Source organism: Trypanosoma brucei, chromosome 7 (assembly GCF_000002445.2).
Source record: "Trypanosoma brucei brucei TREU927 chromosome 7, complete sequence".
NCBI lineage: Eukaryota > Euglenozoa > Kinetoplastea > Trypanosomatida > Trypanosomatidae > Trypanosoma > Trypanosoma brucei.
Window position 1 is genome coordinate 1,960,204 of NC_007280.1, and position 245,030 is coordinate 2,205,233.

The window sequence follows — 245,030 nt, forward strand, 5'->3', positions numbered from 1 at the left end:
CATCCAGTCTGCCGCTATTTTGTCGATGGTGGGCAGGGCAAGGAAAAGAATTGTAATAACTATGAAAACGCAAAGCAATGCGTTGAGTAAAGTTGGAGATACTTTCTCCTTTTCCACAGATTCCCTCTTCTTTTCGATGTTTTTTTTTTCTGCTGGAGCGCCAGATATTCTGCATTTAATTTTTTCTGCTCCTCTGGCATGTACGTGCCCATGTCTTGTATCGTTGTGGAATCTTTTTCTGTGGACCAAGAAGAAAGATAAAGCAATCAATTTAACAACAGTAAGTTAATAAAATAACAGGTTTATATCATGATGAATTTGAATCATGCAGATCAAATGCAAGCAATTCCCACTTATCGTAAAAACAATGCGTTAAATTTACGGGATGGAAGTTTTAGTGAGAATAAAAATGCATATTTTAATTCCATCATAATTCACTCATGAGTTGCCCGGAGGGTGTTCAAGTATGTGAAATAGGCTTGCACGCACCTCGTTGCATGGTCAAGTGTACCCCGCCTATGTGGAGATAATATTACTACTGCCAGATAAAGCCTCAATTTATGTGGAGACTAAACCATTTCTTCTGCAGTTGACAAAATGCATGTATCTATGGGAACTGTCTCTGATATATTCCACTCAGCTTAACTTCCATACTGTCATGTAACGAATATATTCGATTTTCTCCTTACAGATGAAAATGGAAGAGAAAATATAGCTATTCCACTTGATAATTTTTTTTTTTTTTGGCAAGATACCTTGAGGTGTTTGTTGCGGTGGCTGAATGTGGCGATGTTGTCCCCTGTTTGTTCACTACCTATATCCTCCTTTTCCGTATGGTTTTCGTTAGGGGAGTAGCGGTGTGAAGAGGGTAGTCGGTCAAGAGGGGCCGCGGTGCTTTCTAACTCCATTACCGTGCTGTCCCTGAGTTGTGGAATCAAGAGCGGAAATGTAGATTAGATAACCCTACGCGGCAGATGGTTGGAGAGCCCATGCATTTCATGGAAGGCCGCAGCTCTGCTGCTTGACGTGGCACCGACGTGCTGCACTTCATGGTCTATTGTATAATCGTCTCATTGGCAGTCGTCAGGGGAAATGCGGCCGCGCTAACGGCGAGGCGTCGCCACGGCTTGCGGGTGCACGTTGACCTGACAGGCCAGCGGGAAGTAAAATGCAAGTGTCGCGAAGCTTCGTGCGGTCACATGGTGGGCGTGTAGGCCTGTCAGGTTTTGGTTCCCTGGGGCTAGACATCTGCCTTCTGTTATTCGTATAAATCCGCGCGGTGGAGCGCTCGCGTGAGAGAGCGCTTAATGCCGGCTTGTGTTGAAAGCGTTTTTTCTTTTGCCATCTGCACTAATGCGAGAAAGGCCTTCGCTTTCTTTGTGAAGCGAAAGGGATAACACCTTTACGGAAGATCAGTTTGCACAAAAATAAGGGAAGGGGGACTCCACATTGGTGGTTGAGCTCGAATTGTTTGACCACCAAAGTAAATGTTTTTTAATAAAATAGGCTTGAGTGAGCGGCTCTGTGGTTGCCATGGGTTAAGTCACCGGTGGCTGCAGAAAAACAACGGAGTAAACTCCGGGAAGGGGATTCTACGCTGGTGATGGGACTTGCAAATGCAATGGGGAGATCGGGGTTGCTACCACCCACTGGCGAGTCGAAGCAACGGTGCGCCGCTGTTCGTGGGGAGTAGGCTCATTGCTATTCGGAGGCTAAGCAAAATGTGTTATACGGATAAAGAAGAAAGGTGCTTGGGAGAGTTGAAGGGGGTGAAGTGCATCTCTGACGCCTTTTGTGCGTGAAGTCTCATAGACGAAGGAGGTTAAGAGGATTTTCCCCCCTTTCCCGCCACTCGTTCCGAGCCTCCACGCGGAAAGGGCGTCATAACGGGGATATGTTTGGTATGGGCAAGTTGGGTGCATGCAAACACACAGCGCGTTTTAGCATTACTGCCATTTTTGCGCACCTTCATCTTTTACTTCCTTCCTGCTTATTTCTCTCCCTTCTCCGACGATTTATTCTACGTGCGCTGTTCACTAGTTTAATGAACCCCACGCGGTAAGCTTCGTCGTTTGTGTGGAGGTTTGAGGGTGTTGTGTCATGCGGCGTCCACCCGCATGTACCGCGTGTGACACTTTCCTCCCTCTTTCATCTGTTCATTTTTTTTTTAAATTAAGTATTCGAATTTATTGTCTCTTACTACCTTCTTGTCAAAGTGGCGCCGATGTCTTTTAACATTGCCTGGCGCTGTGGCATGCTTTAGTTTGTGTGTGTGTGTGTGTGTATGTGTGTATGTGTATTTGTAGTGCCGTTTAGCACAGACAAGAGAGAGGGAACGGGGAGAATTTTTGGGAAGATTATAAGAAAAACTACAACCACTGCGATTGTAAAAGCAGAAACTGAAATAGAGTGCCCGAAAAGAAGGAGGTGTAGCCCGAAAGCGATGTACATTCTATAAAACTCGAAAAATGTACACATCCCAGCGTGTAGATGCATCCGATGCGCTGTCGCATTTACATCAAACCACCGGGGCGTACCTATGTCCCCGTTGGGTGGCTGTTCGCCATCCAAAACTTAAATAAAAAAGCACGCAAGCGGTGCTTTGATGAGTGGCGGGCACTACCTCTTACACCATTATCGCTTGATTCCCACCGGATTCCGCCATCACCACCGCAACTTGTTCCTCAACTTTCCTCCGTATCTCCACCCCATTTTTAACTCAGTCAAACCTTGCGGCATCAGCGCTGGTGGTGTTGGCCTTTGTCATAAAACGGTCGTAGAAATCGTCGTCATCATCTGTGTCGCCACTGAGTGCGCCGTCATCTGCCGCCCCCGCGGTGACAGCCTGCCGCTCACCCAGCTTTGTCATGATGTAGACGTGGTAGCTTCCCGTTGGTGCAGCGCCAGAAGCGAAGACAGACTTTTCAATGGTGCGATGCTCCACGTCAAAGTTCAGTTTCCTCCGGCGGAAGTGATCGATCCGTGTCTCCGGCGCGCCGTACGAGACGGAGAGGAACCGACCTCCATTTTTCATTACACGCGCCAGGTTCTTTGTGAGGGTATATAGATTGTGAAAGGAGTTGCTTCCACCGAGTGTGGCGTCAACGAGCCCCTTGTCGATGACAAAGTCGAAGAGGGCATCCTCCGGACAGAGGAGGGTTAGTAGTTTGTCTGGTGCGGTGTGAATTAGGTCGCAGCAGATCCATCGCATCTCATCCATTCCTTTGTAACGCCTCGTCATCTGCGAAATGACTGTGGGCGACACGTCCACGTTAGTGATCTTGCGAACGTTGAGATGCTCATACATGCATGGGGAAAGGCGGCTGTTGCCGCAGCCCACCACAAGAACGTGTATCTGTTCAGCCGGCTGAAGCATTGGGCGAAGGACAGGCTCGAGGTTATCGAAGGTAAGATACCAATCAAAAGTGGTGTCGTTGCTACGGTACCTCTCCTCCCAGTAATCCGGGTTAGCGTACTTGGACATTGTGCTTGTGCCTCCTGCCCCTCTCCTGAGTCGCCCTTTCTTCTTCCTTTTTGTACTTCAACTCCAAAAAAAAAGTTCGCTTGGGCTGTCTATTTTTAACCGTTACCCGCTACCGTCGTTGGCGGCCCTCCCTTTCTGCGACTCTGATACCTTTGATGTGGATATTGCCACAATCACTTCCCTTTCTTTTCTTTTCTTTTTTTTTTACTTGTTTCGTTTTTCCACTTTAAATGCGACTGAAGCTGAAACAAAGAGACAGAGAAAAGCAGCAAGTTGTTACGAAAGTGCTACAAAAACGGGGACTGTGCGGATACGTGCGGGACTGTTACGGGGCAACGGTGATTTATCCGTGCGCCCCGGTCGTGCCATTAGTGCACGCAAAAATACCAAAGTATCTGGGGATGCCTTACGATGACCCTCTTCACCACTATTTCCGTTTTCTCCTCTTTCCCGATAGTAGCCTATCAACGAGCAAACCAACAGGTACACAACTACACTTCCCCCTTTCCTCTATCAAGCTCTCGAGCGGCTCGGTTACACTTTCTTCATTCACTCACTCACTCACGCTCTTTCCTTTTCTCTTTCTCTTAGACTCCCACAGCTCAGTAGTGCGTGGAGAGTTCTATCTTTCCTTCCCTCTGTTTGTTAATCTGTATATTTTCTCTATGATACCTTCTCTTTCCCTAACCCCTTGTTCCAACCACACAAGCCTCCTCTTCCCTATTCCTCCACAAAGGCAACATGTGCCGGCTGGCAAGCCCCGGCGCAAATATGTATTATCGCCGTACTTTGCGTCAGGCTCATTACTTCGACAACAACAGTAAGTACAGATACAGTGGTGGCCTCGGCGCGGACTTCCCCTGCATTTGCTCTTTATCTGGACTAATTCCCCTCAGTACGGTCTCGCAACAAATTCAAGTGGCCACTGGTATATTAGGTCCCTTGCCGCTTCCCCCATCAGCAGTTGACGGGGGAGGGGGAACCGAGAAACGGAAAAGGAAAGTACAAATTCAACGGTTGAGAAAGTGTAGGCATGTGTGTGAAAATGTTTGTGCACCACGAACTGTATGTGAACACTGGTTGGCAGCAATGGACAAACAGAAGTCAACAACGCACGGACACAACAAGGGGAAACAGACGGGGAGTGAAGAAGGACATAATGGAACCCGAAAGCATGAAAGTAACCTGTTCGTTGGGTCGTTCTTGTCCCGCGCTGTTTCCCCCCTTTCTTTCCCTTATTTTCTCACACAGTGAGTTGCACCTCCGACGCGGCGTTAGTAAGGCCAAGCTCCACATCGTTCGGCGCTTGCTTCGCCCACACCAACTGTTTAGAGGCTAGCGTAAGGACACTCACGAAGGTTCGTGCCGCCTCACGCCGCGCCATTCCTTCGCAAAGCTCATGCAATGTGCAGTGCTCCCGAGGAAGTGCCTTGGACTTCTTCCCGCTCGCAGCTTTACCCTTCCCCTTCCCTTGAGATTTCGACAACAGGTTTCTGATGTGCTTCAGCGTCGCGAGCGCCACTGCCTCCGACTGTCGTCTGCTCGCTCCACCGCCAACGTTACTCTCTCCGTTGTCATTGCCCTCCATTTCTTCACGGTCACGCTTGCGGCCTGACTGCATGAAGTTCTCGTCCATGAACATATCCCCACTGTCGCCGGCGATAATGAATTCATCGGGATTTTCATCCACAACATGCGCGTTTTTTTCCCGCTGTTGCCGTGCCTCCCGCTCGGCAGCTTCTTCTTCCATCTGCTTTTCTACGAGGGGCTTCACAGCATCGATGTAAGAGGCTGTGAGAGCCGGACCTGCTACCCTTGCGAGCGGGGATCCGTCAACAGCAGCCCACAACTCTCCCTTGTTGAAATCCTGCGCGAGCACTCTCCGGTCTTGTATCTCCTGTTGGTCGAGCGGACCTCGGCGCGGTGCAGCTTCAACGATATCGTTCCGATTCTCCATCCACCGTCTTACCGCTTCGCCAGAGACAGTGGTGTTCTCCTTGTCCAACATCTTTGTTGTTGTGGCTCCAGCAGCTCGGTGCCTACGGGACGAATTTTGTTGCTGAGTCAGAGCGGCATTGAGCTCGTTGTCAGCGCCGTAAGCGGAGAGAAAAGGATCCGCCGCCTCATCAACTCCCAGTGCCGGGGGCATAAAATCTGGCAAAATGGCCGCGTCACCGTCATCAGGAAGCGGTGCGCCGATATCGAGATCATACGCTGGTTGCGGGAGGGGCATGAAGTCACCCAGTGCCCCGCCTGCTGCTGTCAGCGCGCTGCTACGACCTCTCTCGATGCTCGGGAGGCTTGACTTGCGACTGCTGGTCTCACTCACATTGTCGCCAAACGCCTGAATGTCTGCCCGGACCATCTCAAAGCCGTCGTAGTCCTGCTGCGTGCCGTTCAGGTCCTCAGTTCCTTGTGAGCCAGAGTTCCATGTGTACCACACGGACCCAGTCATGGTCGTGCTATCAATACCGTTCCTCACATGGTCATTAACACCGCCGAGTGCACAAACCGGGCCCTGCAGGAGGTCTGCGATTTCATCGAAGCGTGCCTCAAGTGCTTCCTCGTGCGACCCATTGATCCCAGCGGCGCGGATCCCGACAACACCTTGCGTGCGCCCAACGCGGCGACCGCCCCAGTTGAACGTTGCGGCCTCTGCGTCTCCGTTCAGCAGTGCAGCCGTACCGGTGCCGGGGGCAGCCTTCTTGAAATGACCGGCGTTGGCTTGAGGGGAGGCGACGCGAATGAGTAGTATGGCATTTTCTGCGTCCTTCTTCAAGCCGTGCACCTTCACAGCGTAAATGCGGACAACACCAACGAGGAGCTCGCCACTCGTGCGCAGGGCAATGGGAACCACGGGCTGCACAATGTCCACCACACACTTTCGCAGGTCCATAAGCCTCACATCGCTCCGCGTGATACGTCGTTCCCAGTGCGCAGCAAGCCAGATCTTCGCCAGTGGCCCATCCTTCGTCAGCACGTAGGTTGAGTAGAACATCTTGTTTTATTCAAGTGCAATATTTTACCTTCGGGAATGCTTACTCCCCTTGTTTTTTTCCTGTACCTTCCTACTTCTCTGGTGAGGCACTGTTTCTGGTGATTTGCTTCACCAACCGGCCACTGTGTGATCACCCAAAGGTGGGAAAGCAGTTAATCATGAAGGAGCCGAAGGGAAAGCATACAAAAATAAAATAAAATAGAAGGACCGTTGGGCTACGCCAAACAAGGTGTACACGCATACACATATCTTTAATGTCACAGCGGTGTAGTCACCTGTCGTCATTCAATGTGACAGTTACATTTCAGTAAACAAACACGAGGAGGCCTTTGATTTTCCTCTTCACACTTCTCTACATTAGGGCGCAGTGGGGCTTTGGGGGAAGGGAGGTGTTAGCATGCAAACCTCCTTACACGCCGCGGTGTCTGGGTCGCAACTAAGCGAAACAATCAAAAAATTCAACAAACAGGCACCGATAGGGAACACGTGTAAGGAATTGAGAGATATTCAGGTCTATTTTTGTGTGCACAACCTACGCAAATGAGCAGAGGGAGAGGCTCTTCTCTCCGTATCGGGGCCCATGGTGAGGAGATGTTCAATGCCTCTCGGGTCACCGCTTCTGGGAAACCCCATGGTCAATTGCGCCATAGACAAAAAGGATACGGTAAAGCGGGGAAAGATAAAAGTATACATGCTTGCTCCCCCGCTACATCCACCTGCATTTCTTTCCACACCGCGTACCTTGCCGCAGTTACAACTCAGAGTAGCAGTTGCATTGGTGGTGCGTGCCATCTACTCCTATCTCTATTTAGAGCATTTGAGATTCTTCTCTCGTCTATTCCCTCCACTCTTCGGTTCCACCCAAGCAAACATTGCATACAAACATGAACTCATGTTGCAGCCCCCCCTCCATCAAATACGCACATGCTTACAAGAAAATACAGTTGTTTCTTTCGACCGAGCGCCGCTCAACTGCCTTTCTATTTCTTTTTTGTTTATTTCTTGTTCCCAGTCTTCTGCAATCCGCTTCATAATACCTTCTTTCCCGTCTCGCAGTGCCAAAAAAACATATTCCTTCCACCGCTTTAAGTGAAAAGTTTTATTCCTTGGTCGCCACAGCAGCAGCAGGGTCATCATCATCATCACTCCCCGCTTCCTCCGCCCTCTTCATGGCCTCACGGGCCTCGAACAACGGCTGTAACTCGGGCCGCGGCTCTGGTTGCGGTGGAATCGGAGTGGGCGGCCGCTGCTTCGTTGCAGTTTCCATCGGCAACAGTGTTTTAGCCCGTCTGCGGAGTACGAGCGTTGTGGCAATGATTGTCACAGCGTCTTGCGATTCCTGTGGGACAGCACTTAAAGGACGGCAAATATACGTAATGCCCTCCGTTGGAGGTTTCTGTGCCTGCTCTTTTGCTGGGACGTCTTCCCCACCTTCTCCACCCTCCCCCGTTGCTTCTTCGGTTTCCAAGGGTGTGGGCAAGAGTGAGTTCGACGCCACTTGCAACTTTTCCTCCAGCTTCGCAAGTGCATCGGGTTCCCATTGCTGAACGTACATGATCACATCCTCTTCTGCATTACCGTGGAGTGGACTGCTGCGTAGAGGTCGGACCAGTTGAGTTATGGTGGACGCATTCAGTGTCACACGTAGGGGGGGTTGAATAGCACGGGCGAAGGCTCCTTCGATCGTTCCTCCGGCGGTGAGTTCCACTGTTGGCAGGCGGTTCTGCATATGAGCCGGGCCTGCGCATGTCAACTGCGGTCCCCGCTCCAGTATGACCATCGGTGGTGTGGTCGATTGTGATGACCCATGCCCCCTATCCACAGGTTCCAGGATCATCAGCAACCGTGTGGTACGCTCCTTCAAGATGATCGTTTCGTCACCCGTTGGGGAAAGCCGAAGTCGCTTCCCCGCTGCGTTTTGCAGCACCGGACGGATACGCAGCTCCACCACGAGACTCGGGTCGTCGGTGCCATACCTTATGGAGCAAACTTCAACCGATGTGAGTATTACTCCTAATCCCTTACCTGCGTTTTGGCACATTTTCTCGTGGGTATTGCCAGTGTTTGGATTGTTGCCTGGGTTATTGTCAACAGGCGCGGCTGCGGCAGCGGCACCGCCCCCCGATCCCTCATACGCCGCTGCAAGGTTAACCGGGACGAGGGACTTCAACCACCACTGCAGCGGAGGAAAGTTGGCAGCTTTCACCAATTCCGCCATGGAACCGCCGTTGCATTCCGGTGCGAATATCATGGGTACCCGCCGTGGCTCCTCCTGATGTGGAGCAACCACTTCAAGCCGTGGCGGCACGCGTGTCGTGCCATACAGGACGCCGGGATGCCATTCGCCCTTGTGGTAAAAGCCCTCCTGCTGAAAGGCTCTATGTGCTGTGGAACCAAGGCGATGTACAAACACACCAGCACCTATGGGCGCATCCTTTTCAAAGTTTCCATAGTAGCGTGTAACGCCAGATGCGAGCCTCCACTCCCCGGCCGTGAAGACGTTGTCAACAAAACTCCCATGGAAGGATGAACCATCTTTGAAGCGGTAGACACCGTACCCTTGCTTCCTATTCTCTACCCAAGCCCCATCGTAGCTGCTCCCGTCTGCATACTGATAGTGCCCAACGCCGTGCTTCAAATCGCGTGACCAGGAGCCGACGTACCGCGAGCCGTCGGGATACACAATGCGACCACGACCATGGCGCACACCGTTGTGCCAGCGTCCCGCGTAAATGACGCCTTGCTCGGCCCACCAATACACGCCGACACCGTGACGACGGTTGTGATCATATTCTCCAGCATACGCATCACCATTAGGGAAGAGTGCCATGCCGAGTCCGTGCTTAGTACCATCGCGCTTACGGGAGCCGAAGTAAACTCCGAGTTCACCAATTTGCTTCACAAGGCCCTGTCCCCGCTCGCCCCACTCGTCATGGTATTCCGAGAGCGCTTCGTACACAAGCTCTTCTGGGAGCGGTTCATTTTCCTCTTCTTCGAATTCCTCATTATCCTCTTCCTCTTCCTCCTCCTCCTCCTCTTGGGCTTCTTCATCATCTTCTTCCTGGTTCTCACGCCGCTCCTGTTCTTCACGCTGGTGGGCCGCCAGACGCTCCTGTCGGGCCTTATCCCGGAGTTGCTGGCGCATCTGCAGTTCCGCAGCTGTGGGCAACTCGGGTCGCATCTCTTCCCATCTCAGATAAACCTGCATTTCTGTTGACTCGAGGGGAAAACCGAAGGCGGCCCTCTTTAAGCGCTTTACGAGGTATTCCACGAGGAGGTAATGTTGTTTTCCTGTCGCCCACTGCAGCAGCGTCTGTTGTGTTACCGGGTCCCGCTCCTGCAGGATTCGTTCGAGCTCTTCCTCGTCGTCCATGTCGTTAAGGTACCGCAGCAAACGACTGATTTTCGGTGCAGCTCGCTTGCGGCGCACCTCATCATCTTCCTCCTCATCTTCTTCTTCTTCCAAAGCGTTAGCGTCCTCCTTTTTGTTCCGAGCATACAGAGGATGGACAAACTGCCAGATAATCGGCAGCTCCATGTCCATTTCCCCTTCTGCGTCACTTCCCGACATATTTTCTGTCAGTCTTTTTCTCTAATCTAACTGCCTGAATCCTGGTCGCACCTTCTTTTGTGTGCTCTAAATGTGCGCGTGTTAGTGTAAGCACCCCCTTTTAGACCTAAAGCCTAAGTGAACTGTATAAGCGCAACAATCAAATAAAGCAAAGCGAAACAGATGGTCTGACAGGAACGAACACAGCAATTCCAATGGAAGTTACGAAAAACATCTGACAGAAGCTACAACTTACACCACTCCACGCAGCCATTTTGTCACCATCTTCTATTGCCCATCCCATTTTTGTCGTTCTTCCGAGGTCTCTATTTTTTTTTTCTTCGTAAGCTAGCCACTTTCCCCTTCCATCCACAACCCGTCTTCGCAGCGATGTGGTTATTGAACGTGCGTCTTAAAGGCAATGACAACTCTAATACGAAAAAACAGCCTGTGGCAGTTCACCCAACGCATGAACACCATGGAATTCATAGCATCCAGTTTCCCTTCTCCATTTCAATTGTTTTCCCTCTTCAAAACTGAGACACAATGAGCTGAAAGAATAACAACATCAACAGCAATTGCCCCAGCGCTACATGCTGCTTGAAATGCATACAAGCGCATATGTCTAGAGTAAACATGTACACCCCCCTACAAAAAAATAAAAATAAACAATAAAAAATAACCGTTACAATTTCATACGTCACCTTCGCCTTGCCTTTGCACCTTGCCGCATTTCGCCTTATGTTCCCTCATCAGATTTGCACGAAAGGGGAAACAAAATGAAGCAAACGGCGCAATACACAGTTCATAAATATATAAACAGAGATGTATGGATGCCAATGCATGGAAGAAACATCCATACTTTTACACAATAAAGAGATCCCCACGACAGAAAGAAAAGACGAGTAAATCAACCATTGAAGCCACTAGTCACAAAGGAAAATAATAATAATAATAATAATAATAATAAAAAGCTATGGTACTGTGTGCAGAGCAACCGAATCAGCTTGCAACTGTAGACGATCACCTTCGAGTAGCTCGAACAGACTTGACTGCCCACACAATATAACAATAATGACAATGTAGGTGATGTGGCCCAGTTCTCCGTGATTATGCCGCATCTGTCCCTCCCCCCACGTTGCTGAGGGACTACTCAAGACCTGTGGTAATGACATAACCAAAGAAATATACTGGTGAAAGTAGAAAATAATCGACACAAACACTCATCAAGATAACTATTTAGGTGCGCGTACTCAGTTGCAGCATATAATCAACAACAACAACAAGAAACCAAATCAAATCAAACCAAAATAATAGTATAAAAAAAATATAATAATAGATAATTTGGCTTGTCACGGAAATTTGAAGAGAAAGGTGGACACATGCCACAGCGTCACGTGACTTACCATCCCCCACGCTAGCCACCGCCCACATCAACAAATGCCGACGTTGCTTTCCATCGAAGCCATTGTCAAGGAAATGACACACAACATTCGGTTCCAGCAACGGTAACTACCGCGTGCTGCCAGGTATTAACCCTCTAATTTGGTGCTGTTGCGACTCATGTTAATATTGTCATTATTATTATTATTATCAATATTATCATTGTTTCTCCTTCACCTCAGTATTTCCCTCATTCTCCACGCTGCCGCCGCCTCCGTGAAGTCCCCGTGAGTACTCTTCTCGCTCCTTCTGATCTGTCTCATAGTCAAAATGCTCCATTGCAGCATGTTTCCCGTGACTCATCGCCTCCGCATCATGAGCCAACTCACGGAGCTCGAACGACATCGCTTCGTGGACGTCCACGTGCGCAAGTTCGTCAACTGCTGTCCCATCATTTGCCATCAGCGCTGCCAGCGGTCCCCGAGGGGCATTTGGTGAATGACTACGCTTCCGGGAATTTGAATGGTGTGGCCTTCTCCCCGTACTTACCGAGACGCCGAAATGATACATGAGTGGGAGCTTCACGCCACTGAGCTCACCACAGAGCGTTTCATCATAGCTGTGCTCAATATAATAGTTTGATGATTGCGGTAGGTGACGAGCCTTCGGTTGTGGGGGCGCGGTGAAGACAACCCGGCGGAGACTAATATTCTCACGCCGGAGCGCCACGCGGAGCTTACCATCGTAGTATCGTACCAGCAACTCCACAGGTTCTTCCGGCGTACGGCGCAGAATCTCCTCTTCCTCTTCCACGCGTTGTTTATGCTGTGACCGCTGAGTTCCCTTCTGTTCTTTAATGTTTTGGTGGTTAAGCCCCATCATTATGGCATGCGGAGTAGGTGCTTGACGGAAGTCATAATTGCACTGCAGCCTAACTGGGGATACTCGGAAATCAGGCTGAGTTGGGTCGAAATTATTTACGGTTGGCGGACGGCCCCCCTCTGCTTCGCTTCCGGGGAGATTAAGCAGCAGTGTGATCTTTGGTTCATGCTTCACGTGCTTCTTTTTATCTCTTCCAGTTTTATCTTCGCCTCCGTTGCCATCTTCGTACCCTTCGGTCCGGCCGATGGAGTCAATTAGCACACCAAACCCCTTAAAGTCAGAAAATTTGAGACCGAATACACGAGGCTCCAGGTCACTCTCATTTTGTGACGTTCCGCGCTTGAGGAATCGACTGTACAACTCCTCGCGTTCCTTCTGCCGTTTCAGACGTTCGGCGTGCCGCTCCTCCCGCTTCGTTTCATTCACAACTCCCTCATCATCATCATCATCATCATCGTCATCGTCACTTTCAGTGGTATTGTGAAGAAGGTCCGCCACCCTTCGTGGATCAAGGGGATCTGACGGATCCTCCTCTTCCTTTTGGTCTTCCTTTGCCTTTGCATGCTTGGGCACATGCTGATTGTTATCACCGATAGGCCGTTCAATGTACCACAACGCCATACCGTCACCACCCTGATATGATTCCTCTTCTTTTTCTTCTTCACCTCCTTCTCCATTTCCCGCCTCGTTTCCTTTTCGTCGTTTTTCCATGGCCCGGGCACGTGCTATCGGCAGCGGAGTGCGAATAGAAAAGCGAAGCCGCACTTCCCACGACTTATGGTCGCATGGCACCGTATTGAAGGCGAAACCGCGTGCTCCCAAAGCCCCCGCAGGTGCCAGCCGTATGAACTCTTCACTTGCAAGAGCACCACCACTTAAAACAAAATGCGGTACGCCTTCATCCCACCAGTCCGCAACGATGGGACTCCCGAAGGAATGTTCGTGAAGGGGCGGGCTGCGTACGAGCCCATCAGGAAGTTGAGTAATACCGTCTGAACCTGTTGTGGGCTTCCCAGAGACATTGTCATATCCATAGAAGTAATAAGCGTCACGTCCCTTGAGGTTATTGACTTTCCCATTGTTATGCTGCTTTGGAGTGTGAGCAGCGGCACTTAGAAGTAGTGTGGAGACACTGACAGAAACACCAACACACAACATGGCGAGACGCAGTGCGGTTGGCGATGAGGAGTGCCTCGTATCAGGCATTCGCATTATTTTCTTTGTCACAATGTTGGGCCTTTTTTTTTCCTTGCTTGTAAAAAGTCCTTCAGATCCACCTTCTTACTCTTCTTGAGCGATGCGAAAAGAAATTTTTAACAAAAGAGATGACCATAAAAGGAGGAGGTGAATGCCTGTAACAGAACAAAGCCTATATGCATCATTGTGCAGTTTTTTTAAAAAAAAGAATCGGTAGGTGGTCACAATGAAGGGTTCAGGCGACGTTTGTAAGGTAAGTTGTGGTTGTTGCGATAATCGTAAGGGAGGATGCTGTTTTGTATGCATGTGGAAAAGTCCGTAGCCGTTTTATAAACAAATAGGTATACAACAATACATTCATCCCACGTACTCCTTCATATGCCACTTGAAGCTGTGCTGAACAAATAAACCAAACAAGGGGAGGAACACGATGGGGCAGCTGCAGCAGTGTGGTCACAAAAAACTGTGACAGACCGGTTGCGAAACATACACACGCATATTCACACGCTTGTCCATGCCCGTCCCCGTGGCCCTTTGACATACACTACTAATTAATTAGTTAATTCATTCACAGACACAAAACACACACATTTTCTCCGCTTCTCCCAGTATGTGAGCTTGCCAATAGGTGGGCGACCAGGTTTCGACTAGCTTTCACCGACTGAAGACAGAAGACGGATGACTATAGCCTCTACTTCCCTTCGGGCGTATAGTGGGCATTTTCCCCTTTGTTTTTTCTTTCAAAATAAGAAGGTGTGTGAGCATGTGCGCGTGTGAGAAACATCAAGTTATGAAGAAACTATTTGACGCCCGCGCCTCCATTTCTTTTCTTTTCTTTTCTTTTCCTTTTTTTCCTTTTTTTTTTGCGTTTTTGACCCTCCTCCCTTTCTGACTATACGATAGCAACCACAGTGACTAATAGGGAAACAACAAGTCGCCTTCATCACGCTCCGGTACTTAATGACACTTCCTCATAGCGATGTGGGGACTTGAGGTACTGTTGAGTGCGCATTTCACACAACCGGGAGAGGCAGCGCTCCATTTGAAATGCTGAGTCGGTATGATCTAATAAGCTTCTGCCAATTTCCCGCTCGAACTCCGATAACCGTGCAAACTCTTGCGTAATGGGTTTCACCTCAGCTTCAGTAGCCGCCGTGGTGCCTGAAGAGATGTGCGCCGCCTCAAACTCTTCCTTACTTTCCTGCAACAGCATAATCTCCACTTGGGCATAGATCACAACCTTACAACGGTGTTCGTACAGTTCATCAATTAGAAGTAAGAACCGATGCTTCACATCGGTGCTGTTGTACGTGAAACGCGGAACGCCCTCAATAAACACCGTATTGAATGTCTTGGCGATAACCGAGTAGTCCGCTGCTGAGAGTTCCCCGCCGCATATTTCCATAAAATGAAACCGACAGACTCCACCGCAAGCGGCTGGCACCTCCACATCCCGACCAAACACCCGCAACACCCGCCGTTCGGCAGGCATCCCCTTGCAAAATTGCAGAAACTGTTCATTAAACGTCGCTGTGTTGGCTTCATTGATTGGAGCGAGGTACGTCTTTGCATCACCAGCATCACTGAGTCTGTGGTCCGTGTTACTACACATGTCATACACCTCACACTGGCGTTTTATCAATTCAATGAATGGAAGGAAACCCTCCCGGTTGAGACCGCCGAGGTAGAGGTCGTCCGGGGCTCGGTTGGAAGTAAATATGACTACGACGCCAAGCTTATAAAAGGCATGGAAGAGACGGCGGAGAATCATCGCATGGGCCACATCAGTTACGGCCACTTCATCAAAGCAGAGCAATTCCACGTTGCTCATCATCCGCTGTGCGACTTCATCGAAGGAGTTAATGGCTGCGTCGGGTGTTCGACGTGCCACTTGTGTTCCGTCACTCTTGGACTCATGTGTTACTGTGTGGAGAGTGCGCTGCACGTCAAGCATGAAGTGATGAAAATGTACGCGATGTTTCTTAATGGTGGATGGGGCATTCTCGTAAAGGAGGTCCATCAGCATAGTTTTACCGCAACCTACTCCACCATAAACATAAAGGCCCTTCACGCGGGAGAGTGGGTGGTAGACGCAACCTGTTCCGCCACCCGTTGATGACGACCCGTCCTCATCCATTTCAGCGAGTGCACGCTGAACTTTTTCCTCCTGTTCTCGTCGACGAAAAAATAAGGGGGTGACGCCTAAGCGGTTGGGCGGTCGCAACTCCACGCGTCGGGGCTGGAACCGGTCGCTACTCTTGACGAAGGTCTCCAAGTCATTGTGAAGACGATCAAAAACGGGCAAAGCGGTGACTTGCTGCAGATCACGGTTTATGGTACCCGTCATCACTAACCGCTCGTACGCCACGGATGGCTTCCTCAGGCACAACAATGCGGCAGGGAAGCGCCAAAACATTTAAACCGTTTCGTGTTGCCCTCCTTTCCTTTTTTGTCCTGCACTGTGCGTGAGATCGTTTCTGCAACAAATTATATATGATGTAATGTTCTTTTATTTTACAGCTTTCCAGTTTGTAAGGGTTAAATCATGAAAGGGACCAAAAATAGAAAAGTAAAGAAAAGAGGGGATGTGTGTGTGTGTGAGTGATTGTGACCGGTCCGTATACATACCTACATGAGATATATTTAACCTTACGGATCAAAGCAGACAGTTTGAAATACAGAGAAAAAAAATACCTGAAGGTACTCGAAAGGAAGATCATCAGCAGTCGAACTGCCACTAACTGAAACGCAAGTAAAAGAACCACAGAAAAAATAGGAACATAATGGATAAGGTGTGAAATGAGGAAAGGTAGCAACGTGATAGGTGGGCCAATATTGTTACCTTCCGTCCCCATTATTATAATTTACAGCACGCAGTAGCCCATACTGTTGGTTATACTGTTTAAATGACATTACGATATATATATATTTGATTGTAATTTCCCCCAGCTCCTACTTGGACACAAGCAATCCTTCCTGCTGCAAAGTTGTTCTGTTTTTTTTAGTGATCGCATATTCACATTCACACCCCTCTTTTTTTTCCAAACAACTTCGATCCACCCTTTTTCTCCCTCCCACCTTTAAGAAAAATGTGCATATATATATGTATATATATATGATTTTATCCTTTCCACGTTCCAGCATTCAACTTGCATCCATCCATCCCTCACCTAGTCGCAAGGAGAAGTCACTCAGCACACGAAAAAGATCGACGACGGTGCCACCATCAATTTCACTTTCATTATCTTGAGCCGTGTGCCACGCAGGCGGAAAAGGAATCGGTATAAGATGCAGCACACGCTCCGTCTCTAGCCAGTGTGTGTGGTCGTCCATTACCCCTGAGATGCCCTCAAGTATTGGACCTTGAGCCCGTGCTTGCCAAGAAGGAAAGAACACATTGACATTGCGACCAACCTCACTATTTTTTCCATCATTGTTGGTGTTTGTGCTGCCCGCGTTGTCACCACTGGCGGGTGGCAACCACAAATTGGCCAATTCACTGCTGGGCAACGATGTGCCGTCTAGGCGCGGCACGCCGTACAATGTGAACATCTCATGTGGCGGACCGTGTAAGCACCATAGCCGCGGCAGATATTTTGAACATGCTTTTTTAAATGATGAAATGCGGCTTGCATCGCTTGTTGGTGCGGCAGCTGACGATGATTTCGACGTTGTTTCCGACCGCCACCACTTCCGCTTGTTTTCCTCAACCTTTCCCGCTTCTTCTTGAAGTCGCCACAGTTCGGCCGCTTCGCGCCGGTGCATGCGTTCCACATCGGCAAGCCGCGCAAAAGCTATTCCGCTCTGATCGGGAAAGAAATTTTGAAACTGCGTCCCAGCACTACCCATGAGGTCGTACAATATAAAAAGATCGATAGAATTAAAGCGTGACGATGCAGCCGCTTCTGAGTCTTCTGATACGGAGCCCAATTCCACCTTCATACTGTTAACAACCTTAACCTTGTTCATCCTCACATTACCTCCCGCGTTCATGTTGCCACTGATATTCATCATCTTCCACATCTTTGCAAGATGAGAAGAACCGTATGTGTTGTCATCTCCTTCCCAACGCACGAAGGCCTCCTCGCCATCAAACAAGGCAACAGTGATGGCTGGGAGGTGATTCACCCGCCGAAGCAACTGAAGAAAACCACCTCCCACCTGGCGTTTAGCCGAAGTTTTCGAGTTTCTCATGGAGCGCCTCTGCCATAACGAACCCGTGACCCCACTCAGGCATGCGGAAGACTCCCTATCCTGGGCGTAATAGTACCGCAACACAGTAAGGTAAGATGGTGAAAGTACACGAGGTACCCAACGACACAGGGCCTCATCGTCATGATCTGTTGCCCGAGAGTTCCTCCACCGCGGTTTGTTACCGGCCTCGGACAGCGCCGCAACCGTGTCAGAGAGGACGGATATAAGCCGCATGGTTTCCAGTAAGTACACCAACGGGACGGCGGAGTCGGAAGCACCTAAAAAGTTAATGTCGGTGTAATATTTACTGTCCCAGTGGGCTGACAACATCACGTGTTTCAGTCGTTCTTCCGCAAATGTGTGGTTAGAGGAGAAGGCGAATGACCGCCGTTTCCGTCGGCCCCTTCTTCGTTTTCCCTCTTCTCCCCCTCCTTTCCTCTTCTTCTCATTTTCGCCGCGTTTTTGATCCCTCCCCCGTGTTTCTGAAAAATTTCCCCTATTTTCTTTCTTCGTTTCTCTTTCGTGGGACTTCCGTTTAAATGCCGCGCCACCAGCAAAAGTGAAGACTAAGTTGAAGAATTTGCGCTCTCCCAACGGTGTTGAGTGTGTGAAGTTATCCCATTCGAGGTTCCAACGAGGTACCGGTACCCGCTTGAGGTTCGAAACGCCCTTTGGCGTGAAAAGCGCTTCTCTCGGCGGGCGCCAGGTGCCGTTTTCAGTTAACAACTTCATGACCTTCATTTGACCGGACGAGAGGGAACCGGCTACCCGGGTGCCAGCGCTCATAATGGAGTGAAGCCGCTGCATCAGCGATTGGCGCTGCTGTTCAGGTGGAAGAAAAAACAACAACCCCGCCAGCAGATCTGCTTCTTGCCTCTTTGCATCAGCGGCGACTGTAATGGGAGTGTAGGTTTTCGGTCGGGCGGAGGGTGGGCGCGGTACTGCCCGACGTTGGATGTCGTCGGCGATCGGTGGAGCGAAGGAATCCTCCTCGCGGGCATTTTTTTCTTGCCTTCCCTCCGCCTTAATTCCCTGTTTTTCGCTTCCCTCCGTCCTTCTTTCAACTGGCTTCGTCATTTTGTAGCACAGCACAACGATCATCATTCCGGCGCAGGCAGCCAACAACGATCCGTTTCCAAAGGCGGATCGAATCCAACGCCTTCCATTTTTCTTGTCTCTCCAGTTGCTTTTCATCCAACCTTTCCTTTCTTCCGATTTTTTCTTTTCCCCCCTCTCCCACCCACTCTAAGCGCTTAAAAAAAAATAATAATAGCAATAACTACTACACGCCTGCAAACGGCGCGGTGGGTGACTTAATCAAGCGACTGACGTGAGCTCGTCCTTGCATACAAGGGGGGTGAGAGAGCACCAACACCCGAAAGCACGCCGCTTTCTATAATGTCACGTTAAGATATTTGATGTGGTATTCTTCCTTCTTTTCGCCCCAGACCAAAGAAATAAGACAAATAGGGATAGAAAGGGAATAAAATAAGTCCCAAAAAGAAAAAAAAAATACAATCATTCATTAAAGTAGAAGTGGGGCAAAATAGCTGTAAACGGCAGTTGGGACGACATCACGCAACGGCGTGACAAAGGTCCATTAGTGATTCGGTTGTTTTAGTACCTTTCCACCTTTTCATTGCCCCATTGGGAGACGCGTTAAGTTCAGGGAAAGCCCACTAAAGCTTCCCCCTCCCAAAAAGCTTAGGGAATATAAACACGCAGTAAAGTGCTCTTCCCATCCACCCATACACTACAGCTGGTTTCGCCTACAAAAGAGTTATCACATGTTGTATACAAATAACTGTAAATATAAATAAATATGGGATCTGTAACTGTACATTTCAAGGTAGTCCTTACCAACCATTAACTGCAATAATAACGGCAGCTGGTAGCGAAGGATGGACAAATAAATAGTAAACAATGGTGGGAAGCGCTTGTGTGACATCTAATAAACGGTCAACGCATGCCGATGACAAATGCAAAGGAAAGATGCAGTGAACAGAACGTCGCCGCTCTCACTCCTACACCCATAAATGGAAAACAGTGGTAGAAGCAGCAAATTATCATATCAGCAAACGAGAAAAAGATAGTCTTAAAAAAAAATTAAAAAGAAGAAGCCAACAACTCGTTGAGGAAACTCTACCCACTTGACCACAACCGAAAAACTCTGTGCACGGCTCGCCCCTCACTTTTCTCCTTTTTCATTTTTCTTACCTTCAGTTCGACCCAGCACACTACGCACTCGCTAACACAATTGGTCCTATCGCGTGTGCCCAATGAAGAGCCTCTCAGGAACATCTGATAAGGGGATCTCATCAAAAATATCTTGTATGAAACGTGACACAACGTCGAAGCCACACAATCCGAGTGCGGGAATGTCGTTCTGAGCAGTGGATCCCCAATCACCCCCAGATACCAAAGAAGGGCTGACACTTGCGGCGTAACTGACAGTACTTCGCCGGTGAGCAGGTGTCCACTTGGGCGAAAGTTGCACTCCGGGGACATGACCGACCCGATATGAGGCGGCCACGCTCCTCGGGGCATCTGGAGAAGAGGCGTCGGTGTTGCTTAACCCAGAGAGAGTACTTCCCGTGGCACCACCAAACTGAATGGAGTGCCTTTGCTCAGATTGTGCAAAGGCCTTGGAGTTGCGTCGCCAGTACTCCCTAACAATCTGAAGTTTTCGCTCACGCTCGGCGATCCCAGCGTTGAACACGTCAATGGCCTCGCGCACCTGCGCAATCTCTGCGAGACGCTGCTTCATACAGTGCTTCACCACATCGAGTGTGCACGTCAGACCCTCGTTTAGTAACTCCGTGTCGAAATTCCGCGTCTCGTCTTCAGTTACTTGCTTCTCCTTACAAACGCTCAACTTAATTAGTTGAGCCTCGCGTTGAGCCAGTAGTTGCGCCCGCTGCCTTTCTAGCGACACGTTGTTGTCAAACAACCGTGCAGTCTCCTCTTGTTGAGCCCGCAACTTCTGTTGAAGCTCACGCACCTCTTTCTGTGTGCTTCTTTTCGAAGCGGCAAAGTGGGCCTTGTCCTCACTCAGTGCTGAGAGGAGAGTCGCGATGTGGTCAGCGTTGTAGCGCTCACTCACGCCGCGGCCAGATATGCTTGGGGGAAGGACAATTGGCGGACGTTTGATGTTTGATACGTTCTGCTTCAGTATGCAGTGTGCTCCAGAGGTATACTGAACGGGACTTCGGCTAGACTTTTTAGACGTAAGGGTGGGAGTGTACTTGTTGCCGGTGTTCTCATTGTAGTTACCACTATCCTCCGGGCCTGGTCGTTTCTTCGCTTTGTCGAGCCACTTGGGTGAGGCTGTTTCCCCTCTTGCTGTGACGCCAGCCGGAACCGGTGAGGGCGAGGAATTGTTAGTTTCTTTGGCTGAACTTTCTCCAAACATAAACGGCTGGTTTCTCACAGATGGGTGGAGATGGCGTGAAGTCTCCCCATCCCCGCCCTCCGTCGTTGGAGGGCCGTCCATTCGACGACCCAATGATGCTGTGTTCCTCGTCTCCGTATTGTTGCTTTGCGTGGGTAGTTGAGGCAAAAGAGGTGATGGGCTGCCGCCTCCATGACGGGCCGCAGAGGTCAGTAACTTTTTCTCCCGAGGGAGAGCCGTGCTGCTGGATGCCGACTGAGGCCTCACAGCAGGCAGCATATCGATACGGGGAACTTTTTGCTCACTTACGTTGGGCGTTGCGGCGCTCACGCACCCGTCTCCTCTCTCTAGTGTATCTTCAACTTCTTCGTTCTCATCTGCTCTTATCTTGATCCGCAGCCGCTGCTGTCGCTTCTCTTGCTGCAACCGCTTCCTTTCAAACTTCTCCCGCCGCATGATCAGAAGCTGCCGTGAAAGCTTGGCCTCCTCCAGTCGCACTATCCGCTCATCTTCAGTCTCAGCGAGCCAAGCGTAATCATCGTCACCTTCACTTGCTGTCACTGCACCGCCCCGCTGATTTGAGCTGCTAAACACAGGTCGGGAGCCGTGCAATCTTTGGTGCATGTCCCATGTCACAGCTTCACTAACCTCGCCGACTAATGTATCCATCGTTTCGCGCATACGTTGCAGGGTCTGTTCTCGCCTCAGCCCCTCACGTGCCACCACACGCTCGGAAAGGTTTTGCAGGACGGTGTGTCTGGCCCTCAGTGCAGTCAACTTTTGCAGCACTTCCTCTCGACCGCCACCCTCAATCCACTCTGCAATGGCTGCCCATCGTTTATGGAGTTCCTTCTTCATCTCTAACAACTCAGCTACGCACGCCTCTGCCGACTCTCTGAAGGCTTCCAACCACGCAGCCCCCGCGTTCCGCTGGTGGTCCCGCACAGACTGCACCATCTGCAATTCCGTCGTCAGCTTCACCCGTCCCTTTTCGTGACCTTTGCGGGCCGTTTTTACAGCCTCATGTTTCGCATCAATAGCCGCCATCGTGGTTTTCTGCGCCGTTTGACTGAGTTGGGCCACAGTGCCCTCCATTTCATCCGCTTTGCTGTGCATCCACTGTGCCACATATGGGAAAGCACGACCAGCGGAAACGCTAAGATACAACAGTTTTGTTTGTTCGCTCATCGCCGGGACCGCATTGACGGATGCCACATCACCACCTCCACCCGATACCACAGTGCCGCTGACGGCACCACCGATGGTGGATTCTGCATCCTTTACACCTGGGTCTTGCACGCTAACACGCTTGTTCCGGCGCCCCGTTGGCTGCATGATAGAATACGTATTTACTTTCTGTTAGTGGTGCGTATGTCCTATATTCAAGGCGTTGCCGTACGCAGCACGTGTGCTCTAAGTGTAGGCGTCAGTTGCCCAAATAAGATAAACTGTTAAATATGGGAATCACTACTGACTAAAGGAAAAACAAAAGTGAAGTGAACAGAGCAAACCTTGCGTAATGCCAGTAAAAGCGCACATCTGAATGTCTTCACCTAAGTCTCCTTGTGCAAACACATACCAAAGCTTTCATTACTGTTCAGCGAGCAGTAACGGCGTGTATATATGTGAAGGAGTCCCTTGGGCGACTCACAACCGGTTGCACTTGTAGCAGGCGTGACAATTTTTCTCATACCTTCGTTCCTCCAATTGTTTCTGCTTACAACTTTTCTTTTCTTCCACACGCCTTCGTCTGCTCTTTCCTTTTTTGCCGCTTCAGTGAATTACCATATGTAAGTGAATGACCCCACGAGGTGTGGGCGCTCAATAAGGGAATGCATAATTAAAAAAAAAAAAAGCAAAGCAACACAGATATAAACTCTCTTCATTTTGCTTACTCTCCTGCTGATACTAATTGGAATTAGTGGCTTCGACAGATAAGAGTAGATCCATTAATGTGTTAGCGACGCTGCACAGGTCCGACACGAATGGAGGTGACTATGGGAGCTATTGCAAAACCCTTTCTCCTTTCTTATCCCCAAAGTGCTTTCTTCACGAGGATTGCGAAGCAAATGGCTGAACACACCCAAATCACGTTGTCAAGCATGGAGTACGAGAGATTTATCAGTAAGCGCTGGCCGAGACGCAGACGAACGCCTGGCGCGACGGGTTCTGATCTTTCTTCTGTTTGAACAGACCTCTCTGCGATATCTAATAACTTCTCCTCGGCCTTTTCCGCGGTGTCCTCAGTAGTTTCGGGAGTTGCCGCCGCTTCTTCCTCTCCGCCACCACTGCTCCCAGTGGTGGCATTGTTACAATTGTCACTGGTGCTGATGCTGGTGTTGTTACCGGCGTCGGCACATGCTTTCGCTTTTTTATCATTGTCACCGCTTTCATTTGCATCCGGTTTTTTGCGCTTCGGCAATTGTGGAACACTCGCCTCGACTTCAGCCCCGACGGGAGGGTGGCCCTCCATTTCTTCGTGCCAGAGGGACTCGGCCGATTTCATGCCACAAACCGCGCAACTAAACTTCCGCGCCTCACGCGCGAGCCTCCGCTTCTCATCTGCACTCACGTACTGGCGTGCAAGAGCGCCGATACCCTCCTCATCATCCTGTGCCATAAAAGCTCGCAATGCTACGAGAACGAGGGCAATGTCATAACGTGGCTGCCACAGCTCCGGATGGTAACTACTAACGCTGCTGCATATACTTTTTCCCACCTCAAAGCGCCCACTGGTGGTGAGGAAGGTGATATCCGGTGGACTGAAGGGATAGTCGTTGGAGAAACGGAGGACGCCGTGGTAAAGCCCTTCAGCGTATGGCGAGTCTGCCGGACCTAGAAGAGTAAAGTGCCACTCAAATATGTTGTCTTCGAGAGGAGCTGCATAGAACTCGCGCACGCGGGACTTGTCAAGTTGCTCCTTTTCCCTTCCTAACCTCTGAATGGCCTTCTGTACGTTCATATTTTCCCTTTCGTTTTTCTTCGCTGCAGTTGATGCAGAGGCTGATGTAGGGCGTGCGACGTCGGTACTTACTTTAGTACGGTTGCGTGAACCTGCCCCCACACTCTTTTGGAAAAAGAAGAGAAATGACGCAACCATGAACGTATATTGAAGTGCAGCAAAAACAGGCAACAACAACAAACAAAGGAAAGAGTTGGGAGCGAAGAAAAGTGTGACCCAGAGGCGAATCAATCAGAAAAAAAAATGGTGATATAATGAATGGGATTAAGGGCGGATGGCCATCCTTTCATCTTTCCTTTTCCCCTCTGCTGATATCCTTGAAGAGGTGTGTGGACGTATATATATATATATATATATATACATGTACGCGTTGCGTGATGGACATGATCTTTTCTCTATTCACCAGCTTATGTCACCCACATCTTTCAACTCTCTCCGCCCCTTTCTTTCCCGCTTCCCTTTAGTAGCATTTCACGGTGTCGATAAATGAGCACCACCCCGCGTAACGGCTACAGGTGCATGTAGCACACATGCGGAGCGAGGGAATTAACCAAAAAAAAAAGATAAAAAAAACATCGGGATGAATGAATGGACAAAATGCGTGGAAAGGGAAAGTAGCGTCATCCACGTAGACCACATCCCAACCCGACTCACTTTGAATGACACTTTTGGGTTAAATAGAATAAATGTATGCATGTGTGTGTGTGGATAGACAACAACAACAACAAAGGAAACCGAAATGATACCAGAGAAGGGCAAATGACACTCATTGCGGTCGGTGCAAAGTAATAATAGTAATAACAATTAGAAGTGAAGGAAATCATAATATTCGAAGGCAAAACACAACCTGCGTGAAGGTACACGTTGCATGCAAGGTGTATTCCCACGCAGCGCAATACACACAAAACAAAACCCTTGACAGCTGGAGGTAAATACCTCCAACAGCGGCGTCCAATAAACAAATCGAAGCGCCGTGAGCTCTCATTTTTTCACTCCTGAAATATTCACAATCCCTCCTTGCTTATCTAAACGTACCACCCACGAGACACACTAACCTTACATGAACATAAACCAACACCGCAGCTTTTGTTCCTCTCTTCTACTTCCTGTTCAGATCCTTTTAGCACGCCCATAAAACCTCAGCTTACTTGCGCGGTTTAGGGGTGACTTCACCTTCACCTTCACCTCTCCTTTAACTGACACTTCACACAATTCCCCATCTTTAATTAAACCAGTAAATGCTCATCTTCTTTCTGCACAAGCACATCTGGTGTTTATGTACATGTGTGTATTTATAAATGGGAGTATTTGCTGCTCAGCCGATCGGAGCCATTCCCTCTGCCGTCTCACACTTTTGAATGGACCTGCCTGGCGCTTGTTGAAGTTAAGATGATACCTCTTCTTCTTTCTTCTCCCCCTTTACTCTATTTACCCCTTCCCCGAGACAAAACTCAGTGGCTTCAATAAATCTCCCCCGCTCGGTACGACATTTTTCTTCGTTACACCAGCCAATCTCTAAGAGGACAGATGAGAAAATGGAGTGAAGCTACTGCAAGAACACGCATGTCGGTACGCTATTTCCATCACACGACAGTTAGCCCCGAAATATTTGTCATTACTGATGAAACACATAAGAAAGATGTAAAGCAGCAAGCAGTTTCGAATTCGGCATGGCAACATTTTTCTCCCCTCTTAGCTCATTATGCTCCTTTCGCCCTTATGGTGGACACAAGTCGCATTCACCACCGTGTAATGACAGGGTGTTCAGGTAAGCGACGAGTGAACATGAGGAGGGAAACTATGGTATCGAGGAGCCGAAAGCATTAAACGGTGTCTATTTCATCAGCTTCTCGGCATATTCACTCGAATACAACACATCACTTCCATTATTCCTGCATCCTTGGCTGCATTGCAATATTCACTTCTCACGCTTGCCCTAACCCCGTCACCGTCCCAGTAAAAATAGCAACAGTAAAAAAGGAATACAACTGAAGGCGAAATTCGGCGCCACAACGGCAAGCTACGAATCGGAAGAGGAAAAAAAAAAGCATGTGCGCATGTGAGGGGAAAGGGAGATAACTAATAATGCACTAGCACTACCCATCATTACTAAACACAACTACCTGAAGCGACGATCGCAGCAGGTATATGTGACACGCAGCCTTCCTCTTATCTACATTCGGTGTTTTAGCGTTCCCTTTTCTTCCTTTCCTTTCCCTTCCCTTCCCTTCACTTAATCGTTCATTCGTTCCGCACCAAAATGCCCTTCTCAGTTCTCCTCCTTATATTTTCCCTCTGCAGGTACCTTTCCCTCCCCGTCACGCCAACAATATCTGACAATGAGGATGGGAAGACAGAAAACAAACAAACAAACAAACAAACAAACGAAAAAGATATATTGATGAAAGGTGGGAAGCGTGCGTCTCTAGAGAGCTCAGAAAATTATCTCTCATCTGACCCATGCCACTCATTCATTCCTACCCTTTCCACCCATCTCTCCTACTCTCTACTCGTCGCTGGCGACTCCTCTGTCGATCTAACGCAAGAAAGAACAAAAGAAAAAAAACTTCTTCAAAAAGAAAAAAACAAAACAACAAAATGAAACAACAACAACCCCCCGCAAGTTATATAAGGCGGGTTAGTTACTACTTGCTATGAAGACGTTTTAGGCGCCACCTTTCCATTAGCCTCCGCTTCTTCGCGGGATCGACCATCTCCAATGGTAGACATGAGGTTGTGGTACTCGAGCAACTTCTGCGTCCGTCGCTGGTTCATTTCTTCCAGCTCCTTCACCGGGTGGACAAATTTCACACCGGACGCCAGCAACAGTTGTTCTGTGGGCTTGAAGTCTTCCAACTGCTTCACAGCCTTCTGCCCAATAAGGTCAATTTGTTGCTGCATAGTTTCCTTCACCTCAAGAAGGTCTTTCTTGGCCTTACTGAACTCCTTCGCTTTAGGGTTGAAGGTGTCCATGGCAAGTTCCTGCTGCACGTGATAGTACTCAATGCGTTTGTCCAACTCCTCCAAGTGCCGTTCTTTTTTGTATTTAAGTTCGCCAAGCGTGAGGTAGAGCCCACGAAAGTGTGACAGGCGCTCCTTGCGCACTTCAAGCAGTTGCTCATCAGCCTCACGCTGCACCATATCCTGGAGATACTTGCCAAGATGATGGTACGATGAACGCACCACCTCAAGCACCCTCTCGCCACATGAAAGGCTTTGATCGAGGTTTTCAATAGTTTTGCGGAGCTTCTGCTCATGCTGAGCCGCAAACAACATGAAACTCGCTGCGTCCTCCGAGCGTTGTTGCTCCTGGGCAGCCACCTCCAGCCGGTCTTCCACCAGTATGGCTCTCTCTTCCGAGAGATATTTGAGTCGCTGCTCCAATTCCTCAATAGCCCGCAGGCAGTTTTCCTGCTGCTGTTCGTTGTGACGGAACATCTTATCCCATTCAGCAAGGTACACTTTGAAGGTGGAAGTCTGCTTTGTTCGCGCAGCCATAATTTCCTCACGACGTGCGAGGAGCCGCTCCAAGTCCGTTTTCCCCCTCCTTCGTACCTGCTTCTCCCGATCCAACACTTTTGGTGCCTGTTTTGTGCTCAGCTCCTTTACAAGTGACCGCAGCTCCTTCGATGGCTCGTCCACAGAAGCCCGCTTGCTTTCCTCTATTGCTGCCTCCAACTCATCATATATGGGCCGCATGCTCTCCAGCAGGGCAGTCTTCTCAAAGTATAGTTGTTCAGAGCGTACCATATCACCATCTGTCACCGCGTCCTCCTGTTCACGCTGCTTCTCCTCCACATCAAAGGCCACACGACGCAGGCGCTCACGTGGCCCTTCCATTATTTTTTCTAGTGGCTTTGTTTGAAGGCACTCGTTGGTCAGTCGCACGAGCGGCTGAACCCAACAGGCCCACTCTGCAACATCATTGGCGGAATTCGAGCAGGACCCATATCCCCCTTCTAATTCCTGAAGTGACTCCTCCAGTGTTTCAGTCAGATTCTTTACCAGCGTTGTTAGGCTATTTGCCCCCACGTTACCCCTCTGAGCAACGGAGAGAACCTTGTTGTAGGTCGGTATGTTGCGCAACTCCTTCGCACTAGCTAGCGCCCGTTGTAGTGGAGCAATCCGTCTCCGTATGGCCTCCTGCGCCGGTCCGGCAGCGGTTCCGCCAGCCTCCCCACCGGTGCTATCGCCACCTTTCGAAGCCGAGTTATGGTTTCTGCTGCCGCTGTTGTCATTTTCCTTTTTGGAAGTGTTTGCGGGGGCGTCCGACATGACCATATCCCCTAATGCTAGCTCTAGACCACATTCCTTACGAAACGACTCTGCGTATGCCTCGGCCATGCAGTTAATCATGTTGAGTTGCTCCACCGTGATGGGCCCGTCCTTCGCACTCGGCGTTCCTGTGCCGCTGCCCTCCTGTGATGCTGTTGCAGTTTTCATGTTGGCCGCATACGTTTGAGCCAATTCCTCAAATAATTTCACAATGCGTGCGCCGCTATCACGCAGTGCTGTGCGACGCGCTTGCGCCAAGGCAACATTGTTTGTGGTGACAGCACAGGCATCCAATACGGCTTCCCGTTGCAGAAATGTTTTCCGCGTCGCAGCGACACTCCCAGCGAAGGTCAAAGATGTGGGGACGGTGTTTGAAGGAGTTGTGGAGGAGCTGCCGTTACCATTAAGGGAGGTACCACCCTCATGACCACTCTTTTTGGTCATTGTGTAGTGCTAAATGAAATGCTGACCCGCGTAAGGTGATACCGGGTGTACTGTTCGTCGATAGGAAGCACACAAAACTCCTCGGAGGAGGACACCTCACACACACGCGCAAACACGCACACAAGGAATAACGAACTTTTCCCTAAGAATACGCCTCTCCAGTTGCCGTGACTAAATAACAGGAGACCAGCAATACTACAGGTATATATATATATATATATCTGCTTGTATATACGCGTCTATATGTTAGCACGAGGACTCACTCAGTTTTCTTTTTCGCGACGCTCCCTCGTCTTCCTCTTAACACTTGTTTCGCCCCTTTGTTTTATCGATGTATGTTTTCTTTTCTTCTACCTTGCTACCTTCGCTTTTGCCTTTACCTTTTCTTTTAGCGGTGAATGTGCACAGGTCCGTGCGTAAGTTGTGCCTTGGTCAGTGTCGTGCTCAACTGGGGCCGCTTGGATGAGAGAATAAAGCACATGAGGAAGGGGACAGTGAAGCGGATTTAATATATTGTGAGATAAAGAGGGGAAAACAAAGGGTAATGATTCAACTGCGGGCTGAACAGTACAACCTGCAACAACGCCAGTACGAACTAACGACGTAACGGATGCAAAAGTACAAAAAAGCGGGAGGAAACGTATCTGTTCGCGGTAACAGTGTTTGTGCGGGGCACAGTCTTAAGTGACACTTGCTCCAAAAGTTAACATTATGCATGACAAGTAAACGAGTTATTCAACACCACTTCCCCGCACAATAACAAAAAGTTCTTTCCTCTACTTATTTCCCCCCCTCATTATTCTTCATAAATCCCTTAACAAACATATAATTTTCTGAATCTTCACAAGAAGCTATGCCTCTTCCCTCGCCGCCACCCTTCATCCCCTCACACACACAAAGAGTCAAACGTTGCGTACGCGATTGGAATGCCAGAAGAGAGCAAAGCAAAAAGGAGGCCTATCGAAACCAAAGCAGACGCCGAATAAACGAGGCTAACCAACACAAGAGAACAACAACCAAGAAGACACAGAAGGTATCCATATTATTTATTTCACTACTTTCCCTGCATTGCTTCACTCACCCATTTTTTACACCTTTAGGGTGGTAGTGCCACCAACGCCCGTTGTTTCGCCACGAGTTCCCCCAACGTGGGCCACACTCGCTTGGGTAGCGACAAGACATTCCTCTGAGCCGCTTCCGCTCGCTCCTTTTGTGCAAGCGCCGCCTCCATCTCGCTTCGTGCTTCCGTGGAGAAGAGTGATGTGGAGGAATGAAGAAGAAGTTGCGCATAATCTCCTTCAATCACATGGTGCACAACAGATGTGAAAGCAGCCGGAGAAGTGGAGAGACGAGCCGCTGCATTATAGACTGGCTGACCGCTGCCACCCTGCAATGGGCAACGCACATGACTAGCGATGAGTGGTTGAAGATGGGCGGCCAGCGCGGCGTCCTCCTCACGCACAAAAGGCGTATAAGCACCAACTGCACCAAGTGTGGTTGCGTAAAAGAGAATACGTAGCGCCAGCGTTGGATCTGTACCGTCACTTGGGTCATAGTCGTGTACGCGCAGTGATGTAACCAACTGCCCTGCACGATGGAAGGCGATTTCTTCCAGCAGTTGCTCACTTGCAGCGTACCGTTCAGCTTCCACGAGCTCGATGTCCGTCATATTTTGGACCGGTTCGGCAAACCCAAGTCGGGCATCCTGTGGGAGTCGAAGGAAGACAACATTTCCAAAGCGATCTCCTGCAGCGATTGTTCGTTCATCCAGGCACGCGACGCAGGTGATGCTTCGCGGCACGGCGTCACGTGCAATTAGCATGAGGAATGACATGGACCCCACTGAACCACTCGAAGTTCCAGGCTGAACTGTTGCGATAAACACAGACTGGTCTACCGTACCACACACAATGAGAAGGCGCCGCTCCCTAACGATGTTGGTGCTGTTCGGTCCACAGCGGTAGAGATCGGCAGCGTACGTTGTCGACCCCGGTGTCGTCGCTGCTGTCGTCCCAGACGAAGATGATACAACATTAGGTGGTGTGGCGAAAACCGTCTCAATGGAGGTTATACGACTCGGCACGTTTGGCAGCCGTCGCTTTCGTAGGAATCGGCGTTGGCCCCATGCATACACGTGTAACCCACTCGCTGCACCCATGCCTACAAATAGAAGGCCCACGTCCGCACATATGTGTAGAGCTGAGGGATAGTCCGTGATGGCGCCGCCCACCCCTTTGGATTGAGGAGCTGTGGGCTGATCTCCATATTGAGTGGCCGTGTTGTCATCGTTTCCATCCTCTTCGAATCCTGTGGAGGATGCCGCAATGACAGCGATGGGGGTGTCGTGTAGCTGCTCCAGTCGTAAGGAAGGTCCACTGCTGCCACTGGGTCCTGAGGCACCACTTACCACAAATCGAAAGGCACGGAGTCGGCCTTGGGTCCACGACGCCCCAACACCAAGTCCACTGCCGTGTGTGAAATGTTCAGCGCACCCTAACACCACCACCGGCTCGCGACCAAAGTCCTTTACGAAACTTCCTACGGCCGCGGAAAGAACCGCCTCACCTTCCTGGAAATAAATGGGTGGGTCCAACCTATCGGTACGTCGATTGTATAACTGTAGAGTACTCACATAGTAGTTCGGGTGATTCAAGGAGCGCTGTGGTTTGTCCAGTGGGATGCCGCCTGCGCCCGCTGACAATTCGGGACGGCCATCAGCCGCGGCACCACTCCCACTGCTACTGCCATCCTTGTACCGCGCAGCTGACGCAGCACGGCGGAGGGCGGCTACGCCATAGCCGCGATGTTCTGTCCCGATCACCAATAAACATTCCGGTCTCGTCGGGTGCTGCAGCAAGCGGCGCCCGGCCACTGGAAGGGACGTATAACTAAAACTGTACTCCAAACCCGTCTCTGCAGCTGTAGAGGCTACACCAGCAGCGAAGAGGGAGAGTGTATTTCCTGCAACCCCAAGCACCAGTTCCTCACGTGCCGCCGTTACTACTCCCGACTCTATGTTTGATCCGGATCCTGAACCGGCCGTTGCAACCGGTGGTGCAGGGCGGCGAAAGGCAGCATACATTGCCTGCGGCGTAGGGAAGCGCCATGGGACGGTTTTTGGCATTCCGTCTCGTACGTCACAGCGCCAGTTGAATTCCCCGCATAGAATGTAGCACACCCGCTCACCATCACCTGCGATCATCTGGCACGGTGCAGTGCCGCACGTCAGCACGGCGCGGTTGATTACCTTGTAGGTGATGTGGTCAAGCTCGCAACGTGTCACCGTGCCATCAATGTGACCAATAAAGCAAAAGAGGCGGCGCGCTCCACCTTTTCGACCGAGGTATGTAAGCAGCACAGAGGTAATAGCCGGAGCTGCATCGCCGGCAGTTGCACTGGTTCCACAATTATCCCTGTCATCCACAGAGGTGCAGCGGATGGTCTCAAGAGGCTCCCGCAGTTTTTTGGGGCTGACAATATACACTTCTTGGCTTACTGTCGCGATGGCTGCTAACGTTAAAGGTTGGGATAGTGAAGTTAGGGTCCGTGCACTAAACATATTTGCCTCACCATCGGGATCACGTAGGAGTGATACTGCCGGTGCGTGCGGGAATGTAGGCAGCATCTCTAGCTGCTGCAACCGTGATCCACTTATTCCCATATCAAAACTGGCGATTCCACCAGCTTGCGTGAAGGAGACCACCATCGTGTTTCCAGAGATGTCTGCCGCAAGAATTCGTTTCCCGTGCGGGTGCATCCATGTGACCCCCTCAGCCATCGGTGTTGCCATTGCCGGCTGCTGGTAGTGCGACCCAACGCTGTCACCGTGGTGTGGGAGCACAAGGATACAGGTCGGAGTTATTTGCACATAGCCAACTCCATAACGTAAAGTACCTGCAGCTATGGTGTGCTCGGATGTTATAAAGCCCGAAAGAGTGTCCGGCTCCACCTGCTTGCCGAGGCCAAGTGAGAGCACGGTGGTGCCCTGTCGAGTGGAAAGTAGCAGCTTGTCATCACAGACGGAAGTGTGGGTGGAATGATAACTTCGCTTCTTGGAGGAATGCCGCTTACCGCTGGCGCTACTGTTGTCAACACCCAAAAACGCGGCCGACCTCGCGGTTTCGTGTTGCAGTTCGAGCCACTGTGCCTGCATCCCGGTAGCCGAGGCCAGGGGCATTAAGTGCGTGAAAACCGCTTGTAGGGTGAATGAACTCTCCAAACGCGCTGCGTATCCGTATCGCGCATGGAAAAGAACGCTATCTGATCCCCTGCCTACAACAGCGTCGATCTGCACCTGCGGTTGCTTTTGCTGCCCTTGTGGAATGCCTACGATAAGGGAAGCGACCGGAGGTGTGTTGGGGTAGCTCTTCAGCAGCACCATATGCCGCAGGGTTTGATGGGGGTGAAAGAGCGGCACCACCCGACTGTTTGGCTGTTGTTTCCGTAGAAGCACTGATGGTGCTGGTGGGACGGCAAGGCCTTTCGCAGGAAGCGCCGGGGGTGGCATGGCACCCGTTGCATCGTTACGGCGGCCCATGCCACCGTTTACGACACTTGAGTCAGAAGCAGTGCGATCTCCCGTGTTTGACTTGTCCGCACCGTTGGTTGAGCCATCGCCGTTTGCAGTTTCACCGCTCGGGTCACCGCCATTGTTATTGCCGCCAGTATCACCGTTTCCCTCCTTCGCATCTTCTAAAGGCTTATCCCTTTGTCGTGTTTCGTCGACACGAGATTGTTCCACCATTCGCATTCTGGACAAGATATACTCGGCGTCGGACCCATACCCATCTTTAATAATTTTATACAGACCATGTGTTGGAGCCGATTCACTTCCGGCAAACACAAAACCACGACGGAACAGCGCCATAGCGGTCGTAGGAGGTATCGTGTCAAAGTATGTCACAACAAGCGGTGATGGCACGGTAATGGCGGGCACTGCCGCCTCAGCCGCATCCAACACCCCTCGATTGCGTCGCAGCTGTTGCTGCTTCTGTTGCGCTGCGCGAAGGGCGTCATAGGAACGCTGAACATCCAACAACGTTAGGCTCACGCGAAACATATCACCCTGGTCGTCCTGTAACAGCATAAAGAAATCGTTACGCACGCATGTGCTGGCGTGAGAAACAATCATCGGGTCGTACAGCTGCTCCCGAAAGTCGGCCCGCCGTGGGAATGGGGCGGCGGTTTTGAACAGGGCCAACGGTCCCAGTCCGCCGTGTTGTTGTGCACTAGAGCTCGACGTCAAATCACCGCCTTTCCCGTCGCGCAATCCACTACCGTGCACCTGAGGAAGAACGTCATACCAAATGATTTCCGCGTCGGTGCACACTAGAACACCCCCAGGGCCGAAAGGGGTTGCCGGTACGGCCACTAACCGATGAGCAGTTGCTGGCACAGGCACGAGATGTGTTCGTTGCACCTGCTGCAGCCCAGAGGCAAAAGCATACACGACAAGCTGTTTCACTTTAGCGCTGCTGTTTGCACCACCGCCCTGCAAGGCGGAACGGTTGACACGCAAATATGCCTGCCCTGCAACACCACCAACCACAGGCGGGGGTGATGCTGCAGCTCCTGTCCCCCCACCAGCGTTCACCTCCGGCAGCTCTTGCTCCAAGGCAGCGAACGTAGCGTTTTCTGTGGCGCCATCCAGAGCGCAAATGGAGTAAATCATTGTTTGCCGGTGGGCTTCCACCGGAGATCCAAATGAAATGATGTCTCTTACCGTCGCTTTCTTCCGTTGCGACAGCTCACCAGCACTATTGTCCACAGTGTTTTCATCATTCGCACCAATGTTTCCAACAGCAGTAACATCCCCCATGAGCAACACGTTGGGATCGCCCTCATCGTTAAGCAACCCACCACCCATCATACGGTTGTTGATGCGTTCCGTGTAGTATTCCTCATGCTTACGTAGCGGCACCACAATCTTCTGTCTCATCAGCGCCGCCACAAAGACGGCTCTACCAAGTGGATCCACCGCTAGACGTGCGCCCGGCACGGTCAGTCGGGCTCCACTTCGTCCGAGGTCCACTTCACTCACGCGAACAAACCTTCCCCGTAGAGAGGTCACCTGGCTGTGCTCGGTGGATGCAGTGCCTGGAATGTCATTCTTACTACTATCCGTCGGGTCATGCATTAGACGAGTTGGAATTGGTAATTCGTCCAAATCATAACGCAACAAAACCATTGTTCCCGTCTCTGAGGTGATGGCCAACCGCTGTAGAGCCGAGCTTCCACCGCTGGCCTGATCTCGACGGGAACTGGGATGGGAGTCAAGGATGCCGCCACCACGGTTCGCTGAGGATTGCCCCACTGCCTCGGAAACTGTCGGTACGGTGGCAACTTGATTAATGTTGGTGAAGAGCCGCGTGCTGTGAACACACTCAGCGGTGTTCTGGTTTACATGCAGGGTCCACAACTCAAGGGTATCATGACGCACTACCACAAAATCACTAGCTCCGGGAAGCGTGAAGGTGCCAACTACGCAGTGTGTGATTTTCTGCGTGGGTATAATGGTTTGATGGTATATAAGGTTCATATTTGTGCTGGCCTGACGTGAACCCGAGCCCATGGCCGCACTGCCTGCAGGTCGTGCAGCCATTGCAATAACTTCAGTCTTAATTCCCTCTACCTCTTGCCACCGGATCCTCTAGAGAGGTATTTATTTTACCTGCACACCAAAATCCCGTAGAGCGCCTTCGGATCAACTGATCCAAACACTCAAACAAAAACACACGTATGTGCCTTATCCGACTTCGTGCTTCCTTTACGCAGCCGGCGGTTTATTGCCTTTGGATCCTCCGTGTGCAAATATATGCCGCCTTCCTCCCTTCAAACTGCGCTCCTACAAAGTCAGCGGAACACGTTATGGTAATACAAACCACCCTCGTGCGTGTCCCCTTTCGGTTTGTGTTTTACAGTCTTTTGCAGCGTGAGCGGGGGAATGCACACAGTCCGCCAAACAAAAGAGACTCTTTTTCCCTCTCTCTCTCTCTCTCTTGCTTCGCGTGTGCCTCCCGCTTTCCCCTCCTCGTATGTTTTTCTTTTTTACCCTTCTTTTCGTGCGGGCTCTAGTTACAAAGCACATGTTACGTTGCGGAGAAAACAAAAAAAAACAACAAGAAAAGAAGAGATACCATTGAATTGAATGAGGAGAGAAGTTTTCATTCAGCGGTAATAAGCACTACCGATGAAGCAGAGAAGGGCTAGGCCATCTTAGCTTCTGTATTCATAGGGTTCCGCTCCCTCCTTTCATCCGTCCATTCCTACGCGTTCGGGCTCACGCTCATATAAAAATAAATATATATATGTGTATATATTATACGGTGTACCCATTCGGAGGCTAAGCAAAATGTGTTATACGGATAAAGAAGAAAGGTGCTTGGGAGAGTTGAAGGGGGTGAAGTGCATCTCTGACGCCTTTTGTGCGTGAAGTCTCATAGACGAAGGAGGTTAAGAGGATTTTCCCCCCTTTCCCGCCACTCGTTCCGAGCCTCCACGCGGAAAGGGCGTCATAACGGGGATATGTTTGGTATGGGCAAGTTGGGTGCATGCAAACACACAGCGCGTTTTAGCATTACTGCCATTTTTGCGCACCTTCATCTTTTACTTCCTTCCTGCTTATTTCTCTCCCTTCTCCGACGATTTATTCTACGTGCGCTGTTCACTAGTTTAATGAACCCCACGCGGTAAGCTTCGTCGTTTGTGTGGAGGTTTGAGGGTGTTGTGTCATGCGGCGTCCACCCGCATGTACCGCGTGTGACACTTTCCTCCCTCTTTCATCTGTTCATTTTTTTTTTAAATTAAGTATTCGAATTTATTGTCTCTTACTACCTTCTTGTCAAAGTGGCGCCGATGTCTTTTAACATTGCCTGGCGCTGTGGCATGCTTTAGTTTGTGTGTGTGTGTGTGTATGTGTGTATGTGTATTTGTAGTGCCGTTTAGCACAGACAAGAGAGAGGGAACGGGGAGAATTTTTGGGAAGATTATAAGAAAAACTACAACCACTGCGATTGTAAAAGCAGAAACTGAAATAGAGTGCCCGAAAAGAAGGAGGTTAAGTTGGAGGTAATCAGACAGTACCAACGGCTCTCAATCACTTGTCGGACCGCTTCAGTAAAGTCATGTAAAGTGAGTTTTTTTTTTTTTCGCGGAAAATAGTTGAGGGGAAAAAATATAATAAAAAGACAAATAGACGAGGGTTCAAACACGTACGTTCGTTAAAAACTAATGAAGCGCCACGGGGAAGAAACATTTACATATCCATATATGTATTATTGGGGGTGACGCTTTCTTTCGGCGTCCCAACTTTCATTTTTTATCCCCACATCTTCTCGTACCTCAATATTTCCACCGCGGCTGTGATTATGTGTGCACCAACTTTTCTCCATTTCATTCAATTTTTTTTTGCTTTTGATGTCGCTTCTGCTTTATCCTTTACTTTACTTTGCTGTTACCAATGCCGCTTTCGACACCACTGCCGGCTTCTTCAGCATGGCTAAAGCATCTTCTCCTATTTGTAGTTCAGCTGTACCGCTCGCGTTGTTTTCACCAGCACCCAAATTTTCTTCCTTTCCCTCACCGCCCTCTGGCAATGCAGCTGCCCGCTTCTTACGCTGTGCGGCGAGTACAGGAGTTGGAATATCCCAAGTTTCGGCTCCCATCACTCGCATTGTGTACAGGAACAGTGAGATGCTCAACACACCCAGCACCACACCAATGTAATTCGCATAGCGCCGTTCGTCACCGTAGAGCCAGTCGCGGTACATGCCGGACTCATCAAAAGTGCCCTCCCCTTGCGTCTCACGAAGGCGGTAGTCTTTTCCACCCGCCACATTAGTGATGAGATTTGCATTTTTCCAGCGCACGCTGTGATTTAATTTGTGGGCGGTTTTATAAACAGGGAGACTGTGAGCTACAGGAGGGCCTTTACGAGCCGAGCGTTCGCCAGCTTTGAGGTCTAATGGCCCCTCGCAAAGCTCCCGACGGAAGCCGCGTCTCTGCATGTGGAAGGCCACGGCATTGCTCCCATAAATAACGTCACCGCAGCTTTTATTGGCGATGATACCGTAATGATGGTGATGAGAGAAACTACCGTAGCAGCAGTTACTGTGGCGAAGGATCGATGGGGCGCAACTTAACAACGGCACAATGGTGGCCACCCTTGAACTTCTCATGGAATTACACCGGGGACATTCCCTGCATTCACTACTTGTACATTTGATGCCACCATTACTGTTTGTTGTTTTTGTTGCTGACATGTGAATAAAAGTCGTGGCGCTATGTCGCGGAAATAACAAGCGGTGCGACCCTGCCGCTGCAGCACTCGACGCGTATCGATACATGCGAACCCACTCTATTTCTCTTCCCGTCCCTTTCTCTTTTAATTGCTCGCACCTCGTGGTACTTCTTCCATTTGTAAGAGGAGACGGGAAGAGCAGGAAAAGTTAATGGTGGTAATAATAATGTGGGTGCTATAGGCGCTGCGCAAGTTTAGGAAAATGCAAATGCAGATACGCATAAAGGAGGGGTAAACGTATGGAGACAAATGAACATATATATATATATATATAAAGATAGATATTTGCATATATTTGTTTTATGAGTGAGTGAGTGAAATAAATAAATTGGAGTCACTGCAAAAGCGCAAGAAGGACGAAAAGGAAACAGAAAACGAACAAACAAACACGAAGTCAACAAAAGTCACACATACCCATCCCACAGGTACAGTGAGGATGCACAATTAGCCACCCTTATGCGCACCTTGTGTACGCGAATGCGCTGAGGTTGCGCAAATACAACAATATAAATAGTCACGCTACATAATAGAGTGATGAAATGAAAGGGAAAACAAACGTTCACACGCACACGCACACGCACACGCACACGTTCACACTTAGACCACTTCTGTACATGCGAGTGAAATGGGGGAAGAGAATTAAAAAGCAACGCCATAGTGGGGTAAAAAGCAACATCAACTTTGATAACGGTAACAAAAGCAGGGGGAGGGGAAAAAAAAAGAGAGGGTGCTGCACCGATGTCTTTTTCCTCTCCGGCTGCACCTCCCATAGCGAACAACAAAACAAAGTGACGGGATGAAACTGAGAGTTAAAGCAAAAAAAAAAAAGACAACATGTGGTGGAAAGGATGAAGCAAACCAATGCAGCACAGGTGAATAAACCATACAATAATCCCCAAATACATTTCTTCTTTTTTTTCTTTGTTATTTAGTTCTGTTACATCTTTAAAGCGGTGCCAACAACTAAAGGTGGAGAAGAGGGGAAGAGAGAAAGGTTCGCCACGGGAACACATAGCGACAAGGGGAATAAAGCATCGCATCGTCACACAACTAAAATAACATTTTTTCTTTTTTATTTTTTAAAAAAAAAAAGAAACAAAAAAGAAGCGAAAAGGAAGACAAAAAAAAACAAAGCAAACAGAAGGGACCGTGGGGAATAGGTTCATTTCCAGCACCTTGTTTCCATGGCATGGTGTCGCTGATATTTAGCCACCAAACAACGGGAAAGCAGCCAAAGCTCTGCGGAGTTGTACGCGTTTGTGTTTGTGTTTGAGTAAAGAGTTAGCGGAAATAAGATATTAACAAAGAAAAAAGGGGGTGTGGAAGAAAAAAAAAAACAAAAGAAATCTCAACGAAGTGTGAGACGATTTAAGCAAAAGTAACATGGAGTGAGTTCCCATTACTTTTTTTCTTTTTTACATTTTATTTTCCCCCTCCTCTCCAAATTGCACGTGCAGAAGCTGCAGTAGCGATAAGCAACACCAAACCCCATATCTAAAAAAGAAAAAAAAAGATTAACCGGGAGTGGGGGTGGACGTGTTTGCATTTGTGTTTGGAGCAAAGAACACAACATAACACAATAAAAATGCAAAAAAAAAACGCATTATTTTCCCTGGTCGCTTTCACGAGTGTGAAGTTATGCGCTGCCGTTGGACCTCTGGAAGAGGGACACTTCAGAGGAAGGAAAGAAAAAAAAAAAAGACAAAAGAAAGAAAAGGTAAGAAAAAAAAGGAAATGGAAAACGCACACGCACACTTACACAAGCAGATATTTTCCTCTCTTCATTTGACGTAATAAATTCCGTCTTGAATTTCTTCCCTTTCTTCTGTTAAAACTTTGTTTCTCTTTACATACGAGCGGACTACTTTTTATTGATATTATCGTTAATGTTATTTACGTATCGGAGACGGTTTCAAACCCCACAACCGGACCTCATTTCAACTAATAGGATGATGATTTTCAAGAAAAACAAAAACAAAAACAAAAACAAAGATAAAGGGGAGGCACCATGCACGCTAATAACTAAACAAAATAAAGACAAATAAATTCCACCCTCCCCCACTGAATTCTACCGCACGACGATCTAAAACGTTCTCTACATTCCTTTTTTTTTTTTACTTGGACGTACGCGGACGTGGTTTTTGGTGAGTCGGGGCCACATCGCGCCTCCCCACATGTCATCTCTTTCCTTCACTTCCTTTTTTTTCAAAAACAAAAACTCCTTTGATTTCTCCGTATTACTGCTATCACTTCTGCTCAAACACATCCGCATATTGTTTTTCACTCATTTTTCTTTTTTTTTTCTGTGTTCGTTCATTCTATTTTCTTTCGTCTCTGCACATACGTGCATCTGCACGCCTCTTCATTTCCATCATCACCTCCTCAGAGCAAAAACAACAAAAACAAACAGCAAAACAAAGCGAGCGGAAAAGGAATAAAAAAGAGGGGATCAAATAAAGTCAGTGTTACATCATGGTAATGTCCGTTAGTCAGAGATTATTTCAGTGGTCACCTCATTCCCCCCTTTCAGTTTTTTTTATAAAAAAAAACCCTTTTGTGCATCTTTTATCACCGACTAGACACTCCGCTTTTGCCAGCGCCTTCATGAGGAATTGCCTGCGGGAGCAGCCGCGGGTCGTCCGCAATAACCTCCACGGCAAACTTCCCAGCAGCAGCAGCAGGTGGCAGTGGCGACGGACAGTCCACATGAGACGTGCTGAGAGCCGCGTAGCCTCGGCTGGTTGAAAGCGCGTTTTTGTTGGATCTGTTGGATTGGACCCCGTGGCGGTGGCGATCTAACCCGTGTTCAGAAATGTGGCTTGATGTTCGTAAAAGCGGAAAATCATCGCACTGCGGGTAACTACTCGCCTTCAACATAACGGAACTGGGCTTTGTGTAGGGTGTGCGCGGATAGTTTAGCGATGACCGTTGCGTTTGTGATGTGTCGTGTGACTGTTGTTGCACTGTTTCGGACCTCCTGCTGCTGGGCGAAGGAATGCGAACTACCACCTCGACGTCAGAACTCTTGCGGTTGGAGTCGTGAGTGGGCGAGTAATGCGTCACACTTCGGTTCTTGCTTGGCGAGGGAATTCGAACAACCACCTCAACATCCGAATTCCTGGTTGTGGATTTCTCCTTCCCTACCCGGGCCCACGATTGATATGAAACAAGCGCATCGGACTGTTGGAGTGCTGTCGGTGACAGCGTGGGACGCACGCCCTTGGCATCGGAATTCTTCGCGTTGGAGAGTAAACTCCCGGTTGTTCGCTCCTTATATATCGATTGCATAGCGGAATACGAGTATGCGTGTGACTCGCTTTGATGGGTGATGGCAGGGTTAGAGTTCCTCGTGCTGGAGGTATCACTGGTCACAAGATACTGGCGTTGTCTTTGGTGCCGTGTCGACTTGGGTGACGGGACACGAACAGTTACCTCAGCATCCGAATGCACAGTACTGATCATATCACTGCCCGATCGCTGTTCTCGCCGCCGATCTTCTTTTTCATTTGCCGTCTCCGTATCGGAACGGTGCCTAACAGCCAACGATGGTGGAGTATAACGAGCAGGCTTGGAGTCCAGGCTTTTCGTACTTGAGAGCAGGTTCTCATTGGAGCGCTCTGGACGTTGCGCCGGGGTGGCTGACACCTGAGAGGTCAGTGACGCGGCTTGTGAAGGGAACCTGAGATCGGAATTTCTTCGACTGGTCGCCGTGAAGGCTTCATGTTGCGTTACGGACTGCTTCGCGTTTGATGGTGAGGAGAAAGCAGGTCCTGTGACTACATTTTCACTGTATGAAACCCGACTACACGAGTGCTGCCGTTGCTGCTGCTGTTGTTGTTGTTCAACCGAGAGCGACGGTGACACACGTTGGGAAAATAAAGGCTGGGAATTTCTGCCAACAGGGACCATGCTTTCAATCAAGCGGTCTTGGTGTGGTGATTGCACCGCCTGCTGCTTTGCAGCTACCGACGAATCATCACGGGGAAACCCAAAGCTAGGGTTTCTGCTGCTGCGAGTTGCGTTCTCACTATACCGCTGCTGTTGTTGTTGCCTTTCTTGTACCGACCGCAATGAGCCCGGAGCCTGCGGAGTCCAACGCTCCCTCTCCAGTGCTGGGTCGCGACCGGATTCTATGGTTGCCCGTTCGGTGCTGGTGCTTTGGCTCTGAAGCCGTTGAAATTCTTGTTTGAGTAGATACAGCATATCGTTTTTGTTAGCATCTGGTGGCGCGACAGTGGGGTTGCTGAGCTCTGATATTTTCACGGTGGAAGTCAGACTTCCATGTTGTTGTTCTTGATGTTGTGACTGCTCAGTTGCGCGCCGCGCATTTAGCGCTTTGTCGTGACGCGGGACTCCAACGTCAGAATCCTCAACTTTGCGGAACGGGCCCACACACATTTGTTGCTCTTGTTGCCTGGCCGGGGCTTGAACCTCCAACTGGCTTCTGCTCATTCGTAGGGAAAGGGGGTTTAATTTCCCTTCCCCTTCCTCCCTATCCGCTTTGGTTGCGGAGTTCCCCCGCTTCTCCGCCGACGGCGGGGCCGTCATTGCCTGCTTTTCTTCAGTCTTTCCCACGGGTGTTTGGCTGGGGGAACACTTCCTTAACGATGCTTCGTGCACATCCAACGCTCGTGCTGCAACAACATCTCGCAAAGTGCACTCTCGAGGCAACTCAATTGCGCGTGCTTGTTGGACTCTGACATCTCTTGCTACCCGTCTTTCAAACTCTTGGAATGCTGTCAGCGCACCGCGAGGCACCGCACTCTGCTCTAACACCGTGCTCTTCACGGTGACATTTTCATCTGGCGTCGTTAGTGTACGACCATTTCCACTGGTCTCTTTGGTACGATCTACAACATCAGCTGACGCAGAGCCAAACATACGCGTCTTTGACTTTGTGGACAAGCTCTCTTCAACGCGAAACGAATCAGCGTGACCACGTGATCGTAGAGGCGAAATGCACGTACTCTTCCCGACGTGGGCTTCGTGCACTTCCCCTCTTTGGTCTCGATAAGAGGTGTTTTCTGTTTTTTGCTGCTCGCTGCTGTTCAGGTGCTCAGTGGAATTGAACTCGTCCTGCTCCGCGAACAGCACGGCGGCCGTCGAGGTCCCGCGAGCATACGTTCTACTAGGTTTCGCCGGAGGGGTTTCCATTGATGAATTTGTAGTGGCATTAAGCCTACTGCCGTTCCATCCACTGTAGCGGAGGTTAAAGCTGTTATTGCAACTGTTGCCATTGCGACACAAACTACCTCTTCTAGAGGGACCACCAACTGGTCCAGCAAATGCCCCACGATCGCTTGTCGTCGTCATATCAACATCGCTGTCGTGCCTGCAGCGTACTGAAGGCGAATTATCGCGTACCTCTCGTCGGGAAGGCGCCACCCGATGCGGACAGCACCCTCTCTCAAAGTCTGGTGTGGCCGGTCCCTCATAACTGGGGTTGAATGTTGGCGGTGGGTAACTTGGCTTGCCCCGCCGGTTTCCCTCAGCGGTCTGACCCTGTAACAACTTCAATTTCCGATGAAGGTGGTCATCTGTCACATCTTCCGGTGCATAGCAACCATGCGGGGCGGGGAGATCCGAAGTGTCTAACCCCGTGTTCTTCGGTGGGTCCGACTGCACGTACGGAGGGACATATTCAAAGGAAGCGGTTTTGTTTTCGCTTTTCTCGTCTGGTGGGGTACACGTGGGATTAAATCTGGAGCGTTCAGCCTCCTCTTCTGCCTTCAGTACTGCCCGTGAGGGTCGACGAAGCCTCATCCAAAGTGCCCGAAGGTCCTCAATGGCCGCCCGCTGAGCTTCGGCAACGGTCTGCGGGTTGGGACGAAGAAAGACAAACTGCTGTGCCTGACAAATGGGGCCCGCTAACATCTCTAGTGCTGTTATGGGATTCTGTGAGAGGGTGTCGCCATTCAATCGGGCCCTCCGTGGGGATCCCGGGGACTTCATCAACGAATGATTCATCGATACCGTGCCAGTTGCGCTACTCGAGCGTTCGGGGCTCTTCTGTTCAGTGACACATCCCAAAGGCTTTTTCCACCCCAAAGAAAGGGCTGCCGCCGATGCATGACCTTTTCTTCGACCCAAAATGGCCGTGTGGGAGTAGTTCCGTATGGACACCACCTCTGGGATCTGTTCAGGTGTGAGGATCGGGCACTGCGACTCGTGGCGCACAATACACGAGCAACTATGGCCAGCCTTTAATGTACTACATACATGCTCAGCGTGCTTCAACACCTCCTGGTCATCCTCTTCATTGCTGCTAACGTCATCCTTCGGAGTTGCATAGCGGACAGAGGGTAATATCGTCAAGCGCCGTCCCTCGCTTATTTCGTCAATGCAGTATGTTACGTCAACACAGATCCTCATGGGCACCGTCAAAGCATACTCAATAACTTCATTGAAATCGTTGTGACTTTTTAGCCACGCACAACACTTCGCCCACTGGGATGTTTCCCCCTCCTTCTCTACACCGTTAGAAGCGGATCCGGCATGATGTGCGGCTGCCTCTGCGACAGGGATAGTGTTGAGGAACAATGGGTCCGATGCAACTTCAAGCAGCGGGTCCTCAAAGACACCCACCACCCGTGTGACGTAAGCGGGCCAATAAAGTGGCGACTGCGTCCCTGTCGGTGAAGGACTCCTCTCCTGCGGCCACACCTGTGCCTGACTACCGGTGTCACCTCTGCTGCCGCTGCCATTGTGAAATTGGTTGTGGCGATATCTCGTGCTTCCTTCAGGCCACACAGCGAGGACCTTCTGCATTCGGTCCCCAGCCTTACCCTGCGGTTGCAGCAATTCGCTCCGTGCGTACACAAGGCACCGCCGTTGGCTATAATCCACTAATGCACAGCTGTTTACGTCCAGCTTCTCTGTCACAGTGTTGGCATAGCAGGATGCCGGAATTGTCCCGCGCGGCACAACCCATGTACGTGGACAATCCACGCGACTCAGTGTGCGCACATTGAATGCTTCCACCACGCCGGGGAGTCCATAGTAAACGGTATTGTTGATAACTTTATCGGATACTGTTAATCCACCACAAGTGTTGGCACGCTCACAGCTGCGGCTGCTAATGCCGTTGCTAACGCTGTCGCCACTGGCAAGAGTCACAGCAGTGGTGATTGTTGTGGTCCTCGTTGCGGTCATGGTAGTCGTCGTTGTTGTTGTTTTGATCGCACCATCGCTGTAAATCGCCTCGGATCCGTCGCTGCTCATGTAGTCGTCATCATCCAGCGCGCCAATGTAATACTTTTGGTGTTCATTGAGCAGCAACTGCAGCGCTTCCTCATCTGAGGGCCGCTCCATAACATCCCGCAGTGAGAGCGCACCTGACTCCTGTGTCTTCTGATCCATTTGCTGCAGCCTAAACAGTTACTGAATCTACTTCTCTAGTTATTTATGTATTTTCTGTTTTTCTTTCCTTCGCTTCGTCAGGCGACAATGTGGGCTTTTGTGCGGCCAAAGTCTGTCAACACAAATATATATATATATATATATTCTTCGCTTGCGCACGGCTGTGAGCGACCAATAGGGGGAAACAGAGGCAAGAAGACGACGGCAGCGGTAATGCTAAAAGAATAAAAATCAACCGCGGCTTCCTCGACAGACTGGCTAATGTACAATTAGGTGCCAATAACCGCTGAGCAAAGTGGGAAAACGAAAAACAGATAGAAGAAAGGTAAAGAAAAGAAAACAAATTTCCAACTAGAGGTGTGACGTTTTATTCAAGCTGCATATGTTTGTACAGTGTCGCAGGGGGTTGGGCATGAGGGAGCGCTGGCAAAGCGACAAAGCAGTAGACGCTCCGTTGGACGACCATCAATACAAGTACTAAGACGTGTATTTTTTTTTTTTAAAGACGAAGAACACACACGAAAAGGAGGGAGATGAATATCTGCCAGCGTATAAATATATCTCCATCCAACAACGATACGTTTCAAATCACCGGCTCGGCTTTTATAGCTGCCCATCCGCTCACCTCATTGAAGTAAAAGGAGTTATGTACTGTGCACGGGGCCCTATAAAACTCACCTTCCTTCTGCTCCACTTACTGGTCCCCCACTCCATGCTGTTGCCCCTTTCAACGTTATGGGAAACATAACTAACAATTGAGTAAACTCCAGCACTAATTCTGCACACCAAATGCATTTGTGCGTCGTCGCTGCAACTTCCATCCTCCTTTTCTTTTCTTTTCATTTTCTTCCCACGCCACTACAACAACTCCCGTGATGGCTGATGCGGCGGTACCGTGTCCCAACTCTCCGGATATCGCGGTCGCAGCCTACTGCCATACGTATCCGCGTAACTTTTCGTTGATACCGATGTTGCTTGTGGCATGGGGCCCGTCACTCCAATGAAGCGCAACCGATCCCTCAGCGCTTGCAACTGTTCTGGCGTCTTTACCCGCCGTGGTTGCCGCATGATGAGATCTAAACTGTGAGATGAGTGCATCCCCCCTCTAATGTTGTTAGAATTGTGTATCGATTCCTGACGCCCAACGGCAGGTGGGAGGGCGTAAGATTTGATGGTATAATATGGTCTACGCAATATTTCTTCATTCTCCTCGACAGCATCACGCTTCAGCCATTCCATTTTCCGCGCACGCACGGGTAGTGGGTGAAGCAGCTCCCGCCATGCTGTTCGGTACCGTCTATGTGCGGTACAGTGCCGAAGCATAAAAACAATGTGTTTCGCAGGACGAGGGAAGTCACTTAACTGTGGAAACCGCGGGTATATATGTGCGGGAGCCCTAACTCCCAATATATATATATATATATACATGCAAACATATTTATATTAATATGTAAGAAATAGCAGGTGAGAGAAATGAGAGAGAGAGAGTTATAGCTTACATAATGTTTGTGAATAAGAATGATGATGTTGATGATGCATACACGTGTTAGTTAATGGCGGGCACCGGATGCGTGTTTTTGTTTCCCTCCGCGGCAACGGTAATGGGGGATGGGGAGGGGGGGAGGAAAGAAAAGAGCAAGAGACGAAGAAAACGATTGGTAAGTTTGTAGGAGAAGGGAAGGGGGAGCGCGAAAACATTTTGAAAAAATGTATATATATATATATATATAAATTCACTTGCCTTATGCTGAGTCTATATGACGTTGATACTTATACAACCGCGGCCAAAAAACGGAAAAAAAACACAACAAAAACAGGCAAACAACTGCACCTCATGGTTTCTTTCGTTGTGCATGTGAGAAAATTTGACCTTGTAAAGTGTGTGCCACACAAAGGATCGGAATACGCGTATGTGAGTGTATATATCCAGCGACTGTGGTCCAAAATTATATGAGGCATTTCTTCTCTCCCTTTCATATCCCACCTCACATAAGCTGTTTCCACACGCTTCAAGTGAATGTAAACGAAGAAGAACAAATTTCGTGTCTGCATCAGCAAACACACAAACATTCGTGTATCAATCGCCCACTTCAAAAATATTTGCGGTACCACTCCCACCTTCTTACCCGTTGTTCTATATAAAATATGTAAACATGTACAAACACACATGCGTATCGATGTAAACAAATATTTACATATGTTTATATCCATATGTTTATACACTTTGTGACTGAATTTCAAGCAGCCGATTTCGTTATTTTTCACTTTTTCTTCTTCCTTTTCTTTCTTCTCATAGTTGCACCTTACGCTTCTTCTTCCCTCCATTTTTTCCCCTCCTTTCTACTACATTTATGTATGTATACTTTTATTCTTCCCCCCCTTTCTCCCTGTGTGTTTTTCTTCACTCGTTCAATAATAAATATTTATGTAACTGAGAAAAAGGGAGGAGAGATGACAAAGAGGGATGAAAACCTGCTATGTTTTTCTCTTCATTTCCCCTTTAGTTTCTATATAATTTGTGCTGAATAATCTTTCCTTCATGCGGTATATTTCGCTCCATATATGAAAAAAAAAAAGGGAAACAAATACAATACGACAACAACGTGATTACAAATAAAATCTCAAACGGTTATTTCATAACAGCGTCAGCACGATGGTCAGCCGCAGCGGTAATGCTGATCATAAACATTTTTGTGCATGCATGGTCAAACAAAAACACGTACACATGCACACAGACGGCGATTGGTACCAAAAATCACACAGCACCTTCACACAGTCGTAGACAAATGGAAAAAACAACAACAACAACAACAACAACAAAAAGGACAACGACAACACATCAGCTCAATACATATGTATAGAAATATAAACTAGGATCACATATACAACTGAGGCGGAAAAGTGCAGAAGCATGAAACAAGTTTTTTTTCCCCCCCTCCACACGTTAAATGAACTCCGCGCCATCAACACCGTCGCTGCCGTTGATGGCCCGTGTCATTCCCGACCTCCCTTCAGTACAGTCGCTGGGGGTGGGCGGGTGAAATGCAACCAAACCATCAAACGTTTTAACAATAATAGTCACAATAGTAATAATGGTAATAATAGTAATAATAAATGATGCAAATGCACACCACGTGTATGATACAGGGGGAAAATTAAAGAAAAAATGGGTGGAAAGAGTAAAGTGTGTCTGCGCGTGCGTATCAACAAGAGAAGGAACGGCTGCGGTGCCACGTTGAAGAGGTCCCCAGGAACATAAGTATCCCGTGTGAACAATTTAAGGAAAGTAAAAAAAAACACATGGGGGGGGGGGGGAGGAGGAAAAAAAGAGGGAAAATTCATAATGAAAAAACAAACAAACACTTAGCCGAGACAAGAAGGAGAAAAAAAAAGCAAAAAAAAAGGAAGAAGGGTGACGTACGTGAACCTGAGAGAATCATTGCTCAATTCGTCCTTTTCCTTTCTTCCATTCCACCACCACCATACGGCTACACACACACATATATATATATATATATATATATAAATATATAAATATATATAAATATATGTGTGGCCGTAGCATCCCCCACAAGCACAAGCCAAACCAAATAAAGCAACGCTGAAGAGAACAGAAACTGGAAAGAGTTGATGTACGCTCACGGAACGGGCAAAGCCGCTCCTTTCAACGAACCCACAACGTAAAGTCTGCCCTGCAGGCATACGTTCATAAGCTACAGCAGATAAACGAATGCACACAAGGACGCCTATACATACGTATGCATATATGCATATATGCGCATGTGTGTTTACTTTGTCACCACTCCCGTACAAGAATGGGGAAATATGTCTCACTGTTAATGCCACAACTCCGGGTTGTTGGAGTCGAATCTCTTCATTGCTACCGCCGCGTTGGCCGAAGTCCTTTGGGCTTTGCTATTGTTGTCGCGCACTTTGGGATGTGCCGTTCAGCCGTCATTTGGGCGAACTTCCGCCCGCAGTGTGGACAGGGCACCCGGTCATCATATTCTGCCGGCAACGGCACCGGTTGTGACAACTGCCTTTGCTGTGTACTTTTGCTACCGGTACTCTGCGCGCCACTTTTCCCGCCCGGGGCATCTTCCGGTGTCACCTGCCGCATCGCGCGCATTGCGGCCTGAAACTGTTCATGCTGAATCTTCCACTTAGGTAGTTTGGCTTGTCCACCCATTTGGGCGGTAGTGTTCTGCTTACCTGCGCCAAAGGTTCCACCGTCGCCTCTGCCGTGTGAGATGTGGGACGATGGTGCAACATCGTGGATCCCTTCGATACCTTCCAAGCGTTGCCCCTTCATGTCAAACACACGCCGCTTCTTTTGCACTTTCGCACAGGCCGCTTCGTGGCGAGCTAAGATGGAGGAGCGAAACGTTCTCCCGCATAGGTTACAGGGAAGCAATGGCTCGTTTGCCGGAGGTGGAGGCGCTACTCCGCTCTTGCCTACATCATTGTAACTAATGCCACCGCCACTACCACCAACCACAACATCGTCCAACGAGGCAGCACCGCCTGCTGAAGCGCCAGCCTGCCGTTGCCCGTAGCCGGATACAGCAGTGTTGTTATTGTTGCTGTTCCCACTATTCGTACCGGTGGCATGTGGGCGCCCGTGCTTCTTTGAGGTTGTGGGTGCCCCATCACCAGCCTTAACACCTTGCTTCGGAGGTCGCGAGCCGCCTGTCGTTTCGTTCGTGAGATGTTCTCTATCGCTGAAGTTGTTACGGTTGCCACCACCAACGGGTATATCGTCGAACTGCAGCGCTACACCACCTCCTTGTTGCCCTGAACCGGCCCCCTTGGCCAATGCCGTCCGTGATGGAGCCGCAGTTTTCCCCTGTGGTGCAGGAGGTGCTGCTTGACGGATTGCACCACCACCGCCGTTATCTTCGTTTTCATGCGGTACACTCACATCATAGTTCCATGCCGGCTTCTGTGACTTCCCTCGCCTCCCCGTTGCTGCTGGCGTGGGGCTCGGGCGCAATACCCACTCTTCCTCGCCACCTTGTGGTTCATCTATCACTCCACCGCCGCTCTCCTTGTTGTTGCCACGCGGCACCACTTGACGGTTTGCCCCAAATGCGGTGTCGTGGGTCACAGCTGGTGAGAACATGCGTGTCGCGACGTCATACGCCTCATTGACGCCGTTAAAGGCACCGTTATTGTTGTTGTTTCCCCTACCCGCGTGGGGACCTGCACCGGCGCCTCGCACTGACTGCGTAGGCTCTCCTCCCATCATCTGTTGCTGTTTCCTCCGTTGTTGCTCTTTAAATTGCGCTATGGAGGCCCTTAGGGAGTCCATTGAAATACTACCTCCGAACTCTGGAACCGCTCCTTCAACAAGTGTTGATACCGCGGGTGTGCTAATACTGGCGGATGAAAAACTATTGGCATGAGGATTATCCACCTGAACCAGTTGGTCAGATAACATGGCCCAAAGTTGTCGTGCCTGATCGGGAGTGATGATCCCCGCCCGTGTCGCTCGCTTGAAGTCCTCCTCGACGACATTTGCGATTCGGCGGGCGCGGGCGGGTGGGTGGAGGCTCGTCCGCCCTCCAGTGAGTGTGCCGGGTGCTGAAGGAGGCACTTCTGCAGATTCCCACTGCACAGATGGAGCCACAGGGGGTTGCTTCTGCGTTAATCCTTCAACGCCGTTACTATCCTCCTCGGTGTGCTGCCGTGAGGCGGAAGGGGAGAAGCGTCTCTGTTCACGAGTAATTCGTTGCTGCCGCTCTTCTCGAATCTTTTTGGCGCGCTCAATCTGTGCGGCACGTTTGGCCGCGTAGTCCTGTACAAAATCTGTTGCTGACGACGGCTCGTGGGGCATTTTGAAAATGCACTGTCCTCTATACTGCAGTGTATGTTTTTTTTTTAAATGTACGCTAGAGATGTTGTTGCCCCTAATAATATATATATATATATATGTCTGTATGTGTGTGTTTTGTGTGCGTCTACAGCCCTCTTTCTTACCCTTAAGTAAACCTCGACCACGACTGCACAAGCACCAGCTACTGCAACTACTACTGCTTTACCCTCAAAGTGTTGTACTTCCCTTGATTTAACTTCCGCCTCGCCTGGGGCTTTTTCGGTCCCCTTCACTTACTTTTCCGGGTTTCCTCCCTTCCAGTCTCTTCTCTTTTCTTCCCTCTTTTTTTTTTTAATTATTATTATTATTTTTTCTTGTGTTACTGTATATGTTATGTGTGGATTGCTACAATTACAGCACTAACCACCGGTGTGTGTTTATGGAAAATTAAGGGGGAAGAGAAAGTGTAGGAAACAATGGCCGATTCAAAATTCATTTTGCACAAGAACATTGGGGGAGAAAAGCAGCAAGTAGGAATAACAACTGCACTACTGAATACGGCACATTATCCTAAATTTTGAGGGAATTACTCCCACAAAAGGAAAACAAAACAAAACAAGTAAACAACATCAGCACAGTGGCAAATTTGAATTACCTTTCGTTAGAGCCGTCTTGCCCCATTTTTTATAAACCACCCTACTCAAGTTTGCTTTTTTTTTTTTTAATGACTAACACGGATATGTTCAACCCCCTCCTGGCGCGCGCCAATATTTACGACAGGTACTGCCATAATCATTGCCACCGATTTCATTACTCCTCTTTTGGCATCATCGTTGCTTCAGTTCATGGTGCCGTAAGAGTGTGCCGTGAAATGAAGAATACATAACCTATTCCAGTCCACACGCCTAAGCAATTCATTTAATATCTTTTTATTTTTTATTTTTTGGCTTGCTGAGCACATATTTACACACGCCTTCCCTTTTCCTCTTCCTAACTACTCGACAATGCCGCACCGGTAGGGTTTACCTTCAGGCTCCTTACCTTAACTTAACTTGTTTTATCTTATATATATATATATATCATTGTATTCCCCTTCAGTCATTATTTTCCTTTTGTGGCATCCTTCACTCTCAAAACTCCCCTCCCCCCGTTCCAATTCAAGATGTCAGTTTTTCTTTTCCCTTTTACGGAGCGAATATGGGATATTTTGCCATGAGTGGCGCGATGCGTTGGCGCACTTCCTTTGTAATGGCCTCTGGTTTTGTTGGTACTGCGTATTCGAGGCAGTGGTGTGCGGGGTCGTCAAACTGGTTGGCTGACACGGCCGCAATGAGTTCCACGACGATCAGCTGAACCTTTTCGACATTCGCCGCCATGACTTTGCGAACGCTTTCTGCATCGACGTGCGGGGCGTCGCTCCATGCATCCATATCCGTTACGGCGGCCACGACGAGGTACGCCATTTCTGCTTCCCTCGCCAGTTTTGACTCCGTGGAGGTGGTCATTCCAATAAGGTGACCGTTGAGACTTTTGTTGATGAGTGATTCTGCGCGTGTACTGAACTGAGGGCCGGACATCGTGACGAGTGTGGCGCCGTTGTGTAGTTTCCATGGCTTGCCACCGCTCACTGCTGTGGTTAACTTCCCCATTGCCTTTGTCAGCGTATCATGTGCAAGCTTCCGGAAGTTGGCAGAAAGCGGATAGGCGTAGTCCACGTGGGCCACGATGCCTTCGCCAAAGAAGGTGGTCCTTCGGCCAGTGGTGCGATCGATGAGCTGATCGACAAGAACCATATCGCCTGGTTGGTACTCTGCATCCAACGATCCCACTGCATTGACGCCAATGAGGTATTTTACGCCCAGCAACTTCAGGGCGTAGATGTTGGCTCGATAGTTCACTTCATCGGGCGTGAATTCGTGGCTGTAGCCATGGCGAGGAATAAAGGCGCACAGCACGCCAGAGACGGTAGCGACCGATATGCTTCCACTTGGCATGCCGTACGGTGTAGGAATGGTGTACTTCTTGACATTTTGCATCGCGTTGAGGTTGTACGTGCCTGACCCTCCAATAACACCAATGAGCACTGGGGCATCGTGGGGACTCGTGTACATCATGTTAGAGCAGCTTTCAGTCGTGGTTATTTACTTTGTTTCTTGTTGTTTTTATTATTTGTACGTTACTTTTATTTCTTAATGTTCCAGTGAAGGGAGAAGCGGGCCATTAGCACTCAAATAACATATAAGTAGTGACCTTTATGTGCGGCACCCAGCACCGCCTCGAGGCTGTGCCTCCACGCACACTTTGTTGATGTTGTTAATACTTCACTATTTTTATTCTCTTAATATATTAACTGCCTTTTCCCTTTTGATTCGCGTTTATATCTGCACTCGCATGTGTCTTAACTCTTTGTTTATTCCTGCGCTTCGTTACCACATCTTATTTTCGCTACTCTTGCTCTTCCTTGCCGTCGCGGGGAAGCGATGGCTTTGTGTTTCGGCCCTTCTGCTTTCTTCTTTTCACACACACAAAAAGAAAAAGGGCGAAACGTTCCAGTAAAGTGAGTCTTGCGGAGCGATCGGCAACTTCTCTCGCATGTCTGATCAAAGTCAACCAATGTTTGCTTTTTATTTCAATCCCACGGCACTCTGCAGCAAAATCTCGCTTCTCATCTGAAAGACTCTTTAACTTCAGTTTCCGGACAATTTCACGCGGGCCGTCAGTTACTGCCAAAGGAGCAAAATCAAAATAAAACAAAGGAAAAGAGGCGGCGCCACACTAAGAACACGTATATCGTTCTTAACCGTCAGTAGCTACGGAAAAAAAGAGAATGAAAGCAACATGGACGGCGCTAACTGTCAGGTTGGGAACTGCTGATAGCACATCTTCCAGTGCTCGTGGCATTCTAGTGTCCTACATGCGTTAAAGGCCTCCTTACTTCTTTGACTTCTTTCTTTCCTTCCACGGAAGCATATAACTCTTCACACCGGGTGCTTTCATGCCGCGCAGTCATTCACGCAGCCATCCATTGTCGGCCGTTTTCATTGCTTCTTTTCCCCCTCCTCCGCATTCACAGCAGAGTATTCAGCTCACCTCATGAACTGCTTTTTGTAGTCTACAAATGCGGAAAGATTTTCCACCACCTCGGACAGGTTTCCCTCCTCATCAAAATCCGGGAGGACAACCTTGTAATTCCGCATCATGTCTCGTTGCTGCTGCGACCGCCGCTTACTGTAAGCCTGGAATTGTTGGATGAATAACACCAACGCCTGCTGAATCCGTAGAGGAAGGTACACCGTTTCATGGTGCTGTTCGTCAAGAAACAAATCCATTATTTGGTTGGCTGCTTCGCATCGGACGCGCCACTCACCATCTGCTTTCGTGAAGTTCATCAACCAACGCCGCCGTTCCTCACGGGGACCAGGCGGTGGAGGGCAGTTGATTTCCACCGGTGCCGCGCGACCCGCTTGCGGATTTAACTTCTCCGCCTGCAGAGCGCCAAGTGCAAAGCGGGCCGCTGCTTCTGTTGCCTCCGTTGTGTGGAGAGAGGCGCATACGCTACAAGCAACTCCCACACATGCCTGCCGCTGTTGAGTGCTGGCAGCGGGTTCCCACGCCAGCCGCGTCACGATGTCCACATCCGCTGGCCTGGCACTAAGATGATTCACTACCTGAAGCGGACCGCCAGCCTCCGCAGTTTGCTTGCGCTGCAGCGTCCAGAGCATCTGCACCAGCGACTCCAACTGAAGAAGAAGAAGGTACACCCCTTTTGCCTTCCCTGATGAGGAGTAAGATGATGGTGAATGTGCAGGTGTTATCACCCCCGCTTCTGATGTATCCTCCTGCACTTCTCTGGAAAGGAGTTGTGCTCGCCTCTCCAGTGCATTGATGATGGCTCTCCAGATGCTCGAGGGCGCGTCTCCAAGATCTTTCCACCCGACCATCAGCAGCAACGTGTTCGCCAGGCCCCACACGCCTACTTCGTTGGATAGCACCAATCGCTGCAGTTTGGTGATGAGGCTCCCACTCCCTGATGTTCCCGCAGCTGCTCGTAACGCCTGTTCAACAACTACATCCTCTTCGTGTTGCTGCTGCACGGCGGCGAAAGTAGTAGTGGCACAATTTCCACCAATACCAGCACTACAACTAGCGTTATTAACGTCGCCCGCACCAGTTTCATCCGATGTGGTAGTCGGCATCCGTAGTGCGTCACGCATGAGTTTGCCCACCACAAACATGGCGTTGTTGCTGTAAAGCAACTTTGCTGCCTCATTCTGCCGGAAGGCGACCTCGTCATCCACGTTGGGTTCGTTCAAGCTGCAAATCACGTCTACCACTACATGTAACACGTGCACAGCTGCCTGTACACAACGCAGACGGTGCTGTGCTCGCGCAAGGTAATACGTACGAACTCCCTCTGAAAGCGTACACGTTTGCATAAGCAGTGGGACCGTACGACTCCACTCGTCGTGTGGTGGGTGAGCGTTCAACACGGTGACAACAAGCGGAAGCACGCGAGCAGCATTTACAGATGTGGGCGATGTGTTCATAAGAGTTCCTTGTACGTGAAGAGAGACTTCACACAACTGATACAACACATTGTGCCTAGTCACACTCAGTATCAACGCGTCCTCTGTTCCACAACTCTCGATCTCTTCCATAACATTCGCATTGGCACCTGTGCCTCTTGCGCTCGCTAATGCGGTTTTGAGGGAGCAAACTTCAGCTTCTAGCCACGCCTTCGCTTGCTCTGCGTCGAGCGCAGCTGTGAGAAATGACTGGTGGGGTGCCATGGCTTCTGCAGACAAGAGTAGCGTAGACAGTGCTTCATTCTCTCCACTCAACACGTGCAGCACTTCACTACCAGCTACGGCAACTGCCGCAAATATCTCTGCTTCACGGCGCCTGTAGTGCTGAATCCACACGAGAGCTTCTTCCTCATTGCTCCCGAAAGAATGACTCAAAGGCGGTTCAACACTTTGTTGCTGCGGCTGTAGCGCTTCCCATGCCGCGCCAGTGGCTGCCTCAATCACGCACAGCAATGACTTTGCTGCATGAGCTGTCGAAAAGGCATTGGCTATCTGTTCATTCCCCTCCACGCACACCGCAATAAGCTGAAGAATCTCCTCCAGTGCTCGAAGAAGGCTGAAAGGAGGCATGTTATCCAAGTCCGCACTCGCTATGATGCTCTTGCAGCTGTTCGCGTCGGCGGCATTGTTATCATTGCCGTCATCATATTCGGCAATGGTGTCTGTACCCGCTCCTCCTAGACGACGGTTCACAATTGCCGAGTACGACGTGATTCCGCGCCGCCGCGACTCCGTTGCGCTTTCCCACGTATCAATCAGCAGCTTCACAAGCCCTTCACAAAAGTTGACCCGTTCATCCTTTGTTTCGAGTGGTGTCGTGAGGTTTGGTTCTCCTCTACCGTTGTTGTTGCTGTTACTTCCCTTTTCATTTCCAGCGCCCTGTTTCTGCGATAGAGCACATGTGGAGATGGTTGCTCCTGCTAACGTGTCCACCACGACATCGTCGCTGCCGCTCACAATCATGTTTCGCAACGCTCCTGCAGCTGCTGATTTGATGTGCAGCAGTCCCCGCCTGGTTATGACTTGACGAGCATCAGCGTTCAGTTCTGCTTCTCCCTCCTCTTCAGCTTGTCCTTCTCCTTCTTGTCGACTGGAGAGCTGCACATGCGGGTTAGCCGGCTCTGCGGCGAGGAGAAGTTCGGCAAGTCGCTGCGGTACACCATGGGAGAGAAGAGTGGCATGTGCCTGCGGCTGCAGAGCGAAGGAAATTATATTCATGCAACCCTCCTCCATTTCTTCCCATCGTGCTGCGTAGAGCTTCGCCACGCATGACGGGGCGGCAGAAATTCCTGCCCCTTCACTGGCTTTATCGGTGTAGTTACTGGCATTGTGCTTGTTTCTTGCATTCGGCGCGGTATGACGTTTAGGTCTGAAACCCCTTTTTGAGTGTGCGCCCATTGGTTTCCTTCGTTGTTATCGTCGTCGCTTTTCCCGCAACGTCCTCTGTGTTGAGCGGCTGTACCATGCCGTGCAAGAATGATCAAATGTGAGAACCATGCGTCACGATGGCATGGCGGAGGGAAGAAAAAGCGGGATAATTAATTTATTCAAGTATGTGAGAAGGGGGGGGGGGAGGGAGGGTATCATGCGCATTTATGTTGTTCAGATGCATGTGCATATTTATGCAAGGTAGGCAATGCTGAGAATAGCGTAAAGCGTTTAGTGAATGAAACAATTGAACCTCATATCATGCATTGGATGTAGAAACAAGAGAACAATTTATCTCTTTCGTGTTAAAAACGAAAAACAAAACAACAACAACAACAAAATAACTCCACTCTTTCACCCCCTCTTCCACCATGGCAAATTCATATCTCATCATTCCCTCTTCAGTCCCGGAGATATTCACCATTCAATCACTTTCATAATTGCCTTCTTTTTTTTTTTCTACTGGAGGACGACGGGGGCTGAAGTAAAAGGTGAAGCGCCACCAACAATGAAGAAGAAACGACACGTACAGGAAAACAAACAAATATATTTTTACGTGAGTGTATTTGTTTCTTTTTTTTTTTTTGCATATTTATATGTGAAATTAACGTTCAGTGGGGTGAGGTCAGTGAGCCAGGACTCTACTGCAATTTGCAGTCCAAACAAACAAAATAAATAAACTGAGAGAAGGGGAGATAAGGGGTTAGGGTTAGGGTTGGGGAAACAAAATGAGCGAGTGGAGAACCTAACATGCGGCCGCACACCCGCGAAGTAAAAAGATAAATAAATATCGGAAGCGAGACGTATTCAAACCAAAGCAGTTATACGGCAGCCAAAAGAAACAACAACAACAACAACAATAGACAGTGTCCATGAAGAGAGTACACAATAATAATAGAGGAAAATACGTAAGGAAATGAAAAGAAATCACGTGCAAAGGACCGGGTGCATAACAAATGATTCTTTTTTTTCCTTGTGTGTTTATGTGCTACTGCTTTAACGCGAGTGTGTTCATGTAAATATTGTCATGAACAGGCGAGGAGGAACGGGTGAATCAAGAGAGTTTTAGTGGGTTAAATATTTTGTCCAACGGCAGCCCCTCAAGGTATCCACGTAACTTCGCTCCGTTATTTTTATTTTTCTATTCCACGCTCTCAGCCTCTTCCTCTTCTTCTTCTTACTTCCTTCCGTCTTTTATATTCCCTCTCTTTTCCTTCTTTCCCACTATTTTTATCGTTCGCGCGTCATGAAAAAGTTTCCATGCGGTAATGCCAAACTTCAAATAAGTTGTGCGTGTGTGTGTGTGTGTGTGGGAAACCCTTGACAAAATGTAATAATGGAAGGAGAGTCGGATGCATAACTGTTGAAATATGTAACGCGATATTCATCAGCTTGGAAACCAATATCGACAACACCAAAAATAATAATAGCAGCGATATAATAATGAAGCTTTAGAGACGTAAGGATAAAAGTAGAAAAAAAATCAAATAATGATGATAAAAATGGACCGAACCCCTCCCGTGGTGAATCACCAACCGTTGTCTAATCCCTTCATCAACCATTTTTGTGAACAATAATAACAATAACAACAACAAAAGAACGATAATATAAATAAGTAAATAAATAAATAAATATATATATATTTATTACTCTTTTTTCTTTTTTCCATCTACTTCTTTCCCCTTCCACAGCCCGTACACGAACATTCAATTGCCGACCACCTTTCCGTGTCGATTGAGTTTTTTTTTTCTTTCTTCCTTTCCTTCTTTTACACCACACCTCTCAAGCAACCTTTTACAGCTGTTCTTGCAAAAGGAATATATGACATCATGTACCACGCCATTGCGCCGAATTGCACCAGACACAACAACAGAACCAATAATGCACTACTGAGTAGTAATGCTGCGAGAAGTGTGAGCCCCATGGCAATAACAAACACAGTTGTGGCCACCCAACGGCCTTCACTAAACATACGCTGAACTTGTGTTTTGGGACCTGCAAGGAATAATGTACCACCGATGGACGCCACGTTTCCAAGCGTATAAACCACAGCAAATGTGGCCACATCTGAGCGAAGGATGGCACCAAAACTCAGAAGGGAAAGGAGAGATCCAATACCCATGCAGACGCCGCAGCCAATTAACCGCTGTTTCCATGAAAGTGATGGACATATCGGCTGCGTTTCATCCTCTTCAATAATACTTCCATTACTTCCAACCGCAGCTGCTGTGGGAACCGCGTTCTTAACTACATCTACAAAAGCGCTCATAACTTCCTTTGATTTTTTCTTTTCCCTTATCTTCCCTATGCTTCAACCTCCTTCCTATTCTTACTACTTTATAATACCTTCCCTTGTGTTGTCCAAGTAGAGCACGCTTTAATATCTTTCGTTTGGAGTGGGCACAAATGGACCTCTTCGTTGAATGCGATATTTTGAAAAACAAAAAGGAAAAAAAAAACAAGGGCAGATAGATAGACAGCGGTGGAAAAATAACGTAAATGATCAACTTCCCCCGTTCACATATATATATATATATATATATATAATATATGCAGCAGAAGCGCAGGACCAAGTAAGCACAGGAAACGAGGAAGTCTGAAAAAAGCAAAAAGAAAAAACAACAACAACAAAAGAAGAATTGAAAGGGGCTTTGATGCGACAGTTTCGGGGAAATCAGTTTCTCTCTCTTTCTCTTTCTATATTTTTATTTTTATTAAAAAAATCGTCTTCTATTTTCCATTTTTCAAACATGTGTTGCGCGGCCACTTATATAATAAAATTACTCAGTTTATTTTAATGTGTCTTGACCCTAATATCGTCTTCCTATTCCTTCTTCTTCTCTTTCTTGCTTGAATCCCCGTTTGTTTAATCGAAACATTCCATTATTTACCCCAGCTAATATTTGTGTTCAATGCCAAGCTTGCGAGACCTTGAATTCACCACACTGCCGACTTTTTCTTCCCCACACTCCATTCGACCGTCACGCAATCATGTAAAGAAATGATTCAAAAAGAAAATAAATTACCAAATGTTGCTTTTTTTTTTTTTTAAGATCCGCGGACGGTGTACTTCATGAAATAATCGTAAAAGCTCACCCCACTAAATGACGCGTCACGATGATCATACAAGTAGCGCCGAGTTTCATAGAACAGTGAGGGTTCCAAAGGGACCTCCAACACCGCCACTAATTCCTCTTGCTGTTGCAGACTCATCCTTTTTCCCCTTTTGCCACCCACAACATTTTTGTTAGCAGCTATATATTCAGCAAGTATTGTTTCTGCGCGTTGTTTATAATTCTTGCATGGCACTCGGTGGGCAGCGGACCAATGCTCACGCTGACACTCTTCACTGCAATAATACACCGCCTTGCAACTGCTGCAACGCAACAAACCTTCCCCGCCGCATTTAACGCCGTGCTTCTGACAGTTGGCGCACAGCAAATGACTACTGCGGGAGACGAGTGGGATGAGATGAAGTAACGTTGTGGAAGCGTCAACAAACATCAAGTCGCATGCACGTTCCAACTGCTCTGCGGACCACCTCACCACTGTGGTTTGCGAAAGAGTTGCCGTTCCTTCATCAGGTGCTTCTTCAGCTGTGACAATATCCGGTAGAGCCGCGAGGATATCCTTAAGTGCAACACGAGTGTCATCATCACACTCCACGCCACTACTCAAATTAGTCTGACCGTTGTCATCATTTAAACCACAGCCATCACTATCCACACTACGCCTCAAACGCTGCCGCAGGGCACGGCGAAGCTCCAGTGAAGATGTTGTTGTCTTCGGCGCGGAATTAACGTCACCTTCGTTTCCAATGAGTTCCCGCACCGCTATGACAAACCACGGGAGCCGCGCCAAATACTCAAGGTTGGCACGGGCGTAATGGTTAATCTTTTGCACCACCTCTTCCTTCGGTGAGAATATCCCGTAGCTTCTGGCACCGCTAATGGCATTTATACTGCTGGTAGAGTTTCTGTCGTTAGCTCCTGCAGAACGCAGCGGCTGCACACTCTCCATACGGCACAACTCGCCCAACAGTGCTGCCGTCTCCCAGCGACATTCCTGCGCCACAGCATTGCTGCGCTGAGCGAGAAAGAAAGCGATTCCCTTCAGCAAAGCTTCGCGGCGCCGTGTATTTTCTTCACTGTAACCCATAACTCCAGTTGCATCGGTGTTGCGTAGCGGTTCATGTTCAAATAAGAAGAGTTTCACACTCGGGTGAAAGGCCACAGTATACAATGCAACGAGATGATAGGCACGATCCTCCATTGCGACATACGGTGCAGTAAGGCGATCAAATATTTGGTCAAGTGTCACCGGATCGGGGCGCGGCGGTAGAGGAAGTGATGACGTGTTGCTGCTATTGTTCGAGGGCATCCTGAAACGCAATGCTAACAAAACGAAAATGAAATACCCCGGTATTTATATGTATTATTTATGTATATAAACACTTACGGGAAAAAAAAAATTTACCAAGTCTGGCCGGCGCTGTCCTTTGTTAGCAAAAAAAATAATAATAATAATAATTTACACATAACAATTAAGTAGTAGGGAAATGAAGAAGAGACGACGGAATATGAGAGAAAGAGGAAGGAAAAAATAAAAGGCTGCTGTACAAAAATATAATAATAATAATAAATAGTCTCATCTCAGTGTTTAGCCAAATATTGATTTTCTTTTTTTTTTCTTCCCCCCTTTGCGCGTTCGGGAAGTAGGGGGCTTCAAGCAGCTCATGAAGGAAATACGGGCGATACGATCAGGAATGAAGTTAATGCGTATGTTTACTGCAAGTATGTGCGCATATATCTGTGAACTACCACCAAATGTCCTTGTAGTTCGACCCATGCCTTTTCCTTTTCGTCTCGTCTCGTCATTCTCTTTTTTTTTCTTCTTCTTGCGTGCCTTCACAATACACAATTTACACAGCCTCCTCCCTCCGCTGTTGTCAACCCACCCAAAAAGTGGGCACAATCTCCCCAATTGTTACCACTAATCAACCAACCAATCCGTCCTCACGCAGCCACGAAGTCCCGTAATCGCTTTAGCCACATTTCATACTCCTGCTGTTCCACCCAAACGGAGTACTGCCCAACAAATTCCCCAAACTGATCATCCACGCAGCGCTCTGCCAACCACGCCTGTAACCCATCAAGCACCTCCTCCTCCGCCTCGTCCAAATTAGGACCCGGGTAACCGTTGAATATATTATTGTAACGCACCTCTTCAACCTTCCCTCGTCCTCCAGTTGTGTTGTCATGTTGCCCAGCAGCAGTTGCCGCCGCCGCCTCTGGTGAAGTGTTACCACTCCTTTTACTACACGAGGACCCGGTCTTGAAGGTGCCATGAAAAACGACATTGTCAACCAGCAGCTCTCCGTCCACAAAATCCGCCCGCACCTCAATGCTTTGGTCGTAGAGGCCAAGTTCCTCCTCCTCTTCCTCCTCCTCCTTTCCTTCAGTTCTGCCCTTCACATCACCGGCAGCCGCGCTGTCTCCCATGCGGAAAGTTCCATCACGCCTCACTGCTTCACCTTTAGATGGGGCACGCTGCACAAAAAATGAAAAAGGAAAATGTTCTCCTCGCACGTCGCACTCCGGATCCAATGAGGGGTCCCGTTTCGTGAGCTGCACGCGAATCGTGTGGCGCTCAGGTGTTGCCCGAGTTTCTGCTGACGCGGTTGCGGGAAGCCACCAGCGGCGGCCATAAAAAACACTCGTTCCCGGCGCATGGTACATTTCCCAACCAGTCGGCGGGGGCGGAGGGCACTCTTCCTTGTCAAGTCGCAGCGCCTCGTCTTCAATTTCCTTTTCAATGCATTTCAGTAAAGCATTTTCAGGAAAGTCGGAAGGAGGCAACGCCCGTCGCCGAACAGTTGGTGCGGATGATGAGAAAAGGGAAGGGGAGTCCGTTACTCCGTTACCCGAATTTGTGCCTTCAACACTCGCACCGACTTTTGTGGGCTCACTTTTGTATGTTTCACCACCGTCACCACATGTTGGCCCCGCCGTACTCGTGAAGCGTCGAGTGTAAAATTGTGTTCTTACGGGAAGCAGCGACCCCGGAACTACACGACGTGCCGGATGAAGTGCTGAGAAATACGCATGGCGCAGTATTATGAGAGAACTGTGCATCGACTTTATTATTAATAGTTAGTTCAAGTTTCAGTTTGTTCTGTTTTCTTTTTCCCCCTTTATTTATTTATTTTTTTTTTTCCTTGGGCCCCACCTTTAATGAGGTCGTATGTTCTTGAATGCGACCACTTGGTAAAACTTTATCTTTATCTTTCTCTTTCGCACTCACGGTTTCACCAGCGCCCACTTGTACACTTTTGGACGGCACGCATACGCAAAATACGGTGGTCATTGTCCAAAACAAAGCACAATAAAGAAATAATAATAATAACAACAGCAATATGAGGAGAAAAGGACGGATACCATAAATAAATATAACACAGAAATTACTCAGGCATTGCAATGGGGTAAAGAGAAAAACAAAAAACAAAACGAATGTCCGGGTTGTTTGGTTGAGGAAGCCTTCAAATAACATCGTACACACTTCCCCTTTCTTCCTCTTTTTTTTTTTAATTTACTCCTCTAACATTCCGTTCCATTTCCCCCCTTTCCTAATTTCTATCCATCCCTCCGTGTGTCGATACGTAAAGTCAATATAATCATAATTATAATAATGATAATAATAATAATAACAAAAGCATACCGGTAAAAAAAAAACAAATACGATAAATCCCCCCCTCCCCCACATTCCACATCATTCGTCTTCCCCATTGTTTTTATTCCTTTTCAATCATCTCACGCAGTTGTTGCGTTATTGCACGCAACCGTCTCGCGGAAGGAGCGGAAAAAAGGTAGAGGGACACGTACACGTAAGATCACAAAGAAAGGGTTAAAAAGAAAAAAAAAACAAATAAAAACAAACAAACAAACTAAAAGTAGGTAAATAAATAGATAAATAAATGAGCAGAAAATAGGACGTCAAGCGCCGGTATCAACAAATAAATATCAGTGGGAGGGTAAAAACTAACCAACTAAACAACCAAACTGACAAGATAACGTCCGCTACACACACCCACACACACAAAAAAAAAGGAATAAAGGGGTATGCGTGTACGTGTGGTGGGAAGGCAAAAAAAAAAAAAAAGAGAACAACAAACTAGCTTACATAAAATTACATAAATGTATTTAAGGGAACAAGTTAATGATAATGGAAGGGAAAGAATAGAAGGGGCATGTGTACATAACGAAATGCATACCCGTTTCACACCATATTTTTCCCCCTGTTCCCCCCATTTCTTTTTTCCTTTTTTCTTTTCCCTTCTTCCCTTCTTCCTTCCTTTCTCTTTTTTTTTTTAAAAAAAAAAACCTAATTTCCTATCGCTGTCTTCATTCCATCTTTCCACATATCAGTCTATATTACTCCATAGCGAACACCGCTCCACGATTCTTCCACTCCCAGCCATTTCTATGCATACGTAACGCATATGTCCATAAAGCGATAGACATCCCTGAACCTCCCCAAATGGCAATTCGTGCCCAAAAACGCCAGTGAAGAACACCAAAGAAATCCTTTAGAGCGAAATGTCCCATGGCAAACCAACAACCGGCCCCTTGACGTTCCACATGGCGGCATGGCGACTGTTGAGCAAAAGGAGCCCACGGGTCTTGAAGTTTTGGATCATTCCAACCTTTCCAACCAGCAGGCCGCGCACGAAAGTTTGGCTCCTTATGACCATGCAACCGAAGTGTACTGAAGCGGGTATACGGAGCCGCACGTGTAACGGCAGCAACAGTTGCAGCAGCATGTGATGATGATGATGATGCAACTGTTGCGGATCCCTCTTGTGTGCCTCGAAGAAGCGTACGTGCGAGCATAATAATAATAGTAATAATAATGATACTTTCAAATATAAAGTTATATGCACTTGTTTGCCTACTCTCAGTTTCTTTTCCCTTATTTTTTTTTTGTGAAGTTCCTGCTGCTGGTGTTGTTCTCTGTCTCTCTGTCTCTCTTTTTCTCTCTCTCTCTCTGTGACCACTGTTGTTATATTTGCGGTTCCTAATTTCTCTCTCTAAAAAAAAAAGATGCCTAATTTTTGCTAATGAATTTGACCTTGGTGCTCTTTTTTTTTTTTCTAAAAATAATCCCTTCTTAGACAAATGATTCTTTGTTATTACAAGGGATACGCAAATTATTATTATTATTATTAATGTTATTGTTATTTTCAATGTTTGAGTGAGTGTAAAAAAGACAGGAAAAGATAACAACAACAACAACAAAAAAAAAGGACAGAAGAAGTTGAAACACTGCGATAATACACTTGTATCGATGGGTTTGATCATACACAAACGCATAAATATATTTACATTTTGTTGAGTTCATTTTATCTTCTTTTCATTTTTTTTAATTTGTTTTTTTTATTATTTCACTTTCTGAACGCTCAAAGCTACATCTTCTTCCTTCAATATTGTCGTTGTCCTCACTGTCTTGACAACTGTTTTGTTTTTTGTGTTTCGTCTACTATTTTTATTATTGTTATTGTCGTCTCTTATAACTTGATATCACTCACTTGATGATATTCCGCCACGGCTGCGGAAATTTAAAAAAAAAACAACAACGAACAAACGCAAATACATAAATTAATATAAGCGCATACAAAAAGGATGGGAATAATATAAATAAATAAATAAATATATATATATTATAACAAGAAGTAAGTATGAAATGGAATGGATGGGCGATCTAAAACGAATTCTCACGCACACACAAAAAAAAAAGTGAAAAGAAAAAAATGAAAAAGCAAGGGGAGAATGCTTCAGACATTTTTTATTGCATCGGCTTCTTCTCACCACACACATAATATATATATATATATATTCCTCAACTGCACTTTTTCACACAATGGGGAAATATGTTAGAAATAAATATACAAATATATACATTTGTCTGCACGTAATCAAAAGGGAAAATGAAGCAGCGGATCACTCTAATAATAATAATAATAATAATAATAATAATAATAACAATAACAACGACGCCAAGGAAGAAAAGAAACCAAACAAATGAAGAGGAGGAGAAAAAAAACACAAAAGAAAAAAAAAAAGAAGAAAAGACACGCCTTTTCCTTTCACTACTTCCGCTTCATTAACTCGCTACGGTTTTGCAGCGGTGGCCTAAAATAATAAAATAATAATATAATAATAAACAGCAGTATAAATGGAGAAAAAAAAAGGTGGAAGGATTTACATCACGTCACACCTTTTTTCTTCTCTTTTTTTTCTTTCGTGTTTTTAGAGGAAGCGAAGTAAATTAAATCCAAAAGAAATGAGGTACGCGTGTAGGGAACTGCAAGAGTTTTTTTTTTTCCTTCTTTTTCCTTTTCTTTTCTTCTGAAAACTAAATTTACTTATCTATCTGTATATATATATATTTTTTTTGATGTGCATCACAGATTGTGAAAAGGCTTGCAATAAACCATAAAATTAAAAACAACAACAACAACAACAACAATGACGGAATCCCATTTAAAAAAAAAAATTGAAGAGACATCAAACATTTTATTAAAGGGCACACAAATGCAAACACCAACACCAACAGCAGTCATTACGGCAACGGCGATGAAGTGACAGTTTCGGGTATTTTATTTTATTTTTTTCATTTCACTCAAAAAGAACGGAGGAAAGGAAAACAAAAGCAAGAAAAAAACAAAGAAAAAAAAAGAGAAAGCTAAAGAGCGAAAGGAACACAACAGCAAAACGGCGAGCCACACGTTATTATAGAAAACATGAATATAACAATAGTGTCAGTATCAATAACATCGTTTTACACATAAATATACAAATAAGTAGATAAGAAAATGTGAAAACATGTAAAAAAGAACAAAAGAAAGAAAAAAAAAGAGAGAAAAACAAAAGGCATTTTCAAATAGTATGAAGAGAAGATGCAAAACAATGCTCACATTGACCACTATTTATGATTGAAGCTCACAACATAATAATAATAATTTATTTTTTCTGTTTTTTTTTGTTTTCCTCCCTCCCTTTTTTTCCACTATATTTCATAAAATCACTTTGGCATTCAAAAGCCGCTTGGGTTGGCCTCCGCTTTTAGTTAAACTTCATTGCGGTTCGTGCCATTGCCGTTTTCATAATTTTCTTTTTTATTTTTTTTTGTTTGCTGCCGCAACTTGGTTCATTTTGTGAAACAGTTTTGCGCATTTGGTTCACCCCTTCCCAATTATATATAAATAAATATATTTCTTGCACTTCCGTTTCTTTTCTTCTAAAATTCCTCTTGCCTTTTTTCCCCTGTTATTTCCCTCCCGATCACAGCAATACGGCTTGCCCACATTCCCCTGGTTTAAATGGTTGAAAAATATTTCAAACATATATATATATATAAATATAAATATATTCCTTGCACTTAGGTACCGTTTCGAAAATATTTCGTGTCTCTTCTCCACCCCTTCCGTCCCTACTGCGGTAAATAAAATGTGTCATTTCAGTTATTATTATTATTATTTTGTGCACTACAAATCAAACCAAATCATTTTGTATCGTCAACAGTTTTTTTCTACAAAAGTACAAAGAAAAAAAGAAAAAGAACGAAAAGCAAAGAAAACTATTAACAATTAGGTTTGTTTTTTTTTTCCTCCCTCTTTCTCTAGAACAATTCTTGTTTTCTAATTACGCATCTATTCGATCATATGTTAATTTCTTCCTTCTCATTTTTTAAATAACTTTATTCGTGCTTCGTTCCTTCACATATTTCAAGCACACAATCAACCAAGCAGGTATACCTTTCTCCCTTTATTCTTTCTTTATTTATCCCCTACAGGAAAACACACACACACACACACACACACACATGCGCATGTCACGTCAGAAAGGAGAGATAGAGACAACACCAAATTCGAAAAAAAAGAAAGAAAGAAAATAGTAACAGTTTTATTCCCTACGCTATACTTTATGACTTCTTGTATGCATATATATATATATATATATATATATATATATTAATATTCATATCAATCCGCTTCACTTCAGTTCGTTCCACCTCCACCTCCACCATTCATCCATTCATTTATTCATTTACTCTTAAGCAATATTTACACCCCGCCCGTACATGAGCTTCCCCAGACTGCCATTGCCCAACCGCTGAAAAGAGCAACCATCGTGCCCCGCATATTCATTTTTCTTTCCTTTACTGCAGCGGCTGCTGTCACTAATGTTATTACTATTATTATTATTGTTATTCTTAATGCAACTGCGAGCACCGACACTGCTCCTTTTGCTGCTGCTAGCTATGCTACAATAACCGCTATTGGGATTGTTGCTACCGCTGTTGTTATTCCCACCACTCGATTTGGTGCTGGCATTACTGTTACTAAAGTACGACAAACTTCCGGGCTTACTGCTAGCGATACGCTCCAAACTCCACGCACGTCTGCGTGTTTTAATATTTGTTTCAGTGCAAGGCAGCGTTGGGTTGGTTTGCGTATACGAAAAGGGACGTGCATTCACCAACGGCACACTCCGTAGCGCGTTGGGCGCTTTGAGATAAAAGGCCCGCGATATACGAGCGTCCCGACACATGTTCTCCTTTGATCCCTGACCGAAGAGACTAATACCTGGACCCGACTTGCGTTTCCTTTCCGAACTTCCGCGCGACTTGGCCAGCAATGACGTTGTTGACAGCGATCGGCCTCCCGATGGTTTGCCATTAGTTGCTGATGCCGTTTGCCGTATTTGGCATGTAACGTTAGTGCCCGATGCAGCGCGTACTGCAGTGTTATTTTCACTTTCTTTCGGACATGAGCGTTCCGGTGGGTCAACAGCAGGGGCATTCACAGGCCGGGGGAGAATTTTTGGACCCATGGAGTCTGCACAAACAACCATAGTGTCGCAACGTATTGCCCTCTCACTACCCTGCGTTCGGCAGAAATTCAGCACAGGGGCCGCAGCTTTTTTCTCACTCCTCCCCTGTTTCCCTAACTCAACCTCCTTGAGATGTGTTTGCCACGTCACGGAGACCTCATTTGATGGCTCCGGTGAGGGACTTCCTTCACCACATGTCAGATACGAGCACCGCGTGCTGAAGGACCGCAATAATCCACGAATTTGATGCTTTCCCTGTTGTTCTAAAGGGGGTACCGCTCCAGCCACTGCTGTGAAGAACTCCGTGGACACCTGTGGCGAGCGAGCGGATGGAGAACGACTGCTTAACGCATCTTCATCAACATCCAACTCGCTTTTCCCCCCTGCCATTTGTCCTGATGGAAGAACATCACAGTTGATGGCGGATTTCCCCTGTGCCGAATTAGCAGACTGTGTGGACACCGTAGTTAGCGTAGAAAGTGATACGGTAAAACGGAAGGACGAAGCGTTACGAATGCTAGTACGACTTCTCTGCCGTTTCTCCGCGTATGTTCCATAACCTGTTTCGCCGATATCAGTACGGGACTTTCCACTTCTTTTTGAGGTGACTTCCCGCGGCCCCTTCATTGCAGACGAGACGCCCACCTGCAAGTCACGGACGTGCATGGAGTCAGTAGAGTTACCCCAATCCTCATTAACAGATGTCCCGCTATTCATTTCAACTAAATGCCCACCGGAGAATGTTGCCGGCACCCATGACTTGTTCTTCCTACGGAAACTGCTCCCCCTTTTCCCCATAGGGTAATGTGCAGTTTTTGCACTCTCCTCGTCACCATATGGGGTGTTCACCCGCCGAATCTCCTCTCCTTCACAGCGACCGGCTACGCTTGCCGCATCTGTTGCCATCGCTATTGGTTCCTTGTCCGTTGTAGTTTGCCACCAGCCTAAACCATTTTTTGCACCACGCGTTGGGTTGCACAAGGCGGCCCACATTTCCCTTTCCCGTCCCTCCTCATCCGGTGACATAGTTCTGCGTCGTCTATTGTTCTTTTTCCTTCTACAACCTTCTCCATATTCTTTCTTCACAGGGTATATTGGTTCATTTTCATGAACATCATTCTGTTTGGCGGTTGAACTACGTCCCAAGCGACAGGGTGGTGTTTTTGGTAATTTTCGCAACGCTTTTTTGTGAGTCAGTCGTCGTTTCTTTTGCATACTGGCGGCAGCGACTTTGGACGGCGTTGTGTGCGTAAAATCCCCCTTTCCTTCCGTTTGTTTCTCTCCTTGCGGTTGCTGCTTCTTACTAGAGGCTTTCCCTAACTGTGGGCCACCGCGGGGCTTGCGTGTCACACGAGCAGCATTTCTCTTTTTGCATTTCGTCGTGTGGGACACGTTGTGTCTGGCCACCACTTTTCGCCGACGACTACCAACAGCCCAACTTAGTTTTGTGGGGGAGTGCGACGTGACGGCCTTTTCCAACCGCCTCCTGCTCACTTCTAACATAGATAATGGTAAGGGCCTTACCTTGGGGACACTGTCTCCTTCCGCTCTGGGTGCTATTTCAACAACGTCGTCGCTGAAACTAACACAAATGAGGTCCGATCGCTCGAAACGAGATGCCACGGTAGTCTGCGGTTCCACCTGTGCGATGGGCGTACCTTCTGTTTCAGTCACTACGCGACTCATAGCGGATGCCATCGTGGTAATAACGGGTGCTACCGTCGTTTTTGGCGTTGCTGTTGGTGTAGTTGCCGTTGTGTCCGACACCGTTTTCACCGCACCCGACTTGCCCTTTTTTGTGTGAGTAGGCCGCCGGCCAAGATTAACTTTAGAGCAAAGTGGCTGCAGCGATGGCACACCTTCGGGCATGGGGGTATGCCCGCGCTTAGGCTTTTCTTCCATCCACAACTTAAGCTTACCGGAGGCTGTACGTGCCTTTACTGCCACGTCGCCTTGACCGTTGCCGAGTGTATCACGACTTCGCTGTTGCAATGCCGCTCCGGCGAGACCCTTTTTCGATTCCTGGCGTGACAGTGGTGCTGCCGTCGATGTGTGTTTTTTCGTTGCTGCTACATGGAGTGAAGTTGGTACTCTTCTGCTGTTGCACCGTGAAAACGGTGAGGTATGCGCTAAATTTGGTGTCGAGTGGTATTTTTGAAACCTCCGCGTTGGCGCCTCCATCCGGCAAGCTCCAGGGTTTGTTCCGCTGGACGAAACCCTGCGTATGCCCTGTGTAAGTGAACGCTTAAAGATGGACTTCGGCGCAGGCCCACACTGTTGTTCCTTCACTTTCATGGGGGACATGCGTGAGGCCTCGGAATGAGACAACGCACCGCGACTCACGTGCGAACCAGTGGTTACACTACGAACAAATCGCTGAAGTTCAGCTACATCGATTTTCCTACGGTTTGGTGGGGAGCACGTGCGTGATTCCTTCGTGATAACACTGCTTCCCTTATTATTTTCCTTGTTGAACCTATTAACACTGTTCGTCCGCGACATATTACCCTTTTCACATATGTTCCGTCTTGTGTGACCCTTTTGTTCACTGGGCGTCGACCCATCCTCCACAGCACCGCTTGCCCCAGTCTCAACCACACTCTTTTTGCCTTTTTTCATGACCTTATCTGATGTGCCAGCATGTGATGAAACCGAACTCTGTTGCGACTGTTTCGCGTTCCGCTGAGTCTGCACAAATATTTTTGTGTTTGAAGGGTCGTAATGGATTCCCTCACGCAACGACGCCACTTCTGATGCATCTGCACGATCACTTCCCAAGTCAAACAGATGGTCAAAGCGCCCACCATCAACTAAACTAGCAGCGGGAACATCAACAATAGTAAGCGGTATCGGATGCGTTGGTAGCCGCTTCGGAGAACGCTTACTATATTCACTGGCATCAGCGGTAAGTTCAGAGACACCACTCACATCAGGGTCATTCAGGCCACCCTGCCATTCACATTCAGCTACCATCCTTTTGAGGTAAGCAAGCGACATACAAGGAAACTTTACCCGTGAGTTTGTAGTGATCCGCTGCACTGTTGGTGCCCTATTTTTGACTCTTCTTTGTTTTGTAGTCCCCTCTATCGTGGACACACCTTGCTTTCCACTCAACAACTACGGTGTATCTACCGCAGTGGCGGCGCAGCACACATCAACCAAAGAATCAGAGAGAAGAGAATGTGTGACAGTAGTGAATGTGGAATGAAGGGGAAGTTTGACAACAACAACAGTGAAATATTACACATGTAAAACAGTTTGCGAGTAGCCCTGTTGTGGAAAGAAAAGAGGGTACACCGCCCCACACAACACGATATGTCAGCACGCAGTGCAACGGGGAGGGGAATCCGAATAACACTACAACGGAAGCACATCACGTGCAATGACAAATATCATCCTTGATGAAACAGGTGACGGTAACATCTCCTCACTTTTCCATAGGAGTACTGTCTCGTTTACTCATCTTCCACTTGCTCACTTCGATATTAAGATGTGTGAGAAAACCAACCCAACCCAAGGGCAGCATTTCAGTCTCCTTCACAATGACTATCCATCCCACAACGCGCCGCTTTTCCATCCCGAAGTCCGGAAGATCGCCGTTACTTCGTAGTGCTTATTGTGCCAACTCCTCACCACCGCAACAGATAATGTGTAAAACGATGCCAAGGAAGAACCAACAGAGGTGTAGCGAAGTAAATTGACACACCCAAGCACAAACATATAGCAATTAGGATCAGCTGACGGTATGGCAAACCAAGGGACCATGGCTGCCACCAACACACGTCAACTCGTTACCAACCGTGACGATTCTTAGCGGACTCGAGCACCACGACAGGCGTACGCACTGTGTGGATCTTCGGCGGTATCGGCATGTGGTCGCAGACAATCTCCTTGCAGTCAGTGAGTGTGCATGGGACACCGATTATATCATCCAAGCGTATTGAGCCACACCGTTCCAGCAGTAACCTCCCAATGGCCTTTTGGGACGCCAGCTTCTTGAGGCCCTCCGCTGCAATAGGGATGGCGCAGAGTCTCAGAACGCAAGACCGGATGGCACTTTTGTCGGCACTGATTTTTTCGAGTAACTCGCAGTCACTCAAACTCAACTCCTCGAGAGTCTTTATGGCAAATACAGGATCAACGTGTGTCAAGTGCTTGGCGTTTCTCACACATAGCGACCGCAGTGCTTCACACCGCGAGAGGTCCTCAATTTCCTTATTCCCCACGAAGGGACCCTCGAGTATCAACTTGCTGAGCTCCGGCAGCGAGGCGATGGCAGCAAATTCGGAGACGCTGCGCAGCCCACAAATATACAATTCCCTCAGTTTCTTCGGCGATGCCAACTTCGATACGTTCAGCTCCCCACCACAGTACCAGAGTCGAAGGCACGTGAGATTCGTGGCCGACTCACAAATGGTTTCCAATGTGGTGGTGGAAGCAGACCCGCTACACAACCCGAGGGTCTCCAATGGAGATCTCCGCCCGGGGAACACCACCTCGGGTGAGTCATCCAAAAACAGCCTGCGTAGATTCCGCAGGGATGCGATGGCCTTAGAAGTCTTTTTACTGAGTGTCGAGCAGAATCGCAGGTCGACTTCGCTCAGGGATGTGCTGTACAGCTTTCCCACACATTCATCAGTCACCGCAGTAGCCCGCAATAGGAGCTTCTCCAGCGGTGGCGCACAGTCCACAGGGCCAACAATTCTTGCACGACTGCATAGGCTGAGGTCCAACACCTTCAGCGACCTCAGGTTGGTCAATGGGCTTATGTCAACAATTTCCTTGTTCCCGCTGAGGATCACCTCCTCGAGCGTAGTGAATGCTGATAGTGCCTTCACATCGGCATCCGTTACACTGCTATTCGTCAGGCGCAACACACGAAGTAACGGCAGCTCGGTTCCCCACTCGAACGTAGAACGAACACCCACATTGTCAAGACATAACTCCACCAATTTCTTGCAGTTTTTCAGTGAGATCTTGCTATGCACCGCCGAGCAATCCCCAAGCCGCAGCACCTTTAACGACACACAATCATGAAAATACTCGACAAGTCCATTGCCAACGATAAGGGAGGTTCCGGTAATAACCAATCGTCTGAGAATTGGCCACGTCAGTGTGTCAGTGAAGGCATTCATGTTGGGACAGTTCTCAATGGTGATGCTATCGAGAAACAGGGCATTCCCTAAGAATTTGGCATCCTGTAACATCGAGATATTCTTCATTACAATCTCACGCAGTTTCTCAAGGGACTCCACACCTTTCTCCCATTCGTTATCCAGCCGTGTACCATGCAGGATAAGCGTTTGGAGGCAGGGGAATTTACCGATACACGACATGTTGGCTACAGCACCCGGCCCGATTTCCAACAGGTATAACCCTTGATTGCTGAGTAACTCGAGGTCCAGGCGTCCACAACACCGTCGGAGGCGCAATTCTCCCACATCGCCCTTTAGTGATGAGAGTTCTTTCAGATTAAACCCCGGGTCGTCGACAACAATCACGTCTGCGGGGTCATCACATTCAAGTGGTGCGTTCTTATCGCAGTTTATAACTGCCTTCCACGTGACTGGTCGTCTCCGATATTCATCATACTCTTCCCGCAGCTTTTCGTGTTCCGCTGCCACCATATGGACATGATTGCGCAGTTCTGCGACCTCCTCCCGCAGCTTCTCCACATCTTCATTGGTTACCATTTGTTCCCCACCTTCAGAGCCGAGTCGCTTCACCATCGCGCCTCCCCCTTTGCCTTTTGTATTTTTGGTGAGGGAAAGAGTGTGGATTGTGTAAAAAGGTGGAAAGGGCGATTTGAGTGACGTAAGAAAGGAAGGCTTGGGGAAGAAGTGGAGCTGCACACCCAGCGACTTTGGACAATACAAACGGGTGTAACACTGTGCTGACAAGGCATGATTATGTGTCTCATTTCTCAAGTCTACAAGGTGGTTGCTGGTGATGGCATGGTGTCTATGCGACTGGTCGATTCGTATTCGTTGAGCCATACGCTGACCCATAGATATATAGTTCATTTTCGGTACTTTACCCCGTGGACCAGTGCAGGAGGTTACGCACGCGGCGGATAGTGAGATGATTCGTTCTTAGTCAATAATATGTGAAGGAGAGGGGCAAGATAGGATGGGCTGACAGAAGACAGTTTGGGGTGCGTCACTCAGCAGGTTGGGGATACCTTACTTCACCCTTTACGGTGTCAGTGTTGATGGCTGAACGCCGTTCTGCCTGCCTCTTCTCCTTTTTCTTTTCTCATATCTTTTAGCTTCTGGGGTCTAAGCTGCCATGCACTTCCGACTTCTGAACCGCCCATCCACCCATTTTCCCCGCCCCATCCCTTTAACTCGTTTTATACGTCGGCAAGACATGCTAATGATGAGCACGGCTTATTTCGTTACTCATTTTTGTGCGCTCACTTGTGCGCCACCTCCTGGCGGGTGACCACGCATGAGTGAATTGTACGTTTCCTTTCAGTTCCAGTGGAGGTAATATCTTAATGAAAGGGAAGGAGGAGACCGAGAGGGTAAGAGAACGTAAAACATTGGTGAGGTTTGTTCAGGACGTAAGGAATTGGTAAGGCAAACAGAGAAAAGAAATAGAGATGACGCTGACATCATTAGGAGTAGCTTAGAAGCTCACGTGCCACCTAATGAGCTTTCCATTTCCCTTCTAAACAGTTTATCTTTTACGAAGCGGGGCGTGATCTACGAGGAAGGCATTGGCATACGATGTTCCTTTCCTCTTTTCCCCTCCTTTCAAATGCATAAATAATGCCAACGAGCAAAAAGGATTGACTGGGGGGAGGGGGGAGGGATGGAAGGGGGAACAACAAAAGACCGCTATGGATTAGCCAATAGCGGTGCCCTGAAGGCAATGTTGGGAATTGATGTCATTTCCTTTCATTTGTGTATAATTCCCATACATTACTGTCAATATGTTGGTTTTACCATCGACTGTTCTCTTTTCTTAACGGGCACAATCTATTCCATTTCACTCCTTTTCATAACCACTCCCCGCCGCTTCCTTTCACATTATTCTTTTCGATGACCCCTCTTCGGCTTTTCCCTCGTTAAAGCGTTAAATGCCTCCCCCCTCCCCCTTAGCATTGCCCCATTCCTTCCTCTCTTTCTCTTTCTTTTCCGCATTGCTTCGTGTTTGACTCCTCAACGTTGACAATAATGATAATGGCCAACAGCAGCATCAACAGGAGGAGTTGAGCAGTTGCGTAAATTCATTTCCCCTTCCCTCCGGCCACCATTCACCCTCCTTTTTTTTCCCTTTGCTTTTGTTCCCCAGCACAAGTGGGACAAAACTCCCTCCCCATTACCATCACCCACACGCATATTCTCCTCTCAATAATATGGAAATTAACATACAAATGTATAAATATAAAATATATGGGTGTAAATATATACGGGGTCATGAAAGGGAACAGGTTTGCAAAAACAAACACACACACACACACACACACACACACACACACACACACACACACACAAACACAGCAAAAAGGAGAAAATAGACTAGGTAAAAGGAAACAACTTTTTTATGTTTGGTTTCATTTTAAAAGGAAAGTGAGTAAAAGAGGAAAGCACCGAGATTGCGTAAAACCGCACCCCGCCACGTGAGTGATACATAAAAAAAAAGTTATGAAGGATCTCATATTACCTTCAACGTCAGTGTGGGTAAATAGTAATAATATTAACAATAACAATAAGAGTGATCAAAACAACATTGACAGTAGAAAAAAAGGTATCACAGTCGTGGTAGCATAAAATAAGTAAAAGGTAAATAATAACAAAAATAGCAACAGCAAAATTCTTAAAAAAAACTGGATGGGCACAGTGCGCGCATTGGCCACCGGAGGGAGAAGAAGAAAAGGGACTGGGTATTAAACTGAAGGGGTGCACACATACGCATAAACGAGGAGACACGCACATGGAAGCTCCAAAAAGGAGGAAAGGATAAAACAACAACAACAACAACAACAACAACAAAATTTTACCCATGAGCAAGTGTGAGAGCTTTCCTGTCTGTTTTATGTTGCAGCAGCAGTAGCATTAGCATTAGCAGCAACTGCACGTCCATACGTATGATCAAGCATATATACATATTTATTCATTCGGTCATATAAATATAAATATAAATATATATATATATATATATATTATGTACGTACGTAAACATGCCTGGAGCGCAGGAACGGAACTCATTAAGTCAGAGGGGGGGGGGGAAGCAGAAAATATCAAATAAAAAAGAAAAAAAAAGCAACAGTCACATAACAAACCAAACACAAAATAAAGGCTCACAGACTTCCACCCCCTGCTATACCGTCTCGGCTACTGCTACTCGTTCCTTTCCAGCCGTCCAACCAGTTGAACCGCAAACCAAAAACAAACAAACAGAAACAAAAAGAGAAAGATGTGTGTGTAAGCTATTTCCCCTTTCCCTGCAACACCTCTAATCCATATGCACCAACACACACACAAAAGCACAAAAAACAGGGGGAAAAAACGTTGGTAATCCTTTAGTAAGAAACTCAGCGTAAAGCGGAAAGTGATTAAGGTGCGCGGAAAGGAAAATAATCAACATCCAAGAATGAAGAAGGAAAACAACAACAACAGCAACGCCACCTACCCAATGCGCGAAGCCTAGGTCAGTATGAAACGATGCGCAGAGTGGAAAAGAAGACAAAAGGCTGGTGATGAAAGGAAATGAAAAATCCAAGAAACCAACGGTGGTGTGCGGCTGCCGTCTCCATAACACATTAATGCACATGCGAACGGTGTTAGCTCCCACGGAACAAGAAGACAACAAGGTATTCGCGCCGGTCCTGTAATGCGTCTCCACTGCTCAAATGGCGTCTCACACATGACCCAGTGCAATCGTGTGCACATGAACAACTGGTGTCAATCAGATATTCAGAAGGAAAAATCAAGAGGCCCCGCTTCAGAGGTTGGTAAATAATATTTTTCATAAGGATGTCTCGCAACTCTCGGACTGTGTGGCGCGGCTGCGGCGTAGAGGAACAGTCATGCATGCAGGACAATCAGCTACGGGAATGAATACCTCCTCTACGGGTGCTGGCAAGCATCTTACTGATGGGACAAACATGCATAGAAGCCGCGCAGCAAATGCCCAGAAAGCGAAGCTCAGTGAAGTAAATACCGTAACTCTATAGATACGCCTGGCGCGAGCACGCATTCGTGGCTCGCTTGCAGGTGTACGTCCCACCTGTCCTTCATTGACACCGTCTTTACGCCGCAGACAGAGGTGCGGCACTATTCGACTCAGGGAAACAGGTGGTGAAGAGCACAGTGAATCCTGAAAACCTCCCAGGAACGTATCATCCGATTCCCTTTCGTGGTGCAGCGTACTCAAACGGGAAGAGCACAATCCAACAATCCGTGGATCTCTGGCTGGCGTATCTGAAAGCTCGGGGCTGTATGAAGTGGCGCCAAAACTTCCTAACCGACTACTCATTGTTGAAAGCTGCTTTTCTAGCCACTTGTTACGTACAGTTAGCCTCCTTACTTTTGCCAGTAGTTCGGCCTTCGTCTCCGTACGACCCACGACAGGTCGGTTCTGCACCCTCTTGGCGCATTTAGCAAACTGTAGTGTTGAAAGGGTTTCGGTTGCGTCCTTTAGATCCGGGGATATGGTGCAGAGGAGCGCTGTCACGGCATTCCCGCCGATACTTTCCTGCAACAACCGTGTGAGTTTAGAGTCACGATACGGTATGTGCACGGCATCCCCTCCCTTAGGGTTCGTGGTGAGTTTCCTAATAACATTCCCCAGCAGAGTTAAGGAAAGATTAATGTGTCGTGCCTCTTCTAGTCGCTTTCCGTTAGCCTTCGTATCGGCTACCCTCTCGGAACCGGCCAAGTCCACCAGAGTCGCTAATGATCGAATTTCTGTTATTACTAATGGCGGCTGCGGTGCTAAACCCAACGCGCCCTGACCCTTATTCACCACAGGTGCCTCCCGTTGCCGTAATGCAATGTAAAAGAATAGATGAGAGCGCCCACTCCGCTGGTTCACTGCTGTCGAACCGACATGACGCTGCACTGCTGCCCATTTGAGAACATGTAGCGCTTCCTCGGCATCACGCACCGGATGCCATGAAAGGCCTTCCACAACAACTCCCACATTTGCAACGTCCCGTATTTTCAGTGTGGCACTGGACGCGGTGGATTTGGCGCGACGGGAGGCCGTACCAACTGCGACCCGATTCTGACACACTACCCCTTTTGCATCGATTGATTGGCCCCCAGCCCCCGTTTCATTGGTTGTGTCGCAGCCCTTTTTGGAAGTTTTGGGTTTCAAAATAAACTGCAATAAATCGTACATGTCTTCCTTGTAGATTTCCATTGCACTCACTTCCACTGCATAACCCCACTCGCGTGCAGGTTGTGAGGCCTTGCCCCCAGACATTGCTTCCGTTTTTCTCATCTGACTTCGCTCCTGCTCTGTGGCCGTGGTTGCCGAGGACGTTTGATGTAAACCCTTGTTTTCCAACCGAGCAAACAACTCCTGCAGCATTCGCGGTAATATCCCCGCCTCATCCGGGTCAGCCAAGCGCTCAGGCAAGCCACCCGCAGGTCCAAGCATTGTATGAGTTTTACCGCTTCCGCTCTGTCCATAGCAGAGGATAGTTCCATTGAATCCTTCCAGCACATTCTGCAGAATAGGGCGACCGACGCGGTCCATTATTTCGTTCTGCGTGGTGTCACCTCCGAGTACGGCATCGAAGGCGAAGAAGCTGCCGCGCTCCTCTATTTCCCGCTGCTGCGAATTGCTGTCGAAGGGACTCCCAGAGGCGAAACCCTGAGCCTTCGGCTGCACACTAAACTCTTTCGGAGGGGGCACGTATTCAATTAAACCGTCTTCCTTGTGCAGCCGGCAACAGGTTGGTTTTACAGAGCCACGGAGTGCTGGTCGTACACGAACCGAGACGTTGATAGTTCCGCGCTTCATAGTGAACACCGCTGGGGTGTTTTTCGCGCCAACTAAAAGAGACGCCGCCTCTGTCTTTGGTGTTACCTGCGTATTTAGGCCGTTAACAGCGGCACCCCCGTACATTGTTTGGTCACTTTTCGTGAAGTCTGTTACTCCTGTTTTATCTGGGAGCTGCTCTACCTCAGGTGCAACGTGTAAACTCAAGCGTCCCCCAAGAGAACTCAAATTCGACGGCAGGGAGCAAAAAGCCGGTTTGCTGAGGCGCGGCGTGTAGTTATCAGGTGCTGGTGTCTCTTCAAGGAATGAGGAGCTTCCAGGGACACTGTGAGGCCGGTGAAGAAAGTGGCTTTTCTCTAGAAGATCTGCACCAACGGAGGGGCAACGCTCTATTGTCCCAAGGGAGGGTTCTGGCATGGGAATAGTCGAATTTAAATGAATCCCATTCATATTCTAACGCCGCGTGACGAACCAATGTAATGTTTGAATGTATATAAGTGAAATATGTTTATTTGTACTTCCCGTTCTAGCAGATGACAAGGACTACCACTACCACTACCGCACTTCACAACTACTAATATTGAAACTATAGTTACCTATGTCTTAAGACCAGCCGGCCAATGAAAGTTATCGATCTATATATCTATATCTATAGATATACAAAAAGATAGACAAATATAAACAAAAATATATAAATACGTGAGTTTGCCACCTCCCTATTATTGTTGTCCTTTTTTTTTCTTCTACTTCTCCTACTTGAGCAAATAAAACAATGATCAAGTGAGGAAACACCGGGTTCAGCGGTGCTCACCCTCCCCTTTACTCTACCACTCGAGGTGTATTAAAAAAAAATTTATACGAAACTCTACGCTTTAAGAACTACTTCCCTATATTTTCCCTCAACGAATCCCCAAACAGTCAAGGGCCTAATAAAATGCCTATGTGCGTCTCCTTTCCTGTTAAAACAAAAATAAACACGTTTGCCGTCAAGTATCCGAATGGGTATCACCGAAACGGCCAAACCCTCACGATGCATCAGTGGTGGTGGAGATGTCAACAAAGAGAAAAAGCAGTGGGAACAAACGTAGAAACAAAAAAAGAGGAGATGGAAGTGAGAGAAGAAGCAACCAAAGAAGCACATGCATATACACGGACACAAGTTCACACATACACGTATATGGGCTGGGGAAAAATTACTGACTCCTACGTCGTTAACGCGCGAATAAGATAAGGATTGGATGTATATATTACAACGTTATTGGTAGTTACTACTCTTTTCTTTAAGTATTCCCTCTTCTCTTCTCTTCCTCCCTTTCCTTTTCTTCTCTTTGCTTCTGCCGCTGATATACACACTAGCGGCAACCATGAATGTCCCAACTCCATTTCATACTTGTGCGTATATGACAGGGTTGCGTCTGCTCACCGTGCAATCATAAGCCTATCCATGATCCCCATACTGTTTTTTTTTTAAAAAATGCACACAAGCGCTTTAACGTGATGATGAGTACGGATCATAATGCATCAGCAGCCGGAAGTAATCACCTCTGACTTACCCGACTTCCGCATCACACGCACTTGTGTTGGATCAAACCCCCTTTCCTTCGACTGAAACACGGCCCACGGAGGGGTGGGCGCAGCATATTCCGCTGCAGTGAAGTCCCGCCTGCCGCTACGTGCCAACTCGGAAAACTTGTCGTAGTCGATCCATGTGTGCCATACGCCATCGATAAAGAAACGCCGTAGAGATATGAGAACGCAACAACTATGCTCGTGCTCGCACGCAATCCGATATGGTCCACATAACGAACTCGTTGTCATGCCCCCTTCCACATGCGTCTCCGCACCGCTTTCAGCAGCGGCTACGGCGCCTTGCTGCTCCTCAACAATGTCTCTTCCTAACCACATGCGTTTCTCCTTTGGCTCATTTGATGTCGCCAACTGCTGGCACAGCGCCTCACAGAACTCTACCACCTCCGTGTGACGCGGTACATTATCCTTCATGGTGAGTGTTGATGTGCTACTCGTTCCGCAGTACGTGACTCCTTTCACTTCAATGAAGTCAGGCCAACCGAGTCGCACCAGATCGGCATAAGCTGACACATTCTCCGTATTGTATTTATTCACGAGAGTCAGCCGAAACACCGTACGTTGAGGTTTCCGGCGCAGTTCTCGCACACAGGCGAGGCACCGCTCCCAATAGTCTTCGAACAGCGGGCGGTCAACGCGCTGAAGTTCCTCTGGCGTTGGTGCATCAATCGACAGATAGAGTTGCGTGACTGGCTTCAAATCCCGCAATTGCTCGGGGAATTGCGCGTTTGTAACCATGAAGGAAGAAATGTTCTGCTCGTGGAGTAGGTCAACGAAGGTGTTAATCTCCGGGTACATGATGGGCTCTCCAACGAGTGAGAGGGCGCAGTGCCGAACGTTAAGTGCTTCCTCGAGCCGCTGCGGTGTTACGCCCGGGACACCGCGCATTTGCTTAACCATCCGCCTATGTCCGGCGAGGCCCCCTTCAATTAACTCACGTGGAGGATCGACCTTCCAGCGAAATGAACGCCCAACCGGATTGGTGTGATGACGCCAGCAAAACACGCATTTGTTCGCACAGGCTAAACTTGGTGTCATTTCCATACACTGGTAGGATGCAATATTGTAGAAGGTATGTTTGTAACATCCACCACGGCCACGCAGCATGGCTTTGGTCCAACGGCACAGTTTCACTCCGCTGTGGGAGCCCACAAGGTGGTAGCCTTGCCGCTGTAAATTCTCCCGAAGGCGGGGGTACAAAAGCTCCGGGGGCTCTCCGTTGGTTGTGGATGAAAAATAATCATCACCCTCACCCACGATATCTTCCACATCTTCTGCATCACCGTCATCGCTATTATTATTATTATCATTTTTATCATCATTGTTATCACTGTTTTCACTATCACTGTCACCATCGTCACTCCCGCATCCCTCCGATGGGTCTCCATTTTGACTGTTGTGATTACCACTGCCCGAGGTCACTGCTTCGTCGTCCTTCACACATTCGCCACCGACGCTTTGTTCCTCCTCCTCATTGTTTTTGTTATTTAAACGGCGGTTCAAACTCTGCGCCCCGTTCATTGATTTCTTCTTCATAACCGTTACTCCATCCGCAGTGAAAGCGGCCCGTCCAATCCACTTCACTAAAGCAGTGGAGAAGACATGAAAGAGTGTTGTGGTATTTGACTCACTCGCATAGACGGGTGGGATTACGAACTTTCCGCCGAGGCCTTTACACCATGTATACAAGTCCTTAGCGAAACGATTGAATTTCTCAGGTCCGTATGCAATGTCACCCAATCCGAATATAGCGAAATTTACTCCTGCAAAGACGTCACGCGGGACGCGGAAGTCCAAGTAGGCATCCTTCAGCATGGAGGCGAAGCTGTGCGATGGCTCAGGTGCGGTGCCACCAGTGTATGTACTAACAAAGAAGACAACAAGCCCATAAGCCCCGCTTTCCAGCAGGTGCTCAGTGCTGCACTCTGTTGCTTCTTCCTTAAGTTGAAGTAGTTTTATTTCAGGTGCTACGCCGGCCTTGGGATCACGGCTACAACAACAAGACACCCCTGAAGCGGCGTCCAGCACCAAACTACCGCCGCAGGTCCCGTAGGCCGAGCTGTTCTCATGCAAAGCTAAATTTAGCATAGAGATGAGTTTGTTAGATAACTTGTACGAGGTATTGGATTGCGTCGCGTATGCAACAAGAATTTTCTTCCTTTTCTGTTGCTTGCCACAGGTTTCTACATTTTCGCTGGTGATGACATCATCATTAGAGGAGCAGCAACGACAACTGCTGCCCTCACCAGCATCACGGCGATTCGGTATGATGCTTTTCCCATTATGAATTTGTGCGCCCGCAGTTGTTTGCGCCGCCTCTGGTGGTTGATCCTCAACTGACCGCCTCCGATGCATAAACCACCGAAAAAAAATAATGCCGACAAACGTTAACACCCAACAGCCAACGAGAAGATCCCCCGGCGTAACGGATAGCAGCTCCATTGTGATGAGCGTTCGGGCGTACACGCAGGGGGAAAAACAAGACAGTTACTGTGAGGATCGAGAGAAGATAGTGCGCTACAGTTTGTCAACCTTTATTAGTCGTACTTAAAGCAAAAAAGAAATGTTGCGTGCTTTATTATTACCACACACTTCGTCTTTCCACTTTAAATCTGCTTCCTTCACCCTCTCTTACTTCAGGTACCCTTGACCGGAATACACCCACAAGCACACACACAAGCTTTCTCTCACCCTGATTACCTTGTCCCGCCCTTGACCTTCCGAGAGCAGTTTCCTTCCTTGGCTTTGTTAAGTTTTTTTTTTAAGAAAAAGAAAGGGAGATCGTTGAAGAGAGAAAGAGACTGGAGCTCCGCAACACGGCACCAGCAGCTCATTCGTACGGGTATGTGCTGCGCAGTTTTTCGCCGCGTTCTTACGAAATTCGTTTCACCTGACTCCTCCTTCCTTTCCATATTCGCGTTTTTCCCTCTTGTGCTTCTTCTTGAAGATCACCCCCGTTTGAATCAAACATTACGAGGCGTGCTGGGGGTTAATTCACCCCTGCCACCACCGATAATAACATGGAGAAATCAAACAAACAGAGCACCGATGAAACACAAACAACTGCAGAAAGATTTTCTGCCGTACACTTACAATCAAAGCAAAGAGACCACTGGTGTTACCGTGGGCGACGGTGGTGGCGTAGGTGTTAACGTTGAGCGAGCAGGTCCAGAGCAGATCGTAGCATTTTACATGCCACCTCGTGATCGTAAAACTGCAGTGCACTAACCGCTTGCTTCGCGTAGTTTTGCGCCTCAATAATGGCGTCCATAGTTGGTCCTTTTGGGGCTGCGACGCCCGACACAGCGGCTGCAATGTTGCTATTGTCATTACTGTTGTTAGGCTGAGCAGTTGTTTGAAACAATGGAGTGGATTGTTGTTGCTGCTGCGTGCTTGAGGTGTTAGTTGATTCGGGACCACTCCACATGGGTGTCTCTGGAGGTTCATGCGATGGAGGAGGTGGTTGAGGTGTCACATATTGCGCTGACCATTGTCCGTAGCCCGGCTGCTGCGACTGCACGAAATTTGTGCTGAAGCCACCACCACCAGTACTCTCTCCTTCATGTTCTTTATTGCTTTCTACCATTCCCCCTGTTCTGTTGGGACTCACATACGGCACACCTTTGTCCATCGCCTTCTTCATCTCAACAGCTATGTAGCGTGCATAGTCCCGCTTCTCCGTTGCAATAGGGTCTAAAGTACCGTCGTCTGTGAATTGCGCCGTTGCCTCGAAGAGGAGCGAAGCAGTGAAGAAGAGCCGCACAAGGTTCATATTTGCCACGACTCCATCACTTCGCTCCTCATCGTCCGCTCTCGAAAATATTCTTAGTGCGTACTGTGTGAGCAACACCCGCCCGTCCACATCAGCGAGTTCCTGCTCCAGCCTCTTTTTCTCAGACTCAAGTGTGTCAAGAAGCTTCACGATAAACGCTTTGCCGGGGCCGTCTTCTTTGCGCCACATCTTCATGGCGAGGTACACAGCATGCGTCCTGAGGAAATACGCGACGACGGGGACCCGCTCTTGAAATTCATCAGCTCGCTGCAGGAAAGGGCGAATGGAAGAGGCCCACTCGCGGGGGACTTCATCTGCTAAAGACATTCACTAAAGAGGCTAAGAGGACTTTAAAAAAAAAAAATGATAATGAAAATAATAACAATAATAATAAAGGATGGAGACTCATCGCAGCGCACAGGGGTGAGATGGGGACATGCTCATGATGAAACAACACCGCGTGGCCGCTGCTCCTTTGAGCTTAGTAGTGAAGTACCTAGGCAAAGCAATAAAATACGCTCCGTTTCAACAAGGGGATAAAAGATTCTATGGTGGGGTGGTTGTTGGAAGGCACAAGTAAAACAGGGCATGCACATGAACATTAGTGCATATACCCCAGAAATGTGCGTTTCCACGCTCCCACCCCTGTTGCGTCTATTCTACTCCTTTTCAGGCCTCAATCTACACCTGTAAATATCTATTTGTGTCGCTAAGCAGCCGTGGCTGTTGCCTTCTCGCGCTTTATCATATGCTGTGCACAATCCTCCCTCTTGATGGACGACCCTCCAACAGCCTCCGTTCTTTTTCTGCCCGCATTTGCCGAATCAACTCCCTTTCCACTTTGATCCGCTGCAGCTGCTCCATTTCCCGCTCACCTCGAAGTATCGCGCTTCGCAGCCGCGCTAACCGCTTTTTCAGTGCATAACAACGTGCCTCGCCACCGTCCTCGCGCCGCCACAACCGCTCGTCGTTTACGGGGTAGCTCTGCAAAAGCAATTGCTCCTGCCCTTTCAGCAGTTGTAGGCGTCGCTCTGGGTCTAATGTCCGGTTTGTTAAAATATCGCGCTCCTCCCATTCGTCCATTAAACCCGCCGAATCAGTGCGGTCGTCCCTCCACGCGGGTGGTTTGAGGTGGACACCGCTGTTGCTGCGGGAATATCTGACCGCATTTCCTTTCTTATAGTCGCTGCTGCCACCATCCCACGGTCCGCAGTGAGTTCCATCACCATTGTAAGTTTCAGTATGATCTACATAATGATGGCCTATTTGCGCCTCACATGGTGTGCCTATGAAAGTAGGCGCTGACCTGCTGGTGCGGACAGATGACATTTTTTTTCTTATGGTGGCTTCGTCGGCATGTGGGGATGATGTGGGTCGGGCGCTACTTCCCCAATCACCTTCAATACTCATCGCTTCCATGAGAGGATTGTAGTGGTGGTAGTAGTAGTCGCTTTGGCCCCCATTCTCTGAAGAAACATCACCACCGCAGTCGCTAGTGCCATCATCAACGATTTCCACGTCTATGGTGTCTTCAATGGGCAAGTCATGAATAATATTTGGCGTAATCGAGTTATCAACAGAAGGCCTGGCGGTGTCCGCACACACGTGAGAGTGTTCTGACATGACGTCCCTGCTTTCGCTTTGTTGCCGTGACGGCTGTAGATCCCTTTCAGCAGAGAAATCACCTAATATACCCTCCTTCTCCTCATTGCTCAAGCCTGCACACTGCTCCGTGCGACCGCATGCACTGCTTCCTTTCTCTCTCGTTAACTCTTTCTCATTTCTATCCGTGTCACCATTCATTTTGACGCCCACGAATTTGTTCATTTCGCAAAGAGTAAATGCAAGCACGGGCGTTGTGGCCTCCGCGATGCACAGCGACAAGTGTTGAACCAACACATGTTCCTTTTCGAGTGGTGTCCCTGGGGGAAGTGCGACATCGCGGTTATTACTACAACAAGCACTGCCATCATTGCTGCCAATGTTGTGGACATGTTCCTCGCATTCCACTTTCTCCTTGCCCTCCTCCCCATTCTCCACTACCGCGTCGTGGATGCCGAGCAATTCAGAGAGCAGTGGCTGCATTGTGCGATGGAGAAAAAGAAAATCTGCCAGCGTTTCTTCATCTGGGCTCGACTCAAACCTATCGAAAGCCTTGTGGAGCTTTTGGAATATCTCCCGCACTTTACCCTGCAGATGAGCAAAATACATCACCCAGAGCCGCCGCATGTCTTCACAAAAGCGTGTGGCCGCGTCCGCCGCAACGATGGCGAGTGCCTCCGTTAGTTTCGCTTCCAACTCCCTTTGGGCGCTGGATGGCAGGGGTTTCTGTAACACCTTTGTTTCTTTACCGCTAGCTTCTTCTTCCCACTGCAGTTGTTGTGACTGGAGGTCCTGCGGTTCCAAACTTGCGTTCCCCAACAATTCCATTGCCACCGGAAGTATAAAAATATATATCCTCCTCTGACTTGGGCGAGGTGGGCGTGATGAAACTCTGCCCGTGTCTTTCACCTAAAATACATAAAGTTGTTGGTATTTGCAAAAAGAAAAAAGAAGAAAATAAGGGGGCACAAAATGAGTGCAAATGAATCGGAAACTTTATAGTGTTGGGAAAGCAACATGCTCCGACGATTAGCGCTGGTGACGAACATTCAAATAAACTGCCAGACACACACGTGTAAAGCTATGGGAATGCAAACGCAGAATTACTGTATGGTCATATCTACATGATGAGTGTGCATGCGTGGAAACACGACATGTATATTTATGTGTATGTTGTAAAGGTGGAAACGGGCGGAGGAGTTAGTCAGCAACGGAAAAAAAATTTGTTAACGGCGAAACTGCGTCGAGCACCGAAACTTTCCCCCCTCGCTGGTAGAAAAGAGAAGGAAAAACAAAACAAAACAAAACAACAACAACACCGACGGGAGATAAACAGAAAAAAAAAAGAATCAAAAACCATGAACAATAATGATGGAGGTAACAATAATAATAATAATAACTACTTTTTTTTTAAAAAAAAGAAGTGTAACAACATACGAAACTGCAACACTGCTACCGGTAGAAAAACCTGTCATGAAATGCAAGGTGGGATATGACACGAGGCGTATTTATATAAATTGGCACGTGTAGGGCTTGAACATCTTCACTTTCAAAAATATACGTGCTTCACATTACGCAAAGTGTAGAAATCGCGTAAACCTGTTCGTGTGCATATGTTGAGGAGATGCTGAAATCATTACGAATTATAAACGTACACACGCAGGCGCTAGAGAAAACGCAGAAAGAGTGAAAACAGTTGGGAGTAATGAAACAATAAAAGACACGATGAACTTCCATATCGCGGAAAAAATGTAATTCGGCAAGTGGGAAACATCCTCAAAATATAAGGCGACGCAAGCACAAGGTTGCTATAAATGGAAGGAGCTCGCGGCATTCATACTTACAGGCGGTGACTGCCGAACAAAAAGAGGAAAAATAATAAAAAAAAAGAAAGGTAGAAATGTAGAAAGAAGAAAGGAAGGAGGGGAGAGGGAGAGGGAACGGTCCTCACACGTGTGGGTATTAAACTTTGGTGCTCACACTTATCATGAATTTATATAGACGCACTTATCTTCCTCCTTTTCTTCATGTGAGTGGCAACCGCATCGGCACCCGCCCCTGCTCGCCACTACTTTATTTTATTCCCTCATCCCTAATATCCTTTTGTTGTTATAATAATAATAATAATTATTATTATAAATCTCTTCTTCCTATTTCTGTTCCTTCATCGTATTTGCCCACCTCACATTGATTTTTCTATTTTTTTCCTTTTTCGTTTTCATACCGCTTCTTATCGTAACCCATCTCCTCTCTCTCTCACATCTCATCTCTCTCTCTTTCTGCTTGTTTGTTTTGGATCCCCTTTACCTCGCTTATTATCTAGCTTTCAAACTTTATCGTTCTTTTACTTTTCCCCCCTTTCCATTGATTTATTCATTAAACTTAACAAGAGTCACAGACAGTGAGACATGTGCAATATAATATCTGAACACGTTGTCTTTCACTTATTACCAACTCTGATGTGTTAATTCATAATATTTTCATTTTGTAATTCGCGAAGCATCGCTCCTCAACGAAGCCAAAAATTTTTTTCTTTTGTTCGTATCTTGCGCTTGTTCATTTATTTATTTTTTTTCACGCACAGGAGAAGTCGTCATGTAAACACATGAAGGATGATTAAATAAATAAATAAAGAAGCAAAGTGACGAATGGATTGGTGTGAGGCGAATAAACAACAACAACAACAACAACAACGACACGTGGCCTACGACAGAAAATATTTGTGTGAGTTTGTAAAAAGTGAAAAACAAAACGACAAAACAGAACAATAACGACAGTGCCAACAGTGGGAACCGTTGTAATAATAACAATGATAATACGTGACTACAAGAAGATCGATAGCAAACCAGTCGTTCTCAAAGCATCGTCGAAATTAGAGAAAAGCAAAAATAAGAGAGAGTGAGATAAAGAGAGAGAGAGAGAGAGAAAAAAAAAAAAGGAAACAAACGGTTGTGCCGCAAACATTATATAAATGGAGAGGGGTGTAAAAAAAAAAATCACAGACATGTATATATTTATATAAAAAATGGGGAAGAGACACACACAAGGATGGATGCGGCAACAGTTAAATACGGGCACGTGAATATGAGAAGGTGAAGTGCCCACACCAACCGACTTTCATTTCATTTCATTTAATTTTTTTTATTTTACTCTCCCGTTGCCCGCAGTTGCTACGTCAGAAAACACAACGACAGCAACAACATTCAAGTGACCCACTTTGCTTGCACTTGGCTTATATATATATATATATTATTTTCGCTTTAGTTGTTGCCGCTGTTGCTGTTAGGCCTGCAATAGGGCCATTCGCATATCCCGCTGCAGCCGTATCCGTGTCTTCATCCAGGGAATACGTGAAGAAGGAGAATCAAACCGAACGAAAACACCAAAAGAAAAAAAAAAGAAGGTTCAATAATAAATAAGCAAGAGGTGAATGGGAGGAAAAAAGAGAAAAGGGGAGAAAATACCAACAGACAGGTGCGTGCCGACCTCATACCAGAGCGGTGGTGACAGCGTACATGCAAATGACAACTGGCTGCAGAAACACCAGCCAAATATAATTTGGATGCGCATAACGTTGCTTCATAGTTCATATAAACACAACTTCTGTGCCACCACATTATCATTCACACGTTTCTCCACATATTCATTTCCTTTTTCTGTCATTACTAAACCAGTCGTGGCGGTCATGCTTCCGCGCACCCGCTGTCCTCATTTACGATTATTACAATTATATTTATAATTATTTCTTACGGTTATTCCTTTCGCCTTCGCCTTCACTTTCACTCTCACCCTCATTAGTAAACGACATATCTGCTGTAATCTACTCGTCACACGTGTCAGAGTTCCTTTTCCTCACATCAATTCCATTCTATCCGAACAATGAACTTCTCATCCATCTCTTCGTATATATATGTATATATATATATATATATATACACGTTGCTTTTTTTTTGTCCTTTCTTTTTTCTAATGCGGCGAGGCGCATTCGCCAGCAAGCGCCTGCAACGCAAGTACGAAACCAATGTTAGGACTTATGTTCCTTTTCTTTCTGAGCATTTCAAATGCCCATTGATAACTTCCTGCTGTTTTTGAGCCTTCCTCCACACTCCTGCGCGCTACACAGCAACAACAGGCACAATCGGCAATGACATCACAATCGTTCTTCCCCACATTCGGCACCTCAGCACCTCCATTATTATTACTGCTGGTGCCGGGAGTTGCACTCATGGGGATGTTGTTACTGGCATCATTTCCACATACTGCGAATGAGCTTGCCCCAACAGCAGTAGAGGGACTTCCACTACCGCTGGTGACAGCTGCTGGTGTGGTTGTGTTGACTCCTCTTCTTGGGCTAAAGCTACAGTTGCCGGCGCGGATCATTGCACCGTTTGGGGATGAGGGGTGAGTTGACGGTGGAAGCGCAGAGCCGCAACACACGGGCGCGCAACTGCCATCACGTACCGCAGGCGCACTGTGGTTCTCTGCTTCCTTTATCAACGTTGCCACTTCATCGCTGATCCGGCCCCAGCACCCGTTAGAGGAGAGAAACTCCCCGTAAAGAATAAGATACCCCAAAACGATAGTTGCGCTACGACTCACACCCTCTCGACAATGAACAAGTATACCACCGGCACCCCACGACTGGAACATGGGCGGAAGGACGCTGTTGCTATTATGCGTAGAGGACGCTACAGGTTTGTTACTACCGCCGCAACCGTCACCAGCATTGGTGACACCATGACAGGTGGCGGCTCCAATGTTACCATCACCCACCATTCCCTGTTCTGCACCCTTTCCAAACTTTCTGGTGCCCACCGCACCGTTCGTAGCGACTTTTGTGGCATTACTGCCGGTGCTACCCGCGGCGCATTGCGAACTATGACAACAGTTGGTGTTGCCATTCGTCGGGTGCTTGCAGAACGGGGGAGTCGTTTCCGTTCTGGTCAGCTCAAACTGCCGACGGTGCAGCTGAGTGTGAATCAGCTGTGCGAAGGATACCAGGTACCGCGCAACATCCTCATCACTGTTATCCTTCATGTGGAATTTCATGTAGTGGACGTTGCATGGGTTATTCAGCATTTCAGGGGTCACTGCACACTCCGTCGCTACGTTTATTACCAGCGAGATGCCCCGCTCAGCTAGAACCTCAGGCCTTTTGGAGTCGGCATAGGAACCAATAAACAAGCCCGACACCACCTCTGCTGCGTTGAAGCCCGTAAGGACAGCTGGCCTTGATATAACTGAGCCGTTTTGTGGCGGGTGATCATTATCCTTCCGCAACACCTTCCTCTTTTCGCCACTGTCCATCCCCTTCTTTCGTTTGCATGGTGAGATTTGCTGAGGAGTTCGGCTTCCTCGCCCGCCGATGGTATCGGACTCTGCCCTCCACGATTTATCCATTGGTCCTGTGAGGGCTGACATCGCTGTACTCGATGGATGCCTGCTGAGGTCCAGCCGACAGGACACAGCGCTTAATGTCGTTGAAGGGCCCCGTGGAGCCGAATGTCTGTCCGTCTCATTATTCGCTGATGCCTCCGGAGACGCGGCAGTAACGGGTGAGAAGGAGGGTGATTGCGGTAGTGTGATGAGTAAGGGATTCGCATTGGCCGCACTGAGTCGGTCCCGAATCCTCTGCCATCTACTGTTGGAACCAACTTCTTCTCCTCCCTCAGCCCGTGCAGCCATCGTGTCCACTCCCGGCCCCTCTTCTACCATTCCTTGGCAAGGAAGACTCGGACTAAAATCCCTCCCTTCACCTAAGCCCCTGTTTATGCTCACGCTCTGCTCCTCAAAATATGAGTATTCCCTCACTAGTGGCTGCGACACATCAACTGTGGGTGACTGGCTCACCGCCTCAGGCGTCCGGTTCCCTTCAGTGTCTTCACTTGTATCCACACCGGGGCATATGCGAGCACCGCCCCTAAGGATGTCGCTGCATCTACCGATGCTGAATGACCGAGCCTCATCTTTGCCAACCGAGAGTGGTGGCGTCACAATATCATCAAACTTCGCCGTGCTGCGCGGTACTCCACCTCGCGTGTTGCACACCCTTCCTTCTAAGCCTCCCAGCGCTTCACAGCGCAAAGCCCCGCCGGTGCAACTTATATTCGACCTGAAGGTCCTCTCATTTGTTCCCAAGGGAGCGCGTGCCAGTGGTGACCTTGGAGTAAAGGCTGACGTCGTTCTCGTGGAAGTTAAGCCAGCTACGAGCTGACTATCCCTACTTTCTTCCTCTCCTTCAATTCTCACACTTCCCACAAATGGTCTAACATACGAAGTTGTCTTGCACGTGGCAGGGAGTGTGGTGAGGAGACCAGCGGCACGCTCCCGTTGCGTAGGATTACTGCGGTGATCGGGGGCCCGGCTGTTAGCGTTGCTTTGCCTTTCGTCACCGGCGGCAGCAGACATTGTGATTTTCTGTGCCCCTGTTGCCAAGCTGTCTTTTTGCACCGCCAGCGGCGGCCACAAGTCTTCGTGCTCGTCTGTCAACTCCTCATCCCAATTAAAGGTTGTAGTGAGAGGCAGCGGCATGGTTTTGCTAAATTCTTCTTCCTCTTCTTGTTGCTTTTGCCGTTGCAGTGCAACCTTCGCGCGCCCCCCAGTTGTTGTTGTTGTTATTGGTGGTACATGCAGCGGCACCGAGGAGACGAGATGCGAGTCGGGTGGCAAACTGTGTACCCTCGCCCTCGGTTCAAAACGGGTTCCACCACTGCTTCTACTAGCGCGCCCAGTTGGTTCAGTAGTGGGGTGAAGGCTTGCTGTGTTGCGTCCGTCCCAATGATCCGAACTACTTCCTGGCGGCGTCTCACCACGTTCATTTTTCTTCCCTTTCTTCCCTCTTTCCCGTTTTGTTGCTTCTCTTTCCATCTTTTTTTCCCCCGTTTTCCCGCACGTATGTATACGTGCTCAGACTATATTTGTTTCCCCCCTACTTTCCCTTTCCCTTGGATTTTACTCCTCTAAACTAAAAGCCGGCTTTCCCGTTTTTGTTGTATTTCCTTTTGCACTTCTCCCTCCACACCACAGAGATGGTGGGAGCGGTTTGAACAACTTTTTCTCACGAGAATGTACCGATGACTGATTAGAATTACCACGTATGACCGCAAGATGCATTCACGCATATATATTATATGCGGTTACGTTTGCATGTGGTGGTAAACGGTGCATGGGTAACATAAAGGCGACACCGAACGGGAAGGGTGGCAACAAAAAGAAAGAGATAGAGGGGGAAAGAGATCAAAAATAAAGTGGTATTTTACGAGTGAAAAGACAACAATATTATCCTATGGTGATTTGTGGTGGCCGCGTTTAGCCAAGCCATCACCTAAACGTAACTGCGGTTGTATTTACTGCTAACAATTATACGAGGAATACAGGAATGGCTCGAGGGAGAGGTGTTGTGTTGTGCTGTTTTTGCTTTCCTGCGATTATTACTATCATTTCCTTTTGTTTGTTAGTTATATATGTTTTGTTCATGATTAATATTTCTTTTTTTTTCTTTCTCCTCAGTTTCATTACCTTTTTTCGCTTACTCGTGCGTGCAAGGGAAGTGAAAAAAGAAGGGATCGCCATGAACATCATGATCACCATAATAACGAAAGGAGGAAGAGCTCGAACAGTAAAGAACGTGTTGGTGAATCCGTTCTTAATGATCATTTCCTTCCTTCCCGCTATTTCATTCCCCCCTTTCGTCCCTTTCGCAGGTATTCTTATTCTTCCCTTTATGCTAATAAATATATATTTAAATATATTTGAATGGCATCAGTGTCACTCCTTTTTTTGTTTACACTCAGTTACACTTATTTTAGGTTTCCTTTTCTTTTCTCTCTCTCTCTTATCGCTGATTGACGTTTAAAACATGAAAGACGGGCACGGAGGGAGCAAAAATAAAGCACAAACACATACGCGCAAAGAAAAAAAAGATGAAAGTGTGAGGGGTAAAGAGGGAAAAAAAAGAGGCTGAGGAAACGGTTAAACGAAACAAAGAAAAAAAAAGGTGGGCGGATAAATGACACGCTCAACATCACCACTGCTTCCATCTGTTGCCATACCTTTTACTTACAGTAATAAGTCGTGTTACAATAATAATCATAGTAATAATAACTGTAACTGTGGTAATAACACACTGACCAAAGAAAAAAGAAGGAGATGACGAAGCTGACGAAATGTACGAGGGGAACGCGACGAGGCCAGTGTGATATACCTCCACAGCAATAATAATGATAGAAATAGTTGGAACAATAACTGTAAGTAAAGAACAAACATGGCAAATGAAACAATACAAAAAAAAGATAAGAAACAATATAAAAGATATTTTTTAACGACCTGAAAAATGAAAACATTATAAAAGGAGGACGAAAAACATTTACACGTGAGTTTGTGCCCGCGTGGGTTGACGGAATCAGGGGGAAATGCAGTAACAAGTTGCTTTTGAATCACAGCACGACAAACCACGACAATTAAAATGAATGCAATACATACCGTAATAATGCTACTTCCATATCTTCCCCTATAAATTAGCGCCGCGCCGTGTTAATCGATGGACATATGCAAAAACAAAGCACACACACGCACAAACACGGGGTCATCCATTTATATAAGTATCAATGTCTGACTGAAAGTTCATGCGCATTCATGGTCCCTGGTGAGCCAGGAGAGTGAGAATAAAACCTACCTACCTACCTACCTACCTACACACACACACACACACACACACACACACACACACACACACACACACACACACAAACACAATTCACATATTAATATATATATATACATATATAAATGCACGGAAATATAGGGATTGATAGACAAGCAGAATCGTGCTGTCGTTACTTGACTGACTCAAGACCAATGGAAAGTAAGATGAAGCGGAGGATCTTCCCTCCCTTTCCTTCTGCATCCCCTCCAGTCTCCACATTTTCACTTCACTCTTCATTCATTTTCCTCTTCTCAGCCTCTTACTTCTTCCTCCCCTTTAACCTTCTTTTCCCATGTTTTCTTTTCCACTCGCATCCCCATTCCCCCTTCAGCTTCCTTTTTCTTCCTTCTTAAATATTCCCTTTTACCTCTCCTTTTCCCTTTTCGTTAGTTTCACATCTCCATTTCAAAAGTTTGTGCCGTGTTTGATTATCGGTAGTCCCTGTAGTGATCAGGTTTACGCCGCTTCGCTCCTACACCTCTTTCACCCCTTTGCCATGGCAGTCCTTTTTCTGCTGGTGGCTGCTGCTGCTGCTCATCCGACACTGCGATCGCGGATGCGTGCTGTATTTTGCTTCGTACCGTGCGCGAGAACCATTTATTTGAGCCTGTGTTGGAGGCATCAGTGCCGCTACTACCATTAACAACAACGATATCGTTGGTGTTGTTATTATTATGGTTTTCACTGACGTTACCCCTACGTTGTTGCTTCACTGCTGAGCCAGTTGTACCGTTTCCTACTGAAGTCCCACTAGCGTAGCGATGGCCGTTATTAACGCCGTTACCAACGGTGTCACAACTTACACCGGCGCCTCCAACACTACCGGTCACAGAGGTCTTTAAATCTTTCTTGAATGGATCCACACAACTTTGCCCATTGGTGTGGTCGAAGTTGTGAGGGCGTGGCGCGGAAGAGGAAGAGCCATCAACAACGTATTGACCTTTTGTAGTAACCAGCGAGCCTCCATCCATGCGGACGGAATTTCCAAATGACGAGAAGCCATTAGCTACGGTACCCGACGCCCCCACCATTGTCGCGCATGCCGATGCCGCAGTAACAGAGCTTGAAGCTGCTGCGGCAGCTACGCTGTGGTCAGTGCCAAGTTCTCGACTGTTACGATTGGCAATGCCAAACTGCTGCTGCTGTTGTTGTTGTTGCTGACGGAAGTCTACCTTCTTGTCCATACAAGCCTCTCCACTCCTGTTGATCATCACTGGTGTGGTCATCTGGTACATTTGGCGACCGTATATGGTAGGCACCAATACAGCAGAACAGCCATAACCGTTAATCCCGTTGCTCTCCGAAAGGTAAAACTGGCGGCTCCTTTCTCGAATTCGGTTCAGGAAAATCCGATCGCTCTGTTCCATGCGCTGGGCCCGTCGTGCGAGGTTTGACTCGAGCCCACATTTCCAGGGACGGAGGTGTTCAGCCCAAAAGCGGGCCCCAAACTCCCGTAGCGCTACCTCGTTCTGTGCGCTAACGTCCTCTCCAACGCAGTCATTGTTGCTGCTGACCTCCACTTCGGCAAGTTCCTTAACGAGCCGCCTCATGAGTCTCGCTAGCGTTTCATAGTCCTCGTCATCTATCCACAGATCCCACCCTAGCACTGAACAGAAGCGCAGCTCGAGTTTGTTCATCTCCGATAGTTTAATACCACCAAGAAAACTATAATACCTATTGTCGAAGAACCGATCTTCACGCATCTTAGCACTGAGCATAGCGCTGGTGATCATGAGGCGGTGCACGTTATAGTACGTAACGGGGTGGGAAATGGTAAAAGAATACTTGAGCAGCATAATGAGGCTTACCAGAAGCGTCTCCCCACTGAAGGAACCCCTCAACCTGAAGCGCTGGGTATAGGCAGCTATTGACGTCCCAGGAATCGAGGAGGAATGGAAATCTGTTGTGAGAAGCGGCTCCGATGAGTTTTCCTCGCATAAGCTCTCCAAGAAAAGCACGAGGCCCCTGCATACTGTGTCCAGTTCAATTGGAAGCGTCACAGCTCTCTTCTCTCCATCAGCATTATCATCCCCGTTGACAACACCATTACTATCGTGGCCATCAGCAGGACGGCCATCACCATCTGGTGCAATAAACCCACTGCCTTTCGTCGTGTCACGTCCCCCCGCAACTTCGTTGTTTTCGTGGCCACACTTTTGCCCCAGTTCATCTCGTGCTTCCTCCTCTTGCCCACACGAAGGAGATAATCCGTTCACTGCACCCCTCTCATCCACAGCACCACTAGCGGCACTTGTGTCGCTGTTGTTGTTGTTTTTAACCCCTTTGTTGCACACCACTTCGGTGTTATTACGATTGTCGTCGCTACTACCTATAAGGGCTACGTGCCTACCTTTATCATCATTACCATTGCTCGTGCAGCTACTACAATTTGAATTAATGTGGGCGACTGTTGTGACATCGTGAGCAGTCCCTGTCCTTGCTCGTTTTACCTTTTTATGCATTTCATGATTACGATGGTAATCACATGCATCGTCCTCGCCGTCGTTATCATTGATATTGTCCAGCATGTCGGTGTGTATGTTGTCTCGCTGTGGCGAAAGGGGCTTCCACGAATTAGAAACACCACAGGCGTGTGGATTCATACCGGCGGCAGCGCTGACAGCGTCCTAAGCGGGAATGTCGCAACAGGCTGAACAGAAAACACTAGTTTGCGTAAGCCCGTCCACTCGGTCCCCTTCTCTCTCTTTTTTTTTTAAATCTTAAAAAGAGAATAATTCCTACTATCTTCTCCCCCTTACCTATCACAGCGTCTCCTGAGTCAGGGCCTCTACCGTGTCTTACTTTATTACAAACTCAACTTATTCACCTACAACCCAAATGACACTACCACCGCAACTTTCCTTTATTTTTCAAAAGCTTTCCTTATTTATAATATTTGCTACCGTGTTCACTAGTTACTACGCTCCCGCGCTTGAGCGACTGCAAGTCCTGCGTATCCCGATCACCCCTTAAGCGAGTGCTAGAGAAGGAACCGAGGAAAATAAATATTTGTGAATTTGTACACACACAAGTGCAGACGGACGTAAGGACAAGACCGGATATGTTGGCGTGTAGTGGCAAAAAAAATAAATAAATAAAAATAATGAAACCCACCCGTCCCATCTTGTTACGGCCGGAGTGGACGTTACCCTTGTGACAGTGACGCGCGCAACAAATGGAAACACAAACCGTGCTGCACTATGAAGAGAAGAGGAAGCATACCGCGATCCGTCCCCCCTTTTCCCAATGGGGAAAAGGTGTGAGAATTGAGTGGATGGAAAACGTGGACGAGTAGGGGATCAAACCCTAGGCCTTCCGTATGCGAAACGGATGCTCTACCACTGAGCTACACGCCCCGTAGTGCAATCGGTGCGCTGCATTCGTTTACCGTTGCGTGGCTACAAGCCATAACCGCCACAAGCCACAACATAAAGTGCGGGGGAGACACAACCGATGCTATCCATCATTACCACCTCCATTCCTTCCCCACCCATCTTGGTTTTGCACACGTGGCTTCTACGGAAGGCTTTTCCACCACATATACGGCTGCATTTGCATCGAAAGCATGCGTTGTTGGGTACCAGGCAGCTGCGTATTCTCCAGTTAGTAATGCAATTTCACAAACTCCCACGGAACAAGAAGACAACAAGGTATTCGCGCCGGTCCTGTAATGTGTCTCCACTGCTCAAATGGCGTCTCACACATGACCCAGTGCAATCGTGTGCACATGAACAACTGGTGTCAATCAGATATTCAGAAGGAAAAATCAAGAGGCCCCGCTTCAGGGGTTGGTAAATAATATTTTTCATAAGGATGTCTCGCAACTCTCGGACTGTGTGGCGCGGCTGCGGCGTAGAGGAACAGTCATGCATGCAGGACAATCAGCTACGGGAATGAATACCTCCTCTACGGGTGCTGGCAAGCATCTTACTGATAGGACAAACATGCGTGGAACACATTCAGCTACCATCCTTTTGAGGTAAGCAAGCGACATACAAGGAAACTTTACCCGTGAGTTTGTAGTGATCCACTGCACTGTTGGTGCCCTATTTTTGACTCTTCTTTGTTTTGTAGTCCCCTCTATCGTGGACACACCTTGCTTTCCACTCAACAACTACGGTGTATCTACCGCAGTGGCGGCGCAGCACACATCAACCAAAGAATCAGAGAGAAGAGAATGTGTGACAGTAGTGAATGTGGAATGAAGGGGAAGTTTGACAACAACAACAGTGAAATATTACACATGTAAAACAGTTTGCGAGTAGCCCTGTTGTGGAAAGAAAAGAGGGTACACCGCCCCACACAACACGATATGTCAGCACGCAGTGCAACGGGGAGGGGAATCCGAATAGCACTACAACGGAAGCACATCACGTGCAATGACAAATATCATCCTTGATGAAACAGGTGACGGTAACATCTCCTCACTTTTCCATAGGAGTACTGTCTCGTTTACTCATCTTCCACTTGCTCACTTCGATATTAAGATGTGTGAGAAAACCAACCCAACCCAAGGGCAGCATTTCAGTCTCCTTCACAATGACTGTCCATCCCACATCACGCCGCTTTTCCATCCCGAAGTCCGGAAGATCTCCGTTACTTCGTAGTGCTTATTGTGCCAACTCCTCACCACCGCAACAGATAATGTGTAAAACGATGCCAAGGAAGAACCAACAGAGGTGTAGCGAAGTAAATTGACACACCCAAGCACAAACATATAGCAATTAGGATCAGCTGACGGTATGGCAAACCAAGGGACCATGGCTGCCACCAACACACGTCAACTCGTTACCAACCGTGACGATTCTTAGCGGACTCGAGCACCACGACAGGCGTACGCACTGTGTGGATCTTCGGCGGTATCGGCATGTGGTCGCAGACAATCTCCTTGCAGTCAGTGAGTGTGCATGGGACACCGATTATATCATCCAAGCGTATTGAGCCACACCGTTCCAGCAGTAACTTCCCAATGGCCTTTTGGGACGCCAGCTTCTTGAGGCCCTCCGCTGCAATAGGGATGGCGCAGAGTCTCAGAACGCAAGACCGGATGGCACTTTTGTCGGCACTGATTTTTTCGAGTAACTCGCAGTCACTCAAACTCAACTCCTCGAGAGTCTTTATGGCAAATACAGGATCAACGTGTGTCAAGTGCTTGGCGTTTCTCACACATAGCGACCGCAGTGCTTCACACCGCGAGAGGTCTTCAATTTCCTTATTCCCCACGAAGGGACCCTCGAGTATCAACTTGCTGAGCTCCGGCAGCGAGGCGATGGCAGCAAATTCGGAGACGCTGCGCAGCCCACAAATATACAATTCCCTCAGTTTCTTCGGCGATGCCAACTTCGATACGTTCAGCTCCCCACCACAGTACCAGAGTCGAAGGCACGTGAGATTCGTGGCCGACTCACAAATGGTTTCCAATGTGGTGGTGGAAGCAGACCCGCTACACAACCCGAGGGTCTCCAATGGAGATCTCCGCCCGGGGAACACCACCTCGGGTGAGTCATCCAAAAACAGCCTGCGTAGATTCCGCAGGGATGCGATGTCCTTAGAAGTCTTTTTACTGAGTGTCGAGCAGAATCGCAGGTCGACTTCGCTCAGGGATGTGCTGTACAGCTTTCCCACACATTCATCAGTCACCGCAGTAGCCCGCAATAGGAGCTTCTCCAGCGGTGGCGCACAGTCCACAGGGCCAACAATTCTTGCACGACTGCATAGGCTGAGGTCCAACACCTTCAGCGACCTCAGGTTGGTCAATGGGCTTATGTCAACAATTTCCTTGTTCCCGCTGAGGATCACCTCCTCGAGCGTAGTGAATGCTGATAGTGCCTTCACATCGGCATCCGTTACGCCGCTATTCGTCAGGCGCAACACACGAAGTAACGGCAGCTCGGTTCCCCACTCGAACGTAGAACGAACACCCACATTGTCAAGACATAACTCCACCAATTTCTTGCAGTTTTTCAGTGAGATCTTGCTATGCACCGCCGAGCAATCCCCAAGCCGCAGCACCTTTAACGACACACAATCATGAAAATACTCGACAAGTCCATTGCCAACGATAAGGGAGGTTCCGGTAATAACCAATCGTCTGAGAATTGGCCACGTCAGTGTGTCAGTGAAGGCATTCATGTTGGGACAGTTCTCAATGGTGATGCTATCGAGAAACAGGGCATTCCCTAAGAATTTGGCATCCTGTAACATCGAGATATTCTTCATTACAATCTCACGCAGTTTCTCAAGGGACTCCACACCTTTCTCCCATTCGTTATCCAGCCGTGTACCATGCAGGATAAGCGTTTGGAGGCAGGGGAATTTACCGATACACGACATGTTGGCTACAGCACCCGGCCCGATTTCCAACAGGTATAACCCTTGATTGTTGAGTAGCTCGAGGTCCAGGCGTCCACAACACCGTCGGAGGCGCAATTCTCCCACATCGCCCTTTAGTGATGAGAGTTCTTTCAGATTAAACCCCGGGTCGTCGACAACAATCACGTCTGCGGGGTCATCACATTCAAGTGGTGCGTTCTTATCGCAGTTTATAACTGCCTTCCACGTGACTGGTCGTCTCCGATATTCATCATACTCTTCCCGCAGCTTTTCGTGTTCCGCTGCCACCATATGGACATGATTGCGCAGTTCTGCGACCTCCTCCCGCAGCTTCTCCACATCTTCATTGGTTACCATTTGTTCCTCACCTTCAGAGCGGCTTCGCTTCGCCATCGCGCCTCCCCCTTTGCCTTTTGTATTTTTGGTGAGGGAAAGAGTGTGGATTGTGTAAAAAGGTGGAAAGGGCGATTTGAGTGACGTAAGAAAGGAAGGCTTGGGGAAGAAGTGGAGCTGCACACCCAGCGACTTTGGACAATACAAACGGGTGTAACACTGTGCTGAGAATGCTTTCACCTTCTCTCTGCTTAACTCTCCCCATGCATTTGGCCGTGAGCACCAGATATCCCTTCGGATGCTGAGAATGGCCTCTGAGGAACTGTGCACCACTTCTTGGCAAGCGTAGATTCCACCGGAAGTTATTTAGTGGTTGCGCAAAAATAGGATTGGCGAATGTTTCCGTAGATTGATGCTTTGTTCCCCAGATCTTTCTCTAGTATAAAGTATGTTGAGCACTTACAAATTCGTACGTTATGTCAAAACCTTCTCATATTTGGTAATTCAGGAGCTTTTTACAAAAAATCTCATTTACCAACACTGTTTTGCATTTTGCAGAGAAGGCAAATAACCGCAAAAAATTCTACGCAGACCACATGAGCTTTGGTGGGGCGTAATTTGTACATGTAAAACGTGTACATGGAGTTTACAGTTGTTAAACACATGCACTGGAAAGCCTCAAACAATAGGAGCAGCAGTAACAAGTAGACGTGCTTGTAATGATGGATGAAAAAGATGTGCTTGTAGCGGAGTGTTGCCGCCCAGTAAAGCAAGTACCGCCCAAAGATTAATGACCCCCCTTCCCCGAAGATACCGGTGTCGTTACCGCCAAGCGAACCAGTTAAAGCAAAAACAAAAAAAACACAAAAAAGCGAAGTAAGGCGTACATGCTTACGCTTGTAAAGGGATATAATACATAAAAAATGTAAAAAAGAAGTATGGTAAGTTAAAGGAGGCGGGGGGGGGGAGAGGGAAAGGAACAAAGGACTGGGTAAATCGTTGTCGTAACAGCTTCTTGTGGTAACTGAGGGCGGGATAACTCAAGAAAAGCAACCTTTTAAAAACTCATCGGGGTATCTCTGCATTACACTCCGACACTGCCGGGCCGTGTTCGCCGGAACTTTGGCTGCGACAGGCGCTCCGACAAGCAGCGCTGCGCCTCTACGGCTTTGGGCCCGTGCGGTATCTCTCGGATTAGGACATACGGCCTGCCTTGCTCGTCCAGCTTTACCTCCTCTAAAACCACTACGGAGGTTGACGATGTGTCCTCATTCCTTTTCCCCTCCTGTGATATTGTCCGCCTTATACTCCGGCGGCGCAGTAGAGGGGAATCTCCTGTATCCTGCCGCCCTGAACAGCTAAACGCTCGTGTTGGCTGCCACGTTGATTTTCTTCTCGCCGACGTGGACGAAAGCTCCCTTAGTAGCAGCCTTGTCACATCTGCCGTGCGACGGGTGCCACCGCATGAGCTTACGCTCATACTGCGCGCAGGATCCGTTCTTTTCGATGGCGTTGGACCCGTTCGATCCCGCCGCCGGTCGTGGGCAGCGCTGAAGTTGGAAGCATGTGGTGCCCGAACATTCCTAACCGGAGTATTGGACCCGGCGCTTGATGAGCTGCGAGGCCTAAACGCCCAGCGGAGGTCTACTACGGGAATGGCAACGCCGCCCACATTTCGCTCGGTGGTGGCTGCTGAGGGATCACTGCCTTCCGGCCCGGTCTTTCTAGAGGTTCCTGTCGGCGCGTCATCCATCCACGAGGCTGAGGTGGACAGAGAGCCGGGCACGCGACCACTAATACGCTCATCGCTCACGTGGAGCTTTTCAGCACATTGTCTACGCGAGCGTTGCGATTCTTCCTTACTAGGTGACCTGCAAGTTTCCCGTTGTGTCTCGAAAACTGACGGCTTGCACGGAGAAACGTTTGTGGAAAGTTTCTTGTCGGGGGGCACTGTGGAAGATATGCATCCATCTGCGTCGATGACCCTCGCTGGTGCCTTCAGGTTACGGTCTCGTTTCAAACCGTCAGCATCTGATGGGGCTGCAGCCATGCCGGCTGGTGTTCTGCGTCTCTCCGCGCTACTATGACCACTCTCAGCTGCACGGGTTCCCCTTCCCTTGCGTGTCGAGTCCCGTGTCTCATCTTTGGGCTCGGCAGATAGTCTCCGTTCTTGCATTTGGCTCGCCTTTCGCTGGCTCAGATTTTTATGCAGGTCAGCTGCACCGTCGCCGCGGGCGTGGCTACGTCTACGTGCCATATGGCTGCACCTGTGCGTGCAGGTTGAGCGGCAACAGCAACAACTGGGTGAGCGGTCGAATGTGTGTGACGCGCGACGTGGGCGGTCTGCCCGGCCCGAATCACTGGAGCGACACCGGTCGCTCGTGTAGTTGTCTCTGGTGCTCATTGAGCGCGAGGACCTCCTTCTTCCACCACTGACGTACCCCATCGAAGACGGAGGAGGAGCACCGGGCAACAGGAAGTCCAAACAACCTCTGCCGTGCCTCCACGGGGACCTCCTTTCTTCCCCTTCGTGCATGTATCCGGTGCAACGGCCGCCGTGGAGTGCTCGCCTGGTCGGCGTCCTCATGCAGGTTAAGCGAGAGGACTTGTGCCTACGCGATTCTTCCATCTCTTGCTTAAGCAGAAAGTACAACTTGTACACGTCTGTTGCACGGAATATAGAGGATGGCGAAGAGGAACGATCGTTATGGGAGGCACCACGGCTACGCCCATGCGCTTTAGTCCTACGTTGCCCCCTGTCGGTGTAACCGTGCGTGTGGCCTGGCTGATGCCCACCATGCTTGTCTGGTGAAGTTCCCCCCTTGTCACATTTATCTCCCGAATATGATTCCACGGATGCATCGCTGTCGGTGTCACTGTCTTCTTCCTCTTCCCTCTCGTCTTCGCTGCTGTCGGGTTGCGGTGGCCTCCGTTTCTTATTCTGCCCTACACGGCAATCAACCAATTTGGAAGCTGAAGGCTTACGCCGTGGCGAAGGTTTCTTCACCGGACTCGAAGTGTCCTTTTCCCTTTCCTTAGTACGACCGCGACTGTGACGATCGTTGGCTCCTACTGGTGTGGCTCTTTTGCCCGAGCTGGACGGACTGCGATTTGGTTCCCTGCAGTTCGTTGCCGTGCTCTTTACTTCCCGTAGGACCTCCTCACCTCGTTCGGACGCTATTTCACCGTGGTGGGAACGTGGGGGATGCGTGGACCGCTTATCCTCTCCCCGCGTGCCGCCGTGTTCTCGCTCATCTGTGGCATGTTTTCTATTCGGTTCGGGACTCTTGGCCTTCTGAATTTCTCGGATTACCCTTCCCGCCCCCGCTCTAGAGGTGTTGACAGTGGGTGACACATCATTACTTACTGTCTCTTTCTTTTGAAAAGAAGTTACACCACTTCCCGTTGTGGATGCCCCTGTGCCAACACCACTTTTAACCACGGGCTGGGGTGGTGTTGGAGTTTCTTTGGGGGTGACGGCAGGGGAGGGGATGCGTTCCTTAGTAGGCTGAGTTTCTTCGTGCTTCGTTTTCATTGGGGCGGTGCCCTTTACTGGCGCCGCATGATTTGCGAAAGGTGCGGGGGTTTCCAAACTTTTGGCCTCAGCTGGAGCTTCTTTGACAACAGGTTCAACATTATCAGCACGTCTCGGTGCCTGCGTTGCGCTACTTTCCTGATTTCGACCAGTCATACCGCGGCGATCGTCTGACTTTTTTACTTTCTCCGTGGTCGTCGGGATCTCTACTGTTGCCCGCTTCTTGGCCTTCGCGTCTACCTCCTCGGAGTCCGAATCTGAATCGGAGTTACGGGGGCGGGGCACCGGCATGGACATGATGGGTTTCAGCTGCGCGTTGCGGTTGCGCTGATTACCAATACCAACAGCACTGAGTCCGTCACTGCTGCTGCTGTCATCATCTAAAGCTCTTGTTGTAGATAAAGAGGCTGTCGCTCCCTCATCCTTCTGCCTCCTTTTGTTCGTTTGGTTTTTCTCGTGAGAGGCGGACTGGATCTCCCGGGAGGAAACGGGGTTGGATCTTCGTTTCCCACTGGAACAAGGTGTGTCGGCTGCCGGCAGTGTCCTGCTCTGCGTCATGTCAGCAGTATGACGCAAAGGCGATGCCCCACCCGTGCCACCGCTTCCACTTTGCATGACCCTTTGCCTAAAGGGTGTTGCATTAGCAGATTGAGAGTGTTTCGTAGGATCGACATAACTTGTTCCTGGTGTGGCGTTCGCCAGCATGTTTGAGCGGAACCGCTGCTCGGGGTCCGCTACAGGCTGTTGTAGCATCGTGTTGTGATTTCGTGCCGCCGGCGCTGATGCCTCTTCTTGTTGCTGCTGTTGCTCCGCATTCCCCTTTTTGTTTCCCTTCTTGAACACATTAAATATCCCCTTCACGGATCCCCATACTCCCTTTGAACTTGACTTCTTTGAAGCGGATGATTCTGTTGGAGCAGACTCCTGCTCCACTTTGTCTTCGGTGGTATTTGTGGTGGATGGGGGTGGTGCAACGGGACCGTGAGCAGCGGATCCCTGCTGGGGTTGTAAAGGCATAGTTTGACGCTGGTTGTTTATGTAAGGGTACAAATGCGTGTTCTGGTGCAGTGGAGGCTGCGAAGCAGGAATCATACCACCTGGGTGCATCAAAATGCCGCTCCTGGAAAGAGGTGCCGGAGCCCCCGGGTTGTAAGGTTGGACCTGAGACGGGTCCTGCCTGAAAGTCATTGGTCGCATTTGGGGTTGACAGAAGCGTGGGTCCATTCCCTCAGCAACTCTAAGTGGGGATTGCTGACTAACGAGCCTTGGGTCTCCTCGCGACAAGTGCCGGACGTTTGGGGCCATTCCCCCGGGACCAACTAACATATAATTCCCTGGCGGTGGTTGCCCTGGTGGTGCCTGACCAGCGGCCAACCCACCCCGCGGTTGCGCATTCGCTGTTCCATACCCGTGCTGCATCTGCACGGGCACACTTCCTGGGGGAGCGGAGCCCAACATGTCGGTAAGTGACAGCTCCTTATCCCTTTCCGCCTTCTTTTTTCCCATTAAGGAGGCGGCGGAAGAAACCGGAAGAAAATCGCCCTAAAAGGATTCCCGGCTCTTCCTAGCTCCTCGTATTCCTGGCTTGCACTTCGTATATATTTGTATAAATCTATATCTCTCAGTATAAACAATTATGTATATGTGTGTCTATCTATAGTTTACTTTCCTTCTCTGCCTCAGCCTTCCCCCTGGCTGCAGAAGGCTCGAAACAGGTTTACTTAATATATATGTTTGCAGTGAAGGGTAAAGTGGGAAGAGGGTTAATGTAGAAATGGAAAGGAGGGTGTTTGACTGAACGCCAAACTACTTTCCACGCACACCTCTAAGTAGCAGAGGAGGAGGGTGTGCAAAAACAAACACACACACACACGCAGAAAAAGGAAGCGGGAAATGGGCCGATACGGTCATTTTTTTTTTCAAAATTAACTTGCTTATTGCTTCTTAGTTTGTAACTAAAGAAGATGTCTGGGGCGGGGATGGCAACATATAGCCACTCGAATTGTGCAAAGGTTGGCGCGGGGGCGCCCTCTTACGCTATACACTTCATTTTTACCTCCTTCATTTTCTGAAGAATTCTGTGCGTAAGGTACAACAAATATCAACATTCAGTTTCTATCGAAACCAACTCAACGTATGCCTGAAAAAAAAAATATCTATGCGTTCTAACCCCCATACAAATGTCAAAACAAAAAAAAAACACACGTACGGGGCCATGTTTCTATGGCACATATATGATAGGAGAACAAAGAAAGCCATTGCTGTCTGCGTCACCCCATTCCACTCCCTCTTTTTCTCCACTCAGCAGCATGCCCTGTGGCGCGGGGGAATGATATCTGCTGCGTAAAGATTCTACATTCCTTTCCCTTTCCTCCCTTTCGGCGGCCGCATCAGCTGTTCGGTCGTCACACGTCGTGGAGTGTGTTTGCTCCCACCCTCACCAGACAATTGCCGTTTTGTAAGCGGCACCTGGACCGGCCATCTTGTACCATATCCCATCTCCCAATGGAGTACTACGTGATGTCTCGCCATATGCTTCCCCACTCTCTGACGCTTAAAACGGCGCCACGTATCGGCATGCGTGCGTCATGTGCCACACTTTGGACATTTGTTCGCGACCGCTCAAGCAGCACGCATAGATTTGGGGAATCTGAAGGCCGGACCACCGTGGGTCTCGGTAGGGTACGGGTGGTAATATTCACCGGGACCCACGCCATTGCCTGCTTCAAACTCAGCGAAGCGATCGGCAGAAGCGAATGTGAAGGCAAGTACGGTGGGTCTTGCGTCAACGGGGTGGTGATATTCACCGGGACCGGGTGCGTCCTCCTGGGCAGATTCCAGCGTCATAGAGCGTGGCCCCCTGCCGAAGGTAAATGCGGGGCCGGGTTTTAAGACGACTGGGCCACCTGTTAGATATGCCCCCGGTCCTGGAACATCTTCTGCTCTGCACTGCACCTCCCGCTCCGCTGCCCCAAACGGTACGGCCTTTTGGTTTAGTGTGGAAGGGATAACGTACGCTGCAGGCCCGGGTGTTGCGTTCACCCGCACTTCAAATACGGCTGTCGAATCAACGGTGGGCAATGGACCGAAGGAAACTGCACGAGTTGTTTCGGTAGGTCGTGGACAATAGGCACCGGGGCCAGGGACATCTTCCGTTTGGCGGCCATCGCCGTACGTTGGTTTCCCTTTCAGAGTGAAGGCGGGACCTGAATGGCATTGCTGCATGTATCGATCCGTGTCGTAACTTCCGGGCCCAGGTAAACCATCACTGTTCTCGGCAGCGCCCGATGGCTTCCCCTTCACCGTAAAAGCTGGTCCCGGTTTAAACTGTTCTGCGTAGCTGCTTACGTTGTAGCTTCCGGGACCGGGGACGTCGGCGTCGACCCCGTCGCTGGTCACTTGTTTTCCTTTGAGCGTGAAGGCAGGGCCCGACTGAAATTGTTCCGTATAGCGGCTAACGTCGTAGCTACCGGGGCCAGGTACATCGGCGCTACCTTCAACTTGGGATGCTTTTCCTTTCAAAGTAAAGGCTGGGCCCGCCTGACACAGTTCCATGTAGCGATTGATATCGTAACTGCCAGGTCCCGGAGCATCAATACCATTCTCGCCATTATACGTGGCCTTGCCCTTTAGGGTAAACGACGGCCCTGCGTGGTGTTGTTCGAGGTAACGATTCGGATCGTAGCTCCCCGGACCTGGAGCGTCAGCTTCGTTGTCGTTTTGCGCTGATTTTCCCTTCAAAGTAAATGAAACCCCCGACTGACACTGCTTCAAATATCGATTCACATCGTAGCTTCCCGGCCCAGGAACGTCGCCATCGGCACTGTTACTGTTAAACGCATCCCTCCCTCGGAGAGTGAAGGCAGGACCCGCTTGACACCGCTCCAAGTACTGACTGGCATCATAGCTTCCAGGACCAGGGATATCAGGCCCCTTCTGCCCAGTGTCGCTTGGTTTCCCCCTTAACGTGAATGAAGGACCTGCCTGAGACTGTTCCATACAGCGATTGATATCATAACTGCCAGGTCCCGGAGCATCAATACCATTCTCGCCATTATACGTGGCCTTGCCCTTTAGGGTAAACGACGGCCCTGCGTGGTGTTGTTCGAGGTAACGATTCGGATCGTAGCTCCCCGGACCTGGAACGTCAGCTTCGCTGTCATTGCCATTACACGCACCTTTTCCTCGAAGTGTGAACGCGGGTCCTGACTGAAACTGCTCCAAGTATCGGTTCGCATCATAACTACCGGGGCCGGGAATGCCAGCACTGTTTTCGTCAACGCAGGTTGGTTTTCCCTTCAACGAGAAGGCGGGGCCCATTTGGCACCTTTCCAAGTAGCTACTCGCGTCATAGCTTCCGGGACCGGGGACGTCAGCATCATGTCCGCCGACGGGGGCTGCTTTCCCTCTCAATGAGACCGACGGGCCGGCTTGGCATTGTTCGAGATAGCGATTTGGGTCGTAGCTTCCCGGACCAGGAACATCACCATTGCCACTGCTGCCGTTAAATGTACTTTTCCCTCGAAGAGTAAACGCACGACCCGCCCTACTTTCATCTATGTAGCGACTTGCATCGTAGCTCCCAGGACCAGGAAGGTCACCACCGTTTTCATTCTGTCCTGGTTTACTTTTAAGAGTGAATGCGGGCCCAGCTTGATATGCGTTCAGGTAACGGTTCGTATCGTAGCTACCGGGCCCCGGTACATCGGCATCTACCGTGGGGGCTTTCATGCGCTCTTCAGCACCAAAGGAATAGGTGTTGCCCGCTGTGGTGTTCCAGGTAGAGGGGATATCATAATCACCAGGTCCAGGACGCGATGAAGCATCATTCAGCTCTGCCGGCGAATGGCGCGGTGCCTGTGGGAACGACACACCATCCTTCGTACCTCTGGCCTCTGCGGGACTGTACGACGCCGGACCTGGACTCTCTCCCACTGCGCCACCGCTGAGCCCAGGGAAGCGCTCGCTCGTGAAACGCATCGCTACGCCACCGTCCACAATACTCCCAAGCCCTCCACTGCTGACCTCGTAGTGACCTGGTCCTGGCTGTTCTCTGAGATCGTTATTGTTGGCACCAACCCCTGTGGCAACACGGGGCGCTCGACCAATAAAGGGCCCTGAGGTCCGTTGCGCCGATTGAATGCTGTATGCACCGGGCCCAGGTCCTTCGGTTTGGGCAGCTTGGCCATCTGGGAACCGCGCAGCCTTGACAAATGAAGTGGCCCCGCTCCCACCATCGACCGCAGGAAATGCGGGCTGCACCGAGTACGTGCCAGGGCCTGGAAGTTCGGCTTTTTGCATATCAACCGCCATGCGATCCTGGGCAGCAGCCCGTCCGATGGAATACGCTATCCCCTCACGGTTTTCCACCCTTAGGTCGTAAGAACCTGGCCCTGGGGCATCTTCAATGCCACCCGTGTTTGCTACGTCCCTTTGTGCGGTGCCAAAAATAACGGAAGGTGTATCCGTCGGCAGCGCAGGGTTGTAGTGTCCAGGTCCCGGATGGTTTTGTCCACTGAGGTTGTTCAAACCTCCGCTTGTTTGGCGCGGCCCAATACCAAAGAGAGCTGCTGTTGCCGTTAGTGAGGGTTCTTGTGGGCTATATGTTCCTGGTCCGGGCCCATCCGTTCCTAGAGTGAGCGAAGCGTTTCTTCCTCCCATGGGGAAAGAGTATGCTTGGGAAGAGTCCCATTGCGGATGGTGGGGCATGTACTGCCCGGGTCCAGGGGCTTCGTCCTCCCCTCTCTCGGTTGCAAAGCGAGGACTTATGGGAAAGGCGGAAACAACGGCTCGGCGATGAGATAAATCTTCCCCAGTGTAGTCGTACTGCCCAGGCCCAGGGACGTCGCTTCCCTCAAGACTGGGCGCCTCCCGGGTAGCTGTGGGGAAGCGATAGACAGGTGCCGTCGGTGACGTTGTACGCGACGCCCCAACATTATACGTTCCTGGTCCCGGCCCTTCCTCATGGTTCAAAGAACCCAAGGCACGTGGTTCGACACCGAACCGTGTGCCTGTAGCTGTGAGTGTGGGGATGGTGACATCGTAGGCTCCGGGGCCGGGTGTGGTTCCATCGTTCTCGGTAGCATCCTGTGGCATGCGAGGTTCCACTCCAAAAGAGTAGGCTGCTCCACCTACCTTGGTGCTTAGGTCCTCCGGATGATATTGGCCAGGCCCGGGAAGAAGTGCGTGTTCTCGTTCCTTCAGATCGAGGACACGTGGCCCCCTGCTGAACACAGGAACACCAGCAGCCGCTGTGAGGGTTCCACGATCTTCTATTGAATAGTATCCAGGTCCCGGAGTGACGTCGTTGTCACCACCTGCAGCAGCCCCCGCAACATTGTCGAACCGGGGTGCTGTTGTGAAGGAGACCGGACCGACTGGTGACGCGCCTCCAGTGGTCGGGTCTAACGAATACGCTCCGGGTCCCGGGATGCTCCAACTGTCTTCATGAGACTGTAGACGAGGTGCCATGCCAATTATGGCGGAGCGCGCACAAGAGGCCTTGCTATCGTGGGGATTGTAGTGACCCGGACCAACCGCCAACTCGCCGTGCCGCTCCTCCTGTATTCGTCCATCCGCGGCGCTACCGAACGTGGTGTGAAAGGTGTGCGGGACGGGAAGGATAACTTCGTATGATCCTGGACCGACACCGGGTCGCATAAGCGCTTCACGCTCTTCTGGTGATGTCGGGTGTTGCGGCGACGAACCAAAGACTACACCTGGGATCGTGCGTCCATGTGGGTCTTTTGGAGCATACGCCCCAGGACCAGGGACAGCCTCTGCGGGATCAGCCCGCTGGGACGGTTTGCCACAAGATATGCCGAAGTTCACGACATTAGTTGGGGTTGGGCTCTGCCGAGTGTCATATGCTCCAGGACCCGGTACCTCATTAAGTGTATCGGCAGCAAACCTGGGACCGGCGCTCCACACTGCCCCCGATGCAGGACCTTTAGGCACTTGGGGATCGTATGAACCTGGTCCAATCCCGTCGTTGCCATCGTGGTTCCCCACGGAGTGGTCGATGGTTAAAAGGCGTGGCTCTGTGCCAAACACTGCCGCCCCCCTGTACTCCGGAGGTCTCTCTATTGTGTAGGCCCCTGGTCCTGGGACATCTTGACGATCTTTTTCCCCACCGCTAGTCTGAAACCTTGCAGCTTCACCAATCACAACGGCCCGGGTGTTCGGCATCGGATCTTGTGGATCGTATTCTCCGGGTCCGGGAACTGACACACTGGGCTCTGGGCCGTCAAGTTTCTGACCGATTGAAAAAGACGGGCTATTCTTCGGCATGGCGATCTCGTACGCACCCGGGCCTGGTTTTTTTGCAGCTTCATCCTCGTTGAATGGTAATTCTCGTGGGGCACTTCCGAAGACAGCGGCACGGCCCCTCGTTCCCACATCCCCACAATCAGCATCGTAGTGTCCTGGTCCGGGGGTGGCCACCACACCGGCAGCCCCTTCAGCACCCGGTTCGCTACTCTCCGCAAATCGCGGTGCGGCGGCATTTAATAGAGGCGACACGACCCGTGGCTCCTGTACAGTGGTAAGTGCTGTGTAAGTGCCTGGCCCCGGCACATCAGCACAGCAGTCGAAGCCAAGCGTTGATACTCGTTGTGCGGTACCCATGATGGCAGACCGCACGGGACTGGTCTGTCTCTCTGTCTCGTAAGTTCCCGGTCCGGGGAGCGTCTCAGCAACTTTCGTCCCTTCGTGCAGCACACGCGGCGCTGTAGGGAATAAGGGCGCAGAGGAATGCGAATGTTTTAGCTCATATGTGGAAACACTGTACTCACCAGGTCCTGGGGTAGGATGGGGCTCGAGAGGTGCCGAGGGCGACTCCGACACAAGCCACCGTGGACCGGTAGACATTTGTGGCAATTCGTAGTGGCCGGGACCAGGCGTTGTATCCACCCGCTCTGCTGGTCGGCGTCCCATAAGGTAGGCTGGACCACTTTCCCTCCTGACGGGTTCATATGCCCCAGGTCCAGGTACTTCATGAGGGGAAGTGCGCTCCTTGCTCCACGGAGATCCACCACGTCTTACGTTCGTTATCACGGCACTGCGACCACTGACGGCTGTGCACCTGTCGCTTGGCACAGAAGCGGTATCGTACGTGCCTGGACCTGGTACGTTCGCTGGTTCAGAAGGTGGTGAAGAAGTGAGTGGCACTCGTCCATAACGTAGTAACTTCGCACGACCAAATGAGAAAGCAGGAGGGCTCCTCCGCCGCGCGTCGGAGAGTGTCGCGGCTTCTGGGTGATATTCGCCAGGTCCTGGTATGAGCACCGCCTCCTTTGTGGGAAGTATAGAAAGCTGACGACGACTACTCGATAGGGTGCGGGCACTTTTCTTTGATGAGGTTTCTGTCATACTCTTTTCCTTGACGTCGTACGCTCCGGGCCCGGGAAAATTATTGACAGCATGCAACTTTCGTTCTGCCCGTCCAATTAGCACCCCCCCAGTGGCCGTTTTCCCGGGGGACAATGCAGACATACCTAATTCACCAGACACATCGTACGCCCCAGGACCCGGTGACACCCCCGCCGAGGCACCATCAACTCGTTTTGTTGGTTTCAAGTATGAAGGCACGCTGCCATGTACGTCTGAGTCTCCCACTGCCCGCTGACCGCTTCGGACTTCCTCCTCACTTCTGCCGCGCCTTCGTTGACTGGAGCGGTGCTTCGGATGTGTATTAGTGTCAGATGTGTCTACAGCGAAAATAGTGCACCGAGGTGAAATTCCGAATACGGCACCCCGATTGGAGAGCCGTCCTACAAGCCGCGGCGACACCACCGAGGGAGATTTCTGAAAACTATCATGTGCCTTTGTCGCACCGCTTTTTTTGTTGCTATTTTTCTTTGTGCTGCTGCCGCAAGGTTGAGCAGCCTCACTGCCGGAGTTGCTGCGGCTGCTGGTGTGATCGTCATTGTCCCCCTCTGTACACACTGTTCTCAGTGACTGACAAGGGCAGTCGGACGCGTGAGCCGCGGGATTCTTCGGTGCGTCGATATCAGGCATTTGCTTCCAATAACACTGACAGAGTATTTCCATTTGTCTCTTGAGTAGCTCATTCTTCTCCGCCTTCTGTTCCACCACCTCAACCCCCGTGTGATGTGGACCGCTTGTGTGACTTTTCTTACTATGCCCAGCTTCAGCACCCCGTCCGCGGTAGCAGTCCCCACTGTCGTTATTGCTGTCATCCGCAATGAAGTACGATCCGGGCCCTGGTGACGTATCTTTTCGTATCGGTTCAGACATCCCCTTCCGACCACTTCCGAATGTAGATGGGGGGAAGCGATGCTGTGAACTTCTAGTGACCGTAGCAGCATTAACCACCCGACCAGTCGGAGTGCTATAAGGTATCTTCACTTTCTCCGCTGATGCCTCATGAGGCCGACGGCACTTTGTAGCAGCCAACTGGGAGTTGTGACGACGAACGTGCTGGCATCCGGAAGACGCCTTGGGGCCCATGGACGTGCACTCGTGAGCACACGAGCACCCACATTGAGATGCGCAAGTCTCTGCAGCTTCGTCAGGCTCCTTCGTCTCCGTTGCTGGAAGTGCGCATCTTGTCTCTGGTTTTGGTGGTGCCGCTGATGCGCAAGAGGACGCAGCCTGCGTACCTCGCTGCTTGAAGTGGTGAGCTGCCCCGCGCGTGGGAGCCCCTTTTCTGGCTGCAGCCGCTTCCTTCTCCATTATCATATCGACGGAGGCCAAAATACTCGCGTACATAACATCTACTTGCGCTTGGACATCGTTCACATCGACATCATTCTCCTTCACTAGCGACAACTTACTGTACGTATCCATACAAATGTCCCTGCGTGATAGTGTGAATTATTGAAAAAGATAAAGGCAACAATGTAGCAATCAGTGGTTTTAGGGGAAACGGTACTTGCACGCGCAGCGACGCACGGAAGGTGGTGGGGACAAACAAACAAGTGCCGCCCCTACAATAATAGTAATAATAACGATAATAATAGCGGTAATATAGGGGGTAATAACAGATTCCAAGGAAACGTACGCTCAAAATTCAGAAGGTGCTTTGGTCTGCAAGCAGTAACTCACCGTGGATTAATACACACGGTTTCATACTAGCAACTCAAGAAAAGCACCTGCACTTGCACATGCATGAAAAATAGAAATAAAAAAAAATTAAAGTAATTTGAGAAAATAAGCAACCGTAACCGTAAATAATGAAACTACTGCACCGTCTCAAATAATTCATTCGTACCGAACCCTCCTAAGAGAAAAAAAAAACGTACGACGCAAACACATCCCTCTCAGAACCATTCCTTCCCTGCGTTAATCCGCGTCGTTTCCCCTCCTTTTCCCCACGTCTGCTTGCTTCACAGTCCGTATATACGGGACTTGCGCGGGGCGTCTATCACGAAGGAAAAATCAACTCTTCGTGACTCTCCAGGCTTAAGAACAACTTCGATGTTCACCTCTCCTTCCGTCTCGAAGCCCCGTCTCTTTTCCTCGTCGTCAACTGCGTAATTTGCAGGCTCAATGAGCTGCACGACGAGCTCTTCGTCATCCGACTTGGGTATGTGTTCCCGCAACGTTAGCGTCACAGTCTCCATCGGCTTTTTGTTTGTGAGCGTAGTGGTGTAGGAGTACGTGACGCGACTCCTTCCGTTGGATCCGGGGAGACTGAATCCGAGAAATTTATCAGCATCATCGTGCTTTTTGGTGAGGAAATCCCTGCGAACCTCGATGCTGGGGTCCACGCCAAAGTAAATTCTCAGCTTCTCCCCGGGTGGGGTGCGTTCAAGCATGGAATTGGCGACAAAATCACCATCGAGCTGCACAGATGCTTTACCGGCAAGTATCAGTAACGCACCCTCACTGTCGTTTGTCCCTTCGTTCGTGCACGTTGCCGTAGCATAAGCAGCTTCCGATACACCGGGTACAGTAACATAATTCACCTCCGCCTCCCAGCGGCGGGTGGCGATGGGGACTCGAAGCTCCGTCTGTGCGTCCACGGCAGATCGAGTCAAGGCCCGGATTGAGTAGCGACCCGGCAATGTGAAGTTCATCACACCTCCGGGTCCATCTTCGTTGCCAGCCACATTCCAAGGTTCATCCGGTAGCTCTTGCTCGTCATCGCTACTGTCGCTGCTTTCACCCGAAGCGTCACCGAAGGGCCCAGCGGGTTTGCCCTCCTTAGCATTACCAGTACTGGAGGTGCCACACGAATTTACTCCGGAGACTTCTAGCCGCCATGGCTTAAGTTTGGCCCCCCTTCCGGCATGACGCCGTGGTGCCGCTGAAGAAAGTGTAAGGGCCACATCATCGAAGTCCTCCACGCCGCCAGAGACAACAGCATTGTACTGAAGTGTTACCTCACGTTTTTGGCTGTCTAGGGCAACTTCATACTCACACCGCCAGGAGGCATCGTGCGAAATATACAACACAAACACCGTCGACTCTAATATCCTTTCCATTGTTCTCACCACAATACAGCAAAAGCGATGACGACCCGCGGAAGCCGATGACTCTCTCGTACTTGTTGCCTCCACGTCTGGTATATCTAACCACCGCAGAGCAGTGTTGCGTTCTCCCTCAACTTCAAAGATACGGCGGTTCATTAGTTCGATTTGACGTTCAATATCCATCTCCTCCTTCTCCAGCTGCGTGTCCTCACTCTGCAGCCGCCGCTTCTCTTTGAGGTACTGTCGTGTCCGTTCCTCCACGCCGTCAATCTGCATCTTCCAAAAATCTGTCACCAGGGCGTCAGCGAGTTCATCGGTGAGGGGGCCGCACGCGCGGTCGAATAAATTCGTGGCTATATCTACCCCGTGGTTCAGTTCCTCCTGCTGAAGTTTGTTCACAGCCCGTTTCCTTACCACCCGCTCTAACTTCGCCTCCATGGTACGGAGATCCTTTTTCACATTCAGCGCATCCTCGGCAACACCTTCGTGGCTGCCGTCCGTGGCGGGATCCTCTTCAATGTTCTCGAAGAACACCCCACAGACGAGAACGCGCTCGCTAGTGTACGCATCGAAGCGAACCTGCACCGAGTCTTGATCAAATGACGGGGGCATAGCGAAGTAAATGTGCACCTCCCTTCCCTCCACTTCTTCTTCTTCCAAGTCTTCCTTGTTTTTTTCATTAACCAGGCGCCGTTGTGGTTCTACAACTCCACTGGGGTAACTTCCTGCATCTGTTTCCACCTTGACACTACTATTACTACTGTCCCTGGTATTGGCAGTGACGTCACGAACACTCATTTGGTCCACAACGTCCGTGGAGGCAACCGGGGTATTCGCTGGCGTGCGGGGAGAAGTGTTTATGGTGTCGTCGAATGGCAGCTTTATCTTCGCGTAGCGCCGTACATGTGCCTGTCCCTTGTACATCGTGACTGCGTCCACCTTGGAGGCCGTGCGAATAATATCCGCACTCCAGTTGCCATTACCACTTGGCAGGGATGACATTTGTATGGAATGACGACACGGGATAATATCAAAAATAACGGACGATATTACGCGTATATGTTTGTTTGCATCCTAATAGCGTTTTCCGTTTATTAACGGGTTTGCAAACGGTGACCGGTAAGTGGTGGGGAAAGGAGAAATGCAAAAGAAAAAAGAAGCGATTGTGGTAAAAAACTCACACACACCAAATGTATACACAAACGTATATATACGCGGTGTGTGTGTGTGGGGAATGCACAGGGAAGTTCTTGTATATTTTTCGGTTACAGGGAATCACTACGGGTCCTGCGCCGGATCTTCGCCTTGCATATCTCCCCTTTCTTTCTTTCTCCCTCTCTTGATATGCACATGCTACCGATATCACTGACTGAATCAAGTGAGAGCTCCCCCCAATCCCGGGAAGATTTCCTCCCTTTTGTGGGTAACGCGTTCACGCATCATCCTAACCTCAAGCCTTCCAACACGGTTATATTTGCAGGCAGTATGATCTCCATCGGTTCCTCACAAGCCGTGATCTGCATTATTCTCCCGTTCACACACCTCCTCGCTTTTGCCACAAAGACTGCTGTTTCGTTACTGCATTCAATAGTTACCGCCTCACGACATCATTCCAATAACCAACACCTTACCGTCCAATTGCGGTTGCTGCCCTTTCGAACCTCTTCGTGTATGTGGAGGCGCATGAACACTTCCCCCCCCCCCCAACAACAACAGAACAACAAAGACAGCACACATGTACACGTTTGTGTCTCACGCACGTGCGCTCTCCACCACATCACATATTTGCCAAGTTATGCATACAAGTTTGTATTCGCGCTTGCGGCAAGACATACAGGCCAGGCGGGCAAGGGGGAGGGGAGCTACAGTACTGTGTGATTTTACGCTACGAAAACATGGAATTGGCTGACCATTAACTTGCAAAAACAGAGAAAAAACGATTGCAACCGAACGCATAAGGCGCAAGAGACCGAGCATGCTGCAGACGGCATAAAAATAAATCATATCCAGTACACTAGGCAAAAAAGACATACAATACACGAACCAATTCACTGACTGCCACAATGACACTTTCACTCCAATGTACACCCAGAAACGTAATTCTCCCTTTCCATTCGTTCTTCCCCTATCTAGCTCCCTATTTGTTTTTCTATGAAAATGTTCATGTATGAGTTTTTTCTATCGTTATCGCAATTGTGCATAGAACGACCGTGCAGCAACATAACTTTGCTATTGTTCGTGAGAGGCAGGCACCGCCGAAGTTACGACTTCACCGCCCCTCGACGCAGTTCCCCTTAGAGCCGTCTCTGCAGGAGTTTCATATAGCGATTTCTTCTCTAACCGTACGAGTAACTGACTGCTCTTCACACCAGTTAGAAGTTCTAACAACCACAGCTCCGAAGGTGTGGACCGACAAGCGGAGCATGAGGGCCGCATTTTGGTCGAAAGGTCAGCGAGGACTTCTCGCAACTCTTCATCGTTCATCACTTCACTGGGGAACTGCTGTCCGGCGAGGTAGAAGTGCTTCTTGAAGTGCTCCCATGAAAAATTCTCTTCCGAACTACAGGGCAACTTGGGTGGATTGTTTAAGTGATTAAACGCGTTATCTAAAGTCTTGAGACTGTTCATAAACTCCGGAATGTTTTTTGGTGGGGGCAGCCGCGGGGGTGTCGCCGACCGCGAACCACAGGTCGCACGCTCCTCGTCAGCCATTTTTTTCACTGGAGTGCGGTTACCGGTTTCCGATCCATCGCCTTCCGCGTGTTGTTGCTGTTGTACAGGAGTGTGTTTCAGTGACCTTTGCTGGGAGGTTTGATCTAATTGATATTGCTGTAGTTGCTGCATGGGGGCTGCTTGCTGCCTTGCTCCACCGCTAGTGCCCTTACTGGAGGAGTTATTACGCACCCTTCCAATGTTTTGTTGCCCTCTTTTTGTATTCTTTAAATACTCTCGCCGCTTCTCTGCTAGCTGCACGTAGGAGCCACCACCAGATCGAACGACATTGCTTTCTTTGTTCACCTGACTCGCGCCATCCGTGTCTTTCTTTGGCCCAATCGACCACTTTGGTCGAGGCTTTCTTCGGCCCACCGGTGGTGCCTGCCCACTTCCATTGCCACCTTTGCTATCGCCTGGTTCACCGTCTCTCCGGCAGTTGCATTGTTTATTACCGGTGCAATTGCAGTATGGACACAGTGATATGGATTGAGGGGAGAAAGCACCGGAAGGGTCAGTGTTCGCATCCTCCGTTTGTCCTGCGCCGGCCGCCCGCCATGTCTGATCCCTTTCGTCGTGCATTTCACTTTCGCTCGCTGGCTTCTGTCGTTCTTTGAGTGTTTCATCAGTTACATCATCTCCGACAAGAGTGTCAGACACATCCCGTCGAGCATCTCCCGAGTTTTTCCCTTCGTCATACGCGGCCTGTGCTGACGGTTGGGGAAGCACGCCTGTCGCGAATGAGTCCTGCTCCTCGTTGGGGATTGTGGAGAAGCAATCTGTTTCCGTATCATCCACGCCACCATCGTCATTTCCCTTTAAACCAATATCCCTTTCGGACCGCAAGGACCCCCTTTCTTGGGCTCGGGTGGTTGCACCCCGCTCGGCAATTTTGTTTACGGTGACTTTGCCAATATTCTTTTCCGCTTCCTTTGTAATTCCATCTGGTTTCATCCCATCATGTTTGGAACGCGATACCTTCGGTTCACCTTTGCGATCTTTCCCGTTGCTGTTGGCTGTGGTGCCTTCGTTATCTGAGTGTTCACCTCCGCATTTCCGCCCCTGGGGGGTTGTTTCATCGTGTTCGTGTTTCAGCGAACAGCCGGCTTTGCCATTCTTCCCCCTTTCTCCTTCTGCTACCGCTGCATTCAAGGCAACGGCTCTCTCTGCCTTTCCACTGGCTGCGATGGGGGCGCCACCGCCCGCAGTCCTTAGTTCTTTTGAATTATTCTTTCCCACGACATTGCGGGTGCCGCAACATGAAAACAAGCCCTTTATACGTTTGAAAAATCCTCCTTTTTTCTTTTCTTTGGCCGTCTGCTTCACTTGCTTAGCTTCCGGAGCCGCACGGGCGGCTGAGGGATGCACCGGAATAGCAGGTTGGTCACAGACTTGCTCGGGATTCACCGCTCCTGCTTCTTCTGGTTGTGGAAACGATGCATCGCATTTCTTTTCTCTTTTAAGCTGCGCATCCGCCCCTTTTTCTGCTGGTGCCGATGCAGGTCCTTCCACGCTTGCCTTGGGGGGCGGGCTCGTACTAGCAGTCATTGCATTATTACCGTTACTGTGAACCTGTTGTTCAGCATTATTGTTTCCACTCCTGTTACTATTGGCAACGCTAAGGCTATTGTTTCCCCTTTCAATATCCCTGTGCTTGGCATTGCCTGAGGGAATGGGGAGGAAGCGGGGAGACCGGGCGGGGTTCAGCGCGTTTACCTTATCGGCTATCATGGAGTGGTTATGCGGACGAGAGATCCCAGCCAAATCGGTATCGCTTTCCGTCTCATATTCCCTACCATCACCTCTTTTCAGTTCCCCAGAACTCTCCCTCTTAAGATCCTTCACAACCTTCACCTCCTGGCCCCTGAGGCGTTCTCCTGTTCCTTCGGGGTCATCAACATCGGTCATTTGCTCCACCGTTTCAGCTGTCACCCAACTCATACTTTGCTCTTCATTTTGATCACTGGCTGGTATTTCTAGACCGACGTTTCGCTGCAGCATCAGTCGCACATCTTGTTGCATCTCTTCGCTGGTCGCATCGCCTGAGCTACTCGAACGAGGGACAGATAGAGCCGATACACAGGGCCTATACAGAGCACCTCCAGCTGCCATCACGTCGTCGCTAGTGTTGCATGCTACCGCATTCGTATTGGCCGCTGGGTTAGGGACCTCGCGAAGGCTGTGACATTCTTCCTCCTCGGCTGCTTCATTCCCCTCAGTGTCCACCTCAAAGAATATAGACGAACTGGTGCTCATTCGAAGAGATGAGTGACGGGTTTAGAGACTAAGGGCACAGCAAGTTTTCAGGCCACAAATCCCTTCTCTTCGCCTACACTGCGAAATGATTTATTGAGGGGTCTTGCGACTGCACTCCACCTACACAGATAGCCCTGTGACTTCCTCCTTATATATATATATATATGTATTTTAGTACGCGTGCGTGTCGTATTACTCTGCTGCTGTCTTCCTCTCTTCTTCGTGTAGTTGATGATTAAAACTACTATGTTCCTGTTGCCGTTGGCCCTACAGGGTCGTTACTTGCTTAAGCCCCTAGTTACTCGCTCACTTCCTACTTCTGGTGCCCTCCTCACTTTTCTGTTTCTCTTTCTAGGGACTCGCACCGTACCGCTTATGACAAAAAAAAACAAAACAAAACAATCCCAAGGGAATCGAGGAAATAAACGTACAGGAGAGTAGGTAGTATGTGTGCGTCATTGGAAATGAAGCTACAAACGTGTGATCACAAATATTTCACCAAAAGCGGCTGTGGTGATTGGAGAGGACTTTTGCTGCGTATAAAATGTTTGCACGTCTGATTATGGTCACGACGTAGTAGTCACGGAAAACGATGTTAATTGCCACCCCCGTAGGCTTTACTCCCCCATGCAACAGGGGCGCGGGTGTCGTGCCGGTGACTCGTAACAAACTTGACACGCGGATTCAGTCGATATACGTGCGACTAGTAAGGCTTATGCGGGAGATGGTTCACTATGCAATTTATACCACTGTACTGATGCATGTATTACCGCGGTTACTATTCTTCAGCTCCGCGTAGTCGCCTTTGCGGCCGCACTCAGTCAGTAGCAAAGATATGCAGGTAACACACTCTCCGCATGTGGGTTTGAAATCCCGCTTTTCCCTTTGCAAGATCCAACCATCAGAAGCGATTCCATCGGACGAGACTTCCCGTGCTAAATCTCGGGCTCCGCACGGGCGGTTTCCCCTGCTCATCTGCTTTCTTATACCCCACACTGATAATAACGGGCACGGTGTAGCGCTCCGGCAAGCCCACAACCTCCCTAACTTTCGCTTCATCGAAACCTTCAAGAATTGCCGTATCCAATCCAGCAGCTGTGGCGGCGTAAATAAATGTTGTGGCGGGGATCATTGCCTGCTTCCACGCGTAACCTTGCATTGTTGTGGGCACTGACAGCAATGGCGTCCCGGTGGCGTTGCTATACCAGGAGGAGATGCATGACTTTGCCTTTGCCATTGACCCAAACGGACCCCCGTGGAGATGATAGTACACCAACCGCAAATATGCAGCACCGTAGAGTGGATGATAGTAACCACTGTTGAGACCTAGTTCCAGTGCTGCAGGGGCCCTCCACTCGGGCTCCATGTCACCAGCAAACACTACAGTGACAGGGGCTTCACGGGGTTGCGGCTGGTCGAGCGCTGCATGCGATAAAGCACCCCGTTGCGATGTCTCATGTACGACAATGGCAACCCATGGCTGCAGGTTGAAAGCGGTGGGTGCCCGCGTAGTGGCCTCCAGCAGGCGCGCGATAAGAGTGTGGTCGACGGGACGTGAGCTGTCGAACCGCTTGCTGGAGTGACGTCTTTCCACAACACGTATAAATGCATCAAGTGACTTGCGCGATGCCTTTGAATAATATGTGGGTGGGATCCTATCTGGTTCCCTCGGCACCTCCTGTGCGGTGGCGGCGATGCTGGACCTCAGGAAAGTGAAAAACCGGGATATGCCCGAGCCCCACGTCTCGTAGGGTGAGGTGCTATTCTGTGAATTAGTGGCAGACAAGGCGGCACCTGCATTCCACTTCCAGTATGAACGGAGGGATTTTATGACGCCCTGCCAACGGCAGCGGCTCACGTTCATCTCGAGAGGGGACAAAGCCTCTCTCCTATGCTACCTCCTTTTTCCTTCCTTTTAGTGGTTCTATTCTTTCTTGATGATTATCGTAGAGCGTACAAAGCAGCAAGAGCGGGGGTAAGAAGGAAAGGTCCAACGGGTCGCATCGCAACTTCAGCTGCTGATATATGAATCCCGTGTAACACACCAGCACGCTTGAAATAATGGAAAATGCGCAGGGGAACGGAAGTGTCCGATAACAAGCAACGTTATCGCTATAATCAAAGTACGAATGAAGGGGTGAGACGGCAAAAAGGATACACAGGGATAGCGACACGTGATTCCCCCCCAAAAAAAAAGAAAAGGGAAAACACCGAAAATATCGTAACATCTACCTTTGGCTCCTTATTAATCCCTTTTCTCTTTTTGTACACTGCGTACTTTCACCTCGGTGCAATTTTTGCGCTCACCCCTGTACACTGTTGTCCCTTCCTCAAAAACAGCAAAAGAGAAACAACGCGTCAATAAATGCCCCCACGTTTCAATAAAGTGGGAATAAGGTGAGGTTAACGTACATACACATGACAATACATTACAGACATTTACATTCTTCATAAACGCCCTGTATTCAACGGCACATTGATGAGTCAACAAAAAGACTCCAACTGCGGTACAGGTCCTTACGCGACAGCCATAAAGGAATGCAACGAACACCACAAGTAACACACCACCACTGACCTCTAAAAAAGGGGGGGAAGGGGAAGGAATGTAACACAAGCAAGGAAAAAACTCGTGCTTGTGATGCAGTAGACAATGCGTGAGAAGCGACTCTGAGGGGAGGGAACGGAAAGGGTGGGGAATGCTAAGAGACAAACAACAGTATATTACAACCGTTCTCTCAACCAATAAAGGCAATGGCACTCACAACGACGATTGGCTGAAACAACCTGAAGTCTATTCGTCGCTGCAGCTTACTCCTTGAGGCCCCGGGCTAACATAGGATGCTGTCCAGAGAAGAAGACGACCGATCTCCTGTCCGGTTTGGGCCGTCCGTAGAAACCAATGGATTCACAGCGGTGGCTCGTGGCTTTGCAGCCCTCGTACACTGTTCGACCGGAGGGACCGCTGCCAGCATATCCACCAGCTGATGGCGTTGCGCAGTCCCTCCCGCTGTGTGGCCTAATCGTGGCTCTCGATGTGTGTGACCACTCTGGCCCACTTCCCTTCTTCTCCTTGAGGGGCAACCGTCCAGGGCGTCCACGGGAAACACTGCTTTTACCAGTGGTAAGCCGGCACGGTTCCATTTCGTAGCCTGCTTCGTTTGTGAGTTGTTCATGCTTGCAGTGGTAGTGCAACACATTGGCATAAGGGACGATATCAGCTCGAGCGTCACACCAGCAAGCGCGCAGGCGGCATGGCGGCCCAGTAACAGTCTTCCATATGGTCTTCGAACGGGGGGCCTCGCTGAGCGGCGCGAGAACGAGGCGATCAAAACCATTCGTTAACTCCTTCCTAGGTAGTACACTACTCTTGCTGTTCGCTGTGGTTCGTCCCGTTTCTTCCATTCGATGCTCCCCACTGGCTGGGCTTTTGTCTCTTCTTGCCTCCGTGTTGGAGAGCATGGAATGAGACGCCGATGAGCCACCTTCCACTGGACTTAACAGCAATCCTGGAAAGAAGGTGGCACTTTGTCGCTTGCGCTCTGCATAAGGGGGCATCGGCCGGAGACAACTCAGAGGTGCTGCTACGGGGGCGACAGAACCGTTTCTTGAGGCGTCCTTACCGCGCAGTGGGGGACGAAAGAAACCAAACCCTCCGTCTCTGTTGCCCGCTCCCGTTTCGATTTCCTCTTGCTTCTCTTCTCCTTCTGTCCCCTGCTCCCGTTCTCCATCTTCATCTCGATCTTCCTCTTCTTGTGGTCCCTGTGTCCCATTGTCACTCTTACTCTTGTCAGCACTGTCACATTCCTCCTGGTGTGATAAATCCGTTGCTTCCCCTCCGCATGTATCACACGACGCATCGCGGTAGCGCCGTGCAACCTCTAGCATCTCGTCGGTGTTTTTTGCCTCTTGATAAGCCCTCTCCCGTTCCTCCCGCAGCTCATCTACATAACGAGCACACCGCGGCTTCAGTATAGCCTCCACTTCTTGCACAAGGTCGGTTGGAAAAGGTGGGCGGCCGGCTAGGTCATGGCACAGCATTTCATTGCGAAGCAACGCGCGCGCGTGGCCGGCCGGATCCTCGGCCTTATCTGGCACCGCTTCCACTGGCTTCAATTCTTTGAGTCGGGCGAAGGTATTCATGTCATACGGCCCATCAAACATAACTACGGCAAGTTGCCTGTTAACACGTAGAACGTCAATCAGCTGTTGCAAGAATCCGCCAGTAAGGTAATTGCAATCCAGGTTGAGCTGGCGGAGGCGAGTGTTCACACGAAGGCCACGAAGCAGCGGCTCCACATCATCATCGTAGAGCTCATTGTTGTACAGCGACAGGGCGCGAAGGGGTGGGTCCGTCTCAAGGAACTCTGCAAGTCGCTCGCAACCCACCCGACCAGCGCGGTTCCCAGCAAAGTTCAGAGACAACAGGTTAGGAGGAAGAAAACCACCGGGGAAACCATTGTCATCATGCGCGCCGTTATGTGGGGCTTTCCCGAGGAGCGCCTCAATAGAGACGTGTGTGAGGGCGTTGTAGGAAATGTTAAGCGAACGCAAACCCGGGCTATTGGCAAGCGTCTGCAGTACCGCTTCGTGCCCAGAGATAAGTCCCGCATCGCCCATATAATGATTGGGAATGTGGACCTCTTCTAATGGCTTTGCAGTGGTATCGGTAAGGAAGCTTGGGGGAAGGAAACGCAAACTTCCCCTGTACACACCACTCCCCAGCAGCGTGCACGACCCCTTGCTGACCGGTCGACATTTTGTTTCTTCCCATTGCGTTGGTGTGCCACTGTTCGCTACGGTTGGAAGGGACCCTTCAAATTTTACCGCTCCCTGTGAAGACCGTAGCTCAGAGCAGGATTGAAGCTTTCTCAAAGTAGCAAGTAGCTCCTCATAATTTGTGCATACAAACACATGCTCTTCACCTACCTTGCCCAGTAATTCACGGCTCTGTCCAATACCCATCTTCCACTAAAACCTCGCTGAATGTTGATGTGAGCGTGTGTGCTACGTTGGGATAAAGAGACTGTGAACTAATTGAATTTTCTTCCTGTTTCTCCTCACAGGCACCTTACAGTGTCTTTGTGGGAAAGAATTCTCTCTGGCTCCTTCACAGCTTCCCTCCACTTGGCGGGTGGTTGATAAGCCGAAGTATGTTTGTTGGTCACCGTGACCAACTTGTACTACCTTAATCACCCGCGAGACGAAAACACGCCAAAAAATATATGTAATTCACGTGTGTGCAGACTTTTTTCCCCTTGCCGTCGCCGACAGCGTCAGTCACTGCCCGACACTCTGTGAGACAGAGAAAATAAACGTGAAAACAGAAACGGAAAGAAAGAAGCGAAGGTAACAATATATACATGTATATATATATATACACTTACATACATAATGGGGGGGGGAGACATGGTAACAACAACTGTACAACCCCCGACAGTCACTCAAGAGCAAGAATACATTGACACACGCTTGCTCACAGTCACACATCACTGATGGAAGAATAGGAGGAAAGGAGTGTAGGAGAAACAACTCGTGGCGACATCTCGTCCCCGCCGACGTCTCACCCCTGGTAAAGATATCTTCTTCGGTAAACGACTCCTTTTCCACTTGCGCATGTGGGCATACGTTGGGAGGGGCCGTGCAGGGGAAGGGGTCATAGGATCAACGTATTTACATTGTTTGTGTATGTGTTAAGTTTCATTTTCCTCTCCCACTTACTTATCCCTTTCATTATTCAGCTCTTCTCACATTCTGCCGATATTCTACACATGCATGTAAAGAGCACAAAACAACGATCCTTTCCACCCTCCGGGGTTCCCTTCTCACCCCTTTTAGTCGACCATATTGTACAGTGTCGGCACTACGCTCTGCAATCCCCCCGCGACGGTGTGTTAATCGCTGAAGGTTCCGCCGTAAGCATGCACGCCGTCACTGTGGAATCGCACGGAATGGATGAGCTGCTGCTGCATCGCAGAACGGTGACCCCCTGGGGTTCGAGAGGGTTAAGTTGTTTGTGAGTCTTCCGTTGCTTCAACAAACTGGTTAAAAATTTGGCTACCCGACACCGCCCAAGTTCTGCAGCAAGAACCAAGGGCGTCCGACCCATTCCATCATAAACATTGAGGTAGTCCCATACTGTCTCCACATGGTTCTCGCGACAACCCTCGTCCCGCAGCACGCAAGTGACCTTGCTGTAGTGTGTGCCGCGGTGGTGTGTCAAAATTCGCTGCGTGATAGGAACTACACGAGGGTCCTCCACTGTGGTCGAGGCGCCCCGGAGTGTGCAAGGCGCATATACGTTCACATTCCTTAAAAGCGCCCGAAGACAAGCTTCACTGTCTGCTGTTACCGCATAATGCAGGGGCAGGGAACCACGTGCATCGAGGAAGAAGGCACAGTTACCCGTATCGTGGTTGAGGAGCTCTGTTACAGCGTCTGCGAACCCGGAGGCGCAGGCATCGTGTATGGGCAAGCGACCCATTGCATCCACCTGAAGCACCAGTGTCTGCGCGAGGGTGCAGCTCAACACATCGCGAATGTGAGGCAGCAGCTCCTGTTGTACCACAGGGTCGCTGTGACTACACAAGTGGTGAAGTGCCGTACGAACTTGCTTGTCGGTGCAAAGCAAGTGGTGAATACCCACCGTGAGGACAGGTGGCTGGTTCCCTTCGCTGTCCAGGGAACTAACGCTGTATTCACAGCAACTGTTGGCGGCACCAGCGGTAGTTCCGGTTGTGCCGGCCAGGTTGATATTCACCCCCTCACTCATCGCATTCTGACCCGCGTTGAAGACCTCGTCATCTACATCGGAGGTCGCGGAGACGCTACTCGCGTCACGTTCGGCCGATTTCTGTTGTTTCTGCTGATTCGCTCGCGCCGAACTTTGCGTCCGAGCCCCTGCCTTGCCCTGCCGCCCCCCACGGCGATTTCGTGGCGTGTTAACGCTCTTTTTGGGGCGGTCGCCTAGTCGCTGCTGTGAAGAAATGCTATGACGCGACCGCGACTGCATGGAGAGATTCAACACACTAACAGGATGGTTGTGGTTAGGTGGTGTGTGAGAGCTGACTGTTGTGTTGTTACTGTTATCATGGTTTCCAAAACGACCGCGGCTGCGCCGCGCAGTGTACGCCCCAAGCCGTCTTCCACTTCTGCTGTCCTGTCTTTGGTGTAGGAGTAAATCCACCATATCGGCCCTACCCCGTCGTGCCGCGATAATCAAGGGCGTCTCCAGTGTGTGCCCACTCTGAACCTCTACAGTAGCCTTGAAGCTCAGCAACTCTCGTACCATGTCAACAGCGACGGGAAGAGTGGACTGTGTAGCGAGGAAGAGCGGAGTTTGCTCTATGTCGTCCACCTCATTGGGATCCGCGTAGTATTCCAGTAAAACCTGGAGCATCGGCAGCATCCCCTGCGCCACAGTGCGGTGCAAGAGTGTTCCCCCGCTTGGCATCCCACTGGCATGCCGGACGCAAGCAACACCAAGGTTCAACAGTAGCCGCGCTGCCTCTACGTCGTGTGTTTCGCGGACAGCCATCTCAAGCGCTGTGAAACCTAACGCGGTATCTCGTGCTTCCACGTCAAGGGAGTGTGCCACGGTGTCGCCGGCGACTGGTTCACTGGAGGCTGCAGGTTGCCGATACCTTCGACGGAAACCGGATCCCGTGCGGTGCTGCCTGCGTTTGGTCGCCGGTGCTTGGCTGTGTGGGGACAGCACGCTGGTATCCGCGTTCGACACCACAGCTGCGCTCTCTGAATGGTGCAGCAGTATTTCCACAACATCTAACTGCCGTGCCAGCACCGCGAGATGCAAAGCCGTTCGACCCGCATGATCTGTCTTCGAAGGTTGAGCGGCATTTAGACTGTAACTGCCTGCGCCAGCATTACTGTTGCCACTCGTACTGTTGAGAAGTAACCTCACAACAGAGGTATTGCCGTACATGGCAGCGTAGTGAAGTGGTGTGCGACCGCAGCAATCCTGTACATTGATATCATACCTCTTCTCCGGGTTCACATTGATATGCGAAAGAAGCAGCTCCATTACGCTCGGGTGGAGTGCTATGGCGCCGTAGTGCAGCGCACAGGCCCCTTGCGCGTCTTGCACCATGGGGTCTACCCTATAATCTACAATAAACCGCCGAATTAACTCCGGATGATGAGCCACAATGGCATGCATAAGTGGCGTCATCCGCCCGACTTGCTGTACGGTCGGAAGTAGTTGATCAGAGCGAGAATTTCCCAATTGTCTAGACGGTGTCGATTGATTTGTCTGTGTCGTGGAGGCTGCTGCAGCCGGGGACGCTGCAGACAAGCCAACATCATCCCTAGACGTTCCGGGGGATGTCGGCAAGCTAGGCACGAGAGAACCCTTCTTGAAGTCCGGCAACAACCAAGGGGAAGAGGTAGCCCCCACTTCATACTGATGAGTGACCATCGTGGTACGCTTATTCTCTGCGGAGCGCCGTATCAACCTGTTAGAGTCTATAGGAGCCAAGTTACCATGTACATTAGCCTCGCGATCACACAGCGTTTGTATCAGTTCCCATGTAGAACAGTTCCCAGGTAGAAAGTGCCACCATGCATCGGCGTCCCTTGGAACACCTGGGCAGTCCGTATCTGCAGCATTCCCCGCAGCGGTGGACGGCTTTGGATGCCTTGATGCACTTCCTGCCGTAGATGTTGTTTGAGGTGCTAAGATATAATTCTTTACTGCTGGTCCGGGAAGCGAAGCGAGACGCACCGCATCCAGTGGGCGCACCGCATCGCGAATACCGTGCTCACCATTGCACCCTTGTCCATAGCAAATCAGTGAAACGAGCGCCGACTCCCCCAATGCATTTTCCGCGTCGATGGAGAGCCCACGTGCCAGTAGTAGGTCTAGTACAACCGGGTGCGCCACCGCGTAGTGTATGAGCGTGTAGCGACCATCCATAGAAACATGCCACAGGTCATCACCGGCATCGAGAAGAATTTCTACAAGTTCTTTATCGCCCTGCGAACAAGCACGTGCAAGCAGCGTTTGATTGGCGTTCACCAAACGGTGAAACGTACATGGCGCGCCATAGTACAGGAGCAACTCAACTGCTGCTGCATCCTTGCGTCTCAGGGCGATGTCCATAGCTGTCCATCCATTCACTGAGGACCGTGCATTGAAGTCAATTAATACCCCGTCGAGATGCGGGTTCACATCGGACAGGATACCCAGTTGTTGTATAAAAGGAAGTTCAACCGGCAACCTAGACGCTTTTCTGGCACCACGTTTGCTTGTTACAGGTGACAAACTTCTTCCCCAATTATTTGGGGGATACGCAGATGACGATGCTGTGTTCGATTTCCCAAGGCTACCACCGCTGCACTGAGCAGCCATTCCTAGCAGCGCGGGGTCCATTCGACACACCCGCCTAATAAAGGAAACAGGAAGGGGTCGTGGTTCTCCCACGAGGGCAAGCACTTGCAACAGCAGCGGCAGCTGACCCATTTGAAGAATCAAATGTAATATCGTACCCTCCTCAACTGTATCTGATGTTTCGTCCCTGTCCCGCATCGGCACCCGTTGTGAGACATCCGCCCCCCGTTCCACAAGCCACTTCATGGTGGCCACACATTCCGCATTACAGAGGCCGCGAAGTAGTAGCGCAATGAGCGGCGGTACGGGGGTTTGATGGAAGGGAACGGGCTCAGGTGCTGACGGATCCGCACCGTTGCACACTACCTTGTCGGCCTCCGAAATGTCGTTTTGTAGACAGGCTCGCATCAATTGACTGTTCCATGTGTTATTTGGGTCCTCTACCATACGTGGCCTAGGTCTGGGTGGCATCTTGCTATATATATATATCTATCTACTTACCTGTCAATGTTTCTGGTAATGAGTATACTGCTTTCAACAGTATCAATCCCCTCTTCTTTGTTTCTTTTTTTTTTTCTTGTTGCGATCTATCTACTCCGTTATTCTCTCTTTCCCCCCTTATTCTCCTTCTCCCAAGCTTCTGCCTCCTCACCAGTTTCTGACTGTGTCTCCGAACACGTCTTGTCAGACTGTAAGGGTTTGTTTGCTTGAGGAAGAGAGGGAGAAGCTAAATTCGCTTCCAGTGGTAGTAACAGCTCCAGCAGCAACGGAGATGAGAAACACTTTACGATCCTCCACCTTTTGGATATTTTATAGTTGCGTCTCAGCACGCGCCTGTGCAATGCCCTACTGACGGCCACAGTGTCGAAGACCTGAGGGGGAATACTCGTTTCCTCACCAATCCCTTTCAGGACTCTGTTGTGTACACTCGTGCAATACATGTATGCGTACGTGGACAATGAGAGATGGGTGAAAAGGAAAGGGGAAGAAAAAGTTGTGGGCGCAGCAGCCAAGAACGGGGAGCGATACGAAAGTAGAAGAAAAAACAGACTCATGCGTAGCCAGTAGCGTAACTGCATACCTCTGTAAGCTCACCTGCCCTAGCAAAAGGATCGGACATAGGCACGTATGCAGAGTGCTTACTTGCGTGCTGTCCAGTACTTTAATTGGTGTCGTGCACATTTTACACCCCTCCCCCGCAAAAAAAAAAGGAAAGCGTTGGTAAGTTCGCACTGTCACTGGCACTGAAAATAATAGTGGTGTACGGGGAGGAAAGTAAGAAGGGACAGAGGTGAAGACTAAAGCGAAACGGAATGAAGGGTTAGCCGACATTTGAGACGTTTCTCCTCCAACCGCATTGAAGGCACCAAGTAAGTATACATAAATATATATGTATAAAAATAAATATGGTTTAACCCCACTGTACGTGCATACCGTTTGAACTCATACCTAATACTCAAGGCGTCCCCGGGAGTGGAGTGCAGAAACTTCTATCTTAGCTATTGAGGGGGGTCCAGCTGTAATCTGAGAGCATCGCGAGCCTTGTACAGCTCCGCCAACTGCTTGTCAGCAGCTGGATCACCTGTCGATCGATACTCAGGTGCATATGGATTCGGTGCATCAAGCCCCGCCCCTCCCGCGCTAATTCCAGAGGTAACTCCGTAGCCGTTCCCATTATTGTCGTTAATGGCACCGCTGCTTGAACCACCAGTCCAGCCATTCCGGAGTGCCGACCCGCCGAGAGGGACCATGGTGGATGGTTGACCCAACCTGTTATTTGGTGTGCTCTGCTGCGACAGTGTGGCAGGGACGGAGTGGTGCAACCGGCCGCACTCCGTGTCACTAGAAGCCCTCGTGTGGGTGGGCGCACTTCCCAAGCCACCGGTGTGAAGAAGACCGCCACGTAACTGCATGCCGCCATCACAACCCCACGATCGTCTCGAAGACAGTCCCTCCCGCAACGGTGGTAAGTCCGGCATCGACGCCGAAGCTGGTTTCTGTTCACCTAGTTGCTGTTTCGACTGCATTTGCTCCTGTAAGAAGTTGAGACGAGGCTTAAAACATGTTGGCCGCCCTGGCGACGCTGCCGCAGCCGTTGGTGGTGCTTTTTCTGTCGGGGGCGGTATTGTTGCTGTCGTCACCGCCGCCGTTGTAGTGGGATTAACCTGTGGGGTGGCAATGTTGTTGCTCATTGTTGTGGTATTGCTAGCAATGCTAACACCGTTACTGCTACCACTGCTGTCAGCATTCTTATAGCCCCCTGCTTTGACGGCCATGATAAGCTGCTTCTGCCTAATTTGAAGCCAATCCTCAAAGTCTTTTGTCAGTTGCTCTTGAGCGCGCTTCATGAAGAGATGCATGGCATCAATAGACTCTTTCTGCTGCCGCAATGAGGCTGCAAGATCATTATATGACGTTTTATGTGCTGCCAATTCCTCCAACGCGTTACGCTCCGCCTCGTCCACTTCCTCCACTCCCTGCAAAACTCTTTCCGCACGCAGCCGCTGGATGCAGCCCTTCAGTTTCCGGATCTGGTCGACTACTTCATTCAACTGTCGTGCTGTAGTCTTACACGTCTCGTAGCGAGCCTTAAGTTCCTGCTTGTTGGACTCCATTTGTGCACACTGGCGATAGGAGCGACTGAATGCTTCGAAAGCAGTGGCGCGGTCCTGAAGCAACTCCGCGTCCGTAAGGGAAGAAAGATCATATACCTCGTTAAGCTGTTGTTGTTTCTCGAAGAACTCATCCACCGCTGTGACTTCGGCTGGTGCGAGGCGCTCACAGGCCATGCGACGAAGCGCCTGTGGTGAGTCCTGACCGTCATATCTGATGCTGCCGGCGTTGCTTGAGTGACCCGCCTCAACCACGTTCATACCGTGGGGCTGCTGAGCAGCAGCGGCGCTAGCGTACATGTGAGCTCCATTTGATGGGTGGCCCAGGGGCTTCTGAAACGGTGCTGCATGGCCCCCCTCTACTGATCCTCCGGTTCCGGGTGCAGTCTTAGTGCGACTTGCGTAGTTACTACTTTCACCATCGTCTGCTCCCGTCTGGGTTTCAGCATTATACTTTGCCCTGTGCACCTTCTGCAGCGCGTCGAAGAGCATGTTCATTTCATTTTCCTTCTGCTTCACACAAAGTTCAAGAGCGTCCACACGGGAACGGTACATATCAAGCTGTTGTTGTTGCTGTTCACTGAGTCCTCCACTGCTACCTGCGCCACAGCCGCCAACCCTGACACCTGCACCCCCTTCCGCCAACATGCGTTTCAACACATCAAAACAATAATAAATGCGGGCCAAATCGCCGTCGAATCCCTCAAGTTTTGCATTCCCATCTGTGGCGGCGATGAACCGTTTCACCATTTCTTCACATCGCAGCTTTTCATCATCACTCAGGTCACGGTCAGGTGCGCCCCCACCGTCTTTGGTATAGAAGGCTAACCGGTCACGCATCTGCTGCAGTTCCGCCTTCAGTTTGCGCACCAAGACGTGTGGGTCCACTTCTTCATTGACATGCGCATCTTGCTTGATGAGAGCCACGCGCTGTGCAAAACGGCATGTGCTAATCGTCTCGGGTAGTTGATCCACAGCAGGATGGGCGGTGGCCAACATACTAGTTTTGCAGTTTGGTCCTAATGAATCCCGTAACACCATCGTCATGAAGGAGTTACGGAAGGGAACGTGCTCACGTCGACCATTGGCCTGCTCACTAAGCGCCATAATGACCTGCTCGAGGTAGTGCAACGAAAGGTTAATATATTTGGCTTCTGTGAGCACTGTCCCGCTAACGCCCGTTTTCGCCACCCGTTCACTACCGGCCAAATCTACGAAGTGAAGCTTGGAGCGGCGCACTACCGACGCTCCATGTGGTCTTGCTTCCAGGTAGATGGTAAAAACGCAGTGCGAGCGGGACGACGTTTTGTTCATGGGCGTCTCACAGTAAAGCCGATTTGTATCGCCGAGGAACAACAGGTTCAGCGCGTCTTTTGGGGTTGCGGCGGAGTGCTGCGCTAAACCACGGAGTGCCACCTCATCGCTATCACTTCCGCCATCGTGAATAGTCACCACAGGGAGGTCCTCCAACTTTCGCGCGTCGTGGCCGCGATTGAGGAGGTCTTGTCCCTTATCATTGTATATCTGCAGGTAAGAGATGGCTACGCTGTACGTCCCCTCCTGTTGCTGCCGCCGCGCAATTTCCTCATATAACAGGGCCAGCGCACGCGGGATGATACCTCGGTCCTCGTAACTCTCCGCGCCACCCGTAATGCTATGCGTTTTGCCACTACCCGTTTGACCGTAGGCAAAAACGGTGCTGTTGTAGCCATCGAGTGCGGCTAACACGCAGTCTTTTGCCACGGTGTTGAACACATCCGCCTGCGTAGCATTGGGCTCAAAGGCGCGGCGGAATGTGAAGGTAAAATCCTCTCGAGTGTTGTTTACCACATCTGCGTCTGTCCGCCGGTCCACGTGGAAGCGGACGGTGGAGTGTTCAAAGGTATGCTCCACGGAGTAGTTTTGCGTGTCATCAGCACCCCGTACAGAACCAACACCGTTAAGGGGACGCGGAAGACCCTTCGCGGCCGGACGGATGCGGAGGAACACGCGAATACCCTCCGACTTCCCCATTACGAATCAAAGAAAGATAATGGGGATTAGCGGTAGGGTTTTCTTTTGTTTTTTTTTCTTTTCCGACACTGAGCGAGTAGACTAGAGAGGGCGAGGGAAAGAGAGGTAGCGGGGAAAAACTCTTAGCGCTAGGCTGTGCGCAGCGGACCCTGCCAATATACACAAAAATATATAAGAAATACTTCCTAGGTTCACTATCGCGTTTCGCTTTGTTTCTAGTATCCTGTACGACTACTAAATACACGCGTATGTTTATGTGTGTTGTTATGTCACAAAAGGAAGAGAACGGGGAAAAGAAAAGCAGACAAAGAGGGCATTTAAATAAATAAATATATCTCTTTATTCGCTAGCAAATGATAAGATATTGCACTGGTACATGCAGACGCAGCCCACAGACCATTACCGCCATCAAGTGCTCAAAACACACATGTAGTCGCACAATCACTTCACCTCTTTAAAGGAGACGCCACCTCAGTAACTTCCTTCTTCGCAGCTTCCTCATCATCATCATCATCATCATTCATTTGCTGCTGCACCCACTTCACCTCTACCAACAGGTTGAGTCATTTATTTCATATATTATTAGTTCCCCTAATGCACACAGGTACACAAAAGCTCATTGAGTGTTTCCTTCTTTTCCCTTGACGCCACGGTACCCGCCATTTATGTCCACCAGCATCACGTGGGAGTCGAGGGTAAAATAATTATTGACGCCCAGTACGAAATAATGAATGTGAACGTGTTTTCGAGTTTAAACATTTGGCCCTACAACGGTTAGTAAGATAAACATTTTTCTTCCTAAAGGAAAAAAACCAAAATACAAAACAATAAGGTACAAGGAGGAAGCATAGTGATTACCAGTTAAGGTCACGGCAATATTACTTTGACTTCCGGTTATTACGCAGTAATCGCTTTCTTCTTTTTCACCATTCATGTGTGTCTGTGGTCCCGACGCAAAAAGAAAAAAAAGTAGAGTATATTCATAGCAAAGCAGGTAGAGATGCGAGAAATTAAACAATACCGTGCGGTATAATAAGAATCGTGAGCAACGGTAAAAGAAAAAAAACAAAGGCGAAAAATAGACGACGACGACGACAAAATGATGGGCCATGATAGGAATAGGGTTAAGCAAAAACAACAACAACGACAGTGACATCTCGCCTGAAAGAGTAGAAGTATCCGCGCAGCATTTATTCTAATCGCACCAAACGCAGGAAAGAAAAACTAGCGGGTGGTGCGGATGTCCACAGAGAACAACACCAATTTCAACTAAATGCAGACGTAGAAGAAATCTCACATGCTTCCTACCCTATAACAAGTTTTAGGTATTTTTGTGCAGGGTCTCACACCCTCACCCCTCAACCACGTTCATTTTTCGCTTGACAATGTACCACATCTATGTGTTTTTCGTGGCGAAAAAAAAGAAAAGAAAAAAAAAGGATCACAAGTTCGGAGAAATATTTCCCATGAACGGCCAAATAACACTTGAGACATACAAACCCGCGGCAGTTGCAAGGCCCATTAAGACTTCAGGAAGCTTCGTTGGATACTCTCAAGCATTTTCATTTGCTCAATCGTACTCGAGATGACATCTTCTAACATCTCCCCGCTGTCGCACAGCTCCTCTAGAGGTTGGGTTTGTGGGTCACTTCCTTCATGCTTGTCAGAAGCGGCCACAGCAATTAATGGCGTGGCCGGTGGCGTCTTTCCGGTGCTGCGCAATGAGGTTTGAGTAGCGTTAAGTGGGGTTTGGGCGCTTATGCTTCCCACCACCCGCAGGGCTCCGGATTCACTTACGCTACGCTGACTTTCCGCCGCCGGTGCAGCAGTGAAGGGTGAAGGCGCTGGGCGTCTCGGGCGCATTGGAGAGCCCGTAAGAGTACCCAGCCGTGAGAGTGGCGTTGGACTTTGCGAAACAGACCGTTGTTGCTGTTGCTGTTGTTGTTGTTGCACCTCGGGTTTCTGTTGAAAAAGTTGCAATCCCTTCAAATTCTCTAGTACCTGTTGTTGCTGTAGTACTTGTAACTGCTCCAGCTGCTGAAGTGCTTCCGGTAAAGGCAACTCTTGCTGCGGCGGCTCAATTTCTTGTGACTGTGTTTGCTCCTTACCATGTCCTTCAAGCGAAGCAGATCCACCACTTGGGTTGCCGCTGTTCTCTTCTGCTTCCTCCTCGGTTACCTTCTGCGTGTTACTTTCGTCGTGATCCATGTAAATGGGCATCGACGGATGTAGGAAGGAAAGTGGCACATCATCGCGCAGCATCACACTACCAAGATATAAAACTTGCTGCGCAGCGCTCACTCCCAGCTGCTTCTCCACCTGCATTTTAATGTAACGCACAGTGTAATGACCGAGATTTGCACTCGGTACTGCCACTTGGAGCGATACTGAGTTAATTTGATCACTGCTAGTCTTGGATTCATTCACTACTTCTTTCTTTCCCGCGTCAGCACGGTCAACGCCGTTCTCCCCACTGGTTGTGCCTTCACCCGCGACCACCTTTGGCTTATTACTTTTTCCGGTGATGGTAAAGGTCGTCGTTTCCACTGCCACATCCAATGAGTCCGTTGAAACAGAAGGAACCTTGGATGGGGATGTTATTCCCTCATCCTCGCTTACATCCACCATCGGCGCCGCTACCTCTACCCACGTCAGTGCAGGAGAGGGAACATGCACTCTGTACGTCTTGATAAAGTTGCATATCTCATCATTCAGTGTTCCGCGCCGGGAGGAGGACGTTCGGGTGCGCTCTCTGTTTCGCGTTGCTGCTTCTATGGTTGCGACATCCAAATCAGCCCTGGGCTTCCTTGAACGGCGCACTGGATCGCGCGTTTCATAACTTTTCGTGGTATCCTTCACCTCATGGTGCCGAGGCACGGCGGCGCAGGACTCGGAGGCTGTAAGTTTTTTTCTATGATTCCCTGAAGTGGACCTGTGCTTTGCGCTAGTGGCACGCCTGGCCGAAGCCATCTTTTCTGCAGCAGCGTTGTAGAGCACCTTTAATGCGTCATTCAGTGCTTGTTTCTCCTTTCCACGTTCTCGCCCACTCTGTTTGTCGGCAGAGTGCACTCGTTCTCTATGCCGTCGCTTTTGCGAGTGATGACGCTGCTGTTGCTGTTCCATCAGGCGGCGCTGCTGGCGATGACTGTTATAATAACCAGACTCCACTTCAGCAGTAGTGGACGACCGAAGCGGCGATGGGGCGAGCACCTCTCCCAAGGCGAAACGCCGCTTTAATGCATTCCTCTCGCGATTTCCAACATCAGAAGGGCTGCCACAACTGGCAGGCCAACCGTCCATCGTTCCGTATGGGCTTCCGCTGATGTAGCTAACATCGTTGTCCAAGCAAATTGCAACGTCGTTGTTGTCATTGCCCGCCGTGACATGTAAATTGCCGCTGCCATCACTGTTAGTCTCTCTGTTGGTACCGCTATCGTGATTTTTTACCAGCCCCTTGTTGTTCTCTATGACACTAGGGGTTTCATCACTGCACACTACCATGTTGGTGCTGTCGACATTACCGTCCCCAATGTTATTCTCCCCATCGGTGTTCATATGGCAACCAGTGACACTCGTGTCACATTCACGTGAATCATCGCGGCGGTGAACCACACGGCGAACGAGAGGAGGTGCGGAAGGCGGTGGCGAGCGATTAACTTCCGCACCGGACAATAACCCGTTTACAGGAGGGCAGCGCCAGGGTGGTTTCCCAGCCTGCAACACCGAACGTACACGAAGACTCAAATGCTTCAAATCAACATCCGAACATCGATTTTCGGAACCGTCGCTTCCCAACGTCGGCGAATGCTCGCTGGAATGCGGGATCGATGAAACGAAGAGAGAGGGCGACGTCAGAGGGATCAAAGGGGGTTCCGCACCGACATGCATTCGGTATGGTACGTATCTATGTACTTATATCAACACTGTTGCCTAAATAAGTGATATATATATATATATATATATATATGTGTGTGTGTATACGTTTGCGCTTATGCGCCTGTGAGCGTCACTTCTAATCTATTTAGGGGCTATAAGAGTAGAGAGACGGTAAAATGCAGCTGTCCTGGGTGAGTGAAAGGGAGAAAGCAATCAGATAACAATATTTTCTTTTATTGTTAGGAGAAAAAAAAAACCCGCAATATCCGGCCGGATTGCCGCTTGCGCTGCCATGCTTTAGTGTTTCCTTCCTCTTCCACTTGACGAGATCGTCCCCCTAGTCTGATACGCAAACTCGACTTTCCCATCTCTTCATCTCTACATGCCAACCTCACGTCAAGTCCGTACACGTATATCGGAAAAACGCGTTGAGTTCCCTCTCCCTCTCCCTCTCCCAATCCAATGCCGGTATAGGCGCAACAGGGGTGTTGAAGGCAAACGACAGCTCCATGCCACATGTCAACGTGAAGAAGATCCCAGAAAAGCACATGTATACAAGCACCTCATTGTTTTTTTAAAAAGCGCCGCCACTCCCCCCCCCCCAAAGAAAATGAATAAATTAGCACGGAAACTACGTTGTTTCAATCGTCTGCGACACCAGAAAATTATATTTCGACGCCAGCGTACTCCAACAGCGGCTGCCGATCACATCACCATCGGACCACGAGGAGCACAGCTGCTTCAACCACGACAAAAGCAACAGACCAATCATGCAGACGGCGTCTCGATCCTCTTTCCTCAAGTCCATAACATCAGCGGAAACGGCTGTGGTCGATATCCGGGCCTGCACATGCAGGTGTGCGGTATGGTCAGTACCCATCGGTAGAATTCCTTCCGTCCCCTCCACTCCGGGGGGTTTCTCTTCATTTTTGTCAGCGTCCAATGCTTTAACCACCTGCAGTGATCCATATTGCCGAACCGTGTTGAGCGCCACAAGCAACGTGGCTTCAATAAGTGTGGGCATGATTTTCTCTACAGCACGGTTAAGTGCACGCACACTATGGCTGGCGGCTGTAGGCGTTATAACCGCTGTGTTGGGTAATGGCATTAATGGCAGCGGTCCACGTGCCGAAGTGTTTGCAAGTACGGAAGCGGGAGGCACAAGTGAAGGGTCCGCACTCGTTCCCCTACTATTATTCCCACTGCCCGCTGGCTTATTTGCGCCCCCGCCTTGATGACCACCGTGTGATGCCACCATATTGGCCACATCTTCATCTAACAGCGGGTGTGCCCCACCGTTCCTTCCAATATCATTCAGCGTAAAAAGGTATGACAAGCACATGCAGCAGCGGGCGGCAGCGAGAAAAGCAGGGTTTCTACATGAATTTCCACCGCTACTGCAACTCCCTGTCCTCGCAGCGACCGTGGTGTTGGTATTGCCGTTCCCCCTTGCTGCGTCGGCAGATGCGTAGGCTAGCCGTACGACTTCATCAAGGATAAAGCTCATCAAGTGCAGTGCGGCCTTTTGGTGCTCAACTGCGAATACCATGCGCTCCGCTATGCGTTCACCATTCAGCAACGACGCAGCTAACTTACCTATACGTTCCTCCAGTGTCATCCCACAACAGGTGGCAGAGGATCCAGCAGTCGATGATGACGAAGGGGGAGCCGTAGTCGTAGTAGTAGAAGTAGTCGCCACTCCTCCCAGTTCTTCCACAATGTGGTCCATTGAGAGCAGTTTCTCCCACTTCTCCACTTCCTCTTTCCCCAGCGCTACAAAGTAGGTGCCCTCGGATACGCACATCCGCGAGAGCCACAAGGCCGACGGCTGCGGACGCGCCGCGCCGACTGCAGAGGCGTTCGAACTCCGTCCACTACCGTCTGTGGGCTTACCTTTCGTTTCACGAGGCCCTCCGGTGCAGGCACCAAGGAGGCACTCTGGCCCACTCGATATCGGCGGCGGTGGGATCCATGCGTAGGCATCTTTCCCCCGCTCAATCTGAAACGGCTCCGTTCGCCATTTTAACAACGTATCGCCTTGTAACAACGAGTACAGTCGCCAGCGGTAGTACAACTGCTGTGGATCCTTCCACGTGCCACGCAGAAAGGCAAAGTGATGGTTGTTCGCCTCCCGTCGCATAATTTCCTCCTCCGCCGTTGGACCGCCTTGCACGATGTAAAATGCAACAAGATCGATGAAGGCTGCGACATCGACGGGAAGGTCGGACGGTACCTGCAGACACGGTGCGGAGGCTGCGATGACGTATTGCGGCTCGTCACCACTTCGGCCACTGTGATATGAACGGCCGCTATCGGAGTCACGATAGCGGTGGTAACTGCCGTGATGATAATGCCGATTGTGGCTGCCCTTCGGACTAGTCGAGCGCTCCCGCTTAGCGCCGGCACTGTTGCTCCCACCCCTGCTACCACTGTAGCCGTAGCCGTAGCTGTAGCTGTGATCACTGTTTGGCATGGGCTGATGAGGGAAACTGCTATAATGTTTGTCCCACTGTAAAGGTAGCCAAATACGTGTGTGCCTGTAATTGGCTTGATAATTTCCTTGCGCCGCGGTGTTTGCAGAGCGCAACGCCTCCCAGGATCTTCGAACCGCGGTGGAGTGAACAACTAGGACTGGTCTAGTTGGTTCCCTTAACTGGCTCGTTAAGTTTGCAATAGAGTTTTATGGAGCGGTTAAACTTACAACCCTATCTGCAGTGAGCACTTATCGTTTCGATAGATTCACAGGTGCAAGCATTCCCGTAGTTCGTGTTCACAACCGGAAAAGAAGGGTAAATCAACAGGAAGAAAGAAACAGCAGTGACCTAACGAAGTGACGGCATCAGTAGCGTGTTACGAAGCGAAGCTACCGTGCTGGGACAGCCACAGACACGTGGTCACATATGTGTTAACAGATATTCAAACGCAAACACGGGAACACTCAATCCGTTTCACCCATGCGATCGGAACGGCAAATGCGGATGCCAACGGCGGCTGACGAATCAGAACGAAACCAACAGCAGCACTAAGAGCATTGACAACAAAGGCGCCCCCGCGCCTTCGGTAATGCAAAATCTGATAAGCATTGTGCCTTTTGTCATTGGATTCCACCAAGGCTCAAGAAAAAAAAAAGCACCTCCCCCCCTTCACCCGAAATGCACTGAAGTAACCACAGGAGTGGCAAGCACCCCTACAATCGAAGGCGGTCAATATCCTCCTGCTTGAACTCCACGCGGCAGCGAAGAACACGGCGTTTCTCATCCGGCGTAAGCTCGTTGCCACCGTATATGAACCCCCCGCCTTGAAACGCCTTCTGGTCCTGTTTCTGCTCCGCCTCGCGTGGGTGATCCAAAAGTAGCAGCGCTGTCATGTCCATCAATTGAATGAAAGGCTCCCGCAGCTGTTCCTCATGCGCTCGACCAGTAAAGAAGGTGCGGAATGTCCGCACCTCACGGTCCACCTGAAGTGCGCCATAGGCGCTGATGGACTTGCGGAGAAGCAACGAACGCGCCACCGATACGACACGCTTGACAAGGGCCAGTAGCAGCAAGTCGAAGGAGCGTGGGTCAAGATAGGTATCAAAGTGTGCTAAAGCAGCATCTGCTGCGGCGATGAACGCTTGCACCCATGGGTCGCTTAGTTCATATTGATAAAACACATCCTCTGTCATTTCGTAAGAGAGTGTGGCAAATGGTTCGATATGCCGCGCGAGGTGCGCCTGATAACACCGTTCCGCATAGTCCTCTAGCTTTTGTTGTATTCCTGTGGATAACTCACGGGCAGTGCCGTCCATATCATCAGCTTGTTCCGAGAAGCGTAGCACATCCTTTCCACTGAATTGCGAGCGCGAAAGCTGCCGCAACTCGTCTGCAAAGCGACGTATATATGTGATCGTACACTGTGTTGCCGCTGTCCAGCGCAGAATGCGAGTTGGGACAGTATACAGGTAGTTGTGTCCTTGCTGCTGCTGTGCCCGCTGTTGGTGCACTGTTTGAAGTTTTTGGAGCTGTGTGGTGTGGGGCAGTGCAGTATACCTGTTCAGAGTGGGGATTAGTTGGGACTGGACAAGTTCTCCGCAGGCAATGAAAACCGCCGAAATAATTTGCGTGGACTTTGTGTTCACCGCCCGATGCAAGGATATACGGAGAAAGTAGAAGACATCGTCTGGAAGTGTGATCGGCGCCAACTGTTGACTACTGGTGGAACTAAGAAAGTCTTCATCGATCACGGCAATCCCTGAGTTGTTCCCAGCACCACTTACGCTACTGTTCACAAGGGCACCAACCATACCACTGGCATCATTGCCACCGGTGTTGGCACTGCTTCCCGATGTTGTGGAATTATATATGGCCGCAGCCAATCCGGTCATCAAAGTTGCTGCTGCCTTGTTTGAGGTTGTGGATCCGTACCCCACCTGTTGCTTCGTGCTGTTATTGCCTGCAGTTACGGCAGCCGTAGTTGAAGGCATTGGGTGTTCGTGGCTGCTGGCATTAATGGCGTCTAACTGTATCTGCAGTACTTGGTGGAACGCGGCTTCAAAGTAATGCGTCTGAAGGGGAACAAAAATGGCAAGTATCTCTTGCACAGCAGTCATGAGAGGGTTATCCCGCGAGGACCACAGGGAGTCTGCCGACTGATTCATACCATCGTTTTGTTCTCGTGCTCCTCCCTCCTTCTCTCGCACCCGCTGAGTACACTCCTGCTGCTTGGACTGAGCAAAGGTCCAGTAAAGATGGTAGCAAGATACGAGATGGGACATCTCCTCCAATATTTGATCTGTACGACGCGGATCCAGTGTTGTACCGCGACTTTGAAGGGCACGGGGTTGACGCGGTGAGGTGACAGCACTCCTGCCACTGTTATCATTACTTTCCCCACGAGGTGACGGAGAGTTATTCGTACAGTCTACCGCCTGCAGTACCTCCTGTCGCTTCTTCAGGAAGTCTTTTAGCACAGGCACACATTGACTTGTTGACCGGCTGTGTAGCTCCGTCAGAAGCAAGAGAAGTCCAGCATCCCCAAACGTTTCGAGAACAAACTCCTCCTCATTTTCGAAGGTTGCTACCACCAAGTCAAGCCCCGCAGAGACCAACGCTAAATGGCTCATGCCCGCTTCATTTGGGTCATCGATCTTTCGCAGTTCACGCTCAACCATCTTATTAAGTGCGACAATGGTATGTTCGCACATCCACGAGCAGTACATGCAACAACACTCGTCGCGAAACCCGAGAAGCGTAAGCAGCCGCACAGTGTCCATTATTGTCTGCTTGTCGTTGACAACCTTTGCTGAGTAGAACCTCTTCATGAGTTTTTCGCGAACCGTCTGCCGGGCATTTACGATAATGCGATCCACCTCATCGTCAACCTCCCCGCGATTAGCGGTGACGTCGTTATCATTGTGTGCGGCTCTTCCACCGTATTCATCGCAACCACTGGAGCCCTTTTTCCAAGTACCCTTCCTCCTCATTTTTGCAGCTGCCTTTACCCGCGGTTCAGCCGCTGTTTCGTGGCCTCCAGCAGTCGATGAGGTGGAGGCGAGGACACCGCCCTCATCACCTATTCCCTGCGTTTGAAGCGTTTCCCCAACGGTTACTGCCGACACTGTCTCTTTTCTTTCTTCCATTTGTTCATCGGATGATAATTTCACCGCCGGCTGCACTTCTTCCTCTTCCTCCTCCTCCTCCTCCACGCCGCTCACCACTTCCTCACCGTGTTCATCCTCTCCCTCCTCTTCACGTAGCAGAATGCGAGCTGACACACTGCGGCCACCCAATTTTCCGCTTGCCTCTTCGTACTTACGTATCAACTGCACAGCACTCTCCAATTCATCGCGATCGATCATGGTTTGCACCGCTATAACCGACCGTCTCATCTCCTGCAGGGAGTCCGCAACCATTCGCGCGGCCCGCACGCGGCTAAGAAGGAAGTCTAACTGCTTTACCCGTCTGGAACTTGACTCCGCCAAAGAGGCACTTATAGCGATGTGTCGTGCGAGCCCAGCCCCGCGATCGGCAAACTGCGGAAGCAGACCATACGAGACAGCTTTGATTTCCTCGATACTGGATGAGAGGCTTCCGCCATCGGCTATAACACTGCGTGCGATATCCTGTGCAATGTGCTGGCGCTGCTCTGTGAGTTTTGCTACGCGCCGGAGCAAAAACTCCACGCGGTCATCAAGCGAATTCCACACCTGCTGGCTTTGCTGTTGTGGATGGGATTGGGATTGATATTGCTCCATCTGAAAAGACAGAACGACAACCAACCTTCTTTAACTGTACCCCCTCCCCCGTTTTAATCGGTGCTCCTCTGAGTTTCTTCTTATGCTCGTAGGGTAGTACACGTAGCCGGACGTCCCCCGGTTTTCCCCCTTCCTACTAAGTTAGTGACGCAAAGCGATTGAAGGCATGAAGGGTGGAGTGAGAAAAACCATAGGAGCAAATAAAAGAAAATGCAATGATGGAAATATATGCAACGAGGGGGCGAGCAAAAAAAGTCAACTGTGTGCGCCACGCTCATAGTGCAAAAACCACATGACACCCCTATATACGCATCCTTCTTCTCCATTACTTTTCTTCCTTTTGATAAGAATGGTCAGAGGGAGGCGGTACGCATCAGGTTTCGGAAGCGCGGAGCGTAAGTACACCCACCATCAAAGTACTAAAATATGGTACCTTCTGCGGCATATTGCCCGAAAAGAGTTCCGCACCCGCACCCGCACAGACGGGCGCACCCCGCTTTCCCTCTCCTTTTAGACAAAGACCAGCTGGAAGAGGGAAAACGGTAATACGTTAAGTTGTGATGGTGCCATGCGGGGAGCGCTGAGCACACGCCTGCATGAGGGCTGCGAGCACGGAAGGAATCTGAATCTGACGGCACTTTTGCTGTTGGATGATGTCGGAGCCGATCGCGGGTGTTGTGCAGTTTGCCTCAGCACAGCTTACGAGAAAAGCCCAGAGCGGCTGTAACACCGCCTCATCAGATTGAAACAGACTCCGCGCGTGGTTCGTAGCTTGCTTTCCCTCCGTGCGCTGCCGTGTCAGCGATTCCTCACCTTTTGCCCTCCCATTGCGTCCATACGGTCGGCCCTGGTCACCCCCGCCATCAACATTGCCATCTTCATCACTGTCGTTATATTCTCCATCGTCTTGTTGCAATTCCGGGAACAGATCTTCGGTGTCCGCGTCCGCTCTCGATCCTGTCAGCTCACACCGGTCCCGTTTCTGCGCCCGGGATTTTTCAGAGGACCATGTGTCAGTCACTGGTGACGCATTTCCCAGCACAAAATCGTTACCACCACCGCTGCGTTGCTTATTCGTCCCGTCCCCACCGATACTGAAGCCACTTTTATCGCCTTTACGGGAAAGGTGTTGCTGTGCCCTCTGAACAAGTGCTGACGGAAGCGCTACAAGGGACACCGCCACGCCACTTGCACCTGCGCGACCTGTACGCCCCACACGATGGATATACCTCTGTACCGCCCCCTCTTCACCGTCACTTCGACTGGCATTATCACTGCTCAAAGCTTGAACTACGGAGGGCATATCGTAATTTATCACCAACATGACGTTTGGCACGTCCAGACCGCGGGCTAACAAGTCGGTTGTGATCAATACCCGCCGCCCCCCGCTTCGAAAAGCGTCGACGAGACGCTGCCGCTGCACCTGCGACTGCTCTGAGTGGACGATTGCCACGGAGCGCAGATTGTCAAAAGGCGATGAGGACTGGCCATGCCGAGGCAACCGCTGAGTCTTGTGTGCCTGAAGTGCTTTCGGTGTCTCACCAACGAGGGTTTCCAGTGGGAAGGTGTCCGCCAAATTCATGAGCCGTGAAGCCTCAGCACTCAACTCGTTACCTAGGGCATCGCACGTCCGTTTCTCATTGGCAAACACCACAATGGGTGGCGTGGCGTACACCAAGTAATTAACAAGACGGGAAAACTTTACAGGGTGTACCAATGGGTTCCTACGCCTCTCACTTACCTGTGGTCCCCCTTTCCCATTTTTCTTACCTTCCGTTGCCGGAGCTTTTCTTCCATCATCTCCTTTCACTTCCTTATTTCCCTCTTTGTCATGGAACTCCACCGTCGACGACGTATCCGGGTCACTCGGCACCACTTCAAACGCTTGCACGATGGTGGAGCAGCTGTGCGGCACACGCACCACGACGTATCCATCGAGTGAAAAATACTTATTTGCAATCCCCTCGCACACACTACCAAGTGTTGCGGTGAACATGAGAGTTTGCCGCGGCCGCGGACAACGCTCTAACACAGCAATAAGACTCTGTTGTTGCTGCTGTTCAATGAGCATGCGATCCGCCTCATCCATCACAACGATGCCTACACTTCCAAGTGCCAATAGACGCTGCAGTAGCAATGCCTCGAGCTGTCCCACAGTTCCGATCACAACATGAGCCCCGGCTAGTAGTTCCTCGTACTGTGCATCTGCCCGCTCGCCCCCAACAATCTTCACAACACGTATTTCATCCAGTGCATTATATGGTGGGTCGTTGCTCCGCTTCCCTTCAGTGGAAGGCACGACAACGGGGCGCTCGTGCTGCAGCAGCGACTTCATTTCGTTGTCTGGAATTCCGCTCACCAACTGTTGTGCCTCTCGCGTTATTTGATCAGCCAACTCACGCGTGGGAACCACCACGAGCGCCAGCGGACCCTGGGATGCAAATCGATCCTCGTCACATTTCCTAAAAGCGCTGCTGTTACCACCGTCGTCACCTGTCTTCCCGCTGCGGTCACCTTTGAGCCGCGACGGGGGAGACACAATTGTCGCGAGCAATGGAATGAGGTAAGCAGCTGTTTTCCCGCTTCCCGTCTCAGCTACAGCAAGTACATCGATCCGTCCGCTTCCCAATGGTGGGGATGCGTCAACATCGACACCAGAAGGTGCCAGGGCTACCGGGACGCACTGCGACTGAATGGGTGTTGGCAGAAGGAATCGCCGAGCCACCACCGTACCAAGTGCCAAAGGCAGACGGGCTTCCTCCCAGCAGCGTATGGGTTGTAATGCTTCACCGCTGAAAGCGGTGGCTAAAGAATTTCTAGCACCAGCACCACCGCTGTTGTTGATATTGCCAGTGACGGAGGAACCGTGGCGGCGGCGAGCCACAACTTCTATGCGAATGCCTATCTGTTGACGGAAGACGTCCCACCCAGTAGATGTCATCGCCTTTAGTGGTCGTTTGCTCCAATGCAAACCGACTTGTACTTCTTGACGGAACATGTTTTCTTCGGTACTCCCTTTACTAACGGTGTTGCTGCCGCTGCTGCTGCTGCAGTGGCGTTCCTCGCCATAACCTCCGTGAATGGCTGTCGGCACCGAGGAAGTAATTGTTTTACCACTCATTCCAGTGCCTGACTGCAGCTGGGATTGCTGCTGTCGACGAAGTTTGCGAAGAAGAAGAGGGTCACGCGGAATTACACCCCTACGCGCCGCTGCTGCCGGTACGCCTGCGGTTTCCAGCAGTGTTGTCGATACCTTTACGGCAGGTGTCGCATTTGTCCCCGCCACGGCAGATGTTTTTCCCTCGTTATTCCTTCCTTCGCGGCCAATATTGTGAGGATGCGGCCCGTCACCATCGTTGCTCTTACGGGCAGCCTCTTCTCGTGCGTAGTTAACCACTGCCCTGTAAATGGCTGAGTTCTCAATGACTGAAGGAGGCATTAATGAATTTTGTGAGTGTTTTCCCTCCCCGCATCCGAGTGCGACAGGAAGAAGTTGCTTCTCCACCAGGTGAAGGAATGCTATATTTACATCACCTGTTGGACCGTCGTACGACCTGACTGCAGGACTGGCGCCGCCAGTATTATTGTTGCATGCGTTCATGCCGCTTGTTTTATTTTTTCTTGTGCTTGGGCTTGTGCGGAGGGTTGATAACGGGATTAACAAAAAAAAAAAGAAAGAGCAACCATATCACAGCGCACTAACAAGACAAACATCCCGAAAGAGAAAATGTGTGAAACACGTTTAGCGGGCCACAGTTCAGTTCCACTGCAATGGCAGTGTGGAAAGTGGTCAAGACATTCAGGTAAGGCAGGAGGAGTGTAGGTGGAAGAAGAAGAAGTGAATGTCAACAAACAGGGGCAATTAACGAACAACTGAACTGAAAGAAGAAATGAAAAAAAAAAATGCGTACCTTCCAGTCCGCTCACGGAACTGCCATTAGGAAGCAGACAAAAATCAAAAAAGGAAACAACCACCCGAAGACACACACACACACAAAAGATGTCATTTCCCACCAAACAAACGGCCCTTTTCTCGTGTGACGGCTGGAGTTGCACGACCCTTTGACCGAAGTGGGAGTGCAGAGCCGCTAAACATGCGCAGGTGACGGCGGACCGTCTGCTTACCCACTTGATAATATGTATATCATGTACCCTCTTCATTCCCTTGTAATAAATAATATCAAAAATAATAATAATATAAAACAAGAAACGCTGAATATTCCTTATTTTTTTTCCTCTTTCGCTGCGCTTCCCACAGCACGAGGAAAGCAAGAGAGAAATAAAGCGTACCAACAACAACAACAAAAAGCCCTTTTGCATCGAGCCGGTCGGAGGCGCCAGCAGCAACTTATTTTCCCTCTTCCTCTTCCTCTTCTTACGATCTCGCCTCTGTGCTAGCCACCGCCCATTCCCTTTTGCGAAAAAAGAAAAACAATTATCGTTTGCCCACTTTGCTTATCACATTTTTTTTTTTGCTTCCCCAACCTCTTCCACAATTTTGGCTGCTTCGTTTTCGTTCCCTCTGCTGTAACCAGAGAAGAGGGAAACAAATACACAAATAATAACAGTTAAACGCCCGCATGCCATAATCAAGCCATATACAAACCAGTCACGGGTGAAGAAAAAGGTAGACAAACGACAACATCTTCACATGACCAGTGACATTTAGGAGCACCAGCAGAACAAAGAGAAAAAGGTTAAAATTGACATAAATACAAAAAAAAAACTACAACAACAAAAAACAGCACAACACCAACACCAAAGAAGGGGAAGGGGAAGGGTAGCAATGTGGAAAGAGTCCCAATAGACACGCCCGTAATATAAAGCAGGAAGACGGTCCACAATGCAGATGTGCGGCTATCGCATATATATATATATATATGTAATGCATACATCTACACATACATATGTCGGAAGAATGTAAGCAAAGTTGGAAGATATAGGGTAGAAAGACCGCTTCCAGGCTGTCAGCCACTAGTTTATGCACATGCACACGCAGCAAATTTTCAGAGAGAAGGTAGAAACCCGTTGATGAGGGGCTAAACGTGTTAGGGTAACGGAAGATCACGCCAAGTGTCGTAAAGCGCTGAAAGAAAAAATAAGAATCTGGAGCTTTACAGTTCAAAGTGGTCCCAGCCTACTTTTAATATGCCGCAACCGACCGTCACGGTCGAGTTTCCACAACATCACCACCATCCATAAACTCTCCGTTTTTTTCTTTGCTTCTTGTTACCCGCTCCTTTTCTTATTCTTCTCATCATATCGGTTTGAATTCCCAACACATCCCCCTTTGACGCCATGTAAGTTATTTCTTTTTTTTATACTTCAAGCACCCGCGTCTCTCCCCCCTCCATTTTCCTTTTTTCCCTTCTTTCACATCTTTGGGCGTGCACGACGCGACCTCAGTGACACGCAAAAAAAAAAAAAGGCAAAAACTTCCAGCATATCTCATAACAACATGCGTATGGACAAGCAAGAGGACGAGCTAAATTCGACTCTCCCCCTCCCACCTCTCAAAAAAAAAAAAAACACTAAACACTACACAAATACAATCATATAAGCACGTAACCACACATAAATAAATAAATATATTTATGTTCATGTGAATATAAGTAATAACAGCGTAACAAAAAATGAATAAGTGTGCGCAACCGAGGTGGAAAATGGGGGGGGGGTTGTACACCGTAGAAAATGAGCATCCTACCTCTTGAAAGAGAGTGTGACACCGCTTTTCGTCTCCCTGTTTTTATAAATGCAAACGCTGCACGACCCCCTTGTCTGCGATTCCCGTTCGCACTAACAGCTTTGGGTCCCTGCAGCTATGATGAGGTCTTTGCTTATTCCCTCTATGTGCAAGCTCTATAGTTCCACTTCGACTTCTCACTGCTTCTTCGCGCTTTCTCTCTCTCTCTCTATCTCGTTCTCCTCTTTTAAAGACCCTCTATCTTTACGCATGTGTATGTGTGCGGTACGCCTGCCCCCATTTTTTAAAAATAACTTCTATTATTTCTGTTTCCTCCTTTTCACCGCTCTTACCTCTCTCTATTTGTACCCATCTCGGTGGACATATGTGATCAGCGCTCCGAACGCTACACTTCATTCAGCATCCTATCGATGTCCTGAGGGTTAAGGAAGCCCGTGCTGTTCATTGTACTGTTATTGGTTTCGCTGCGCCCCCGACGACTGTGGCGTCGCCCACCCTCGCCACCGCTTTGGTCATCCCAGTCATTAAAATCTCCACTACGAGCATTACGGCTGCCATCGCGGTGGCCCCTCCGACGGCTGCGGCTGCGGCGCCCGCGGTCCGCTTGAATATCACCTTCGTCCTCACCCGTAACAGAGCGCCCCGGTGAAGTTCCAAAGCCGGAGGGTTCCATGGTTTCTCCCGTCTCCGCCCCGCCGCGGCTATGACTGCGGTCACCCCTCCGTCTGCTGTGATCCCTGCGGCGACGGCGACTGCGCTCATGCACTTCCCCTCCCTCAGCCTCGTCACCCGTCATACTGCTCTGCATCATCCGCTGCTGCTGTTGTAGTTGTTGCTGCACATGTTGTTGTTGTTGTTGCTGTTGTAGCTGTTGCCCGTGGGGCTGCATTTGCCCCGGGTTCATGGGTACCTGTGGGTACGAACCGGGTTGGGCCCCGGCGGCCCAGTTAGAGGCATACCGAAGGCTCGGCATGGATGGATCACGATCAATCGTGCTTTCGTCAACACATGAAGCGAAAAATGGTTTGCCCGTTCCGGTGAGCAGCCGCCATTGGCTGTCTGAGAAGCCGAGCCGCCTTGTATCCGCAAAATCCATAAAGAACATGTCGAGGCGGATGCAGCCCGGCATCTCATCTAGGGGAACATCCGGTCGCAAGTTACCAAGCCCGGGATTACACATAGTTCTGTAGATGAGCCAAGGTATGATGAGCACAAACCACAACGCAATCTCAATCAGAATGTTTGAAATTGGCCACGCAAGGTAGATCGTCACACAGACGACTGTTGCGATAAACCGCTGATGGAATGCTGTGAGGAACTGCTGTAGCTCGCCACTTGCCCTGTCTCTATATTGCTGCGACTGTGCCATGTAGGATGCCATTAGCGTGTACGTCCACGTAACCACAGCAAAACCCATTACGAACCATGCGCAACGCATGGTCTCATAGAAGGGTGTGCCATAGACTTGTATGGGATCAGCTGCACCCGTTCTCGGTGACATCTGCAACCCGGGCTGCATCTGGGTATTTTGACTGCCTTGTTGTGAGTCGTTAATGGTGGCGTCCAGCTGCCCTTTCACGCTTGGATAGCCCATTGCTGACCCTTGGTGACCCCCATGTTGATGTTGACTTGATGCCAGAGGATCGTTCTCATCGTTTGCCCCCCTGTTGCTCCGGCGGTGGAAGTTGATCAAATAAGCATACAAAAGAGTGAAGAGGGAATATATCATGGCCAGGAAATACATGGCGTTCCGTTGCGTACTCCACGTTTTCAGCTGTACTGTAAGTGCGAAAGCATCGATACCATCCCCCATGCACAACCTTGAATCGGTAAAGAATCCGTCAGTGCACCCACCGCTACTGGAAACAATATTACTGTTTATTTTCGCCTGTAGGGCCCTCGTGTTCGGTACCTTAAACTTGACAAGGATGTTGTCTTTGTCGCCAAGCGACATTACAGTGGCGAAGGCCGAGGTACTGAGCAGAAAGAAAAATACCATAGCGACAAATGTCCTATCACACATGGAGGCACAACAATTCAGTGGCCCCCCCGGCTCGGTGGGCGGTCCACAACAATACGGATTCGTCCCTTCGGTGGCGGTGCAGCAGCAACCACTACTGGCGGCACCCGGCCTCTCATAGTTGCAACAACCCGGTACCGCGGCCGCTTCAGAGTACCTTCGGTCGTACATATTGGGGTTCCCCCTGTATCCCTGATAATTTGGCGGTGGGTAACCCCACATTGGTTGCTGCCCGTTGGAGTCTCCTTGCATTTGCTGCTGCTGAAATTGCTGCGGCGGTGCTTGCTGCATCTGCATCTGTTGTTGCGGCTGCTGCTGCATCTGTTGCTGTGGTATTTGTTGCATTTGGGCATCCGGCAACATTTGCATATGCACTTGTTGTTGTGGTTGCTGTGGCTGCTGCGGAGGTGTACCATTTGAATATCCGCTGTAAGGCCGCGCATATGGCATGCTGTACCCACTGTTTGCAGCATTCCACTGCTGCATGTTGCCAGGTGGGCTCATTTGTTGCTGTGGGTACATCGTACCGTCACCTGACCCGTAGCGCACAAACAAATGGGGGTCACTAAAGTTGCGTTTGCTTTCAAATGCACTTTCCTTTTATATCTGCCCACTCCCCGTGCCACTACTGCTTGTTCCGCCCCTATTAAACGCTGCCTTGTAGCACAAGAAGCGACTACTAAAAATTCTTACGACATAAAGAATCAACGCAAAAAGGGTAAGGATACAGCAAAAAAAGGTTTATTGTCGTCGATGCTGCAAAGACAACTTACAGTAGCGCATACAAACTCAAATGTTGGCCCAACGGCAACACAGCGAAACAGAACGCACAGACGCACACGTACGCATAAAATTCACGCCTCCTCTGCTACTTTTTCACATCTTCCTCTGATGCATCAACTACTTTAGGGGGCTGATGGAGTTGCAAGCCCTTGGCTCATCCTTCAGGCACGTATAGCTCAGTGGAAATTTTTTTCTTTTTTCTTTTTCTCTTGTCCGCGCAAGGAGGACGTGAGGTTTTGATTCCCAACTCGTCCGCACTTTTCTTCCCTTCTATGCATCCTTTTCATGAAGATGTTAACGTTGCCACATCGCATTTCTTCTGCCGTTTCCGGCACCTCCGATTAACGTATTCGACATGACCGACGGGTGATCAAACATACGAACTCGTAAACAAACAAACAAATAAATGAGGAAATGTCGGGCACTATCGACATGGCTTTCCCTCAAATATGCCGATAGTCGTAGTCCTCCGGATTCATTCCTGCGTCCTCGATACTACTGTTGGATTGCGACATCTCAGGTGCTCCCAACTTGGTCAGCCCCCTAACCCACCACTCCAACTCTTGCTCAGTGTTAATGACTTGCTTGTTTCCGAACTCCAATCGCAGCTCTGTCCACTCCTCCCGACGCGTATTGTTTTCGCCACCACCATCGGCATTTCCCGCGTCGAGACTCTCCTGCGTGCCCATGGCCCAGAGTCCCTTTTGGTCGATTTCAAACACAAACGCATTCGCTAGCTTCAGGGAATAGTTCATATTGAGTGAGGGGACCAACTTCTGCCGTGCAAGATTAAGCATCCTCACGAAGCGCGGTGAGCAGCGACACAACGGATCGGGTTCTGCGATGAGTGGTTCCCACACACGATGTGTCTGTGAAGTGCAGTCCATCCACAGTTGTACATCGGGCTTTAGTCGCAGTACCGCAAAAGCATCAGGCTTAATCACATACACCGGGCGCTCTTCGTCTTCCTCTGGTGTCGGGTTTCGCTCACGTTCTCGAAATTTCGCCCGCCAATCACTGCTACTCATACGCCTCATCCGCTTTTCATCTTCTTCCCGCTCCCGACGCTCAATCGTAACGATCTCCTCCTCAGTTTTACTTTCCTTTCGGTTCCACATCTCCTGTGCGATGCTGTGGATTACCGGATGACGAACGAATGTACGTTCCCAAGCTTCCTGCAGGAGATCGCCCGAAAGCACTTCGAACCGACCTGAGACAATGGCCCGTGGTGGGAGGGTGCCAAGTTGCTTAAACCAGTGGAACAACTGCGGGTCGGTATGACCAAACATGAAACTACCACGCGGGCAGTCAACGATGTTGCGGAAATGGTCCGAGTTCTTCGGAATCGCAATCAAAAGGGACCATTTGTCATCACGGTCGCGGTCGAACTTGTGAACTGCATGAGGCTGCAAATCGCTCTTCACGGGTGAGTTAGCACCGTCATTGTTGTTGTTCTCACCACCACCTCCACTTTTATTATCGCTATCGTTGTTACTACCCCCATAGTCGAAGGGGATGCTTGCATCCTTGAGACGACGTACATTGCTTGTGGTAAGTTGGCCTAAGCGATAAGTCCACATCATGTTGTAGAAGCGAGCGGGCAAGATATCGCCGAGGTTCGACTTGACTTTGGTCTTAATTGTCTTTGCTACCCCAACCCCAACATTTCCGCCTGAAGACATAAGTTTTACTTTGCTTCACCTCACACCCACACGCAAAAATAAAAAGAGTTCGATCGCCGCGTCAGGGGCCTTGCCTTCAAAAAAAAAAAAGACTGGTGGTGAGCTACACTGTTGGTAGCTAGTGTGCAAGTCGGTAGAAGATGAAACCGCACAGCACCCTATACATGGGAGTACAACTCACGTTTACAATAGAGGCAAGCGAATAACAGGAAGAATCCAAACATGACCAAAAATAACTGATATAAGTGTTTCGTATATTCACCAAATGTATCCGTACAGCGGGGTATTCGGTAATTACGGGGGAAAAGCAACCGCATGTGTGTGCGTGCGGCAAAAGATGACGCCCCCTCCGATAAACGTGACCCATATATATCAAATTATAAGGTGGCATTTCGACAGCTCACGAGCACAGCAAAAGGAGACCGCAAGAAATCAACAAAAAAAGCAAAGGAAAAGCTCGCACTCTTCACCCCCCCCAAAAAAAAATACAATGAGATCACTACACACCATTCGCCACAAAAATTTGGCAGCCACCACAGGCGGAAGGAAGCTCCAACTTTACATCCCCCCATCACGGTTTAGTTCCATGCTCCGCTGCTGCATCGTAGGCTACAAAATTTTTATACGTTTGTGTCTTCAATCGAACCCCTCGCCTGTTACGCACAAATTTACCACACAGACAGACACAAGTGTATACATGTATACATTACATGCAACGCCCGCCATTTCCTTTGGCCCATTTTCATCGTTCACACCTTTGCAAATATCACGACCACATTACCCTCTTTTTCTTCATCACCTCTCCCTTTTCAGGCTATGCGTTCCGCCATGTACTTTGGCATCCTTTCTTCCGTTCGCCTGTCTATGTTCCACTCTGCGACCGTGGTTCAAAATGTTTCGCATCATTAACTTTCCCCCCTTCACCCCAACAGCTGCACCGCCACTCTCCATTCAGATCAACGCCATGCGTTCGACTAGGAAAGCTGCAGCACCATAACTCAAAAACATCAAGACGAGAAGGGCGGTTAACGGAATGCCCTTTTGATTCTTCACGGCAGCGACGGCGGACGTCGCGGGGGGAATGCGCATTATCACATCCGCTACAGCCGTACGGCGGCACCCCACTGAGCTCTCACCAGGAATTCCGTTCATTGCTTCGGTGCCAGTGCCTGCTGGTGAGGCGATGTTATTACTACCCCCACCCATCCCCGGATCGGCTTCTGGCGTTTTCATTTGCGAGATACTGGCTGCCTCTTCAGGGTGGATGCGGGGCCCACTGCGCAAAGCTTTAATGCCAAACTTCAGCGCCTGCAATTCGCCACCTCCGGCGGAGCTGGTGGGACCGGCAGCTGCACCATCATTGTTAGTTGCACACGCTGGATCCCGTCGGAGCCGGTCACTTAACTTTCTGTGAATCATAGAGGTTACAAGTCGTGCATTCGGTGGTACAACCACCTGCTCCTCCTCATGACGTTCACTACTTCGATGGCTACCACTGTTGACGCTACTGGCGGTGCGCTGGACCTCATCACTGCTAATGGCACGGTTGTGTGCCCTGTGACTCCTATTCTTGTCACTGTTGTTTCTCACAGCGCTGCCGTAGGCATCAGCCACAGCAGCCCCACTGTTGCAGTGCTTGTTGTCGTTACTAATAGTCATTGCAGTGGCCGTCGTCGAGGCATTGCTTGTAGCGGTTCCTGAGGCTTCATCACCTCCATCATTATGACTATGGTCGCTGAACCCTTCCCCCCTGCGGCCCTGCGTCTCATGCAGAGCCCTAACAACACCTCTCGTGTACGCTCGCAGGAACACTGTAGGACCTTGTGTTGCCTTTAGTTTACCTTCCGACACTTGCTCCCACAACTCTCGTGCTGCCGTCTCAACGGTATTGGAACCCCTTCTATGAGGTCGTGAGAGTTCCTGAGTTAGGTGCTCGTGTGTTGCGGCGTCGGGCACGACGAGAAGGTACTCAATTGCAAAGCGGTCGCTATTATCCCTCCGCAGTGACGGTGGTGGCGGCTCTAATGGGTCGTCAGACTGCGGCCGAAGTCCGAAAGTAATCGAAACAGCTGGTGGTTGTGGAGGTTTGCGACCGCTGTCATCGCTCACTAAGATGGTTCCATACCGTGGCACGATGTAGAACTTGTGTGGATTAGAGGCCTTGACCTTGAAAAGGACCACGCTGCGTGGCTGCTGAGCCGAGGCGGTGGCTGGGGCCCGCCACGTAAGAGTAACGATATTGTCCACAGACTCACCATCCGGAAAGTACAGACCGCTGCAGGACGCCACCAGTGCCATTTTTAAGAAGCATGCTTAAGACGAAGGGAAAGAATAATGCGAACACAAATTAATGAGCACCAGTGTAAACATATGTTGGTACGTGCGCGGCAAACATCAGCGTAGATATGCGCTTACATGGCTGTTTGAAGGAACACAAAAGGAAAGGCGTCAGCACAAATGCAGGTTGGACAAAGAGTGTGTAGACCGGTTAGGAAGTACCGCTTCGCAACATTAAGATGAAGGGCCCTGTGTGGAAGGCACCGGTCAAAGGGGAAGGGATAGAGCAGCGGCAAGCTTCAACTCAACATAAACCCAAGCGGCTGCACACAGTGACAAAATATTCACCAGCCCCCTCAAGTAAACACTTCACATGGGTAGAGAAGCGGGCAGCCTCATATCTCGTTCAAAATAGTTACAGAAACAATAGGATGGTGCAACAGAAGGCGATTCAAGAGGGGTCGCTGCCTGTTCGCTTTTTTCCCCGTGACCACAGTGGAAGTAACCTGACAGCTGGACACGGAACGACGACATCCGATAGCAGCGTTTCCCTCTTCACCATTTCCATACAAACTTCATCAACAGCACTTATTGCCAACATAGGTTAAATGCACCACTTCAAGTAGCGTCCGCAAACAACATCGACCTTCAGTCGACAGGAGGGGAAACTGGGGAGGTACCTGCCAGTAGTTGGATCCCACCCATTTGAGCGATCCGCTACATGCCAGTGTTAACTCACAAGAACGTGACTGTACCTGTGTTGTCCTATATTCCCTCACTTCAAAGAGGGGAAAAAAGGGAGGAACTGCTGCAAAGAAAAGAAAAGGAGAGAACAACAAGAAAACAAACGGTCGGTTCACTGTTATAAACACACACACACACACACACACACACACACACACACTTCTGCTCCGCTTCGTGGTGTTCGTGTTTTCCCATTTAATTTAGCCATCACTGGAGCTCATTGTGCATTGTTGCGGTGTGGCCGCTAGTCACTCATCGAAGACACTGCAAGGCTAACCAAAAGCTCACTAAAACGTGTAGATACTTATGACATACGCTGTATTCAAGGGGAAACTAATACACTCTCTATGGACAGATGCATACATATATAGAAATAAACAAATATACGATCTTTCATCCACCACCTTTCGTTTCCTCTCTTCTTTTCATCTGACTGCTCCGCAGCAGTCTCCATCGCTCACCGCGTCTTCTTTTTCAAACCCCTCACCATCCTTTCGCCCTGATTTGCCGGCCCCCAGGTCAGATTTGTGAGAGCGAAGGAAGATAAGCAAATGAACAAGCCAATAACCCCCTGATTCTTTGACCGGTACGCATGCTTGTGCATGCTCCGGTCCAAGCATGAGGGACATCATCCGCAACTCAGTAAACGCAGACGCACGCAATGATGTGATATCCGTGTGTAACGACACAGACTCATTTACGTACGCCCTTGTAATCTATACATCATCCGGAGTCTGGGATTAGCGTTGGGAGTATGACAAACGAAGAGATAGCAATACAAGAAAAGGTTTGCGTGTCAGCGCATCACCTCCCCCTTCCCAAACCAGGAAGGCCAACACCCCCCTCCGATGTTAAACCGCGATTCCACCTCCTTTCCCCTAACTTTGCGTTGTCCTTACTTTTCCTTTTCTCTATCTTTTTTCCACTCCGCACGAAACTTTATAAGCTATCTCTTCACGGCCATTTCGAATCCTCAGCCATGCCGTTTCCCCTCGACAACTCTTCCTCAACCTATCCACAAAGGCAGGCGTATACACAAAGTGCCCGTCCATCTCTTCATAAAGTCGTACTGTTTCCCACCACTGCTTAAGCTCCGTTGAACCGCATCAACTTTTCCACTTCTTCCTCACGCACCTCATCAAAGTATGAGTGTTGAAGAGCCTCATAAGCGGTTATACGTTCCCTCGGGTTGTAGCACAGCATGCGCCGCAGTAAATCTACACCGTCGTCGTCCAACGCGGGAACTGCAGTGCGCAGTGGCTTCGCGGTCCACCGCGGGAAGTTAACGTTGTGGTGGGGTAGCGATGTGACGCCGCGCCAAGTTGCCTCCGTCGGTGTGCCGAGCAACTGGAATATGGAAAAGAGCTGATTGATGGCGGTATCCCCCGCGAAGAGCGACCTGCGACGGGCAAGTTCAGCAAAGACACACCCCATCGACCACACATCCACAGCGGGGAGGTACTGTTTGTCCCCAAGGAGCACCTCGGGGGCACGGTACCACAGCGTCATAACCTCCGTTGTGTATGTCTGCAGGGGCACACGGAAGGCACGACCAAGTCCAAAATCGGCAAGTTTCACGACAGACTCCTTGCGGTCAATAAGAATATTGCTTGGCTTAATGTCACGGTGGACGAAGCGGCGACTGTGGCACTCATGCAAGCCAAGAAGCAGCTGAAACATGATACGACGAAGCTTGCCGCCAACGAAGGCGGTGTTCCGTTGCTTCAGCATCCCTTGCAAGTCTTGCTCCATGTATTCAAATATGAGCAACAGCTTCGCCTCATGCAGTACCACATCGAGAAGCCGTACCACGTATGGGTGATTCAGTTCGCGTAGCAGTGATACCTCGCGGACGGCGGTGGAAGGTACGCCGCCGTCGTTTACGATAAGCGGGATCCGCTTCATAGCTACAGTGCGGCCGGTAAAGTTGTCGTGGCACTTGTACACAATACCGTAGGAACCTTCACCAACCTTCTCTATTCGGCTATACCGGTCCGGGGTGGACGTACCTCGGAGCGGGGCGGGGCGCAGCGAGCGCGGCACGAAAGAAGCAGGGCCAGCAGAAGGAAGTGGTCGCAGCGAACCATCACATGCCGTCTGTCCTTCCTGCACCTGCACCTGCATCGTGGGGAAGGGGATGGAGAGTCAGAGTCTTGATGCAAAAACCTGTGGATCCGGCTCCTTGTCCACGAGTGTGAGCGTTTTTTTCCCCTACCCAATCCCTGTTCCTCCTTCTCACCCTGTATGTGTTTGTTCACTTGCTGCTAGTCTACCGCGCCGACACGTGTGGTCCCAAGAATTATGCGCCCCTTTTGCTCCTTTTCGACACACTAGCTAGTCACTTGCGGGCAACACTCCCCACGTTATGCTTTCGTACCCAACGACGGCAGCGTATTGTCCTTACAAGCTAACCCGTAAACCTTCCTTGTTTTTTTTCCCCTCACAGATGGTATGACAAAAAGAGCACTTGGGAAACAAAGGCAGTTCCCGAGTGAACGAAGGCAGAAGCAAAAATATAATGGCAGGGGTAACCTTACGACTTTCTTCACCCTTACTGCTGGTTGTTTCCTCTACCTGGTGGCCACTGAGGAGGGAATAAGATGGGGGGAGCTGAGGAGAACGAAATGGAAGGGCAACAAACACGTTAACTTGCAAATACCTGCGGGACGCACGAACTTCGTTGCAAAGCATCAGCCATCCGCCGTCACACGTCTGCATCTCAGAGGCACCGGTACTGTTACTGCTGTACTGGCGTGCATCCTCACGACGGATACATAAATATACGCTTGGTCGCTAGGTCTCGGTAGCTGGTAGGTGCCATTCCGCATCTGATCGCATACTTCATATAAAGCCTACGAGGAAAACGCGTGTCCTCTGTGCATTTTTCTCCCTTCGCCGCGCCCAAACGGCCATCGTCCAGCCCGTTCACCGCACTCATTGACATATCAGTTAACCTGATACGATTGGGGAGCGAGAGTAATTGTTCTGATCTGCTCCCCCCGGATGAAGCGAAGGGATGCCGGTGCCGCCCCCTCGATTGACGGCAGGTGCCCCGTAGTGCTCCAATCCTTCAGCATGATGTTGCAATGGTCGTCCACCGCCAGTAGTGTACCAGAAGTTGTCTCTCTATTCACGGTGTGCACGCGGACGGGGCAGTCCACGCTCTGCAGCAGAAACACGAAGGGATCCATGGCTTCAAACAGGGCGCGAGAAGTTTGCATCACACGCGATCGGCAATGGAAGGATAAGAGCGCGAAAAAAGATTAAAAAGATAAAATACGGAAAGAATCAGCATTTCAATGGGAAACGAAAATCGTTGTTAACGGTAGCCAAGGAGTCAGAGGGGACCAATTGAAGTCAGCGGGGTGGGGGGGGGGGGGGGCGGAGAAAAATAAGGTAAAAAGATGGGGCAAAACGAGGCTTGCTCAAGACAAGAAGACACAGAGGGAAGCGCGCGTGGACAAATGGAAATGACGAAAGAGGCGACGACACATCTACTCAACTTCGTAAACCTCATCTAGTGCCCTTCATCTGCGGCTTCATCAAGCAGTAAAAAGAGCACAGTGCACCTTTACGCTGCGCATCGTTCCACCCGGTTAGCACCTGGGAGCGAAGTGCCCCTGCCGGTCCGGCCACAACTCCTTTTCTAACCTTCTTTCTGCCATTCTTCCTGCTTTCCCTCTTTAAGAGGCTGTTACATGAGGGCTCGACAGGAATCACATCTCGAAAGAAGGCGACGCAGCGAACACCAAAGCAACAATGGGACAATCCCAACGCATCTCCTTTTTCAGCTTCGTGGAGGATTTGCATGTTCATGAGACTGCTTATGAAAAAAAAAAAGGAGTAATGACACAACACAGGGGGCAACGCAGGGGAGGGACAAACCCTTCCTCCTTCCCTCACACACACCTATTGCACTTATCGCACTTCGGAAAGTGACGCAACCCACTTGGCGGCATCCCCTACCATCTCCTCCAACAGATTTTCAAGAGCATGACCTAACACCAACTGCGTGATTCCTGCACGGCGACTGTCCATGCCGAGTGTACCGGCACGACTTCCTGCATAGCACGGCGATCCCAGAGACCTTTGAGTCCCAGAATTCCCCAGACCATCTTCTCCACCTACCGCCAAAAGCGATGCAGACGCTGAAGATGATAAGGCCCCATTACCGTCGTTACGCTCGAAAAGATTCTCGCGCAACCGCGCCTCACAGTAAAAGTCCTCCGCATTGTTGGTGCCCTTGCGCACCAGCTCTGTATAATGGTATGCAAGAAATCGAATATCACTGGGTTGTAGCCTCCCAAAGAGGCACTGTGGGGAGACGAGGCCAGCCGACCGCGACAGAGCCTCCTCTGAGGATAGAAAGGCTTCCTCATACCAAACGAACTCGTCCAGTCGCTGCAACTTCTCCCTTGAGGCCACTGTGATATAGTCGGAGGCTAGCCTTTCAGCCAAAGCACTGAGGCCCGCACGCCATTCTCCGGACAGCCCCCCCTCCCCCATCGCCGCAGCGGCAACCGAAATAATACTTTGGCTTAAAGTGCTCTCAATTGTTGAATAGGAAAGCAGACCGGGATGCGCTAAAGCCTCCAATGCCGTCCCCGCTCCCTCTACCAAGTAGTTGATAACAGAATCTACCATGAACGCAGTGAACCGCTTCTCACAATTTCCAGCGTGCGCACTATACAGCAAAGAGGGGTCTGAAGGCGTAACCGTACCACTGTGCTCACCTTGCTTTTCAACCAAACGATTGGCACCACCCTCAGCAATAGACAACTCTACCACTGAATATATAGAAGGTGACTCACTAGAACCACTGATTACGCAATCAACAGACGCAACACCAGCACCATTTAATTCGCCGACACAACTAAGCGTACCCTGGGTACCACAGTCGGGGCTTGGCAATGCACAGCTTCCGTACAACGTAGAGCTCCCGCCATAATAAAACTCAGAAGTTCCGGAAGAACAAACATCGTTATTAATCAGCATAGCAACGGTACTTATTCCGCTCGACAACACGTATTCCGTCACAGCCTCAGCAGCACCAACACAAGCTTCACCTCCACGAAAAGTATCCAGCAACGACATAGACATCACAGATTCCAACTCACCGCTATAGGCCACATCATCAACGACACAACCAAAGCTACAAACGCCACCACAACAAACAGATGTAGCATCTTCGAAGCACTCTGATATCAAATTTACACACAAAGAACGCAAGCAATCAATAATAAAAAGCTTATCACCAAACACTGCCGCCCCTTCACCATCAACCCCCAACTGTTCATCCTCTTCAGCCTTGAGACGAGATTCCTCTTCAGCCTTGAAACGAGCTTCCTCTTCAGCCTTGAGACGAGCTTCCTCTTCAGCCTTGAGACGAGCTTCCTCTTCAGCCTTGAAACGAGCTTCCTCTTCGGCCTTGAGACGAGCTTCCTCTTCAGCCTTGAAACGAGCTTCCTCTTCAGCCTTGAGACGAGCTTCCTCTTCAGCCTTGAAACGAGCTTCCTCTTCAGCCTTGAGACGAGCTTCCTCTTCAGCTTCTAGACGGGCGTCTTCCATTGCACGCGCACTGGCAATATGCCGTGAGAAGGCATCATTAAGGCTTTGCCTTATTATGTCGTCAGAGAGGGCTCTCACACGATCGATAATGTGTTCTTTACCTTCTAAGAGAGTAACAGCCTCTTCTTCAGCCTTGAGACGAGCTTCCTCTTCAGCCTTGAAACGAGCTTCCTCTTCAGCCTTGAGACGAGCTTCCTCTTCAGCCTTGACACGAGCCTCCTCTTCAGTTTTGAGACGAGCTTCCTCTTCAGCCTTGAAACGAGCTTCCTCTTCAGCCTTGAGACGAGCTTCCTCTTCAGCTTCTAGACGGGCGTCTTCCATTGCACGCGCACTGGCAATATGCCGTGAGAAGGCATCATTAAGGCTTTGCCTTATTATGTCGTCAGAGAGGGCTCTCACAAGATCGATAATGTGTTCTTTACCTTCTAAGAGAGTAACAGCCTCTTCTTCAGCCTTGACACGAGCCTCCTCTTCAGCCTTGAGACGAGCTTCCTCTTCAGCCTTGAAACGAGCTTCCTCTTCAGCCTTGAGACGAGCTTCCTCTTCAGCCTTGAAACGAGCTTCCTCTTCAGCCTTGAGACGAGCTTCCTCTTCAGCCTTGAAACGAGCTTCCTCTTCAGCCTTGACACGAGCTTCCTCTTCAGCCTTGAAACGAGCTTCCTCTTCAGCCTTGAAACGAGCTTCCTCTTCAGCTTCTAGACGGGCGTCTTCCATTGCACGCGCACTGGCAATATGCCGTGAGAAGGCATCATTAAGGCTTTGCCTTATTATGTCGTCAGAGAGGGCTCTCACACGATCGATAATGTGTTCTTTACCTTCTAAGAGAGTAACAGCCCCTTCTTCAGCCTTGACACGAGCTTCCTCTTCAGCCTTGAAACGAGCTTCCTCTTCAGCCTTGACACGAGCTTCCTCTTCAGCCTTGAAACGAGCTTCCTCTTCAGCCTTGAGACGAGCCTCCTCTTCAGCCTTGAGACGAGCTTCCTCTTCAGCCTTGAGACGAGCTTCCTCTTCAGCCTTGACACGAGCTTCCTCTTCAGCTTCTAGACGGGCGTCTTCCATTGCACGCGCACTGGCAATATGCCGTGAGAAGGCATCATTAAGGCTTTGCCTTATTATGTCGTCAGAGAGGGCTCTCACACGATCGATAATGTGTTCTTTACCTTCTAAGAGAGTAACAGCCTCTTCTTCAGCCTTGACACGAGCCTCCTCTTCAGCCTTGAAACGAGCTTCCTCTTCAGCCTTGAAACGAGCTTCCTCTTCAGCCTTGAAACGAGCTTCCTCTTCAGCCTTGAGACGAGCTTCCTCTTCAGCCTTGAGACGAGCTTCCTCTTCAGCCTTGAGACGAGCTTCCTCTTCAGCCTTGAAACGAGCCTCTTCTTCAGCCTTGACACGAGCCTCCTCTTCAGTTTTGAGACGAGCTTCCTCTTCAGCCTTGAAACGAGCTTCCTCTTCAGCTTCTAGACGGGCGTCTTCCATTGCACGCGCACTGGCAATATGCCGTGAGAAGGCATCATTAAGGCTTTGCCTTATTATGTCGTCAGAGAGGGCTCTCACACGATCGATAATGTGTTCTTTACCTTCTAAGAGAGTAACAGCCCCTTCTTCAGCCTTGACACGAGCTTCCTCTTCAGCCTTGAAACGAGCTTCCTCTTCAGCCTTGACACGAGCTTCCTCTTCAGCCTTGAAACGAGCTTCCTCTTCAGCCTTGAGACGAGCTTCCTCTTCAGCCTTGAGACGAGCTTCCTCTTCAGCCTTGAAACGAGCTTCCTCTTCAGCTTCTAGACGGGCGTCTTCCATTGCACGCGCACTGGCAATATGCCGTGAGAAGGCATCATTAAGGCTTTGCCTTATTATGTCGTCAGAGAGGGCTCTCACACGATCGATAATGTGTTCTTTACCTTCTAAGAGAGTAACAGCCTCTTCTTCAGCCTTGACACGAGCTTCCTCTTCAGCCTTGAAACGAGCTTCCTCTTCAGCCTTGAGACGAGCTTCCTCTTCAGCCTTGAGACGAGATTCCTCTTCAGCCTTGAGACGAGCTTCCTCTTCAGCCTTGAAACGAGCTTCCTCTTCAGCCTTGAGACGAGCTTCCTCTTCAGCCTTGAGACGAGCTTCCTCTTCAGCTTCTAGACGGGCGTCTTCCATTGCACGCGCACTGGCAATATGCCGTGAGAAGGCATCATTAAGGCTTTGCCTTATTATGTCGTCAGAGAGGGCTCTCACACGATCGATAATGTGTTGTTTACCTTCTAAGAGAGTAACAGCCTCTTCTTCGGCCTTGAGACGAGCTTCCTCTTCAGCCTTGAGACGAGCTTCCTCTTCAGCCTTGAAACGAGCTTCCTCTTCAGCCTTGAAACGAGCTTCCTCTTCAGCCTTGAGACGAGATTCCTCTTCAGCCTTGAGACGAGCTTCCTCTTCAGCCTTGAGACGAGCTTCCTCTTCAGCCTTGAGACGAGCTTCCTCTTCAGCCTTGAGACGAGATTCCTCTTCAGCCTTGAGACGAGCTTCCTCTTCAGCCTTGAGACGAGCTTCCTCTTCAGCCTTGAGACGAGCTTCCTCTTCAGCTTCTAGACGGGCGTCTTCCATTGCACGCGCACTGGCAATATGCCGTGAGAAGGCATCATTAAGGCTTTGCCTTATTATGTCGTCAGAGAGGGCTCTCACACGATCGATAATGTGTTCTTTACCTTCTAAGAGAGTAACAGCCTCTTCTTCAGCCTTGACACGAGCTTCCTCTTCAGCTTTGATTCGTGCCTCTTCTTCAGCTTTGATTCGTGCCTCTTCTTCAGCTTTGATTCGTGCCTCTTCTTCAGCTTTGATTCGTGCCTCTTCTTCAGCTTTGATTCGTGCCTCTTCTTCAGCTCTGATTCGTGCCTCTTCTTCAGCTTTGATTCGTGCCTCTTCTTCAGCTCTGAGTCTCGCCTCTTCTTCAGCTCTGAGTCTCGCCTCTTCTTCAGCTTTGATTCGTGCCTCTTCTTCAGCTTTGATTCGTGCCTCTTCTTCAGCTCTGATTCGTGCCTCTTCTTCAGCTCTGATTCGTGCCTCTTCTTCAGCTCTGAGTCTCGCCTCTTCTTCAGCTCTGACTCTCGCCTCTTCTTCAGCTTTGAGTCTCGCCTCTTCTTCAGCTCTGATTCGTGCCTCTTCTTCAGCTTTGATTCGTGCCTCTTCTTCAGCTCTGATTCGTGCCTCTTCTTCAGCTCTGATTCGTGCCTCTTCTTCAGCTCTGAGTCTCGCCTCTTCTTCAGCTCTGACTCTCGCCTCTTCTTCAGCTCTGAGTCTCGCCTCTTCTTCAGTTCTGAGTCTCGCCTCTTCTTCAGCTTTGATTCGTGCCTCTTCTTCAGCTTTGATTCGTGCCTCTTCTTCAGCTCTGAGTCTCGCCTCTTCTTCAGCTCTGACTCTCGCCTCTTCTTCAGCTCTGAGTCTCGCCTCTTCTTCAGCTCTGAGTCTCGCCTCTTCTTCAGCTCTGAGTCTCGCCTCTTCTTCAGCTTTGATTCGTGCCTCTTCTTCAGCTCTGATTCGTGCCTCTTCTTCAGCTCTGATTCGTGCCTCTTCTTCAGCTTTGATTCGTGCCTCTTCTTCAGCTCTGATTCGTGCCTCTTCTTCAGCTCTGATTCGTGCCTCTTCTTCAGCTCTGAGTCTCGCCTCTTCTTCGAGAGATGGAGCGTGTTGAGAGGCGTGAATCGTAATTTCCTTTTGTTTTGTGTATGCGTGCTGTGCTGTGGGGTAGTTTGTTTCAATCCGTGAGGTAGTGTGAGTTTGTTTTCGTTCGATTTCCGTTCGATCGCTAAAATTTTGGCTTTGTGTTTTAGAGCTGTAACTTTTTTCTTCAAAATGTTTTGTTGGTTCGTGTGTTTCTTTTGCTTGTATAGCGAGGGTTTGTGTTGCTTTGTTTTCTGTTGGTGCCGGGTTTGTGTTTTGTATACTTTGAGTATGTCTTGTGATTGTCGTTCTTTCAGCAGCTGGTTGTCGCGTTATGAGCGAGATGGTGTTGAAAGCAGACGGAGCTTCTGTATTGATATTGTTGTGGTTGTTACTTTTCTTGTAGTGTTTGTGTGCTTGTTCATCGTACTTGTTGTGCCGCTGCTCGTGGATTACTTTTTTCTGTGCGTCTTGTATTATACTTGATGAAAAGCAGTGACTTGTCTCTAGGTTATTACCAATCCCTGTACTTCGAGGTGGGCACCATGGGTCTGTGAATAGTTTGTTGCTTTGCTGTGACAACTGCACCGACTCTCTTGCTTTGTCTGCTTGTTGCAGCCCGTGGGGACCACTTACTTTTCCTGCTGATGTTGGTTGGTGGTGCAGATGTGCGCTCACATGTTGTGCTGATAGCAAGACTAGTATTTTTTCCTCTCGGAAGGAGGCTGCAATGATAAGACGCTTCTTCTCGTACTTGTGAACTATCTCGCGGCGGGTGTGTGCTTCAGCTAAGACGACTGCGAACATCGCGGATGAGTGTTTTCGTGTCTCATAATCGTCGGAAAGCAGTGATGTTGGAGGCCTTGTGACAGAATCCCCCCTTTTTTGGTATTCCTTCGAGGACCGAGTACCCGCTATGGGGTGCTGTTCTGACACAAAACCTGGACCTAGTTGACATCCAGTGTATGCCCGCAGTGTCGGTTGTGTGGTCTCCGTTTGGACGTCATGGCTGCTACTCCGATGGGGCTGTTGAGCGGTCGTGGTTTTGGTGTCCCGCTTCCTCTTTGAACTGGATATTGGTTCTTCAGCCGCAGCGGCACATGTCCTATCGTGGTTTCCAAGGAACGCTTTCTGCGCCTCCCTTAATCTATGAATCTCTTCTTTTAGTCCATTAAGCTCCACACGGCTTCCTCCTTCTTTTTTGAGGCGCCTAAACTCTTCTATGAGCCACCCAGTCCGCTGTATATCTTCCAAGACCGCCAACGCATTAATGCGCACGACCGCCTTATCGCGGTGGGGTGGTGGCATGCTAGACGAACGATCCCCGTTACTACTTATTAATGAAAAGGAAGCTACCCGCTACTGTATAAAGGAGGGGATGCTTTCCCAGTGCATACACATGCGACGAAGAAAAAAAGAGAGTGTCGTCATGGCCCGAAACGCGTAGGCGAACCAATGGCAGTTAATACCAATATAAGTACGCGGCTCACTCGCAAGGATCTGAAGACATATAGTAGTGTGGGATGTAGCAAACCCTGAAGCAGCTGATCGAACTGGGAGTGAGGAAAGGAAACATAAAAGGTACGGGACATCTGTGTCGTGGGGGTTTGTTCGTGCACGCATGCAAGCACTTTCTTTCCGCCCCCTAACAGGAAGCACAGTCAAAGAAGAAGTGTTTGAAAGAACGCACGCTCCCCCCCCACCACATCTATAAATGATGGACCGAGCCTAACCCAAGTCAATTTCAACAAAGAGAGATATGCCGGAGGGCGCAGAGTACCATACATTCACGGTGCTTACGGTGTGCCAAAGAATGCTTGTATCTCCACATAGATACACGCGCGCCCGCGCACTCGGTCAGCGGAACCGCAAAGTTGGTCCGCACGCAATAAAGAGCTATTTCACTCGCATCCCTTTTTTGCAGATTCCCAAGTCCTTTTAACCACCTCACGCCTCCCCATTTACCTTTTCTTTGTCCTCGTTTATCCTCCCACCTAACGCTTACAATGATAAGTTCGATACCCAATCCATTCGGTAACACCCAGCAAATGACAGCAAGGTGCGACTTACTTAACAGCGACACTTCACCTGCTACAGTTACTTGTTTCATTTTTTTCAGCTGGCGGAAGCCAAGGTAAGGCTAAATCTCATACGATCACTATGCTTGGCACGAATCCAGGCTCTCAGCAACTCACGTACAAAGTATTAGTCAACAGGGAATGTTGCCATGCAAGCCGCAACGCTGTCGAGTATCCTTCCCCCAGACACTCTAACGCGAATCTGTGCGCAGCCTGTGCTAGCGGTAAAAGCAATGGGGGAGGGAGCAGTAACACAGCAACATTTCCTACAAATTAAATGAACAGTGACGACCTGTCAACGCGCTTCCGCAAGGGCCCAAGCTACAAAGAAATATGGGTTCACAAGTTAAACTACTAACGTACTATAATAAATCTCCAACAAGAGTGGTGCCCACCCAAGAGGTAGATTTACTTCTTGACAACAACAATACCCTTTGTCCCTCCGTGAACAAAACATTCGTCCCACACGTCTGGCATCTTCTCCAAAGAAGGCGCCACGACCGTCGGGTACTTGAACCCCACAGAAGACAGTTGCTGCAAAACAACCTCCAGTTGTGTCTGCCGCTCTTCATATGAAAGTGACGCTAGATATGATGGAAGAAGGAACCCCTCCATTGTTACCTCGTTAAAGATTATGTTTGACCCGGAGATCATCAGTCCCACACCGCTTTGTGCACCGTAAGACACTGCGTGACCCCCCTTCCCAAGAAGCCCGAGAAACGTATCGAAGTGCCGGCCACCAATGGCGTTGAGGTACAGTGCTGCAGCGGAACCACCCAGTGCTTGACGCATCGCTCGGGATCCCTTTCCATTGTACTCGAATACCTCGCTGCCATATTCGGCATGGCGTTGTTTTGCCTTGTCGAACCGCTCACCCGGGGTACTGGCCGTCAGAACTCGGAAACCGAGGAGTTTACCCAAAGCTGCCACGGCAAGGGATGTAGCACTGCTACCGCCGTTCTGCACGATGACTTGTCCCTTACGTAAAGATGTAAAACCATTGACGAGGCGATGTGCAGTTATGTAGTTAGAAGCGTTCACCGCAAGTGGAATGTATTTGGAATCGATTTTATGTACGGAGTTGCAAGGCACGGCAACTCGCGTTGCCCATAACCCATTCAGCGGCGCTACCCAAACTGTGTCCCCTTCCTTTATAACACTGGAGCCGTTGTTGGCGACCACTACACCAACACCCTCAGAGCCACCTACCCTTGGGAAGGAAGGGAGTTGCAGCCGACGTCGACCCAGCACACTGCCATTCACCACCGCCGCGTCTACACGGTGAAGCGGTGCTTGTAACACATCAACTACTACTTCGTTCCCTTTTGGAACAATTTCCATGGTCTCGTACTTCAAGACATGGGCGATCGGTCCACACCGAGTATACAGCCACGCCTTCGAAGACAGCCTCGACATTCAAAACTTAAGTTCAAGTGAGTATGATATTAAGTAAAAATAAACGGCAAGATGTGAGAAAAGTGCAAATAAGGCACACCAGTGGTCGTCACTAAAAATCCGTCCTTGACAATCGGCAACGTTACCTCCCTAGGGGCAAAAGCGGTGACCGCAGTTGTAGTGAGCATCGAAGCCGACAGAGCGAAACGCACTTCTCTACTGTTCAGAGGTAAGTACACGAAACAACAACAACCACCAAACACACCGCCTCCCGCGATATATATTCCACCATATGATCAAAGAATGTTAACGCCTTACTAACCATAAAGAAAGGACCGTCCATGTGTTCATCCGGTCCGTAACCAAAAACCACCACGTGTACAATTCTCTGGAGTTTTATACCTAAAAGTGAAAATAAAAGTGCTACCGGAGGCTAACCTCATTCACTAACAAAGACCTGCTAGCTAAACTACACTGCCCGCTTACAAGAGTAGAGTAGGTTTTTCAGTGCTTTCACATCCTTCTCGCTCTTGATGGCATTCATTTTCGACTGGTAATGCTGCAGAAACAGGTGGGTATGTTGTTTCAACATTTCTTCAAGCTCCCCGTGCAAGATTGGACTATTCAAAGTGAAGAAGCGGATCAGGTAGTTCAGCTCCTGTACATACATGTAGAAGAACTTATTCTTCGCAGTACCGTACATGATTCCCAGATCCCTGTGGACAAGCAGGTACTCGTAGAACTTTACGTACTGAACCTTCACGTCGTCCAAGTAACCATTCAGACACGCGTACAGAGACACAATTGCATTCATGAAATACGAGGGTTGTTTCTGGTTGAACAGCGCGACGAATCGGGCACCGCGGATCATGGGGATCGTTTGTACCTGCTGGCCGCCCACCGAGTCGGCGGCGAGCTTGCGGTACTCCGCAAGAATCCCCTTCAGCTTTCCGGCAACTCCTTTCATCGCCGCGTTCTGCGCGGAGGAGCCCACACGTGACACAGATAAACCGATGTTCACTGCAGGACGCTGGCCACCAGTAAACAGTTTCGTATCGAGGTAGATTTGACCGTCAGTAATGGAAATTACATTCGTCACAATATACGCAGTCACGTCGTTAGACAGCGTCTCCACAATGGGAAGCGCTGTCACGGAGCCACCACCCTTTCCAGGGGAAAGCATAGCCGCGCGTTCCAGGAGCCGTGAATGCAGGTAGAAGACATCACCCGGATATGCCTCACGGCCCGGTGGACGACGAAGGAGCAGCGAAATCTGACGGTATGCGACAGCCTGTTTAGAGAGATCATCATACACGCAGAGACAGTGGCGACCACGGTTCATGAAGTACTCGCCCATCGTGACGCCAGCGTACGGAGCCAGGTACTGGAGACCAGCAGGTTCTGCAGCCGTGGCAGCCATTACAGTTGTGTACCGCAGTGCACCGTATGACTGCAGAAGGCGATGAATGCGCGCGACGTTCGAGCACCGTTGCCCAATCGAGACGTAAATGGAAATGACCGCATTCTTGGATAAAATCTGTTGGTTGATACGCACCTGGTTGATAATGGTCGAGACAGCGATGGAGGTCTTGCCCGTCTGGCGGTCGCCCACAATTAATTCACGTTGACCACGGCCAATCGGAATCATGGTGTCGACAGCTTTGAAACCGGTTAACAGATTATAGTTCACAGGCGAGCGGGACACGATATTGGGTGCACCAGTGTCTACTTTACCCAACGTGCTGTCCAGCAGGCGGCGACTGCGGGTAACGAGCCCCACCGGAACCTCGTGGCCGAGTGGGTTCACGACCTTCCCCAGCACACCGGCTCCCACAGGAATGTGCAGTAGCTGACCTGTTGCCATTACCTTCTGACCAGACTGCACTTCCGTTATATTGTCCATCAGAATGATACCGATACGGCCATCTTTCTCCAGGTTGAATACCAATCCAGCGGCAAATGTTGTGGGGCTCACCTGAATCTGAATGATGGTGTTGTACGCCACACCGGGATTCCCAGGCGCGGGGATTAGAGTGGCAATGGTGCCATCGATCGAGTGAACATAGCCAATCATCTCAGTTGTTTTAAAGAATGACTTCTGAGCAGAAGATGTGCTGCTTGTGGTGCTGGCACCTGCCGGTGCCGTTGCTGCGCTCGCTAGGGGGCAGGCCAGGGCACAGCGTGACGCCAACCCGGAGGCAAACTTGGAACCAAAGCGACGCATCTTCTCTTGAATCACTAGTGAGGGGGAAAAAAAAGCAAGCGTGCCACCAATAGCTTCATTAGTAAATAGAGTACCATAGCGTAGTGAAAACAAAACGACTCCGCATATTTGTTTACAGCCGCAACCACCAACGCCGCACTAAAATAATGAACCGTCAACCTCTCAGTGACAACAAAAACACGCACACACGCACACAAACACACATAACCAAGTAAGAACAAAAAAACAAAATTCCCTATACCATCGCCACTTGTTCCTTTCGTTATACCTAAAAGTGAAAATAAAAGTGCTACCGGAGGCTAACCTCATTCACTAACAAAGACCTGCTAGCTAAACTACACTGCCCGCTTACAAGAGTAGAGTAGGTTTTTCAGTGCTTTCACATCCTTCTCGCTCTTGATGGCATTCATTTTCGACTGGTAATGCTGCAGAAACAGGTGGGTATGTTGTTTCAACATTTCTTCAAGCTCCCCGTGCAAGATTGGACTATTCAAAGTGAAGAAGCGGATCAGGTAGTTCAGCTCCTGTACATACATGTAGAAGAACTTATTCTTCGCAGTACCGTACATGATTCCCAGATCCCTGTGGACAAGCAGGTACTCGTAGAACTTTACGTACTGAACCTTCACGTCGTCCAAGTAACCATTCAGACACGCGTACAGAGACACAATTGCATTCATGAAATACGAGGGTTGTTTCTGGTTGAACAGCGCGACGAATCGGGCACCGCGGATCATGGGGATCGTTTGTACCTGCTGGCCGCCCACCGAGTCGGCGGCGAGCTTGCGGTACTCCGCAAGAATCCCCTTCAGCTTTCCGGCAACTCCTTTCATCGCCGCGTTCTGCGCGGAGGAGCCCACACGTGACACAGATAAACCGATGTTCACTGCAGGACGCTGGCCACCAGTAAACAGTTTCGTATCGAGGTAGATTTGACCGTCAGTAATGGAAATTACATTCGTCACAATATACGCAGTCACGTCGTTAGACAGCGTCTCCACAATGGGAAGCGCTGTCACGGAGCCACCACCCTTTCCAGGGGAAAGCATAGCCGCGCGTTCCAGGAGCCGTGAATGCAGGTAGAAGACATCACCCGGATATGCCTCACGGCCCGGTGGACGACGAAGGAGCAGCGAAATCTGACGGTATGCGACAGCCTGTTTAGAGAGATCATCATACACGCAGAGACAGTGGCGACCACGGTTCATGAAGTACTCGCCCATCGTGACGCCAGCGTACGGAGCCAGGTACTGGAGACCAGCAGGTTCTGCAGCCGTGGCAGCCATTACAGTTGTGTACCGCAGTGCACCGTATGACTGCAGAAGGCGATGAATGCGCGCGACGTTCGAGCACCGTTGCCCAATCGAGACGTAAATGGAAATGACCGCATTCTTGGATAAAATCTGTTGGTTGATACGCACCTGGTTGATAATGGTCGAGACAGCGATGGAGGTCTTGCCCGTCTGGCGGTCGCCCACAATTAATTCACGTTGACCACGGCCAATCGGAATCATGGTGTCGACAGCTTTGAAACCGGTTAACAGATTATAGTTCACAGGCGAGCGGGACACGATATTGGGTGCACCAGTGTCTACTTTACCCAACGTGCTGTCCAGCAGGCGGCGACTGCGGGTAACGAGCCCCACCGGAACCTCGTGGCCGAGTGGGTTCACGACCTTCCCCAGCACACCGGCTCCCACAGGAATGTGCAGTAGCTGACCTGTTGCCATTACCTTCTGACCAGACTGCACTTCCGTTATATTGTCCATCAGAATGATACCGATACGGCCATCTTTCTCCAGGTTGAATACCAATCCAGCGGCAAATGTTGTGGGGCTCACCTGAATCTGAATGATGGTGTTGTACGCCACACCGGGATTCCCAGGCGCGGGGATTAGAGTGGCAATGGTGCCATCGATCGAGTGAACATAGCCAATCATCTCAGTTGTTTTAAAGAATGACTTCTGAGCAGAAGATGTGCTGCTTGTGGTGCTGGCACCTGCCGGTGCCGTTGCTGCGCTCGCTAGGGGGCAGGCCAGGGCACAGCGTGACGCCAACCCGGAGGCAAACTTGGAACCAAAGCGACGCATACTTTGTGCAGGTGGTGTTGCTTAGATGACTTGGGACCCTAGGAAAAGTGTTAGAAATGAAAATATTATTTTAAAAATGATTTTGGTAGACATATATCGGCAATACGAGGTGTGTGCATGCTGCCGTTGCAGTTGTAGGCCCATGTTCATATGGGTTTGTATTTTAATACAGCGTGTACGATACGTCATACTTTTTTCTCTAACTTTCGGCTCCATTTTGTTCTGTAAATATGTTTTTCAATGCCTTGCATCAATTTACACAAACCGTAAGCCTTTGTATTATTGCTTCCAAAACTTTTACCCCCACCACACAACAGGGCAGCAGTCACCACAAACGCTAAGAAATGCGTGTTCCCGTAATGTTTGGTCCATCAAGCATCAATTTACAAAACACCACGTCTGTGGTTTGGCTGCCAGTTTGCTTCAATTTCTTGAGCGAATGGAGAGCCGGGCTCCAGTGGAGGGAAAACGGAACGACGTCCCACTACGGTACACAGAAGAAATAGAAACAAACATTTCGTGATTGCACGGAGATAAAGAACGACGTCCTTTGTCTCCGTTGCAGCTAAGGAAAGCCGCCCCCCTCTTATGTACGACAGCTCACCGGAGAGCCTTCTCCAACGGTAAGGAAGGAGTGCCCTTTGATATGACCAGTACTCACGCCAAACACTTGCACAGAGATCCTCACCCGAGCGGTAATGCTCTTCAACATGACGCTTTAACGGCTCATTCATGCGATCGATCCTCTTGCTCATGGATGTCGCGAGTGCGGTAAGTGGTCTTGTAAGAGCTTTTCGTGACATTATGCTGGTCGTGTGGTTATGCTGTTATGTGCGTGTTCCTTCTGTGTCACAGCGACACCAAAGGTTAGGTGAAGTACCTCGGAACGAATGTCGTAGTAGCAAATAGAATCAAGTAACCTTCAAGTCCCTGAAATTGTTCAGGATAGTAATACAACAACTATAACAAAAAAAGAAAGGAACAAATCCGTTTGCCAAGGGATGTCAACAGAACACCTCCAACGCCAGCAACAGTAAAGCAGATTGAAGGGGACTGGGAAGATGCTAAGGATCAATTGGAGATGAGGGGGAAGACCGGAGAGCCGCACGGGCGTAGTCCCTGCCCCGCATCTTAGAGAAACAAAACATGTGGCAACGCTTGCACATTGTTGATAGGTATGAGCATTGGCATCCCGGAAAGTCTCAAACATAAGATGATGAGAAAGGGGAGGAGTGAAAAGAAATTTGAAAAGTGCCTGTGTAGGCTCACATCTACACCAAGGTAAAGTGGCGGATCACGGTTCTTGAGACGGCCATCAACTCAGCACAACTTACGCGAATAGGCACGAGGGGGAAAGGCTTAAAAGAGAACATCCTCCTCCTCTCCCACCGCAAACCGAGGGAATTAATTACCACAAATGCGATTCCGCTCCCATCCCTACAGAGAACGAGTTTTCTCACCCCCGCTCGCGCGCACGCAGGCAAAATAAGCAAACAACTTCATGGTGTGCTGCCGCAAACCACCTGCCGTGATCACAATCATGCTTCGCCTCCGCCCCCCCCCCCCCCAACGGTGACATGTCCCTGTCAGAGCGACGAACAAACAAGTAAACGATACACTTGAAAATTATCCATAGGGAGTGGTATTGACAATCCGGAAATTTGTCGACTGGTGCTACGCCGCGTCGCAAACTTGACAAACTGCTCTCATCCACACCTGCAGCTCATCGATCTGGTTTACGTGAATGCGGCTTTCCACAATACAAGTACAATGCCGGAAGGACTTTTCGTAGTAGCTGACAATGCGAAAAAGTTCGTGTGCAACCGAAAAGGGAGAGGACCGAGAGGGACAAGTTCGAGAAAGGAAAAACCGACCTACGCCCAATCAATAACTTTCACGGCCAGAGGGACGGCGTCACCAGCACGCGGTCGTTACACATGTATAGAAATGTTCCTTTGCGTCACTCATAATATGTCTGGACCATCAATAACAGTGGGACTGTATCCAATTACCCCCACAACAGGTACAATAGAATGAGTAGGTGCCACAAGCAGTGCTTAACAGTTAGAAGGTTTGTATTCATACCACTGAACAAGTGAATAGGCGCCCCGATGTTCACTTCCCCCCCGTGGTTCTCATGAGCCTTTCGCGGGAACGGAGAAGCGAATGCCAGGGACAACACCTCCTCCTCCTACGGAGGGAGAAAAAAGTTTGTACCGGAGCAGCACTGAGAACGAATACCCTTTGGAAAACTTGTCACCGCCCCTGCTGCTCAAAGGGCGCGTCATTTCTGATAGACCGAACGCAACAATACATGTAAATGTCTTCACATGGACTCTTCAACCTCGCCTTTATGTCCTATTTGTTGCAAGTGTGTCCCGCACATCGGGGTGTCATCTTCTGACGCCTGAAACCGAGGATGCCCACCACCTCAACCTACGTAAACCAGGGGAAGGACGGGCGTAGATGCAGCTAGCATTTCAGCTTCCTTTCCCCATGTAAGCATGTCATGCACTTCCGCCCCCTAATGTCGCCACCTTTTCTTCCAACAAAATCACACATACATACACAGTGTTTGATGTGTTACCTTTCTAGAGATGCCACGGTGAGAGTGAAGGCGAGGAGGAGCAGGAACATAATTCAGTGCTGGACGAAAAGGGGGATGTCCACCAGACGCACCGCTCACTACGTGTAGTGTGTATGTACTTAAATACGCTTAAGTTACTTAATGTTAAATAGCGCGCCGTCAGTCCTGAGCTGCAAGAAGGAAGCGCCTCCACAGCTCATCGTCGTTGGGCCCGTCACCGGGTTCGGTAGAAATCGATGAGGGCTCGTGCAGATCCTTCTTACGTAACCCCTTCTTCTTTGTGGGCTCCTGTCGCAACGCAAAGGTAGCAACTGTTGTATTAGGGTCTGGGGGTTTCCCGCTAAACTTGGGTTCAACTCGTTTCGTCGCATCGCCTTGCACTCCTTCTGCAGGCCGTTCCTCCTCATCCTCACTGCAGTATGGCTCATCTTTGTGATCCATCACACCATCAACTATGTTGAATGAACTGTAATGTTCAATTACCTTCATATGCTTTGCCTCAGACAACCCCATTGTGTCGCGATAGTGCTTGTTTGATTCAAATGGGGGTGCACTAAACCATGGGATGCGTCCACGTTGCCAGTCGTATAGAACCATGCGTGCTGCTGCCTCTGTATCCGGCTCTCCTCCCGTTACGAGTTTGCCACGAAGTTTCGCCAACTTCTCAAGAAAGTCGTTTACGTCCCGCCAACTCGAAATGCCGTACGTCGCAGCAATGTCTTTCGGTTTCACGATGTCGAGGACTGTATTCACCACATCTGTTTTATCAGCGTTCCCCAGGCGCTCCACTCGAACTACACCCTTAAGTACAGCTTGCACATCGTTGTTTGTCTCGCGGTCGTAAACCACCCCTGGGCAATCAATCAAAAAGATATTCCTTGTTAGCGCAACGTACTGCCATACCTTTGTTTCCCCCGGAATTGGCGCAACCTTGCATACAGACTTGCGCCGCAGTGTATTGATCAATGAACTCTTCCCAACGTTCGGGTACCCGATAATACCCACAGATATTGGTGTTTTAGTGCGACTGCTCCCCCGGTGGGTGACATTCTGCAGCTTTGAAAACTGCCGTAGAAGCGATATCACACTTCCTTTCCCAAAGGGATGGTTTACACTCGCATGGAAAGCGACCGTAGGATAGTCCTTACTCAGAACCTGAAGCCATCGGGCAGTGGCCCACAAAGGAATGAGGTCGCATTTGTTCAAAATGAAGACGAAGTGCTTATATTTCTTTTCTTTTCGCATGTAATCCTCGAGGTACGCACTGCGCGTTCCCAAAGGGTCGCGGGCATCCAAGACGTACAGCACGACGTCTGAGCTGTCAATGACCTTATAAAGTTCGTTCCAAATACGGTTTGATTGTCCCTTGCGCAAGAGACCTTGGTTCTTTGAACGATCGAGGCGCTCAGTCTCTGATTTTTTCACGAGATCACGATCCGTCCCTTTCTTGTGAGTAAGATACTCAGTGTTTTTCGACTCTGCTTTCCTCGCAAAATCTTCCATATCAACAGTGTCTAACCGAATTCGCTTTCGATTAGATTTGTCACCGAAGGTCTTTTCCCACTCCATTAGCTGCCTGACACTGCCTTCCTCCTTTTCGGTCATTGTGAGAAGACTGAGGGGAAGTTTCGATTGCTTAATGACAACACTGTACGGGTCTCTGTATTTAGCACCCATTTCTGTCCTAAACTTTTGCAGTGCCTCCTGCCCAATAACTCTTGTGTTGCCAAACCAGCGGCGATCAGGTGCAACACGCACCATCTGCTGTTCAACACGATCCGACGCCTTTAAAACGCTCCCCTTCACAATGTGACCCTTTTCATCACGAACAATCTTGGAAGTGTACATTTTCAATCGCTTGATCGTCCGCTGGTCTCGCAAACTTGTTTTCGTGGGGTCCACACGGCGGTTAACATTCGTAGGTGCGAGGAGGCCTTTCCCGGCCTTTTTACCAGGCTTCCCCATTATCTACTCTACCTTCTCTGACAACTCTTTTAAAAGAAGTAATGGGTGAGGGGACTTATTAGACACATCAACCAAACGCCTTTGTATCACTCCGCTGAGGGACAATGCAGTATATTTGTCGTGCGCTGCCCAACAACGCAGCACGAAGGCTCATGCACTTTCCCCACGTATTATTGCACCGTCTGTTTAAAATTGGGGGATGATAAAATGAAAAAGAACACAGAGCTATTAAAGGTGTGGAGTGAAGGACCCACTTTACTTTTCTTTTTTGCTTTCTCATCTCCCCTTTCCTTGTTCATTTACCTCCTCACCGTTGGTTTGATAGCTTGGTCAAGCCACGTATATCGACATGCAGCTTCATCAAGATCACTTGGACCGATTTCTACGAAATCCTCGAGTCCCATTATCTTGTGCACAAGTTCTGTATCTTCCTCATTGCGAAGTTTGCAACTCAGACAAACACAAAGGAAATCGTGAAACCCCTTCATCTCATACTTTTCCGCCGCATTTATCGTTTGCAGATAATGCATGATGTTCAAGTCATTCATAAGGCGGGTAGTGAAAAATTCTCTCTCCCAGTCGTCCTTCAAAACATGCTGCACGTTACGATATATGCAGGGCCTAACTGTGCTGCTCACTGCAACCCCATCCATGCCGTACTTAAGTGTCCACTGGGCAAGGCTCTCGAGAACCGCTTCCGGATAATCAAATTCAATATCTTCCTCTTCGCTTGATTTCTCAATAAATTTTAGCCGGTTAAGGTGATCCTTTGATACCTCCGCGTACTTTCCGTCGCTACAGTGCACAACCGCGTAAAGGGACCTGTCAACATTTGCGGTGTTGTAAACGACACGAATGCCGTGTGTGGAAAAAACCATAACTTGATTTCGCCGCGGTGATATATATTTATATGTGTTAGTGGCTCAGTATCTTAGACAGAAATGTGAACAAACAAGCGACAAGAATGGGAGTACGCTAAAGTACATGTGTGTGTGTGTGGGGGGGGGGGAGGAGGTTTCGTCGTGGCCATATAACATGATAGTCCACGAAGAGCAATAATAATAATGACAACAACAGCACACCAGCAACTTTAATGAATAAAAAAATATTGATATTATCACACGGAGCCCTCTTCCAGAATACTAAATTAACACAGCTCACCGCCACGAAAGCAACATAATTAGTTTTCAATAATATTTCAAAAAAAAAAAAGTAAAAAAGAACGACAAAGGACGGTAAAATAATTGCAGTCGTGTCCAATTCGATAAACTCAGTAAAACGGACGCTGGAAACCGTCAGTCATCGGGGAAAGGTTCATCCTTACGTTCAAATTCGCACATGCGTCGTGATAAATACCGACGACGAAACACAAACAATGGCCCAACAAACAGGAAAACAGCTCCCAAAGCATAAGGGGGCACATACACATATTACCACAAGGTGGCGACGGCATGAACTGACCAAGTTTTACCCCTGCTAAAAAAATCAACTTCTTACACGAGCGGCTGCCACAATAAAGAAGGAGAGCGGCCAGCGAACTCATCCGCTCCACAAACAAACTAGATCAGAGACCATCATAATAATGCCAGTAAAGAAAGCAATGCAACAAACCCCACGGCAATGACGGAAAGGAAAGTATAAACTGTCGGGCATTAAAAAAAAAAAAGAGGATGGAACGCAGTGGAACCTGCGCCGTAACAACGGGACACGTCCATAATCAAAGCAATGCAAACAATAAACAAAGGGATAAACGTGTAGACGGAAATAAAATTAGTTCCACTTAGCAGATTTGGGGCATTACCATTGCACTCAGTGATCTCACCGATCTTTCCACATGAAGCATAAGCCTCACCCCAAACCCACCCGACACCATGACAAAACGTAAGCGAATCAACCTCTTTGTGTGGTTTGGAGGCAAGCGCGGTGTGCTAAGTAACAAAGCCTGGGTGCGAACATCTTTCTACCCATCTCCCCACTAAACGACAGGGAAGTCTGTAGAGAGGTTAACACACAAAAAGGTCTGCTGCTTGCAGATGCACATCTGTGGAGAACACAGTTGCATGTGTCGTTTGTCCATAGATAGCTAAGGTACGAATACAGTAACATAAAAACGATATGGTGCAAAGCGTTCCTCTGCACTGCATACATCCCCTGCCTTTCCATGGATTCAACAGAGGCTTCCCCCGGGGTGCGGCAAGTCTCAGGTTGTGTCCACCCCGTGTGCGTATCAGGCGTGCGTCTGCTTCCGTTGAAGCATTACGCATCTTGCACGCACCATCGACCGCCTGGCAGCGATCGGCTACAGCCTCGTAAAGTCTTCCATAGCTTCTTGACTGGGCTGCTCCGGCTACCCTGTCAGCAGCCCGTCGCCGACGTGCCTGCTTTTAGCCCACTTTACATCACAACCGGAGGACGCCCTATACCCGTTGCGGGACCCTTCACGTGCTTCGGGTTGCTGTGCACAGCCGAGGCCCGCGCGAAGAATTATTTCCCGCGAGCTGTGTACTTATGCCGTCGCTTCCCGCATTTGCTTCTTTCTCCTGTTCTACTCCGGGGCATTACCCGCGCACACCGCTTGGGTGCCATAGCTGGGTCCTGTCTTCACGCAGCACCGTCACCAAACCGGTGGCGTAACTGCACCGTCAACGTTCGCACACATTTAACGTATTCTTTATATTCTATCTAGCTCCATCCCGCCCCACGTGGAGTCGCGGAGCCACTTTCTCATTTAGACCCCCCCCCCCCCCCCCACACACACACATCTAAACTCACTTCATGCTGAACTGAGTCTCCGAGTCGCCCAACCAACCTTTCCCACTCTTCCCTTTAGCAATAACTGGCCACACAGCCGGACTTTTGCATGCATATCTGTCCTCACCGACCGCGGCATCGGGGGCGTCTGTCAGTCCGGGTCCCCTCACAAACCTGCATCTCCGTGGGCTCAGCTTCCGATCGGTCGCGGCGCCCCAGACAACAGGGTCCGTGATGCGGAAGCCGCAACACGAACTCCCATCACTTCCATTAAGGAACGCAAGCTAAGTGACTTTGCTGAAAGAGGCTTTCCCGCTCCAGACGTCGGTGAAGCCTTTCGAGTTAACGTGGCGTCCGGCTCCGTTATCCCTTTGAGGGTGAGGCCAGGCGTCGGCATGCATCCTGGTTTGTGAGGGCTGGGGAGGGCGAGAGGCCGTCGGGGAACGTGCGGGTGGCAAAGCCGTTGGTTCTCCAACGCGAAAAAGGGTCGTCCGTTTGGGTCCCTGAACACACTGGGCCGCCCCCACTGGTATCCGCTGTGCGATGCCGATATTGAGCCGGTGTGTCAAACGAATCCCTACTTGTGTTTTACGTGGGTCACAAGGGAACTTTGGTGTGTGTGCGTGTGGTTCTCCCAGCCGAAAAGAATCGCGTTAGCGAGGCGTCCCCATGCGAAGAAATGCAGTATCCACATCTCCCCGGGGACACCTCCGCACAGACGAAACGGAACACAAAATAATACAAGGATGCCGGCAGATTGGGGAACCGTGGTGTTTCGAGAAAAAAATGCACCTTCGAGGGATCACAGAAGTGTGCAGAACAGCAAAAGTTTTTCTCTGGGGAATGAAAGAGCAGCAACCAAACCAACATTCGGAGAGGAACGGAAAGCCGCGCTTGCGTCCACATCTTACTGGAGACAACCTGCAAGACCACTCGCTGAAAGGAAGCGTGCAAGAAACAACCTAAGGATATGCAGAAAGGTAATCAAATGCCAATGCGACAGGGGCGGGGACTTGAACACCCCGCAGATCACGCGGAGCACGGTTTTGGAATAGGGTTTGCAGGGTATGAGGGATAAACGTTGCGGGCGATTGGAGGAATAGTGGTCACTTATAGGGCGAGGGATTCACAATGCGAGTGAAGCAATTCCCCCAGCTGTTGGAGGAGCTAGAACAAGTGGGTGGGAAGACAGTTTAAACACTAAACCCCTTGAAGAGCTGGAGAAGAATATACAGAAGGCACTGGCCGAGGCGCAGAGTAGAACACGATACATATTCCGATAGTACGATAACTTGTGCGTTCATATTCAGGGAAACACCCAACACACTAGGAATAAACACCAGGAGATGGTTGCAATGAAAGTAGGTATAGATGATGAAGCGCTCCTGGTAGCAAAGGCGTCTCTGAACATCCTCCAAATCCCCCGCTGCACGACAGAATGTACGGGACAAAGTGCCGTCGCTAAGCATATGCAGCGCGAGAAAGAACAGAAAATGAAAAACAAGACAGCGCATCACTCTGGGGATAGAGCGCTAGAAATCTTCATAGAATTTGTTGGAATTGTTAAGTCCTGAAAGCACCGCGTAAAGAACATGATGCAGGGAACGCTTTGGAAGGCGAATTGCCATCTCACAGACACCCAACTCGTTTCCTATGCAAATTTTTCGGGCCAAAGTATTTAGGGCAAAGAAAAAAAAAGGAAACGCCGCATCCTCTTCCCGACGAATGCACGAATCCAGAGAGGGAGTGGGAGTCAAACGCCTCTGTTTTGCCAAGTTTATTCCTCCTTCACCTCACGATATGCCTGCGTATGGGGTGCGGCAGTGTCGCTGCAATGGATTGGCAGGTGCCGAACGCAACCTTGCGTCTTGGCCCCCGGGTGCCATCTGCAGGACGGTAAAGGCACCGCTTCCACAGACCTTGGCTGCTGCCGCGTGTGGTTGCTATGAGCGCTGTTCCGGCAATCGCCCTCTTCAGGTGGAAAGGGCGTCAGCCTGCAGATTTCCTCCATACGGAATGAAAGACGCCGACGACACTTACACGAGAACGACCTTGTCGGTGGAGGTCACGATTCCCGAAGGTTTTACCAGGTGTTTTCCTTCCAACCTGCCGCTACCTCAGTTGCGGGTGTTTCCAACGTCGGCAGACGCGCCTTTGTGAAAGACACGGGCTAGAAACCGGCGAAAAGTTATGGGGTTTGGAGAAAGAGCCAGTGAATGGTTGACGGAAGTTCCACGGATGTATTCCGGCTCAATCGCATTCCCCACAGTTACGACATTGAGGCGCCAGCGGGTCAAGCGGGTACCTGGAGAAAATGGCAGCAGAGAGGTCATCGAGACCGCACACCCGAGTAGGCACCCACCTGCAGTTCTTTAAGTACACCACAAGGCCTTCATATACGAGCAGCAGGGGCAGCGGCGAAAGGGGAAATCTGTCACAGCCGTCGCCATGGAATCAGCGTCACATACTTCGCAAACTAATGAGGGAACCCGCCAATGCACGGACAAAAAGCATGACTTCCGTTAACAGCGGGAAATGCAAGCAGCCGCTGCTCGCAACGCCCCTTCAGATTACTACGGAGGAGGGCTTTAAGAACAGAAGAAGGGGGAAAAAAAAACAGGTTTGGGGATGCGAGTGACACCAATGAAAGGTGTTAACGTGTCTAGAAACCGCGGTGCTTCAAAAATCGGTTGTTGTTTGAATGTAGTGCAAAGCGATATAAGGCAATGGTAGATCTAGCGATAGCCAAAAAACAGCGGCAGCTGCAAATTAATAAAACCCTGATATGGAGGTTCCGTTTTGGATGTAAGGAAGAATTACTGAAATTAAATGTACTCATAACCAGATTTATACAAAAAAAATATGAAGAGGTAGGTTAAATGGTAACACCAACGAAAAATAAAAAAAGACCAAACAATGCACTACAAAGTGAGAAAAACATCGTTTACGCTTACCGTACAGAAGGCAATTTCACGGCCCTTAAGAATAAAAAAAAACCTAACACACTAGGGTTAACATCTTAGAAAAACATCACGCCGCATACACCTGACAGAAGGTTGTTTACTTTGCGCGATAGCAAGCAAGAACCTACTAAATCGTATGGGTGAAGGGGTGTGTTGAAATCCAACTCCCCCCCCAGCTACATTCAGCAAGCGACGTAACTGCAACAAGTAAAGATGCATATCTTGCGCCGAACCAATTGGGATGTATACTGCCAATGGGCTTAAGGAAACTCTTCACATTAAAAGTAAAATACCTACGAAACATACCATACATCTTTCACAACATCCCATGGCCTTATAAGCCTTAGAAGCCACGATCTATCTGTGATTAACTTCTTTTGATCCTAATCTAAAAATCACCCAGCTCCCCCACGTGATTGGAAATGATAAGCACCGACCCACTTGACAGGGTGCTCGATGAGTGCTCGCTCTCGACGACAGCGTGGTAATCCACAACGTGCCCAACCTTCATTGCAATGCGACGCACAACCTCCTCACAGTAGCTGTCGTCCCACGCGGATGCACTTTTCTTGGGCAACGGCACCCGCCAACGTTCGCAGAAAGGCATCAAAGTTCCCTGGCGTTGCGCTTGTGTGAAGACGCCCATCAGTGACTGCAAAGAAACCGCAATCGCCTGCGCAGTCTCACTTAACTCGGCGAGTGTTGAGCTGTAATCACTCGTGGAGGCTGCCGTGCCCTCTCCAAAGATATCAAGCACATCCAGCACCCGGTCCAGGCGCAGCTCGGCGAATGAGCGACCGGGCACGGCATTCAGCTGGTACACTTCCACAGGCTCTGACACACCACGTAGCGGCACACCACCTAACGGCGTCACGTCAAATTGGCTCCGTTCTTCAGTACTCAGTGAATGGTACGTCTCACACGTCATCAGCACCTGACCACCGTTACCAACACTCTCTGTCCTTGCTGCCGTGTTCGCCGTCTGCCCATAGTAGTCGTAACCCTTCGTCACTTCATCGTAGCGGATGTCGCACAATCCAGTATGAATCCCTACACGTACACGCAACCCATTCCACAGTTGCCGATAAACCTCAGGGTCCAGGCGCGCAGTTGGCGGCTTGTACTTTCCATCACCCTCCTCCGCGTGCCGCTCCTCAAACTCACGGTAAAATTCGTCGAACACTGTCGTGCCCCAGTCATGATGCAAGAAACGCCGCTGGAGTTCCTGTGCGAGGTGGACGGCGGCGAATGGACTTTTACATGCAATCATAAAAGAGTCTCCAACAGTTTTCACTTCGTAGCAGTCATAATTCTCGATCAGTGAGCGAACCATACTGTGATGTGTCGCAACGGCATCGGGCATCAGCTCAGGTTGTGTCGCCCACTGTGCAGTACTGCTCTCGATGTCAGTGAATATTAATGTCACGGGGTCTGCCAATTCTTTTGGGGCGTTGTCGTTATCACGCTTGTTGCGCATAATGCAGCACAGAAAAACGGTAAGGCCTACTGCCAGTATCAGCACAAGCAAACCGGCACCAACCACACCAGCAAGTTGTGCGGGGGTGAGGGCATTGTTGTTAGGGACGGTGTACACCATCGAAGGTGACATCGGATCTTGCAGCACTGGTTCATCCGACCGTAGCGCTCGTGCCATTGACCACACACTAATATCCGTTGCACCGAAGTTTGACAAACTCTCTTCCGCAGTGGCCACACCCTCAGCGTCTTTGTAAGCGCCATATTGCATATCGTCGACAGTAATAAAAGTTTCGTTGAAAAAGAGGCCGGACAACAGGTCAGACGTCGCTAAGTCCATGCGCTGAAGGTTTCTCTGCATCAGTCTACCCGTGGCGAAACCCAGCAGCGACAGCGGCGTCCACTTTTCCACCTCACGTACCGCCTCGTGGAACCGTCGCACAGTCTCCGATGTCGTGTTGACATCTGCCCAGTGCGGTAAACTCGTTGCGAACAAAAGGTGCTTGGCGCCATCACTATTGTTGAAGGCTTGCACAAACTCATTGTACAGCAGTGCAATGTCAGAGAACTGGACAAGTACGCGCGCCTTGGTGTGGATACGTAGGTGCTCTTCAATTACCACAATGTCATCAACAGCGAGTCCAATGATAAAAGTGCTACCACTTTTCGGAAGATGCTCTCCAACAGAGTCCCCTGGAGTCAATACAACGGTAGAGCTGAGGTTCAAGCCAAATGTGAACAGTGTTTTCTTCAACACATTTTTGACCATCGGCGCCTGCTCACACCTAATAATGCAACTGACAGCACCAACGTGAATGTTGGAGAGGTAATTGACAAGCACGTATAGTTGCTGCTCTAGTGTCGGGGACAAGTGGATCACATTCCTGCTGAAACTGTTCAGATGAGGGGTTGGCGTTATAGGGTCAATGAATGTTAAGTCCCTCAGTCCCAGTGTTGCTTCCGTCACGACACCAAATATAGCACTCACCGCACGATTCTGCCGCTGTGCATCGACATCCCCAGGAGCATTCTGCATATCTGTGGCAATCTTCTGAAGGAAAAATCTGTTCATATCACCAACTCTTCCAGTTGAGGCTACCGCAGATGCACCCTTGTTAAACTGATCGGTTGCCCTTTCCAGCTCCGGGTGGTCCTCAACGCTAACGAGCACGCCACTGAGCGGCGGCTGCAGGATTGCGGGGTCACTATTACACTCCAGCGGGGATTGCACAGTGTAGCCACCAAGAACTGGCCGTAGTCGGTAATCCTCAGCGACCTCCTTCATGTACACCTTCCTCCCACCATGGTTGCAGTGACAGATAGCCCCACTCCCGACAGCCCTCTCGCTGCACTCACCTCCAAAATCACCGATCACGATGTCATCAATCACGTAACGGCGTTGCTCGTACAGCGACTCAAGGAAGGCTGTGCCGTTGTTCATCCAGCCATGACTACGCAGTGCCCGCGCCAATACCTCCCCAGCAATCCAGCCATTAACCATCAGCTCCCCATCCGCGTCATTCTTTAGAAAGTGATCTGCATCATTGAAGCCACTCCACTCCTTGTATTCAGTCAAATAGTTCCTCATTTCAGTTTGAAAGCGCTTGATCGCTGCGAAGAAGCCGTCTACGGCAAGCGGGTTAGTGCCTGTCTGAATGACACGACGTGGAACAAACGGAGCATTCGCTTCTTCTAATGCCTCCTTCCATACTGATGCGATTGACTTCTGCATTAGTGAGGGAGCTAGGAGGAACGCATCCGCGGTACGCGGGTCAGCCACAAGCTTCTTGATAAACTTCTCGGTTTCTTCTTTCATGGTGGTGAGGAGAATGACAGCCTGTGGACGGTTCGCCGCGAATTCTTTCCATGCCGCCTCAAACTCCGCCGCTGAAATGCCCTGGTCGCCTTCATGGCTCTGAACAGTGAATGCACAACACGGTTCATATCCCAAGCGTGACAAAAAAAAAACAGCCTTCTCATATGTCGCACTACCCCCCATCGAACCCTCAAGATACATAAAGCCCAACCGGAGGACACGCAGGTAATTCACAGCATAGCGGATGAGGGCTATGAGTTCACCAGTCAGCTCCGGTCGAAGGAAATAAAGATTGGGGCGGTATGCCTCAAAACCAGCAGCGCCAGTCATAGGGGCGAAGCCGACAAGAGTGTGTTCCTCCAGCGTATCATACGAAGAAGAAGTGCTTTCCTCGCCCATGGGACCCAGCACAACCAGAAGGTTATTGTCATCTTCCAGGCCTCTTAAGTATTCCTTCAAGTACTCGTGTGCGGGGGTGTTGTAGGATGGGGGCCGTACCACCGAAACATCGACACCAGGGGCCATCACCCAACCTCGCGCGGCCAGGGATGCGTTAAAACCGGCATTGACAGCGTTAATATACTCCACAGGCCAGTTTTTACTGTACAACAGGGACAGAACCGTCACGGTTACTTGTACACCCCCGGCTTCCCTCGTCGGCGGCGATGCGGCACATGCTGACAGTAAAAACAACAGCAAGGCTGGTGCTTTCATGGCGGAAGGATTTATCCAGTTGCAGTCACCAGGGAACTGTTTCCCGGATCAGGAGACTTTGATATATATATATATATATATGTGTGTGTCGTTGCAGTGTCTTGTAGCGGTAACCCCGTCAACGCGCGGTGGCAGCTAAAGGGGGTTGTATAGCTCGAAACTGTTATGGCCTAAAAGACAGAGAGGAAAACAAACTGTTAATAGTAATTTATGACAGGAGGTAGTGAGAGTCATGCAACGCGACAGGGCTTTCTGGACTGCAATAGCTGTGCTCAAACATGTGGGGCCCGTCGCGACGAAGGGTGTACACGTATAGAAAACTGTACAGAAGCAAAGAAATACTAAACATCCCCAGCATCATTTCAGGTCGGGCCCCGAGGGAGAGGGCAGACGACTGACATAAACTCCCTCTTCACGTCACGCGAAGCACGTCGACAGGCAAGTGTTTCGGGGTTTACTAAGGACGCATGCCTCCTCCTTCATGTAGTGAGGGAGTTTGGGCAACCACTTCCAATGCACACAACATTTATATAACCACGGCGATGCACGTGATAGTTGCTTCCCAACGACAGTAAACTTCGTGTGTAGGAAAGGAAAGTAAAAAATGTGAAAAACTACCATCTAGCAGAAACTCCCTTGAAACATAGAAGTATCGAATAAAACAGTATTTACTCACCGCTGACGTAGCATCAGTACACCGTTGGCAATCAGCTCAACTGCACGAGCTTTACAGCCTTCACACGAACTACCAAGTAGCATTTCCTACAAGCATGTCCCCCCTCTTCCATAAACTACTACTAAGCTAAACACACCGCGTCCTCATAGGTATTATACCTAAAGAATTTGGCATGTGCGAAAAAGTGTTCACACGCAGTGGTCAGCTTTGTCTACTGGTGGTGTCAATCAACATAGCTGGTGATGTGTTTTTCAATGTCTTCAGCGTGCTTTACGAACTGGGTAATATGCTTCAAACGTAACCTCTGCACGCCTACGCGTGACATGACTAGAACAAAGTGTGCTCCTTTGCATCAAAAAAAACAAAAATAATAATAATAATCACTTCCATCCACCCACCTTTGTGATATGTACAGGGTATGAAAACGGCGCCCCTGACACACAAATCGCACTTCAACTCTCTGAACAAAAAACACAGCCCTACACCGAAACTCATCAGTTAACATCACTTCGGTAAGCTGATGGCGAGTATTATCTGTCTGAATAGAAGGTTGGACTTCAAATACGGTACGTTTGTCTGGGCACAAACCTGTCTCATCTCCCAAAAAATCCACAGAATATGCCATGGGGCAAGCAGCGGTGTGCCAACGGAAAGCAAAGCATGAAAATAAAAGGTGACGTAAAGGCAACTACCGCACGGCAAACATGTGGCATATAATCTGGTACCTGAGTGACTCTCCGTGCTGTTAAATCAGAGGGTATATGTGCAGTGACTGTGACACCATCTGTCCACACTAATGACAAGGGCAAAAAATATGGCACCCTCCGCGCAACAACAGGACAGTGCTCCCACAGACTCACTTCTCGCAGAGCAGACTCACTTATAGTACAAATGAAAGGCGGTAAACGCCACCTTTCCCGCACATTTTTTTGTGCATCCTGTTCATAGCACAACTAACCCCTAACTTTTGATTGTGAGCCGTCAATACCACTGGGTCACCCGTGCCAGAATGTCCACACCGCCGTCCTCATCCCGAACGTCGGTGAAGGTAAGAATATATCGCCTGAAGGTCCACACTTACTAGAGGGGGATGAAGCTACTCCCTCATCGCTTAGATGAAGCTGCGTCGTAGAACTGGCAAGTTCCGTGTCCCCACCGTTTCGTGTGTGCACGATCCGCACCACTTTGCTTCAACATCGTTCTTTCTGCCACACAATAACTTGTAAAGTAACGTTGTGTACTCTCGCGAATACGAAAACAGTAAACGTACAAGGTCCGTTAAGATTACAAAAATGCCTCGCCACTTCGCCGCCCCTTCCCATTCCAACGTGAACCGCGTACCTGATGGCGCACTGGGGTGTAAAGAAAGCAGACGTGCACTCCAAACCTTTTCAGTTTCGTCGGCGATGTAAGGGCACTTTCCGTTCACATCGCTACGCATCACATTGTTAACATTTCAACCTCACCTAGCAACGATGGCATTGTATAACCGATGAATGCCAAAAGCACAAATTAAGGGGCGAGTGGTTGCACTCTTCACAGCATCCCCAGACAGACAATGAGGGAAGGATATGCTGGAATCTCTGGCATTACCAGCTTTGTCTGTCATGGCAGTTACGTGTTTACTTCACCGCCACGCAACCCGACGTACAGATGGTGAAGTTCGATAACAAGCGCTACGACGATGATGCTGTCACGACCAGATGCGGCTCCGGATCCTTTCCACGTGTTCAGTGTGTATGGCTTAACTACCTTTAAGAAACCCGAGCCAGCTATTTATTAGAGCCCGTCCTCATAAATTATAATACCTTCGGATCCAACCACCAAAGCCTCTTCCTCTTGTCCAATCGTGAACCGTAACGAACAAATACACATCCACCAAACGTGGTACATCATATCCTGGATAGCAGGTGCTACCTTCATACGACGCGTACTGCTTCACTAAACGTTTTGCAACTCTGTGCGCTACTACCTCGCCGACGTTGTCCCCGTTACGAATCCGGAAGCTAACACAAGACACTAACCTTTGTGCATCCATTTCCCTTCCCGTTTCCATTGGGGTGTTTACCGTTCCTGTCTCAATATACGCTGGAATTATTTTTGTTATGCACATTACGAGCTTTTCGAGTAGCTGATAAGTTGTCGTCCGTATCACACTCTTCAAAGTTGCGCCGCTCTCTCACAACGCATCCAAGCTCCTCATATACGTGCGCAAAGGGGCGTGAAGAGGCTGAATCAAACCACACGGGAGTCGCTTTCCAAAGTGCAATTTGTCTCTTTCAAAAAACCACAACACGGATGTCGCAACTGTGGTTCCCCTTGTGTTTTTTTTACCTTATTTGTTCTTTTTAGCCGTTCAAATGCTGCCCTTTCCCCCAGTTTTCTATCTTTATCATGAGGTTAGTTGCCGAGTCGTTCCATTATTATATAGTGTAGTGCCTTGAGGACATTATTGGGCCCATGTGTCGAATCGTTCGTGGCGTTGACGTCGTTTCCTGGCGGACAAGCAGGCATCATTGGCAGTGTTGTCAGGTGTGATCTAGGGGAAATTGTCCGTGTTAACTCTGGAACACTGTCTGCGTTTCATGCCGTATGCCCCCCTTTCCACTGCTACGCACGTTGACCGACCGATCGATTCAATGTCCCATGTTCACAGCTGACCAAATATTTTTTCCTTTCCCTCTGAAGAAGTCACCACCGGGAGTGGGGTGCAACCCATGGGTTCACAACGGCATGACTTAGTTTCTTAATCACTCTCAAACGTTTTCCCTCCTCACTTCTCTTCCACCCTTTCGGAGCTGCAATGATTCCCATCTTCCACGCCGAGGTTTGTTGTGGCATCAGGTTACCTCCGTCGGGTTTCTTCAGTTCATCGTTTTCCTGATCTCACGGCGCAACAACAGTAGCTGAAACGTTGGCATTGTTATTCTTCTGGTTGATTCTGCGGTATATATCCACACGGGTTGTGCAATCCCCCCTTTAATCTTGGAGGACCCGTTTTTTAAAAAGCCAATGAAAGGGATGAAAAGTTGGTGAGCACTGCCATTCTTATCCCTCTTTTGAGATCGCTTTTCCACAATCAGTAAGCGCTACGAATCTGCTTTTCACCTATGTACTCCTTATCCCATGGCTGGGTATGTAGTACTGTTTCACATCCTTAGAGTGTTGGAACAGTAAGGCCACAACTTCCAGCAAGCAAGGCGATGTCAATGACTCATCCGTCTAAATTGGGGAGTTGATTTTCTCTAGTTTTTACCTGTCCCGATATTCATTTGCGCTTTTCACCAATGAGGTCATCCGCTTTAGTTACCAACAACCTTCCTGAAGAGCAAGAAATACTAACGATGATCAGACAGTACCCGACAGCCTCAGAAAAATAAGCGGGCGCAGATGCGACCTGCAACCTGTGTCCAGATATGAGCCAGTGGGATACTATCCGGGAGTACCCCGTGACACTTAGGCTTAGTGCAACAACTGGGTCCTCCGTCACCGCGCTCCTTCTCATCGGCTAGAAACCCGCGCCAATACCACACACAAAGACAACGAAGTTTTCGTGTGTACTCCCCTTGTGGGGCTACGTTTTTCCCTTTCAGAATTCCTGTCGTAGTCTTGATCATGTCGACCCGATTTCCTCATCGGAAGCAGTGCTCATGTGTTCAGAACGGTAGATCTCAGTACACAAGAAGGTATGCTCACAGGCAGATTGAGCGAATGATTGATCCTCGTCAACCCAGAGGAGAGGGAGGAATGAACATTGTCGTTTTACCAGTCCGTTGCCCACACGATGTATAATTGTTCATCTGTGCCACTGCCGAATCCTGGGACGCATGCTGACGCTTAGCCCCCTTTCTCCCCCATGAGGGGACCCGCCCATGCTCTGCTGGGGATGCGGCGGCAACCTTCAAAAGCTAATGTTGAAGAGTGATTCTTACGCAGTTAGCTACTGAAGTAATACTGGAAGCAGGTGTCCACAGCCTACGACACGTCCCGCTTCTACGTTGTGTGAGTCACAGCTGCTTCCATAATTGGCCTTGTGATGTGGGACGGCTGTCGGTAGGATAATAATAATAGTAATGTCCCAGCAAAGTGGGACGATGACCAAACATATGGATCAACTTCCGTTACCGCAACGGGGACTATTGCATCACCGGATGAACAATAACGGCGGTGACGGTCAACCTATAAAATCTGCGCAAGCGGGCGATCTAACCGTAACCTACAAATGGCGATCCAATGCCACGTTTCTCGAACGGGTCACCATCCGAGCACCTACCGCACAATCAGGTGGCAAAAAATGTCACCCAATCACACTCGCTAATTCGGAGCGACTACCTCCAAAACATGTCGGACTCACGCAGTGATGCAATCCATTCAGAAAAAAAAAATCATCGCCCCCCCCCCTTAAGTAACATGGCTTTTTGACCGCAGTAGCCACTGTGCTTTCGCACCCTTCGCCGAGGTGCTTGCACATACTACGGGCAAGCGGCAGCAAAACCCTTGGCGTATTCGCGTGTATTGCTTCCGCCCACAGTGTACACAAGGAAAAAATATAGAATGAGTGGCAAAACAGTGAGTTAAGATGCAATGCAGCTAGGAGGAAAGCTCATTTTCTCGAACGCCAACACACCAAGGTGTCCGGAAGGAACGTCTGTGAACCTTCACTTTCACGCGGTATACGGGGTTGATCCGCGCTAGAATAAAAACGTTAAAATTCAGCGCCATCTCGACGACACGTCGGTACGAATGAGCCTGCACACGACTCAGTCGCGCATCGGAAATCAAATATTAGTAGGAACCACGTCCCGCCGTCTTTGGAAGACGAGTGTTAATATAAAAAGTGTCAACGCACACAAAGAAATTACGGACAAAAGATAAACATATTCCAATATACCCCCGTCACTGTATCTCGATCTTACTGAAGAAACATGGTCACCAAACGTAAAAAACACACCGTCATGTGACTGCCTGCCAGCCCCCGCAGCGACTCTTGAAGACACAGGAAGCGGCGTCGTCGGGTTGGCTGCACGGATCACCTCCCTGTTGGTGAACACCAACTGTAGTTCCCCTTCGCTCAACCTTCGGTTGTACAGGAGCACACTGTGTACAGTTATGGATGTGTGATCCGAGAGATCAGAGGACGCTGGGGTTCCAACGAAAAAGTGCCTAATGTTTAGAAGGTCGACACGATCGGACTCACTAACATTAATTGCAGCAACCGCTAGTTTGCCGTCAACGTATGCAACAACCAAACCATCTTGCAATGCTAGTGCAATCTGGTGAGTCTCTTCCAAATTTGACGGCACCGGAGAACCTTCGCTGCATTTTTCTCCGTACATCAGAGTCCATCTCGTATTTTCAATCGAAAGAATAAAGAGTTTATTAGCATTCTTTTCTCCATTCACAAAACCAATTAATGGAGTGTCCCTTTGAGGCACCGCGCCAAACTGCACCGTCGCCACAATTGTGAAATGGGTGTTGGCAAAGTAGTACCGTTGGTCTTGCCCTTGCTCACTAACCGGCCACACTACACTGCTTCCACTGGTACCACCTAATACGACGCCACGTTTGTTGTCCACAGCTCCACTGACACTTGCATTTACACACTTGTACACGTCAGGCCACACATGTCCAACTGCGGGTCCGGTAAGCAACCCGGCAAGATCACCAACTGGTATCCCCTTACAAGGTCTCGTTCCTCCAACCGATGAAAGACAGTCACCCACCAACAGAGCATCCTGTGCCTTCCATAACAACACGACCCGTTTAATCATCTTCATCTCATCCACAAGACGTGCAAGGTAAATAGTGAAAACCTCTTCGATTTTCTGCTCATATAGGCAGTAAAGTTTGCCATCGCTCGTGTATAGTAAGGAGCTGTATGGACTGTTGTCGTCACCTTGAGATATCTGTCCGACAAGGAATACACGAGTGCCGTCCGTTAACCATAACTGGAGATGGTCACGCGAGAAACTCCCCTTCTCATTTTTTGGCTGAGAAATTAGCATGACATCCATGCCCTCCACAGTTATGGAAATAGCACTTCCTGAACTACCAGGCTGGTTACGAAGCGGCGAGTTGCCTATCACTCGGGAAAGAGTACTGATGGATTCCTTCAACGTATTCCCTAGGTCACTCGTTTCAAACACCCTGCGGTAACCTACATATTCGGCCGTTCTGGCATTCACTAACAACCTGTCTTTCCACCAAACCACGGAAGATTCAGTTGAACCGACCGGTGTTTCTCCCGCACCGAAGTGCCATGTTTTGCCATCATCAGTTGAGTACAAAAGTTTTCCTACAACATGGTTCCATGTATTCTTGACTTGGACAGAAAATACAATGGCGCCGTCTGGCGTTACGGCAGCGTTCCCTACGCCACCAAGAAACTGGGATGGGGGGTGCCCACCTGGTGAGGGCACCGTTGCTAAGAGAAACTTCAGGTTCTGGGGAGCCTCAAATGTAATGCTCGCAGTTACATTACCATCTTTTTCCTCTTTGATGACAGTACCCTTGTACATGAGTATATCCCAGTCTTCGCCGTAATGCTGCCACGTCCAATACTTACTGGAAGTGTTGTACCTTCCCACGAGAACGAATATATTGTTTCCTTTGACGGCGACTGTGGGATCTACAACTCGGGAAAAATTAGTGTTAACACGACTGTTCTCAATGATGACTTTAGTCTTCCAAGTATCCCCACCATCAGCACTGTACTTGGCAACTGTCTCAGTGAAGGTGAAATCAGCAGATGAAATGTACCGTACGTCGGCGATGCCCACCAACACACCACTGACTTCAACAAACGAAGGGACACGGAAAGAGTGAACGTTGCGCATCCATTGCGTTCCATTCTTCTCCCTAAATGGAACTTTCGTCCTCGGCACCAGCGTGTATCCTTTCTTCCTCTGAGAAAGCCACTCCTTCCTGCAAACTTCTCCCTTAGCTTCTTTAGCAACCGAGTCCATGCACCACGCCCACCATTCATAGCCGGCGTTCCACTCGGGGGAGGTTTTCCAACTGCCCTTTTCCCATTCACTCTTCCTCACCCACCGGCCACCTTCCAGAAACACCTCACGCGTCGTCTTCTCATAGATCTTGGAGGACACGATGCCGCAGCAAAATGACAAAACAGATAGTATCACCACTGTGCACGGTAAAAACGGATATGCTAACATGGAAAATGGGCTCGTCAGGCTTAGGGTGCCCATGCGCACCTGCAGGCGTTCCATATACTTTCTGCAAGCGTCCTCGCACCTAGCGAATACACCGCTCACAAGGTATAGTATAAGAGTACGCTTTCTAACACGTAAAATTCATGTCGTAAGGTGAAGTAATCGAGGTTGAAATAAAACACACTCATTAACGCAATGGATTAGGCACAAAAATACAAATGCCAGCGGGAACGTCACGAAGACCACTGCAAAAGTTGAACCCATGCGTTACGCTTGGTGGTCGGGCTGGTCGAAGAGACATAAACGAACTGCTGTTACACCACCAACTCCGTAAATTGTTTGATTGACGTAGAATATTAGTGATAAGAATGTATTCGCAGCGGCCTTATATGGGGGCAAAAAATAACCGTAGGGTCACTTCCTAACACGCATTGAACAAGAGGTACCGATACGCGTGCACTCATACAAGTTTTACAAACCCCCATGTTGTGAACAGTTAAATCCCTCATCTCTCTTATCAATATAGCGGCAAGTTTCAGCTTTTTGTTTAACCAGGAGAACTCAAGAGGCTGCAACAAACTTCGTGAAAGATAGGCAGGTGCGGAGGGGGGACGGCATCAAGTCACCGTGGGGTGAGCGGCAGCCCTCCTATAGGGGAAACCCGCTGCTGGAACTCCTTTACGAACTTATATGCGTAATGTCAGCAAAGTCGTCCGCGCCAACAGGAAAGTAAACTAACCCTAAGCAGTCGGTTTGCTACTCAACGAGCGGGGAAATTAAATTCGGGCCCGCCATACTGATGCCCGAAAGTCGAGAAGAAAAGGGACTGCACCCTCCTTCATAGGTGAAGCTGAACTCCCATTACGGCAGTAATTGTAAAGAGAGAACAAACTGATCGACGCTGCCGCAGCTGAGGCAAAGAATTGCCCTATCGAACCGGCATGCCGGCAGGGACTTCAAGGGGAGAAAATAAAACGGCCCCCAAAAGGAAACTCATCGGTGATGAATTACCCACACGACACTGGCATATCAGTTGTTAGAGTGCAAAGGCGCCGTTGTTAGTATGGGCTACAGCTTTCTACCGTCCAAATTTGGCCGCGACACAAATCCTTTGCTTTCGCCCAAGGAAAGCGCAGTGTAGCCGGACTGTACGTTGCGCACGGACGTGAAGGCCAATTGAAACAAGCCTAAGACAGCCCACTGGCACAACCAAGCCACGTGTTAGCAGAAAAGTGAGTGACACCACTTCAATTAGGGATGAGATCACAGTGGTACAGTATCCTCCCCTAGGTTACCGCTCCACTCCTTCGATCGCAATGCGGCACCCATTCACCGTGCCCAACCCAACGTGATCACCGAACTTTACGGCAGTGCGAGCATAGGCGAAGGGGAAGCGCTGCTTGGTGCGGCCCATGCGAGAAACTTCAGCCACTGAAAAGGGACTGTTCCAATACACCTCCCGCTAGCCGCATCCCCGCTGACGAACAAAAACATGTATGCGGCGCCCCGGTGTCCCGAGGCTGAGTCAGTAATTGCAGTGCTTTCGCCCCCTTTTCGGTGGAGTGGGAGCCAATGCCAGTGTTCGGACTGAGCAGGCGAGGATGTTGGCGACGCGAGGGCAGCATGAAGTGACGGTGAAAGCGTGGTCAGGCATTTCTCGCCTCTACGCGGGAGGGTACAGCGCAATCAGGTGCGCTCCGACAGTCCGGACGCGGTGCGTACCGAAAGCGTGTGCCGCAGTCGCGGGAGGAAGTGCCACAATGTCACTTCTTTCCTCCGGGGCGCGGAAGCAATGTCGAGTCTTTCCGTATGAAGGGCGGTGCGTCAGCCAAAGAAGGTCCGATGCGAACCGGAGGCGTTGAACCAAGGAAAGGACGTAAAATAGTTTAGTTGAGACACTGGCAACACACCGCAGCAAACGACCACCACAAGGGCGCGGAAGGGGGTGGGGGAGATATGGCGACGCCGTGGCGAACGTCAACCATCTCAACACAATTAGGGGACGGATGCTTGACACTTTGGGTCAGTCCGTTCTTTGCCTATTCGATATCTGCCGCCCACGGCTCCGCTTGTGGCGTTTACCTTCAGACGCGAGGGCGCCATCGAGTTGGAGTGAGAGGGGTGTCGAGTCCCGGCTCCTCTTCTGTGGGAGGGGAAGCAGCGGTGCCACCACACTATGGTTATTGCCGTCGCGACGTCGTCGGTCCCGTGCGACACCTTACTGAATCGGTTCCCGTTCCTCGTTTCAGTCCGTGTGGCGTTCACGACACGGGGGGGGGGGGGGGCCGTATCCGTTGCGGAGCTTTGTCGTTTTAGAGAGTTTTGGGTTCTAGTGTCGTGCAACATTAGCGAGTTGACTCCCCACCTCCATTGCAGGTTGTACCGCTTCCTTTTTGTTGACCAAATAAATGTGATTTTCTGCTTGTTCGTAGCTGGGCGCCGTCATCTGGATGCGAAAATGATTTAAGTACCGTCCGTTGTGTTGATGTGTCCTGCTGCATGCAGATGTGACGGAGGTTGCCGATATGGCGAAGTCTAAACACCTTTTGGCTGCAGAAATGCTGTAACAGTTGCGCATGGCGCCGGTGGGTCGGTGCCGGTGCTTTCCGGGAGTAGCTGCCGTGCCATAGAGTGCAGAAGTTTCCGATTTGGCGATTCTGCTCGGTTAAATTCGCTTGTTTACTTTCCCAAGCTATCGCCTTTGACTTTGAACGAAGAGGGGGAGGTACTTGCCCCTTAGAAACCGTGGCAGCGTCAGGTGCAGAGGTTTGTTATGGGCGTTTGAGACGGGGGCTGCTTGCAGTGACTGAACAGAGTGTGAGCCAACATGTTTGCTTGATAACGAAAACCCTCTTTTTTTTTTTAGGGGGGGGGGTCATACCAGCAGCTTATTTTACATGTTTATGTGTTGATGCGTACAGTTCACTCACATGCATTTTTTGTTTCGTTATTTCTTTTCCCCAGTGGGAAAATGCACTGTGCAACTGATAGGATAGATCAGCTCTCTTTTGCGGTGGGCTGTTCTCGTTTCAGCATCATATGACGAGCAAGTCGCCGGAGTAGGGGCTTTCGTTTATTTGATATTTCCCAACCGCCCTCCTCTTGCGGCGTTCCGTCTTTTTTACCTCTGAGATTAGCTTTGTATGTGTGGAGCGCTGGATTGCGTTGGGACAACACACACCTTTCACTTGTGTGAAGCGGTAGGCTCAGAAGCTGGTGAGTTAATGTGACTGCTCGGTGTGCCGTGATTTTTTGGTCATTTTTCGTACTTCAATTACTTTCCCCGAGTCGTTCCTGTTTGTGGGAAAAAAAAACAGTGACGAGCTTACCTTTCTTTTGTACCAGCGGCGGTTGTTTATGTTGTATTGTATTTGTTTGCCAATTCAATTGACGACTTAATTAGCGTTATCATTGTTAACTTTTTTGCTTTGGAGAACCCACGGGGAGAGGCACCACGGTTGCAGTGGTCACCGTTGCAGCAATCGCTGCAGGTTACTTGTTTTATCGAAGTGGTGGAAGATAGTAGTAAAACACTCATATCACTCACACTTGAATGTTGTTTCAGAATTATTGGATATCGCATGGGACAACTGAGAATGTTGTGCGTGTTACGTAGATTCAAGCGACATCCACTCAAGTCAGCGGTTAAAAGCGTTTGCCTTACCGTGGATTTGACTTCTTGCGTTGGGTTTCACTGACATATCGTTGGGTTTGAACAATCAGCTTATAGACAAAGTTATTTTACCATTCTCCTCTTTTTACCAGTTTTGTTATTTACAGGTGGGCTTACTTTTCCACTTGTAACCATTTGAAGGCTGTGGTAAGCATTATTTATGTGCCACCGTGCCGGCAGTGTTGTTAAGCAGGGGGGAAAGAAGGCACTATTGAAACATATTGGCACCATTTAAACGCCACCATACGCCAACATGGAACTTCTTCGTTATTTTCCCGCAATGTCATCCTGTGAGTCACACTTGTAATCACTACGGGGATTCGTCCGGCAGATTCTAGTCGTGCTCGTTCAGTGGGCAATGTTCTCTCTCACTGGTGCAGGCCATTATCGTCATTGTGATGGAGGTGCTTGGAATTGGACATCCGGTTTCTTACTTTTTATGTTGTTCACATCACAACCACCACACAGACACTTTCCCGTAGGTATGATGTCCTTTAAAAAAAGTGGAACTGACGGCTCCAGAAGGGCTTCTACCATGTTGATTTTCTGCCTCGACGGGATCGTGAAGGCTGATCAACTGTGATAAATTCATATTGACGGCCCGTGACTTCGAGGACTTTTTTGTGGCTGAGCGTCGAGAGAAGCTCCAGGACCAGGACATGCCTGTGCTAGTGGGGGCACCGAGCACGGTACGGAAAGGTATTAAATAAACTGGAGCAACCACATAGATGTGTATCATTAGATGCAACTAATAAAGTTTGAAGTTACAGCAGAGACAGCGATACTTCACTGCAGTGGATTATGCCAACGGGTGCTTGCGGGGGTTATGATCAGTTGGTGGTGAGCGCTTTTCTAAAGAGGATCGTCGGGTACGAACCCAGTAGCAGTGCCGGATGTGTATACAAGGAAGCCGGATTTTTTCTGCACTGATAGGTGCCATGCCAATTAATGGGTGCCTTATGGATGCTTTGAATGAAACGTTCTCTGTGGAACTTGAAGTGCTCACAATGCTGGCAGAGTAGCTTTACAGGTCGCACGAAAATGTATTTGACAGAGCGTCGATATCGGTCTGCACTTGCTGAATATAGTGAATATATTGATTCTGACGATCCCTGGTGGGATAAGCTAAACTAATTCCCACTGGATGCTAATCATGTCTACACGGATGAAGAGACGTGTGCTCGTCATTTCGTTGTACAAAAGCTGCCTGGCAGCGAACCTACCACGCTACAGGCGAAGGTAATGGAGAAGCTAAAGTGCTTGACACCAAATCCAGAGATGTCGCACATACGAGGTGAACATGGCGCTCGACTGGTGCGCCACGGAGGTGCTGTGCTGACGATCTCCGTTTCTTTTACCGAACACATGCGGTAAAGTGGAGCCCAGATGAAACGAACGGAGCGGAATCCGGTTCGCTAGTTTTCAGCCTTGCTGTGACGTGTGGTCGAGCCACTGAGCATAGCTGTATGTGTTTGCGGTGTGTGATTGAAAAGTGAAAGAGGTTGTGGAAGAGGGTGATGAACGGTACCGGTATTGAAACAACTTGGTTATGCCGATGGGGCGCCGTCAGATCTATTTCCCTGCGCGGGTTTTGTTGGAGAGGCCCAAAGAACTTAAAGTCTTCACTGGGCGGTGCTGGTTGCGAGGCCGCAGTCCAGTTACTGACGTGCTGGGGTCTTGACGAATCGCACCTGGAACCGATAAATCGGTAGTTTAGTTGCAGTGAATTGCCTGTACATGGTTTCTACTTGAATAATTGCGAGTCGTCGGCCGCAGCAGAGATTTAGGGGCTATTGTGCTTGAAGAGGGTTAGATTGTATACATGGGGCGTTTGGAACAGTAACCTTTAAGGGCGGAAATGAGGCTGTTTTTCTGTTTTCGTTTTTTTTCCCGTAAATTTCATATTATCGAAAATCTCTGGTGTGACATCGGCACCGACAAGTCTCTAGGGGTCCAATCCAACGGAGACACGTATGAACTGCAAAGTAACGGAACAAGTGATGAATAAAAGGGAAGTCTGTGCAACCTCAGTGTTTGAATGATTTGCCCCGTACCGGGGGAGTGCCTACCTGAGCAGGTCTAACGAACTCTGGGTACATCCTGTTTGCGTTACTGTTTTCTTTGAGTGTATAGATGTTGAACACCACCCCTACGTACGCACCCCTACCTTTCGTCAATCCTGCGGATTGTATCAGGGGTGAACGGCAGGCAAAAGGTGCGCTTTAGTGACATTTGTGCACTTCAACATTCTGTCAGGGACTGCGTTTTCTTTCCTTTGCATGCGGAAGCCGTGAAGTGGAAGTGGACTCGGTACTACGATAAGGCTAAGCTTGAAGGGCTCACCAAGACTCACTTCCTTCCCCCGCTATCGGAAAGTACTCGTTGGCGTGGCGCATCAAGCAGGTGTTCACTTTCTTACCAAAAGTAGTAGTAAAATGCGGGTGGTGGCTGAGGGTGTTGTCAAATTTGAAGTACCAACCCGATGAACCGTTCTAGGGTGCAAACACAAGCTAAGCACTTCGATTTAGGAATTTCATTTGCACTTCACTTCAATTACTGTTACCGATTGGTCTGTATGCGCATAGCCCCACTAATCTCTTTTCCCTCTTCCTACCGCTTAATTTACATGAATACTGGTCATGTGATTCGCTACGCTTGTCCCCAACTTGCCCTTTGGATCGCAGATATGAGTTCCATCCCCGCCAACAGCGTTACCTGCTCCATATGCCTCGAGCACTGGGTAGAACCGACGGAGTGCCTGCCATGCAGGCACATATTCTGCAAGAAGTGCATATCCAGAGTAGAACGGTGTCCTTTGTGCCGCTCGCACATAAGGGAAATGATGAGTGCTAATCGCTTCCTGCTTGAGGCGGTGGAAGGCGTTGTTGGGCATGACGGGGTTGAACAACGGGTAAGGAATGCAGAGCAGCGAGCAGAGGAGGCAGAGAAAATTTTGGCGGAGATCGCTGGGCCGTTTTTGGAAACAGACAACGAAACATGTTGGGAGGCGAAGGCAAGGGAGAATGCAGAAAAGGTCATCGGAGGCCTCCGGTCCCAGCTGGAGTGTCTAAGAGCGAAGAAACGCGGTATGGAAGCAGCCATATCGAAACTGGAAGCGAGCAAGAGAAATTGTGCGCGGGGTCCGGATGTAAATCATTTTTTGCATTGCCTTTCGGGTGCCACACTGCTTCCGCAGTTGATATCAACCTTTGCCCCAACTTCAACTTCGCGCGCCGCCATGGGTGTTGCAGCGAGAGCGGCGTTGGGGATGGTGACGGGAGGTCCTTTGGGGGCGGTCGCCGCCGCAGCATTTGCGGGGGAGTCGAGTGGGAGGCAAGGAAATGATGAGATAGATGAAGAAATACGAGTGAAAACAGCAGACCTGCGGATTTTGGAGCGTGAGATCGAGAACATCGAGGCCAACTTGCGTTTGGAGGAAGAGAAGGAGAATCGAAGGCAGTATTTTGTGGGGTTGATAAGGTCAATGGGACAAAATTCGGAGCGCGGGATGGGACAATCATAGTGTGCGCCCAGGGACAAATGTCTCCCGCACTTGGAATGGAACAGAAACCAAAGGGAGTGCCGTAAAATGGGAGGAGGACAACCCTGGCGAAGAGTTGATTAGTTTCCCCCACGCATGCACGTAAGGAGTAGCGAGGAATTGTCTGGTCTCGGCGACTCGTCGGGGTGACACGGCGAAAGCAAATGCAATTGCTCGCTTGTGTACGCGCACATCTGTGGGTGCTGTGCGCCAAGAGGCACGTTCTAGGTCTGACATTTTGATTTTTTTTTTCATATGTGTGTGAAAGTGGGAATAGTTGTCTGTGCCAACTTTCGTTCTCGCTCACTTTACTGTGTGTGTGTGTGTGTTTTCACTTTTTTTTTGTTAATTTTGCTTGGGGTGAGGGGGGGACGTCCTGCCGTCTACCCCACTACCCTTGTGAAGAATCTTGTTGGTAACAGTGAGGTTCAACTAGGCGGCTCCGCGCCATGTGCGCTTGCCAGAAGACAAGTAGATAATGTAAAGTGGGAAGTTCTTTTGCTTCTATGTGTGAGTTTGGGGACTAATTGTGAGTCTGTTGCTGGTTAGCTCGCGTATGAAACAGAGAATGTGGTGATTTCATGCAAACCAACAGCCGTGGTTTCGCCGCATTGGCCTAGCGCCGCTGTTCCCCCATATTCTCCCTCCCCGTTCCACTGTGCAAACCTTTGTTGCCCTTTTCCTCCTGCGTGCTTACACCCCAGGTTACCCCCTGGAGAGCGAGATTAGCAGCAGTTGGAAGTACTCTATTTGACCAAACACTTGTTGAGTGATGTTACAGGCAAAACGCGACGTCGATCCGTAAGGACGTGCATCAACTACTTTCACGAACCCCACCGCTCGTTGTTTGTCCACTGTGTACCACCTCCTGCTTATAGTATAGTTGATATGTTTCTGTTATGCGGACAATGCAATATGATTTGTGCCAGCCCCTCGATTGGTGCGAGAGCATTTGGGGCACACTAAAACACAAGAACGTTACAAGTGAGTTGTGTGCATCCGATTTGGGCTGCTGGTGTGTGGTGCACCCGTTCCTCCAATGTCTCGTGCAATCGGCTGCGCTCTTTATCTTTATGGGCTCTGTCAAAAAGAGAGACGTTCCGTCGTGAATGCCTTATGCCTGGATGTACAGTCATACGTCCCGAGATGCGCACGCATGGTACTTCCACAGTCTCCATTGTAAATGAGACACAGCGGTTGGGATTAATCGCCGAAGGTGGGACGGATTACTTCTTTTCCGTGATTGTGCATTAAACCTGAGTGCAGAGGGTTAGGATGCCGCTGCCTACGCCGGTCACTCTTAGGAAACTTGGGCGGACCACCTGACAATTTCTGCGGGTGACTGTCGAGGCCGCTGACCGCAGCCTCGTTGTCGAAAAAAATATGTACCCCATAAAGCAAGCAGCCTCTGTCCGTATCTCGGAGGATAACAGTCCGATTGGGATCAGTGGCGGCGGGTGGGAGTTGGTTGCCAAAATGGTGTGAATCCTCCCCCTGTGGTGACCACACTTCTGGAAAGTCGATAATGTGGGGTGACATTCTTGGAGTGTGTGTGTGTGTGTGTGGTTGGCTATAGATCTTTATACTGCTTCCCTGCGGATGGGTGTTGAACATCGGTTTTTTGGAGGACGTGTATCACCGGCACGATTTCATACCCGGTCGGTAGGAGCTGAAGAATTTGGTATTTGTGAGGCAATAATATTTGCTCCACATGGGATTCGGATGTTAGTTTTGCCGCACGAATACTCCTTACTTTTGAGGACCTTCGCAATGTTAATATTGTGTTGTCGCATGAGGGGGGGGGTTAAACTTTGGCTAAGTTTCCTGTTTCACCTATTCCGTTGTCCGGACTCGAATATGTATTTGTGGTGTGTATGCGCGTGATGCAATGGCTGAGAGAAACTGCAAACCTACACAAACGCATATATATATATATATATATATACGTAATAAAGCGCTTTCATTGTCCCTCTCCTCGATCTGATGGAACTTGGATTTCTCAGAGGCACAAAACGGAGAAGGAAGCTACTTGTGTTTCCGATCTAAGCTATTTACTTCAAATTGTCTTCGTTATAGGGGAGTGGAGTTCTCAGGAACGTGTGCGATGGCGTGTCCGTTCGACACCAGCAATTTTCTTTTTGTTTGGTCGTCTTAATTTTGATGAGACCTGATGGATCTTATCACAAGGTCTTACCGCGTTTTCCCATAGGCGGGATCTTTCATGAGCACCGGCCACGATTCCCAAGCGGTTGCTGCCATCTGGATGAGAGGGGGCGGTGGGATTGTGGTTTATTAATTGATGAGGAGGTTGGTTTTATCCAATGCCATCGTCCTCGGAAGAAAAGCAATGTGTGCCTGAAACTAACAACGCCTCTAGGCGGTGTTCGAGAGGGGGTAACTGGGTGTTGTGTCACCTCCCGCCACCGATGGGGTGTGCCTTGCATATCAGATCCAACTATTGGGATGCTGTTGTCACGAACGGCACATAATCTGCAAGCGTACAGCTCATGCATCTATATATACACGTTGTGTGTACTGTTATTACCCTTTTTGCTGCACAAACATATGTCGTGCTCTAGCTGCCTCGCACTTCAAGGAAGGGAAGGCAATTAGTATATAAGAAAGGGGGATGCTGCAGAACCAGCAGTCCGAAAATGAGTGGTGGGAATTGAATAGTCTCCCGCAGGACAACACGGGAAATCAACCGCCTGTTGATGGCCATCATTGTCCCATGACGAGGCCGCGAGAAGGGGAGGAAGACATTAGAGCGCAACCGCCGTCACATCGCCAGAAGACTGAGGGCAATGAGCAACCTCGATGGAAGATGAGCTACGGTGAGGGGGATGCATCACTAACGAAGTGGCTGCGGCGGTTTGCGTAAGGTGGAACCGCGTGTTTCCCCCCTAAAGTCCCCTCACGATGCGTGGGTACGTTTGGCATACCTTCTTTTTGTTTTGATTGAGCAATCCTCCCCAGGGGCGAGGGTGGAGGAGAATATGAGAAACCGGGCGTAAAAGATCTCCATGTGGGGGTTTCCCCTCCCCCGACCTTTTGGGAGTCGCCGCACCGACCGGTACGATTCATTTACCAAACGAAGGCAGTGGACCATTATCCTCGAGCAGTTAGGCGCTGCATGTCGATGGGGGGGGGGCGAAGACGGAGTACTCGGAGCTGAAGAGTGAAAAAACGAAGTTGTGGACGCGCTTTCGTGTAAAAAGTGATGCGAAGCCACATAGCGGTGTTACAAGCTCCAGGGCATGTTCCTCTGAAGGAAGGTGATGATGAGGCTCCCTTGACACATAGAGATTAGGGGTGGGGTTTTTTATATCAATAGAAATTCAGATGAAGTTGGACGACACGCTTCCATGTGGCAGCATAACTGGAAATGTGGAAGCCACATCACGAGCCGGTTCGCTGCGCATGGGATTATGAATTCCCCTTGAGAAATCGCGTGCCAACTTCGCGATGTTAGCGACATTTTGGGTTTCAGAGATATGAGGGAGTCTGGGGGGATATGATGAGGGTGCAATCCGCCATTTGGGCTCACCACAACGAACAGGGTGACTTCTTCTAGTTTTTTTTTGTTATTGAAAGACTGGGGACTAGAAGGTGGTGTGTCGTTGGCTCGTCTCTGCTTCACTAATTTTTGCGTTACGAGTCGTAGGAGGGGCGCGCGGCTGCATTCCTTGCGAAGGTGAAAGTGTTTATTATCTATCTTCCGGAGGATGATCATCATGGCAGGGTTAAATGCCATAATGGTCTGGACATCCATAGGAATTTTAACTATGGTGTCAGAAGAAGGCTTGGAGCGGCGTGCAACATTTGATATGGCGGACAATATTTGAACCATTCATGGGTGTACTCGGATAATGTTGCGTTACCGTGGTAGTGGTGACAAGTGGAGGAAAAAAAAAATTAACACGGAACGATTTATACGCGCGGTGTAGAGACGCTTTCGGGTTAGCTGTGGTGGTGGGCACAGTTCAAAGACATTTACTGCGTGGTATGTACCTTGAAGGTTTTCCCCTTGGGTAGAAGGAAAAATGAAACAAATGGAAGGGAAAGAGAGAGCACTGCCAACCTCATAGAATATTAATAGCGGGCGGGATGTGTCCGGAGATCACTTTTGATGTGTCTGGGGGCGGGGGGGAAGGAGAGGGCAACAGCGATGTGGGGATTAAGGAAGCAGGGAAGGGATCAAACTTCTCCTTAGGAGCGCATGAGGCAATTCCATGTGCAACTTCGAGGCAAACTCGCTACCGTCTTCGTCGACGCAATGATACGAAATCCATCATTCTGTGAAGGGAAAGAGAGCCAAGAAAATTTGTTTGAGTGTTTAACTGCAGAGATGTAAGCGACCATTTGTAATTAAATAAATCATGGGAAGTGACGTATGAAGATGCCACTGAGCCGTTGTTTCCCCATTTGTGATGGATGAGATGGTGAAGAATGGGGCGCGACATGTTTCGGTGTCCTACTTCAGTATCTTTGGTGTGTTTTTGGGTGCAATGGAAATTTCGTTATCGTTTACGTTTCTGATAAGGTTTTTGCATTACTTGGGCGCACTCAGAAGGACCCTTTCAACAGGATCATCTTGTGATGTGGCAGCTGGTTAACGCGTTGCTCACATCGGCTTGCACTTTAAAATATTCTGCTCTACATTTTTTCATGGACATTTCTCCCGCACGTTGCCGGTATATCGTTTAGTTGCCTACTGATGCAACCGCATTATTAACGTTTGGACCAAGCGCACTTTCGGATATCTTGTTGCTCTTTTCTTTTCCCGCTTCTCCATGTCTCTTCTTTGTTCCTGCTTCCAAACCTTGATGATGATCGAAAATTCCTTTCATGTCACCTCCGTTGGTAACCGCGTTGCACTCTGAAGCAGCCTTAATTCCTGTTTATTTTGTCGTTTTGCGGTGACTGTGCGATCTGCTCATCATCCCTTCACTGCTTATATGTGAGTCTGATGAGCGCAAGGCCTGCGACAAAGAATTTCTGTGAAAGGGACAGTGATGGGTTGCATATGTTTGTGGTGTTGTTTACGGCTGTTCTGTGGCAACGTATAGAGGAAGCGGAACTAGTAGAGTTGCGTGTACATTCACTTTTGCTTAAATGCATGGCATATGACACCTCGTTGCATCCTTCATCGTTTAGTTTGACTCACTAGCTGTCATTCCTTCATGCCACGCCCATTCACTTTTGAAAATGCATTTATCTGACTGCCACAACCCTCTGCGAGTTCTGCTGCACAGTTACTCATTCTGCCACATGTCACCGGCGATAAAGGCTTTCTTTTTTTCTTTTTTTACCTTTTATTTATTTCTTCCGTGTACACAATGAATGTCTCTGTGTGTGTGAGGATGGGGCTAGAAAGGTTGACCCCGTGGTACAAAAGATTTTGTCGTTGATTTTATTTAAGTTGGCTGCTGAGAGGACGGAAATCGAGCTCCTCAGAGGTTACAGTTTCCCGCTGAGTGTGCTTGGAGAAGTCTTTACAACGAGATGCAGCAGTGACAGCACAGTTAAGCACTTATAATTTCAGTGAACCTGAAGGGAGAAAAAAAAAAAAGAAAACATGACAACTGCAATACCGAAGAGCGAAGGATCCACTGTCTTCTTCAGCGGGGAAGTGGACGAGCCGCGTACAAGCGTGATGGACGCACGACCTTAGCACCTCATGCAGGATAAAGGGTGGTAAAAATGCATATGTACGCGTGCATAAGCGTGTGCATGTTTTTTTTTCCTTTCACGCACATTTGCAGCGCGAAGTGTGCAAGATCCTGCCGGGTCATTGGCCTGTTTTTGTTAGGCGTACAACCCCACACATTTGTTTTTTTCGCTGAACCATGCGCTGCTGCTTGCAACTGCATTGATTCCACACGGAACTTTTAATGGATAATATATATATATATATATGTTGCGTTTCCTTGTGACTCGTATGGGTTACTTTTGTGGCATCGATTGCACAACGCTTTTAGTCACGAATCCGGCGCGCTTCTCGTGCGGAGATAATCTTTTAGCGTGGGACCCATTTTAACGCACACTTAATGGATCTTGGAAACATTACGCATATAAGAGCCGTTGGGACACTCTCTGCGAATATCATTGCAACGGAGGTTGGATGGCTGACAAAGACGTTAGATGTGACGTACGCCAATATGTACTCGGTGATGCGTGTGGATTATTGCGGCCTGTCCGTGCAATTTTGCGGTAAAGTTACTTGCGACTCGTGGACTGGTGCGTGTTTGGGATGTGGAGTTGAAGTCGCTTTCAAACAGAGAATATTTTTGATCAGGCTCTGGCGGAAGCTGCCAAGTTTGTCGAATGGGGGGGGGGGGGAGAATCGGGACACTTTGCGCTTAGGTTTGATTCCAATAAAATCGCGTTGTAAATAGGGTTGGGAATGCAAGGGGAGCTAATATTTTGCGGTCAAGTTGAGGGGGATGGGAACAAAATGATGGGAAGCGTTAGGACGAATGAGTTTCAGGGTAAGGAAGGAGGAGAATGTGTTATTTCTTTGGTTTCCGCTGGGGGGGGGTTGAGTTTGAGTGGACGTGAGAGCGGCTGAGTTGTTTTGCCGTAGACGTGCTTCCAACTCCCTTAACTAAGGGGGCCATGGCTGGAACTAGGGTGCATATTTATAACGAATGGGTGGATGGAGCTAGTGGAGATAAACTATAGGATAAAAATAGTGACTTGGCGAGTATCGTAACTTTTTTACTCGTTGTCTTTCAGTGGCCCGATCATCAGAGTTTTTCTCAGAAAGATCCCGTTCTAACTCGAAGCTTCGTGATACGGTACGGCATCAGTTAGCAGTGGATGGGGAGGCCATGCAAACACACCAAAGTGAAGAGGGGAGTGCCACTGGATTGTTGGGGTGATGGTTGCATTTTTGCCCTCCACGTATTATTGTTTACGTGTTTAATGTCGAAACCACCGTTCCAGGAGTAAAAAAAAAGGGTTTGTCTTAAGTTCCCGTTTCTACCTGCACAACGCTCCCCCTCTTCCAACAAATTGCGTATTTTTGGAATTATACAGAAACGACGCAGTAATCATGTCATTTTTCTCTCGCAGTGATTGACAGACCAATATCCCACCCTATCCCGTGTAAATATGTCCGCCCAGCTCCGTGAGATGGCTGGCTTTTAGGGAGTGAACAGATGGTTGCGTTGCTTGAAGTTTTTTTTTTTTTCCACCCATCGTCCTGTACATTCACTGATACCGATACACAAACCGTAAACAGCGTAACCTCCGAGGCACATTGCACGATGGATCTGAATTAGCATCATTATATGATACTTAATTTTGCCGGCCAAAGGGGAGGATGCTGCACTGTTTACGGCTTGGGTATCGGTATCTGGTTGCTCCCCATTCCCCACTAAAATACGATTTCCCTCCCCCCCCCCCCCGTATATCGGATACATAAACAGTAATTCGCTGTTGGTTATTACGTTATTGCCCTTACTTTCTGTCATACGTTGCTGCCGCGAGTACAAGTTTAGCGTGTCTATCCTCTCGTGCCTTTTCTCTTCACATCCTCATAGGGACTTTGCAGCACCCGCGTGTCTGAATAATCATAAATAACATTATCTTCATTATTATTTTTTGGCGTCTTCTTATTGATATTTTCATCGACAGGTGCTAATGAATCACACTTCGATTCCAGTTATTGATGTGAGCCCTCTGTTTCGTGAAGGTGAACATCGGGTAATGGACGTTGCCCAACAAATTGACTGGGCTTGCAGGACGTGGGGTTTCTTTCATGTCGTGGGGCATCCCATTTCCCCTGAACGGATTGGAAAGTTGATGGAAATGGCCAAAACGTTCTTCTCGCTTCCACTGGAAGAGAAACTTAAAATTAACATTCAAAAGAGCAAACATCATCGCGGCTACGGGTGCCTTAATGCGGAGAATGTTGACCCAACGAAGCCATTTGACTGCAAGGAAACATTTGATATGGGCTGCCACCTCCCTGAGGATCACCCCGATGTCGCAGCTGGGAAACCGTTGCGTGGACCGAACAATCACCCCACGCAAGTGGGGGGTTGGATGGAATTAATGGAAACACACTATCGCGATATGCGGGACTTTGCCCTCGTTATTCTTCGTGCCCTTGCACTCGCTATTGGCTTAAGGAAAGACTTTTTCGACAATAAGTTTGATGAGCCATTGAGTGTGTTCCGCATGGTGCATTACCCCGCACAAAAGGAGGGGTCGCGCCATCCTCTTGTTTGTGGTGAGCATACGGATTATGGTATTATTACATTACTCTACCAAGATTCGGTGGGCGGACTGCAGTTGCGCAATCTGTCAGATGAGTGGGTGGATGTGGAACCCATCGAAGGAAGTTTTGTTGTGAATATTGGGGACATGATGAATATGTGGAGTAATGGCCGTTACCGTTCTACTGCGCATCGCGTTCGCTTAACCACAACGGATCGCTACTCCATGCCATATTTCTGCGAGCCCGATCCTTATACTCTTATTGAATGCCTTGATCATTGTCATTCGCCAAGCAATCCTCCCAAATATCCACCAGTCCGTGCTGTGGATTGGTTGCTGAAGCGTTTCGAGGAAACATATGCCCATCGCAAGGCAAATATGTGAAGGGGCGCCAGTGAGTGTATCCCTTACGCGTCTATGCGCTGCGGTGCCATGGCGTTGGTCAATATGGTTACATGAGTGCCGTGTAGGACGATGCCAGTGTGAGCCAGCGGGATGCTATAAGAATTTGCGTAGCATCTTGCGCTTCAAAGGAAAAGAAAAGGAGGTGAAAAAGATGGTGGCTCGTGGGTCACTTTTCAACTTCTTTCGTCTTAATTTAAAACATAGGGGGTTTGCTGTAAGGCTCATCCTTTCCTTTCTTCCCTTCACCACTTTTTCTCCCACTTTATTTACTTATACTTTTTTTTCCTTTTTCAAAATGGGAATAACTTTACTGCAGCGGTTGTTAACGGATTTCAGATGAACGGGGGAGGCGCGGTGTTGTGTCTTGGTTTTGATGTCTGTTCGCACTTTGGAAGGATAAAGGCACAAAGAAAAAAAAGGGGGACGATAACATTATTATTGCCTTACTTCTTCCTTAAACACCTTTCGGCTATTCTGTTTTGCTACTGTTGTTGTTGTTGTTGTTGTTTTTGTCAGTGGTTCTTTGTGGAGCACTCTGGGAGCCCTTTCGTCTAGGGCGGACTCCTTTGCCTTCATCCAGATGTTCTTGCGGGGTGTTCTCTAACATAAAGAAGAGGAAATAGTAATAGTATGAGAGGGTGGTGGTGGAGGGAAAGGATCTCATCGCTAACGATGACTGTAAGGTTGGTTCGGTAAGTTGTGCGTGCGCAACGCGTGTCATCATGCAGCATTCAGCCCTCAGATATGTATTGCTCGGTTCGTTGTCCAATGCCATCTTTTAAAAAGATGTGTGTGTGTGTGTGTGCTTCTCGTGTGATGGAAGCGCTGGTTTGCGCTTTGCCTACTTCGGCCCCATCGGATTCTTACATGCGTGTGGTGCGGGGGGAGGGGAGACGTTTTAGCGCTGTGCATCAGCACCTTTTAGGAATGTCAAATGCATCCAGCCGCTGGCAAAACTGAGGTTGTGTTTCGTATTTCTGGTCACACGATAACTGCACATGTCGCATTCCACACATCAGTTACTTGTTTTGTTTTTTTTTTTCGTCAACCGGTCACGTAATGATCGCTCGTGTAAGGCTGTGGTGCCCAGCGAAACTACTCCCGAGACTGCTATGGCGGCCGGCGTTTATGCCCGCTTTAGTTTGCGTGAGAAGCGCCATCTGTGTGGAATGGTGGGTCTGCGGTGCTAAGCATATACAAGCCCAATTTTGTGTGTGTGTTTCCGGGAGTTTGGTAGTGAGGAACTGTTTTTTTTTTTCCCTCTCATTTCCCGTAACATACGACCCGGATCATTTTTTTTTCTTTTTTTGCATGTGGGGAGGGGTGACTTTCGTGCACAAGTGGGGAAGCACACTGAGTTTGCTGAGAGCGCCAGTCGTCTGCGCACAAGCAGACGTGGGTGTCGGCCAAAACTGATGTGCCACCATTATGAGAAACTATGAGTTGTATTGTAAAGGCGTAACTGCCGTCTCCTCTTTTTTCTTCCCATGTTTGAAGAGACTTCGAACAGCAAGTGGCAGAGTTGCATGGAAATGGAGCAGGCTCCAGCGGTGGTAATATTCAGGCTTCTCACCGCGCTGATTTGCGCATCGAACATTGCAGTTGAGGCTTTCAATGTCGAGGGAGGTGTGAAGGATTTGAAAGAAGCAAATACGATGGTAAGGCACGGGATCCAGTTGGAGAGAATATCAGAGGACATCGCAAAATGTCTGAAGCACGATAAGGAAGACCCTGAAGGTTGGGAAAAGGCTTGCAATCTCGCTGAGGAAGCGCTGGATATGCTTAAAAGAATAGCTGGCGAGCTTAATGGACCAAGGGGAAATGTGGCTGAAAAGCCAGAAGCAAAACAGGGACATAGTGAGAAGATAACTGGAGGTTGGAGAGATTGGAGGAGGGAATCAATAAAACCAAGAATAGGTGTAAATGGCTCTTCCCCAACCGCAATGGGGACGACTGAGATGTATGTTTCGGTTGTGAAAGTATGTGTGGAAGGAGGTGGTGTGACAAGCATATGTTTAGTTGGTAGTGCCTCCAGCGTTAAACCTAACAGCAAGGATCTTCAGTTTGATTTTGATGCGTGTGTCCAGCACTGGATAGATATTATAGGTGAATGTGGAGATCCTACGATTATGGGTATGTCAACACTGCCTGGTGGCGATGCAACAAAAGGGGACCGTCAGAAACAAAAAGAAGAGAACCACACTCTTCAAACTCCTTCCTCCTAGTAATTTTTGCTACAATGCTTTTCCTTCACGGAAGATGTGGATGCTATATTATTAAAGAAACTTGTGGGGAGAGAATGTGGTATAGGTGTGTTTAATTCCTCTGCGTTTTTGGTGCTTCTTTGCATGATCTTTTTTTTTTATTATCAAAGCGCCAACGTTGTAATAGGGGTTATAAAATAAACTCCTCATCTTTATTACACCTCACAGAAATGCGATTTAATATTGTTAGTCCCTTATTCCTCGGAGGAATGGAATGTCACGGTATCGCAATTTATGATTTTATATGTTGAATCCTTCAACGTGCTAACACTATCATTCTCTTCACTTACTTGAACGAAAAGGGCTCTCAGGAACAAGAAGCGACCGTTTCTTTACGCGATACGGGTTTTGACATGATATTGCCGCGATAAATCATATTGCAAAAATTACAGGTCTCCAATATGTCGCAGTCTAAATAAACAGACTTTAATTACGCTGATGAATGTAGCAAGAGAAATTGAGTGAGAATGCGTGTTGGCTTTGCATCGCGGCATTATAAGTATTACGCATCCGCGTTGGCAGAAATTAGTGCACGCACAGAGCACCTTGGCCAGCAAGTAGCGGTGACAAATTTGGGTCGATGACTGTTGGACGTGATGATCTTGCGCCTACAGAAGATTGTGCCGAGAAGCGAGATCAAATAAGCGAGTCCCTTAACAAAAGGTCGGAATGGCTCAGATTATTACTTTTCGTCCGGATTGGAAGGAGTGTGTGGTTTTTGCGTTTGGTGTGGATTACGACAAGTCGTCGGGTGGAGATCCCGGCACCGATACGGAAGCATTTCCAATGGAACAGGGACAGTGTAGCGCTCCTCGATTGGTTGGTGACACCCAAGACAGCCAAGTCCAATTCACACCGAGCAGGTCGTTAAGTTCGCATTCGGGGATTAGGACGCTCTCGATATTACGCGACTACTCTCCACTTTGAAGTTCAAGGAACATGTAACAACGCTCACAACAACCAAAGTCGAACGTATTCTGACTTCATGGGAGGTGATGACGCACCCCGTTAGAAGAGGGGCCTTTACAGCATGCTGCAGCCACAATTTGTGGAAGAACATAGCATGGATCCTCACATTATTCCCCAACTGATTAAGCACATCTATCCGTTCCACTTGCCGAGGAACACTGTCAGCCACTTGGATAAATACACCGCCATGTTGACTAATATGTAGAATATAGTCTCTATGATGTAACCCATGTCTTAGATGAAGGATAAGAGCCATGGGAGCCGCCAGGGCGTTGTCCCTTCAAGACGCACGGTTATACGATAACAAGGAGGGCGCACGCCACACGCCTGTTGAATACGCAGGACAAGGCTTCCATTCCTTTACAGCAAGTGCACGTCCCGCTGCTGGAGATATATTGAATCATTTCTCGCTTAAATTCGAGTGTGGAATGTAGATTTCAACATCTCTGGGGACTGATCGGACTGAGACCAAAAGGGACCAGTGAAAGGAGCCCTCAGGTTATTTCCATCGGCGATGATCGTTTACTTTGGAAGGTCGGTAGCGTAAAGGATGCCTCTTCCGCACCAACAGGAGCTCGGGTCATCCCTCTTCTCAATTGCAGAGGATAAACTCTCCAACGAGCGTCGCTGGTGAATTGCGGGGCCTCAAGAGAAATAACAAAAGCGGATGAACCTTACGAGGCAATTGTTCCTTTTGGAACACATTTCAAAATACCTCCATGCGGTTACTATCCTGAGTTGTCGACTTTTTCTGTCTGTTTTTTTTTTATTTTTTCTTAGAGGCGTTACGTCGTCGTCTTTTGCCTCGGACAGAGAACTTGTCCCCGCTACAGAGGCCGCTTTGTTGCCACTGTCCGCACTTGGTTTAGTAAGCGGGTATTGCTTTTTTGCCTGTTTAAAAATAAGAAACGCACGGTTACACCCAATTGGGAACCCGCAGTTGATTTGGTCACAGATGGCTCTTTGAGGGGTTGTGGGTCTGGGGCATGTCCTCTTATTGGATTCCGGTGAGGTGAAAATAATGTTATGTGGTGTAGTTGGTTTAAGTTCCCTTTTCTTATCATGCAGGCTCAGGCCCGTGTCCTCCGACTCTCCTCAGTAGCATTCGTGGAATCCTTTCCCCCTGAGTATTGACATTTGGGTTGATAATACATTCCTGTAAGGCGCGGAAACAAAAGGAAACACAAAAGCCTACGGTCTTTCCGTGGCCATGGATGAGATGTTTATGATATTTGGTTCCCACAACATTAGCACAAATTACTCGTTTAACCGCTCCGTCAGCAAACCGGCGGTCGGCTCCCGCGGAGGCACACGGTTTAACTGTGCAAAGTTAGTGAAAGAGTGCAACTTACAAAAGGAAGTGGCGGTGTCCCGAGGCTTTTGGGGACCACATGAACTGCCCTTTCACAAGTCTACTGTGAAATAAATATTCCGCTGCTGCTTGCCACCTAAGTTTGTGTCAGATGGGTATTGATGATTATAGATTTAGTTTGCAACTCCTTGTTCCCCTCTATTTCATTTTCTTCCTCCATACATTAAGAGATCAAACAACTCCGAAATCCATATTCTCATCAACATTATTGTCTGTACGGTGGTTCTGTGAAGTTTTTCACTTCTAATGTGTTGTTACCAGTTGCGTTCATACACCTAAGATGTGTACGTTAAGAAGGTGAAGCGTGTGAAGTGGACGTTGCCACAAAGTAAAACTATCATCTGGTGCTGATTCAACGTGTTTGCTTCAATCCCTTTTTACATCTCCCCTGTGGATATTTTGGTTTGTGAGAGGTATCTCTCAAATGAAACTGCTGCCGACAACTATTTGCAACATCTAATACCTGTGCATAGCTTCCTGCATGTTTCCGTATGCTTCTTGTAACTTTCCTCATATTCCCTCGTACCCGTTCTCTCTCTTTTACCTTTAGACAACCAAGGAATATGAAGCTGAGCAATGTCTGCCATGCTGTTGTCAGTTGAATGTTAACTGTGACTGCTAGTGTGCTTTGTTTTTGTTACTGGAATCCAGTCTATGATATTATAATGCTCCATTTACGCATTTACTCTTATGCCTAGTGATGTTTTATGTTTTTATATCGGATACATGAATGATGTGTGTGTGTGGGAATGTGTGTTGAACTACTTTCACACTGTTGTGGTTTGTATAATGTTATCCACTACAGTAGTTCCCTTTCCTACACTCTTATATACAATTATCATATGGAGTCTTATTGTGCCACAATCCAACATATCTGTACATATGCAGTCTATTAATCCTGCACCAATACTTTGTTATTATGCCGTTTTTGTCCTGTAGTTTGAAAGTTGAATTACGTTGAGTTACCAGTATTATGGTTATCTTCATGCGTGAATTGTATGTTAGGGATGGCGTAGTCACTTGCGTAGTGTTTTCTTTGTTACTACAGGTGCTGACTGCATCATCACTTGCAAGTGGTGAAATACAGGTAAAGGTATACAACATGTTATACAGTGGCAAGATTTCAGCAAAGGTATATGATCCTATTACTGCAGGCTTCAACGCATCTCTTACCAACGGAAAGTCGCCTTCAGGTGGTAAAGTGACAGTCATATATGTTCCACCTAAGAATGATTCAGATTATGTTGAACATCTGGAGAAAAACATGTCATTTGGCAATAACAACGAAATATCTGTTGTGCTGGGACCTGTGGGTGACAAAAACACTCTCAACTTAACCGAATATTTCAAAGAAAAAAAGGTGATTGGTTTCTCACCCTTCACAGGATCCAGTAAGGTACGCAGTTGGAATCCTAATCTGTACTTCCTGACGGCATCACCCGCTGCTGAGATGCTTGCTCTTCTCCGTTATGCTATCACTCAGTTACGGTTACATCGACTGGGTTTCATGTACTTGAAAAATGTTTCTTATGGTGATGATGAATATGAACTTGCTGTGGAATTGACAACAAGGATGGATCGCAAACTGTGTGGTGTTTTTGCATTGAATAGTCAACTTCGTGAGGAATCGGATGTTAGTACCTTCACTGCGGAATGGGATAGGTTTGCCGATACTCGACCCCAGGGTGTGATTGTATTTGGCTCTCCAATCCCTGATACGAAGAGATTCCTGGTGAAATCATTAGAAGATGAAAGGACAAAAAATGGATATTTGCTCATACCCTCTACACTCCAATATGTGATCGACAACAAGTGGTCAGAAGAATTGAATAGGAGCAAATTTCCAGCCGATAAGACAATAATAACAGGGACTAATCCACTTGCGAAGGATGATGGCTATGATGCAATTAAACGTTTTAACAGAGAAATGGCTAAGTTCCTGGAGGACAACAAAAATAATTTTTCGCATGACAAATGGAATGTTACCCTAGATGTTAACGAAAATAACTTCACCGAGCAAGACACTGATGCTGAGCTGATGGTGAGTGGATGGATTGCTGGAGAGGTATTGAAGCAAGCAGTGAGCTGTCGCGAATGGCTAACTAACAGGGATGTATTTATGAAATCACTTTACAATCAGCGTCGTTATGTAATTGATGATCTTGTGGTTGGTGACTTTGGTGGTGAGTGCCAAGGCATGGCGGGTGAGCGAGGTGCATCATGTTTATGTAACCAAGGTGGGAATGTGGTGTACATGAAGAAGATAGGAAAGGATCATCGGCTACATCCCATGAAGGAAGGTGCATTAACTCTTACTTCATCTCGCTGTTATCGAGACCTGTCACAGCTGTACGCCCCATTGAGTGGCATCGTGTTTAATATAACTGACAACCCTAAGGTGCTGCGGACTGCAGAGGCAATATACGATGGTGCCTCTTATGTTGTTGGAAAGGGTCAACTGGGTCACTCTGATAGATTCTTTTTGCACTGGCTATCCTCGGAATCTCATGATACTTCTACAACTCTGTATGATGAAGTGAAGGAGCGAGTTGTAACTGCTGTGTTTGGTGTTGTGGATGATTCGTTACTGCGGACGAAGGGTATGACATTCATCGATCCTATAATACTCACACCACAGCTGAGTGACCCCAGAAGGAATGTGATTCACCTGTCACCAACACTTGAGCAGCAACTATTCGTGATAGCTGAGCATATCATACAAAATGGTACAGGAAAGATGCACGCCATTGTGCGTGGTGGTGATGCGAAAGGCATTGGCGATATGCTGAACAAAACCCTTGACTACTTTTTCGGTTCACTAAGCTCTCTTTCTGCGATTGGTGAGGGTTCTATTTTGAGAGACAAGCTACCGACTGCAGGTGAGGTGTTAGTTGCAGGTCTCACCTCAGATGATATTCCAATAATCCTCTCTCACCTTGGCAAACACCATAAGGTGCGTATCTTTGTCCCGTTCTTTGATGTTGCGTTACTCTATGATGAACTTGTGAATGCCTTCCGTGACAAGCCATTTGCTGACCGTCTGCTATTCGCGACGAATCTGCCGCATTGGAGGGATAAGAACACGGGATCCGATATGGTACGTGAGTTCCACAATGTTGTACAGAATGAGTCGAAGTGGAAGCCATTGTCATTACTTGGATATGCCACTGCACGTGCAATGATAAATGTGCTGCAACGTATGGGACATGTAACGCCGGAGGAGCTTGTAGACGCCATCTTCGGTCAGTCTGTCATTACAGTTGATGATATGCGATATGGTCCTTTTGAAGACAAGTGTACTAACGGAGTTTCATCTGAAGAGAAACACTGTGCTGTGAACTATGGTGCAACGCATATTTCTGTATGGTCGATGTCACGTGTTCTGAATCCTTCCGTGTCTCCTGTAGTGAATTCTATCACACCATCAATGAAGTATAATGAACCAAAATGGATTCGACTAATAAATAAGCATATTGGTGCTGTGGCAGCTGGCTGCATTGTTCTGTTGGCGCTGTTTGTTACGGTTCTGGCACTTATTGTAAAGGCATCACGCCGTAACGCACGTGACAATAATAATGCTCCCAAGGAACCAACAGACCCCGTAACATTAATATTCACTGACATCGAGAGCAGTACAGCGCAGTGGGCAGCACACCCTGAGCAAATGCCTGACCTTGTGGCAACACATCACCGTTTGATCCGCTCCCTCATCACACGGTATGAGTGCTACGAAGTGAAAACTGTTGGAGACTCTTTTATGATCGCATGTAAAAGTCCATTCGCCGCCGTCCAACTCGCATGTGACTTGCAACGTGATTTTCTAAACCATGACTGGAATACCACTGAGCTTGATGAATCTTACCGTGAATTCGAACGGCAGCGTGCGGAAGATGACAGTGATTACACGCCACCAACTGCGAGCCTGGACCCTGAGGTTTATCGGCAACTGTGGAATGGGTTGCGTGTACGTGTAGGGATTCATACTGGATTGTGTGATATTCGTCATGATGAAGTAACGAAGGGTTACGACTATTATGGACGCACATCCAACATGGCAGCACGCACGGAGAGTGTTGGTAACGGTGGTCAGGTGCTGATGACGCGCTCAACATACCTGTCACTGAGTGGTGAGGAGCGTGAGCAAATTGATGTAACGCCTTTGGGTGATGTGCCGCTACGTGGTGTGCCGAAGCCTGTGGAAATGTACCAGTTGAATGCTGTACCTGGCCGCAACTTTGCTGCATTACGGCTTGACCGTGAAGCTGAGGAGGAAGAAGATAATGGAACTGGTAGTATCACTAGTGAGTCAGGATCCCTCGCACATGGTTTAACTGCCACTGCCCAACAAGTTGCTGGTTGTATTGACGCTCTGCTTGGCACATTCCCTGCTGCCCAACGACAGAAGATGCTTGCAACTTTTTGTGAGCGTTGGCGTGTTAAGAAACCCCCAGGTGTGGATAGTTGGAATGAAGCCAGTTGTCGCTCTGTTACTCGTCGGATTGCTGCGAAGGTGGGTTGTGTTATGGATTTTGGAACGAGAAATACCTCTGGTAGCGTGGCTTCCTTTGAAAGGGGTGGAAGTCTCTTCTCACCTGGAGGAGTTGCTGCTGTAATGCTTGCCTCATCCTCAAGCTCTTCCTGCGTTGCGGGACGCTGTGGTACCGTACAATTGATTGACCCAGAAAGTGCTAGCGCCGCCAGCTAATATTCCCCGTACCATTGCTGTATTTGCGCTTTGCTATTGAAGTGAATGAATAAGTTGTTTTACATGACGTTTGCAAGTTTTTATTTAGATTCATTTCGTATAAAGTGACCATTATAACTTTCCCTCCCCATTCTTGTGCATGCAATGATCTCCTCATACGGTAGATGCTTTAAATACCTTTGTACATGAAGATGCTTTTTGTTTCTGACATGGCTACTCTACTTTTGATAACTGTATTTGAAGATCGTAAATTTTCTTTTAATTCGTATGTTGAGGGATGGAAACGCACATGTTACTATTTTACATTCTGTTTCTTTTCGTCAGTGTTAATTATTCCATTAATTTTTCAAAAAGTCGTGGAGATAATGTGGACGAGAGGTGTTTAATTCTCACTGGCTCTTCTCACTTCATTTTCTTCATATGGTCTTTGTTTGACTGATGGAGACAGTCGTGACGTTGTAATAGGGGTTATAAAATAAACTCCTCATCTTTATTACACCTCACAGAAATGCCATTTAATATTGTTAGTCCCTTATTCCTCGGAGGAATGGAATGTCACGGTATCGCAATTTATGATTTTATATGTTGAATCCTTCAACGTGCTAACACTATCATTCTCTTCACTTACTTGAACGAAAAGGGCTCTCAGGAACAAGAAGCGACTGTTTCTTTACGCGATACGGGCTTTGACATGATATTGTCGCGATAAATCATATTGCAAAAATTACAGGTCTCCAATATGTCGCAGTCTAAATAAACAGACTTTAATTACGCTGATGAATGTAGCAAGAGAAATTGAGTGAGAATGCGTGTTGGCTTTGCATCGCGGCATTATGAATAAGTATTACGCATCCGCGTTGGCAGAAATTAGTGCACGCACAGAGCACCTTGGCCAGCAAGTAGCGGTGACAAATTTGGGTCGATGACTGTTGGACGTGATGATCTTGCGCCTACAGAAGATTGTGCCGAGAAGCGAGATCAAATAAGCGAGTCCCTTAACAAAAGGTCGGAATGGCTCAGATTATTACTTTTCGTCCGGATTGGAAGGAGTGTGTGGTTTTTGCGTTTGGTGTGGATTACGACAAGTCGCCGGGTGGAGATCCCGGCACCGATACGGAAGCATTTCCAATGGAACAGGGACAGTGTAGCGCTCCTCGATTGGTTGGTGACACCCAAGACAGCCAAGTCCAATTCACACCGAGCAGGTCGTTAAGTTCGCATTCGGGGATTAGGACGCTCTCGATATTACGCGACTACTCTCCACTTTGAAGTTCAAGGAACATGTAACAACGCTCACAACAACCAAAGTCGAACGTATTCTGACTTCATGGGAGGTGATGACGCACCCCGTTAGAAGAGGGGCCTTTACAGCATGCTGCAGCCACAATTTGTGGAAGAACATAGCATGGATCCTCACATTATTCCCCAACTGATTAAGCACATCTATCCGTTCCACTTGCCGAGGAACACTGTCAGCCACTTGGATAAATACACCGCCATGTTGACTAATATGTAGAATATATTCTCTATGATGTAACCCATGTCTTAGATGAAGGATAAGAGCCATGGGAGCCGCCAGGGCGTTGTCCCTTCAAGACGCACGGTTATACGATAACAAGGAGGGCGCACGCCACACGCCTGTTGAATACGCAGGACAAGGCTTCCATTCCTTTACAGCAAGTGCACGTCCCGCTGCTGGAGATATATTGAATCATTTCTCGCTTAAATTCGAGTGTGGAATGTAGATTTCAACATCTCTGGGGACTGATCGGACTGAGACCAAAAGGGACCAGTGAAAGGAGCCCTCAGGTTATTTCCATCGGCGATGATCGTTTACTTTGGAAGGTCGGTAGCGTAAAGGATGCCTCTTCCGCACCAACAGGAGCTCGGGTCATCCCTTTTCTCAATTGCAGAGGATAAACTCTCCAACGAGCGTCGCTGGTGAATTGCGGGGCCTCAAGAGAAATAACAAAAGCGGATGAACCTTACGAGGCAATTGTTCCTTTTGGAACACATTTCAAAATACCTTCATGCGGTTACTATCCTGAGTTGTCGACTTTTTCTGTCTGTTTTTTTTTTATTTTTTCTTAGAGGCGTTACGTCGTCGTCTTTTGCCTCGGACAGAGAACTTGTCCCCGCTACAGAGGCCGCTTTGTTGCCACTGTCCGCACTTGGTTTAGTAAGCGGGTATTGCTTTTTTGCCTGTTTAAAAATAAGAAACGCACGGTTACACCCAATTGGGAACCCGCAGTTGATTTGGTCACAGATGGCTCTTTGAGGGGTTGTGGGTCTGGGGCATGTCCTCTTATTGGATTCCGGTGAGGTGAAAATAACGTTATGTGGTGTAGTTGGTTTAAGTTCCCTTTTCTTATCATGCAGGCTCAGGCCCGTGTCCTCCGACTCTCCTCAGTAGCATTCGTGGAATCCTTTCCCCCTGAGTATTGACATTTGGGTTGATAATACATTCCTGTAAGGCGCGGAAACAAAAGGAAACACAAAAGCCTACGGTCTTTCCGTGGCCATGGATGAGATGTTTATGATATTTGATTCCCACAACATTGGCACAAATTACTCGTTTAACCGCTCCGTCAGCAAACCGGCGGTCGGCTCCCGCGGAGGCACACGGTTTAACTGTGCAAAGTTAGTGAAAGAGTGTAACTTACAAAAGGAAGTGGCGGTGTCCCGAGGCTTTTGGGGACCACATGAACTGCCCTTTCACAAGTCTACTGTGAAATAAATATTCCGCTGCTGCTTGCCACCTAAGTTTGTGTCAGATGGGTATTGATGATTATAGATTTAGTTTGCAACTCCTTGTTCCCCTCTATTTCATTTTCTTCCTCCATACATTAAGAGATCAAACAACTCCGAAATCCATATTCTCAACAACATTATTGTCTGTACGGTGGTTCTGTGAAGTTTTTCACTTCTAATGTGTTGTTACCAGTTGCGTTCATACACCTAAGATGTGTACGTTAAGAAGGTGCAGCGTGTGAAGTGGAGGTTGCCACAAAGTAAAACTATCATCTGGTGCTGATTCAACGTGTTTGCTTCAATCCCTTTTTACATCTCCCCTGTGGATATTTTGGTTTGTGGGAGGTATCTCTCAAATGAAACTGCTGCCGACAACTATTTGCAACATCTAATACCTGTGCATAGCTTCCTGCATGTTTCCGTATGCTTCTTGTAACTTTCCTCATATTCCCTCGTACCCATTCTCTCTCTTTTACCTTTAGACAACCAAGGAATATGAAGCTGAGCAATGTCTGCCATGCTGTTGTCAGTTGAATGTTAACTGTGACTGCTAGTGTGCTTTGTTTTTGTTACTGGAATCCAGTCTATGATATTATAATGCTCCATTTACGCATTTACTCTTATGCCTAGTGATGTTTTATGTTTTTATATCGGATACATGAATGATGTGTGTGTGTGGGAATGTGTGTTGAATTACTTTCACACTGTTGTGGTTTGTATAATGTTATCCACTACAGTAGTTCCCTTTCCTACACTCTTATATACAATTATCATATGGAGTCTTATTGTGCCACAATCCAACATATCTGTACATATGCAGTCTATTAATCCTGCACCAATACTTTGTTATTATGCCGTTTTTGTCCTGTAGTTTGAAAGTTGAATTACGTTGAGTTACCAGTATTATGGTTATCTTCATGCGTGAATTGTATGTTAGGGATGGCGTAGTCACCTACGTAGTGTTTTCTTTGTTACTACAGGTGCTGACTGCATCATCACTTGCAAGTGGTGAAATACAGGTAAAGGTATACAACATGTTATACAGTGGCAAGATTTCAGCAAAGGTATTTGATCCTATTACTGCAGGCTTCAACGCATCTCTTACCAACGGAAAGTCGCCTTCAGGTGGTAAAGTGACAGTCATATATGTTCCACCTAAGAATGATTCAGATTACGTTGAACATCTTAATAAGGAACCGTCATTTGTCAACTTAAACGAAATATCTGTTGTGCTGGGACCTGTGGGTGACAAAAACACTCTCGACTTAACCGAATATTTCAAAGAAAAAAAGGTGATTGGTTTCTCACCCTTCACAGGATCCAGTAAGGTACGCAGTTGGAATCCTAATCTGTACTTCCTGACGGCATCACCCGCTGCTGAGATGCTTGCTCTTCTCCGTTATGCTATCACTCAGTTACGGTTACATCGACTGGGTTTCATGTACTTGAAAAATGTTTCTTATGGTGATGATGAATATGAACTTGCTGTGGAATTGACAACAAGGATGGATCGCAAACTGTGTGGTGTTTTTGCATTGAATAGTCAACTTCGTGAGGAATCGGATGTTAGTACCTTCACTGCGGAATGGGATAGGTTTGCCGATACTCGACCCCAGGGTGTGATTGTATTTGGCTCTCCAATCCCTGATACGAAGAGATTCCTAATGAAATCATTAGAAGATGAAAGGACAAAAAATGGATATTTGCTCATACCCTCTACACTCCAATATGTGATCGACAACAAGTGGTCAGAAGAATTGAATAGGAGCAAATTTCCAGCCGATAAGACAATAATAACAGGGACTAATCCACTTGCGAAGGATGATGGCTATGATGCAATTAAACGTTTTAACAGAGAAATGGCTAAGTTCCTGGAGGACAACAAACCTAATTTTTCTCATGACAAATGGAATGTTACCCTAAATTTTGACAAAGACAACTTCACCGAGCAAGACACTGATGCTGAGCTGATGGTGAGTGGATGGATTGCTGGAGAGGTATTGAAGCAAGCAGTGAGCTGTCGCGAATGGCTAACTAACAGGGATGTATTTATGAAATCACTTTACAATCAGCGTCGTTATGTAATTGATGATCTTGTGGTTGGTGACTTTGGTGGTGAGTGCCAAGGCATGGCGGGTGAGCGAGGTGCATCATGTTTATGTAACCAAGGTGGGAATGTGGTGTACATGAAGAAGATAGGAAAGGATCATCGGCTACATCCCATGAAGGAAGGTGCATTAACTCTTACTTCATCTCGCTGTTATCGAGACCTGTCACAGCTGTACGCCCCATTGAGTGGCATCGTGTTTAATATAACTGACAACCCTAAGGTGCTGCGGACTGCAGAGGCAATATACGATGGTGCCTCTTATGTTGTTGGAAAGGGTCAACTGGGTCACTCTGATAGATTCTTTTTGCACTGGCTATCCTCGGAATCTCATGATACTTCTACAACTCTGTATGATGAAGTGAAGGAGCGAGTTGTAACTGCTGTGTTTGGTGTTGTGGATGATTCGTTACTGCGGACGAAGGGTATGACATTCATCGATCCTATAATACTCACACCACAGCTGAGTGACCCCAGAAGGAATGTGATTCACCTGTCACCAACACTTGAGCAGCAACTATTCGTGATAGCTGAGCATATCATACAAAATGGTACAGGAAAGATGCACGCCATTGTGCGTGGTGGTGATGCGAAAGGCATTGGCGATATGCTGAACAAAACCCTTGACTACTTTTTCGGTTCACTAAGCTCTCTTTCTGCGATTGGTGAGGGTTCTATTTTGAGAGACAAGCTACCGACTGCAGGTGAGGTATTGGTTGCAGGTCTCACCTCAGATGATATTCCAATAATCCTCTCTCACCTTGGCAAACACCATAAGGTGCGTATCTTTGTCCCGTTCTTTGATGTTGCGTTACTCTATGATGAACTTGTGAATGCCTTCCGTGACAAGCCATTTGCTGACCGTCTGCTATTCGCGACGAATCTGCCGCATTGGAGGGATAAGAACACGGGATCCGATATGGTACGTGAGTTCCACAATGTTGTACAGAATGAGTCGAAGTGGAAGCCATTGTCATTACTTGGATATGCCACTGCACGTGCAATGATAAATGTGCTGCAACGTATGGGACATGTAACGCCGGAGGAGCTTGTAGACGCCATCTTCGGTCAATCTGTCATTACAGTTGATGATATGCGATATGGTCCTTTTGAAGACAAGTGTACTAACGGAGTTTCATCTGAAGAGAAACACTGTGCTGTGAACTATGGTGCAACGCATATTTCTGTATGGTCGATGTCACGTGTTCTGAATCCTTCCGTGTCTCCTGTAGTGAATTCTGTCACACCATCAATGAAGTATAATGAACCAAAATGGATTCGACTAATAAATAAGCATATTGGTGCTGTGGCAGCTGGCTGCATTGTTCTGTTGGCGCTGTTTGTTACGGTTCTGGCACTTATTGTAAAGGCATCACGCCGGAACGCACGTGACAATAATAATGCTCCCAAGGAACCAACAGACCCCGTAACATTAATATTCACTGACATCGAGAGCAGTACAGCGCAGTGGGCAGCACACCCTGAGCAAATGCCTGACCTTGTGGCAACACATCACCGTTTGATCCGCTCCCTCATCACACGGTATGAGTGCTACGAAGTGAAAACTGTTGGAGACTCTTTTATGATTGCATGTAAAAGTCCATTCGCCGCCGTCCAACTCGCATGTGACTTGCAACGTGATTTTCTAAACCATGACTGGAATACCACTGAGCTTGATGAATCTTACCGTGAATTCGAACGGCAGCGTGCGGAAGATGACAGTGATTACACGCCACCAACTGCGAGCCTGGACCCTGAGGTTTATCGGCAACTGTGGAATGGGTTGCGTGTACGTGTAGGGATTCATACTGGATTGTGCGACATCCGCTACGATGAAGTGACGAAGGGTTACGACTATTATGGACGCACATCCAACATGGCAGCACGCACGGAGAGTGTTGGTAACGGTGGTCAGGTGCTGATGACGCGCTCAACATACCTGTCACTGAGTGGTGAGGAGCGTGAGCAAATTGATGTAACGCCTTTGGGTGATGTGCCGCTACGTGGTGTGCCGAAGCCTGTGGAAATGTACCAGTTGAATGCTGTACCTGGCCGCAACTTTGCTGCATTACGGCTTGACCGTGAAGCTGAGGAGGAAGAAGATAATGGAACTGGTAGTATCACTAGTGAGTCAGGATCCCTCGCACATGGTTTAACTGCCACTGCCCAACAAGTTGCTGGTTGTATTGACGCTCTGCTTGGCACATTCCCTGCTGCCCAACGACAGAAGATGCTTGCAACTTTTTGTGAGCGTTGGCGTGTTAAGAAACCCCCAGGTGTGGATAGTTGGAATGAAGCCAGTTGTCGCTCTGTTACTCGTCGGATTGCTGCGAAGGTGGGTTGTGTTATGGATTTTGGAACGAGAAATACCTCTGGTAGCGTGGCTTCCTTTGAAAGGGGTGGAAGTCTCTTCTCACCTGGAGGAGTTGCTGCTGTAATGCTTGCCTCATCCTCAAGCTCTTCCTGCGTTGCGGGACGCTGTGGTACCGTACAATTGATTGACCCAGAAAGTGCTAGCGCCGCCAGCTAATATTCCCCGTACCATTGCTGTATTTGCGCTTTGCTATTGAAGTGAATGAATAAGTTGTTTTACATGACGTTTGCAAGTTTTTATTTAGATTCATTTCGTATAAAGTGACCATTATAACTTTCCCTCCCCATTCTTGTGCATGCAATGATCTCCTCATACGGTAGATGCTTTAAATACCTTTGTACATGAAGATGCTTTTTGTTTCTGACATGGCTACTCTACTTTTGATAACTGTATTTGAAGATCGTAAATTTTCTTTTAATTCGTATGTTGAGGGATGGAAACGCACATGTTACTATTTTACATTCTGTTTCTTTTCGTCAGTGTTAATTATTCCATTAATTTTTCAAAAAGTCGTGGAGATAATGTGGACGAGAGGTGTTTAATTCTCACTGGCTCTTCTCACTTCATTTTCTTCTTCATATGGTCTTTGTTTGACTGATGGAGACAGTCGTGACGTTGTAATAGGGGTTATAAAATAAACTCCTCATCTTTATTACACCTCACAGAAATGCCATTTAATATTGTTAGTCCCTTATTCCTCGGAGGAATGGAATGTCACGGTATCGCAATTTATGATTTTATATGTTGAATCCTTCAACGTGCTAACACTATCATTCTCTTCACTTACTTGAACGAAAAGGGCTCTCAGGAACAAGAAGCGACTGTTTCTTTACGCGATACGGGCTTTGACATGATATTGTCGCGATAAATCATATTGCAAAAATTACAGGTCTCCAATATGTCGCAGTCTAAATAAACAGACTTTAATTACGCTGATGAATGTAGCAAGAGAAATTGAGTGAGAATGCGTGTTGGCTTTGCATCGCGGCATTATGAATAAGTATTACGCATCCGCGTTGGCAGAAATTAGTGCACGCACAGAGCACCTTGGCCAGCAAGTAGCGGTGACAAATTTGGGTCGATGACTGTTGGACGTGATGATCTTGCGCCTACAGAAGATTGTGCCGAGAAGCGAGATCAAATAAGCGAGTCCCTTAACAAAAGGTCGGAATGGCTCAGATTATTACTTTTCGTCCGGATTGGAAGGAGTGTGTGGTTTTTGCGTTTGGTGTGGATTACGACAAGTCGCCGGGTGGAGATCCCGGCACCGATACGGAAGCATTTCCAATGGAACAGGGACAGTGTAGCGCTCCTCGATTGGTTGGTGACACCCAAGACAGCCAAGTCCAATTCACACCGAGCAGGTCGTTAAGTTCGCATTCGGGGATTAGGACGCTCTCGATATTACGCGACTACTCTCCACTTTGAAGTTCAAGGAACATGTAACAACGCTCACAACAACCAAAGTCGAACGTATTCTGACTTCATGGGAGGTGATGACGCACCCCGTTAGAAGAGGGGCCTTTACAGCATGCTGCAGCCACAATTTGTGGAAGAACATAGCATGGATCCTCACATTATTCCCCAACTGATTAAGCACATCTATCCGTTCCACTTGCCGAGGAACACTGTCAGCCACTTGGATAAATACACCGCCATGTTGACTAATATGTAGAATATAGTCTCTATGATGTAACCCATGTCTTAGATGAAGGATAAGAGCCATGGGAGCCGCCAGGGCGTTGCCCCTTCAAGACGCACGGTTATACGATAACAAGGAGGGCGCACGCCACACGCCTGTTGAATACGCAGGACAAGGCTTCCATTCCTTTACAGCAAGTGCACGTCCCGCTGCTGGAGATATATTGAATCATTTCTCGCTTAAATTCGAGTGTGGAATGTAGATTTCAACATCTCTGGGGACTGATCGGACTGAGACCAAAAGGGACCAGTGAAAGGAGCCCTCAGGTTATTTCCATCGGCGATGATCGTTTACTTTGGAAGGTCGGTAGCGTAAAGGATGCCTCTTCCGCACCAACAGGAGCTCGGGTCATCCCTTTTCTCAATTGCAGAGGATAAACCCTCCAACGAGCGTCGCTGGTGAATTGCGGGGCCTCAAGAGAAATAACAAAAGCGGATGAACCTTACGAGGCAATTGTTCCTTTTGGAACACATTTCAAAATACCTCCATGCGGTTACTATCCTGAGTTGTCGACTTTTTCTGTCTGTTTTTTTTTTATTTTTTCTTAGAGGCGTTACGTCGTCGTCTTTTGCCTCGGACAGAGAACTTGTCCCCGCTACAGAGGCCGCTTTGTTGCCACTGTCCGCACTTGGTTTAGTAAGCGGGTATTGCTTTTTTGCCTGTTTAAAAATAAGAAACGCACGGTTACACCCAATTGGGAACCCGCAGTTGATTTGGTCACAGATGGCTCTTTGAGGGGTTGTGGGTCTGGGGCATGTCCTCTTATTGGATTCCGGTGAGGTGAAAGTAATGTTATGTGGTGTAGTTGGTTTAAGTTCCCTTTTCTTATCATGCAGGCTCAGGCCCGTGTCCTCCGACTCTCCTCAGTAGCATTCGTGGAATCCTTTCCCCCTGAGTATTGACATTTGGGTTGATAATACATTCCTGTAAGGCGCGGAAACAAAAGGAAACACAAAAGCCTACGGTCTTTCCGTGGCCATGGATGAGATGTTTATGATATTTGATTCCCACAACATTAGCACAAATTACTCGTTTAACCGCTCCGTCAGCAAACCGGCGGTCGGCTCCCGCGGAGGCACACGGTTTAACTGTGCAAAGTTAGTGAAAGAGTGTAACTTACAAAAGGAAGTGGCGGTGTCCCGAGGCTTTTGGGGACCACATGAACTGCCCTTTCACAAGTCTACTGTGAAATAAATATTCCGCTGCTGCTTGCCACCTAAGTTTGTGTCAGATGGGTATTGATGATTATAGATTTAGTTTGCAACTCCTTGTTCCCCTCTATTTCATTTTCTTCCTTCATACATTAAGAGATCAAACAACTCCGAAATCCATATTCTCATCAACATTATTGTCGTTTTGTTTGACGTAATGTGTGGGTGCTTTCGGTGGGGCGCACTTCCAAGCGGCTAACCGGATCGACGAGCGAAAATAACGGTATGTAAAAAATACGAGTGTAGTGAGATAAAGGGGGAGGAGGGTTGGCTAAAGACGCTTCGGTACGCGAAGCTGGGCGTGCAAATGTGGAGTTGTGAGTGAGTGGTACTACTTCTATTTTTAATGTTTAGTTTTGTACTCATTGAGTTGTTGGGATGGTTTTCAATTCTCTCCTCACAGTAGCGTATAGTTTTCATTTTCTTATCTATCATTTCAGGGCTTCCGTTTTTCGTTTTTGCGTATTGAGTGCAATCGGATAAGGATTCTGCTGCCTCCGTGGCTAGTTGTTAGATTAAGCTTACAAGTTCTTTTATTTGATGTTTCGATGTTTTTTTTTAAAAAAAAAACAAGACTAAGGTTCAGAGAGGTAGTCGAAAAAAAGTTACCGCCGTCCACCTGAACGGGGCCCATCTTCAAAAAAAAAAAAAGAGGGGTGGCTAGACATGAGGTTATTATCTGTTTGGATGCATTTAATTCTTTTTTGTATTAGGGTATTTGTATATATGTGTGCATATGGGGATTTTGTTTTTGCTCTAATGCAACTTTTTCTTCTTTTTGGGCGACCATGCCGGAAGAGAAAAAAAAAAGAGTATGTTCCGGGTAAAGGGGTGGAGGTAAGGAGTGCTTTTTGTGCTGCCGGCTGCGGCTGCGTTTGCGCTTGCTTTGGGCACCGGGAGCGCCGGTTGTAATCCTGAGAGTTGCGGAGCCGTGTGTTATAAACACGGGACTGTTAAGTGACTGGTTTATTTTGCATTAACCGCTGCTGCCACAATGCTCACCACTTCTCAGTTGAATAAATGGTGCTTTGGTTGAGCATTTACCTCTTCCAGCTTTATAGTTTCCAACAAATATACTCGCCGGGGTGCGTGAAAAGACGAGAAGCATAGTTCATTACAGCAAATGGTCACGAATTCCAGTGGTTCCCAAAATCCGGCCTCTTTTCAGATGTCTCGCGGCGTCTCAGCCGAATTCACCTCAACGCCGACATCATCGCCGAGAAGACATCGGGTCGCCGCCTCCAGCAGAAAACACGAAATATTGGACACCAGCGCCACGATAAGTCATTTACCATACTTATGCGAAGGAGATTTGCTCCTCAGAAGTGCTGATGAGATTGTTTTGCCGGTTTCCAGCTGAAGTCACTGATGGGTCCCAGACCTTTGTAATGAGGTTAAAAAATAATATGACCCCGCGCGTGAGATTGCAATTCCCTTCACAGCCTTTGAACTTATTTCCTCTACCTCTGCTGCTTTATGGTGCCTACGCGTGCGTCAATTGATTTATCAAAATAATAATAATAATATAAATGGGAATACCATATAGATGCGCAAAAAACAAGCAACTATTCTGCATCACAACGCAGTAACTTGTAGAGGATAAAAAGAACCCAAATTCCGAGAGTTGCAAGTTCCAGGGTTACCGATTGCAGTTAGATAAACGCGTGTGATAAATACCTTCACATGTGACAGGCTGTAGTTTTCCGTCACTCTTTAAAAGATTCCACACGTGCAAATCGCCTGAATGAATATTTCCCTACGGCATCTTTCTTTTTTATTTTTGGTGAAAGGCCAATTTATATCTGATATGAGACGTAATACCTCAAACTTTTCCGCACTCTCCTGTAAACTCCGTGCAATTCTTCAAAGTTCTATGAGCAGCTAATCAAATTATGCATAGCGCTGCATGCTTTAGCGATCGAAAATAAACGCTTAGCCGTTACACATAATCTCATTATTTGGAACACAGTCCACAAACTTCACTGATAATCATTGCGTTGCATCATCGGTTGCAAACTGAAATTAACCACGTCACCAAACCACACTTATATAAACTCGCAAAAAATAAATAAGAAATAAGCGGTTGCATATATCATACCACTTCTTGCAATGTAAACCGAAAATAGTGCGTCGTGGCAGTGCGCTTGAAATTAGTAAACGAAAAAATTCCTGTATCATAAAAGTCTTTCACTATTTCCTGAAGTATTTCAATCTCCAACTAAGCATCATGCAGAACACCTTAAAGCCACTCCACTTTCCAATATATAAAAATCCCACTAATGTTACTTTCATGTGCCATCGCAGTGCGTCCTCATGCTTTTAATTTCAGTAGTCATTCACTTCCCAAGTTCCGTAAGCATTTACTGCTAATAATGTAAGCGAAACAATTTGGGGATATGATATTCAAATGACAGTTGTTCTTCGATCTCACATACATCTCCCTTCAGATGCAGCGCTGCCTTTCGTCTCTTTCTTTTTTCTCAAATAGATAAATAATATTTGATATTTTACTATTTCGAATCGGTGTGGATTTGTGGAACTTAAATGTGCGGCTGTCTATAACTCATCAGCTAACAGCAGTGTCTAATTAATTTAAGTGTGTGAGGAGGAAATCCTTTGCTCGTTATTGTCAAATAAAAAGTAAATATGAAGAAATACATAATTTACCTCAGCAGTGTTTTCTGGAAAGTCATAAACATATACGGATACGGTAAGAAAAGGAAAATAAAATGAATGAAAGGATTTGCTCTCGCCTTCAGTTCTTCTGAGGCATCATGTTGTAAGGAAGAAAATAATATTTCCCAAAACCAGTGAAATGGTTACTACATTTTTCCATGCACAAGTAGCACAAATGTTAATGAATTAATGTAGTGCACAACCCTTTGCTGTGCAACAGGATTCTGGATGTATGACATCTTCACAAATATTTGGCCCAAATAATTCTGAAAGGAAATGCAATAAAATAAATTATGTTATTACAAAAATAAATAAAATAAGTCAAAATATTTTGATGAAACAAGGGGATTCGATTACACTGTTTGAGAATATATATATGTCAGCAGCAAATGTAAAAAAAGGATCACGAGACACGTAATGTGTTTTAAAACACTCTCCCATGTAAGAACTTGGTGGTCAAGATGCTGCTCTGATATAATTTATTGTAAAGTCACTCCGCCACTTCTTTCAGTAAATAATAAATAAGAATAATGAAATATATTCACTATACTTTAATGGTATATAAACTTCACCACCTCATATCATTGACAGGTGTACAGTACTGTAGAATGTTGAGTGCTTTTACTTTTCAGGTGTGGCTATGAGTAAAAATCAAATGTGGATGTTGTGTCTCAGACAACAATAATGTTAATAATAATATTTCATTCAGTGTGTGAGAAGGTGTGTAGTTATAAAGTTAGAAGGTCATGCAAAATAATGATATGCTCACTTGTTATAGTTATAAAGTGAATGAGAGTAACACAACATTTACTACGGTTACAACTAAAATACAAATTTCCACTGAGAAAACAACCTTGTGCATACATACACACACACACACACACAGACACAGACACTTTCCTAACTGTTCTTTACTCTTCACAATATACGATTGGTATGACTTACTAAATTGTGAAACGCTTACACGACTGTAATAAAATCCTTGTATTTCTCGTATTTAAGATACTGTAACATCTAATACCGTCCATGTGAATTGTTACTGGTACCTGTCCGAATAATAGTGCCTACAGTAAATAACTACTCAAGCTGGCTGTTTAATTTAATAACGTGTTCTCATCAATAAGTTGTTACAATAATACAACGCGAAATAATGGACCACATATTAATGGATATGTACACTCCTTTTTCCAAGTTCACGCAGGATATCAGAACTGGCATGAGCATTTTTGAGATCCACCCAAGAAAGACATGACAATTCTAAAAGACTCCTGAATCCTTGTGTGGGCCCCCTTTCATCATAGCTCCGACAGAGATGCAATTTTTTAAATTGATTTTATTTTCCCAATTGGTGTAATATCATCAAGCTTTTCACAATAAGAGAGATTGAGCTCCTCAATGGTATGGGATGATTGAATTTCCCTGAGATCTTCATCTGTAATGAAAGAACAAATCAAGTCAAGAATGCGCAACTATGGAAGAGTGAAAAGTGCACCAAACCCCCGCGTTAGCTCTTTGCATACTCCTATATGCAACTCCTCCAGTGTTTTGATATTAGCAAGACATGAAGCATCGGTCATATCACACGATCGGAGGTTGAGTGTAACGAGGGATTTGCATCTGCTGATATAGTATCCACCGTAACGCGTCGTAACTCTGGCGGATTCCAAGTTGAGCACACTGAATCGTGGTAATTCGCTTAGTGCTTCCCAGCCTGAAGTTATGGGGTAACATCCGCTCAGATTCAATTCCTCCAGTGCCGTAAGGTTTGATATATGAGATATGTCTGTTAGTTTCCAACTGGAGGCTAGGTTGAGTGACGTAATGGATCGAGACAGACAAATATCATCAAGTGCGCTATTGCTAATGCGAGATAAACCGAGATCCAGCGATCTAAGCCGTGGTAGTTTCCCAAGTGTCCAGACTCCTTCCAGGGTATCACCGCATTCCCGCAATGACAATTCCTCAAGGGACGTGATGTTGGAGAGGGGTGTTGCGTCTGTTAGGTCCTCGCACAATTCAATAGTAAGCCTCACGAGAGATTTGCTCGTTCCAATGGATTCAACAGATATATCACTACCTCTCACATTTCGCAGAAGCAAAAAACGCAACCGTGGCAGTGCACCAAGAGCATTCAGTCCCTTGAGGCCGTCTGAGCAGTTCTTAACTATCAGCTCCTCCAGTGATTGAATCTCATACACCACCGTAACATCTGACAACTCCTCACACCGAAACAACTTTAGTTTCACAAGTGTTTTGCAACTGCTAAGGCAACCTATGCCTTCATCAGTGATGTTGGTATCAGATAGAATTTCTACACGTAGTAGAGGCAGCTTTCCGAGCGACTCCCAGCCTTTTTTTTTAATTCCATTTCAGCAGTTAACATTCAGTTCCTCCAGTGTCAATAGAGAAGACAATGCTGATATATCAGTTACCCATTTGCAATGTGATAAGTTGAGTAATCGCAGCGATTTTGATTTGGAAATATTTTTAGTTACATCACCATTAATATCCGTATATTTCAGATTCAGTACTCGAAGGCGCGGTAGACAGGAAAATGACGGTATGCAACATACTTCCTGTGCATGATCAAGTACCAATTCCTCCAACGTCGCAATGTTAGAGAGAGCTTTCACAGATATGAATCCCATTGACCTCTCAAGATTCAGTTTCACAAGTGACTTACTATTCCCAAGGATGGAACATTGTTGCGCATCACTGTCTCCCATGTAACATTCTTTCATGCTTGGGATACGTGCCTTGGGAAGCGTTCCAAGAGTTTCAATACCTTTTCTGATGTTAAGGTAGCAATCAAGGTTTAACTCCTCAAGCATAGTAATTTTGGAAAGTGCTGTGACGTCTGTTATATCTTTGCAAAACGCAAGGTTGAGTGTATTCAAAGACTTGCACTCGCTAACGTGCCGTATGTTTTCATCATTAATTCGTGTATTAGACAGTGTGGCTACACGCAGTTGGTGAAGTGTACCAAATACATTCCTTTCGGATGTTACATTACAGTAGTTGTCAAGGTTGAGTTCCTCCAATGCCGTAAAGGAAGCTATTGCAGAAATAGATGTTATTTTCTTGCGATGCGAAAGATTTAATGATACAAGTGGGATTGAGCTTGTGCAGATATTCTCAAGGGAATTATTATCAACTTGTGTCCGTCCCAAATCCAGTACACGAAGCTGCGGTAGCCTGCTAAGTGTTCCCATTCCAGAGGTTACTTTGTCACAGTAGTGGAGATTCAGTTTCTCAAGTGTAACAAGGTTCGAGAGGGGCGTGACATCACCAAACCCTTTGCAATTCTCAAGACTGAGCTTTACAAATGAGTTACCATTCCCTAGTGAACCAATAACTGAATCTTCCAACTGTACACCCTTTATGTTCAGCACACAAAGCCGTGGCAACTCTCCAAGAACGCTCAGCCCTTTTCTGATGTTTGAACAATTATCAAGATTCAAATCCTCAAGCGTAGTGATGTTAGAGAGGGTTGTAACATCAAGTAACTTATTGCAGAAAGAAAGATCAAGCGTAACAAGGTTTTTGCACTTGCTGAAATGCGATATGTCTCTATCAGTAATATGTGTATTCGAGAGGATTGCCACATGTAGCTGCTGAAGTTTTTCAATTGCTTCCCATCCTGCATTTATTCCAAAACAGTTGCTCAGATTCAGTTCATTCAATGCTTCGAGGCTTGAAATATGGGACACATTTGTCATTTTCCAACAATGGGAAAGGTTGAGGGACACCATTGTCTGCGATAGGCATAAACTTCTGAGAGACTCATTGTCGGTATTTGTGCCAGACAGGTCCAACATTTTAAGCTGTGGCAGGTTTCCGAGACATCCAATTCCTGCGTCAATACCCGTGCAGCCGTGAAGGCTTAGTTTTTCCAGAGTCAAAATGTTGGCGAGTGCTTCCACATTACTCAGTCCCGTGATACTCTCCATATTGAGCTGTAAAAGGGATTTTGAAGCACCAATACCAGCAAAGTCAAGGGACGAGATGTGTGCCTCCTTTATGTTAAGTACACGCAGGTATGGCAGTGTACCAAGGCAACCCACACCACTAATGATGTCAGCACATTTTTGAATATTCAGCTCCTCGAGTGTAACAATGCTGGATAAGAGTGTCATATCACCAAAGCCTGCGCAGTTATCAAGACTGACCTTTACAAGTGGTCCACCAGTCCCAACTGAATCGAGAGATGGCTCGCTCAGGTGCACATCCTTCATGTGCAATACACGGAGCTTTGGTAATGCCCACACAACGCCTATCCCCCTTGTTATTCGGCGACAACCGTTAAGGTTCAATTCCTCAATAGCAGTGGCATTGGAGAGTGGATTGATATCTGTCAGCTGAATACGATAAGAAATGTTCAGCCTTTCAAGCGATCCACAGTCACACAAATCCTTCAGACAATTATCTTCCACAGGAACACCACTCAAGTCAAGTACACGCAGTCGCAACAACCTAGTCAGTGTTCCTATTCCCTTCGTTATGTGGCAATTGCTTAGATTCAACTCTTCCAGCGCTGAAAGTTGTGAAATTGGGGTTGCATCCGTGATATTGTTGCATTCGGATACACTCAGTTTGGACAGTTTAACACATGCACATATTCTCCTCACACAGCTGTCGTCAATGTCTGTGGAATTTAAATCAAGGCACATCAGGTTAGTCAAGCGAGAGATTCCTCTGATATTTGTCAGTTGCATGGTGTCAGTAATAACCAACTCCTCCAATGTTCCAACACTGAATATGCAGTGAATATCATTGTTGTCAATATTGTTGCTCCTGAGACAAAGCCTTTTCAACATGTGCAGTTTCTTCAAAGATATCATATTCACAAGTTTGCCACGCGGATATTCAATGCGTAACTCTTCCAACTGTTTTAGCTTACTGACTCGTTCTAAGTTAAATTTCCAACCTTTTGATAACGTGATGGTTAATTTCTTGGTATGAATGCGGCCACAGAGTGAGGAAAGAGCACCTTTATATAGTCCTTCGTCACTGAAGGCATTATCAGCAGCATTATATAATGTTACTCTATGTATGCATTCGGTGTCATCACACACACCGCCGTGCCTTTCGCCACTCATAGCTGTGAGATTACTCATGAAACACCTAAGTGCCTTCACACTGCTTTCCAGCCGTGTTTGTTTAATCAATTTATCATGCTCATTCAGTAACGATACCACAGTTTCATCATTACTGGCGTCACGCGTCTCTTCGGTGATTGTAACGGTGGTGAGTTTATTTTGTCCAGTAGTTGATGGTTCCTTTAAGGCTTCTGACTGCTCAGGAAATGGGATGCACTGTCGCTTACTTCCTTGGTTTCCTGACATTATAGTTCCCGTTTCCGATTCCTTGAGGTGCTGAATGTTGACGAAATGCTTTTTCTTTTTTAATAATAGAGCTAAGCGATGAATCAAATGGGGGGAAGTGTTATAAGGAAGTAATTGAGGTGCATGCCAAAATGTGCTATGGTCAGTAATCCTAACCTTCATTCAGCAGTCTTTGGGGACAAAAGAAATGATAATTGTAATGAGGTTGTTTTGTATATATATAGAAATCAATAAGGTGTGGCAAAAATATACTGTTTATTATTCTCAGTTGCTTACACGCTTAGCAGCCACAAGGGATTAATTTTATTCTCGTTGTTGTATTTATGAATTACTGACCCAGTGCCTGGAGCACGCAGCAACAGTAGTTTCTGACAGTAGTATCAGGAAGTCTTTGCACTTCCTTAAACCGGAAGCTAACCTTCGCCTTCACGGCCTTCCCTCGCAGGGCAACTAGCATATAATTCTTATGCATTGATGTCGCGGCATGGAAAGTAAGGTGACACTTGCCTTCCCTTTCGTTGCTTGCAATATTTTCCAAAAGCACGGCACACACAACCACAAAACTGTTAGAATAATCCCAATCCTCACTCTCTCCACGAGCCACCCATATATGGTAGTGGCCTAGAATTTCAATTAATGTCATTGCGTGAGCCCAAACGCAGTGACAAAACGGAAAGCGAAGACACATGGAAACACCTCCCGGATATGACACATACGCTTTATTTACCTCGGCTGCAGAAACCAATTGAAACATCTACTGTGAAAACTGAAGGGACAACAGTAATTAGGTAGATGTATGGGCACTACGGTTTCCCATTAACTGTGGACAGGCGGAAATGTGTTGATTGAATGTCTTAGATAATCAGCGTTACGGGCGGGGAAATTCCATTCCCAAACTTTGCGTCCCGGTCCCTTTTTCAGGTATTGAAATATCTCTATAAGAAGCTTGGCACTCGTGTCTGTGCATGCCGTGATTTGTGTTGTGTTTTCATGTTAAAGAAATACCAGTGGTACATTCAATTCCAAAACACATTTCAAAAACCTTTCGGTCTTTCCTTAGCCTGGTGGCAGTAACCATGATTCCTTTCATGAGTTCTGCAATGATGAGGGAATAGTTTGGAATGTATTGCCATTTTTTTCGTTGTTGGTTTTGCTTAATGTAATATTTCCCCCGCAAGTGGTGTACGCGCGACTTCTGAGAGTGAAACCAGTTGGAGAAATAACAAGCGGAAGTGTGGCAAACAAAACACAGTTACCTTCATAATTGGAAAAGGACGAAGTGAAGCGGGTTCCCGCAAGTATTGTGTAACCCCAACGGAAGGAAAAAGGAAAAGGGAACACGAAAGGGAACATTATGGCGCCATTGAGTATTAATATGCAGCGCCTTTTGCTTGACTTTGTTGGTGTTGGTGAGCGTGCGTGCCTCAGTGGTGAAAGCTCATAAGTTTATGTGACGAATTTCTCAACCTTTTGTTTGTCCGACAGATTTACTGTTTGATATCTCGCACGGTTGGAAATACGCATTCCTCAACAGGGGAAGTGAAACGGATAACTTGTAAGAGGGGATGAGGGAACGCAAGTGCAGTGCAGTGCAGGTTCCACGGTGGAAAAAAAGAAAAAGCATCAGGGCAAATATCAGGGACACCGCTTCACTCACATGGACGGAGCCGTCGGGTCATTTTCCAATGAAGGGATGGGAATATTGGAGCAACTATGGAGCATGCAATTTTTTTGAGGAAAGAAACAAAACAGTTCTTGTCATCCTACAAACAGGAGCCCCCTCTTTTCATACAACCCAAGAGGGAAAGAAAAACAAAGGGAGTATTATTATCTTCGTTTTGCACACAAATGCAGTACTCTGACATTCTGGCCATACTTCATAGAAGTGACAGCAACAATGTACAGGAAAAAAAAATGACGCTTAAAGAAAAACATATGCCCACGCTTCGTTACCGTATGTAAAATCCCGTACTGATGGCCACGGTGTCGACGATACCGTTGATTGGCCGTCTTTTACCAACTCCTCGGTTCGAAAAGGTTAAGTGCGGGGAATTACGGCTCCAACAAGCGGTAAAAACTTATTGACATTAAATGGCCTAATCTCTGGTGGCCCACTCCCCTCTACAAATCACAACGCATGTGACATTATATAAGCTGCGTGCATAAGCAGCGCTCCGTAATATTATGCATTTGTCCATTCGGCGCTGTTAGAAATTGTGCAACCCCTTCGGAAGGAATGATGTAATTGCAATCCCAACAGTAAAATACATCTCCTTATTCCGCTTTCATGGCACACTCACTTCGAAATCGCACAGCACCGCTGCGAATGGTATTTGTCTCCACTGAGTTTGTATTGCCTCATCCCTAAACTTTTCCGCCTCGCCTATCGAAAGGGATCGTGTGTGCCATTATGGTAGTTCCCTGAAATCCACACGTCCCGCCACACACTTCACAGTTGCACGATACCTTGTAACATTCCTCTAGGGGTTTCCGCTGCACCATTTTAGTAACGACATCATGGAAAATAATAATGAATTCTGGTGGCATAAAGAAACGCCTACCTCACGCATAAGGGACGTGAGCATTGCATCATAACATCAGTGCTGTAGTCAACCGATGGTAACGATGACCCTCGACCCCGTAATGTTCGATGAAACCACATATTTCATCAAATGGGATGGCACCACCACAACGTAAATAATGCAACAAATATCGTGAAGGAAAAATATATTGTTAATTGAACCTGTGGCAGTACGACGTGTTTTGAGGGGCATTTGATTTCAGAAGGATGCCTTGGAAATAAGACAAATTTTGAAGGGAACATCGGGTATACTCATGCAAGAATCAGACAAGGGCCCCAACGCAATGGTAACGAAGGCAATCCGCCGCAGAAGTGAATCGTGTGAGGGCATGTTTCAGCACTCCTTCACGCTGTGGGATC

General features: G+C 48.8%; 67 protein-coding genes, 1 non-coding gene and 1 pseudogene across 68 annotated transcripts, besides 123 other annotated features; 5 read left to right on the top strand and 64 right to left on the bottom strand.

The window, feature by feature from the left end:
* Positions 1-146,394: part of a sequence feature (sequence corresponds to BAC RPCI93-21H15) that runs on past the window's edge.
* Positions 2,266-2,298: a microsatellite.
* On the bottom strand, positions 2,720-3,484 carry Tb927.7.6890 (hypothetical protein, conserved; the record flags this gene model as incomplete). The annotated part of the gene is made up of 1 exon (XM_841216.1): positions 2,720-3,484. The coding sequence occupies one exon, from the start codon at positions 3,482-3,484 to the stop codon at positions 2,720-2,722; it is 765 nt and encodes a 254-aa protein (XP_846309.1).
* Positions 3,662-3,689: a microsatellite.
* On the bottom strand, positions 4,728-6,482 carry Tb927.7.6900 (double-strand-break repair protein rad21 homolog, putative; the record flags this gene model as incomplete). The annotated part of the gene is made up of 1 exon (XM_841217.1): positions 4,728-6,482. One exon carries the CDS (start codon positions 6,480-6,482, stop codon positions 4,728-4,730), a length of 1,755 nt encoding a protein of 584 aa, XP_846310.1.
* Tb927.7.6910 (hypothetical protein, conserved) lies at positions 7,582-10,053 on the bottom strand (the record flags this gene model as incomplete). Its single annotated transcript, XM_841218.1, has 1 exon — positions 7,582-10,053. One exon carries the CDS (start codon positions 10,051-10,053, stop codon positions 7,582-7,584), a length of 2,472 nt encoding a protein of 823 aa, XP_846311.1.
* Positions 9,491-9,519: a microsatellite.
* Positions 10,685-10,714: a sequence feature (AT_rich).
* Positions 10,974-11,002: a microsatellite.
* Positions 11,340-11,378: a sequence feature (AT_rich).
* Positions 11,599-11,642: a microsatellite.
* On the bottom strand, positions 11,635-13,509 carry Tb927.7.6920 (hypothetical protein, conserved; the record flags this gene model as incomplete). The annotated part of the gene is made up of 1 exon (XM_841219.1): positions 11,635-13,509. One exon carries the CDS (start codon positions 13,507-13,509, stop codon positions 11,635-11,637), a length of 1,875 nt encoding a protein of 624 aa, XP_846312.1.
* Positions 12,731-12,763: a microsatellite.
* Positions 12,940-12,995: a sequence feature (CT-rich).
* Positions 14,316-14,358: a microsatellite.
* Tb927.7.6930 (ATPase, putative) lies at positions 14,438-15,910 on the bottom strand (the record flags this gene model as incomplete). The annotated part of the gene is made up of 1 exon (XM_841220.1): positions 14,438-15,910. The coding sequence occupies one exon, from the start codon at positions 15,908-15,910 to the stop codon at positions 14,438-14,440; it is 1,473 nt and encodes a 490-aa protein (XP_846313.1).
* Positions 16,584-16,612: a microsatellite.
* Positions 16,639-18,882, bottom strand: Tb927.7.6940 (glutaminyl cyclase, putative; the record flags this gene model as incomplete). The annotated part of the gene is made up of 1 exon (XM_841221.1): positions 16,639-18,882. The coding sequence occupies one exon, from the start codon at positions 18,880-18,882 to the stop codon at positions 16,639-16,641; it is 2,244 nt and encodes a 747-aa protein (XP_846314.1).
* On the bottom strand, positions 19,952-22,414 carry Tb927.7.6950 (hypothetical protein, conserved; the record flags this gene model as incomplete). The annotated part of the gene is made up of 1 exon (XM_841222.1): positions 19,952-22,414. One exon carries the CDS (start codon positions 22,412-22,414, stop codon positions 19,952-19,954), a length of 2,463 nt encoding a protein of 820 aa, XP_846315.1.
* Positions 23,109-24,041, bottom strand: Tb927.7.6960 (ubiquitin-conjugating enzyme, putative; the record flags this gene model as incomplete). Its single annotated transcript, XM_841223.1, has 1 exon — positions 23,109-24,041. The coding sequence occupies one exon, from the start codon at positions 24,039-24,041 to the stop codon at positions 23,109-23,111; it is 933 nt and encodes a 310-aa protein (XP_846316.1).
* Positions 24,378-24,407: a microsatellite.
* Positions 26,235-26,276: a microsatellite.
* Positions 26,400-26,430: a microsatellite.
* Positions 26,694-28,760, bottom strand: Tb927.7.6970 (paraflagellar rod protein, putative; the record flags this gene model as incomplete). The annotated part of the gene is made up of 1 exon (XM_841224.1): positions 26,694-28,760. The coding sequence occupies one exon, from the start codon at positions 28,758-28,760 to the stop codon at positions 26,694-26,696; it is 2,067 nt and encodes a 688-aa protein (XP_846317.1).
* Positions 28,963-29,007: a microsatellite.
* Positions 29,857-35,361, bottom strand: Tb927.7.6980 (hypothetical protein, conserved; the record flags this gene model as incomplete). Its single annotated transcript, XM_841225.1, has 1 exon — positions 29,857-35,361. The coding sequence occupies one exon, from the start codon at positions 35,359-35,361 to the stop codon at positions 29,857-29,859; it is 5,505 nt and encodes a 1,834-aa protein (XP_846318.1).
* Positions 35,732-35,759: a microsatellite.
* Positions 36,048-36,069: a sequence feature (AT_rich).
* Positions 36,656-36,686: a microsatellite.
* Positions 37,202-38,104, bottom strand: Tb927.7.6990 (hypothetical protein, conserved; the record flags this gene model as incomplete). Its single annotated transcript, XM_841226.1, has 1 exon — positions 37,202-38,104. The coding sequence occupies one exon, from the start codon at positions 38,102-38,104 to the stop codon at positions 37,202-37,204; it is 903 nt and encodes a 300-aa protein (XP_846319.1).
* Positions 38,314-38,353: a microsatellite.
* Positions 39,140-39,191: a sequence feature (A-rich).
* Positions 39,739-39,793: a sequence feature (A-rich).
* Positions 40,023-40,055: a microsatellite.
* Positions 40,627-45,417, bottom strand: Tb927.7.7000 (hypothetical protein, conserved; the record flags this gene model as incomplete). The annotated part of the gene is made up of 1 exon (XM_841227.1): positions 40,627-45,417. One exon carries the CDS (start codon positions 45,415-45,417, stop codon positions 40,627-40,629), a length of 4,791 nt encoding a protein of 1,596 aa, XP_846320.1.
* Positions 45,542-45,561: a microsatellite.
* Positions 45,719-45,761: a sequence feature (A-rich).
* On the bottom strand, positions 46,276-46,740 carry Tb927.7.7010 (hypothetical protein, conserved; the record flags this gene model as incomplete). Its single annotated transcript, XM_841228.1, has 1 exon — positions 46,276-46,740. One exon carries the CDS (start codon positions 46,738-46,740, stop codon positions 46,276-46,278), a length of 465 nt encoding a protein of 154 aa, XP_846321.1.
* Positions 46,824-46,861: a microsatellite.
* Positions 47,125-47,147: a microsatellite.
* Positions 47,188-47,742, bottom strand: Tb927.7.7020 (hypothetical protein; the record flags this gene model as incomplete). Its single annotated transcript, XM_841229.1, has 1 exon — positions 47,188-47,742. One exon carries the CDS (start codon positions 47,740-47,742, stop codon positions 47,188-47,190), a length of 555 nt encoding a protein of 184 aa, XP_846322.1.
* Positions 48,212-48,254: a microsatellite.
* Positions 48,484-48,531: a microsatellite.
* Positions 48,918-48,967: a microsatellite.
* Tb927.7.7030 (hypothetical protein, conserved) lies at positions 49,298-51,253 on the bottom strand (the record flags this gene model as incomplete). The annotated part of the gene is made up of 1 exon (XM_841230.1): positions 49,298-51,253. One exon carries the CDS (start codon positions 51,251-51,253, stop codon positions 49,298-49,300), a length of 1,956 nt encoding a protein of 651 aa, XP_846323.1.
* Positions 51,328-51,350: a sequence feature (AT_rich).
* Positions 51,539-51,584: a sequence feature (CT-rich).
* Positions 51,585-51,605: a sequence feature (AT_rich).
* Positions 52,149-52,177: a sequence feature (AT_rich).
* Positions 52,417-53,346, bottom strand: Tb927.7.7040 (methylthioadenosine phosphorylase, putative; the record flags this gene model as incomplete). The annotated part of the gene is made up of 1 exon (XM_841231.1): positions 52,417-53,346. One exon carries the CDS (start codon positions 53,344-53,346, stop codon positions 52,417-52,419), a length of 930 nt encoding a protein of 309 aa, XP_846324.1.
* Positions 54,319-57,216, bottom strand: Tb927.7.7050 (hypothetical protein, conserved; the record flags this gene model as incomplete). Its single annotated transcript, XM_841232.1, has 1 exon — positions 54,319-57,216. The coding sequence occupies one exon, from the start codon at positions 57,214-57,216 to the stop codon at positions 54,319-54,321; it is 2,898 nt and encodes a 965-aa protein (XP_846325.1).
* Positions 56,863-56,902: a sequence feature (CT-rich).
* Positions 58,087-58,106: a microsatellite.
* Positions 58,405-58,465: a sequence feature (CT-rich).
* Positions 58,535-58,558: a microsatellite.
* Positions 58,816-58,852: a microsatellite.
* Positions 58,854-58,888: a microsatellite.
* Positions 58,986-59,015: a microsatellite.
* Tb927.7.7060 (hypothetical protein, conserved) lies at positions 59,015-59,515 on the bottom strand (the record flags this gene model as incomplete). The annotated part of the gene is made up of 1 exon (XM_841233.1): positions 59,015-59,515. One exon carries the CDS (start codon positions 59,513-59,515, stop codon positions 59,015-59,017), a length of 501 nt encoding a protein of 166 aa, XP_846326.1.
* Positions 59,768-59,798: a microsatellite.
* Positions 59,945-59,970: a sequence feature (AT_rich).
* Positions 60,295-61,626, bottom strand: Tb927.7.7070 (hypothetical protein, conserved; the record flags this gene model as incomplete). The annotated part of the gene is made up of 1 exon (XM_841234.1): positions 60,295-61,626. The coding sequence occupies one exon, from the start codon at positions 61,624-61,626 to the stop codon at positions 60,295-60,297; it is 1,332 nt and encodes a 443-aa protein (XP_846327.1).
* Positions 61,753-61,779: a sequence feature (AT_rich).
* Positions 61,866-61,890: a sequence feature (AT_rich).
* Tb927.7.7080 (hypothetical protein, conserved) lies at positions 62,262-63,380 on the bottom strand (the record flags this gene model as incomplete). The annotated part of the gene is made up of 1 exon (XM_841235.1): positions 62,262-63,380. One exon carries the CDS (start codon positions 63,378-63,380, stop codon positions 62,262-62,264), a length of 1,119 nt encoding a protein of 372 aa, XP_846328.1.
* Positions 62,674-62,698: a microsatellite.
* Positions 63,439-63,461: a sequence feature (AT_rich).
* Positions 63,916-63,955: a microsatellite.
* Positions 64,161-64,221: a microsatellite.
* Positions 64,553-64,614: a sequence feature (T-rich).
* On the bottom strand, positions 64,677-65,135 carry Tb927.7.7090 (hypothetical protein, conserved; the record flags this gene model as incomplete). Its single annotated transcript, XM_841236.1, has 1 exon — positions 64,677-65,135. The coding sequence occupies one exon, from the start codon at positions 65,133-65,135 to the stop codon at positions 64,677-64,679; it is 459 nt and encodes a 152-aa protein (XP_846329.1).
* Positions 65,134-65,160: a microsatellite.
* Positions 65,253-65,291: a microsatellite.
* Positions 65,452-65,484: a microsatellite.
* Positions 65,658-65,687: a sequence feature (AT_rich).
* Positions 65,930-65,962: a microsatellite.
* Positions 66,118-66,139: a sequence feature (AT_rich).
* Positions 66,249-66,293: a microsatellite.
* Positions 66,338-66,372: a microsatellite.
* Positions 66,436-66,466: a sequence feature (AT_rich).
* Positions 66,616-66,650: a sequence feature (T-rich).
* Positions 66,749-66,771: a microsatellite.
* Positions 66,927-67,016: a sequence feature (A-rich).
* Positions 67,132-67,174: a sequence feature (A-rich).
* Positions 67,252-67,274: a sequence feature (AT_rich).
* Positions 67,496-67,519: a sequence feature (AT_rich).
* Positions 67,647-67,674: a microsatellite.
* Positions 67,838-67,881: a sequence feature (A-rich).
* Positions 68,102-68,128: a microsatellite.
* Positions 68,240-68,276: a microsatellite.
* Positions 68,329-68,357: a microsatellite.
* Positions 68,358-72,134, bottom strand: Tb927.7.7100 (hypothetical protein; the record flags this gene model as incomplete). The annotated part of the gene is made up of 1 exon (XM_841237.1): positions 68,358-72,134. The coding sequence occupies one exon, from the start codon at positions 72,132-72,134 to the stop codon at positions 68,358-68,360; it is 3,777 nt and encodes a 1,258-aa protein (XP_846330.1).
* Positions 68,491-68,520: a microsatellite.
* On the bottom strand, positions 72,929-75,160 carry Tb927.7.7110 (leucine-rich repeat protein (LRRP), putative; the record flags this gene model as incomplete). The annotated part of the gene is made up of 1 exon (XM_841238.1): positions 72,929-75,160. One exon carries the CDS (start codon positions 75,158-75,160, stop codon positions 72,929-72,931), a length of 2,232 nt encoding a protein of 743 aa, XP_846331.1.
* Positions 76,586-76,644: a microsatellite.
* Positions 76,829-76,883: a microsatellite.
* Positions 77,109-77,137: a microsatellite.
* Positions 77,269-77,308: a microsatellite.
* Positions 78,114-80,546, bottom strand: Tb927.7.7120 (kinesin, putative; the record flags this gene model as incomplete). The annotated part of the gene is made up of 1 exon (XM_841239.1): positions 78,114-80,546. One exon carries the CDS (start codon positions 80,544-80,546, stop codon positions 78,114-78,116), a length of 2,433 nt encoding a protein of 810 aa, XP_846332.1.
* Positions 81,388-81,432: a sequence feature (CT-rich).
* Tb927.7.7130 (hypothetical protein, conserved) lies at positions 81,618-84,125 on the bottom strand (the record flags this gene model as incomplete). The annotated part of the gene is made up of 1 exon (XM_841240.1): positions 81,618-84,125. The coding sequence occupies one exon, from the start codon at positions 84,123-84,125 to the stop codon at positions 81,618-81,620; it is 2,508 nt and encodes an 835-aa protein (XP_846333.1).
* Positions 82,976-83,011: a microsatellite.
* Tb927.7.7140 (hypothetical protein, conserved) lies at positions 84,832-85,782 on the bottom strand (the record flags this gene model as incomplete). The annotated part of the gene is made up of 1 exon (XM_841241.1): positions 84,832-85,782. One exon carries the CDS (start codon positions 85,780-85,782, stop codon positions 84,832-84,834), a length of 951 nt encoding a protein of 316 aa, XP_846334.1.
* Positions 85,818-85,849: a microsatellite.
* On the bottom strand, positions 86,200-87,885 carry Tb927.7.7150 (hypothetical protein, conserved; the record flags this gene model as incomplete). The annotated part of the gene is made up of 1 exon (XM_841242.1): positions 86,200-87,885. The coding sequence occupies one exon, from the start codon at positions 87,883-87,885 to the stop codon at positions 86,200-86,202; it is 1,686 nt and encodes a 561-aa protein (XP_846335.1).
* Positions 88,346-88,373: a microsatellite.
* Positions 88,419-88,456: a microsatellite.
* Positions 88,917-88,994: a sequence feature (GA-rich).
* Positions 89,167-89,198: a sequence feature (AT_rich).
* Positions 89,728-89,755: a microsatellite.
* Positions 89,949-89,983: a microsatellite.
* Positions 90,173-90,208: a microsatellite.
* Positions 90,290-90,313: a sequence feature (AT_rich).
* Positions 90,775-90,802: a sequence feature (AT_rich).
* Positions 90,961-90,992: a microsatellite.
* Tb927.7.7160 (dual specificity protein phosphatase, putative) lies at positions 91,024-93,924 on the bottom strand (the record flags this gene model as incomplete). The annotated part of the gene is made up of 1 exon (XM_841243.1): positions 91,024-93,924. The coding sequence occupies one exon, from the start codon at positions 93,922-93,924 to the stop codon at positions 91,024-91,026; it is 2,901 nt and encodes a 966-aa protein (XP_846336.1).
* Positions 94,785-94,810: a sequence feature (AT_rich).
* Positions 95,726-95,750: a microsatellite.
* Positions 95,750-95,810: a microsatellite.
* Positions 95,817-95,846: a sequence feature (AT_rich).
* Positions 95,980-96,146: a sequence feature (CT-rich).
* On the bottom strand, positions 96,190-98,364 carry Tb927.7.7170 (CYC2-like cyclin, putative; the record flags this gene model as incomplete). Its single annotated transcript, XM_841244.1, has 1 exon — positions 96,190-98,364. The coding sequence occupies one exon, from the start codon at positions 98,362-98,364 to the stop codon at positions 96,190-96,192; it is 2,175 nt and encodes a 724-aa protein (XP_846337.1).
* Positions 97,772-97,845: a microsatellite.
* Positions 98,841-98,866: a sequence feature (AT_rich).
* On the bottom strand, positions 99,046-99,117 carry Tb927.7.7175. Its single transcript has one exon. It is a non-coding gene; the product is annotated as a tRNA-Ala (tRNA).
* Positions 100,550-102,487, bottom strand: Tb927.7.7180 (leucine-rich repeat protein (LRRP), putative; the record flags this gene model as incomplete). The annotated part of the gene is made up of 1 exon (XM_841245.1): positions 100,550-102,487. One exon carries the CDS (start codon positions 102,485-102,487, stop codon positions 100,550-100,552), a length of 1,938 nt encoding a protein of 645 aa, XP_846338.1.
* On the bottom strand, positions 103,512-107,468 carry Tb927.7.7190 (hypothetical protein, conserved; the record flags this gene model as incomplete). Its single annotated transcript, XM_841246.1, has 1 exon — positions 103,512-107,468. The coding sequence occupies one exon, from the start codon at positions 107,466-107,468 to the stop codon at positions 103,512-103,514; it is 3,957 nt and encodes a 1,318-aa protein (XP_846339.1).
* Tb927.7.7200 (hypothetical protein, conserved) lies at positions 108,585-115,772 on the bottom strand (the record flags this gene model as incomplete). Its single annotated transcript, XM_841247.1, has 1 exon — positions 108,585-115,772. One exon carries the CDS (start codon positions 115,770-115,772, stop codon positions 108,585-108,587), a length of 7,188 nt encoding a protein of 2,395 aa, XP_846340.1.
* Positions 115,917-115,944: a microsatellite.
* Tb927.7.7210 (hypothetical protein, conserved) lies at positions 116,312-118,402 on the bottom strand (the record flags this gene model as incomplete). The annotated part of the gene is made up of 1 exon (XM_841248.1): positions 116,312-118,402. One exon carries the CDS (start codon positions 118,400-118,402, stop codon positions 116,312-116,314), a length of 2,091 nt encoding a protein of 696 aa, XP_846341.1.
* Tb927.7.7220 (hypothetical protein, conserved) lies at positions 119,630-122,368 on the bottom strand (the record flags this gene model as incomplete). The annotated part of the gene is made up of 1 exon (XM_841249.1): positions 119,630-122,368. One exon carries the CDS (start codon positions 122,366-122,368, stop codon positions 119,630-119,632), a length of 2,739 nt encoding a protein of 912 aa, XP_846342.1.
* Positions 122,747-122,770: a microsatellite.
* Positions 123,270-124,232, bottom strand: Tb927.7.7230 (nitroreductase, putative; the record flags this gene model as incomplete). Its single annotated transcript, XM_841250.1, has 1 exon — positions 123,270-124,232. The coding sequence occupies one exon, from the start codon at positions 124,230-124,232 to the stop codon at positions 123,270-123,272; it is 963 nt and encodes a 320-aa protein (XP_846343.1).
* Tb927.7.7240 (hypothetical protein, conserved) lies at positions 125,177-127,330 on the bottom strand (the record flags this gene model as incomplete). Its single annotated transcript, XM_841251.1, has 1 exon — positions 125,177-127,330. The coding sequence occupies one exon, from the start codon at positions 127,328-127,330 to the stop codon at positions 125,177-125,179; it is 2,154 nt and encodes a 717-aa protein (XP_846344.1).
* Positions 126,019-126,120: a sequence feature (CT-rich).
* Positions 127,721-127,759: a microsatellite.
* On the bottom strand, positions 128,229-132,182 carry Tb927.7.7250 (hypothetical protein, conserved; the record flags this gene model as incomplete). The annotated part of the gene is made up of 1 exon (XM_841252.1): positions 128,229-132,182. One exon carries the CDS (start codon positions 132,180-132,182, stop codon positions 128,229-128,231), a length of 3,954 nt encoding a protein of 1,317 aa, XP_846345.1.
* Positions 133,092-133,119: a sequence feature (AT_rich).
* Tb927.7.7260 (kinesin, putative) lies at positions 133,211-136,336 on the bottom strand (the record flags this gene model as incomplete). Its single annotated transcript, XM_841253.1, has 1 exon — positions 133,211-136,336. One exon carries the CDS (start codon positions 136,334-136,336, stop codon positions 133,211-133,213), a length of 3,126 nt encoding a protein of 1,041 aa, XP_846346.1.
* Positions 136,835-136,856: a microsatellite.
* Positions 137,858-140,224, bottom strand: Tb927.7.7270 (hypothetical protein, conserved; the record flags this gene model as incomplete). The annotated part of the gene is made up of 1 exon (XM_841254.1): positions 137,858-140,224. One exon carries the CDS (start codon positions 140,222-140,224, stop codon positions 137,858-137,860), a length of 2,367 nt encoding a protein of 788 aa, XP_846347.1.
* Positions 138,259-138,286: a microsatellite.
* Positions 140,278-140,316: a microsatellite.
* Positions 140,647-140,668: a microsatellite.
* On the bottom strand, positions 140,844-142,685 carry Tb927.7.7280 (RNA binding protein, putative; the record flags this gene model as incomplete). The annotated part of the gene is made up of 1 exon (XM_841255.1): positions 140,844-142,685. The coding sequence occupies one exon, from the start codon at positions 142,683-142,685 to the stop codon at positions 140,844-140,846; it is 1,842 nt and encodes a 613-aa protein (XP_846348.1).
* Positions 143,400-146,447, bottom strand: Tb927.7.7290 (hypothetical protein, conserved; the record flags this gene model as incomplete). The annotated part of the gene is made up of 1 exon (XM_841256.1): positions 143,400-146,447. The coding sequence occupies one exon, from the start codon at positions 146,445-146,447 to the stop codon at positions 143,400-143,402; it is 3,048 nt and encodes a 1,015-aa protein (XP_846349.1).
* Positions 145,870-145,896: a microsatellite.
* Positions 146,395-245,030: a sequence feature (sequence corresponds to BAC RPCI93-30D13).
* Tb927.7.7300 (ATP-dependent DEAD/H RNA helicase, putative) lies at positions 146,998-150,048 on the bottom strand (the record flags this gene model as incomplete). The annotated part of the gene is made up of 1 exon (XM_841257.1): positions 146,998-150,048. The coding sequence occupies one exon, from the start codon at positions 150,046-150,048 to the stop codon at positions 146,998-147,000; it is 3,051 nt and encodes a 1,016-aa protein (XP_846350.1).
* On the bottom strand, positions 150,105-150,767 carry Tb927.7.7310 (hypothetical protein; the record flags this gene model as incomplete). Its single annotated transcript, XM_841258.1, has 1 exon — positions 150,105-150,767. One exon carries the CDS (start codon positions 150,765-150,767, stop codon positions 150,105-150,107), a length of 663 nt encoding a protein of 220 aa, XP_846351.1.
* Positions 150,616-150,650: a sequence feature (AT_rich).
* Positions 151,312-151,356: a microsatellite.
* Positions 152,022-152,043: a sequence feature (AT_rich).
* Tb927.7.7320 (hypothetical protein, conserved) lies at positions 152,537-154,693 on the bottom strand (the record flags this gene model as incomplete). Its single annotated transcript, XM_841259.1, has 1 exon — positions 152,537-154,693. The coding sequence occupies one exon, from the start codon at positions 154,691-154,693 to the stop codon at positions 152,537-152,539; it is 2,157 nt and encodes a 718-aa protein (XP_846352.1).
* Positions 152,967-153,025: a microsatellite.
* Positions 154,425-154,501: a microsatellite.
* Positions 155,398-156,636, bottom strand: Tb927.7.7330 (hypothetical protein, conserved; the record flags this gene model as incomplete). The annotated part of the gene is made up of 1 exon (XM_841260.1): positions 155,398-156,636. One exon carries the CDS (start codon positions 156,634-156,636, stop codon positions 155,398-155,400), a length of 1,239 nt encoding a protein of 412 aa, XP_846353.1.
* Positions 157,588-158,934, bottom strand: Tb927.7.7340 (hypothetical protein, conserved; the record flags this gene model as incomplete). The annotated part of the gene is made up of 1 exon (XM_841261.1): positions 157,588-158,934. The coding sequence occupies one exon, from the start codon at positions 158,932-158,934 to the stop codon at positions 157,588-157,590; it is 1,347 nt and encodes a 448-aa protein (XP_846354.1).
* Positions 159,782-159,817: a microsatellite.
* On the bottom strand, positions 160,083-160,289 carry Tb927.7.7350 (hypothetical protein; the record flags this gene model as incomplete). Its single annotated transcript, XM_841262.1, has 1 exon — positions 160,083-160,289. The coding sequence occupies one exon, from the start codon at positions 160,287-160,289 to the stop codon at positions 160,083-160,085; it is 207 nt and encodes a 68-aa protein (XP_846355.1).
* Tb927.7.7360 (cell division control protein 2 homolog 2) lies at positions 160,744-161,781 on the bottom strand (the record flags this gene model as incomplete). The annotated part of the gene is made up of 1 exon (XM_841263.1): positions 160,744-161,781. One exon carries the CDS (start codon positions 161,779-161,781, stop codon positions 160,744-160,746), a length of 1,038 nt encoding a protein of 345 aa, XP_846356.1.
* Positions 162,058-162,375, bottom strand: Tb927.7.7370 (hypothetical protein; the record flags this gene model as incomplete). The annotated part of the gene is made up of 1 exon (XM_841264.1): positions 162,058-162,375. The coding sequence occupies one exon, from the start codon at positions 162,373-162,375 to the stop codon at positions 162,058-162,060; it is 318 nt and encodes a 105-aa protein (XP_846357.1).
* Tb927.7.7380 (U6 snRNA-associated Sm-like protein LSm3p) lies at positions 162,603-162,878 on the bottom strand (the record flags this gene model as incomplete). Its single annotated transcript, XM_841265.1, has 1 exon — positions 162,603-162,878. The coding sequence occupies one exon, from the start codon at positions 162,876-162,878 to the stop codon at positions 162,603-162,605; it is 276 nt and encodes a 91-aa protein (XP_846358.1).
* Tb927.7.7390 (hypothetical protein) lies at positions 163,171-163,473 on the bottom strand (the record flags this gene model as incomplete). Its single annotated transcript, XM_841266.1, has 1 exon — positions 163,171-163,473. One exon carries the CDS (start codon positions 163,471-163,473, stop codon positions 163,171-163,173), a length of 303 nt encoding a protein of 100 aa, XP_846359.1.
* On the bottom strand, positions 163,576-170,169 carry Tb927.7.7400 (hypothetical protein, conserved; the record flags this gene model as incomplete). Its single annotated transcript, XM_841267.1, has 1 exon — positions 163,576-170,169. The coding sequence occupies one exon, from the start codon at positions 170,167-170,169 to the stop codon at positions 163,576-163,578; it is 6,594 nt and encodes a 2,197-aa protein (XP_846360.1).
* Positions 163,576-170,169: a sequence feature (Repetitive protein. Number of repetitive motifs uncertain.).
* On the bottom strand, positions 171,348-172,355 carry Tb927.7.7410 (oxidoreductase, putative; the record flags this gene model as incomplete). The annotated part of the gene is made up of 1 exon (XM_841268.1): positions 171,348-172,355. The coding sequence occupies one exon, from the start codon at positions 172,353-172,355 to the stop codon at positions 171,348-171,350; it is 1,008 nt and encodes a 335-aa protein (XP_846361.1).
* Positions 172,804-174,558, bottom strand: Tb927.7.7420 (ATP synthase alpha chain, mitochondrial precursor; the record flags this gene model as incomplete). The annotated part of the gene is made up of 1 exon (XM_841269.1): positions 172,804-174,558. The coding sequence occupies one exon, from the start codon at positions 174,556-174,558 to the stop codon at positions 172,804-172,806; it is 1,755 nt and encodes a 584-aa protein (XP_846362.1).
* Positions 174,894-176,648, bottom strand: Tb927.7.7430 (ATP synthase alpha chain, mitochondrial precursor; the record flags this gene model as incomplete). The annotated part of the gene is made up of 1 exon (XM_841270.1): positions 174,894-176,648. The coding sequence occupies one exon, from the start codon at positions 176,646-176,648 to the stop codon at positions 174,894-174,896; it is 1,755 nt and encodes a 584-aa protein (XP_846363.1).
* Positions 177,032-177,451, bottom strand: Tb927.7.7440 (hypothetical protein, conserved; the record flags this gene model as incomplete). Its single annotated transcript, XM_841271.1, has 1 exon — positions 177,032-177,451. One exon carries the CDS (start codon positions 177,449-177,451, stop codon positions 177,032-177,034), a length of 420 nt encoding a protein of 139 aa, XP_846364.1.
* Tb927.7.7450 (GTP-binding protein, putative) lies at positions 179,395-181,200 on the bottom strand (the record flags this gene model as incomplete). The annotated part of the gene is made up of 1 exon (XM_841272.1): positions 179,395-181,200. One exon carries the CDS (start codon positions 181,198-181,200, stop codon positions 179,395-179,397), a length of 1,806 nt encoding a protein of 601 aa, XP_846365.1.
* On the bottom strand, positions 181,500-182,078 carry Tb927.7.7460 (hypothetical protein, conserved; the record flags this gene model as incomplete). The annotated part of the gene is made up of 1 exon (XM_841273.1): positions 181,500-182,078. The coding sequence occupies one exon, from the start codon at positions 182,076-182,078 to the stop codon at positions 181,500-181,502; it is 579 nt and encodes a 192-aa protein (XP_846366.1).
* On the bottom strand, positions 187,303-190,920 carry Tb927.7.7470 (receptor-type adenylate cyclase GRESAG 4, putative; the record flags this gene model as incomplete). Its single annotated transcript, XM_841274.1, has 1 exon — positions 187,303-190,920. One exon carries the CDS (start codon positions 190,918-190,920, stop codon positions 187,303-187,305), a length of 3,618 nt encoding a protein of 1,205 aa, XP_846367.1.
* Positions 190,982-191,001: a microsatellite.
* On the bottom strand, positions 196,375-198,825 carry Tb927.7.7480 (trans-sialidase, putative; the record flags this gene model as incomplete). The annotated part of the gene is made up of 1 exon (XM_841275.1): positions 196,375-198,825. The coding sequence occupies one exon, from the start codon at positions 198,823-198,825 to the stop codon at positions 196,375-196,377; it is 2,451 nt and encodes an 816-aa protein (XP_846368.1).
* Positions 205,128-205,964, top strand: Tb927.7.7490 (hypothetical protein, conserved; the record flags this gene model as incomplete). Its single annotated transcript, XM_841276.1, has 1 exon — positions 205,128-205,964. One exon carries the CDS (start codon positions 205,128-205,130, stop codon positions 205,962-205,964), a length of 837 nt encoding a protein of 278 aa, XP_846369.1.
* Positions 207,905-207,927: a microsatellite.
* Positions 211,881-211,901: a sequence feature (AT_rich).
* Tb927.7.7500 (iron/ascorbate oxidoreductase family protein, putative) lies at positions 213,630-214,592 on the top strand (the record flags this gene model as incomplete). The annotated part of the gene is made up of 1 exon (XM_841277.1): positions 213,630-214,592. The coding sequence occupies one exon, from the start codon at positions 213,630-213,632 to the stop codon at positions 214,590-214,592; it is 963 nt and encodes a 320-aa protein (XP_846370.1).
* Positions 215,100-215,126: a microsatellite.
* Tb927.7.7510 (hypothetical protein) lies at positions 216,101-216,838 on the top strand (the record flags this gene model as incomplete). Its single annotated transcript, XM_841278.1, has 1 exon — positions 216,101-216,838. One exon carries the CDS (start codon positions 216,101-216,103, stop codon positions 216,836-216,838), a length of 738 nt encoding a protein of 245 aa, XP_846371.1.
* Positions 217,409-219,251: a mobile genetic element.
* Positions 220,192-223,923, top strand: Tb927.7.7520 (receptor-type adenylate cyclase GRESAG 4, putative; the record flags this gene model as incomplete). Its single annotated transcript, XM_841279.1, has 1 exon — positions 220,192-223,923. The coding sequence occupies one exon, from the start codon at positions 220,192-220,194 to the stop codon at positions 223,921-223,923; it is 3,732 nt and encodes a 1,243-aa protein (XP_846372.1).
* Positions 224,788-226,639: a mobile genetic element.
* On the top strand, positions 227,580-231,311 carry Tb927.7.7530 (receptor-type adenylate cyclase GRESAG 4, putative; the record flags this gene model as incomplete). The annotated part of the gene is made up of 1 exon (XM_841280.1): positions 227,580-231,311. The coding sequence occupies one exon, from the start codon at positions 227,580-227,582 to the stop codon at positions 231,309-231,311; it is 3,732 nt and encodes a 1,243-aa protein (XP_846373.1).
* Positions 232,179-234,030: a mobile genetic element.
* Positions 235,577-235,599: a sequence feature (AT_rich).
* Positions 237,025-237,064: a sequence feature (AT_rich).
* Positions 237,604-237,640: a microsatellite.
* Tb927.7.7540 lies at positions 237,905-242,251 on the bottom strand (annotated as a pseudogene).
* On the bottom strand, positions 242,418-242,732 carry Tb927.7.7550 (hypothetical protein; the record flags this gene model as incomplete). Its single annotated transcript, XM_841281.1, has 1 exon — positions 242,418-242,732. One exon carries the CDS (start codon positions 242,730-242,732, stop codon positions 242,418-242,420), a length of 315 nt encoding a protein of 104 aa, XP_846374.1.
* Positions 243,176-243,442, bottom strand: Tb927.7.7560 (hypothetical protein; the record flags this gene model as incomplete). The annotated part of the gene is made up of 1 exon (XM_841282.1): positions 243,176-243,442. One exon carries the CDS (start codon positions 243,440-243,442, stop codon positions 243,176-243,178), a length of 267 nt encoding a protein of 88 aa, XP_846375.1.